We start from the raw sequence: 288,358 nt of genomic DNA, 5'->3' as shown, positions 1-288,358 counted from the left end.
TCTTAGAAATTATATATCAGATTTTCTTAAAATGAGTCCATCAGTGTCATTTGATAGTTGTATGTCTGTTATTTTTATATGGAACTTGGTGTCTGAAATAAAGAATAAATAAATTTCAGGAATATACTGATTGGGCAAACGGAAACAGCTGCCGTACTTTTATACTTTTGGGGACTATTTTCAGCGCCGGATGAATCCACATTTTGCTCGTGTGGCAGCAGGACGATGGTGCGTTCAGGCTCTTTTAAGTTGAAATGAGCATTGGGCTGAGGTTAATTAAAACTTCTTCATGATTTATTCAAATATGAAATTTTGTTTTTGGCCAGAAACTTGAATAAATACAGTTGTTTTCACAGGAGGGAATTATGTTTTTTGTAAAGTAAAATGTTAATTTGAGAGCTAGTAGCCGTGGCTCGGGATAATTATAGTTCAGTAAAAAGTGCAATATCTCCCTCTAAGATGTGAAGTACAAAGACGCTTTAAATGGATTTACTCAAGTAAGGTACAGGTACCTCAATAGTGTGAATGTACTTAAGAGTTAACACAACTATCTGAGGGTATTAAAGGTAAAGAAGTATTGGATGGAGTCAGTATATACATCAGCCCAGTGTGTGTGTGTGTGACTCACAATACGTTATTAGATACATTCATTGTTGTTTTTTATCTTATTTATGTGATGTATTGACAAAAAAAAGGTAAGATTATCATGACTTACTATTACTGTTAATGCAATTGTTGTAAGTTTGCAATATTATTTGTATTATATATTATTTACATCTTATTGCTCCACAACTCATGGGGCAAAACACAATAACTGTTTTATATGATATGAGGTGCAGCTACGATGCAGCAGCATTACATATAAACATTGAAATTATGCAGAAATAATTTAATTTTTACAGCCCGGATGATGCAGAAAAGATTGATGACGTCTTCACACCTCTGTGGAAGATGCATTCATGGGCTGTACGGTGCTCCCTGTTGTTTCAATTGTGAACTGAGAGATGTGTTTGTCTGCTCGTGGTGCTAAACTGTTGTCTGGTTGCAGAAAAACACAGTCAACGAGTTATGTAACTGCATGTGGTTCGACCCAAATGAGCACATTTACATTTAGAGTGCCCGCCGTGAGCAGGGAGGGCTTTTCATCTCCCGTACGAGGTCGTTGCCAGCTGATGCAACGTCTCTTTGAGGGGCAAACAACCCTTTTCCATTTAGCACAACACCTCTCTGCTCACTTTAACAGTAAATGTTGGCAACGAGGGCAAAAAACCCCAGGAGCGCCGAGCACCAGGAGCTCCAGCTACCTCCAACGGCCCATGTTCACGGGGCGGCGGAGCACTCCCCTCTGCATGGATAGCCGCACACTTATCTTTCTTCATTTTATTTTTTTTAATGGCCAGAAATAATGGAAATGGACTCAGGTCTTGTGGACAATATTAATGAATGTATAATTGTTATAGTTGATTCATTATGGAGGATGATTTATGTCTGTGTGTTTTCTGTCCTCATCTGATTGTTCGTATAGTCGATCGTTATGCTGTTATGTATTATTTATTATTATTATAAAATAATAATTGTATTATTTATTACTATTATAAAAACATATTTTATTATTATTATTATAATTATGTATTACATTTTTTTGAGGGGGGGGGGGGGTTCTTGTCCAGTTTGATGTAATGTGTAACTTCTATAAACGTATATTAAAATGATGGAAGGAATTAATGAAAATGATGCAGCGTCAATATGACGATGATATCAATTGATTTTCCCCAAAACAAATAAAAAAGTAAAAAAAGAAAGGCACATGCTCTATTTACAGAGTCGCAGGTGTGACAGCCGTCATTACCCCCCCCCCCCCCCCCCCCCCCACACACACACACACACACACACAAAGCATCCACACCTGTCTCTTTGGGATTAACGGGTCCTGAATAAACTGCCGCCTGCAGCCTTCAGGAGCAGCTGCTCGCTAAAGGACGACACGCAGGAGCGGGAAGACAAAGTCGAGCTGCGTTCACGTCAATTTATTTACCGGGAAAACTAGAATTACCAAATTAGGCAGTTTACTCCCACGGCTGTCCTGACATGTCCTCGCGTCACCATTTCAGCCGGCTGGACATTTGTGTGAAATGGTCACAACCAGCGTGTGAATTCCTGATTTATGGCCCCTAAAAAAAACAATAAAGATGTGTGACGTCACGGTGACCTCGGTGACCTTTAGGGTACAAAGAGGAAACATAATGCCTCGGGGGTTCAGAGGCGTACAAAATAAATCAATCATGAATATATTAAAAGAAAAATATTTGCTAATCCCGTTTCAGAACCTAAAAAATCGGCTTTTTTATCGCACATTAACGTAACTAAAATGATTTGTCAAGTTCAGCAACAAAACTACTTATGGTTAGAATAAACATCACGGTTTAAAATAGCAACTATACCGAAAATAAATAACACCACATTTGTGTTTCACATGAACAGCAGCCTCCTGGGTGAAAGTCCTGTGTGTGTTTCACACCTTTGAGAATTCTTTTGCCTTCACCGTGTGCGTGGTTTGCAGAAAACATCTTTTTGTAAGTGTCTTCCTCGGCAGCCATAAAAGAAACGAGTGCTAAAGAAAGTTAAAAGTCCTCCTGAAACCGCTTTACACTGCACACCTCATCATTGAGGTCATATAACAATAATAAGAACATCCAGGAAGTATTTGTCCTGTGATGCTCCTCTGTTCAGCACTTCATCTCCCCTTGCTCTGTGCTTCATTATCTCCCTTTACTCGCCTCGTATATCCTCCTCCCTCTGCGTCTCTTACATCTTTAACTCCTCTAACGCTCCTCCTTTGCGCCCCACCTCCCCTCCACATGTCTCCGTTGGCTCCTCCTTCTCCGAGGTGGATTTCTGCCTCAAAAAAGAAGTCTGGCCACGCTGAGATGTAAGATGATGTTATCTAAATATCTAAAATAACATCCAGAGTACGATGAAGACTTGTGCAGCTCATCTTCTCTGATGAGCTCTGAACTAAAGGACCATTTTTCATAAACACGTAGCTCATTCCCTGCTGAATCTATTGCATTTTTCTTCTTTATTAATATAAAAAACAATATTGGACTGTGTGAGAAAAATAACAGTTTTTGTGTCACAGTTTTTCATCATTTTACCGACTAAATTAATGGATTCATAAAGAGAAGAAACGATCGCGGTGTGATCGATAATTGAAATAGTTGCAGCCGTAATATCGACGTACCCAGAAAGATCAATACACAACCGCTTCTTACCTCATTACTTCTTATGATGTGACTTTGTGTACGAGTACTTACCTTTTTACGACCATGGTTAAATCTGTGTGTGTGTTTGTATAGATACGTAACTCCACAATAAGCCTACATTTATCCACCATCTATCCCTTTATATTATTATGATTAAGCCTAAGATGTGCTTCTCAGTTATTGTTGTGCACGTATCAATAACTTGATCGTGGTGGAGCCCATTGAGCCTGTTTTTGAATCTGGAGGTGTAATTACAACGCGGGTGAAATCAGTTGTAATCCCAAAGCGCGTGACCTTTCCTCCCCGTCTGGATGTCCGTGTAGAGTTTGGATGTTATGAGAAGGCGTGAGTGGGGTCCATTGTTACTTTAAAGGTCTGCAGTGAGCAGAAACCCATTTGATCTCCCCTCCGTTTGCTCCCTCGCTCCCTCGGCTCCTCACGGTTGTTGCTCTATATCATGTTGTGACTTCATTACTTTATTCCTCCGGTTTATCCCCCCGCCGGTCCAGGATCAAAGCCCACCGAAGCATCCTTTTATCTTTGTGTACACTCTCCCTGCCTCCGTTAGGCTAAGCGTGGACGGCTCACTCCTCTATTTTGGAAGAGTGATAAATACATAAGCAATATCGTATTGTATTATATCTGATGCCGAGGTTGCAATGAAAAGCTGCTGTTGTCACCTTGATCTCGTAGATCTTGAGCTTCCTCTTGATGCTGGTGTTCTCGCGCTCCAGCAGGGCCAGTCTCCCCTTGATCTCCTGGTAGGCGCTGATGAGGGCGAAGTGGGAGGCCGAGTAGACGTCGTCGGGGGGCAGCGGTGAGGAGTGCCACGACGTCACGCCGCCGCAGCCGTCCTCCTTCAGGTCGCCGCCGCCGCCGCCTCCCAGCAGCCCCAGCTCCCCTCCGCCGAACAGAGACTGCATCGCTCAGGGCCTCCACCCGAGGGACGGGCGCTCGATGGAATCACCAGATCGCTTCCATTCGGTTTAATTTAATGCACCTGCCAAGAAATAAAAAGAGTATTTTCGTAATCCTGGCAGGGGTCAAGTAGCGGCGCCACGGCAGCGGCGCTGAAAGACATCAGGCGGGCCACTTTTAAAGAAACTAAACAAACAAAGCAGCATCTCCGGCTCACACAGTGTAACATTTTTTAAATCAGAAGATGACTCAGTGAATAATTGTACGTTCACCAGACAAGGCCCTGAGTCACTCAGCCACACAGAGGTTTGTTTACGTTACTCACAGAGATGCATCCAGCTCAGTTACATGGGTGAGTGAGGGAGGGAGGGAGGGAGTGAGTGAGGGAGTGAGTGGGGGAGGGAGGGAGGGAGTGAGTGAGTGAGTGAGGGAGTGAGTGAGTGGGGGAGGGAGGGAGAGAGAGTAAGGGAGAGAGTGAGTGTGTGAGTGAGTGTGTGAGTGAGAGTGTGTGAGTGAGAGAGTGTGTGAGTGAGAGAGTGTGTATGTGAGTGAGTGTGTGAGTGAGTGTGTGAGTGAGAGAGAGAGTGTGAGAGAGAGTGTGAGTGAGAGAGTGTGTGAGTGAGTGTGTGAGTGAGTGTGTGTGAGTGTGTGAGTGAGAGAGAGAGTGTGTGAGTGAGAGAGAGAGTGTGTGAGTGAGAGAGTGTGTGAGTGAGTGAGTGAGTGTGTGAGTGAGTGTGTGAGTGAGTGTGTGAGTGAGAGAGTGTGTGAGTGAGAGAGAGAGTAGGTGAGTGAGAGAGTGTGTGAGTGAGTGAGTGAGTGAGTGTGTGAGTGAGTGAGTGTGTGAGTGAGTGTGAGTGAGAGAGTGTGTGAGTGTGTGAGTGAGTGTGTGAGTGAGTGAGTGAGAGAGAGAGAGTGAGGGAGAGAGTGAGTGAGTGAGTGTGTGAGTGAGTGTGTGAGTGAGAGAGTGTGTGAGTGAGTGAGTGTGTGAGTGAGTGAGTGAGAGAGAGTAAGGGAGAGAGTGAGTGTGTGAGTGAAAGAGAGAGTGAGTGAGTGAGAGAGAGTGAGGGAGGAAGTGAGTGAGGGAGTAAATGAGTGAGGGAGTGAATGAGAGAGTGAGAGTGTGTGAGTGAGAGAGAGGGAGGAACAAGGAGCCACAACAAGTTAAACTGAACAAAAGAAGTGAAGTTGCAGGCGGACAGCGGAACATGAGCCGAGGACTCAGGTGATAATTATCCACAGGTGAGATTATGATGTATCACAACGATGGAGTTATAGCACACTGGGACCCTTGAAGACACAAAAGTCAGGGGGTGACAGGATTTATTAAGTAATGTGATGCTTCATGATCTAATAAGTCACTATAAAGTGCTTTAGAATGTGTTATCATTGTCTTTAAAGCATTCTGAATATTAACGTGGTCTCTTGTAGAAACCTGTCAATCACCTTGTAGCCCCGCCCCTAAAGCATCCCCTGCTTTATGGTCTGTTTGACTCTAAATGTCCATAATGTACTAAATCAGTGGTCACCAACCTTTCCCTGACCTCCGCCTTCGTGACAGGCAAGATCTACCTAGTGAGGCGTTGAGAGAAAACGACTGTCCAGACTGGACTTACAACTTGAGGCTTTTTATTTGGCCTAATTCTAATTGAATGAAATCAAAACACTTTGGTCCAGCTTTCAAATTGATGAGACCAGGAACACAGAATTTAAGTGCAATATAAAAAGTTAATTATTTGTTAACCACACACAATATAAACAAGAACAAACACATTTGCAACTAGAATGGGCACTCGGTAGAGCGCATACCTTCGCATATCACAAGATTGGGCATTGAATTATGAACATTTTGGCATTAGTTGCATGCCAATTGGACAAAAATGTATCGTGCTATGGTAAAAAAAGAGTTTGACCTTTCCATGACCTTGACCTTGACCTTTGACCCGATTGATCCCAAAATCTAATCAAATGGTCCCCGGATAATAACCAATCATCCCACCAAATTTCATGCGATTCAAGAACATTTTGACCTGTTCATGACCTTTGACCTTGACCTTTAACCCGATCGATCCCAAAATCTAGTCAACTGGTCCCCGGATAATAAACAATGATCCCACCAAATTTCATGCGATTCGGTTCAATACTTTTTGAGTTCTGCGAAAGATTTTGACCTGTTCATGACCTTTGACCTTGACCTTTGACCCGATCGATCCCAAAATCTAATCAACTGGTCCCCGGATAATAAACAATCATCCCACCAAATTTCATGCGATTCGGTTCAATGCTTTTTGAGATTTGCGAATAACACGCATACAAATAAATAAATAAATAAATAAATACACGGCGATCAAAACATAACCTTCCGGCATTTTCAATGCGAAGGTAATGAGCAGCTGGATGAACTATCAAAATAAATGTTGTTTATCAACTGACATTAATTACAACACAACACTGACAACATGATCAGTCAGTGCAACTCATGTAAGTTCAGCTCTGTGTGATCACAATGCCATCAAGTCATGTGACTCCAGTCAGTGTGATGCATATGACTGAACTCTGTCTGTGAGCTTGTAGTTAGTTCATAAGCACAGACAGACAGTCTGAGGCCGTCTGTGAGCTGTCTGTCAGTAATCCAGCTCCTGGTCTTTGCTTTGGTGATGTTTACAACTCCAATGAGGGGCAAATCTGGTATTCATGAAAGTTTTGTCATCTGGGATTCGCTCTGAACTCAGGCCGTTGGTGATTACATTCACATCAACTCTACAGACATCCTCAGATTTAAATAATTATCATAATAATAGTACATATGATATCATCATTTGTGACTCCTGCATCTGTGCTTTTTCAAATAATAGAATAAATACAATTGCATCACTTCCAAGTAAACCAGATTGCTCCACCAGACAAGAAAACAGCTCAATGTTGAGCTTTTGTTTTGAAGGACAACAGCAGAAAAGCCGAACTCACGGAGGTAAGACCTGGCAAGTCGCCAAGAATCTCGGCTGTCGCGCATGCGCAGGCGTAACTTGTTAATGCCGTAACGTAAACATTTACACAAAGGTGCAGACATTTCAACATTTAGATATTCATGATGTAGTTTTGTGTACTTTTACCTTGTGTACATGTGAAGGTATCAATTAAGGTCTTTCTGCATTTCCCCTGCGCCCCACCTGTAGTCCTACGTTCCTTTCTTTCGGGCGCACAGCTGAGAACACGGCTGTCAGAGAAACCGTTTTCAGGCGTTCATTAAAATCAGTCGGAGATCTTTTCTGACGTCGATCTTCCAGTCAGGAAGAAAACATTTCAGAAGACACTTCAGAAAATTTTCGAGAATGAGGAACAATGTGTTTCTGATTTTATTTTCATTTTATTTTGGAGAGCGACAGGGAACATCTCCGAGATCGACTGGTTGGCGACCGCTGTACTAAATGATGACAGCATGCTGTATAGAAGACTTGAAACTAGAGACTGAGACATAAACTCATGTTTACAATGTTTACTGAGGGAATACATCAAGAGAGAAGTAGAGTCATTATATAGACTTCTATACAACCAGAGGAGTCACCCCCTGGTGGTAAGTAGAGAGATTGCAGCTTTAACACATGAAGCTGTCACAACACTATTAGAGTGGACCCAATAGCACGACTCAGACAGGAGTAACAAAGATGACTGTCTTTGGTTGGAAACAGGCTGGGTCAAAACCGGGAGATCAGTCGAAGAAGCAAACAAGTCCAAAAAGGGGCGGGGCAGAGAATCAGAGGTCAGGGCAGGCAGGCAGGGTCAGAACAGGCAGGTCAGGAATATACTCTAATAACACTGGAGAACTTGGCATGAAAACACAAGACAATCTGGCAGAGGACAAGTGGAAGTGAGGGAGCTAAATAGTGAGGGACTAATGAGGGGATGGGCTGCAGGTGAGAAGGGCGTGAGAACCAGGTGAAGGGAATGAGGGACTAACGAGGTGATCAGAGGCAGGTGAGGGGAGTTGGATTGACGAGATGGTGTGACAGGATGAAAACAACTATTACAAAAAGGAAGGCGTGGAGCTAAACTGTTACAGAAGCATCAACTAAAAGGAGGTCGCCGCCTGATCATAACCAAGATACTTGTGTCGATGTGAACGTATTGATTTCCTCAAGCCGGGCCAATACCATTATCCTTCTTCTTCATCAGTCATTGATGGCCATTGTTTTTGCTGCCTACAGCTGCATGAGTAACCGGGAGCTGCTCTGGAAGAGTCTGGTGCACTTATTCCATTTCACAGTAAGAAACACGAGCTGTAAAAAGCCTACACTCTGTGATAAACCACCGGTGTCGTTAGTGAGCTGACCATGCTACAGCCCCCCCCCCCTCCTAAAGACTGCTGTAAAAAGTGATGAATGGCGCCTGTGATGCCAGCGCTCACTCTCTCTCTTTTTTTGTTTGCAGCTACGAGAGGGTCCATTTGCACAAACGTCATATGAGGCGATGCGGTTTGGATTTACGGTGCTGATGGAGTTACGCAACAGTGATACGCACTGTAGCCAGGCTGACAGAGAGTCACAGCTCTGTGGAGCCGAGCATTCCTATAAACCTTAGTGGTAATGACTTTATGAACTTCTTTAATGAAAAGATTTTAACTATTAGGGACAAGATTAATAATCTCTTGCCCATAACCAGTGCCAATCTGTCCTCAAGTGGAATGGCCTTGGAAACCGCTGTATGCCCTGGTGTATATTTGGAGGGATTTTCTCCTATCAACCGTGACCAATTATTTTCAACGGTTTCTACTTCGAACACGTCTACCTGTCTCTTGGACCCCATCCCGACGAGGCTGCTTAAAGACGTTTTGCCTTTAATTGGCGGCTCTCTATTAGATATTATCAATGTGTCTCTGCTAACAGGCCACGTACCACACTCCTTCAAGGTGGCTGTTATTAAACCTCTCCTGAAGAAGCCCACTCTGGATCCAGAGGTATTGGCTAACTACAGACCGATCTCTAACCTCCCTTCCTCTCCAAGATCCTTGAGAAAGTGGTCGCAAATCAGTTGTGCGACTTTCTACATCATAATAGTTTATTTGAGAAATTTCAATCAGGATTTAGAAAACACCACAGCACCGAGACGGCACTGGTGAAAATTACAAATGACCTCTTAATGGCAGCAGATAAAGGACTCTCTCTGTCCTGGTCTTGTTAGACCTTAGTGCTGCATTCGACACCATTGACCATGACATCCTGTTACAGAGACTGGAGCAGTCGATTGGCATTTCAGGCACGGCACTAATTTGGTTTAAATCCTATTTATCAGATCGATCTCAGTTTGTATTTGTAAACGATGACGCCGATAACCACCAACGTTAATCACGGAGTTCCACAAGGTTCTGTGCTTGGACCAATTTTATTTACCTTATACATGCTTCCTTTGGGCAATATTATCAGGAAACACTCCATAAACTTTCATTGTTATGCAGATGACACTCAACTATATTTATCGATAAAACCAGAGGAGAGCAACCAACTCTGTAAAATTCAAGCATGTCTTAAAGACATAAAAACATGGATGACCTGCAACTTCTTGATGTTAAACTCAGACAAAACCAAGTAATTTTAATCGGCCCTGAGCACCTCAGAGATCAATTATCTGGTGATGTGGATTCTGTAGACGGCATTGCCCTGGCATCCAACACCATTGTAAAGAATCTTGGCGTTATCTTTGATCGGGACTTGTCCTTTAACTCCCACGTAAAGCAAATCTCAAGGACTGCATTCTTTCATCTACGTAATATTTCAAAAATCAGGCACATCTTGTCTCAAAGAGATGCAGAAAAATTGGTTCACGCGTCGTTACTTCGAGACTGGATTACTGCAACTCCTTATTATCAGGCTGCTCTAATAAATCTCTTAGGTCCCTCCAGTTGATCCAGAATGCTGCAGCTCGTGTTCTCACTAAAACTAAGAAAAGAGATCACATCACTCCTGCACTAGCTGCTCTGCACTGGCTCCCAGTAAAATCAAGAATCACTTTTAAAATTCTTCTCTTAACCTACAAAGCCTTGATTGGTGATGCTCCATCATATCTTAAGGAGCTTGTCGTACCATATTGCCCCACTAGAGAGCTACGCTCATTAAATGCGGGACTACTTGTAGTTCCTAGAGTCTTAAAAAGTAGAATGGGAGCCAGAGCCTTTAGTTATCAAGCTCCTCTTTATGGAACCAGCTTCCAATTTCAGTCCGGGAGGCAGACACAGTCACCTCGTTTAAGAGTAGACTTAAGACCTTCCTCTTGACAGAGTTTATAGTTAGGGCTGAATCAGGTTTGCCCTGGTCCAGCCCTTGATATGCTGCTATAGGCTTATAGCTGCCGGGGACGTTTTAGGATGCACTGAGTACCTATCTCCTCTTTTTCTCTCCTTAAGGATGAATTTTCATCTCTCAATCACACGTTACTAACTCTGCTTTCTCCCGAAGTCCTTTTGACTTTACGTCTCATGGGGTCATCGGACCCTATGAGACGGCATAGATCCTATATGGCTGATGGATAGTCTGGGTCGTGGAATTCCTGCTCATGACTACGCCACTGTCCTGTTGAGACTCCCCCCACTCCTCCTCCCCACCGCCATCTGCCTGATGGATCGTGGAGGTCTCCATCGTGGAATATGCCTACTATGAACTATTCATACACTCTGTCATATTCATTGAATGTATTTTAACTCTAAATCTGTCCTTCTGTACACATTACATCTATTGCATCTGTCCATCCTAGGAGAGGGATCCTCCTCTGTTGCTCTCCTCCAGGTTTCTTCCCTTTTTTCCCCCCTGAAGGGTTATTTGGGAGTTTTTCCTGGTCCGATGTGAGGTTTTGGGGCAGGGATGTCTATGTGTACAGATTGTAAAGCACTCCGAGACAAATTTGTAATTTGTGAAATTGGGCTATACAAATAAACTGAATTGAATTGAATTGAATTGATTTGATGCATACTGGAATGGAGCCTTCCTGACTCCTAGCACCGCGTTGTGAGTCAGCGATTGCCTACTGAGCTATTTTCATCTGCTCCCTTCCTCCATGTTGCTATTTTCCTTGTGTTTTTAAGAGAGAGGGGGATAAAGCCTCAGCCAATCTACGGCTGGTCCAACAGGATGATCCAAAAGCTCGCCCACATACACACACACACAAACACACACAGGCGCAGTCACCTGCAGCTGCACAGAGACAGGTGTTTTATAAAAAACTGAACCGGTGCTGCTGACTGTCCGAGAAATAAAACCTGGGGACAGAACATGCTCATCGACAGGTGAAAAATCCTACGTCCGCCATCCGCCTACGTTCAGACTCGACGGCATAATTTTCCATATAGAGCAACACTCTGATTAAAATCGCCAAGTGGATGTTATGATTCGATTGCGTGTGGAGCAGCTTTTCACCGGATGCACATCACAACAGACTCGTTTACACAGAGCAGCATTTAAAAAATAGATATTTTCTGGGGAAACGGTTTAAAAAAAAGAAGATTGGATTTGCGGTCAGATATCGACTAAAATAGCAGAATCAATATAAAGATCTGGTATCTAATACGTTATGTAAGAAAGAACAAAGAAATACAAAAAAATGTCGGATCAATTCACAGTTCACAACATTATTACCTTCGCATTGAAAATGCGGAAGGTTATGTTTTGATCGCCGTGTATTTATTTATTTATTTATTTGTATGCGTGTTATTCGAATAACACAAAAAGTATTAAACCGAATCGCATGAAATTCGGTGGGATGATTGGTTATTATCCGGGGACCATTTGATTAGATTTTGGGATCAATCGGGTCAAAGGTCAAGGTCATGAAAGGTCAAAATCTTCTTTTTACCATAGCACGGTCAATTTTTATCCAATTGGCATGCAACTAATGCCAACATGTTCATAATTCAATGCCCAATCTAGTGATATGCGAAGGTATGCGCTCTACCGAGTGCCCATTCTAGTTATTTATGAGTCCAGAAGAGAAGCACACCATATTGTAAACATGATACATACTTAACTAGAATGGGCACTCGGTAGAGCGCATACCTTCACATATCACAAGATTGGGCATTGAATTATGAACATGTTGGCATTATTTGCATGCCAATTGGATAAACATTGACCGTGCTATGGTAAAAAGAAGATTTTGACCTTTCCATGACCTTGACCTTGACCTTTAACCCGATTTATCCCAAAATCTAATCAAATGGTCCCCGGATAATAACCAATCATCCCACCAAATTTCATGCGATTCGGTTTAAAACTTTGTTACGCAAATAACACGCATACAAATAAATAAACTAGAATGGGCACTCGGTAGAGCGCATACCTTCGCATATCACAAGATTGGGCATTGAATTATGAACATTTTGGCATTAGTTGCATGCCAATTGGACAAAAATGTATCGTGCTATGGTAAAAAAAGAGATTGACCTTTCCATGACCTTGACCTTGACCTTTGACCCGATTGATCCCAAAATCTAATCAAATGGTCCCCGGATAATAACCAATCATCCCACCAAATTTCAGGCGATTCAAGAACATTTTGACCTGTTCATGACCTTTGACCTTGACCTTTGACCCGATCTATCCCAAAATCTAGTCAACTGGTCCCCGGATAATAAACAATCATCCCACCAAATTTCATGCGATTCGGTTCAATACTTTTTGAGTTGTGCGAAAGATTTTGACCTGTTCATGACCTTTGACCTTTGACCCGATCGATCCCAAAATCTAATCAACTGGTCCCCGGATAATAAACAATGATCCCACCAAATTTCATGCGATTCGGTTCAATACATTTTGAGTTCTGCGAAAGATTTTGACCTGTTCATGAACTTTGACCTTTGACCCGATCGATCCCAAAATCTAATCAACTGGTCCCCGGATAATAAACAATCATCCCACCAAATTTCATGCGATTCGGTTCAATACTTTTTGAGATTTGCGAATAACACGCATACAAATAAATAAATAAATAAATAAATGAACTAGAATGGGCACTCGGTAGAGCGCATACCTTCGCATATCACAAGATTGGGCATTGAATTATGAACATTTTGGCATTAGTTGCATGCCAATTGGACAAAAATGTATCGTGCTATGGTAAAAAAAGAGTTTGACCTTTCCATGACCTTGACCTTTGACCCGATTGATCCCAAAATCTAATCAAATGGTCCCCGGATAATAACCAATCATCCCACCAAATTTCATGCGATTCAAGAACATTTTGACCTGTTCATGACCTTTGACCTTGACCTTTCACCCGATCAATCCCAAAATCTAATCAACTGGTCCCCGGATAATAAACAATCATCCCACCAAATTTCATGCGATTCGGTTCAATACTTTTTGAGTTCTGCGAAAGATTTTGACCTGTTCATGACCTTTGACCTTTGACCCGATCGATCCCAAAATCTAATCAACTGGTCCCCGGATAATAAACAATCATCCCACCAAATTTCATGCGATTCGGTTCAATACTTTTTGAGTTCTGCGAAAGATTTTGACCTGTTCATGACCTTTGACCTTTGACCCGATCGATCCCAAAATCTAGTCAACTGGTCCCCGGATAATAAACAATCATCCCACCAAATTTCATGTGATTCGGTTAAATACTTTTTGAGTTCTGCGAAAGATTTTGACCTGTTCATGACCTTTGACCTTTGACCCGATCGATCCCAAAATCTAATCAACTGGTCCCCGGATAATAAACAATCATCCCACCAAATTTCATGCGATTCGGTTCAATACTTTTTGAGATTTGCGAATAACACGCATACAAATAGATAAATAAATAAATAAATACACGGCGATCAAAACATAACCTTCCGGCATTTTCAATGCGAAGGTAATAAATACACGGCGATCAAAACATAACCTTCCGCATTTTCAATGCGAAGGTAACAAATGAGACCGAATGGCTGCATGTGGTTCAACAAATAGATTCCACTCTTTCATATCAGGTTCAACGTTATGAGTCGGCAATTATCATCAGAACGATGCCGACATTCATACGAGATCAAGAGGCCTCAGATATAAACGTTCAATTAAAGTATTATTTCTGAAATAAAACGTCTCTGACTGGAGGAAATAAAGGAAACACAGGGACATCCATTTTGTCTCAGTGGCAGCACAAAAATGAGGCATTTATCACACACACACACACACACACATGCACACAGAGACACACACATACACATGCGCACACACACAGACACACACACCCCAAGACACACACACACCCCCAGATACACACACACACAGACACACAGTCACACACAGACACACACCCCGAGACACACATACACACACAGCCACACACACACACACACAGACACAGATACACACGCACACACATGCGCACAGACACAGACACACACACACACACACACAGCCACACACACACACAGACACACACACACACAAAGCTACGATTAAGCTCCCCTTCCTCGATCCCTCTCTTGCTCCCTGCTCCCTCATCCGGCTCCTCCTTCCTTCCCCATCGAGCTCTATCCGCTCCATCTCCCGGACCTGCGGGCTCATTTGCCGCGGCCCCCGGTGGCCCCCGCACCACGTCTGCCCCAACCAGCTCCCTGCTTCATCACAGCGATTACCACAGGAAGTCATTCATTACCCGAGGCCCACGTGGCAGACACGTCGTTCCACCGAGATGACCGTCCTCTTCCTCTTCCACCCCCCTTTCTTTTCTGTCCTCTCCGGAGATTAAACTCCCCCCCCCCCTCCTCCTCCTCCCTCTCTCCCCTCTCCCCCCTCCATGCCATCAGCGGTGGACCTGGTGAGGCTGCAGCCGGGAATCGAGCAGGTGACTCCGATTGTGTTCGATTGTGTTCGGAACATTTACATTTTATTTTATATGTTTTATTTCCAGTCTTAATTGAATATCGTCACATTAATGTCGAGGCTGTGGACTTTTTTATTTATTTATAGCATCTTATGTAGGTTACACAAAGTCACACGTGTGAAATGACCTTTAATGCATTTTAACATCTAAAAACTGACCTAAAAATATGAAATAGTTTCCAGTGATTATTCCTCAAATTATTTAAATTACACCTTAAACATAAATGCAAAATGCAGATTTTCTTCCTCACACTTATATTTATTTATTTCTGTAAAACAAGGGTTTTTTGTTTTTATTTATTTTTAAATGTACAGCACTTTGAGCTACATATTATATATATGAGCTATACAAATATATTATTATTAAGGCTCCAGCAACACAAGGTGAAATGTGCTTGTCTTTCTACCCTCGTATTATTATGTTTCACATTCGTGTACGTACTTGTTTACCTCTCGTTTCAGTTTCAAAACATTTTGCAATATATTATTAATATTCGGAGACGGTATTCCACTTTATACTGAACTTCAAAAGAGAAAGCGTAACATTGATGCGTTCCTCGATTAAACGTGGCGTGCGGCAGCTGGAGTATCCAGCAGGGTATTCAACGATGACTGTAAAAAAAGATTCATAACCCAATCAAGTACCAGAGCCGGTGCTCTCTGTAAATAATGCAAGTCATATTTCTCAGATCCTTTGAGGATGCAGCAACATGATTGTTCTCTCTGTCCGTGAGCCAATTAGCTAATAGTGGCCAGCTGTCGGGCAGAAATCTCTTCTTCGTTAATATTGATGCTTTATAGCACAGCCCTTTCTTTAGCGTGTGATCTCTAAGTGATGTATTCACTCTCCATAGAGGTTGTGTGTATTCAAGGCTTTGTGAATAGAGAGCTGCAGGGATACAACATCACACTGTAGACCAACTGCCTGTTGGTCTACAGTGTAGACCAACAGGCAGTTGGCATCGCACTGGTTCCCTCAACACAGAGACTGGGTTTTTTCATTGGACTTTGGATTATTGCAGAAAATAATGCTAATAAAGTTTTCTTCGTCAACTTCTCCAACCATAGAAAAACACTTTTATGAGTTTTTGAAGCGTGAATACAATCAGCAGAATTAAAAAGTTATAACGTAAGCGGCCATAAAGGAGCTCCACCACGGTCACATGACTTCACGTCTCCCTTCCACTGAGCTGAAGGAGGACTAGTGTCCTCTCATTTAGACTCTTTTTAAGACGAGTAAAAGCTTCTAACTTCACCAGCTTACCTGTTTCATATCAGAAGATTAAAAACATTAAAATCTCTAAATCGAAGTCCTTTTTTCAGGCCTCCAACACATTAAAAATACACATTTATTTTAAGACAAGGGAACAATCATGCGTACTAATTTGGGGTTTTAGGACTTGTTCTTGTGGCACAATGCAATGTTCACAAAGCAAAAGGCTGAGAAGATGCTCTTCAAATCAAAGTAAGTTGAGTTTGCAACGACTTATTTTGCTTCCCTCCCCCACGATGAGAAACTGTAGAAAAGAAAGCTGTGATCCAGTTCTTGGAGATATTTAACGACTTCTCCACGTCAACGAGCGGCGAATACAAAACGCCTCGCGTGGCCGTTTTGTATCTTTGTGGCGTGCAGTGTGAACGCAGCACATTTATTCCTGTATCTCTGATGCATCTCAGAGCGTAAATATATAAATACAGAAGAGCAGCAGAACGTCATGCCAGCTGGGTCAGCCGGGTTTTGCTGTGATGACAGAACCGGGACCAAAGAGGAAACTGGGGGGGGGGGGGGGGGGGGGGGTCTTATCTAAGGGAGATGCAACCACTTCCCTCTCTACCTCGAGTTCAAAGTGTTCGTCTCTCTTTCATGATCAAACATCTCACCGCCTTTTTCCTCCCTCCTCTCTGTCCCTTTCCTCTATCCCTCCTTTATTTCCTCCCTCTTCTCTTTCCCTTTCCTCTATCCCTCCTTTATTTCCTCCCTCCTCTCTGTCCCTTTCCTCTATCCCTCCTTTATTTCCTCCCTCCTCTCTGTCCCTTTCCTCTATCCCTCCTTTATTTCCTCCCTCCTCTCTGTCCCTTTCCTCTATCCCTCCTTTATTTCCTCCCTCCTCTCTGTCCCTTTCCTCTATCCCTCCTTTATTTCCTCCCTCCTCTCTGTCCCCTTCCTCTGTCCCATCCTTTATTTCCTCCCTCCTCTCTGTCCCCTTCCTCTGTCCCATCCTTTATTTCCTCCCTCCTCTCTGTCCCTTTCCTCTGTCCCTCCTTGATTTCCTGCCTCCTCTCTGACTGCCAGCTCTCCTTAACGCCGCCCTGTTCTCCCCACCGGCTGAAACGTTTGGCACCTCTGACTCTGACAGTATGTCTGGGAATGGAGAGTCGAGGGCATAGAGGGCAGCATGCCCCCCCCCCCCCTCCAAAGCTCCCATAATGCCTTGCTTCGCTCTGCTGCACCTGTTTACTCTACAAAAGCCTCGTTCTCATGGAGCTGGACGGTCCAACACACACACACACACACCGAGAACCTATTAATATGCCGGCAGGTAGCGGTTGATTGTATGCGTGTGACTGTGTGTGTGTGTGTGTGTGTGTGTGTGTGTATTGATGCGGACATGTACCTGCACTTCAGTGTGTGTTGGAAATGAGCCAGTGCAAAGAGAGATAGTGTGCGCGTGTGTGTGTGTGTGTGTGTGTGTGTGTTAGTACAAGGACATAGGGGCAGCAATGCAAGCAGAAACTGTGTTTGTGTGTGTGTGTGTGTGTGTGTGTGAGAGAGTGAGAGACAGGGAGGTATTGATGCACTAATCCAATGTACTGGATCTGTATCGACCATGTGCACTAACCTTATTAAAGAGATCAGTTATTAAGCACACATGTCAGAACCGCATCAAACACTGTTTCTTAACTCCGGGGTGACTGTGGGTCCGTGGTCAGCAGGTCCGTCTTCCCATCAGGAGGTTGGTGGTTCTATCCCTGGCCTAGTCGATGTGTCCTTGAGCAAGACACTCAACCCTGAATTGCTCCCTTTAGCTGTGTGTATGAATGTAACATGTGTGAGTACCTTAAAAAGCGCTATATAAATTAAATTTATTATTATTATTAACCACACTTGTTAAAAAAACAACTAATAACAAATAAGTATATATATAGACACATATAATGTATGCTTCATGTCTTAAAGCTGCCTTAAAGCTACATTCTCACTACTGTCCACCAGGGGGCAACTCCTCCGGTTGTATAGAAGTCTATATAAATGACTCTACAATGTTCATTTAGTCAATGCTCCATTCAGTCAAATGGACTATAGAGTAGAGGATGCTTTAGGGCGGGACTACAAGGTGATTGACAGGTGGCTACCATGGTGTTGTCCGTTGTGGGAATTGTCCGTGTCTTCATTTTACAACCAAATCATGAGACGAGTACGTCAAGACTCACACCTCGGAGAAGCAGCGTCCCAGCAGAAACCTGCCACACGGGGTCGCGTGTCACCACAGGTGATGATGGACGGCCGAGTGTTGTTGGTAAACACCTCTGATAGCTGTCAGGCCTGGGTCACATGGTGATAACCACAGTGGTTTCAGTCTACTCAAGGCACATACTGTAACGCCCTGTTTCTCCTGTTTCTTCTCTGTGTCTCCTCTGTCTTGATTGGTTAATTCCCTTCACCTGCCCTCAACCACTCCTGTCTCCTTAATTGGTTAATTCCCTTCACCTGCCCTCAGCCACTCCCGTCTCCCTGATTGTCTCATGCCGTACACCTGTGTTTCCCCCTATATATTGTGCCAGTCTTTTACTTGTCTCCTGTCAGTTTGTTGTCTTTCTTTCAGTCTCGTATTGTCTCCGTTTCGATGTCTCGCTCTCATTCTTTGTTCGCATGGTTATTCCTAGTGGTTTTTTGTGGTTGCTTTCTAGTAGTGATGGTGAGTTGAAGCCTCATGAGGCATCGAACCACTTCAGCCAATTGGTTCGAGAAAGGGTTAATTTCTCGAAGCTTCATGTGCTCATGAAACCACCTACTGGCCAAGTGCATAATGACAGGCAGCTGTATCTGAACCACATAATGTGATGCATTGAATTTGTGTGTCTGTTATGGCTGTTGGGAATGACTGAATTACAAAAATATGACCAAATCATTTCTGTACATAAATTATCACATATGTGCATAATACAATATTTTTTGAATGTATTCTGTGTGTAAATGTTCCCAAAATGGTAGTATCATATGATATGGCAGGTTGTGTTATAATGTTATGTCACTTTAGGAAAATGGCATGGGCTTAAGCAGGCAGAGGACAGTGAACGTGTGTGTGTGTAACTAGGAAGAGGGGACTGAATATGCTTGTGTAACTTGGACAGTGATGTACAGGACAGGGGACATTTTATTCATTTTTATTCAGAAATAACAGTTTCTCAACAGTTCCATCTTATCACCTATCCTTCTCTCCTCACTCTCCTAACTCTCCAAACTATCTCTCTCTAAACTCTCCAAACTCTCAACCAACAACCCACATGTTGAATGGAGCCTGAGGGGTTTATATTGCTGTCAAACCTCCCGGCAATATCTGAACCACTTCCCGAAGCAGTCACGTGGTACAGCCGGGCAGCAAGGCTTCGGACGTCATCATTTTTGGCTCCTCCCCTAAATGAAGCAAGCCTCGATACGCGCTTCGAGGAAACGCCCCCTCCATGACTCGACACACGCTTCGAAGCGTCGGCACATCTCGTAACAACACTAGTTTCTAGCCCGAGTTTTTATGTTTTACCTTTTTCCGAAGTAGTTTTTTTTTGGGGTTCACTCAAACCTCGAGTCCAGCCTGTCTCTGCACCTGAGCCTCACCCTGTGACAAACCCGTGACACATACAGTGGATTTAAACTGTATTTAATAGCATTTCTGATCGTGTTACAAGGTCTTATTTTTATTCTTTGATGTGTGAACGTTTGCCTTAACAGTTGAATAAAGCATTTGTTTTTAAGTCTGTGTGATGAAAAGAGTTCAGACCATAACCCCATGTTTACTGAGGGAATATATCAAGATAGAAGTTTTCTATAGACTTCTATACAACCAGAGGAGTCGCCCCCCCTGGTGGTCCGAAGAGAGAACGCAGCTTCAACACATGAAGCATAGACTTCTACAACCAGAGGAGTCGCCCCCTTCTGATTTTAGGAGATCTCAGCATAGGCTTTACTTGGCAGAACCGGAGGTTGCAGCTCATTATAAATGTGTTTAAAACTAGTCATAGACATGGGCGTAGGAAGTGCTACCAAAACACGTTATAAATATCCTATTTTAATCATATTGGTTTCTTCTCTAATGACGTCGAAGCGGAGGAGAAGTTCAATGTTCTGTTTATTGAAGCTGTCGATGCCGTAAGTGTGTGCATTCAGACTCTTAAAAACACATACTGTACTATACACACAGCTCAGCTCAGCACCCACTGCTGTCCATGACCACAACACACACACACGCGCACACACACACACACACACACACACAAACACACTTCATACAAAGCACTTATACAAAGCCTGTCAGTGAAGGAGAAAAACACCACCTCTAACAAATGCCTCGCTATAGCGCCATGATTCATCACTCTGGGAATCAGCCGTGTAGGCAGTGTGTGTGTGTGTGTGTGTGTGTGTGTGTGTGTGTGTGTGTGTGTGTGTGTGTGTGTGTGTGTGTGTGTGTGTGTGTGTGTGTGTGCGTGACAGTAAGGCAGCTGCCGTTCAGGAGATTGATGGCAGGGGCAGAATGGAGACAATGAGCTCTGTTGCTGTATTTTTTTGGTCGCCCCTCTCCGTTTTTCTGTCTCTATTCTCTCTCTCTTCCTCCCTCATCTTTCTTTCCACCATGTGTGCTGCATCGAGCCGTCATTCCCTTTCCTTCCTCTTCCTCCCTGGGGCTAAATATCAATCTGGACTTTGAATGAAAACTTTCCCCGCAAAAGACATTCATCTTGTCATCATTGCCTCAACCAATCGAACACTTGCATTCCCTCCCTCCGACATCTGGGTCAAAGTCGAGCTAAGCTGCAGCCCAGAAAGCAAAGAGGAGAGAGAAAAGGACGGAGAGGACCAGATAAGAAGCCCACTCTCCTCCTATCTCACTTAGCCTCCCTAATTAAGCGCGGCCACATAAGCAACCCAACACATATGCAATACACACATGCAATACACACATGCAGTGCACATGCAATACACACATGCAGTGCACATGCAATACACACATGCATGCGGACAGGGCGAGCACTATACTGTGTTTCCCAGAGATTAATCAGTGTAATTTGGTCTCAATTGTTCAAAAGTGCATGAGGAAAGAGAGAGAGGCTCTTTCTCACAATGCACAGTTGGTACACTAGCAGGAGTGAACGATAAAGTTACGATAAAGAGTCCAGCAGCACGTGTTATTCTCTGCTCATTACAAACGTGAAGTCCTTTCAAAATAAACCTCCGTCTTCACAGGAGTTGGGTTTAGGCAACAAAACTAGGAAAAGATCGTCGTTTGGGTTCAAATAACCACAGAAGTGACATTGGTTACCTGAAAAATCACTGTTCCTAATGGATAGTGACCACAGACTGTATCTGAGACGTGGATGTAATCACGGTGACATCGGTTTGTAGACCATTTTGAAGCATTTTTAGCCGTCGACATCTTGTTTTTTTGTGCACGTGCATATGAGTGGCGAGGAAACAGGAAACAGACTCTCAGCTCGCCGTTTCCCACGAAGAGCGCCAGAATTCCTCGTCTGGCTGTTTAAGGGTTATTTATCAATTGTTGGTGAATATCATTCTCTGTGCGTTGTGGTTTAGTGACGCGGCATAACCTGCAGCGGGGGAGGATCAGGTGGTGAGGAAGAGCTATGACTTCACAGCCGGAGTGTGGAAAGCGGCATCCCATCACACACATACACACACACACACACACACACACACACACACACACACACGCACGCACACGCGCCTCATGGTAAATTCATACATTAATGCCAGCTGGAGAGCTCGACAGCTGGAGCGACTCAAATCCATCCAGCACCAGCGGCCCGACTCGTCCTCGACTCTCTTGTCTTGTTCCCCCGGCATCTAAAAGCTTGTGTGCTTCACAGGACTTCACATCCTCCTCCGATGTGTCTGTTCCACTGTCAAGCACCGAGTAAAGGACTGAGAGTCAGACACGCACACACACACACACACACACACACACACATGGGTAGTAATGACCCAAATCATGGTCCAGAGGATGCATGAATTGAGAATTCATAAATATAGAGCGTTTAGGAACACAGTTGTTCCTGTCAAAGAATTTAAATTGCTTTCAAGAGGAAATTTATCAAAGATTCCAGATGCATGAACAACGCAACGGACATACACAACAGACATACGCACACAGACATACGCAACAGACATACGCAACAGACATACGCAACAGACAGACGCACAGAGACATACACAACAGACATACGCAACAGACATACGCAACAGACAGACGCACAGAGACATACGCAACAGACATACACAACAGAGACATACGCAACAGACATACGCAACAGACAGACGTACAGAGACATATGCAACAGACATACACAACAGACATACGCAACATACATACACAACAGACATACACAACAGACATACGCAACATACATACACAACAGACATACGCAACAGACATACGCAGCAGACAGACACACAGAGACATACACAACAGACATACACAACAGACATACGCAACAGACATACGCACAGAGACATACGTAACAGACATACACAACAGACATACACAACAGACATACGCAACAGACATACGCAACAGACAGACACACAGAGACATACGCAACAGACATACACAACAGACATACGCAACAGACAGACGTACAGAGACATACACAACAGACATACGCAACAGACATACACAACAGACAGACACACAGAGACATACGCAACAGACATACACAACAGACATACGCAACAGACAGACGCACAGAGACATACGCAACATACATACACAACAGACATATGCAACAGACATACACAACAGACATACGCAACAGACATATGCAACAGACAGATGTACAGAGACATACGCAACAGACATACACAACAGACATATGCAACAGACAGACACACAGAGACATACGCAACAGACATACGCAACAGACAGACGCACAGAGACATACGCAACAGACATACGCAACAGACAGACGCAGATACATACACAACAGACATACGCAACATACATATGCAACAGACACACGCACACATACATACGCAACAGACATACACACACAGACATACGCACACATACACACACAGACATACACACACATACATACGCACACATACATACGCAACAGACATACGCACACAGACATACGCAACAGACATACGCACACAGACATACGCACACAGACATACGCACACATACATACGCAACAGACATACGCACACAGACATACGCAACAGACATACGCATAGAGACATACGCAACAGACATACACAACAGACATACGCACAGAGACATACGCAACAGACATACACAACAGACATACGCACAGAGACATACGCTGTCAGGGGTAGTCCGGGTTGTCGCAGCGAGAGAGGACCCAAATGCCGACATTACTGCACAACTATATTTATTTTCCACAAATCACAGACCAGAACAGGAGGACAAACACGCGGACCAAACAGTACCAAGCCACACTGGGAATGAGACGAACAGGGTTTACATACACAGGCAAGGTGAGAGGATTGGACAACAAGACACAGGTGGACACAATGAGGGCGGGACCAGCAATCACACAGAAGGAAACAATCAGGACCAGGGCAGACAATCACAGGGAGACAGACGACACAAGGAATTCAAAACAAGACACAAAACTAAACACAAACTCCAGATCCTAACAGTACCCCCCCCTCAAGGGACGGATTCCAGACGTCCCAAGCGTTCCACACGGGTGGGTGGAGGGGAGCCGGAGGAGGGTCCAAGGCTGTAGAAGCAGTCCGGGGGGCGGGCCGCAGGGCGATCACCAGGCCAAGGGAAGGGCGGCCGGAGGACATGAGTGGGAGCTAGGGGACCGGCTCAGGAGAGGAAGTCACAGGGTTCGGGTCTTGGGATGGGGCTCTGTGGGACCAGGACCGGCAACGAGACATGGGGAACTGTGACTGGATGGGACAGGTCACGGGAACCGGGATGGACGGACGGTACACGGGAACTGTGACTGACCGACGGCGGCGGATGGGGAGAACCGGGCCGGGCGGAACGGAGGCGGAATACCGGGACTGGAACATCGGGCTGGCGCCAGCAGCGGAACACCGGGACTGGAACATCGGGACAGGAGCCGGTGACGGAACACCGGGACTGGAACCGAACATCGGGGCTGGAACCGCGACGGAACACCGGGACTAGAACCAGAACATCGGGGCTGGAGGCGGCGACGAACACCGGGACAGGAACATCGTGGACTGGAACCGTGACGGAACTCCGGGACTGGAACCGAACATCGTGGACTGGAACCGTGACGGAACACCGGGACAGGAACATGAACATCGTGGACTGGAACCGTGACGGAACACCGGGACTGGAACATCGTGGACTAGAACCGCGACGGAACACCGGGACTAGAACCAGAACATCGGGGCTGGAGGCGGAACACCGGGACAGGAACATGAACATCGTGGACTGGAACCGTGACGGAACACCGGGACTGGAACCGAACATCGTGGACTAGAACCGCGACGGAACACCGGGACTGGAACCGCACATCGGGGACTGGAGCCGTGACGGAACACCGGGACTGGAGCCGCACAAGGCCAAGGCCCGGAGGGACTCCACATGTTGTGGAGATGCACATCATGGGAGGCTGGCCAGACCAGAACCGCGACGGAACACCGGGACTGGAACATCGTGGACTGGAACCTCGGGTCTGGAGCCTGTGACGGAACACTGGGACTGGAACCGTGACGGAACACCGGGACTGGAGCCGGCACAGGACCAAGGGCCCGGAGGGACTCCCACATCTCCTCCAGAAGTACCTGAGACTTAGTTGGCCAGGCAGGAACCGTGCAGGGGAAACTGAAGGCTGGGTCCATTCTTGGTGGCTTCGTTCTGTCAGGGGTAGTCCGGGTTGTCGCAGCGAGAGAGGACCCAAATGCCGACATTACTGCACAACTATATTTATTTTCCACAAATCACAGACCAGAACAGGAGGACAAACACGCGGACCAAACAGTACGAAGCCACACTGGGAATGAGACGAACAGGGTTTACATACACAGGCAAGGTGAGAGGATTGGACAACAAGACACAGGTGGACACAATGAGGGCGGGACCAGCAATCACACAGAAGGAAACAATCAGGACCAGGGCAGACAATCACAGGGAGACAGACGACACAAGGAATTCAAAACAAGACACAAAACTAAACACAAACTCCAGATCCTAACATACGCAACAGACATACAGAGACATATGCAACAGACATACACACAGAGACATACGCAACAGACATACGCAACAGACATACGCAACAGACATATGCACAGAGACATACGCAACAGACATATGCACAGAGACATACGCAACAGACATACGCAACAGACATACGCAACAGACATACGCACAGAGACATACATACACAGACACACGCACACACATACGCAACAGACATACGCACAGAGACATACGCACACAGACATACGCAACAGACATACGCAACAGACATACGCAACAGACATACGCACAGAGACATACACACACAGACACACGCACACACATACGCAACAGACATACGCAACAGACGTACACAACAGACATACACACACAGACATACGCAACAGACATACGCAACAGACACACGCACACACACATACGCAACAGACATACGCACAGAGACATACGCACACAGACATACGCAACAGACATACGCAACAGACGTACACAACAGACATACACACACAGACATACGCAACAGACATACGCAACAGACACACGCACACACACATACGCAACAGACATACGCACACAGACATACGCACAGACATACACACACAGACACATGCACACAGACATACGCAACAGACATACGCAACAGACATACGCAACAGACATACGCAACAGACATACGCACACAGACATACGCAACAGACATACGCACAGAGACATACGCAACAGACATACGCACAGAGACATACGCAACAGACATACACACAGAGACATACGCAACAGACATATGCAACAGACATACGCACAGAGACATATGCAACAGACATACGCACAGAGACATACGCAACAGACATACGCAACAGACATACGCACAGAGACATACACAACCGACATACACAACAGACATATGCAACAGACATACACAACAGACATACGCAACAGCCATACGCAACAGACATACGCAACAGACATACGCACAGAGACATACCCAACAGGCATACGCAACAGACATACGCAACAGACATATGCAACAGACATACGCAACAGACATACGCAACAGACATACGCAACAGACATACGCAACAGACACACATACACAGACATACGCAACAGACATACGCACACAGACATACGCACAGAGACATACGCAACAGACACACACATACAGACATACCCAACAGACATACGCAACAGACATACACAACAGACATATGCAACAGACACACACAGACATACGCAACAGACATACGCAACAGACATACGCAACAGACACACACACACAGACATACGCAACAGACATACGCACACAGACATATGCAACAGACATACGCAACAGACACACGCACACACACATACACAACAGACACACACATACACAACACACTGATGGCGCCGCGAAAGGTCGCCTCGGTGTGTTGGTGCGCGATGTTTTTTATTGTTTTCGTTTTAAATACTGTTTTCTGCTGGGATTCCCAGAGCTCTTTCACCAGAGAAGAGCTCTTGAACATCAGGGGAACAACTCCAGCGGATTTACTTCCAACGTTTTTAACTTCTGTGGAGTTACTGGACATTTTTGTAAAAGGTGTGCTCACCTTCGCCCACGTGGTGAAACGCCGGCGGAGAGGGAAACGTTCGGGAGCGCTTGTACGGCTACGGAAACGGGGATCTCGTACAGCGCTGCCGGGCATATTTCTCTCCAACGTCCTGTGGCACCCGGCGGGTGCCCCGTGACTGAGAAATAATAATTAAACTGTCCACACCCAATTTACCATCAAATGCAAAGTCTTTTATTTCCCAATACCAGAGGTTTTAGTTCAATCGGGCGTATCGTCGTCTCCCCCACTTCCCTCTTGTGGGCTTCTGTCCTGTCTTTTTTCTGCCACGTACCGGGTGGTGATTGGTTGCCGCCCGTGCCTCAATCACCCCCAGGTGTTTTCACTTTTGTCGTCTGGCTGTCGGTGTTCCGTTGGCTCCCTCTCTGGGCCGCAGTGGGGAAGTACAGGGAACAGTCGGTATTTCCCATCCCTTACTTCCCCTCGTGGTCTCGTCCGTGGCTGGCTGCCACACACCCCCCTCCTCAGCTCCAACCGGGAGGGCGGGGCGGCCCATCCCCCCAAGGCGTCTCTCCGGGACATGGCATCCGCGTTCCCATGCGCGGCCCCGGACCTGTGGACGACGGAGAAGGCAAAGGATTGAAGGGACAGGAACCAGCGAGTGACCCTGGCATTAGTTTCTTTGTTCCTTGACATCCAGACGAGAGGGGCGTGGTCCGTGACAAGGGTGAAGTGCCGTCCCAACAAATAATATTTTAACTCTTCCAACGCCCATTTAATGGCTAAACATTCTTTCTCGATCGTCGAGTAGTTTTGTTCTCGGGGTAGCAGTTTTCTGCTGATATACGTAATGGGGTGTTCCTCCCCTTCTTGCAGCTGTGATAGAACGGCACCCACCCCTGTTTCCGATGCGTCTGTCTGGACGATGAGGGGTTTGGAGAAATCGGGGGTCACCAACACTGGTCCTGAGCAGAGCGCCTCTTTGAGCTCTTGGAATGCCTTCTCCGTCTCTTCTGTCCACAGGATCCGGTCGGCCAGCCGGCTCCTGGTGAGGTCCGTGAGGGGTGCTGCGAGGGAGGAGAAATGGGGGACAAACCGGCGGTAATAGCTGGTGAGCCCCACGAAGGTTCGCACCTGCTTTTTGGTTTGGGGCCGGGGCCAGTTTCGTATCGCCTCGACCTTGCCTGCCTGGGGTTTGACGCATCCACGCCCTATTGTAAACCCCAGGTAATCTGCGTCCCGAAGGCCGAGGCGACACTTCTTGGGGTTGGCGGTCAGCCCGGCCCCTCTCAGGGCTCTCAGCACGGCGGTGACCTGCTGGAGATGGGTCCCCCACTCCTCCCCATGGATGACAATATCATCTATGTAGGCTGCTGCATATTTCTGGTGGGGCCGGAGGACGCGTCCATCAGCCTCTGGAAGGTGGCCGGGCTCCATGTAGGCCAAACGGGAGCATTAGGTAGTGGAACAACCCGTCGGGGTGATGAAGGCGGTCTTCTCCCGGGCCGCTGGCGCCAGGGGTACCTGCCAGTACCCCTTGGTCAGGTCTAGGGTGGTGATATATCGGCTGGTCCCCAGCCGCTCGATCAACTCGTCCACCCTAGGCATGGGGTATCGTCGAACTTGGATATCAGGTTTAGTTGCGGAAATCATTACAGAACCTGAGGGTTCCGTCTGTTTTGGGGACCAGCACAATGGGGCTACTCCACTCACTATGGGACTCTTCGATGATCCCGTTCTGTAACATCGTTTTAACCTCTTGCCGCACGGCTTCTCTCCGGGCCTCCGGGATTCGGTAGGGCCTCAGCTTTACCTTCTTCCCGGGCTCGGTAATGATGTGATGTTCCAGAAGGTTGGTATGGCCGGCTTCCGTAGAGAACACATCTCTATGGCGGTCGATCAGCTCTCGGAGGTCCTGGCGTTGTCTCTCGGATAGCTGCTCGCCCATAGGTATCACTACGGCCTCCGTTTTTGACGGGCCTGGTGGGAGAGATACAGCACACACAGCCTCCCGGGCGACCCATTTTTTTAACAAATTGATGTGATATACCTTCTCTGGTGGTCTTCGCCCGGGCTGCCTAATGCGGTAGTTGACCTCTCCCACCTTTTCGATCACCTCGTAGGGGCCGTGCCATTTGGCCAGGAACTTGCACTCCGAGGTGGGCACCAGCACCAACACTCTGTCTCCGGCGCCGAACACCCGGGGCTGTGCGCTCCTGTTGTAGACACGGGCTTGGGCGGCCTGGGCGGCCTCCATGTGTTCTCTTACCACGGGCCATATAGTGGCCATTCTCTCCTGTACCTCCTCCACGTGTTCCACCAGGGTCCGATGGGGTGAGGTTGTTGCTCCCAGGCTTCTTTGGCCAGGTCTAGGAGTCCTCTGGGTTGTCTCCCGTATAGCAGCTCGAAGGGAGAAAATCCTGTGGAAGCCTGGGGCACCTCACGAATGGCAAACATTAGGTGTGGTAAGAGCTGATCCCAATTCCTTCCGTCCGCGTCGATAACTTTCCTCAACATCTGTTTCAGGGTCTGGTTGAAGCGCTCTACCAGCCCGTCAGTCTGAGGGTGGTATACTGACGTTCTCAACTGGGTAATGTTCATGACTCGGCATAGGTCTTTCATGATTCGGGACATGAAGGGGGTGCCTTGGTCTGTTAATATTTCTCGGGATGCCTACCCGTGAAAACATTAGCATTAGCTCATGAGCTATTCCTTGGAGGCCATGGTGCGAGGGGAATTGCTTGGGTACCTGGTGGCGTAGTCTAGGACTACTAGGATGTATTGGTGTCCTCGGCACTTTTGGCAGTGGCCCGACCAGGTCCATCCCTATTCGACTAAACGGTACGGCAATTATAGGCAAGGGGACTAGGGGGTCGCGGTGATGGGGTCTGGGTGCCACCTGTTGGCACTCGGGACAGCTCCGGCAGTACTCTTCTACGGCTTTCTTTATGCCTGGCCAGTAAAACCTGGCTTTAATCCTCTCTAGGGTTTTCTCTACTCCTAGGTGGGCTCCGAGCTGGTGAGTGTGAGCTAAGCGCAGCACCGTGGGGATAAATGGCCGTGGTACTAACAACAAGTCACTAGTTCCGGAGGCTTTCCGGACAACCTGGTATAATAATGCATTTTTAATGGCAAAGTGAGGATATACACGTTGTCTCACCCCTTCGACGAGTCGCCCGTCGATCACAGAGACTTGCTGCAGAGCGCTGGTGAGGTTGACATCCTCGAGCTGGGCAGAGCCGAATCTCCCGGCTAGAGGCTCAGCCCTTGGGCCCACGTCGGTGTCGTTGTTGAAGGGGAACATGTCCCATTGGTCGGCTTCCTCTCTGCTGGGGAAGCGTCTGCCTCTTCCTCGAGGGGTTCCTTTCCTTCCTCGTCTCCCCCGGTCCCTCTTCCTCTTCCGCCACTACCTCCCCGGTGCTGGACTCTCCTTCTGAGATGGGGTCGGTGGAGCCTTGGGGGTCGACGTCCTGCACCGCACAGAGGCGGGGTGCCGAGTGGCGCTGCCTGGGAGGCGGGGCCGAGGGGCCCCCCCCTCGGGCCTTCCGCGGCCCTCCCCAGGCCAGGCGCAGCCGCAGCTGGCTGAAGAGGAGAAAGTAGGGCCCGATGAGCACGGCTACTGGTAGGCCTGGTACGACCCCGGCGGTGCCCGAGTATGTTCCCTTTATTGTTTTTAACGTGATGTTTGTAGTGGGGTACTGACGGTGCTCGCCATGTATACACGTGACACTCAGTGTGTCTTCCAGGAGAGGGGTCTGGGCGAACTCCGGTCGCACCAGCGTCACCACGCCCGGAATCTATCAGGCGATGGCGTCTCGCCGTAGCGGTGACCGGAGTCGAGGGTGAGTCCCCCGTCTCTTCTGCCCAGCCTGTGGTTAGTAACCCATAGGGTCGTCCGGCGGGTTTCTCGCTGGTGGCCGAGACCATGTGCACATCACCCTTCTGGGGACAGTTCCAGGCGATGTGGCCTCCCTCCCCGCACTCGTAACACCTTCGGTGGTCGGGGTTGGTGGGGGGCCGTCTCCATGGTGTTTCCTGTGTAGGTCTCACGACGGGCCCCTCCTCGGGCTGTCGCTTCTTGGGGCGCGTGGGGGCTTCTGTATTCCCCAGCCGTCCACTGCGCAGTACTCCCTGGGCGGCCTGGTACCCTTCCAGCAGATCCACCAGCTGGTCCACGCTCTGGGGATTCTGTTGACACACCAATTTCTTGGCGTCGTAGGGAAGTGACCTCATGAATCGGTCCATGATGATCCGTTCGATGGGAGTGAGGGTTTTTGGCTCTGAGATCAGCCAAGCATTGGTAAGCCTCACTAGCTCATGCATCTGTGCTCGAGGGGTGACTGTGGGGTCGAATACCCACTCGTGGTAACGCTGGGCTCGGGTGATCAGTGTAAACCCATGGCGTTTCAAAATTTCCCGTTTTAGGGTGTCAAAAGTGGTAAGGGGGTCAGTGGCTACGTCCTGGTAGGTGGTCTGCGCTATGCCTGACAAAAATGGGCTAATCAGTCCTACCCATTGGTCGATAGGCCACTCTTCTCTGACCGCGGTCCTCTCAAAGGTTAGCAGGAAGACCTCAATGTCATCCGCGGGGGTCTGCTTGGTGAGGAAGCGTGCGGGGTGGACCCGGCGGTCCCTCTCATAGCCAGCCTGCTCCTCCTGGGCTTCGTAACGCTCCGTGAGTTGGGTCCGCAGAAGCTCGGTGGTTTGCTGATGCACCAGCAGGGTCTGGTCGTGGCGCGTCTGCTGCTGTTGATTGTTAACTATGAGCTGTTGATTGTTAGCCACGAGTTGTGCAATCAGCGCCGTTAAATCCTTTGATTCCATTGTAGTTGGGGGGGTTTAATCATTATCTTCAGTCAGAATGCGAAACCCGCATTCTCCACCATATGTGGCACCCGGCGGGTGCCCCGTGACTGAGAAATAATAATTAAACTGTCCACACCCAATTTACCATCAAATGCAAAGTCTTTTATTTCCCAATACCAGAGGTTTTAGTTCAATCGGGCGTATCGTCGTCTCCCCCACTTCCCTCTTGTGGGCTTCTGTCCTGTCTTTTTTCTGCCACGTACCGGGTGGTGATTGGTTGCCGGCCCGTGCCTCCAATCACCCCCAGGTGTTTTCACTTTTGTCGTCTGGCTGTCGGTGTTCCGTTGGCTCCCTCTCTGGGCCGCAGTGGGGAAGTACAGGGAACAGTCGGTATTTCCCATCCCTTACTTCCCCTCGTGGTCTCGTCCGTGGCTGGCTGCCACAGTCCGCTCACTGTGCAACAAACTGGACGAACTCCAGCTGCTGGTGGGGAGAGACAGAGACTTCTCCTCATCCTCCGTTCTGTGTTTCACGGAATCATGGCTTAGTGGCTCGATACCAGACTCTGCGCTCCAGCTCGCTGGCTTCCAGCTGTTCCGAGCGGACCGGGTCACGGAGCTCTCCGGTAAAAAAAAGGGTGGAGGAATCTGCTTTTACCTCAACAACGGCTGGTGCAACGACGTAACGGTGATTCTACAGCACTGTTCGCCGGACCTGGAATCTTTTATCATTCACTGCAAACCCTTCTACTCCCCACGTGAGTTCGCTTCATTCATCCTGGCCGGAGTTTACATGCCGTCGCAGGGAACGTGCACGAGGCACAGCGGACCCTCGCCGAACAGATACGGTGTGTGGAGCGGACCTTCCCGGACTCTTTAGTTATTGTACTCGGGGATTTTAACAAAGGAAACCTCAGCCACGAACTTAGACAGTTAATTAAATGCCCTACCAGAGAGAAGAGCATTCTGGACCACTGCTACACAACAATCAGCAGGGCCTATCACGCCGTCCCTCGAGCTGCACTGGGAAACTCTGACCACGTCATGGTTCATCTGATTCCCTCATACAGGCAGAGACTAAAGCTCTGCAAACCTGTGGTGAGGAAGTTCAAGAAGTGGACCAGTGAGGCTCTGGAGGATCTACGGGCGTGCTTTGACTGTACTGACTGGGATGTCTTCAGGACTGCTACCAACAGCCTGGATGAGTACACAGAGGCTGTAACTTCCTACATCAGCTTCTGTGAGGACAGCTGTATTCCATCCAGCTCCAGGGTGAGTTATAACAACGACAAACCCTGGTTCACAGCGGAGCTCAGGAAGCTAAGACTGCAGAAGGACCAGGCATTCAGGAGTGGGGACAAGGACCTGTACACAGAGTCCAAATACAGGTTTAGCAAGGCGGTGAGAGATGCTAAACGACTGTACTCTGAGAAACTGCAACAGCAGCTCTCAGCAAACGACTCTGCTTCTGTCTGGAGAGGGCTCAGGCAGATCACCAACTACAAGCCCAAATCACCCCACTCCATGAACAATGTGCTTCTGGCAGACAAGCTAAATGAGTTCTACTGCCGCTTTGAAAGACAATGGAGCAGTTCTGAGACAATCGACCACAGCGCCACCAACAAGCCACAGACCATCAGGCCACCCTCCCCAGCCCATCAGGGGCTCACACCTCTGGAGCACCCTCCATCAACTCAGCGACGCCCTCGTCATCCTGGAGAGCCGTCAACAGGCTGTTTAAAAGCAGAACCCCGCAAAGCAGCGGGCCCGGACTCCGTCTCCCCCTCCACCCTGAAGCACTGTGCTGACCAGCTGTCTCCGGTGTTCACCGACATCTTCAACACCTCCCTGGAGACATGCCACGTTCCAGCCTGCTTCAAGGCCTCCACCATCATCCCGTCCCAAAAACCCAAGATCACAGGACTCAATGACTACAGGCCCGTCGCCTGACCTCTGTGGTCATGAAGTCCTTGAACGCTGGTCCTGTCACACCTCAAGACCATCACCGACCCACTCCTGGACCCCTGCAGTTCGCCTACAGAGCCAACAGGTCTGCAGACGATGCAGTCAACATGGCCCTTCACTACATCCTCCAGCATCTGGACTCCCGAGGAACCTACGCCAGGATCCTGTTTGTGGACTTCAGCTCTGCCTTCAATTCCATCATCCCGTCCCTGCTGCAGGACAAGCTCTCCCAGCTGCACGTGCCCGACTCCACCTGCAGGTGGATCACAGACTTCCTGACCGACAGGAAGCAGCACGTGAGGCTAGGAAACACGTCTCAGGCTCCCGGACCACCAGCACGGGTTCCCCCCAAGGCTGTGTTCTCTCCCCTCTGCTGTTCTCCCTGTACACCAACAGCTGCACCTCCAGTCACCAGTCCGTCAAGCTCCTAAAGTTCGCGGATGACACCACCCTCATTGGACTCATCTCTGGCGGGACGAGACCGCCTACAGGTGGGAGACTGACCACCTGGTGACCTGGTGCAGCCAGAACAACCTGGAGCTCAACGCTCTGAAGACAGTGGAGATGGTTGTGGATTTCAGGAGGAATGCAGCCCCACCCGCCCTCTCATCCTGTGTGACTCCCCCGTCGACGCTGTGGAGTCCTACCGCTTCCTGGGCTCCATCATCTCCCAGGACCTCAAGTGGGAGCTGAACATCGGCTCCATCTCCAAGAAGGCCCAGCAGAGGATGTTCTTCCTGAGGCAGCTGAGGAAATTCAACCTGCCAGGGAAGATGATGGTACAGTTCTACACGGCCATCGTTGAGTCCATCATCTGCTCCTCCATCACCGTCTGGCACCCTGCAGCCACAGCCAAAGACAAGCGCAGGCTGCAGAGCATCATCCGCTCGGCCGAGAGGGTTATCGGCTGCAATCTGCCTTCCCTCCAGGTCCTGTTCACTTCCAGGTCACTGAAGCGGGCCAGAAAGATTGTCGCCGACCCCTCCCACCCTGGACACTCCCTGTTCGAGTCCCTCCCCTCGGGGAGGAGGCTGCGGTCCATCATGACCACGACCTCCCGCCACACCAATAGCTTTTTCCCGACGGCGGTCGGGCTCATCAATGGACCCCGGGACTGACTGACTGTCACCCCCAGGACTACCACCTCTTCTTCCACCTTCCTCTCTCCTCCTTCTTCCCGCTCCTTCCTCTTCCTCCTCCTCCCTCTTCCTCCCACTCCTCCTCCCTCCTTGCGTTGATTGTTGTTTGTCATGTCCAAATGTTGCACCTTCCACCAAAAAAAATTCCTCGTTTGTTTGTGAAAACATTCATTCTTTGGCAATAAACCTGTTTCTGATTCTGATTCTGATTCTGATTCTGATTCTGATTCTGACATACGCACAGAGACATACGCAACATACACACACACACAGACATACCCAACATACATACGCAACAGACATACGCAACAGACATATGCAACAGACATACGCAACAGACACACACACAGACATACGCAACAGACATACGCACACATACATATGCAACAGACATACACAACAGACACACGCACACACACATACGCAACAGACATACGCACACAGACATACGCAACATACATACGCATAGAGACATACGCAACAGACATACACAACAGACATACGCAACAGACATACACAACAGACATACGCACAGAGACATATGCAACATACATACACAACAGACATACGCAACAGACATACGCAACAGACATACGTAACAGACATACGCACAGAGACATACGCAACAGACATACGCATAGAGACATACACAACAGACATACGCAACAGACATACGCAACAGACATACGCAACAGACATACACACAGAGACATACGCAACAGACATACGCAACAGACATACGCATAGAGACATATGCAACAGACATACACAACAGACATAGGCAACATACATACACAACAGACATACACACAGAGACATACGCAACAGACATACACAACAGACATACGCAACAGACATACACACAGAGATATATGCAACAGACATACGCAACAGACATACGCAACAGACATACGCACACAGACATACACACACAGACATACGCAACAGACATACGCAACATACGTACACAACAGACATACGCATAGAGACATATGCAACAGACATACGCACAGAGACATACGCAACAGACATACACAACAGACATACGCACAGAGACATACGCAACAGACATACACAACAGACATACGCAACAGACATACGCACAGAGACATACGCAACAGACACACACAACAGACATACACAACAGACATACACAAGAGACATACGCACAGAGACATATGCAACAGACATACACAACAGACATACGCACAGAGACATACGCAACAGACATACACAACAGACATACACAACAGACATACGCAACAGACATACGCACAGAGATATACACAACAGACATACACAACAGACATACGCACAGAGACATACGCAACAGACATACACAACTGACATACACAACAGACATACGTAACAGACATACACAACAGACATACGCACAGAGACATACGCAACAGACATACGCATAGAGACATACACAACAGACATACGCAACAGACATACGCAACAGACATACACAACAGACATACGCACAGAGACATACGCAACAGACATACGCAACAGACATACACAACAGACATACGCAACAGACGTACACAACAGACATACGCACAGAGACATACGCAACAGACATAGATCAGAAAACTAAATATCTACACCAATACGCCAGTAAAATGGATCCATAAACATAATAAATGAGTACTTGTACTGTTGATGCTTGGCGTGAATGCAGGACTTTTACTTGTAGTGGAGTATTTCCCAGTGTGGTATTTGTACTTGTACATGAGAAAAGGGTCTGAATTCTTCTGGCAGTCACTACTTCAGGACGCTGGTAGAAGATTCATACGCAGAGAGGGAGAGAGACGGAGAAAGAAGCAGAAGAATGACACGGAGTGAGCGAGGCGTGGACCACTTGTGGAGGATACAACTTTAGAAGATAGAAGAGGGTGAGAGGAGGCGAGGTCGAAGGGAGGAGAAGGAGAAGGAGGGGTGAGAGGTTTCTGTTAACAGCGACATGAAGAAGGGCTGCGGACCACAGCCAATTATTGCTCACAGACGCAGCCGCAACAACAGACTTGTTAGAGTGTTGAACCCCCGATGTTCCGGTTCACCTGTCACACTTCACACGTGTACACACCTCACCAGTAAACGGGAGGAACTCCATTCAGGGCTCCCCGCTCGCTGTTTGTCAGAACACAGTAAGCCTCCGCACACACGTAACACATCTCCGTCTTTGACTGGTCCGGCGTGAAATATAAGATGCACGGGACGTGTTGAAAAGAGGTCTTTGAACATAACATCCACCACAACAAGAGAATGAAGGTGATGCGTGGATGCATTGGGGGAGTGCTACGACAATCTGATAACAGTATGGAGGTGGATCCTCTTGATCTATCGATATCCTTGTATTGATTTGCACAGGGAATCATTGTCTGTACAGTCCATCTGCTTATTGGCTTCCAGCCCCACGGACAGCAGCAGCACTACCGAGGCTTTTCTGCAGGAGACACAAAGTGCTCGTTCCCATTCCTGGACCCTAAATCGATGTGATGTTGTTTTATTGAGACAGAAAAGTCTGTTAGAGTTGACTTTTTTAAGTCAAAATGTTCCCATCTTTATAACATCAGCGTGGATGTTTTGTTTATTCATGAATGTTCCATATCTGTGTCTGTCGCTTGGCTGCCACCGATTGTCGATCAGTGGAAAGGTGTGAAACGAACCACAGCTGCACAGCACTGCAGTCAGCTGGACAAAAACTAAATGTTGGCATTGTACATTTCTGCAAACCCCGGGATGCGTTGACTTTCGACCTTTCTGAACGTTTTAATGAATTATAATAGGTTTTATATCAGCTCTGCATCACTCTTGCAGGAACGCACAAAACTAAATGTTTAACGTTGTGGAAATGGTTACGGTTGGAAAAACATCATGGTTTATGTAAAAAAAAACACAACGTCGTATCAATGTAACGTGACAATGTAACGTGACAATGTAACGAAACAATGTAACGTATCAATGAAACAATGTTATGCAACAATGCACCGTGACAATGTAACGAAACAATGTAACGAAACAATGTAACGTAACAATGTTATGAAACAATGGAACACAACGATGTAACGTAACAATGTAATGTAACAATGTTATGAAACAATGGAACACAACGATGTAACGTAACAATGTAATGTAACAATGGAACACAACAATGTAACGGAACAGATTGTTACATAGTAAAAGTAAAAGTCAACATTTACTTATGGTTTTAACGTAGGACACAAAAGTGAAAGTTGTGTATTTGTTTGGAGCCGTCCACTTAGAGGTCTTATTTACTTGATATACTCGTTATTATGACTTTCAATAATGGTCGCTCGATCTTCTACATCACTCTGCAGAAACATACAATCCCGTTATATCTTCCCGGCGACTGGGCTGGTGAAATGTGTATCATGAGTCTCAAATGTGTGTCACAAACGTGTCCTCCTGTGAGGGATAGTATACAAACTAAAGAGGAACTCACACGGGGCAGCTTGAAACACAGCTGCAGTCAAACAGAACCCTGGTACGTACACGTCCGCCTCACCGGCACTTCAAAATAACAAGCAGCGTTCCTCGTGTTTGTCTGCCAGCGACAAGCGAGTCCTCGATCCTCGAGGGAGAACACAAAGCAGCCGGTCCTCTTTCATCACACATCTGTGCGGTGTCGGGATCTGCTGCAAAAACAGCCATTATCTCACATGTGGAATCATTCTTTTTAGCCTTAGAGATAATTTGACGTCAGTTTAACATTGAAGTCCAGATGTAACAATGTGGTCAGTATGCCTCACATCTGTGTCTGTATTTTTCATTAAGACGAGAATACATACAGGACTGTCTCAGAAAATTAGAATATTGTGATAAAGTTCTTTATTTTCTGTAATGCAATTAAAAAAACAAAAATGTCATGCATTCTGGATTCATTACAAATCATCTGAAATATTGCAAGCCTTTTATTCTTTTAATATTGCTGATTATGGCTTACAGCTTAAGAAAACTCTAAAATCCTATCTCATAAAATTTTAATATTTCCTCAGACCAAGTAAAAAAAAAGATTTATAACAGCTGAGTGTTTGTCAAGGCTCAGGAAACCCTTGCAGGTGTTTCGAGTTAATTAGACAATTCAAGTGATTTGTTTAATACCCTACTAGTATACTTTTTCATGATATTCTAATATTTAGAGATAGGATATTTGAGTTTTCTTAAGCTGTAAGCCATAATCAGCAATATTAAAAGAATAAAAGGCTTGCAATATTTCAGTTGATTTGTAATGAATCCAGAATGCATGACATTTTTGTTTTTTTAATTGCATTACAGAAAATAAAGAACTTCATCACAATATTCTAATTTTCTGAGACAGTCCTGTATAGTATTTAATGCATCGGTCGATTTTAAGATGTTGGTATATTTTGCTTCCATAACATTTCTTCTCACAAAATACACATGTAGATGTTTATTTTACTATGTTTTCACTGGAGATTTCCAAATTCGCCAAAAGTTACCATGAAATAATACCTCATTTGCAATAACATTGCATTTTAGAAAACTCGTAATACAAATATTAATCGTCTTGAAGTCAGTAAGTTTCATGTGTATGAGTAATTTAATTCCTCCTATTCACCTGTAGTGTCTTCAAAATGTCACATGCTGTTTTCTCAAAATTAGTTTATTCTCAGACTGAATCTTCAGCAGCTCTTCTACCCACCAACCTTTCTAGTTTAATTCCTCTGTATATTCTGAAGGTTCTTACTTAGGGGTTTGTTCTTATCTCAATCAGAGCCTGATTTACAAAACCTTGTATTAATACAAATGGTGATGCAAAGAGATATCCAGGAAAGTAATTGTCTGTGGAAGTCTAATGCTGATATGTTGCCCTGTCACTTGTTGTCTCTTCCCCTCAGTCAAAGCAGAGGATTTATAATAAGGCCTTAAAATAGCAAACATTTTCTCACGAAAAAAAAGTCCCTGCCTGTGAGTCGATGACTATTGGTGCACCAGGGGCAGACCGGGGAGTCGAGTGACAAGTGGGTAACACAAAAAGAACGATGTGAATCCCCAACGGGCATTAAGACGAAACAGACTTTCTACTTCCTTCCGTGACCAGGATATCTCCAGTGTTTCACACACACAAGCTCCTTTGTGGAGGCTATTTCTCTCTCTTTTGACTACAACTCTCTGTCGGTGCTTTAGAGCCCTTCTGTCACACACACACACACACACACACAGACATACGGTGTCTTTTACTCCACTTTATGCCCCCGCGGTCGGCACAGAGCCTCGCGTGGGCCGACAGAGTGAGTGGTCACATTACACGGCCGTTACATCACATTCCTTCAGTCTCCTAAGCAACCAGGTGTCCTCCAAATACAAAAGCAACGACATAACTCGGGTATGTCATCCCGCCCCCTCCCTGGAGTCGTCGCACAATGTTCACACACGAAATACCACGTCATCGCCCATCCTGCTGGGCGAAGAATGGCGGCGGCGGCGGCGTTTTTGATGCAGTCGGTGGGGTAAGAAAACAAACCGGGGCCGGCCAGTGGGAGGTGTGAGTTTGTTGCTTCTGTTTGGGAAGAGGTGAGTCTTTCTCTACCCAGAGAGAGAGAGAGAATGGCAAAGTGACTCATCTGAAGCCAGAGCTCTGATAGAGAGAGGACAGCCTTGAAGCAGGCGTGCTGTCCTTGGCCTTTCTCAGAAGTGAGAGAAAAGAGAGAACCAGTTGTCACTGCCTTGGCCCACAGGTATTACAACACAGTTGTGTAAAAAAGAAGAAGAAATGTGCAGAGAAAAGAAGAAAGTGAGAGAGAGAAGAGGAACTGAGTGGAGGCGAAGCAGGGTGTTGAAGAAGGAGCATGTCAACATATTATTTTGTTGTGTGTCCAGGCAGAAATGAAAGCTTGGTGTGTGATTGCAAACAAAAGATCATGCGTTACAATGTTTGAATCAAATAATCAAAGTTGCAGTATTTCGTAGCTTTTAAAGGTATTTCGGCCAACGTTCGAAGACCGCCGTCCATCGCTAGCTCGCTTGCAGCTGACGCGTGTACAGTTGGTGCACAAGCGCTAAAAGTGTAATAAGAAAAACATTTATTTAAGTGCACATAAAGTTCTGTTTTTTTGCCTTTATTCTGAAAATGATGATATTCCCACAAAATATTCCACTGATATTCCCGTTCACACGCAGCCGCGCAAACTCCATCAACACAACGTGGCGGACGCAGCCTCCCTCTTTCATCCCCGTACAACCACTTCCTTGTAAAGGATCTCAAAACCTGTTTAGAATTGTGTATACATTACCTCTTTGTTTAACCTGCATATTTGTTATATATACTGTATATGTTCGATTTGTGTATTTTTTTGGCCACGTTGGATTTGTTCCCTTATTCCTGTGTCCTCAGCAACCACAACTTTGCACGACATGAATTAATGAGCAAAAAATAAATCCTTTTCTCGAAACACGTTATAAAAATCACGTGAACACGACCGGACAGCGGGAGCGACAAAGAGAAGAGAACGAAGCGAAAGACAAAAACATGGAGGGGATGCGAGGAGAGGAGGGAGCAGAGGAGGTGTGTGTGTGTGTGTGTGTGTGTGTGTGTGTGTGTGTGTGTGTGTGTGTGAACGTGTGTGTGTGTGTGAACGTGTAAATGTGGCCCCGCCTCCAGGGGTTTCGACCTCGTTGCCTATTGAAGGTAATGGAAAGAGATCCCAGAGGAGTCGTCGTTCTCAGAAGATGGCGCCATCTCAGAAGATGGCGCGGCTGTGTCCAGACGCCGTCGCGGCAGCTCCGCGGAGATTGTGCGCTCTTTTAGTTTTTGTGTTTATTTTTAATATTTTCTTTGCCACAAACACATCGGCACTAACAACATACGACCACAGCACACTTTTGGACATAAACTTTTGCGCAAAACAAGGGTTTTTGTCCACTTTTTCCATCGATCCAGCGTGGCCGGCAGAGATTGTACGAGCGAACCACAACAACAACAGTGGAGCCGCTACTACGGGGAGACGACGAAAACATCGAGGGAAACGGAGCGGAATTCGGAACAGACTGAGAGTTCAAGCCCACCGTCCACCTTTGCCCAGCATCCTTCTTGCTAACGTCCAGTCTCTGGAAAATAAGATGGATGATTTTAGGGCAAGGATCAGATTCCAACGGGACATGCGGGATTGTAACATCTTTTGTCTGACTGAAACATGGCTGACCCCGCTGGTGCCGGATCGAGTCATATGCCCAACCGAGTCCTTCTCTGTTTTCCGTGCAGACAGAACGGAAGAGTCTGGTAAATCTAAGGGTGGAGGGGTTTGCTTCATGACAAACAACATGTGGTGTGACCCCAAGAACATTAAGACTCTTTCTCGTTCCTGCTCGCCGAACCTGGAACATCTGACGATCTCATGCCGTCCATTCTACCTTCCCGGGAGTTCAGCTCGGTCATCACCACAGCCGTCTACATTCCACCACAAGCGGACACCGACGTAGCACTATCGGACCTACATGATGTGTTATGTCGGCATCAGAACAAGTATCCCGACGCGGCTGTGGTGGTGGCTGGGGACTTTAACAAGGCAAACCTAAAAAAAGTCATGCCGAACTTTCACCAGCACATTACGTGTGCTACCAGAGGGGAAAGAACGTTGGACCACTGCTATACGCCATTCAAGAGAGGCTACAAGGCTGTCTCTCTCCCTCCGTTAGGGAAATCAGACCATGCCGCCATTTTTCTGCTTCCGGAGTATAAACAAAGGATCGCGCGGGAAGCGGTAGTGACGAGGAACGTAATGCGGTGGTCTGACCAATCAGAGGCTGAGCTACAGGACGCTCTGAGTATCGTCGACTGGGACATGATCCAATCCAGTTCCAGTGACGTCAGCGAGTTTGCGGAAGTAGCAATGAGCCTCATAGCAACGCTAACGGACACCATCGTCCCCACGGTAAAAGTTAGGGTCTTTCCTAACCAAAAGCCGTGGGTTGATAGATCCATCCGTGAAGCTGTGAACGCCCGTACTGCTGCCTATAACTCCGGTCTTGTATCCGGCAACATGGACGAGTACAAGGCAGCGGTCTATGGACTGAGGAGGGCGGTGAAGGAAGCCAAAAGGAGGTACCGAGACAGAGTGGAATCACAGATGGAGCAGCGCGACACCAGGCGCCTATGGCAGGGGCTACGGACTATCACAAACTACCAGAGCAGACCGCGCGCAATGGTGAGTGCCGACGCATCCCTAGCGGACGACCTGAACTCATTTTATGCACGGTTTGAGGCTAGCAACAACAGCGCTAGCTCGCCGCTAACAACAACAACGTTAGCGTAGCCGAGGTGAGTTCTACCGCTGGGGATGAACACACACTCTCTGTGACCGAGCATAGTGTGAGGAGGGCTCTGTTGAGGGTGAACACCAGGAAAGCTGCAGGTCCAGATGGCATATCTGGGCGAGTACTGAAGACCTGTGCTAACCAGCTAGCTCCAGTGTTCACCACAATATTCAACCTCTCCCTGGCTGAGTCCGTGGCCCCCGCCTGCTTCAAGAGATCCACTATTGTCCCTGTGCCCAAGAATGCTTCTCCAGCATGTATGAATGACTACCGACCGGTGGCCCTCACCTCGGTGGTCATGAAATGCTTTGAGAGGCTGATAAAGGACTACATCTGCGCCTTCCTCCCTTCCTCCATGGACCCGCTGCAGTTTGCTTATCGCCCAAACAGATCCACGGATGATGCTGTCTCCCAGGTACTGCACACCACACTCTCTCATCTGAACAGCCAGAGGGGGGGGCTATTTGAGACTGCTGTTCATTGATTATAGTTCAGCTTTCAACACCATAGTCCCCTCCAGACTGGCCGGCAAGCTGATTGAGCTGGGACTGAACACCCCTGTGTGCTTGGATCCTGGACTTCCAGACCGGCTGTCCACAGGTAGACAGGGTGGGCAGACATATCTCCAAATCCTCACCCTGAACACAGGATCCCCCAGGGTTGCGTCCTCAGCCCCTACTGTACTCCCTGTACACACATGACTGTGTGGCCAGGTTCAGCTCAACACCATCATCAAGTTTGCGGATGACACAGTGGTGGTGGGCCTGATCTCCGACAACGACGAGAAGGCCTACCTGGAGGAAGTTGCTGATCTGTCACTCTGGTGCCAGGACAACAGCCTCATCATGAATGTCACCAAAACTAAGGAGCTGATTGTGGACTTTAGGAGGGTACAACAACAGAGGACGTACTCACCACTGGGGATTAACGGGACTACTGTGGAGAGGGTGAGCGGTATAAATACCTGGGAGTCCACATCACCGAGGATCTGACATGGTCAACAAACACAGACACTCTGGTGAGAAAGGCAAGGCAGCGCCTCTACCACCTCAGGCAGCTGAGGAAATTTAAAGTTTCCCAGAGGATCCTTCAGTCCTTCTACTCTGGAGCTGTAGAGAGCATCCTGACAGGAAGCATCACAGCCTGGTTTGGCAACTGCTCCGCTCAGGACAGGAAGGCTCTGCAGAGAGTAGTGCGTTCGGCTGAGCGCACTATTGGAACTACACTCCCCACCCTGCAGGACTTGTACACCAGGAGGTGCAGAACCAGAGCCGGCAGGATCATGAAGGATCCTCACCACCCCAACAACAGACTGTTTCAGCTGCTGCGGTCAGGCACGCGCCTCCGTAGTCACGCTGCAAGAACAGAGAGACTGAGACGGAGTTTCTTTCCTCAGGCCATCAGGATTGTGAACTCCGACCTCACCAGGACCCCCACATAGACCCACACAACTGCCCCTCTTAGGCACACACACACACACACACACACTTACTGTAAATATTGTGTTGTTTTTTATTTGTAAATAGTGTGTACTTGTTGCCCTTGCACATTCCTGCTGAGCATTGCCACTTTCATTTCACTGCACACCCTGTGTGTGTATGTGACAAATAAAACATCTTGAATCTTGAATCTTCTTGAATCTTGTTTACCGGATTTTTCAGAAGTCTCTTTTTGGCACAGCGTCCTCCAGGTGTCACCGGGCCGGCAGCGGTCAGCGCGGGGCGGTGGAGCAGATTACTCCATCTGGATGGAGCTGCAGCAGCTGGCTGTCGGTCACTGGCGACACTTTGGCTGCAGGTTTGCGTCTCTTATTTGAGGGGGGGGGATTTAAAAATGGGATGAGATTGACTCACTTTCATCAGCGGCTCTTCAAAAGGAGACTCTTTTATGGCGGTGAGTCTGAGGACACATTACGGTGAATTGGATTTCAGTTCTTGCTGAGCAGTAATTAACTAACACAGACCACAGTTGTGACTGGCTAGCATTGTTTTTTTATAAAAAACTGTCATTATTTCCATTTTTTCGCCCGGAATCATGATTTACATTTTTTTTTATTTCGTCGAAATCCTGCGGCATCGACTTTGGAAACAAAGCATCTGACACCTTTCAATATTTTGACAAGAGCCAAACCTAAATTGAAAATAAATTAATAATAATAATCTGATGATCAGTAAGAACCGGATCCCAGCAGGTCTTTGTTCTCTCGGTCTCTCCATCTTTTACCCCTGGCGACCCTTGAAAGCGGCCTATGAATATTCCATCAGCCCCTGCTCGCCCTCTGACATAAAGTTCCGTATTTATGCACACAAATGTAATCATAGTGCTTAGCTCACATGAAAGTCCATATCTATGTACACTTTTTGAATAAAAGTTACAAGGCTTTTGATCAAATTATCTTTCTTTGAGTCTCAACTTCTTTTAAATAAGACCCACATGGCTTCATGAACTCGGATTTGATTTTCCAGACGCAGCAGCATTATCCACGACATCGGAACAACTCTTGCCAACGTCTGTGATTCATTTGCTTCTCCCAGTTAATTCATTCAACAAAGAAAAAAATTGCTTTGTCTGTTACATCGAAGGTGCCAATGTTCTCAATCTGATTATGTCAAAACACAACCCGCCCTGAACACCACGGTGCGCACACACACACACACACACACACACTCCTTCATACACTTTGCAGGAGTTGCTCCAGAACAACACTCCTCAAGGTCAGCTGCAGCGAAGCAGCTCCACAGAACACTCTAATTAAATGAAACGCTCGGCGGCTCCGTCTCCGATTATGAATCATTCGTGATAATGTAGCCAAACTCCACCTGTTGCAGCATTGATGTCTGTATAGTGTCCTGATCAATCAACAAAAAGACACAATATAAGGTATAAAGTATGGGAATGGGAGTCCTCGTGGTAATCTAATACTTATTTAAAAACTGACTCGCACCCGAAAGCCAATTTCCTCCTGAGAATCAAATCCCTGGCATGCTCACGTCCTCACTTCACACCACACCATGTTTCAGAAGAAAAAGAAGAAGAAAACTCTGCCTCAGCAGCACTCATCAGCAGATAACAAAGCACATTAAAGCACAGCCGCCTCGAGCATGGAGGAGCTCGCTGGGATCCAATTTAAAAGTGCAGGAGGAAGAAATAAAAAAAGAAACATGATTAACGAGGGCAAAAAAGCAGAAAAGCAACCCATGAGACTGGAGAGCATCGGCTGTGTGGTTGCTGATTAGCAGGTAGTCTAACGCCGCGATTCACTCCCTTAACTTCGCTCCTTTGGACACGGCAACTTAGGAGAAGGGAGGCACTGAATGCCTAAAATGAAGAGGTGGGAATCGAGAGCAGTGAGGACCGTTAGGATCTTTTCGTAGCCTCCTGACCCCTCTTAAAGGCCACCGCCGTGACCGTGACGGTCAGGCGTCGGCTTGGAGCTGATGACCATCAGGCCTGTATGAGTGTGTGATTCAGATGCCAGCAACATGAGTAAGTAGCGCTCCTGTTTCATGGCCAGAAGTTATCAGCCCTCTGCATCTCTCTCAAGAGGCCGGCGAGGACAAACCCGGCTGCATTTCAGCACCGCGTCGCTGTCCACTCTGAATCCACCTCAAAGCTTTGAGACAAAAACCGGCCTCCTCCAAGCCTCGCTTCACGCCAACATCCCCGTGTGTGATGAAAAGACTTCAGACTCGCCACAGATATAATCTGACGTAGTTCCAAGACAGAAATACGGCCCTCGCCTTATATTATTGTGGCTTTTAGCCACGATAATGATGTGGAGGAGGAATGTCGGTCCACCACCACCGCGCAGACTGAAATATCTCAACAACTATTGGATGGATCGCCATGAATTCTACACAGAAAAAACGTACCCAGGAGGCTGCTGGGAAGTATCGTCATTTGCAGTTATTTTCACCCAAATGCCTTATTCGGCACGTAGTTTCAGTGTACGCGATGACCCCCAGTTCTGAAAAGTGACGCGGACGCAAAAGTGCCTTGTCGTCATTAGGGGGCGACTCCTCTGCTTGTATAGAAGTCTATGTTTCATGTGTTAAAGCTGCATTCTCTCAACTGACCACCAGGGGGCGACTCTTTTGGTTGTATAGAAGTCTATATAATGACTCTACTTCTCTCTTGATTTATTCCCTCAGTAAACATTGTAAACATGAGATTATTGTCTCAATCTCTAGTTTCAAGTCTTCTTCTTGAGAGCATTATGGTCATTTAGAGTAAAACAGACCATAAAACAGTTTATGCGGGGCTACAAGCTGCCAGAGATATATACAACCTATACACACATCAGTCCAAATATTGTCACTTCCTGTTCACTGGTAGCATAAAAAACATGACGGCGATGGACAAAATGCCACAAACTGAAGAGTGATGTCCACTTCTTATCTACAGTCACTGATTGCAGACTGAAATATTTAAACATTTGGAAGGAATGTTATAAAATTTGGCAGAAAAATACAAAAAAACGCTTTCACCAGGGACACTGTTATGTGTGTCCCGCGTGAAACCAGAAGTCAAAGTTGACTTTTTTGCTGCGTAACTTCCTTTGAAACAACTACTGAAGTATTTCCGTATTATTTTAACCCAAAATGCAATGCTATATGTCCAAAAACGTTGCTACTTGAGTAGCGTTGCTGCCGTAGTAGTTTTAACCCAAACTACTCGTCACTTAACAAACTTATTTGACCTCAAACCATGATCTATTCCTAAATCTGACAAAGTTTATCATGAAAACATCGTATGAATGATGAGAGTTGTCATCGCTGGAGAACGTATGTAAAATGAGGAATAACTGTTTGTCTGATATAACACAACCCCCTCGTAATCCTTTTGGTATTATCACATTGATATGATATTTACAGTGTAAATTAAGCTGGAATGCCACATCATAAATAATAATGTCAAACTTTATCATGCAGATGTTTCCTATCAGCATCTCGTTCTCCTCTTGCATTCATCTAAAGACGTAAAGACAGTGTTTTTATTTACACGTATGATGTTTTAGATAAATTAAGATATATATATATATACTACTATGGTGGTGCATGGCATTCAAATGATAATCTGAGGAAGTTCGATACTCTCTAAATTCAGCTAGAAAGATGCCGTTACCTCCACCGGTCCAACATGCACAAGGAGCAGAAGATGAGCAGTGTGAGAGTCTATATTTAGACGGTTAACAGTCAGTTTGTATCTCCAAGACAAAATGTCCCATGTGAGCACCTCCTTTTCTTCTCCTCGGTTAACCTCTTGTTAACACCGGAGAAATCGGACAACAACCAAGTTTCACTGAAGAATAACTGGCTAAAGAGATACACATGAGTATATATACATATATATGTTCAGTGTGGACGAAACCTGATTTGTTTTTGGATATCTTTCGTAAAGCCTCTCCAGCTTCCTCCCTCTCTCACGTGCGTGATACTAACATGCAGTGGCGAAGAAACAAGGCCAGAGAACCACCAGCGGACAGATGTGGGCCACTCCACCACGCAGCTCCGAGCTGAAGTTGAAGGTTGCCCATCATCGCTCTGACTGTGAGCGCGTGCGCGTGCGCGTAATGCTGATGTTGCCAAAGCGGCCCCTTTAAGGAGATGTATACGCATCAGCTGTGGCCGGCGCTGCGAATACAATTGCGCGTGCGATAAATAAACACAGAGAACGATACGGTTCTCTCTGGTTCCTCCCGCGTGTGTCTGCTGGGTGGATGAGATGAACACACTGGCTGTGTGCATCCAGTTAGCTCTGGTGTCTTAAAGCTCGCATTAAATGTCACATATAAGAAAGACACACGTGCACGAGGGTCGTGTATAAAGCGGGATAACTCACGCGCTCCCGTTGATCGATCCGTAAATGCCATCGCTCGGGAGTGTGGGAGGCTGAGGGAAGAGCAACAACCCCGATCTCCTCCTCCAACAAAAAACACACAAGAAAAAGAAGAAGAAGAAAACAAGCGCTCTTCTCCCCTGCGTGTCCGGTTGCTCGGTAAAAAATAAAATAGAAAGCCCCGCTGGTCCGGTGTACCTGCGCTCCTGTGGCGGGGAACAAGCACGCCTCCCGTAGCTGCTACCGTGCAGAACTGAGCACCACAGCGCGCGCCGTGGAGCCCTCACACTCGTGTGGGATGGTGATGTCGCGGGAATAAGAGCGTCAGCCTCTGCTTTTTTTTAACGAGAACATCTCTACGTCCTCCTGCGTGAAGAGGCAGAGCCAATGGCAGCGGGAAAGACTCCTGCATGTGATGTATTCAGATGTAGATATGTGCACACACACACACACACACACACATGCACACACACTTTCCCCTGGTGGTAATTCAAATTACAAGAGCCAAGCCCCAGAGAGTCCCGCTACTAGCAGGGGGAACAAAGACGCATGGCTCAGTCCACCAGTGCACATTTAAAACCACATGGCTCTACCAACGTCCTCCTCACATGAGCACTTCATGCCTTCTGTTTTACAGACTGTGAGGGGAAACAAAGTGTCTGCAGTGTCTGAGTTGGCAAACGACATGAAGTAAGAGGGACACGCCGTTTTAAAATAGTCCGCGTTGGACTCCTCTGTCTCCTACGGCCTTGACCCTAATTTGGGTTAATGCCCCAATTCTGAGGTAACCAGCTCCAAGGATGAGACATTGTGTCACTGATATGTCTTTTATTAGATATTTAATTAACTCGTTCGTCGATGTGGTTGTTGGTGCTCACACATCATCGTCTCTCACCTTTACTTTGTAACTTTGCGAGGGAAATAGTTGTTATTATTTTATTATTGACATTTTAAGACATAGATCATCATGTTTCCCATGCCTGATGATTTCTTTGTTTTTATTATATTCAAATCATTTCATTTCCACTCCAGTCACATCTTCTGCACATATTTTCTGCGACGCGTTACCACATTTAAATATTCAATGTTCCCTGATGCCCACGTCACATAATGTATTTATGACCGTGATTATAATGTGTGAACATGACCGTGTAGCACTCAAAATATGCATTATGCCAAATAACAAGAGATCTAACACATGAAAAGCATCTTATAATGCCTTTTAAGGTCAATCATAACACTTGTATTAAAATTCATTGGAATACATTATACTCTTTTTATAATGCATTCTAGCTTTACTTTAAGTGGTTTGCTAAAGCTAAAAGTAATTTGATAGTCTTTTGAGATGTTGTATTTTAATTATCTGTTATTGTTATACTGTGTGACCCCACGGAGCCATTGAGCTGAACACACCGTGTATACAGTCCTCAGCAGGACATATAACGTCAGATTGCCCTGACCCCTGACTTCCCCACATGACCTTTAGTCCCACTGCTTAGATATTTAAACCAAGATGAACGAAACCAGAGCCTGAAGAACCAGGGGATATTCTGAGCCTGTTATATATAAAACATCACCAGCACGGCGCTGCTCAGCTCCTGTAATCTCACTGTCGACCGCTCTGGAGTTCACACGCTGCTCTTCAGGAATGTGCAGCTCCATAAAGCTGCCTGGGAAAGTCTTTACTGGAATATATTACAAAAAGTTTCATATATATATATAAAGAGAGAGAGAGAGAGAGAGAGAGAGAGAGAGAAATGAAGTAATATCAGTACTATTTTATTTTACAGTGCTATAATACAAGTATACATTTTATACTATAAAACATTATTATTATTGTTACATTATTTGCTAAATCTTCTACTTCATAGTATTATACTTGTATTATTTATGTGTATTATTAATGTATACCACAGTATCTAACGTACTAACTTTGACCTTTTATGTGTCTTTTTACCTTCCAGGAACAACAATCAATCAATAAAGATGTATCTCAATGCAACAGAGCAATAGAGAGACAGATAGATGGATATATATATATACAGGACTGTCTCAGAAAATTAGAATATTGTGATGAAGTTCTTTATTTTCTGTAATGCAATTCAAAAAACAAAAATGTCATGCATTCTGGATTCATTACAAATCAACTGAAATATTGCAAGCCTTTTATTCTGATTTATTGCTGATTATGGCTTACAGCTTAAGAAAACTCAAATATCCTATCTCTAAATATTAGAATATCATGAAAAAGTATACTAGTAGGGTATTAAACAAATCACTTGAATTGTCTAATTAACTCGAAACACCTGCAAGGGTTTCCTGAGCCTTGACAAACACTCAGCTGTTATAAATCTTTTTTTTACTTGTTCTGAGGAAATATTAAAATTTTATGAGATAGGATTTTAGAGTTTTCTTAAGCTGTAAGCCATAATCAGCAATATTTAAAAAAATAAAAGGCTTGCAATATTTCAGTTGATTTGTAATGAATCCAGAATGCATGACATTTTTGTTTTTTTAATTGCATTACAGAAAATAAAGAACTTTATCACAATATTCTAATTTTCTGAGACAGTCCTGTATATACACTACCGTTCAAAAGTTTGGGGTCATCCAGACAATTTTGTGTCTTCCATGAAAACTCACTTTTATTTATCAAATGAATTGAAAATTGAATAGAAAATATAGTCAAGACATTGACGAGGTTAGAAATAATGATTAATATTTGAAGTATTAATTTTGTTCTTCAAACTTCAAGCTCAAAGGAAGGCCAGTTGTATAGCTTATATCACCAGCATAACTGTTTTCAGCTGTGCTAACATAATTGCACAAGGGTTTTCTAATCAGATATTAGTCTTCTAAGGCGATTAGCAAACACAATGTACCATTAGAACACTGGAGTGATAGTTGATCGAAATGGGCCTCTATACACCTATGGAGATATTTCATTAGAAACCAGACGTTTCCACCTAGAATAGTAATTTACCACATTAACAATGTATAGAGTGTATTTTTGATTAATGTTATCTTTATTGAAAAAACAGTGCTTTTCTTTGAAAAATAAAGACATTTCTAAGTGACCCCAAACTTTTGAACGGTAGTGTATATATATAGATAGATAGATAGATATGGATGGATGGATAGAGAGAGAGAGAGAGATGGATGGATGGATGGATAGATAGAGAGAGATGGGAGGGTGGATGGATGGAAAGATAGATAGATGGATAGATTTTTTATTTAAGAGACTCATGTACATGTGGCACTGTAGAATGCAAATGATCATGTTTTAACAAGTCAGTGACATGAATTAATAGTTTATTTATCAAGGTGTAGCCTCTCATAACCCTTGACCCAGGACACATTGAAATGTTGAAATCTAAATAGAATTTCTTCGTTCTGGTATTCGTTTTGTCCTAAAGAAGACTTGTAGGATGATTATTATTCCGATATGGGCTGGTTCTTTGCTACATTTATTTTAAAGTAGAAATAATTAGTTTTCCATATCGGATATTAGCATGTTATTTATGAAACACCTACAAGCAGGGGCGGTTTTTCCTACAGGCGGTATAGGCGGCCGCCTAGGGCGCCATTCAGAGGGGGGCAGTTTTTTTTTGCGCCCCCATCTATATCTCCAACCAATATTTTGACGGCAATACCAGCCATTAATAGAACAGAAAACAAAAAAAACATTAAAGCTGCAAGCAGCGTCGAACGGGTTCTCGCTCATCTGCGACGGTCGGGGGCGCCGGCGCCCCCGGACCGAGGACGCAGGCACGCCGGTCGGACTTGACTCAGGCCGTGACTTGTAACGAGCACGAGAAGTTTGGGGCAGATTCGACAAAGTCCAGTTGAGCCAGTAGGTGGCGCTTTGAGTCTGTGAACATATTCATGCATCATGTGTCCCTACGTGAAGTGTAGACCACGTCATGTAAATTCAATGTAAAAAAAAAAAGTGATGGAAAAAAGCTGTTTTGTCCTGGAATCGATCACACATCTCCGGGTGTCTAGTCAAACACTCATCATGCTGAGCTATAGATCTAGCTGGATTACAGGCAGCCGTAGGCGGTCACATTATTTTGGGCACGACGAGGGAGTGAATGTGCACCGTTGATGAGGGGGGCGTAGCCGGAGCGGAGTTCAGCACAGACGTGACATTTTCTCAGGGATTTTGTTCTTTATTTAATGTGTGTTCATTGTTGCGATCGTTGTTCTGTTTATTTGAAAGAAATTCAGTCTTGCAGGGCAAAATAGCGTTTGAAAGTTGAAATTCCGTTTTCGTGCAAAATCGTTTTTATTTTATTTTTTTTGGGGGGGGGGCGCCACGAGTGAAGCTCGCCTAGGGCGCCAAATGTGCTAGGGCCGCCCCTGCCTACAAGCATGTACTTTATTTAATGGCGTATGGCCCTTAAGATAAAAATGATCAATATAATATCTCTAATATTGATCTGGAAGCTTGTTTCTTGCATTCTTCTTCTCTGTTTATTGCCGTGAGATTATTCCATTATTTAAAGGGCATTACCCTCATAAATTCAAATCCACGTCTTGATGCTTTGCCAGGAAGTATTTCCCAAAAGTATCCGGTTTTTGAGAATAATTTAAGTTGTGCACACTAACATACAGTATGTACTCCGAGAGAGCTGTAATGGTGACAGGCCGCCTGGTTCTTTCTCTTTCTGTATCAATAAATGTGTCATAAAAAGTCTTTGGTGTAAATTAGTTGTGCTCTTTTTTTAAGGAGAAATGTCTCTTTACAACTCTGGCAAGTATTGACGGGTCATTTCCTGATATGATTGGCGTGGTTAGGAACCGATGGATCAAGACATTGCATGGCGAGCTACAATTGGATTGAGAGAACCAAGTCCTGCCACCTTGCAACAAGTGGTGTGGCAAGGAGGCAGGACTTATTTTTCCTGAACATTCAATTTCAATTCAATTTAATTCAGTTTATTTTGTAATGCCCATTATCACAAATAACTAATTTGCCTTTAAAGGGTTTTACAATCAGTACACATACGACATCCCTGACCTTTGACCTCACATCGAATCAGGAAAAACTCCCAAGAAATAGAAAAAAAAACTTTCACGGGGAAAAAGTGAAGCAACCCTAACCCCAGCAACAGAGGAGGATCCCTCTCCAGGATGGACAGAAGAATAGAGGTCATGAGACCAGAAGGAATCATTAGAGTTACAACACATTCAATGAGTATGACAGAGTGTATGAATAGTTGGTAGTCGGCATGGACCACGATCCAGACCTCCGTGATCCATCAGGCAGATGGAGGTAGAGAGGAGGAGTGGGCGGGGCATCAGCAGGGCCATGGCATCAGACCCAGACAGGTCCAATGGACCCTATCAGACGTGAACTAAACCACATGAACTGAACACATGTTATGAAATGTTTGATGAAATGTTGTTGAATTGTATTAAATGTTGCATTTTGTGAATGTTGCGTAATGTGTCTATCAACCGAAAGGACTAAGCATTTGTAGACATATAGTTCTTCTCCGAGACCTTTGAAAGATTTTGAATTCAGGCTTTCTCTTGAGTTGTCTTGAGTTCACTTTTAGCATGTCCTTTCAGAATGATTACAACGACCCTCTAAAAGCTTGAATCATGTGCTTGATTAGTGAATCGTCTTCTCTAATACGCATTCATGCAGCGCCGCTGTCATCAGTCGTTTTGTAAATGGGAACTAAACCCGTTGTGAATGTTGTCGTGATTACGCCGACCAGACAAATTAAGGCTCGGATGGTGATTTAACCCTCAATCAGGGGGAATCTCTTGTTGTGGAGAAGTGGCACCCTGTGCAGGGACTCGTGATTGTCAAATGAAGTTTCTCACTCAACCTAACTAACCTTCAACTAAAACAGCTTCTTCCAGCCTGCAGCAAGAGGAAATTTCCACATGAGTTGTTGTTGTCCGACCGCACACTCGTCCACTGACGCGGCACCAACCGACACGGCCCGAAACGCTCTCGCCCGATATGCCCGGCTGTTTTTTGACAGACGGGAATACGAGCTGACTGCTGGCAGGGAATGTAGGCAGATGGAGAGCGGAAAAGTACCCGGTGCAGCCAACAACCCCCCCGACCAGTCCAGCACTGTCCTCCTGATGTGTCTCCGGGGCGCGTTTCAGCTTCACCTGAATCAAATCAAACGTATAGACTGGAATGAGTTCAAAGATGTTGTAGGGTTCATAAAAAAGAAGAAGGTATATGCTGATACTCGAAGCGATAATTAAAGCCGTAATGACGAGAAAAAGAAAAGAACTGTGCTTACAAAAGTGCTTATTACACAAACCCGAAACTGACCCTTGGGACTTTGATCTAGGAACGTATCAATCCGCCATTTTCTTTCCCAGAACCAACACTCAGGCCTTCTGATCCTGAGTTTTTAACTCTCTTTTACCCATGTTTAAAATCTGTGTACCTCGATGCTGAAAGACGCCCAATGAGGACACAGATGAGCGGGAGGCAAAAAACCTAAATCAGTGGCAGCCGAGCGTTATTTAATGAAGGAACTATTTAATGAAGAAACTATTTAATGTGGCTCAGTTACCTGAACTGATAGTATTGTTCTAAGTCTGTTATAGTTGTTAGTGATGCATTCGTACTTTAATGTCGTTGTTCGTCGAGGTGGAACCTTCAGTTGAATCTATAATGACGAGTCACGGTTTAAGGGCTCATCATATGTGTTACGGTTGTAATCTGCAAAGCAATTTATATCTAATGTTTCCAATATTTATTAAACTTCGTGGACTCAAGGTGTCAAGTAGCATAAAATGCAAATACCCCGATGCATCTTCGCACTCGTATTACAAATATAAAATCAAAGAAAATTCACAGTTTATCGCTTCTACAGCTTAAAAACATCCTTTCAGATGAATTAAATCAGAACATCGGGGGAGAGAAACACAAATCATACCTCCAAGAATCTTCTTTAGTTAGCGCTGTTAGCTCAGCCGTCGCCATGTTGAGAGCCATTGGCAATAGAAATGCTCCCAACCTTATTGGATTCAGCCCCTTGAATAAGGATTAACGAGGGTGTTAAGGAACATAACTGTGTGACATGCATCACAACTCCTTCAATGAGTGTGGATGAGGATGGCTCGCTTTGTACTCGTCTAAATAACAACCGTTGTAGCCGATACAGCAGAACAACTATATAAGCCAAACGACTGATATTTGTAGAGAATGTGACGAATGCTTGTTGTGGATATTGTCTCGCAGGGTTCAGCACATTGTCTGCTGTGAGCTGGATAAATGATCCGTGATATGAACCTTCAGGTTGTTATTGCCTCCATGTTTGAGAGGCGGGACGGACTGGCTTATTACGAGCGGCAATACCGACCGTACAGACGTGGTATGTAATGTAATTTATGTAATGGGAGATTGGGCCGGGACGCTGTGTTCCCTGAGAAATGAGGTACTTGAAAACTTGGTTGAAAGCGTGTCGGCTCCAGAGTATATACTTTTATACACTTTCTCTGATCTGTTTTTTTTATGGTTCGGACACCTTTCCTTGTATCCAATTCAAATAAATCATAATGATGCACCTTTTAGACAACTATAATGATTTTGACTTTGCTCTGTGGGGATAAAAAAGTAAAGTATAAAAATATATTTCTATACATATAAAGTGTCGGATAGTTCAGTCAGTTTAAATGAGTCAATAATCCTAAAACACCAATATATCCACTGCTGCCATTATATAACTTTGTATGCCCACATTTAATATTTATATATGTCCACATCCAGTCTGTATATTTCCTTTAGGTATACATTTATTTGCATTATTGTATTGTTTACAACTTACAAACCACTTGACGTGACTTTCTGGTATGGTGCTTTTTAAAATTTGTAATTTATATTATCTTGATATAAGCACTTATTGTATTGATAACAGTCCTTTTCTTTATATTCATCCATCTTATGTGTCCTTGTTCCTAGCTGTTGTTTCTATTTCCAAAAAACGCAGTAAGATTCCTTGTATGTGCACATATATTTGTCCTTTTAAGTTGATTCTGAAATGCAACAGTAAGAGTATTCATACTCTACGGATAAAATGCCGATGGGAAATCCCCAACAGTGTCAAGAGTGTGTGTCTCGTTCCTGTTTCAACATGACTGCTAGAGATGGCGCGGCTGTGTCCAGACGCCGTCGAGGTAGCTCCGCGGAGATTGTGCGCTCTTTTAGTTTTTGTGTTTATTTTTAATGTTTTCTTTGCCACAAACACATCGGCACTAACAGCATACGACCACAGCACACTTTTGGACATAAACTTTTGCGCAAAACAAGGGTTTTTGTCCACTTTTTCCATCGATCCAGCGTGGCCGGCCGAGATCGTACGAGCGAACCACATCAACAACAGTGGAGCCGCTACTACGGAAACATCGAGGGAAACGGAGCGGAATTCGGAACAGACTGAGAGTTCAAGCCCACCGCCCACCTCTGCCCAGCATCCTTCTTGCTAACGTCCAGTCTCTGGAAAATAAGATGGATGATGTTAGGGCAAGGATCAGATTCCAACGGGACATGAGGGACTGTAATATCTTTTGTCTGACGGAAACATGGCTGACCCGCTGGTGCGGATCGAGTCATATGCCCAACCGAGTCCTTCTCTGTTTTCCGTGCAGACAGAACGGAAGAGTCTGGTAAATCTAAGGGTGGAGGGGTTTGCTTCATAACTAACAACATGTGGTGCGACCCCATGAAGATTACGTCTCTTTCTCGTTCCTGCTCGGCGAACCTGGAACATCTGGCGCTCTCATGCCGTCCATTCTACCTTCCCGGGAGTTCAGCTCGGTCATCACCACAGCCGTCTACATACCACCACAAGCGGACACCGACGTAGCACTATCGGACCTACATGATGTGTTATGTCGGCATCAGAACAAGTATCCCGACGCGGCTGTGGTGGTGGCTGGGGACTTTAATAGGGCTAACCTAAAAAAAGTCATGCCGAACTTTCACCAGCACATTACGTGTGCTACCAGAGGGGAAAGAACGTTGGACCACTGCTATACGCCATTCAAGAGAGGCTACAAGGCTGTCTCTCTCCCTCCGTTCGGAAAATCAGACCATGCCGCCATTTTTCTGCTTCCGGGATACCGGCAAAAGATCGCGCGGGAAGCGGTAGTGACGAGGAACGTGAAGCGGTGGTCTGACCAATCAGAGGCTGAGCTACAGGACGCTCTGCGTGTCGTCGACTGGGACATGATCCAATCCAGTTCCAGTGGCGTCAGCGAGTTCTTGAAGTAGCAATGAGCCTCATAGCAACGCTTAACGGACACCATCGTCCCCACGGTAAAAGTTAGGGTCTTTCCTAACCAAAAGCCGTGGGTTGATAGATCCATCCGTGAAGCTGTGAACGCCCGTACTGCTGCCTATAACTCCGGTCTTGTATCCGGCAACATGGACGAGTACAAGGCAGCGGTCTATGGACTGAGGAGGGCGGTGAAGGAAGCCAAGAGGAAGTACCGAGACAGAGTGGAATCACAGATGGAGCAGCGCGACACCAGGCGCCTATGGCAGGGGCTACGGACTATCACAGACTACCAGAGCAGACACGCGCTATGGTGAGTGCCGACGCATCCCTAGCGGACGACCTGAACTCATTTTATGCACGGTTTGAGGCTAGCAACAACAGCGCTAGCTCGCCGGCTAACAACAACACCGTTAAGCGTAGCCGAGGTGAGTTCTACCGCTGGGGATGAACACACACTCTCTGTGACCGAGCACAGTGTGAGGAGGGCTCTGTTGAGGGTGAACACCAGGAAAGCTGCAGGTCCAGATGGCATATCTGGGCGAGTACTGAAGACCTGTGCTAACCAGCTAGCTCCAGTGTTCACCACAATATTCAACCTCTCCTGGCTGAGTCCGTGGTCCCCGCCTGCTTCAAGAGATCCACTATTGTCCCTGTGCCCAAGAATGCTTCTCCAGCATGTATGAATGACTACCGACCGGTGGCCCTCACCTCGGTGGTCATGAAATGCTGAGAGGCTGATAAAGGACTACATCTGCGCCTTCCTCCCTTCCTCCATGGACCCGCTGCAGTTTGCTTATCGCCCAAACAGATCCACAGATGATGCTGTCTCCCAGGTACTGCACACCACACTCTCTCATCTGGACAGCCAGAAGGGGGCTATGTGAGACTGCTGTTCATTGATTATAGTTCAGCTTTCAACACCATAGTCCCCTCCAGACTGGCGGCAAGCTGATTGAGCTGGGACTGAACACCCCCTGTGTGCTTGGATCCTGGACTTCCTGACCGCCAGGCCACAGGTGGTCAGGGTGGGCAGACACACCTCAAATCCCTCACCCTGAACACAGGATCCCCAGGGTTGCGTCCTCAGCCCCTACTGTACTCCCTGTACACACATGACTGTGTGGCCAGGTTCAGCTGCAAGACCATCATCAAGTTTGCGGATGACACAGTGGTGGTGGGCCTGATCTCCGACAACGGCGAGAAGGCCTACCTGGAGGAAGTTGCTGATCTGTCACTCTGGTGCCAGGACAACAGCCTCATCATGAATGTCACCAAAACTAAGGAGCTGATTGTGGACTTTAGGAGGGTACAACAACAGAGGACGTACTCACCACTGGGGATTAACGGGACTACTGTGGAGAGGGTGAGCGGGTATAAATACCTGGGAGTCCACATCACCGAGGATCTGACATGGTCAACGAACACAGACACTCTGGTGAGAAAGGCAAGGCAGCGCCTCTACCACCTCAGGCAGCTGAGGAAATTTAAAGTTTCCCAGAGGATCCTTCAGTCCTTCTACTCTGGAGCTGTAGAGAGCGTCCTGACAGGAAGCATCACAGCCTGGTTTGGCAACTGCTCCGCTCAGGACAGGAAGGCTCTGCAGAGAGTAGTGCGTTCGGCTGAACGCACTATTGGAACTACACTCCCCACCCTGCAGGACTTGTACACCAGGAGGTGCAGAACCAGAGCCGGCAGGATCATGAAGGATCCTCACCACCCCAACAACAGACTGTTTCAGCTGCTGCGGTCAGGCAGGCGCCTCCGTAGTCACGCTGCAAGAACAGAGAGACTGAGACGGAGTTTCTTTCCTCAGGCCATCAGGATTGTGAACTCCGACCTCACCAGGACCCCCACATAGACCCACACAACTGCCCCTCTTAGGCACACACACACACACACACACACACACACACACACACACACACACTTACTGTAAATATTGTGTTGTTTTTTATTGTAAATAGTGTGTACTTGTTGCCCTTGCACATTCCTGCTGAGCATTGCCACTTTCATTTCACTGCACACCCTGTGTGTGTATGTGACAAATAAAACATCTTGAATCTTGAATCTTGAATGACAACAGCCCATGGGCACTAAACCAGTTCCATACAGAAATGACCTATTCAATATTCTTGCCAAATTCTATAATCACAAGTGTAAGTTTACAAGTTAGTTTATTGTTTGAACTTTATATACAAACTATGAAGTCCTGTACCAACAACAAGGCCATACAAACATAAGTACACAATCACACTTTTTTATATTATTAATTAACGTTTTTATTTATTTAGAATTCATTCCTGTGTATCTTTCGTATCCTCTGCGGTTGCCCCTCTGGCATGTTAGTTTTGATGTGTGTATTTTGCTGTCTCTTGACTATGATGCAAAAGGTAAATAAAATATAAATAAACAAATAGTTCCCCCAATTTGGTGTGGAAATACTTCCCTGTCCTCCAGTGAACCGGCTGTGAGCCACATTTAGTTCATTCAGGAGGTTGTTTGCTCCACCACGGCCTAGTCAATCACCTCTTTATGTAATCGAGGGAGAAGCTGCCGCTCGGAGGAGATTACAGACCCAGAGCATCGAAACTTCACTAGCCCCGCCCCTCTTCGCCCTCAGCACTTCCCATTGGCCAGCCTGGAAGATAAATAGGAAGAACCCGGCCTTCCTATTGGCTGGGGCTCGCTACTCTTCGGCGGTCGCCCCTCCTGTCTGCCCGGCCGTCAGACGGGGACACTCATAACTTAGCATCGGACCTTACTGCATCCTCGACACCTCCGCAGCAGCAAAAACATCAACAACAATAACAACAATAATAATAGTAATAATAATGAAGTTCGTGAGGTTCATCATGAAGAACGCCGCGTTGGCCAGCGTTCCTAAACACATCGAGCATTTCTCTAAATTCTCTCCCTCGCCGCTCTCCATGAAGCAATTCCTCGATTTCGGTGAGTATCGATCCGCGATCTGACGGGTTGATTGTGGACAGAAGTAAGTCAGAAACTCAGATCGTGCACGTCTTCGGGGTGGCCGGCTGCTCTGCGGAGGGTTTGCTTGAAGCAGCTCGCAGTGCGGAGCGTTATTGCGTCATATGGTACTGCACGAAGTGGGCCCGGAGGAAAAGACACCTCGAGTTCCTCCTTCTGATAAATAACTTTCATATAGATTGTTTAATAAAGTCTTTCAGCAGGTTGCAAATGAACTGTCGTGCAGAGTGAGCAGAGGAATTCAGTGTTAGTTGCTGAGCAAAATGTATATTCAGTATTTATTAATGATAATCATTATTATTATTTTGGTTATCTTCATTATCTATTAGTTGTTTAATTATATTACTCAAATAGTCGTGTGGTCGAAAAGTCAGATACTATTACAAACAGATAATATTGTTTGTTTTGTCCAAACAGTCCATCCAAAATCAATATTCCACATTTTAATATCAATAATATAGGAATCCTCTAATGATCACATTCACTATTGGTTAATTTCCTATGTTTCCTCTTACTTTTTTAGAGTGTCCAACCAACTGTCGGTTGCAAACTCAAAAATGTTTTTCATGTTTAATTTTTCATGTTTAATTTTTTCTTCTCCTTAAATGATGAATCTATTGATTTCCTCCCAATCTGCTCGTCCACCTGTGGCCTCCGCTCGGCTCGCTCCTCTCCCGCGGCCGACTCAGGTTCCATCAACGCCTGTGAGAAGACGTCCTTTGTGTTCCTGAGACAGGAGCTCCCAGTGAGGCTTTCCAACATCATGAAGGAGATCAACCTGCTGCCCAACAAGCTGCTCACGACCGCGTCGGTGCAGACGGTGCAGAGCTGGTGAGTCCAGCCGGGACGGTGTGTCTCCGTGTTGTTGTGATGGGAAGTTACGCAACGCCTCTCGACCGAGGCACATTATGACAAAACAAAAGAGGAAAACTGAGTTTCTCTCAGGAACTCATGGACCCCCCCCCCCCCCCCCCGACCCCCCGACTGGTGGGCGTTTCCAGTCTCAGCTGTTGACTCTGTTTATGGCCATGAAGGAGGACGGTTGTCCCACTTGAATTCGTTCCAAAAGGCTCTCAGCAGCTGAACTCTGCCCTAGTTTCTCCTCTCGCGTCACGTGATCTTGATCTCTGAAGCTGTTTTTCTTTCCTCTCGTGAGGACTGACCTCAGGGCAAAACAATGCAGATATTTGAAAAACAAGATTTTTTTTAAACCATGAACTTTCCTGCAAGGCTCACTGCACTGTTTGTTCACGCATTCTTCCTTAATTTTGCACTGTTTGTATGTGTGTGAACTATTTAATGTTTTTTTTGTCAGGTACATCCAGAGTTTAATGGAGATCCTTGAATTCCTAGACAAGAATCCTGATGACTTCAAAGTCTTGGGAGAGTAAGTTCCTCGTTTTCCTCTACAACCTCAATATTTGTTTATTCACGATATTCTGGACGGCTGGTCACAAACAACACTCCCTTCACCCCTTTTTTATATTTGAATTCACTGTGAGGAACTTTTAACTAGTTATGAAACAGTCTCGAATTAATATTGATGTCTCTTATCCTGGGAGAGCCAGAACCAGTGCGGGGACTGTAAAATTAGAGGTTTTCTAAACCAGTGGTTCTCAAATGGTGGTACGTGAAGGCACTCCAAGGGCTATGTGGGATTTGTAAAAAATATAACTTCAAATAGTTATTTAAGAAATACACAGAATATATATAAAATATATTCTATATTACATCAGAGACGGATGGCACGGCGATGTTGTATTTAATCTTTATTTTTAACCCCAAAATGCTTTGGCTGGTTAGGGGGAAAACACATTTCTCAGGCGGTACATCACTAAAAAAAGGTTGATAACCATGGCACGAAAGGGACTCTGGAGTTCGGGAACACTACCTCGTTTGTCCACAGGGGACGCTAAAATCAATATAAATGAAAGTTCCTCCATGTAGCTTTAAATTAAGCCTGAATGTGTTGACGCTGCGTATTGTGTTTTTTTTTATCCCGCTCTTGGGAAGAGGATGTTCGAACTGAAGATGTTTGTTTCTTTGCTGATTGTTCTCCGGTGCTCCCCCAGGTTTGTTGACGCCTTGGTGACCATCAGAAACCGGCACAACGATGTGGTGCCGACTATGGCCCAGGGCATCATCGAATACAAAGAGGCCTTCCCTCAGGACCTGGTGACCAACCAGAACATCCAGTACTTCCTGGACCGCTTCTACATGAGCCGCATCTCTATTCGCATGCTCATCAACCAGCACAGTGAGGAGCTTCACGTCGTTTACATTTACTTTCAACACAGCTGGAGAGATCTAGTATTTTTTGTTTTTATATAATTTTTGCATTGTGTCTGTAATGAATATTTTTGTGACGTTTTTATTTAACTTCGCTGTCACTTTCGCGGCACCCAGAGATAATTGTTAAAAAACATGTCGCCTTTTTAAAAAAAAAGTATAATTATCATCACATCCAAGATAGATTTTCACATGGGATGTTTTTGTTTGCCTGCGGAAGCGTTTGAGTCGACTCAGGCTTCACAAATCATAAAGTTAGAGATAAACATGCAACATGCGGTGCAAAGTTATCAGGGCGTGTAAACGGAAGCAAACAGGAAATTAATTACTGTAAAATGTTGGCAGTAGCACCAACACTTTTACTGATGTTGTTGTTGTTGTTGTTTACCGTTTGCGGTCCGATCATTACAGATGACACAGTTTGGTTCTTTTGTTCCCTGCAGCTCTTATTTTCGATGGAACCCTCAACCCGCTCCACCCAAACATCATCGGGAGCATTGAACCCCAGTGTGAAGTCGGAGATGTAGTCCAGGGTAAATATGAACTACGTTTTTTCATAAAAGTCAAGTATTAGTTTTGATGTGCAACAATGATGTGTCCTTTCTAAGCTCTGAAGTTCCGGGGAACCTCTCTATTGATTACTACTTAAAACACCTGTTTTATTTGAATTGTCATCATACTTTCTGACCTTTTCTATTGTGTTTTTTTAAATGTTACTTTGGTCAGATGCTTTCCACAGTGCCAAGATGCTGTGTGACCAGTACTACCTCCGCTCCCCTGATCTGATCCTCCAGGAGATGTGCAGTAAGCTGACATTCATCTATTCTTAATGCGAAAGGGCAGAAGGCCTCGCTGCTCATTCAAGAGATTCAAATGGAGCGTCCTCTGTGTGCATGTACGGTACGAGTGTTTACATGTGAATTAGCGTTCAGCCAGCTGGACCAGAGAGGCCTCTAATTATAGCACTGCAGCTCAAGTAAAAGGCTCAACGGGCTGAACGCATCAGACAATATTGACTCGCGAGACCCTCTCGGCCCCGTAAAACCAGAGCGTGGCAACAATTAAATGAACGAATTAAGAAGCCATTTGTCTTTTTGTGCAGGCAAGAAGAAGAAGAACCTCCCTATGAGCATCGTGTACGTGCCCTCTCACCTCTACCACATGCTGTTTGAGCTCTTCAAGGTGCGACACATCCTGTAGTTCTTAACTACCGACTAATGAGTGTTAAAATACAGTGAAATTCATTCTTAATGTCTTTTCTCATTCCATATTTTCCTTTCCTTTGCAGAACGCCATGAGGGCCACAATTGAGACTCATGACAACAGCAACACCCTCCCACCCATTCACGTCAGGTTGTCCCTCGGAGACGAGGACATGTCCATCAAGGTGGGTTGCAAGTTCAAAGCACAGCTTCTGGACATAGACAAATACAACATTTGGATATTTCTGTAAAAGTGTGAAGAGCAACCAGCGACTTCTTTCTCCCAGGAGTCCCCCCCCCGCCTCCCCATAATGTTCACATACTTATTAATAGCAGGTGGATCGAGTTTTTAAACTGGTCTGTGGGCGTGTTTTTAATGTTTCTGAGCTCTGCACGTTGTTAACGGGTTTAATGAAGCCTGTAAAGATGAAACGCTTTCACTAAATTAATCTTTTCCACCGTTCAAATCAGTTAAGTGTTACATTAATTCATTAAACAGCAACATTGAACACAATGCCTCTGCTTTCAAAGCGTGGCAACTCTTTCTGTCGTTGACGCCCAAATCCTCAGGTAGAGCCGTTATGTAACGACTTTGCCCCGTCAATTAATCTGACGTGGGCCGTAAAACAAAGCTACTAAACTCTGATGAGATTAATGAGGTGGTGCGTTCATAACTCGTCTTAATGCCCATCATAATGCTGCTTGTTGGGACTCATTCATAAAGTCACAGATGAACCGCAACAATTAGAAATACATCAAAAAACTGAAAGCTTCTCGACACCATTCCAGCTGTTTCCACTGAAAAAGCTCCAAAAAAGGCCGCTGTGCACTTCCTGTGCAGCTCCAAGCGACAGATGGACGCCGGTAGAGCCCAGCGGGGAGTCCAGTGGACCTTTAGCAGCCAGAGAGACATTTAAACAGACGTTATTCATGTCCTCTACAAAGCCACCAGCCTCCACTGACTAACGACCTCACAGAAGAGTCGCTGCCTCTGGTTTGATCTGATAGTCTGTGAAGGACATAAGATGATAATATAAGTATCAATGCCCTCCTGCAGAAATCCTTCCTCAAGTCATGTGGGGAAAAAAAAAATTTCCCGAAGGCTTTGAGGGTGAAAAGCATTTTTAACGGTTGGATTTTATTTACATGAGGAAAACCCCAGTGGGAATTTTTTTTTTTTTTTAATATACTTTATTAGAGAATGTGCACAATATAGCGACAGGGATCAGCGAACAAGTATTTTTTTTTTGTGTGTGTTGTTCTGTTTGCAGTTATACTGCATAAAGTGACAGGAAGGTAGAGCAAACAAGACAACAAGTGGGAATTAATATATGTGGCAGCTGTGTCTGATTTGGCCTCGGCTGCTGGTGATTGGCAATCACTCAGCAGCCGAGGCCACCCTTATAAAAGCTGCCACTCGAGAGTGGAGAGGGGGGTGAGCAGAGGCACGTGTTGTGCGGTCTGCTCGGTGTCGTGTGAGTGACGAATAAATATGTCGTTGAACCAAACCTCTTGCGGTCTGGCGGATCCTTGGTGCTGGGGGGGGAAACCCACGGGTGGCGGCCTCGGGCGTGCTACAATATAATGATATCAAAACTTATTGATTCAGTTCGCAATCTCTTTTCAATGCATTTTTTCCCCTCCTCTCCCAGTTTACCTTCACGATATGTGCAGTAAAGGCCGGAGTGTGAGTTGAGGCCACGTGTTCAGGACAGGCTTCTATTGTTTACGGCTCAGCGCTGTTCAAGAAGGACCTTGCGTCGTTCTCTGTCCTCTCGCCGTCTCACCTCTCTGTGTCTCACCCCCCTCCACACGCACACGCACACGTCTGCAGGTGAGCGACAAGGGTAGAGGTGTCCCCTTTCGGAGGATCGAGAACTTCTTCAGCTACATGTTCTCCACCGCTCCGACTCCACAGATGGGAGAGCACACACGGCCTCCGCTGGTACGTAGAGATGCATATACATTATATATATATCATGAATTTTTTGTTGCACAACACATTATAGCCTTTTTGTGACATTTCTATCCGGTCTACGAGCATCAAAATGCTCATTTAGGCTCTCTTACTGTTTAACCCTCCTGTTACCTTAGGGTCAATTTGACCCCATTCAATGTTTCACCCTCCTGTTACCTTTATATTTACTGACATATTTTACCCCTGGGTTCAATTTGACCCCAGCAATTAAAACCTCCAGAAAATTATTCGAATTAATATTGTTTTCCAAGTTTAAGTGTGAGGTACTTTATGTTTGTTTGTTGACTACCTAAATAGCCCTTTAAATATATAAAAAAGTTGATATTTACCTTCGCATTGAAAATGCGGAAGGTTATGTTTTGATCGCCGTGTATTTATTTATTTATTTATTTGTATGCGTGTTATTCGCAAAACTCAAAAAGTATTGAACCGAATCGCATGAAATTTGGTGGGATGATTGGTTATTATCCGGGGACCATTTGATTAGATTTTGGGATCAATCGGGTCAAAGGTCAAGGTCATGGAAAGGTCAACATCTTTTTTTACCATAGCACGATACATTTTTGTCCAATTGGCATGCAACTAATGCCAAAATGTTCATAATTCAATGCCCAATCTTGTGATATGCGAAGGTATGCGCTCTACCGAGTGCCCATTCTAGTTCTTATATGTTTGACACAGTGAAAAACAGCCTGGGGTCAAATTGACCCGAAAGAACACCGACATTAAACATTGAATGGGGTCAAATTGACCCTAAGGCTTTATTCTTTAAGCCTCATCGCTGAGGATCCACAATAGGCACAGCAAACAATTCCCTAACTCCTTCACCCCCCCCCCCCCCTCTGAATAGGCTGGCTTCGGCTACGGTCTGCCCATCTCCCGCCTCTACGCCCAGTACTTCCAGGGGGACCTGAAGCTCTACTCCATGGAGGGCCACGGCACGGACGCCGTCATCTACTTGAAGGTGAGCCAGACGCGAGTGTGAGAGCCGAGGGATGAAATGCCTCACAGAACACAAAAAAACCTCTGCGGACCTGTGAAGTCAGGGATAACAGGATATTTGTAATAACAGGTCGTTCCCCCCCCCCCCCCCCCCCCAGGCGCTGTCCACAGACTCCATCGAGAGGTTGCCGGTGTACAACAGAACCGCTCTGAAGAACTACAAAGTGAGCCAAGAAGTGGACGACTGGTGCATACCCAGTAAAGAGCCTCTGGATCTGAGCGTCTATAAGGTTCCCAAGTGAAAATGGCCGACGTACCACGAAGCCTTCACAGTTTTCTTCATATTCCGATGTGTGCGGCGGAACTTTTTTCCCTAATGAGAGAGTCGTCTCCAGACTTAACTAATCGTTTTAAAGTTAGTTTTTTTTTAGCAAACTTCATTGTTGTTTTTAGCCCCGCCCCCCCTGTTGTCCTTTTGGACGGGACTTCGGGAGATGCGGCTCCGGTGTTGCACCGTGTGCAGCGGAGAGGAAGGGCGTGGTCCGGGGGAGCTGTAGGAGAGGACCGATGCAGAGGAGGGTTTAAAATGTTCCCGTTTTAAGACGCCCCACACGCTGCAGATGTTTGAGCAGCGGCATACGGAGGCTTAGGATCCTGCCGGAAGAGTCACCCCGAAGGCTCATTTCATCGAAATACTTTAAGTATCTGAACTAATACTCGTGCTGCACCGAGAACTGTAATACTGTGTGGATCCGTAGATCTGTTCAAATGTCCGACTTTTAAAATGGAGTCGTTGTTGTGCTCTCTGCATGGATTCTTTTCATGATTCTCAGTGTTTCGCGTCGACTGATAAGGGACGGCGTTATCTTAGCCTCGGTCTTTCTGGCTGAGTGCAGTCCATTCTTCTTCTGTGCATTCGTTTGCATTCATTACGGAGACAGAGAGAGGATTGACAGAGCAGTGCTCTGTGATGGAGCATGCTTTTAGAGCCGGCCACAGGGGGTCGGCCCCACTTTAGTTAGTGAGGTTCAACCCTTCCAGCTGAGGCCGGTGTTATTAAAACCACGGCAGGGACCTGGGAGGCCAGTCTCAGCTTGTTTATTGCACTGTGCCATATGAGACATATTTCCAGGGTCCTTAATGTGTTTGTTGAAAATACACAGATTTCTTTTGTATTAAATGTATCTTGAGAGTTGAAAGGTTTTTTTTTTTATAGCTATACGCGACTAGAAAGATTGTACATTGTGTGAATACAGTCTAAATAATATAGAAAAACTGTAAAGTACACAATGCTTTTGTCTGTGTGTCACGGTCTTGTGGTTGTTTGGGAATGTGAGACTCATGCAGCCTGAAGGCTGAGAGCCTAAAGGGAGTTCTAATAACAAAGAATAAGCTTATTTTTCTCTGAAAAGAGGTGGAGGTGAGTGTTAGTAATGCAGTAGTGAAAGATAACCGCACATTTACTTGTTGCTGTACTTGATTTCGAGGTACTCGTTTTCCTACACACTGCATAATACACACTACAAGTTCTGTGTGTACTTTGGCAGCCTTTATTGTGTGTGTCTACCAGTTGTGTATTATCATTTGTGTGCTTTGCATGACATTGTGTTAGGGGACAGTACCTTTTTATGTTTTTAAGAGCATTGTTTTTAGTAAATATATATATATTTTTTTATTTATTTAAAGAAAAAAGACATTTTGTATATTATAAATAAAAGGGTAATAAGTTTAATAAAAGGAACAAAAATAAACTGGGGACAACAAATAAATCTCCCTCGTGTTAGCATTTTTTTTTAAAGAAGAAAATCAAAAAACGGACCACTGACTTTAAGATTTCATTTTTAATATGTATGTATCCTGCAGGTGTGAATGAGGCTCAGTTTACAGCAGCGGCTGACGTGTCCAGAGAGCCACGGAGGAGTGAAAGAATCCAGCAGTGCCCTTCTACTTATCTTATGCAAACACAGGGCTGATACTAGACTCGCCATAGCAACAGGGCCAGCTACATTACAGCCACAGGAACATCTAGTGTGTGTGTGTGTAAAACATAAGGGGAGCAATGCCAATGACTCATGTTTGATTATGTTTTAAAGAGCGATTCACTCTGCACTTTTCATTTTGATGATAGATCCAAGGCCTTCACGTGAATCTGCTTTAACCGTTTTTCACACTTCAACACTCCGTGGATCATGTCCAGAATGTGCACTGACAGAAAGCACAAGGTTTACAGTTTTACGGCTCCGTGGCGTCAAAATTAATAATAAAGTACTAATTGCACGTCTACGTATGCAACCAGTCAGTGAAAATAACACCTGTACTAAGATGCTGATGAGGTCGTTTTCAGACATTGGTTGAGTTTCTCCTCATGCTGGTGTGAAGAGAGTGACTTTGAACATTTAAGTTAAGTGTGAAATAAACACTTATATTGGTATATATGGTAATATGTTTGAAAAAGAACATGCAGACATATTTAATATGTTCATCATGTGATTTATTTATTTTAATTTTAGCACTAACATGGCCTCCGTCCTGTGAACTGCTCTACAGTATGTATGTAGACCCTGGTCACGGTTTCACACATTGTCTGCTTCCTTTATATATTTTTTTAACCTGTCAACAAATTAAAAAAATGTCTACATTTAAACCAAAATTGTTGATCCCAGTGTCATTCAGGTATCCAATAATGCATTCAGTTAAATCAGCCTTTCAATATAGAGCCCTGGCTTCAATTGTGTAGTTTTCTCACAAATTTATGAACATGCAATTTCCCTGGTGTCCACTAGGGGCATCGCTGCTGTATTATGGATCAATGCACTGTTTGACATAATGCATTAAAGTGTGTCATATACAACAGAGGCTTGATGTAAGCAAACTGACATTTATATGATATTATATATGATGAATATTATATATGATGAATATTTGGTAGTTATGGGTTTAAACTGGTTAAAAGACTTAATTCAGTAAACAGTGTGAATAAATAATATTTATAAACAACTAGGTGGGTGTTTTTTTTGACGCCGTCATTTTGAGCCCCTTAGCATGAGCAACTTTTTATCGGTGAGATTGTAACAGTTATCTTTGCTCTTGTTTAACATAATTTAATATATGATATGTATTTAACTTTTCCTGTGCAATTAATTAACCCACACTAACGTGAATTAGTCCACATCGATCATGTCATTGTCATATACCTTAAATCTAAAGCATCAGCAAACATAATTGAGATAACTATTAATATTAATTCAATAAAAATGCATTCCTTTAATATCTAGCACAACCTTATTTTAAAGTCTATTTTTAAATGTCATATAGTAATATAGTATTAATATTTGTGATATTATCCTATATAATGTTGTTCTTATTAATAAATCTACCATCTAAAAGTAATTCATGCTGAGTAACAAAAAAAACCTGTATATTTCCCCCAGAATGCTGATATTAATACATTAATTTAATGTGTTCACACAATAAGTGAGCGAGGAACCTTTTTTACGTAAGTGCTGAGCACCTGTTGTCCCCAGATGGCGGTCGAGCTGAGGCTCCAGCGTCATCTTGTACGGCTCGCCAAGCTCAAAGCTTAAGATTCATAAATTATGCAACAACATTAATTTTATTCCCTTCTCCCAGATGTTGTTGTGCACAAACAGAACTGTGCTGAGCTCGTGTCACTGAATGCATGAAGAGATCAGAACATTACTCTCTATTCTTTCTGTGCTCCAGCTTCTGAAATGTGTCCAGAAACCTCACATGTTTTGCTTTGGGCCTGTTCGATCCAGTTGAACACATCGATTTAAACTTTCCATTGCACTAAAATCCATGTTTGATCTTTTATTTTATAGACCAACGATTTATAAATCGATGGGGATAATAATCGTCAGATTATTCGATAGCAGAAATAATCGTTAACTTGTAACCGTACGAGCTAAATTCAGTCACGGAAGGTTTGAAAAGTGTGATTTAAAAGTTAAAAGTCTTGCTAGTACAATTACATATTTGACAAGCAACCAAGTATTCTTATTTTCCATTAATTGATTTTCCTTTCAACCTTTTAAAACTATTTTCTGTCGGATCCATTTCCCTTTTTTTTTTAAACAGTTCAATGTTATAATATTTATTCTCGTCCTTCTGCCTTTCTAGAAGCATATAAGTCCTGCCTGTCTGTGTGTGGACTCGGCATAAGCTTCAATATAATTATGTTAATCCTTCAATATTATACACTACCGTTCAAAAGTTTGGGGTCACTTAGAAATGTCTTTATTTTTCAAAGAAAAGCACTGTTTTTTCAATAAAGATAACATTAATCAAAAATACACACTATACATTGTTAATGTGGTAAATGACTATTCTAGGTGGAAACGTCTGGTTTCTAATGAAATATCTCCAGAGGTGTATAGAGGCCCATTTCCATCAACTATCACTCCAGTGTTCTAATGGTACATTGTGTTTGCTAATCGCCTTAGAAGACTAGTATCTGATTAGAAAACCCTTGTGCAATTATGTTAGCACAGCTGAAAACAGTTATGCTGGTGATATAAGCTATACAACTGGCCTTCCTTTGAGCTTGAAGTTTGAAGAACAAAATTAATACTTCAAATATTAATCATTATTTCTAACCTTGTCAATGTCTTGACTATATGTTCTATTCAATTTTCAATTCATTTGATAAATAAAAGTGAGTTTTCATGGAAGACACGAAATTGTCTGGATGACCCCAAACTTTTGAACGATAGTGTACATCTGCAAGAATCTGCAGCATTTTGAAACTAAGCTGTAAAAGAAATAAATAAAAGTTATCACGCTGCTGCTCTGCAGAAGACGGAGAGCCTCAGTGGGAACAAAGGAACGACTCACCTGCAGGTGAAGCCTCCGCCCGTCTCCAGGAGCACATCTGTATTCAACCGCCGACGCAGTGAAGCCGGCAGAAGAAAACAGACTCCTTACATAAGAGAATGATTCTTCATCTTCTGTGTGAATGAATCCTGCAGCTGGGAGGAAGAGCTAAATATGAGCTTGAAATGATGACCAGATTGTTATTTATGTATTAACTTTACTGTGATGAGGACAAGTGTGAGTCTTTCTTTTTGGAAGGAGGGCTTCGTCACCCGCAGGCCGGAGGAACTGAAGAAGACTCTGGAGGAGGAACCGCTGTGCCCTCTAATCCTCATCATCCAGGTCAAAAGGTCAATGAGGCCGAGATTATATTAATATTGATCTTGTCTAGTTTAAGGGGACCATATTTCATAATATATTGATAAGTCAAACATTTTTCTTACAATTAAAACAATCTATCTATCTTTCTATCCATCTATATACTGTATATCCATATATATCCATCCATCTATCTATCTCTCCATATATATTATATATATCCATCTATCTATCCATCCATCTATCTATATATCCATATATCCATCTATATATATATACATATATATATGTATATATATGTAAATATATATATATACATATATATACATATCTACATCTATCTATCTATCCATATATATATATATATATATTAGTGCTGTGAAAAATAACGCGTTAACTCAGTTAATCCAATTACAGGTTTAACTAGTTTTTTTTTTTTAACGCATTTAACGCATGCGCAGAATGAGCTTCCAATCCGTCTGTTGTTGGTCGTTGGGACGAAAAAAAAGTCACTTGCAAAATGAGCTTCCAATACACCACTTCAATCTGAACTCTGTCCGCTCTCATGCAGACGGTCTGTTCATCGGTAATGATCCTTCCGCAGGTTCACCTCCGGAAACCTTGTTACGACTTTTACTTCCTGTAGATCAGGGTCTCAACACGTCGATCGCGGCGTAGTGTCGGTAGATCGCATGACATTAAAGAGATTGGCCCGCCCCCTGACATGTTCTCTATAGCACGTCTTTGTTCTTTTATTAAACTAAACGTCTGTTGTTGATCGTATCTCCACAGCAGCATGTCATTTCTGTCTCTTCGCGTTGCGTTAACACTTATCGATCTCCGTCTGGCGCGACACAGAGCTCCGTGCGCGCGCATCGGGACCGAGCAAAAAAAAGTCACTTGTCAATCTGTCCACCTTTAGATTGTATCATGGTGGAGTTAATGGTTGACAAACAAGAGAAAAATGCTCTGTTTAACCCTAACCCTGTTACCTTTACATTTACTAACATATTTTACCCTCGGGGTCAATTTGACCCCAGCAATTAAAACCTCCAGAAAATTATTAGAATTAATATTGTTTCCCAAGTTTAAGTGTGAGGTACTTTATGTTTGTTTGTTGACTACCTAAATAGCCCTTTAAATAAATAAAAAAGTTGATATTTCTGATATGTTTGACACAGTGAAAAACAGCCTGGGGTCAAATTGACCCCAAAGAACACCGACATTAAACATTGAATGGGGTCAAATTGACCCGAAAGGTAACAGGAGGGTTAAACATTCTGTTTAGGATGAAGATGTATTAATGTTCCATATGGAAGAAAACTGCTAAATAACTGCTGAGTTGCAGCACCATTGTATAGAAGAATGTATAAATGTATATATCCGTCTTTTGTCATAAATCTCTATGTTCTCACAAAATATACCGAGAATATCGGTAATATGTGATTAATCATGATTAATCCACAAAAACCTGTGATTAACCCGATTAAAAATTTTAATCGTTTCACAGCCCTAATATATATATATCCATCTATCTATCTATCTATTTATCTATCTCAGGTACTTTCCAGTATTGACCACTAGGTGGCGAACTAACACTAGTGTAATAAGGCTGGTGGTAAACTGGTGGCGGTGTGTGTGTTGGTGTTCAGGAGGCCTCGCGCGGCGTCCCCACAGATCAAAGGGAGCCGACCCGATAGGTGATCGATAACAGGTCAAAGTCAGTCCACACGAAGCTCGTTCTCGTCACATTGAGAATGATTTATGATGAGCTGTCACTTTTCCTTTTAAGGTAGCAGAGAAGCCCCGAGCAGGTCATGACGTCACTCTGCCACTGTTCTACAACTTAGACTTAGTCATCGCTGAGATATGTATCAGGAGCTGTGGTCTGCGGAAATATTGGACCAGTCCAACCAGCACCTCTCGCCACCGCAGGGCGCGTGTGCGTGTGCGTGTGAGGTGAGGGCGGGGTTAAGAAGAGGCGGCTTCAATCCGATTGGTGGATGTGTCGGTCGGAGGGGACGACGACATGAGAGAAACTCCAGGAAAACGGACGGAGCTCGCGCACCATGTAACGGGAAGCTTCTTCTTCTTCTTTTTTTGCGCACAGAGGAAACTTTGACATGAGGATATTTTGGGATATTTCACTACTTCAAAGAGGAAAGGCGGAGTTGTCCGGGGAAACGAATTGTTTCACTATTTAAAGCCACAGTGTATTTATATATATTATATATAAATGTAAAAAGAGACGTTTTTTCGAGTGTTATCAAACATGAGTTAATTACACGTTGAAGAAGAATTTAAAGAAAACGTGCAGAGACCACGCGTCCGTCCACTGAGGAGAGGAGGCGTTCAGGGGAGCCCGCCAATGCGCAGCTTTTGTCGGCACTTTGAAGCAACTTGTTGAAACTTTTTTTCCACGAGCTGAAAAACAACCAAAAAACATCAACAACAACAACAACAACAACAAAAGGTATCGGCATGGCAGAGCATGAGAGCCTGGAGTATGGGAAAGCGGATTTCGTGCTTCTGGACAACGTGTCTACGGAGGAGTTCATGACGAACCTAAAACTCAGGTAAGCGGGCATTCACCTTTTTTTGGAAAGTTCCACGCATGCTCCGGAGAGAAAACACACACGCGCGCGCACACACATGCGCACAAACACACACACGCACACACACATTCGGGTCTGAGTTGAAACTGTATGTCTTTCTCGCATGACTTTGTCCGGAGACGTGTCCTCTTGTCCTCTGTCGCGTCGACAACAGGTGCTGCGCGAGGGTTTCCACTCGCGTGGTTCCGACATCGGTCGACGCACAATGAGCTCAACCTGACGAGCGACTCGGCGTGACGTGTTTTGTTGTTGTTATTGTTGTTATTGTTGTTGTCGTTGCTCCTATTGGCATACACCTGCAACCACCGCCCTGTAGAACAGCTGCTGGAGCGATGCCACTGCATTCATCCGCTGCTTTCGATCCAACCGGTAATCGTGTTTGGAAACAGGCTGACACACACACACACGCACGCACGCACGCACGCACGCACGCACACTCACACACACACACACACGCACGCACGGGCAGACGGTTTCTATCATCTGTGTTGTCAGTGGCTTGGTGTGTTTGTTTTCTGTGAATGAACAGAGCATGGGGGTCTATCCTCACCTCTGGCTTCTGTAATAAATAAACACAACAGGTGTGTGTGTGTGTGTGTGTGTGTGTGTGTGTGTGTGTGTGTGTGTGTGTGTGTGTGTGTGTGTGTGTGTGTGTGTGTGTGTGTGTGTGTGTGTGTGTGTGTGTGTGTGTGTGTGTGTGTGTGTGTGTGTGTGTGTGTGTGTGTGTGGACCTTGTGGTGCAGTGAAGGACAAGTTTCACACACATCCAAAATCTTGAAGCTGCTCCAGCTCAGGTTAACTTATGTTACAGCTCTTTTCCTCGGAGATCCCGTTAATGAAGGAGTGATATTAGTTAGATTAATGTTTCATAGGGAGAGAGTTCACGTCATGATGACTTCCTGTATGAGTACTGTACAATACTCATGTACTATTCAATAGTACTGTACAATACTCATGTACTATTCAATAGTACTGTACAATACTCATGTTCTGTACAATTTTTGACGATTAGTTGACTAATCTGTCGATTTTGTTGTTGATTATTCTTATTTTTTTATTATTTTTCATGCAGAATGAATTAGATCCAATAAATAAAAGAGGTGCCCTTGCAGAGACTCTCAGATCTGTGCATACACACTGTATTCACGTGGAGGCCTGATCACCTGACCGGGCACGCCGTCCTGTTTTGTTGGATCGCTGTCGTTTCTCTGCGTTGGCGGTGTCCTGCAGCCGCACTGTGGCACCGTTGATAAAAGGTTCTTCTCTTCTCACTCGGTTGAAGTGCAGAGCTCTTGACAGTCTTCCAGACGCGGCGCTGACCTGTGGGGTAAATATTTGGAGGGTTTGAAGCACGCCTGATTTCACCTTCTATGGCCAAGCAGAGAGAGCTGCAGGACTCGCTTTACATTAACAGGGAGCGTCCTCCACACCCACATGTTTGTGTTTCGGGTGTTTTCTTCTTCTTCTTTTGACATGAAAACAAACAGTTTGAGGTTTTAATTCATGCTCGGGGATGTGGAACATTTGGCTAAGAGGCAGCCTGTGTGGACATTCAGTTTAAAATGGTAAATCTGTCCTGAGGTGTGTCAGAGGAGATGTTCCTTTAATACAGGAAACTATATTCAACGAATAGAAGCTGTTTGAATTCTAACTATTTGGTCTTCTTCTGTATTTCACGATCAATAAGAGTCTAAAGATGCAAAACGTGTGATTTTTTTTCATCTTTCTAAATGGGAAAAAATGCTGCTTGACCCTTTGATTACAATACAGAAGCTTTAATATCACCGTGTTTTAGAGATTAAATAGTTTAAAGCAATTCCTCGAATTTTTATGATGTTTTTTCGACCAAACGATGAATCGAATAATTGAAGACAATCATCAGCAGATGAATCAATAATGAAAAGAATCAATGCTCTCCAGAAGCTGAACATAAGTCTCCAGAGAAGACGGTCAAGTGCTCATGTGTCCGAGAGGTTACGTCCATCTCTGCTGTGCAGCCGGACCTCTCGGTGGCCAGAAGCTCCGGCATGGAGGCCTGAGAGCAGCCAGACGGCAGCCGCCCTCCTTCTCCCTGTTTGTTTTCCCTCCACCCAGACGGTCCCGGAGGTGGCGTGTGCAGAGTGTTGTTTGTGGAGGGTGTGACCGACCGGGTCTGCTCCCTTTCCCCCTCCAGTCCAAGGGCGTGTGCTTTGCCGTGGGAGTGGACCACTTTGAGGAGGGAGCCAGAGGCATCTAATGGTCTCCATTGGTCCTGGAACAGTCATCTCAAACCACGCAGGGCCGGAGCTCGTCTGCACATCTCTCTCATTTCCCACCATGCATGGTGGGAAATGAGCCTGGTGGGAAGGAAAAGAAGAAGAAGAAAAAAGTCAGTCTGCACACTGAAAGCTCGGCTCTAAAAATACTTCTTCAACGCTGTTGAGTTTTATTCACAAGTTCTGGAAGAGCAAACGGAGCACAAGGCCTCGTCACTGCAGGCCTCGTGAAGGAAAGACTTGTGCCACGTTGAGTTGTGGTCTCTCTCTCTTTTTCTCTCTCTCTCTCTCTGACATTTACTTTTGCTTTTGAGGTTTGAACTGCGGGGCCGACCTCCGAGAGCCTCCCAGCCCCGAAATAGAGCCCAGCAGAAGTCCCAGTCTCTTTCTTCTCGAGACGTCTGGAAGGATCACATTTCAAGCCAAATTCCTGCAGCAAATTTTGGTAATTTTAGCTGAATCCAGTCAGTCAGCAGATATGATATGACGACATGGTGATATGTCACACACTGAAGGGAACGATGGTATCGAAAACACACGCTTCACGTGCGAGTGCTCCGATGCTTTAGGTCGATTTTTAATGAATGACCACTGAGATGCTACAAGCCAGACGAAGCTGCTCCATGGCAGTCAGACGATATGAACATTTCTTTGGCCCAAATAAACGCAATTCACCATCAAAATGTTTTTTTTAAACTCTGAAACATGCTGGCAATCCCTTTCCCTCATATTCTGAAACAAATATTTGTATATACTAAATATCCTAAGTCATAACGATTCGGGGAGTCTGGTCTTTCATATTTATTTCCTGTACATAAAAACATACATCAGGGTCTATTCTTTTCACTTCTCTACCAAAATAGTGAGCCGAGAAGATTTCCTTTTGAAAGTTACTACTGTGAGTGTTTTTATTGCAATCCACGATAAATCTAAATATGTATCGTAGCATCAACAGCTGCAAATCACAAGCTCTCCAGCAGGACGGCTGAGCTTCAGTCTCCACCTCCGTCTGACTGAAGATGACTACGGATGAAAGAACGTCTCCGGCTCTGCGTGGACCGCCGGTCTGATGCCCCAGTGAGCGTCTCAGCGGCTTTATAAGGCAGCGCCTCGTCCGTCCCTTGGAATCCAGGAGAAAAAGCAGCATTCCTGCCATGCTTTTCCCCAAATAATTACAGAATGAGTTCTTCATTTCTTCTTTCAAATGGATGTCTGATATTCCAGATAAAAAAACCACAACAAGAACAACAACGACAAAGCATTTCTCTTTTTCTGTGCAGATGAAGGAAGTGGACCAGCGCCTGAGCTTCACAGGACGGGATGTTTGTTTGTTTTAGTCATGTGGGAGTGCATGACGGGTGGGTTTTAAATCCCGTTGCAAAACACAATTGGGAGCACAACTATTTGTGCCCCAGACTACGCTGCGTCGCCCAGATGTGGTATGCAGACTGTGCCCCCCCCCCCCCCCCCGGCTGCTGCAAACGTGTTAAACTGGAGGACAAGAATTTGAGCTCGGGCTGAACCCTCCTCCGGTGTTTCCATCGGGCGAAAAAACATGATAATGTTTGACGTAATACCCCTGAATAAATGTAAATATGAAAGCGCCGGTTTGTTGGACTGTATGAACCGCTCCGAGTGGTTTGACCTTTGAACCCATCCATGGGGGGGGGAGTTAAAGAGGACCTTGAACAGGATGTCTCCAATATAATACGGAGCAGGCCCGGCGAGGAAGCAAAGCTGGCATTTCCCCTTCGCCCTTGCTCCTCACATTTCATTGCTTCCTGCTCCTCCTCTTCATTGCCCAGTTGGGAATCCCATGTGCACGAGTAGACGCGCTCGTGTATTTGAGAGACCCGAGTGTCGGGATACGATGCCAAGGGAGCACATCGGTGCATGCTCTGCAGGAAGCTCCCAATCGAATCGCTCGGAAGTGAAAGTTGTCGCTCTTTTCTTGGCATTTCCTGGATTTGATCGGGAAATTACAGGCAAAGTATTCTCGGCGGCCCCTTCAGGGAACAATGGTGCTCCTGTTTTAACCGCTTGAGCAGAGCAGAGGAGGTGCGCTGCAGAAAGGGCCAACCCGACTCTTTCTCCCAAAGAACAATGGCAGGGGTCAAAGTACCCACGTGGCTCAGGTAGAGCAGGGATTGCACGGGAGAGAAACTCTGGGTCAAAGGTCAGACTTTGTACTTCCTCCTGTGAGATACGGCTCTGTGAATAAGTCAGTGAAGGCACAGGTGATACTGAAATGTTTGTTTCCTCGTGTAGGGATGGGCATCGTTAGGATTGTATCGATACTAGCACTCTTATTGATGCTGCTTATTGGATTTATAGTGCGAAAAAAAGGAAACCACACAATTAATTAAGAAAATAATTGTGAAAAACGGTCATTTCTGACTACGCCTCCCTGCTTCAACAAACGAGAGCGAGCCGACCGCCATATAACTTTAGGTTAAACAAGGACATGTTTGCTCTCTTTCATTTCTTTGTTCATTCCATCCTCGGCAATAAAAACCAAAGTCCACGTGCAGAACACACAGTTCCATGGCGGACGTCCTCACCCTGTAGCGGAGTTGGAAATGTGTGATACTCTGCAGCAAATGCCTAGAAGGATATTTAATCCCAACCTGCTTATTAGCGGTGGCCAGTGACTGGAAGGGAAATATTTACAGATGAATGCTCAGATGGACGGAGGTCACCCATTGGCTCCCTGCTCTCTTGACCAGTAGGCAGTCAATTACAGGCATTTAAAACCCTCTGAATTTTGTTTATATATATATTTGTATACTTACAGTCCCTCCTGTCCTCTCCTCAATGCACCTCCCAGTTGCGCCAAATAGCGTAGAATTAGATGTATTTTTCAGGATCCGGTTGAGCGAACAGTTTATTTTGAGGTGACATTTGAATTGAGACTCAAAGAATAAAGGGTCTTTAAAACATTTATTTGGTCGTTTTTTACAGCTTCTAGCTGTGTTCAGGTAGGTTTCGCCGATCGTCCAATGAAAAACATGCTTTTTCGATCCCGCCGGCGGGTTTTGAGCTTCACAGGGGAGGACCGGGATCTGAGGGAGATGACAAGGTTGTTAAACTAATACGTCTTAGCAGTGTTGCTTCAGTTCCTCAGACTCTCCCGGGAGATTTTGTGCTAATCATGAAGCTCCAAAAAAAAGAGTTTCCCTGAAAGAGAGAGAGAGAGAGAGAGACTCGTAGCGCCAATCCGCCAGTGAAAAGTCCAGTCTCACCACAAGAATTTCCACACAAGCGTCTGTAATGTGAAACACATTACCGTCCTTACATAAACAGGCTCGTGGAGCTTTATTCCCCCTAAAACAAGTCGAGCAGCTCACAGAGAGACGTCTCGTTTGTGGACTCCATGCCCGAGTGGGCCGGCGGGCCGGGAGCCCGAGTTCTGTTTCTCCTGCCTCCGCGTCATCGTTTCTTTCCGTTGTCTTGTCTTTATTCCTCTTAAATATGTTTTATTACAGATATTTTCTGCTCCACTGAGAATGTAATGTGTGGCTTTATGAGACGAGTTATCAAACCTCAATATTTCTGGCCCAAATGTGCCCGTATAAGAGCATGTTTACTCTTCATCATCGATCAAAAATATCACTGGGTAAATATTTTTAGAAAAATATAAGTTCTGGTCTTTCGTTGCAATCTGTAATTATGATTTTTAACCTAATACCCGTTCCCCCTAATATTCTATTCATATTCTGGTATTCTCTGATATTTCCTAGATACCGTGGTATTTAAAATGAAGACTAATCTTCTGGGTTGTTGTTGTTGTTGTTGTTGTCTTACTGGAGGATTTATTGCTGTAGGGCATCACATTAATGCTGCCTGGCTCATGAGACAACAAGCAACCGCATCATCAGTCTGCAACAAAACCCCTAGATACAACTTCCCAGAAACACACACATCACACACACACACACACACAAGACATGATGCATTCATGCGACTCTTATCTGAGCCTCATTCACTGAAGCAGAGCGCTCCAAGTTTTTCAGGAATCAGGTCGCATGTCACCAATCCCTAACGATGCATGTAACAATGGCGTGTGTGTGTGTGTGTGTGTGTGTGTGTGAGAGAGCGTGAGTGTACGGGTGTTTGTCTTTGTGTATGTTTGTGTGTCCTAGGCAGCTGTGATGTCATCCTCCTGCTTCCTTCATTGTTGCTTTGTTCTCTTATCCACCTGTTGGAGCTGAGCCCCGAGGTGGGGGTGGAACAGCGTACTCACTTTCACAGCCAGCGCCTCGCTTCACTAAATACACACACACACACACACACACACACACACACACTGAGCTGATACTGACTCCATCCAATACTTCTTTACCTTTAATACTCTCAGACAGTTGAGTTCACTCTTAAGTACATTCACACTATTGAGGTACCTGTACCTTACTTGAGTAAATCCATTTAAAGCGTCTTTGTACTTCACATCTTAGAGGGAGATATTGCACTTTTTACTGCACTATAATTATCCCGAGCCACGGCTACTAGCTCTCAAATTAACATTTTACTTTACAAAAAACATAATTCCCTCCTGTGAAAACAACTGTATTTATTCAAGTTTCTGGCCAACTACTACATTTCACATTTCATGTTGAAGTTTTAAGTAACCTCAGCCCAATGCTCGTTTTAACTGAAGAGAGCTTGAACGCACCATCGTGTAACTCAACGTAACCTCCGTTACTGTTAACCGGGACCGGCTGCCAACGGCTGAAGTTACCTAGCGCTCCTCCTGCCAGAGATTCTTTTACAATGTACCATCATAGCGTGCACGGGAGTGTGTAACCACAGGTGTGTAACCACAGGTGTGTAGCACTGGTCTGCACATGTGCAGCAGCGAGCGGGCAGGATGTTGGGATCGGGGAGCGAGAATAAAATACAGCCTTTTAGGCCGGAGGCGTCAACGAAACTGGTATCCGCTCATCTTGAAGTACTTAATTGTCATAAGTTAATACACATAATAATAATAATAGTCATACACGTGAATGAGAGGTCGATCCTCACAAAACATTTAAAGTGTGTCGTGTTTCCACTCATCGTCTCCCTGACCCCTCAGGGAGACCCTTTTAGAGGGGCCCGACCCCTAGCTTGAGAACCGCTGGACTAAACTCTATCAAGTGGGTAAAACAAGCTCCGCCTCCAAGTCTCCAATGTAATATATGATCATTTATGTCAGGGGCCGAAAACCTTTAATACTTTACGTATATTTTGAGTAGACATTTAAACGCAGGACGTGTCCTTGTCATGGAGTGATACTTTCACCACTGTCTTTAAAAGTATTTTCTCTGTAGTGTAAATAAACACTTTATAGCTCTGTGCTGTTGTTCTTGGTCCATCTGTATGTTTGTGTGTCCTTCTTTTACCCCAATAGAAGTCTCCTAACCCTGGAATAGCGTGTTGAGCAATGTCTGCTTCTTGTGGATAGGTTTACGTTCTATTTTCCTCTCTCTCTTCCCCTCAAAATCAATCCAGTCATCCCTTTTCATTGCCGAGGTCACTGACAGTCACATCAGTTGTGTGTTACACCGTAAACAGGTTCACCCTCCCCCCCCCCCTTATTTTACCAGAAAGCTCTTTTATTCCACTTTGGGAATTTAATCAGATTTTGTGTGTGTGTGTGTGTGTGTGTGTGTGTGTGTGTGTGTGTGTGTGTGTGTGTGTGTGTGTGTGTGTGTGTGTGTGTGTGTGTGTGTGTGTGTGTGTGTGTGTGTGTGTGTGTGTGTGTGTGTGTGTGTGTGTGTGTGTGTGTGTGTGTGTGTGTGTGTGTGTGTGTGTCACCTGATCTGTTTACACATGGCTCCCATTTCCCATAAGTATCCGGACCTGCCGGCCTCATGAGACATCCTGTAGCGCCCCGACGTGAACGGGAGGAACCCGTGCCGGCGCTGGCCGACATTCAGGAAACGAGCATGTGGCGTTGCCCAGAATCACAACAGAAGGTTCCCGGAAGTTTTAAAGAGATGTTTGCATCGGTGCACATAGATTTACTCCAGGGATTTAAACAAGACCACCAGAGAGAACAGGGTCGGGTTCTAGAGAGTTATTCTTAATGCTCCTCATTCTGCTGCTGCTAGAGGAGGAGGGGGAGAAGGAGGAAGAGGAGAAGCAGAGCTCTACTCCTCCCTCCGGAGCGCCGACTGCAGGTGAAGCCGGATCTGGATCTGTCCACAGTGGACTGGTCTCTGCTGGATCTCCAGCAGTATCTCCTCCTCCTTCTCTTCCTCCTCCTCCTCTGGGAGCCGACACCATGCTGCTGGAGACCCAGGAGGTATTGCTGGAGGGAAGAGGGGCACGGGAGAACCAGAACCAGGACTGAAAGGGATAGACTGTCAGACGCTGCTGCAGTGAAATGAGAGGTTTTCTAAAGAGAGCTCTCCGGTACACTACCACTTTAGTCCACAGGGGCGCCACATGGAAGTTCCCAGTAGCAGCTTTAAATATCTGCCTGATGGATCATGGAGGTCTGGATCGTGGTCGATGCCGACTACCAACTATTCATACACTCTGTCCTACTCATTGAATGTGTCCTTCTGTACACATGGCATCTATTCTTCTGTCCATCCTGGAGAGGGATCCTCCTCTGTTGCTCTCCTGAAGGGTTCTTCCCTTTTTTCCCTGTAAAAGGTTTTTTTCTATTTCTTGGGAGTTTTTCCGGATCCGATGTGAGGTCAAAGGTCAGGGATGTCGTATGTCTACAGATTGTAAAGCCCTCGGAGACAAATTTGTAAATTGTGAGAATGGGCTATACAAAATAAACTGAATTGAAATAATAAATCATGTGAGGTTTCACTTCCAAGTTGCTTTGAATGAATAATTTGAATAAAAACATAACGTAAAACAATATGATCGATTTCATCTCGACACAGTTTCATTAAAAGCTGGTAAATTGCACTTGAATCTGCACAACGTCTGGTCATCCACGAGACAATCATTGTCTTTCGTTGCATAAGATACAGGCGAATAATAATATAATAGTGGAGAAACCTATTGCAGATTAAAGGTAAAGATGGATGAAGACTGCACTGGAAATAGTGTTGCTGCTCTGGCTTGTTGCAGTGATGTTGCGTTCGGGTCACATGATGCACATCCTCATGTGCTGGCTCATTGTCGTGACGACAGATGGGACGCCTGCCTCTCTCTCTCACTCTCTCTCTGTTCTAATGCGATAACATTATATTGCTCAGTCAGATATTGCATCATCAGAGGGCCGGAACATGGAACACACGTGTTGTCTTCAAACCAGAGGGAGCCATTAAGTGTATTGATGATAGGAAATGCAATCAAGACCGTGCATCCATATTTGTGTTGGATCAGGAAACATCTCTGGAGTGAAACTCTTCATCCGGGTGGATGGGTCCTCGGTGCAGGCCGGCTGTGTGCCTCTGTTGTTCCTCCTGATCCCGGGAGGAGATAGATGTGTGGCCGAGGGAGGCTGACGGGTTGACGGGCTGCGTCTCCTGCAGACGGGAGCTGCTGCACTAAGCCGGCTTTACAAAAGCAGCGGAAAATCCGCCCTAATGCAGAGAGCCCAGATGTTTACGAGCCACTAAGGGGCAATGAATGGATGTCACATGACAAGCAGAGTTTACCCGTCAATCGGCGAGACCTCGTCTTGGTTTCCTTCCTCCTGTCGGGCTGTAGTCGGGATCAGAGTGACCTTGACATTCCGAGCTGTTCTTTACCCAGTGAGGTTAAGCCGAGCGTCAAGCTGCTATCAGACCAAGCAAGAGCAGTGATGTTAAATCAACTCTGAGATAAAAGTGGAACAAACACAGATTATCTTCCTACCCTTCATAAATCCAACAATCACCCCGAAGGACGCACACACACACACACACACACACGTGTCACGATGACGACGTGAACGCAGCATAACAACGTTTCCTCCATCAGACAAACTGCCTTGAAGTCTGGCAGAAACTTTCTCTTGAACTTTCCCGAGCAGAAGCTCACAGGCTGATAACGGTTTTTTACGACGGCTCATTTTACTTTTTGGAATCGCTCGGCACATCTGCCCCTTTTTAACTCGAGCGGCAAATTTGTGTGTTTCAGAGGCAGATAATTAAATAAAATGGCATAATTACACCAGTGTGTCTCGAGGGGGGGGGGGGGGGGGCTGGCAGGCATTCTCCCATTTACCTCTTGATTCTTCTCAGGAGCTTTTATTTTTGGGGTTGCTTGGGGGAGATTGTTTAGTGAGAACATGTCATAAATCGCTCCTCACAAAGTTCACCATAAAAAAAGACCCACCCAAACACGACTGGAGACAGTGGTTGTGCTTGGCTCTGCTCTGTAATTCACATCTGAAGGGAGTACGTGTGTGTGTGTGTGTGTGCGTGTGTGTGTGTGTGTGTGTCTGTGAGACATTAGGGTTCCTCTGGTATTTTTAAAGCAGACACAGCTCCTCGGTGGAGTAAAAAACATTGGTCACACACGTAAGACAAATCCTTGAAGTCTCTTTATCAACATCGCGTGTGCGTGTGTGTGTGTCTTTATACGACATTCAGAGCATTAATATAGTGTGAGAGCCGCGTGAAGGCCATCGTTGGAGCTCCTTTTACTTTGTTTATTCTTTTATTCATAAGCATGTTTTATCTGTTGTTGTAAGCTCATGTGGTCCCCGTCCTCTGACCTCTGACCCCCACCGCACTGAACCTCCTGTTTCCAGGATAATTAAAATGTCGTCTTTTACCAGATGTCTCACTCCTATACCTCCGTACTTATATAATTAGCCTACTTACTTATATCATTAGTGTTTAATATGTATTTACTCCTTCAGGCAAGCCGAGCCCCATGGGACGTTTTACTTGCCCTCTGCTCGAGGTCATCTTTCATCAATCGGAGCTCTCTTTTTTAAATGTTTTACTTTAATGTTGAACTTTTTAACGAAACAGAGCAGACCAACAAGGCATATGATACAAAATAATAATAGCAATAATAATTTGACAAATAATGCACAAAATATTATTTTTAAATTATTAAAGGGAGAAAAGAAACATATATACTGTATATACAGTATATACGTGCATACATACATATAAATGTGTTTATTGTACACATATACACAAAAAAGAGTGTTAATTAGAGGAAGAAAATAAAAACACATAACGAAATCTATCTGTTGTACATATTGTACACAAAAAAATGTTAGAAAATACAAAATTAATATAATATAAATGGAATAATTACAAGAAAAGAAACTTACTAAGAGACTTTTACTATAAGGTGGCACGTTTGATATTTCCTCCTTCCTCTCTCATTTCCTGGCAGCTCTTGGGAGGCGTCCTTTTGGAAAGGGCTCACAGGGCTGCAGCTCCGACCAGCTCTGTTGTTGCACCTCGGCGTCAAATGACCCAGTTCAGTGTGACGATGAATAAACGGACCGATGGCGTGTGTTCATTTCTGATCCCATGTAACTACACGTATTAGTTTTAGGAGACTGTCATGGCCACTTTTCTAATCTCTGTCCTGTGTCCATTTAAATCCTCCCAAATGAGAGCGGAACAGATGGATCAGAAGATTTGTTGACGCTATTATGATATGTTTTGTTATCGGTGGGAAAGAGAAAACCACAATGACCGACTGATGACCGTATTCATACAAATATCCCCTCCACGTTGGCTTGAATGAGGTCATCATTTTGTCCGAGTCGTCATTCAAACAGAATCAAGCAATATGAATCTCCCAGTCACTGAGTCTCTGTGGTTGAGTTGGGAAAGTCCATCTCACTCTTTTGGGAGACGTCACGTTGTTTGTGTGAGATCATGTTCGAAGTTCACCTCAATGGAGTTTGACGCTTTAGTTGAATTGACGCTTCGCTAAGTCCCGCCCCTCAAACACAGACGGGCCAATCACGCTACGATTCTTCTAGCTACCGAAGGTATACTGGTTCACTTTAGCTTCTATCTTTTATATACTATTTTAGACCCTTCTGCCTGCTTCTCTTTGAAATAACCTTTTTTTTACTTTAAAAAAAAACTACTTTTTCAGTGAGTGCAGTAAGTGACAGTGTGGGCGCCATGGTAACACAGCTCTGACAGTTCTTGTGTTAATGAACTGAGGGTTTTTATTTGAGGCAAGTCAGGTATACTTTTTTATTTTATTTCAAACAAGAGATGGATTAAATCTATTTTCATATTTCATTGGAACTATTACTACAGGTTGGTGACTGACGAGTTTTCAGGTGATTTATCACGTTGTTGCAAACTGTTCTGTCGGTTTATTGTTAAATCACCGCTGCGTGCTCCTGGCAGATACTCACTATTACCGGTGTGGCCTAATGCCTCAGATCACTCCAGTTTTACCAGTATGACCAGTATTAGTGAAATAATTAAATTCCGTTGTGACAAATGTTATCAGGAGTGTGTGACCCATGTTTTGTTCCTGTTGGTGACTCTTTGTATTTATGTAAAACACCTGCACGGACAGGTCTCCTCCTCACACCCAGCTGGGACTTCAGATAAGACCCTCCCATCATGTAAGCCATTGTTCACGAGCCCCTAGAAGCTTCTCTACATGTGTGTGTGTGTGTATGTGTGTGTGTGTGTGTGTGTGTGTCTATGGGTCTGTAGGTGTCTGTGTGTGTGTGTTTGTGTCTGTGTGTGTCTGTATGGGTCTGTATGTGTCTGTACGTGTGTGTGTTTGTGTGTCTGTGTGTGTGTCTGTATGTGTCTTTGTGTGTGTGTATGTGTGTGTCTTTGTGTGTGTTTGTGTCTGTATGTGTCTTTATGTGTCTGTGTGTGTGTGTGTGTGTGTGTCTGTGTGTTTGTTTGTGTGTGTGTGTGTGTTAGAGATGTCTCAGACAAAGACCTCCAATTGACATCAGAACAATGGAGCAGGCACACAGCAGCCTCCTGACTGATGGGTGGGGGGGCACAACGGAGGTCTTTTTCTGTAGTGGGGAGGAAGAGCTAGCATGTTAGCTTAGATGCTCATTAAAGTGGCCCTGCTCATCCCATGCTGCTTGTATTATAATTTGAAGTATGAACACTGACATATGTTGCATCTTTATTTCTGTATTTGAATGTGGTTTTCCTTTAAAAAAAAATATTTAACCTCATCGTAAAAGTAATTCATGCACTTCATACATTCTTTGACACTATTTGCGCCTGCAGACCTGTGACAGTTTTCAAGTTTTAGCTCCCAAATAATGAAGACTTTTCATTATTCCTGAGAATTTGCTGCAGAGATCGTTGTATGTTTGATTGGTTTCCATGTATTCCTTCTAACTCGTGACTGACTTGAGCGGTGCAATCGCTCTCAGTGAACATCCGGTTTCTCTCTTAAAACAACAGTCAGCTGCCAACATAGAACGTTGAAACGGGTTTTGCTTGCTGTTCTTATTCCTCCTGTTCGTACTGGCCAATAAGGCATCACTTCCTGTTCGTACTGGCCAATAACGCATCACTTCCTGTTCGTACTGGCCAATAAGGCATCACAATGTAACAACTACTAATGCAGACTTCAAGGTCGTAGAGTTCACTTGACCTTCAGACAAACATGGACGCCCAGGGAGACGAAGATTAACTGTGATGCAAAGTTCACTCGGGGTTTGAGTCAGTGCGGTTACATGATGGTATAATTCGAATCTTGCTTTAGTCGGACTATGCTATCTTTTGGGGGATCTGCTATTATCCCAATATACATGGCAGTGAGTAATTCGAATCATTGGCCGAAAGCATGTCATATCCGATACGATAGGCGGCGCTGTTTTCATTACAACTCGTGGTGATACAGCCATTTCCGCTTGACCTCTTCACCACCACCAACAACAACGACAACATCAACATTTCGAGAAAGATGGCGAACAGAGATCAAGGTTAAGCATAAATTCTGTCTGCTCTTCGGTCCAGAAATGTGTGGTGGCTCTTGTGTTCTCCAAAGCGTTGTTTGTTTGTTTTCTGCCGGCCAGGCTCCCGGCAGTGACAACTTATCGTCTCTTTCGACTTCCGGGTCACGACATGGGAGGGAGGGAGGAGGGCGGCGGGATCTCGAGCATGCGCAAAGACGCAAAGTCCAGTTCCTAATCCAATTCACCGTTACATGCCGCGATAGTCGAATTATCAACCGGATAGGATCGAGTTATCCAGGGGTGTTAATCGGATCGTAGTCGGACCGCACACAGTCGAACAAAGGTGTTTACATGAAACGGATAATTCGATTTCAGTCCGACTAAGCCAGTTATTCGAATGCATGTAAACACGGTCACTGAAGACATCCGGCGGTGACGATGACATCATGCTGCACCGTCATGAACATCGCATGTCACCGTCATCCAGTGTGTTCACGAGATGAGCTCACCGGCCGCATCGTTGTCTCTACGAGGACAATGACATGTCATGTGACGTCAACGCGACGCGGTAGTTTGCTTCATTTAGTCTGTTCTCAACGTACACATTAAGTTAATATAATGTAAGACTAGTTTGTATGTCCAGATGAATGTGATTGTTTTAACGGTTGTGCAGTGTTTTCGAGTTCCACTCTGCCCTCAGTTCGGCCTCACGGTTCAGCTTCCTGTGGCCGTGTTGCCTCACATCACTCGCGGCGTCTTCTCCCTATTTCACAGGGGGATGTCGCGGCACAGTTATTTTTTTTAATAGGTTCAAATGTCAAGAATATTTCTCTGTATCTTCATTGTATTCAGTGTGCAGTCAGATGTTCAAACACGTTTTAAAGGATCAGATAAGATGAGAGAGAGTAACGCTGCAGGTTGATCACTCTTCTTCTGCGCTTTATTTGTGGTTCTAACGGCGTCTCTGAGCAACACTAGTGAGGGATGGATTTATTTCTTCTGGTTGATGCTTCAAACCCACGATCACCTCACGCCATCGTTGGATAATACGCTGCGGCCATGTTGGAGAGGCAGCGCACGAAGAAAGAGGCCATTCTTCTGTGGGGAGACGCCGGAGTCCTGGTCCTCTTTGGAGAGGAAGTCAGGCTGGAGGGGGGGGAAGAGAGAGGGAAAGAGAGGTGAGTGGAGAGAGAGAGAGAGAGGGAGAGATGAGTGGAGCGGGAGAGAGGGAGGGGATAGGCAGAGAGAAGGAAAGAGAGGGAGAGATGAGCGGAGAGAGGCAGAAAGAAAGAGGGAGAGAGAGGAACAGATGAGTGGAGAGGCAGAAAGAAAGAGGGAGAGAGAGGAACAGATGAGTGGAGAGAGGGAGAGATGAACCGAGAGAGGCAGAAAGAGAGAGGGACAGATGAGTGGAGAGATGAGTGGAGAGAGAGGGAGAGATGAACAAAGAGAGACAGAAAGAGAGAGAGATGGGCGGAGAGAAGGAAAGGGAGGTAGGAGAGCTGGGTAAACCGTTGCTTTAATGGCATTAACATAAAGGCTTGTGGCGGGGAGAGGATCGAGATCAGAGTCACACAGAGTGACCTCCTTATCGCCAATGATGGAGGGCCTGAGTGATCACTGTTACATCACGGTGAGATCACTGTTACATCACTGTTACATCACTGTGACGTGATGTCCTTGGGTTTCGTGTGCTGGCTTGTTTACATTTCAGCAATGTGAATATCTGATAAACTCTTTTATGATGGCCGATGTTTCGTGTCATTAAGGCAACATCAAGATCTGAATATAAAAATGTAATACATAATAAAGGTAATTTAATTGAGTTTCTTTTGCACAATTAAAATAAAGACACACAAATAAAAAATACATAATATCACACTGCAGAATGAGGCAGAAAACCCACGGGGCTTATTTAAAGCCTCCAAATAAAAATATACAAATGTCACAATGTTATAGAGAACACACACAAATACACACAAGATATGACTTTAATATGGATGTTTATCAGTATTTAATCATCACTTTGACCATGAAGGGTGCCGGGAACCTCACAATACATATTTGTATAATTCTTACATGAATTGCAAATTTATTTTAATAATTTTTTTTTAAATGTATTTTTTTTAAAATTAGTTATTGAAGAATTAAATACAAAATGCATGCTCAAACTACTATGCATTCTCAAATGATCGGTCCCTGTGGTGATAAATGATTAAGAAGAAATACAAATACAAGTACACCTGATATTTGATGTGTGTCTGTGTGTGTGTGTGTGTGTGTGTTTGTGTGTGTTTGCGCGCTGCAGGTTCGAGAAGGGCAGGATCTACTCGTACATCGGAGAGGTGATCGTGTCCGTCAACCCGTACCGCGCCATGAACATCTACGGGCGCGACGTGGTGGAGCAATATAAGGGCCGCGAGCTGTACGAGAGGCCGCCCCACCTGTTCGCCATCGCCGACGCCGCCTACAAGGCGATGAAGAGGAGGAACAAAGACACGTGCATCGTCATCTCGGGTAACAAGGGGAAGCCCCCCCGCACGGCCGCACACAGACGTCTTACTCCCCCGTGCTACGCACAAGAACAATATACCTTGGGATCCGAGTTTTTACTATTAAAGTATAAAGTATTGCTTTAATACTGCTTTATTTACTTTTAAACTCAGGTGGTTTCTGCCTCGAAAGGTGTTACGGAAGAGAGACTTCTTAACAGATATTCATTTAACTTTTCCCAAGTTGATAAACCATAAACGCAATCTACAGCAATCTTATTTTTTCATGAAACTAAATATTCCATGTGATCTCAAGCTGTGTGGCAGCGTGGAGGAAACCAGGCAGAGGACACAGCACCATCTGGTGGTGAGAGGGGGAACTGATCTGACCCCAAATCCAATGGAGATATCAGTTACAGTACATGTTTACTGTATTCTGTGCCTGTCAAAAATCATATAAAAATAGAGGACCCCCATTGAGGGTCTCAACCCTCTGAACCCCAAGCAGTCTAATAAATATTCTCTATGGAAACGGTATAAAGTGTAAAGAGAAATCAAACATGTCAGAATAACATAAATCATTAAAAAAATGTTTTATTTATTTGACAAAAAATGCTAAATAAGGTCGACATTTTTCAATCCCATGATTTTTGTATTTTTTCAATTTCTAAAATAAAACATGCCCGTCAAATCCTCAGATGTGAATTGAGGTTGACATATACTGAAATGTGTGTGTATAATTTACTCATTTCCTTTTAACTACAAGTGAATGTTTGGTTATTTAAATCTATTGATCTTTAAATTTAATTAATTTGAATTAAAAATGTATGAATGGATTTTGTACTATTTTTTACTCTTTAAACTGTGTTTCTTTTTCTTTTTTTTCTTTTTTTTGCAGGGGAAAGTGGAGCAGGAAAGACCGAAGCCAGCAAGTACATCATGCAATACATCGCTGCTATCACCAATCCCAATCAGAGGGCCGAGGTAGAAAGGTGGGCAACTTTTCCACCTGAATACAATGTAACAGTATCAGAGGGGGAGGAGCTCTTCTGTGGGTCCCTGCAGGTTAAAGTCACACCTTTAGAAATGTGCAGCTCATTCTTGATTATTTTCTAGGTCAGCGTTATTATCTGATCTTATCTGAGACGGTGTAGGGAGAAGTAACTCATTGTCATATTTCAGATGAATACTCAACTAAGCCTTAGAACATATCTCTGGTAACTGGGTGGGAGGGGACTGGGAGTGTCCCACCACACCGCAGGAGAAGTATAACAGGACGGTCGTGTTTAAGGGTGTTGAAATCGATGTAAAGAGTGAAGCACGAGATGAGCTTTGCTTTAAAATAAACTAAATGTAGGTCAGAGGTGAAGATGAGTCGAGCAGTGAAAAGGTTTTTGGGTCATCTTTAAATACATTTTGTACACGGTAGATTCTCTATGTTCAGAATGTATCTGCAGCACTCAATAAATACGCATTTAGAGGACGCATGAGTGCAGAATGTACATTTCCTCCAGTGGAGGTTGCCATGTGGGGTCAAAGGTCAGTCTCTATGTGACATGAATAAGTAGAGCACATCGTGGTTTTTAACTCTTTCTTTGGATTGCTTTGATATGAAGAGGAGGGAGAACTCTTTTTAAGAGTTATCCATCACAAAGTCCATTTTCTGGCTTTTTAGTTGTTATCTTTTTGATCATTTAGACTGTTTTGAGTAGTTTTTTTTATTTTGGAAGTTGAAGATCAACTTCTATAACACTGTGTAGCCAAAAAATAGAGACTCAGACCCTTCAGGGCAAAAATGTCCCCATTAAACCCATTAAAAATACACTTTTAGAGCCATTACAGTTTATGGGGCAAACAACATGCTGTTATCAAGGCGCTGTGCTATATTATGCAGCACTACAGGGTTTGGTGCAATGCGTCCAAATTAATGTTGTTTCTAATAATTTTAATATCCCAGATAGTGAAAAAAAAATCCCCTATTTCATATGCAAAAAAACCTGCCACACAATAATAATGTATATTTACGTCTTATTCTTTGTTCAAAATTTGTGTGAGATTAGATAATATTGCTTGAATCATTAGCCTTTTAATCCTGAAAATTGGTGAATTACAGGCCACGTAAATGACGCCTTGTTGCGCAACGTTTATTTACAAAGAATGAGATTTTAAAAAGAAGTTTAAAATGATGCGTTGATGCATCAGGGGGTCACAGAGTGTTCAGTGAGTCATATTCAGGCTTTTTATAAATAATTCTCTCCATGTTACTTGCTATTTAACCTTCATTCATTCTTCTTAATGGCCACATGGCGGCAGCACAACAAGCTATATACACGCCATTTGCATATCCCTGTGTTATAAAGTAAATATGGTGACGATGCAAATATGGTTTCACATAGAAGTTATTGACCGCGCCCCTTTTTAACCCCTTCACCTGTCATGTCGCCCCCGCCTTCCCGCAGGGTGAAAAACATGCTGCTCAAATCCAACTGCGTCCTGGAGGCCTTCGGGAACGCCAAGACCAACCGCAACGACAACTCCAGCCGCTTCGGCAAGTACATGGACATCAACTTTGACTTCAAGGGAGACCCCATCGGAGGCCACATCAACAACTACCTGCTGGAGAAGGTAAAGGAGGCGGAGCACAGGGAGGCGGAGCCTAGGGTGGTCGCACCTGCCGACGGCGAAGTCGGGGGATTTAGTGCAATAAAGTTTGTGGTAGGCGTGCGGTTACTATTTTACCGACGGCCGTTTGTGTCTTAAAGGGTAACTTCTTCATTTTGCAACCTGGACTCTTATTTTTCAATGTTTTTGTCAAGTTTTGTCGTAGAGCGCTGCAGACAGCTGCCGCATGCACGGCCAATTCAAAGTGTTTTCTTTTTTTTACCACTGACAGATTGAGACAAACACCTTGAAAAAAAATCATAGAAACATAGAAGCACACTTTGTTGTTGGTCTGAGGAGATTCTTATGTTTATTTATTTAATTTTTAAAATTATTTAATTATTTAATTGTGTATTTATTCATTTATTTTGCACAATTCAAACAATAAAACAAAATAAAAATCACAACAGAGATTAATAAATATCTCAGTGCAGGAAAAGCCAACTAGGCTTATTCGAAGCCTCTACCTATATAATTCTTAACATTTTACAAAATAATAAACATAAAATGAAAAATGCATAGATAGACAACAAAAGGAAAAAGAAAGAAAAAAAGGCTAATTATATGGAGTCATGTTACACCATCTTTCCCTTTCTCTCCAACAGTCCAGAGTTATTTTCCAGCAGGAAGGAGAGCGGAGCTTTCACTCATACTACCAGGTATTTGTGTGTGTGTGTGTGTGTGTGTGTGTTTTAGTTCGGGCATGTGAAAGACTCGTCTGCAGGAAATCAGATCCGTGCAGATTTTCTGAGTCATGAAGGGGCCTTTTGTTCAGCGAGCAGCAGATTTTATTGGAAGAAAAGATGCAATGAGTTCAACCTCGGGGAACAGACGCTGAGTGCGTTCTGTAGTCACGGCAGGAACTACACAACAGATGCCTCGGTGCTGTCGGTACTCGTGTCTGTCTGTGATTGGTCCCCAGCTGCTCAGAGGCGCTCCGGACGCCCTGCTCCGCTCTCTTCACATCCAGAAGGACCCGACGGCTTACAACTACCTCAAAGGCGGAGGCCAGATCAAGGTGCGTCTTCCCATTCAACATCACACAACAACAACAACAACAACAACACACACTCGACAGCAACGAAGGGCCTGATGTCGTGGAACACTACAAACAGCTGAGGCGGCAGTTTGTAGTTTAATTAACCAGTTAACCAATTAACTGGAACGAGGTCGTGACCTCGGCTCTAAACACTGGAGCGAAATTTAGTTTTTCAAAATTTAAATTATACCTCCGCTGCAAAATAAACAACAACATCATTCTCTCCCCCTCTCTTCTTCCTCTCTCTCTTCTGTCTCTCCTTCTCTCTCCCTCTCTCCCTCCTCTCTCCTTCTCTCTCTCCCTCCTGTCTCTCCCCCCCTCTCTCTCTCCGTCTCTCTCCTTCTCTCTCTCTCTCCCTCCCTCCTTCTCTCTCCTTCTCTCTCCAGTCTTCCATCAATGACGGCGCCGATTTCAAAGTCGTGGCCGACGCCATGAAGGTGATCGGCTTCACCGGCGAGGAGATTCAGACCGTGTACAAGATCCTGGCCACCATCCTCCACCTGGTAACGGCTGCCTCCTAGTTCCTTCACCCGCTGCCTCCTCGTTCCTTCACCCGCTGCCTCCTCGTTCCTTCACCCGCTGCCTCCTCGTTCCTTCACCCGCTGCCTCCTCGTTCCTTCACCCGCTGCCTCCTCGTTCCTTCACCCGCTGCCTCCTCGTTCCTTCACCCGCTGCCTCCTCGTTCCTTCAACCCGCTGCCTCCTCGTTCCTTCACCCGCTGCCTCCTCGTTCCTTCACCCGCTGCCTCCTCATTCCTTCAACCCGCTGCCTCCTCGTTCCTTCACCCGCTGCCTCCTCATTCCTTCACCCGCTGCCTCCTCGTTCCTTCAACCCGCTGCCTCCTCGTTCCTTCACCCGCTGCCTCCTCATTCCTTCACCCGCTGCCTCCTCGTTCCTTCAACCCGCTGCCTCCTCGTTCCTTCACCCGCTGCCTCCTCGTTCCTTCAACCCGCTGCCTCCTCGTTCCTTCAACCCGCTGCCTCCTCGTTCCTTCACCCGCTGCCTCCTCGTTCCTTCACCCGCTGCCTCCTCGTTCCTTCACCCGCTGCCTCCTCGTTCCTTCACCCGCTGCCTCCTCGTTCCTTCACCAGCTCCGGTCTTTTGGGTTTTACACAAATGAGCCGTTTCATTGCCAAGATAGTGATAGTCCACAAGTTCACAGAGCCACAAATCAGTGTTCTAATTCTGATGTGTTCACCGTAATGATGACTGCTGGAACAAATCTGTTCCTATATGGAGTACTAGCAGGCTATTAGCTTAGCATAGGGACGGGAGGATTGTCTGGCTAGTAGCCCCACAGCTGTGGAACGCTCTGCCTGCACCAAAGGTTTTCAGATCCAATAGTATCATTTAAACTCCATCTCTAAACACACCTGTTTACTCTGGCATTTGGTTAAACTAAATAAAATATGGCCTTCTTTTAATCTTCTCTGTTTATTTATTTTACTGCACCATCTTTTACTGTGTATTGCACTTTGCTCTTTAAACGGTTTAAATGTTTTAACTACCATTAATCTACATGCAATATAAATTTCTCGTACTATTTTTCACATTATTTATTGAACATACTCTTATTGTTATTGTGTTATATTTTGCATTGGCGTTCGTATTATTTTACACTTAATTTTAGTTTTCCTATTGTTTAGACATGTTTTCTGTTTTTATTCGCGTGTTTTTAGCTATTCTTCTTGCTATTCTTCTCACCGGGCTCACTGAAGTTCTGTCTTCTCTCACTTCATCTCCGTTCCATCTTCTCTCCGTCTCTTCAGGGCAACCTGACGTTCGGCGTGGACGGCGATACGACGCTGATCGAGAGCACCAAGCTGCTGTCGGTGATCCGGGAGCTGCTGTCGGCCACAGAGGAGAACGTGGAGAAGGCGCTGCTCTACCGCACCGTGTCCACGGGACGCGACGTCATCGAGAAGGAGCACACGGCGCAGGAGGCCGGATACGGGCGGGACGCGCTCGCCAAGGTGGGTGGTGGTGGTGGGAGGGTATAAATGTGTGGAGGAAGAGGAATAGATGTGTGGAGCAAGAGATGTGTGGAGGAAGTGTGGAGGAAGTGATGTGTGGAGGAAGTGTGGAGGAAGTGATGTGTGAAGGAAGTGTGGAGGAAGAGGAACTATTCTCTATCTTTTCCAACCTCCTTGATCCCCCCTGTCCCCCTCCTCCTTCCACCCTTTTGCCGAGCCACTTTGTCGACTACTTTACAAACAAGATAGACGACATACGCTCCTCCTTTACAAATCCATCTTCTATCACCTCACCAACACTAACTTCTTCATCCCCCTCTCTTTCCTCTTTCACCCCCTTGTCTCCCAATCAAGTTCTTAGCTTGGTGACCGCCGCCCGACCGACCACCTGCGCCCTTGACCCCGTCCGTCTCCCATTCTCCAGGCTATTGCTCCTGACCTTCTGACCTTCCTCACCCATCTTATTAACAGCTCCTCTCAACTGGCTGTTTCCCTAACTCTCTGAAGGAGGCGAGAGTCAACCCTCTCCTGAAGAAACCCACGCTCGACCCGTCTGAAGTCAGCAACTACAGACCGGTCTCTCTTCTTCCTTTTCTCTCCAAAACTCTGGAGCGAGCTATCTTGAGCCAAGTGTCCTCCTATCTCCACAGTAACAACCTTCTTGACCCTCACCAGTCTGGATTCAAGGCCGGCCACTCGACAGAGACGGCCCTCCTTGCTGTCTCTGAGCAGCTTCACACTGCTAGAGCAGCCTCTCTCTCCTCTGTCCTTATCCTTCTCGACCTTTCTGCAGCATTTGACACCGTGAACCACCAGATCCTGATCTCTTCTCTTCAGGACCTGGGGATCTCAGGCACTGCACTCGCTCTTTTCTCTTCCTACCTTAAAGACCGCACCTACCGGGTAACTTGGAGAGGATCTGTGTCTGATCCTTGTCCTCTCACTACTGGGGTTCCTCAAGGCTCCGTCCTGGGTCCCCTCCTCTTCTCTCTGTACACAAATTCTCTCGGCTCTGTCATTCGCTCGCATGGCTTCTCCTACCATAGCTATGCTGATGACACCCAACTGATCTTCTCGTTTCCACCGTCCGAAACACGGGTGGCGGCACGAATCTCTGCCTGTCTGACTGACATCTCTCAGTGGATGTCTGCTCACCACCTGAAGATCAACCCTGACAAGACTGAGCTACTATTCCTTCCAGGGAAAGGCTCCCCCACCCACGACCTGACTATCACCTTCAACAGCTCTGTGTTGGCCCCTATCCGGACTGCCAGGAACCTCGGGTGACACTCGACAGTCAACTCTCCTGACGGCCAACATCGCTGCGACGACGCGTTCCTGTAGGTACATGCTGCACAACATCAGGAGAATACGTCCTCTTCTTACTCAGAAGGCGGCGCAGGTTCTGATCCAGGCTCTGGTCATTTCACGCCTCGACTACTGCAACTCCTCCTGGCTGGTCTACCTGCTAAGGCCATCCGACCCCTGCAGCTCATCCAGAATGCAGCAGCTCGACTGGTCTTCAGCCTCCCGAAATTCACCCACACCACTCCGCTCCTCCGCTCTCTCCACTGGTTACGGTGGCTGCTCGCATCCGCTTCAAAACACTGGTCCTGGCGTGCGTGCTCTAGACGGATCGGGCCCGTCTACATCCGGGATATGGTCACACCGTACACCCGCACGTTCGCTCCGCCGGCAACAGCCAATCGACTTGTGCCTCCTGCACCTCGAGCTAATCACTCGAAATCCAGACTGTTTGCTGTCCTGGCTCCTCAGTGGTGGAACGAGCTCCCCACTGACATCAGGACAGCAGAAAGTCTCTACATCTTCCGTCGGAGACTGAAAACACACCTTTTCCGACTATATCTGGATTAAAACACAGATTAGCACTTCAGTGGCACTTAGATAGCACTTACTTATGGTACTTTTGTAGTTCGACTATGTTGAGGAAATGTTACTTCCTGTATTCTTGTTGTTCTTAGTTTGTACTCTAGGTTGAAATGCACTTATTGTAAGTCGCTTTGGATAAAAGCGTCTGCTAAATGACATGTAATGTAATGTAATGTAATGTGTGGAGGAAGTGTGGAGGAAGTGATGTGTGAAGGAAGTGTGGAGGAAGAGATGTGTGGAGGAAGTGTGGAGGAAGGAAGTGTGGAGGAAGAGATGTGTGGAGGAAGTGATGTGTGGAGGAAGTTTTGAGTAAGAGACGTGTGGAGGAAGAGATGTGTGGAGGAAGTGTGGAGTAAGAGACATGTAAAGGAAGTGTGGAGGAAGTGATGTGTGGAGGAAGAGATGTGTGGAAGAAGTGTGGAGCAAGAGATGTGTGGAGGAAGGTTGGAGGAAGTGATATGTGGAGGAAGTGATGTGTGGAGGAAGTGATGTGTGAAGGAAGTGTGGAGGAAGTGATGTGTGGAGGAAGAGATGTGTGGAGGAAGTGTGGAGGAAGTGATGTGTGGAGGAAGTGATGTGTGGAGGAAGTTTTGAGTAAGAGACGTGTGGAGGAAGAGATGTGTGGAGGAAGTGTGGAGTAAGAGACGTGTAAAGGAAGTGTGGAGGAAGTGATGTGTGGAGGAAGTGTGGAGTAAGAGACATGTAAAGGAAGTGTGGAGGAAGTGATGTGTGGAGGAAGAGATGTGTGAAAGAAGTGTGGAGCAAGAGATGTGTGGAGGAAGGTTGGAGGAAGTGATGTGTGGAGGAAGTCACTACACACACCACACACTCGCCACACACTCACCACACACTTACTACACTCACCACACACTCAACACACACACTCTCCCCACACACTCACCCGCTGACGTCCACAGGCCATGTACGAGCGGATGTTCTGCTGGATCGTGGGACGAATCAACGACATCATTGAGGTGAAGAACTACGACGCCAGAGTCCACGGGAAGAGCACCGTCATCGGCGTGCTGGACATTTATGGTTTTGAGATTTTCCAGAACAACAGGTAAGAAATGTCTTTAAACTTTTAAATTCATTGAACCAGGTAAGACGTGTTGAGGTCAAAGGTTAAACTAGAGACAAAATATTCCCTCAATATAAAATATCTAGATTTTTTTGTCTATTTTGGGGTGTATGATATTTGGAAAAATTAACAAATATATTTTTTTAATGTACACAATGTCACATTAATATATGCAAAACTTTTCCTTTTGCATTTTTCCGTGACTTCAAGTTATTCAAGTTCAAGTTATACAAAAGAAAAGAAAGAAATGCTTCCGGTTAGTGTTCATAAAATAAAATTGGAAGTAAGAAGTGGTGTTTTTGTTGTTTCTCAGAATCTTGGACACAAAGTGAAACCGCTATTTTGCGTAGATTATTATTTATTTTCAACAAATCATCCGATGCTTGACACAACTTTGACTTTGTGTGTAGGAATAAATGAACATTGTTACTCGCGCGTCTCTCATCTGTTCACTGACTGTGCAAAAGCAAATAAAAGACAGCAGATAGAAGAAAAATAATCTACTTTCCGAAATGTTACATGTTTGTCAACATGTGTGGAACACGCGGCTCCTCCATGACTTCGGCTCCCGTCTGTTTCCGCAGCTTCGAACAGTTCTGCATCAACTACTGCAACGAGAAGCTGCAGCAGCTCTTCATCCAGCTGGTGCTGAAGCAGGAGCAGGAGGAGTACCAACGAGAGGGGATTCCCTGGAAGCATGTAAGTGTGTGTGTGTGTGGGAGGGGGGGAGAGCAGCTTCCCTTGTTTCCAACGCCCCCTTTGAGGGAAGTCGTTTAAAGGGACACTCGCTGGCTGTCAAGATCTTTGACTTCCTAGATACACAAATATAAAAATTATTGTTGTGTTCCTTGTATTCACTTATAGCCTTAAATCAATATTATTATCTTTCATAACTTTTTAAATATATTTATATGTTATTGTTGTCTAGTTTATAACTTTAAATCAATATTGTTATCTTTCATAACTGTTTTAAATATATTTATATGTTATTGTTGTCTAGTTTATAGCCTAAATCAATATTAATATTATCTTTCAGAACTTTTAAAATATATTTATATGTTATTGTTGTCTAGTTTATAGCCTTAAATCAATATTATTGTCTTTCATAACTTTTTTAATATGTTATTGTTCTATTTTGCTCCGGTGCCTGCGTCCCTTCTTATGCACATTATATGTATGACACTATTTTTTACATGTGTTTTATATTTTTTTCATCACATTTCTGATTCCTGAAGTTACCGTGACATCATTTATTCCCGTCTTCCTCCGTCAGATCGATTATTTCAACAACCAGATCATCGTGGAGCTGGTGGAGCAGCAGCACAAGGGCATCTTCTCCGTGCTGGATGAAGCCTGCATGAACGTGGGCAAAGTCACCGACGAGGTCTTCCTCCAGGGACTCAACGTGAAGCTGGCAAAACACGCGCACTACACCAGCCGCAAGGTAGGAGGCGCCGATCGGGATTATTGATTATTGACCCAACGGAGAGAGGACGTCACAGACTCTTATGCTGCTGGTCTGGGATCTGTGTCGTTCACTGGGTACACTCAATAGATCTAATTATAACTGAGATGCTGTCATATTTATCTTTAACGAGGCATTCAATTAAATTTTTTTTGTATAGCCCAAAACCACAAATTAGCCTCAGAGGGCTTTACAATCTGTACACATGCGACTTCTTCTGACCTTTGACCCTCACAGCGGTTCAGGAAAAACTAATAATCTGATGAAACTCGTTCAGGAAAGTTATTGTCCATCACTATTTGCTTTATAGATAATAATCTACAATAAAACAATAATAATGCGTTGCAGCTTTAGTCTCGATGATGAACACATCATAAAACCTGTTGATCTCTTTCACAGCCGAGGTGGGATTTTATTATTATTCCGGCCGATTTTATCAAACGCTTTCCTGGCCGTGATTTTGCAAACGCAACGGAAAATGCGAAACAATAAAATGAGCAATAAACCTTCGTACAAACGACAAGCTTTATCTGAGATTGTGTGGGCGAGGCTGTGGAAACCCGAGAACAGCAGAGGGCAGACGAGGCCACGAGTCACCGTTAGCGCCTGAACGCAACCCTGTCGGGTTTAATATTCAGGAAGGAGGCAGTCTGATTCCCTCTCACGGTCACGCTCCACGCCTTCTGTTCGGGGTCACATGACAACATAAGTGTTTCTGTCCCTCTGCAGATGTTGATCATGTAAACAAACGTGTGTTCAGAACATCTGACAAACAAAAACACAGCTTTTGTTGTTGTTGTTGTTTTTATGACTGCAAGTCTCTGCTGCTCGGACACAAGGGGGCGTCAGATGTCAGAGAGAGAGAGAGAGATATGAGAGAATGATGAGAGAGAGAGAGCAAGAGTGCGAGAGAGAAAACGAGAATGGAGAGAGAGAGAGAGAGACCAGGAGTCTGACTCAACACTATGTGCACAAGTGATGTCACTGCCAGCCAATGGAGAGGGAGGGAGAGAGAGGGAAAGGGAGGAAGAGGGAGGGAGAGAGAGAGACTTTACTGGTTGGTGGAGCCATGGCCTTGCTTGTGTTTGGTCAAACTTAGATGGAATTATTAAATCAATATAATTCATCAAATCAATCAGACTATTCAACCAAGTAACAAAAAAAACAGAGCGAGATAATACTCTCTGTGAATGTTAGTGTGACCCCAAAATAGACCGTCGTGCGCTGCTGAAGAGTTCAAGGCAGCGAGGGTTCAAAGTGCACTCCAGCTCTGCAGGATCACACCACATCTACAGGTCGGTCTGCCGGGATGAAAGAAGAAAACATGTGCAAGAGATTGAGAGAAAGTGAGGAAGGGAGGTGCACAGGGAGAGGCTGTGAATTAAATGTGAGAGGAAGTGAGGTGTGTACATCAAGGGTGAGGGCTGAGGAGAGATAGATAGATAGATAGATATATACTTTATTAATCCCCAAGGGGAAATTTGTCGTAACAGTAGCAGCACCAATAAACTAAACACACAAGAATAAAAAATAAAATATAAAACAAAATATAAAAAACAGGGATGAAAGATATAGATATCTACAAGAAGTATACAAAGTAAAATATAAAATATATATGTATATATACAACATATATGCATACACAATACTAATGACAAATTAAATTAAATATAAAAATATTAAATATAGACAGTGTGCAAAATGCAAAGTGTGTGTATGTGTGTAGTGTAAATGAAAATGAAGTGTGTGTATAGTGTAAATAAATGAAATGTGTGAAGTTCAGATCAACATAGTGTAGATATTACGATCTGGCAAGAGGTGATCTGTTATAGAGCCTCATAGCCGCCGGCAGGAATGTTCTCCTGTATCTGTCCTTGTGGCAGCGGAGCGTGAGGAGACGTTTGGAGAAAGTACTCCTCTGTCCCTGTAGTAGGTGGAGATGCAGCAGCGCTAGATACCTCCATGTATCCTCAGGCTCGACTCGTCGATGTGTTTCTATTTATACCAACAACCAATCAGATGAGCGCGTCTCACGTGAAACGGGTCGGGTCGTTTTAGGCTCACCGTTTGTTTTTTCCTCATCCATCTCATTACCAGTCACAGTGGGGAGAAAACAAGCTCCAATAAAAACCTGTAAACTATCCGGTTGAACCAAAACAAACAAGTGAAATGAGCGTTACGTCCACCAGGGGGCCGGAGACGGGACATGAACGACGTGAAGGTTGACCAAAACATTCAAGCGTTTGTTTTATGCGTTATAAACCCAATTGATTAAAATGTAACAGTTTGTAATGCACCTTTTGTAATTGTACTTATCATCTGTAATGTCAATATACATCCTACACGCTGCATTTAGAGCAGAGAGACATATTTACATAATGTGCATAACCATCCAGTCCATGTACATCCATAAATCTGTATTGTTTACAACTTACAGAACAATGCACCTGGCAGTTTATTTTATTATTGGTCATTGGTGCTTTAGATGTGTGTATGTATATATATATATTATATATTAAAATAAATAAATATATATATATATGAATTAAGTATATACTGTATATATGTTTATATATATTCATATATATATACAGTATATCTAAATATATATATTTATAATTATATATGTATATATATATATATATAATATGTATATATATAATATGTATTTGTCCAGCTTTGTTGTCCTCGCTGTTATTTCTGTATAAGAAGAACAACGCCCATCTCTCACCACAAAAATGTGCACCTATTGAATTACATGCAGAACACCGTGAAGCAGAAACCGGAGGAGGAGGAGGAGGAGGAGGAGGAGAGTCTGGTCTATTCTCGGAGATGTTCCTGTAACAAAATCTGTGCTGCGGTTCAGACTCCTCGCCTTCACTCGGCTCGTCCTGGTGAAACCCTCCTCGCTCCTCCACCGCTCCACAGTCCCACTCGTCTGAGCTCCAGTCACATGTCGCTCTGCGGGGCCTCGTTTTCCACCCAGAAAACCCTCCACACACTCTGTACAGTGAAGAGCTGACATGTGTTAGTGACACATGTTGCCACTGTCCTTTCTAGAGGAGCTGCTAGTGGGCTTAAGGCAGGGGAGGAAGTGAGTTCAGGTTTAACAGATGCACTCAGTATGTCATGTTGCTTTGCAGTCTGGTGATGACATTTTTTTATTTATTTTTACCAGCCTTCAGGCTTCTCAGCCTCGTTATGAATTAATCAGGCTCTTTAAGCTCGGGATCCACCGGCTCGTTGCTATGGTTGTTCTCTCCTCTCCAGATGTTTTCCATCAGGTTGTTTGTTTCTTCTTCTCCCCTTTCATCACACTGAAATTCAACTAGTTAAAAAAGTGTTTTACTTTTGTGCGTCCTTGTTTACTTGAGTCATACAGTGTTTTATTCTACTTTTAGGTCATTGCACCACAACCAAATCGGATCGACTTATTTCCCGTGAAACACCCTCACCGTGTGTGGAGGTGCACAGCTACACTAAACACAGATGGTTGAAGACATGCAGCCATTTGCAGGTTTTTACTCGCAGTGATGAAACAAAAACAATTAAAGGATATTGACTACAAACCAGGGATAAAAAAAAGTTCTATAAACAAGAGTTTCATCAAAGGTGATGAATAAGTGCGAAATTAATTAGTAAAATGTATTAGTAAAAAGAAAGCACATTAGTTTCGTTGTCCCTGAAGCACCTAAGAAGATTTTACCTGTAAAGAGAAGCAGTCGCCGACCTACAGGAAGTACATCCCAGTCTTTCATTTAATTATTTAGAGTGCAAAAGTCATTTTTAGCAGTTTTTGTTAAGTTTTTACAGTTTTCATTCTCGTTTCTGCTGCCCTCTAGTGGTCAAACCATAACATGGCAGAGACGGGATAGAAAAGCCAGAACCTTTTGAGAGAAAAAACATCAATGTATGGGATTTATATGTTGTATACAGTATGACGTCAGCCTCCTTTACCTCATCCAAACTCAGCTGACGCATCAACATGTGACCTCGCTGTAGAATCTTTAATTTCTGCTCCAGACCTCCAGCGGATGGTTGCTCTCTCCTCTTTGCTCGTCTTAGTTTTTTTAATTCTTTTTTTTATCACTGTGCGCTGCTTTGATTTATAATCACATGCTGACACGGTAGTTTTTATTTTTGGAGCAGCCAGCCTGCAAGCTTAATGTCCTGCCTCTGCCTCCTTTCTCCTTCACAAGCCCCTCCCTCCATACCTCTCCATGCTGCCTTCACTTCCTTTTATCACCTTGATTTACTTCTCGAGTGTCTCACAGCACTCGGCGTGTACAGGTGCAGCATACTAATGGTGTGTGTGTGGCCTGCTCATGTATTTAATGCATGTTTGTAGGAGGTCTAAGTGCTAAAGCGTTCAAGGGGCCGTGTGTTTGATGCTAATCACAGAAACACTGCGTCCACTAGCTCGAGGGCACGAGGTCGGCAGCAACAGGAGGACGAAGGGAGGAGTGGACGTAGCAGCAGTTCACAGACCGTAAGGCAGGGGGCGGGGCCACAAGGTGATGGACTTGCTGTCTCTACGTCACCCCTCCTCACTCCTACACACAGAAACACTAGGGTGCCATCTTGTCATGATAAGTCACGGATGTCGCAGAGAGAGAGGACCCAAATGCCGACATTACTGCAACAAAAACTATATTTAATCTCAAACAACTTAACAGGACGACAAACACGCGGACCAAACGAGAATCTCTCTCATTCCCTTCCCCCTATCCACAGACACCTGTGGTTGTTTTCTCCCCAGGACCCTTCAAGGCTATCTCCATGGCAACGACCATCTTGCGGACTGAGAACTTTGTCTGTTGTGGCCTGGGGGAGGACGACATAACAGGCCACGCTCACACGAACTTAACATACACTGAAATGCATTCACTACCCCCCTCCCCCATCCCACGCCTTCGTCTGCTTCGTCCCCCCAGTGTGACAGGACGGGGCCTGTGATCGGCGCTGTAATGGCTGAAGGACCGGCTGGCTGCTTGTCGGTGCTGGTCACCTCCTGCCCCCAATGGCTGGGCTTAGATCACCCAGTCTTTGGCTTACCTCCCCTCCCCCCTTCCTACTCGTTGCAATTTATGTTTAAGATGTATGTGCTTATGTGCTAAGGTGTTTTTTTCCTGCTCCCACACTGTACCCCTAGGGGCATAGTCGGGGGGTTGTTTTTTTCTCGCCTCTCTTCCCTCATGTTATGCTGTAATCTTCCATCCCCTTTCTTTTCAATTTCGTTGCTTCTGTACCTGTACTCTATGCAATGACAATAAAACCCATATCATATATCATATCATATCGTACGAAGCCACACTGGGAATGAGACGAACAGGGTTTACATACACAGGCAGGCGGAGGTGATTGGACAACGGGGAACGAGACACAGGTGAACACAATGAGGGCGGGGCCAGCAATCACACAGAAGGAAACAATCAGGGCCAGGGCAGACGACCACAGGGAGACAGACGACACAAGGACTTCAAAACAAGACACAAAACGAGACACAAACTCCAGATCATGACACATCTGGGACCGAAAAATGGTTCCTCAGAGTCATGCCATAGAAGAACCATTTCTGGTTCCACAAAGAACCTTTCAAATGAGGGTTCTTTAAAGAAACATTTCCTTTAAGAGTTCTTCAATTAACCTATAAAGGTATCTCAAAGAACCTTTAAAACATGGTTCTTTAAAGCACCATTTCTGGTTCCACAAAGAACCTTTCAAACGAGGGTTCTTTAAAGAACCCATTTTCTTCAAGAGTTCTTCAAAGAACCTATAAAGGTTTCTCAAAGAACCTTCAAAACATGGTTCTTTTGGCACCAATTCTGATTCCACAAAGAACCTTTCAAACGAGGGTTCTTTAAAGAACCATTTCCTGAAGAAGTTCCTCAAAGAACCCATAATGGGGCCTCAAACGAAAAAATGGTTCTTCAGTAGTTGATGGTTCTTCGTAGAACCACAAAGCCTTTTAAGGAACCACTTTAGAACCGTGACTTGTCAGTGTGTGTGGTAACGTCCTCCAGTCGTTGGTAGGCGGTGGGCTCAGTGTTTACACCCAGACAGATGCCTCTCTTTGCTTTGGGTGCGATCCATCGCCTCGCCTGCCGCCTGGACCGGCTCCAGTGGGACCGGCTGAGAGTCCCCGACCGGCCCGGAGACACTCAGACGCCCATCGGGGGGGCTGGCCAGCCGACTGTAGGCGGCGGCTCGGTCCCGGGGGTCAGAGAGCAGGAGGGGCACAGGTGGCCAACGGGACTTCAGAGCAGTGGTACAGAACATATGACCCGCCTGAACAGAGTCGTAAAGCTTCCAGAAGTATGAACCAGCCTTAGTGATGGAAACTTCATCTTATTTCTTGAGTTATTGAGTTTATTTACAATTATTAAAAATGGAACAAATCAGTAATAACGAATCAATAATAACAAATCAATAATCACAAATCAAAAATAACAAATCGATAACTCACATTTAAGAAACTGATCAATATCGGAACACGTTTATTCACGCTGTCTTGTGTCTCTTACACTCCTACATCCTTATATTCCTCCTTTCCTCATTTACTCTGAACTTGTTCTGTTTCTATTTGTGTGCTCTCACTCACGCTCACACACAAACACACACACGCACACACTTACTTCTTGGCAGCTTTATTATTAGCACCTCCTCTGTGTTTGGAACTCAGCCGAGTGTTAAGACCGTGTGTGTGTTTGTGTGTGTGTGTGTGTGTGTGTGTGTTGGAGTGTAACTGATGGAGAGGGCTGAGGAGCCGTGTGGCTTCCAGCAGATGCATGCTGTCGGTCTGAGAGTGCATCTGTTTCTCTCCCAGTTCTGCGTGTGTGTTTGTTTGTGTTTGTTTGTTTGTTTGTTTGTGTGCGTCCGGTTGTTTGTGTCTTTTGTTTCATGCCATTTATCTCATGAAAAATGAGCGTTCTTCCTAATCGATCGTCTCCTCATCCTGAGACGGTTCAAACTCCTAACAGGCTCGACATTAAGGCCTGAAAGTGCTAACTGGGTCCAATAAATCACCGTTTCATAACATAACACTTTACTGTTTGAAATTTATTGTATTTTTTTTGTTTTGTGGCTCAAGGTGGGCGAGGCCTGTGGCCCTCTATTGGTCAGCTGCATTGGTGACGCCACTCTTTTAAATCATGAGTGATAATGTTTGGATTGGATCACATAAATGGATCTTTTTCTGGTCAAAGTGTTCCTGAATGATGCTGCTTTGCTCTTTTTAATGTTCTCTCCGTCTCTCTGCAGCTCTCACCGACGGACAAGACTTTGGAGTTCGACAGAGACTTTCGCATCAGACACTACGCGGGAGACGTGGTGTGAGTGTCTCCAGCTGTTATCCACTCAGGAGAAGCTCTTCACTCACATTTGTATTTTTGGAAATTTAGGTTTCCTAAATTAACCTTGATGGTTGTTTGGAGATGTGTGATTCACACTTTCTGACCCAATACTATTTGCATTGCTCCTTTTCCTTTATCTATTCAACCTCTGCTATTCCAATATATTGCATAGTTGCATAACTTTAAATGAATGCCTTGAATCAGTTGATGTAAAATATATAACAAACATGTTTTGGGGAATTTCCATTTCTGTGCAGCTATAAAACAGTAACGTAAGACCCAAAATATGTAATTGCATCGTCTCCGTCTCACACATCAAATAACCCAAAATGATTGGAAAGGAATCTTTTACATTTTATTTAGCTTGCGATTTTATCCAAAGCTACAGGGAGCAACTCAGGGTTAAGTGTCTTGCTCAAGGACACACCGACTAGGGCGGGGATTGAACCGCCAACCCCCTGATTGAAAGACAGACCTGCTAACCACTGACCCACATTCTTGATCAAAGACCTCCATCAAGTTCCCACGTGGCGATAACTCCACTCGGCCCGCTAATGAGTCCACGTTGTAGTCTGCAGCAATAAAACAGAACTGAGGCGCATCCCGAGGTGATCGGGCGCCATTAAAATGAATAAATTTCTCGCGCTAAGCCCCCAGAAAGTGCTCTCAGGGAAACGTGTTGAGCACTTTTGTGCGGGCTAAGTGTCTAAGTGTCCGCCACCCAGGGGAGGAGAGGGGGGGCGGAGGGCTGGATGAATCCCTGGACCACTTAGACCAGGCAGGAGGCAGCAGGCTCCTCCCCCCCTCACAGCTTGTCATCACCCAACGGCACACTTTAACACATTAAGTCTAGTTAACACACGTACAGTATGATCTTAGATTAGCATTACACTACAACAAACTAACTGTGCCGATATTTACGTTTACTCGCCTCCCTGTCTCCTCTCCTCAGGTACTCAGTGGTGGGTTTCATTGATAAGAACAAAGACACTCTGTTCCAGGATTTCAAGAGGCTGCTGTACAACAGGTGACACACACACACACACACACACACACACGCAGGGTAATACACACCGCTTCAATCACCTCCACACTAGTACAACTAATCTCCTCCTCTGAATATGAATGTGAGGTCCGGTCCCTCCTGACCCGTCTGACGCTCATCTGATAAAGCTCTCGGGTCAAAAGCACAATGTTTGAAAAGCAGCCAAAAATGTCTCAGCGTGGGTTTTAATGGAAACACTTAACCCTTGTGTTGCCTTCGGGTCATTTTGACCCGATTCAATATTTAACCCTCCTGTCGCCTTCGGGTCAATCTGACCCGATTCAATGTTTAATGTCGGTGTTCTTTCGGGAGTCAACAAACAAACATAAAGTACCTCACACTTAAACTTGGAAAACAATATTAATTCTAATAATTTTCTGGAGATTTTAATAGCTGGGGTCATATTGACCTCAAGGGTAAAATATGTTAGTAAATATAAAGGTAACAGGAGGGTTAAACATTGAATCGGGTCATATTGACCCGAAGGCGACAGGAGGGTGAAACATTGAATCGGGTCAAATTGACCCGAAGGCAACACAAGGGTTAAAAAGGTCAAATCTTAAATCCACATTAAAAAACAAATTGTCGAAGGAAGTGGTCAATCAAATAAGGGAAACACTTTTTAAATGGCAGGAGGCGAAATAAGATGAAATATTGTCAAAGTCAAATTTTATATTTAGTATTTGTACTGCAGAGACTTGCTGGTCTACACACCATTACAGACTGAAGAAAAACATATTTTCTTTGCTGTTGATCCCCTGAAGAATCACAACATGATAATAGTTATTGTTTTTCCATGACAATGAGACAAATTATACAAATTATAGTTTCAAATGTTTTTAATTGTGAAGCGTTACTTAACTAGGTAACTAAACGTGGTATTGCAGTGCTTTTTACCCCATTTTAAGAAACACACATAATGTTAGAAGATAAAGGTTGAACACGCTTCAAAATACTATAAATATCTGCATTATAAAAAAGAGTAAATAACTTCTACAATTAAGATATGTGTGTGTATAAATACAAATAACTGTATTATTATAATGATAAAAAAGAGTAAATAACTTATACAATTAAGATATGTGTGTGTATAAATACAAATAATTAAAAAAATAAATGAAACAATACAAACAGTTAAAATAATCTTGAAAACAATGATATTTAAAATAAATAAAAATGTATGTCACGCTTCAAAATGTTCTTGAAGAAAAAGAGAAAACTTCTACCTGTAACCTGTAAAGATGATTAATCCCTTTAATATCGGAAATGGTAATGTCAATCATAATAATCTCATTTAGATATTTTTACAATATATTTCAGCCCTAATAACAACATATCTGATCTGTCCTCTTGCTTATTACAATGTGGGACTTTAAGATGAGCCCAAAAACAATGAATTATTCTGCCATTCAAAGAGTTGTAATTTCTCCGTGTCCCGTCTTTGCAGCTCCAACCCGGTCCTGAAGGGGATGTGGCCCGAGGGCAAGCTGAGCATCACCGAGGTCACCAAGCGGCCCTTGACGGCCGCGACGCTCTTCAAGAACTCCATGATCTCGCTAGTGGAGAACTTGGCCTGCAAGGTCAGCAGTCGGGGCGGGGAAACCGACGGGTCACGATTAACGCGGGTAGCTAACACGGTGGTCTCCCCTCCGCAGGAGCCCTACTACGTCCGCTGCATCAAGCCCAACGACGTCAAGTCCCCCCTGCTGTTCGAGCAGGAGCGCTGCCGCCACCAGGTGGGCTACCTCGGGCTGCTGGAGAACGTCAGGGTGCGACGCGCCGGCTTCGCCTACAGGCAGACCTACCCTCGCTTCCTGCAGAGGTACCTCCAGTAAACACTCAGACGTCATCGCCGAGCCCACTGTGACCTCGGAGACGTCCCAGTCGCGTTGTATTCAACAATGATCTAATGATGAAAGTCCGCATGACCTCACTAATTATACTTTTGGCCATTAACTCAAGAATGCAAATGATAATTGTAAAAATCACACAAACGTGTTGATTGAGGACTCAACATATGACATGAAATATATGTCATATTTGACATATGTCATGGATGTAATATATGTCACATGTGTAATATATGACATCTATGACATATTTCATACGTCATATATGACATATATTACATCGATGACATATGTCATCTATGACATAGATTTCATATGTCATGTGACATCTATGACATATACACTACCGTTCAAAAGTTTGGGGTCATCCAGACAATTTTGTGTCTTCCATGAAAACTCACTTTTATTTATCAAATGAATTGAAAATTGAATCGAAAATATAGTCAAGACATTGACAAGGTTAGAAATAATGATTAATATTTGAAGTATTAATTTTGTTCTTCAAACTTCAAGCTCAAAGGAAGGCCAGTTGTATAGCTTATATCACCAGCATAACTGTTTTCAGCTGTGCTAACATAATTGCACAAGGATTTTCTAATCAGATATTAGTCTTCTAAGGCAATTAGCAAACACAATGTACCATTAGAACACAGGAGTGATCGTTGATGGAAATGGGCCTCTATACACCTATGGAGATATTTCATTAGAAACCAGACGTTTCCACCTAGAATAGTCATTTACCACATTAACAATGTATAGAGTGTATTTTTGATTAATGTTATCTTTATTGAAAAAACAGTGCTTTTCTTTGAAAAATAAAGACATTTCTAAGTGACCCCAAACTTTTGAACGGTAGTGTATATTTCAAAAACACAGTGACCGTCATGAACCAGCTGCACAGCGCAGCAGTGATGATTAGAGATAGTTATTGATCGGTCCTCCAGTTGGTGAGTGGATGAAGGCGTACGACATATTTCATAACTGGATGTTTCCTCGTCATCGTGAGTTATGAGTGGAAGTTTAATTATTGTGCGAACGGGACGAGCTTTAAACTCCAACACGCTGAACCTCTGACGCTGTTCGCTGAACAGGAATCGTACGACCCCAGTGAGCTCACGTCTCGTGTTTGAGTCCTCTGACCTTCGGTAAAAGCCGGCGGGATCATCGCGACTACTACAAAGAGGCGTTGTTGTTGTTGTTGTAAAACATCTGAATGTGCTGCAGGTATGACCCTTTATAAATGTGGTGCAGAAGCAAACAACTGGCAGTCGACGACGTGCATGATTAATAACTCATGTTTTATTCATAAAAGAGCTCAGCACCTGATATTAAGTCTTTTTTAGGGCTGTCAATCGATTAAAAAAAATTAACTAATTAATCGCACATTTTGAAATTCATTAATCGCGATTAAAAGTTTTTTCTTTTCTTTTTAAAGACACAACTTCATACAGAGCTGTGTTTTCAAAGAGGCTCCTACCTATAAAGTGCCAGCGAGGTATTTAATATTGTGGATGATAAATAGTTTCTTCAGTGAAACATCCAGATTAGTAAAAAAAAAGAAGTATATTTGAGACCCCATTGGTCCTGTCATCTTTAACACTGGACAGCAGCAGAACCAGTGGCCTTGGTAACTGACTGACATTCACATATGTCACATTAACCCTCTGGAGGCTGGGCTCATGTCTCCATTTTAGTAAAAAATTTAAATTCACCTTTTAAAGGCGTTTGCATATGACACATACCCCCACGTGTTATACATCAAACATTCCAGAACAATCTCAGCTCTATTCAATGAGGCACATTTGTCCTCGCGCCGTGTTCTCTGGTTCTCAAACTGACAAGGTGGCTAATGAGCCTTACCTGTGAGGTGGGAGGTCCTTTGTGATTTACTGAGTGTTCATTGGTTGTTTTTTTCGCAAAATGTTGACAGACAAACGGATTGACAAATCACGTTGAAGGTTTCGTGTGACGAGTTATTTCTGCGCCGCGTCACCCGACACGTCGCCCCTCCGTTCCTCAGAGGGGGAGACGGGAGGAAGGAGGAGCAGGAGGAAACCCGACTGATTAATCCACGAGTTTAAACTGATTTCTGCTCCTTATTTTCGCGGAGAAATAATTGTTTTAAAAACGGAAACAGTGTTAAACCGTACTGCCGCGGTTTGACACTCAGAGGAGTGAAAAAACTTCAATGAACACCGGAAGTAAACAAAGTTGCGTTAAAATATTTTAGTGCGTTAACGCGGCCAAATTAATCGCATAGATTAACGCGTTAACGCTGACAGCCCTAGTCTTTTTACATAACAGCACTAATTAACATGAAATCAAGGCTCAAGGTTTTTTATTTGCCATTTGTGCCTCGACCAACAGTTCAGACACATTGGAATAGTTTTGCAGGGCTCTCCGAGTCAACAGAGGTACAAACACACTATAATAAGAACAAAAATAAAAACACACTGTACATAACGTGGTAGAATATACAGTATTAAAAAAAACAGGTTATCAACATAAAAAAGGATATGGAAGAGGTTAATAAATAAATAGGCTAGTGCTGAGGGCTGCTTCTAGCTAGTGAAAAGAAAGTAGGGAAAGGGGGCAGTTATTATTCTATCAGTTTATTTTCATCTCAAAAAACAACAACAGTTTCTAACTTTTCTGAATAGTTTTTGGCCACAGTGAACTTTTCAAAAAAAGATTTTAAAGACTAAACGCCGACAAACATCCGATATATATTCTAAGATAAAAAGAGAGACGGTGGACTATCGCATGCAAAGTTATTATTCATAACAATTCAAACGTCAACGATATAAATGAAGCTTCGAACTCAGGATGCGGCCAAACGGAGCAACTTTAAATTCAGACGGACCCGCATATTATTAAATTTATTTTGAAGTTGCATCAAATGTAGGCTTTCATATGTTGTTTCACTCTGGATTATTAGCGTCAGATAAGAGCCAGACAGCTTCACACACACACACATTACATACAAGTGTGCAGAATGCGTCTGTGTCTGTATCATGGACGTGTAGTCGGAAGATATCTGTCAAACTATTTATTTGGTATTTTTTCTTTCACTCTCTCCGCTGCTGCGTTCCCTGACTCGAGCCTTTTGTCACTCCTCCAGATACAAGATGATCTCCGAGTTCACGTGGCCGAACCACGACCTGCCGTCGGACGCGGAGGCGGTGAAGCGGCTCCTGCAGGGCTGCGGGTTCGACCACGATGTGGCCTACGGCAAGACCAAGGTCTTCATCCGTACGCCGCGCACGCTCTTCAGCCTGGAGGAGCAGCGGGTGGAAATGGTCCAGAGGATCGTCCTCTTCCTCCAGAAGGTGAGAGTCTGACCTCGTGGGAAATCCTGCATTTGGAGGACGAGCCTTGAATCTAAAGCAGTGAGACACATTTTGAATTAAAAAATTCATAGAAATTCATCCACATGAATAACCTCGCGGACTCAAATGTTTATACGCCTGGAAGCACCACTTCCTCTACATGAACATCATATCATTATATAAGAATCATGTTTTCAGGTTCCTCCACACGCGTTATGCTTCCATGTTATGCTATCTCCCACCTCTCTTGAAAAGTTTTTTTTCCCCCAGCCAATTAACCCCGTTAGCCGATCGATTGGTCGACCTTTTCCTATTGACCCGTGTGACCTTCCGTTGGCTCGTCCCTCGCGCTGTTCCTTCCAGCTCTCTTTACCGGAGAACCCTATCTTGTATCTCCCAGAATAAACCGGCCTCGATAGCAAAGGGGAACCCCTCAGGGGGAGAAAACAAACAAACATCACAGAGGCGTCGTAACTAGGGTCGGGTACCGAAAACCTACACGACCGGTGCCAACTGGATGGAAACGCAACGCACATGCCGGTGCTTCCTTTCGGTGCCTGAGCCGATTGAAATTGAAAAAAACTATTGTTTTGAACTTCTCTGCTGACTCCGCCCTGTCAGCAGGTTACGATAGCCTCTCATCGAACTTTGAAAGCGGAGGCGTGCTCCGTGTTTGACTGCGTGAGCCCCGCGGAGCACATCGGCGTCAGGCTGGGCGCGATGGGGAGACCGGTCCCCCTGAACATGGAGACCGGTGATGTCAAGAGCAGCCTGAACTCAGATTAGTACCGTAACGTTGATTACAAGTCTTGCATTCATAAATGTCGGCCAACAAATAATAAATTAGCCATTATAACCATGTTTAAGCTAGCTCGTAGCTCACACTAGCTACGAGCGCGACAGTCTGATATCCGTTTGTTGTCAGTGCTCCATCAGAACGGCTTTTACAAGGAATATAACCGAAGAGGTTTTTGATGTCGTCATTGTCAATCGTGGTTTTGTGCTCTTTCTTTTTTTTAAGTGTCGGTTCAGGCACCGTTTAGGCACCGGTATCGTTTAAAAAGTACCGGTTTAGCACCGGTGTCAGAAAAAGAAAAAAAACGACACTCATCCCTCGTCGTAACAGGCGTGTTTAATCCTCTGGGGTCCTCCCACGTGAATTGTTTTTTAAATCGAACTTCAATTTTCAGCTTTCGGGCCATATTATCTCGTTACACTCGTGTCTTAGGACAACCGTGCCTCATTGCATCGAGAGCTGAGATTGTTCTGCAATGTTTGATGTCAAACACACGGCTATGTGTCATATGCAAAGAGCCTTTAAAAGGTGAAAATAAGAAATTGTGTGAAATCGAGAAAATGACCCCAGAGGGTTACAGACGTGCACGCTCCCTCGTGTTGCGTGCACTCACTGACACTGAAGACCAAATGGCGTGACTCGTGTGTCTTATCGCGGCGTCACTCCAACAAACATCCCGGCCCGATTCCGGTCTGCGGAGCAATCCCTCCTTATCAGCACCCGGCACGCCACGCAGCCCGGTGACCGAGGCTCAGACGCGCGTCCGTTGCGCCTCACGGATTCATAATCACAACACTTAGTGTAGCTTAGTAACACAATGTGTGAAGCTGCACACCCCCATTGGCCTGACACTGGGAGAAGGACGTGTTCTCCAAGTGCAGCCGAGCTCAAAGCATTATGAGCACTTGAAATGTCTCCTGGAGGCAGAACAAGAAAAAGAGGCGACATATACAGGACTGTCTCAGAAAATTAGAATATTGTGATGAAGTTCTTTATTTTCTGTAATGCAATTAAAAAAACAAAAATGTCATGCATTCTGGATTCATTACAAATCAACTGAAATATTGCAAGCCTTTTATTCTGATTTATTGCTGATTATGGTTTACAGCTTAAGAAAACTCAAATATCCTATCTCTAAATATTAGAATATCATGAAAAAGTATACTAGTAGGGTATTAAACAAATCACTTGAATTGTCTAATTAACTCGAAACACCTGCAAGGGTTTCCTGAGCCTTGACAAACACTCAGCTGTTATAAATCTTTTTTTTTACTTGGTCTGAGGAAATATTAAAATGTTATGAGATAGGATTTTAGAGTTTTCTTAAGCTGTAAGCCATAATCAGCAATATTAAAAGAATAAAAGGCTTGCAATATTTCAGTTGATTTGTAATGAATCCAGAATGCATGACATTTTTTTTTTTAAATTGCATTACAGAAAATAAAGAACTTTATCACAATATTCTAATTTTCTGAGACAGTCCTGTATACAGACGTCATGAATTAAACATGGCCGCCCCCACCTTCCCTTGCTTCCCTGTAAAGATGAATATTTCATAAATTCGAGCTCAGACATCCACATCACAATAACTGTCGTCGCTTGTCAGAGCAGCGACGGAGAGAACAGACACACACACACACACACACACACACCACTGTGTAGTCTGAGCAGCCACTTTAATTGCCTTGCAAAAGTCTTTACTCCAGGAGCTCAAAGAAATGTTCTTTCGTAATGTTGTTTCCTGGTGGATAACTCAATGCTGTAATAACTGGGGGGGGGGGGGGGCTCGCTGTGTGCAGCCCCCTCACTGCAAAGCCAGCACCGCCTCGCTCGCTGCTTAACGGTCCAGAACTGATCCGGCTCCTGCTAGACCTCAGCAGGAACATGATCTCTAATCCTCTGATCCCCCTCTGAACCTGCAACGTGTTTAAGTTATCATCCGGATCTATCACTATAAAACAACACACACACACACACACACACTCCACCGCGTGAGAACACTGCAAATCAAAGGAGGGTGTTGGATTTTGAGAAGAGGAAATAGGGGCTACCTCTGTAAAGCCGGGATGCGGAGACTAAAAATCCGGAAAAAATATCCTGCAGCACGCAGCACCTAAAAGACCGTGGGTCTTTCTCCATGGCAACGGAAGTGCGGCTCACATTCGGGGTTCCCGGCCCAGAGGGCATAAAGGTCAAAAGTTTCACACGGCATTGATTAAAGGAACCACAATGTTTAGGGGTGTTGTTGTTTGTATTGATCCATGATAGCGACTGCTGGCCTGAGCCTCGGCCCCCCGGTGTCTCCCCTCCCCGTCGGAGCCAAAATTGCGTTGCCCGCTCTCGAGTTCCCTCCCCCCCCCCCCCCCTCCCATCTAGGTGAGAACAATGTGAATGGTTGTTTTATTTGTAGCAGACCCGTTTTTGCCGCTACGGGGTCCTTCCCTCTCTGTGTTCTGCTCCACATCCCAAACCTCAGCGCTCTCACCGGTTGTCCTGGCTCAAGGATAATATGTGTGTGTGCATCCCCCGCCCCCCCTCTCCTCCTCCTCTCAAGTAAAACCCTGTCAATCTGTCCCGCTTTGTTGCAAAGAAAGATACCCAATCTGGCTTTGATGAGCTCGTAAACCCCGGGTGAGGGGCGGGCTCCGTGGATGGCACGAGTCACTAAAGAGGATCATCAGATGGCTTTATTGGCCAGGAGCAGACCGTCTGGGGAGGGGGGCTGTTATTGGCTTGATTTATCTGCAAACCCCTCTCCCCCCCGCCAGCGTTGTCCGGCGTCGCCGGGTTGTTGAGAAGCAGAAACTGTGTGTCCATGGCGTATTTGTGCGCCGTGCGGTCGGCGTCGTAATTCTAACCGCTCGCCACTTTCCACCTGTCACGCTGCTTAACGAGGCTCCGAAGACACTTCACGTCTGCTGGTATCTGATTTATTGGTGCTTCATGGTGTCTTTGCCTCTCAACCTCCAGCTGCATGCGCAAACAATGTAATTAGTGATGTGTTGCTCAGATAAACACAGGCGTGGACCTGGCAAAGCCCCGTGCACCATGTGGGTGTTTATCCCGGCACAATCTTAACTGAGCTCTTGCTGGAAATCAGATTTGGACCCTTTCTTTGCTTTGTGTCTTATGTGAGCACATATGGGGTACTATATACAGGACTGTCTCAGAAAATTAGAATATTGTGATAAAGTTCTTTATTTTCTGTAATGCAATTAAAAAAACAAAAATGTCATGCATTCTGGATTCATTACAAATCAACTGAAATATTGCAAGCCTTTTATTCTTTTAATATTGCTGATTATGGCTTACAGCTTAAGAAAACTCAAATATCCTATCTCTAAATATTAGAATATCATGAAAAAGTATACTAGTAGGGTATTAAACAAATCACTTGAATCGTCTAATTAACTCGAAACACCTGGAAACATATTTTCAAATGTTTGATTTTGTTTTGCTGTTATAAATCTTTTTTTTTACTTGGTCTGAGGAAATATTCAAATTTTATGAGATAGGATTTTAGAGTTTCGTAAGCTGTAAGCCATAATCAGCAATATTAAAAGAATAAAAGGCTTGCAATATTTCAGTTGATTTGTAATGAATCCAGAATGCATGACATTTTTGTTTTTTTAATTGCATTACAGAAAATAAAGAACTTTATCACAATATTCTAATTTTCTGAGACAGTCCTGTATATATATAGAGATGTATTTATATTTATATATTTATTTATATGTATGTACTTATATATATGTTTATATATATTTATTTATTTATATATATTTATTATTCATTTATATATATATTTGTATACATATATATATATACATGTATACTTACACTGGATAGAAAAGAACAAAGGTGCATTTTAGAGGTGACCACTGGATCAGAATTAGATTAATGTTGTAAGTTTATATAAAGTTACAACATGTTGGTCCTGGACCTTCATCAACATGATTGTAATGGAGCCGCTGGCTGCAACAACCAATCTAAAAAAGGCAGCCAAGTCTTTAACACTTGATACAAACCCCTTGAACGAACACTGGCCAATCAAAGCGCAGCACGGGCCAACTCCTAAAAGAGTCCGACGACGACCCGGCTCTGCTCCAAAAGACTCCTTTCAGACGGGCTTCGTCTCCAGGATGGTTTTAGTGGATTTGGAGCTCGTTATGATTAAACGTTGTCGACAATTCTTGTCTGAAGTCGGCTTTCGTCTTCCCAAAAATGTGATGGTACTTCTTCGGCGAGTGCAGTTAGTGACGGTGTGGGCCCCACAGAGTAGCAGAAAGGGGCGGGGCTTAGTGAAGAGTCATTTAACAAAATCGATCCTTGACTAAAGCGTTTTTTTGTACACATAAAGCTCTGTAGCACCTATATCTGCACATTTTCTCTCTATAAATATCTTTGAAGCACTTCATCCTCATCCAACCATGGCCCATAAAGGTAAATATCAAAGTGACAATCAAGACTTATTTCTGGTAACAACCTTTCTACACAAATAAATAACGTATCAGTGAAGGAACGCTACATGGTTGTTTTGTTTATACATAAAGACACTGTGTATGCCACAAAAATACATATTGTTGTACAACTATTTGAGTGAAATCCTAAAAGAAATTTTAGAAGAAATCTGCCCGTGATAGAAAACACATAAAATGAGACAGACATGTTCCCGGAGCTCAAACATGGAAAAAGTGTAAACCGTGTTTCCACTTAGAATATATATTGGTGTTTAAATCAAGATGGTTGGATATCTCCTCATCACGTCTATTCACAAACTTTAAAAGTTTAAAATACCAATTTAAATGCGCTCGCCGCCACCTCCTCGGCCTCATTTACCCCGACGCTCTGAAAGTATCTGATTAAATTAAAGGAGCTCTTAACTTCGGCCCCAGAGACGAATCGGTGAAACCCCTTCACCCCTCCCCGCCCCCCCCCCGCTGTGGGGGGGGAGATCTCCGGGGTCGATTAGCGTCGAGGAGCTGCTCCTCTTTTCTCCTTCTCGTCTATAATGCATGAGAGGAAACCGAGGACGAGGTCGTCAGCTGCCATTTCGCCAGAGAAACAACATTTGAGCCTTAAAATAACACCTGATTACAGGAGCTATTTCTGTGCCTGAATAAATGTCGATTGCTTTAAATAAACATGAAGAAATGTTTATTAAATACAGCCTGTTCCCTCCGTCTTTATAGAGGAACATAAAGGCGGTTTAATGTTGCGTGAGGTCGGGAAAAAAGCTTTTTTTAGCTGTAAAACAGTGAAATTAAATGTGGGTTTCAATAGTTTTCTTTAATTAAAGGTTCATTAAAAGCCTAAATTAGGCTAATTAACATCATTATATGTGAAGACATCATAAACGATTATTAGAGTTTACAGATTCCTCAGAACAATAATGAGTTTCTTATAATTGTTTTTAATAGCATTAAAAACACATTTACAGAGTTTAACTTGTTGGATTTATTCTCCTTAATAAGGCTTTGTCCTCTCTTCATCCTGCAGAGAGCATAGTTAACTTTTAATAAAATGCATGATAACTATGTTTTAATCTTAATAAAGGAACAGAAATGGTTCGTAGAGGTTTAACAATAATTTAATAAGTAAGTTTGTTAAACTTCATGAGGTTTTTATTAAGGTCCTTTAGCAGTCTTTAAACTGTTAACAATGTATTTTAAGTGCTTATAAATGCCTTATAATCAAACTAAATGTTATTATTGGGACCACGTGAACACATAACGTTAATAAGCATCTTTATAAGGATTTTTAGAGCCTTTTTATCTATTGACTAACGTTGATGACGAGGACCTTCATACAAAGCATCACCGAGATAAATAAAATAATGAATTAATTTTCAACACACAGAAGTGAGTGAGGCGTGATTTCTATAATAAAGACTGCAAGACGAGCACGAAGGACACGAAGGACTGACTAGTTGTCATCTCTGTCTTTGGTTGTTATTCATAAGTATTAGTATTATAGATGCAAAACAAAACAAAAACACTGCAGAACAATCTGAGGTTTCAGGGAACTAGGCCGCTGAGCTTTCAGACGACAGATATCTCAACTTTCGAGCCTGAACGCTCTGATCTCAGATTACCGGACGCATAACCCACGGTTACATAAGCGTCGGGGCTTTAAAGCTTTTGTTTCCTTTCTGAGAGAGACGAAGACGGAGAGATGGAGAGATGGAGAGAGGGAGAGATCTCTGCAGCTTCTTCTCAGAAAGCTGTCCTGTTTCCAGCTTAAAATTTAGGCCATGGATGAATCTGTGTTTTGAAGTTTGATAGTTCATCAACGGCTCTCCAGCGGAGGTGGATTTTCTTTCCATTTTTTAAAAGTGACATTTCATATTATAACGTTAAAAGACAAATTCGCCCTTCCGATGTGGACGGGATGTTATGATCTCAAAATGAGGTGAACTCATCCGCTGGTGCATGAACTCACTGCCAGTCTCATCCTCCTCCACAGTTAATAATATGCAAATGGGAAGAAAAAAATAAGTATCCTTTTATGTGCACGCACACACACGCACACACACACACAGACAATATTAAATATTCCTGCTCCCCATGCATCATCACTTTGCACTTCCAAGATATCTAGGAGCGACCCTCCAGTGCAGTTATTAAATGCCTTTGGTTTGTGACACTAAATTCACTGTTATTGTTGATTATTTGGGATTATTTTGGGACATTGTAGCCAAATACATGTTTAAATAAGCTAAACGGGAGATGAAGGGACTACAGGGTGAAAAGGGGAGAGCATATGGTGGTGATTTCAGTGAGTTACGGTTCCCTGGGGTCCCACTTGCATCTATTATTCATTCTTTCAGAGGGTCGTATAGCCACTCAACCTATGTTTGGTTACAGGCACAGTCTGGGTCCTTATTATTCAAATATTACAAAGCACTCATGTATCAATAAACAACGTATAATTAATTATAATGATGAGTAATGAGAAAAATATTTCTCACACATTGAATTACACATGGATTTTTTTTTTCCTTTTTTTGTTTCAGCCGTGGTTAAAGCTTGATTTCGTACTTTTGCAGAAGTCTTCGCTTTTTTTAAAGTCAGCTTTTTACCACCGGTGCATAAGAGCTTAAAATAGTCGGGTTAGCGGTGGATGTTCTACCCAATAAATAATTAAAATCAAGATACAGCAGTTAAAAATGTCCTCCAGTGCTAAAAGTGGAACTCAACAAAGGTCACTGTAGGTCACTGTATGCGGAGGTCTTCATGGGAACAGTTATGAGTTATTAATATAGGCTTAAAGGGAGAAGACGCTAACGCATCGAGTCTTCTTCCTGACTTGTGGAAGGAAAACATCCAAAATACACATTCAGGGGTTTTATTTTACGAATTAGATTTGTTTCCGTCTGTAGATTTCTCAAAGATAATGCCTCATTAGCATATTTAAACATAACATTTCAGAACACTATGAGCTATTTAGTTTGACCCCTTTCACCTTCAGCATCTCTTTAAAGGACGTTTTCTCTATATTAGTTTGTTCGCTCACATTCACCAAACGTTACACTTTTATTCCTAAATACATTCGGAAGCATGCCATAGACTGATTCATACAACATTGTATCTATACATGTTATCCATTATCTATATAAGTTGGACTAATTTATGGAGAGATTCAAAGAGATATCCATAATTATTATCTAATATGTCACAAAATTACACATTTTGGAACCTGCCTTAATCCAATGTGCAGATTTCTGCACATGTTTGATAGGATAACGCCTCATTTGCATAATTAAACATAACATAACAAAATAACGTGCAATACAAATAATGACTGCCTTAATGTAAGTAATGAACCTGGGAAGTTTCCTTGTGATATTATTATTTTTCTTCGATTTTATTACCCAAATGTCTCCATTTACAGGGAATAAAAGTCATATTCTTTCTCTCGTGGTTCCCGTGTGCAGGTGTGGCGGGGCACCATCGCCAGGATGCGATACCGGCGGATGAGAGCGGCCCTCGTCATCCTGCGGGCCTACCGGCACTACAAGGTCCGGTCCTACGTCCGCGAGGTCAACCGCCGCTTCAAAAACATCCGGTCCATGAAGGACCACGGCCGGCACGTGGAGTGGCCGACGCCCCCGAAGGTCCTGCGCAAGTTTGAAGAGGACCTCCGGAGCATCTACAACCGGTAACGGTGACCGTGTCTTTTTAAAGATCGCGTGACCTGCTCTTTGCTTTTGAGACGCAAAGAATGAGCCGCGTTCACACAGTTGATTTGTGGGGAATCCTCTTTAATTTAAAACTGTTAAACTACTTTTTAAATGCAAAAAAACAATACAAAATAGGCGTTTTAAACTGCTGTCTGTTAAAGAAACACCCTTCCCTGTGTCGGCTGAACTCAAAGTGGCTCTGACCCCGACAGCGCCGGGCCGCGAGTGTTATTTCACATCCAGATGAGTCCTGAACTCGTGTTTCCTTCGGCCTCGGGCTCACACCGGGATCATTGATTTTTCTTGCTCACATCAAAGACCCATCGACTGCCTTTCATCCCGACGTCCGTATTGTTTGCTTGTGAAGGAAAACTAGCGTTTCCCGGAGTAACACATGTGCGTTAAGGGCCGATAAGTACAGGACAGCGTGGGCCCCCCCTCGGTGCTGTCGGCCCACGCCGACCCACCTGTGCTGCTCTCAGCTCCTCTCTTTGTGTGTGTTTACCTGCAGGTGGTGGGCATGGACGCTGATCAAAGGCCTCTCTCCAGAGGAGACCCTGCAGGTGAGGGCCAAGGTAGCCAGCCTGGAGGCCCTGAAGGGCCAGAGGGTTGACTTGGGGCTGCAGAGAGCCTGGGAGGGAAACTACCTGGTGAGTTGGTGGGGGCGGGGAGGGGAGTAATATCGACGTGGGGCGATACTTTCATCAGAGCCAAAACAATTGTGATTCACCATATTAATCTGATCATATAGTATCAAGACATTAATAAGGAAATACATGTTTTAGTGCATCGGAGTGCATCTTTTACATTTCACATGTACAGATTGAACCAAAGTGGAGAGCCGTGCTAGCTGTTTCCCCCTGTTTGCAGTCTTTGTGCTAAGCTAAGCTAACCAGGTTGATATCCGCTGTACAGACGGGAGAGTTTCAAGCATCAAAAACGCATATTCTCCCCAATAATTTTGAACTTGTCCTCAAAAGAAAAGTGTGTGTATAAGACGGGGAGATCTTTCTCCCCCCGATACAGTCTGAATTCCTCTAGATTAGCGAGTGTCTCAACAGCTTTTCTGTGTGTTTTGCGGCCGTCAGAAGCGCGACAGCCCCGACGCGGCCTCCTCGTTCACGCTGGTCTCCAGCGAGCTGCAGCGGAAAGACAAGTTCATGAGGATTTTGTTCTCGGGCAACGTCCGCAAGGTAAGGAGGAGGCTTTTAAAAGCTCTCGTCTCACTCCGCACGGACAAACAAAACCCCGCGGGGCGGCTTATAGGCGTCTCTGCTCCTGCCGGGTGAGTGATGAGGACCGTTGTGATTTGCTCCTCCCAGATCAACCGCTTCCACAAGGCGGAGGACCGGGCCGTGCTCATCACCGACCGCCACCTGTACAAGATGGACCCGCTGAAGCAGTACAAGCCCATGAGGAGCATCCCCCTCTACAACGTATGAAGCACTCCTTAACTGTCCATTTCCAGAGAGGTTTCATATCTTGGCTTATTGGGAAGGAGAGATCTCTTCCAGAGGAAAATCCCCAAATTCGATGTGTTAGAATGCACGATTTGAATGACATGTTGCACACTTCAAAATTAAACCGTGAATCTTAGACGCTGGAAGTGAAGCTGCGGGAAAAAGAGTCTCGTTTTGATTCATCTCAAATTAATCCAGGCAAGATTATGAACACAGAGGTCCCCCGAGACACCGGTGTTGTGGATAACCATGATATTTAAATATTACACACATGGCGATGTTGTGTGAATACTGCAGCGCCTCATGATTCATTTTACACATAAAGTTATGGGAACAGACGTTCAAACCACAAAGTAAAAGATGAATTTGACTGATTTTTATTATTATTATTATGCAAATGAGCAAATATTAAACATATTTGGAGAGTATTTGCTCCCATTTCCTCGCTCACGTTGTCTTTCCAACGCAAGTGAATATTTTCTGACGTTTTATAGACCAAATGATTTATGTCTTGCAACCCAGCATGAGCCTTTCAGACATGAATGTTAATTTCATGCAACAGTGAGACGTAAACGACGCTCCTCGGTGAGGTTTACTTTACCTCTGTGCATCCTGCTGGATGCGGCTCCGTTATCTCTGGTTTCTGCGTTATCCTGTGGCAACGTGTCTATGCAAAGATCTCTTTTTAATTCATATTCACGCTGTGATCGGCCCATTAAGGCTGCGACATGAGGCTGTTTCCATGGCGTCTGTGTGTGTGTGTGTGTGCGTGTGCTACTTGTTTTTGTCATTATCACAGACAGAATCTGTTGCATACGAGGTAGATTTGTTTTTTCTTTTCTCTTGTTTTTAATTAAATGTTCTCACACAAAAGTAATTCATTTCTAAATAAGACGCTGCAGTTGTTATTTAATTTTTAGGGAAATATGCTGGTTTGCTTTCATGCCAGGTAACAGTGACTTGGTAACTGAGTGGTACAGGTGGCAGATTGTGTTCCCAGGCTAGCTGTTTCCACCTGTTTGCAGTCTTTATGCTAAGCTAAGCTAACCATATTATATTTAACTGATAAATGTGAGTTTTGATCTTCTCATCTCAAGGACGTTACACTTTTTTCACGACTGTTTTCGACATATCATACCATGACTTTTTTTCTATAAATTGGTGATGACTTTACTTACTTTTTCAAAATACTATACGATGACTTTTCTTTTCTACTTCTGGGGATTTTTTATCGTACAAATGTAGTTCCATTCCTTTATTCGCAGTGCAGGAAAAAAAACAGTTATTTGCATTACATTTGGAAAAAATTAATTTACGTCCATTTTAATTAGAATGAAAGAAGAAGAAAAAACATTCGTGGAAAAAGCCTTTTTCGTCTCTGCAGGCGCACTAAACACATTCTCAAGAGAAAGATGGTATTTAAATAGCGGCCAAGTCTTATGCAGCCCTTGAAAAAGCGCCACTGTGTTCTCTCTCTCTTGAAGTCCTCCAAATCAAAACGATTCTTTACAAACGTCTTCGTGCTTGTTGTCGGTAAACGAATCGCCACATCTTTACAGGAAACCGAAGAGAGAAAGCAGCTTTTCAATGAGGGCGTAAACAAACGACGGATGACATTTCTGATTCCCTTAGTATACCTCCTCAGTTTTACTTGCACCAACTGACCTTGGAGCTGAGGTGGGAATGAGACAGGAAGTGGAGGAGCGATGCGTTAATCTCCTTCACCCCCCCCCCCTTCCCCACCCCAGCCGGCGTGTGCTGGTGACAACTGACGAGACGTCCCGGTGTTCAATCTGACAGAGCGACAGGAGGGAATTGGAGGCTCGGAGACGGACACCCAAAGCCTGTAGCGCTGCATCTGGGAGTGAGATGCGGAGATGGAGATGAGACAGATGGTAGAGAGAGAGAGAGGGAGGGAGGGGGAGAGAGAGAGCACCATGATTTTGTGTTATTGTTCATTCAGGGAGACACACACACTCTAAGCCTGGCTCCCAGACACCGGGCATATGGAGGGCCATCAGTGTTGGTTTGTAGCTTTCACACATAGACAGTGACACAACATAAGCAGTCCACACACGCGATAACCAGGCAGCAACCTCCGGCTCTCAAGAGTGAAGCCGATGTTGAAGCATTTTGAAGCTTCATTCTCTCTCCTGACCACCAGGGGGCGACTCCTCTGGATCTCTCTCGATTTAATCCCTAGTAAACATTGTAAACATGAGTTCTCAATCTCTAGTGTCAAGTCTTCTTCAATACAGTCAAACAGACCATAAAGCAGGGGATGCTTTAGGGGCGGGGCTACTTTGTGAGTGACAGGTCGCTGCCAGAGACGTTCGGTTGTAGCTCCACCCTCTCGTCTCACTTCTGTTGACATTGAAACAAGATGCGAACTTCGAGGCGTCCAACTGTAATCCCCAACCTACTGGTTGGCGTCCCGATGAGGGTGTCCACTTCCTGTTAACGCTCTGACTGACATCCAATTTCTTGCATTCTTAACCTTTTTAGCACCAAGATTTTTTTAGGCCTCTGCTCCGAAAATTGCATGCTCAAACTAAAAAGGCTGTATCTCTGAAACCACTAGGGCTATTTTAATCATTTTTACGTGTTTACCTTTTTTCTTTTGTTCAGATGTGTACATATCAGTCTATATGTTACTGGGTAAGAGTAAATGAAGATGGCACGCAGAGAAAATATTAAAATGTCTACATTGTCAACAAATCCCCCGAGGACAAGAGATTGATCTGACGATAACAAGTCTGTCTACCCGAAGCCTGACATCTCTTCTTCCTCTGAGCCAGAGCTCCATTGAACACACACACTGTAGCCATTCGGACTCAATCTCTCTCACACACACACACACACACACACACTGTCCTGCTGCCACAAATACTCACTAGAGCATCAAATGTGTATTCATCCACCACTGAAAATAGTCCCCAACAAAGACCCTAAGTCCTCTGTTTGAGTCCCTTTGGTTCCCTTTGAAGATGTAACGTTATCTTTTTTTATTGTTTCTTTCGGCCTTTTCATGGTCCATAAAATGAACATCATTTTGTTAAATTGAACAGCATGTGGAGTCATTTATCCTCTTTAGTCGCCATCACACTGATTATAACCGCCGGGGCCTTTCTTATGTCGAGCTGAGCCAGCGGGTCAAGGTGAAAAAGGGTGAGAGGGAAGAGGGGAGACGGAGGAGGAGACGGAGTTGCTGTAGGCAGCGCCGGATCGATGGTGGGAGGTCACACAGAGGGGAGAGCAGTTAGCTCATTGTTGATGAGCACTGATGGGCTGACGGTGCTGCCGCTCCCGCAGGGCGGCGAGGAGGCCGGCAGATGGCTCGCTCCGCGGCAGAGAGCCGACCGCCGTCCGCCGAAGGGATGGAGCCCATCCCATCGGTTCTGCATCAGTTGCCCGTCTCCCTGTTTTTATCCACCCACCCCCACATCGCCCCTCTCGCTCTCGCGCTGCCGCTTCTCTCCTCCTGCCGTTGCCATGCCAACTTCCCGGGAGACAGCGTTGTCATGGATACCGGGCGGCGGGGTAGATCAGCTGATGTCTGGTGTCGTTCAGACATGTGGACAAAACGCTCTCCTGTATGTCTGTTATTTGTGATCCCCGTTTCATATTTATTTTATAGATTTTATTCACTAGTTGATCATGTTTTTTCCCCCCCAACACCTCCACCCCCAGCTGCATTGGTTTCTTTAGATGGACGGTGTGTACATGTGCAGCCTATTCTTAACCAGCGGGTAGAAGGGGGAACGAAAACATTTTTAAATCTAAATTTATGCAAAACACCGAGCGCGGGATCAGTCGAAGGTGATGAAGCGTAATTGTGTTGATAAATTCAAACACCTCAGAGGCAACTTGCAGGCGGAGGACTGTTTTTGTTTCCCCAACATCTCCGGCACTGATGCCCTAAAGCAGCGCAGCTCATGATATCAGATTCACTTAATCACCCTCTGTTCCTACCCCCCCCCCCCCCCCCCCATCTATCTGTACAGGCCTGTGGGGGATGCGTTATTCAACCGATGATTTGTTCCCGTTAGAATACACCGGGACAACCGGCTGCTCGTGTCCGGTCCTCATGGCGACCGCAGAGCACTTGGTAGAAGCCGTCCAGTCTGCTCATTGACCGCGCTGTACAGTCTCAATCTCGCCAGTGCTTTCACCAAAATACACCCACCTGTCTGTATACGGCATTTTTTAAATGGAACGTTTTGGTGCGGTCCTCTTCAAACAAAAATGTTAAATTAGTAATGGCCCGATTAAAAAAAAAAAAAAAAAAAGTAGTGTAATGAAAAGAGAAAAGAATCGCCTCGTACGTTTTATTTATGCAACCTCATCTCACAAAGTGTCCTCAAGAGGCTTTATGACCTGTCCAGCACACGACACCCTCCGTCCTGAGACCCTCAACTCAGAGGAAAGGAAAGATTCACACTCAAAGAACTGGGGCAAAAGTGGAAGAAGCCAGGCGGCAAACTGGTCCGGTCCAATTAAAGTCAAACAGGCCATAGAGCAGGGTCGTCTTTAGGGCGGGACTAGCTTGTGATTGACAGGTCTTCAGCGTCTCTCCTCCGCAGTCCAAATATGGTCACTTCATGTTCACTGGTTTGCGAAAAACAAGATGGCGACGGCCAAATTGCTGAACTCGAGTCTTCACAACAGCTGTTCGCGACGACTACGTCCACTTCTTATCCGCAGGCGGTGGAAGAAGTCGCCACGTTGAGAGCCGCGTGGAGGCAACCCCACACAATCATCGTCTAACATTCAAACTTCGCATTTGTTTCCCATTTGCACCACAACTAAGATTTTAACGAAGCTGCTGATTATTTTCCCCATTCGTCATCTTGTCCATGTAATGTAAGAAAATAGTGAAAAAGTCCATCACAAGGTCTTGAAGACGGGTAATGTAGACGACAAGGAAAGGAATCGGAACGTGTCATTACCCGACTCATTCGGACTCCGACTGTCGTTCCAATCAATTAGGCCTTTAATATAAATGTAAATGTAATCGGCTCCATGTAATTAACTGCGCGTGGGTTGCTCGACGGAGAGGCATGTCTGCAGGCTTTAATTCATGGTGATTTGCTGAAGTGTTTGTTTTTGGAAGTGGCGGGCGTCGCGTCACGAGCTGCATAAGCGAGCGGTTGTTGTTTAGCCGGCGGATGCAACCCGTCCTCAGCCAGACGGGGGGACTCGTCTCGGCGTGGACTCTTGTGGATGTTAATGCACCTGGCCGGCTGCCCTGGGGCCGTGCGCTTTAGAAAGACACATTAAGAGAGGAATAAGTGGCTGGAAGGCCGGGTATGACGAGGGAGACGGAGGAAAGCGAAAGAGGAAGCGAGATAATGGTGTAAGAAAACCAAACAAAGGAATCGGGGTTTAATGAGCTCCTTCTCCTCAGATGTGTTTACCTGTGAGGATATTGGTTTCTTCCTGTTGATTTCGACTTTGAAGACCTGTTGAGCTGAACAATCCAACCGCGAAATTGGGATCCCGCTTTCAGCCCGGCGGCTCTCCGTCGGTGTGCCGCTTGGGGGCTCCGAGTGGGGAATATATTCGATCGGACCTTTTGGATGCGGCTCGATAAATCTTTACTGCAAGTGCTGATTCCGGCTTTAGGTGGAAGGAACCGCAGACACCAGATATGGAGAACACCAGAACAGTGTTTATATTTGTTTGTACAAGCGTTGAACACAAAATAGTTTATTCACACTTCATGTAGCACACGAAATAAGATCAACTACATCCTAAAGTAGGAAACACAAACATGTGTATCATTGGATTTGAAGGAAACCTGTTTTAGTCATCAGAATATATTGAACTTGTTCTATTTTTTAGCAATATTGCATGTTGATGTATTGTCAAAGGTTTGTCATCGTCTCGTCTCAGTTGCAGAAGAACTCAACTCAAACAAAAGATCTATTTGAAATTCAAAATCACGCGGCAACCTCAAAACCTCTGAAACTTGCATTCTCTCTCCTAACCAACATGGGGCGACTCCTCTGGTTGTATAGAAGTGTATTCTCCATTTGTTAAAGCTGCATTCTCTCGACTGACCACCAGGGGGCGACTCCTCTGGTTGTATAGAAGTATATTCTCCATTTGTTAAAGCTGCATTCTCTCTACTGACCACCAGGGGGCGACTCCTCTGGTTGTATAGAAGTCTATTCTCTATGTGTTGAGCTGCGTTCTCTCTACTGACCACCAGGGGGCGACTCCTCTGGTTGTATAGAAGTCTATTCTCTATGTGTTGAAGCTGCGTTCTCTCTACTGACCACCAGGGGGCGACTCCTCTGTCTATATCTTGATTTATTCCCTCAGTAAACATTGTAAACATGAGTTTATGTCTCAATCTCTCGTTTCAAGTCATCAGTACAGCATTTATTAAATGATGGTCCATTTAGAGACCATAAAGCAATGTGTGCTTTTGGGGCGGGGCTACAAGGTGATTGACAGGTCTCTCGCAGAGACGTATACGGTGTCTCTACGTCCAAATATGGTCACTTCCTGTTTACTTTTACAGTGGAAGTTAAATGTGATGAATTCACGTGCTGATATGTGCGCGTGCCTCTGTGTCTGTGTCTGTGTGTGTTTGTGTTGATCTCCAGCTGGTCATGTGACTCTGTGTACATGTTTAACTCTCTCTCTCTCTCTCCAGGTGACGGGGGTGAGCGTGTCCCCTGGGAAGGACCAGCTGGTTGTGTTCCACACCAAGGACAGCAGGGACCTCGTGGTGTGCCTGCAGGGCCTGGTGCCCCCCAACGAGAGCCGCATCGGGGAGCTGGTCGGCACCCTGCTTAGCCACTTCAAGAGGTCAGCGGTCGGGGGGGCAACGGGCAAAGAGAGGCGGTAGAAACCCAGTTAATAATGAATCAGCTGTTGAATATCTCTAAATGCTAAATTGATTAATGTTAACCGCGTCGTGCCCACTTAAACGCGGCGCTCTTCCTTTAGTTTGACTTCTAGCAGCAGAACAAGATGTGGTTTAAAATGACAAATAAACCCCTCCTCACGAGCAGCATGGGCCCAGATGTTGAGCTGATGTGACCCGTCGCAGGAGGATTATGGGGCAGATGGAGTGCTCCGTCAGCTCCCTTGAACCCTCATTCCTTTTAATCTGAGCGGTTTCTCCGGGCCAGGATGCGGTGAAGGCCGCCAATCATTGTGTTGCTTGTTAATTGTGTCGCATCACAATGTTTAGCCAACAACGAGTCAATTAATATTTCAGCTCACAAGCCTCCAAAAAGAAAAGAAACGTGTGTGCGTGTGTGCGTGTGTGCGTGTGTGCGTGTGTGTGTGAATGAGGTGAAAAATACTAAATGCTTGAGGAGGTCGTGGATGTCGGACGGGTTCAGGTTTCTCTCTCTTCTATTTAAAAGTCCGTCCTGTGGGCCGAACATTATTTAATTTCGACCTGAAAGCCGGTGATTCTCTCTCATGGTTGAATCCTGAAGCAGAAGTGTCTTCAGCTGCAGCTCCTTTGTTGGCGATGCGAGATGCTCCGACTACAATATGTTGAAGGGGCCGAGTACAATCTCTTTTTCCCCCTTGTTTTTGTCTAAATTTAAGACTGTGCTGCTGTTGAAGACTATATTTTGAAGAGATAGAGCCCCCCCCCCCGTGTGTGTGTGTGTGTGTGTGTGTGTGTGTGTGTGTGTGTGTGTGTGTGTGTGTGTGTGTGTGTGTGTGTGTGTGTGTGTGTGTGTGTGTGTGTGTGTGTGTGTGTGTGTGTGTGTGTGTGTGTGTGTGATGGTATCTTGTTCCATTGCGGAGCCCATCTTCTCAGTAGGTGTGGGGCTGAAAGGGGCCTGGGCCTCCTGTAACGACCCCCCTCCCATGTGCGTCGCACACCGACTCATCCATCACCGAAACAACGGCGACAGAACAAAGAGCACGCCGGCATGTGCAGAAATGTGTGTGTGTGTGTGTGCGTGCACGAGGGAGGGGGGCGGGGGGGTCCCGGGAGGCAGACTGCATGTGTCCGCGCCGCGTGATCTTCCCGCATGCAGCAGCGTCTCCACCGCTGCAGCTCCCTGCAGATGTGGCTTCAACCTTTATCTCTCCTTCAGCACGCTGCACAGGGCACAGTGTGCACGCTGTGAGCGGGGGGGGGGGGCTTACAGCAGCAACAGAAGCAACACTTTATCCTCCTCGAAGTGACAGCGAGGCCCGAGCGGAGCGGATAAACCCTCTGACTCGCCGAGGCTGCGACTGGATGCTTTGATTCCTTTTTCTTCTTTTTTTTTTACAGTTTCCAAATCTGTTCGCCGTTGATCTGTTTTGAATCTTGAGGTTTTGAGAGGTTTTTTTGAGTGTTTTTTAAGTTGTTAGTGTCATGGCTGCTTCTATTTTTTTTAAAGCAGAAACTTATAAGAAGATAGCCCTCTTATCAGCCATGACGCACCGAATGTATCCATGAATTCAGAAACACTTCCTCTTGAATTTGCATAAAAGGGAGGCGGGGATTAGATTCCTCCTTCCTCCCTCCATCCTTCATTCTCACCTAATTCATGCCTTTTCTCTGCTTCCTATTTTTGACTGTTTCCCCTTTTTGTACTGATCCCCCCCCCACACACCCCCATCCAACACCTCCTCATCCTTCCCCTCGCTCTCTCTTAATCTTCCCCCCTTTTTTCCATCATTCTTCATTTCTGGAGAGGAGTCGATTAAATATTTAAGACTGTGCTGCTGTTGAAGCCTTATATTTAGAAGAGACAGAGCACCCGCCCCCCCTTCTCACTGTGTGTGTGTGTTGATGTACAGCAGCGACTGCAGCACCCCCGCTGTCCTCTGCCAGAATAGCAGAGCCAACAATATTCATTGTGTGTCCCCCCCCCCGCCACACACACACACACACAGACAAACAAACAATGCTCTCTTGATTACCACACATTCTCATATTGTGGGATAACTGTTGCCGATGAAGCGTCCCCTGAACAAGTGTTATCTTAACATGTCGTATTTAAACTGAGCTCACATGAGGACAATCTGCTCGTCTTCCCCACTCAGCATCCGGGACACACTGTCCTCGCGTCACCCTTTTGTTTGGGTACGTTTTCAAAGCGTTCAAATGATCCTCCAGTTCCAGTTCAGTAAGACTTGTGCGGTTAATTGTGTCATATCCCGATATTTACCGTTTCCCTTCCCTTTTCACGTGGTTCATAGCTGCACGACTCCTTGAAGTAAGTAAGTAAGTAATTTATTTTCCATAGGTACCTACATAACGTTTACATACTGACAGACATTAACAACAAAAATGTACGAGGATTCAATTGAATTAATCGTGTCTGTGTGTGTGTGCGTGAGCGTGTGTGTATGTGTGGTCCATGGTTTTAGTGCAGAAATGGTTGATCGACTAATGGATAGGTGGAACTATTAAAAACACCTGACTTTCAGTCAAAAAAAATGTATATCATACTTTGAGAAATATTGACAAGATTTTCTTGTATTATTTATTTTTTAATAAGCAATTGAACTAAAATTATTGCTAAATTCGAAGTTTGAACGCGATTTAGAGTTAAAACAAAGTAATCGGAGCGGATGTGACGTTTTGAACCACTTTGTAGTTGTTACCAAAAACCTTATAAATGTGGTGGAGAGTTATGAATCGTTCTCGACTCGGGAAACATGCCGAATATGTCCTGTGCTCATCAGCTTTTTCCGGCTTAGTTTCTTTGTTTTAAATTTCATTTCAAATGTATTATCCTTGTGTTTTTAGATGGTTCTTTAGACAAAACAACCACTTAAATTGCACTTCAACAGCGACGAGCATCGCAGTAAAAGTCTTGAAAGGAATCAGACTTTTCTGGAGTTTTCTTCTAGTTTAAGGACGAATTCAACAGATTAACTGTGAGCAGGAGCAATCAAAGAGAGTCTGAATACTTTGTGAAGCCCCGACGTAGTACAACTATAAAGTCTTTGACAGGAAACGAGCCGTCAGGTGCATTGCTTGGTAAAAATATGTTCAAGCCCCAAGTGATGCTTTTTAATTTTTTTTAATTTTAATTTGGAAATATTGACAGGTACATAACACAGTAAACATGTACTTTAACTGATGTTTCCATTGTTTTTCATCTTTCTGTTGACATATACAAACAAATACCCCCCCACACCCCTACAGTTGAAACATCCTTGAGGACGTCCTCCCCCACTCTGAACCGCCCACATCCTGTGACAGATGCTTGTGGATTTACCTTCGTTCCACCACTCGCTCTCTTTCTTTCTCTCCTTCACCCCCCCCCCCCCCCCACCTCCTCCATTACAGTATGAGTCAGCTCTAGCGTGAAGTACACAGGCCTTCATTGATCTGTCAGAGTGATGTGGTCATGTTCTGTTTCTGCCCTTGCCTCCTTTCCCTGAAGACTTGAACATTTAGCACCCCCCCCCCTCCCCACACACACACACACACACACATGTTCCCTCCTGACACTGCAGAAGGGATTTGGAAGAGTGCTAAGCCGGATTTACTGCTGCTTTAAGATTGAGGAGAAAGGGATTGAGAACAGAAGCAGCCGAGAGAGTGAGAGTGATGTCGAGGGGGAAAACTATGCACAAATTATTTGGAGAAGATAAAATATAATAAAACACAGTTGGCAAAAGGGTCCCAGTGATGTGTAGAGAGAGAGCGAGAGAGTGAAAAAACGAGAGAGAGAGAGAGAGAGAGAGAGAGAGAGAGAGATTCCTCACCAAGGTCACCTTTTCTGCTGAATCAAATATTTCCGAGTGATAGAAGTGGCTCCTCTCTCCTCCCCTCCTTCTCCATTAATCACCCCCCCCCCCCACACACACACACTGCTTATCCCTCCCCCTCTTGTTTTTCACTCCACATTCCCCTCATCATCCTCCCCTCCCTCTCTCTCCCTCTCCCTCCCTCCCTCCTTTTCTGGAGCGCTGCGGATGCAGTTCCCATGGCAACCGTTGGATCCGTGTTTCGTCCGATACGCAATCCATTAATAACCCCGCCGGCTGAAGGTAGTGGCGAGGGAAAGACGATGGGCGAGAGAGGAAATCAGCAGTTAGCTTCACTCTGTGTTTAAAAGCATTGAATACCGGAAACTGTGGAGACCCCAGAAACATGTTTAGACGTCATTGAAGAACTCTGCTTTATTTTTAAATTATTTTTAAAAGAGTTTTGTGTATAGAATTCAAAGTAAAGCATTACAAATTTGATGTAAAAAAGGATTGTTTGGGATCAACAAATCACAAATGACAACATAAATCTTCCTTCGTGCAGACTGGTGTGTCGTCACCAGAGCGTCTTTCAGGATAATCTATCCGTATAATAATGGGTCGTTGTGTAACTCACGCACGTTTAAAAGCGACATAACTCATCGTTACGTGGGCCGGCGAGTCCTGCCCGTCTCATGGAGTACACGCTCGTAAGTACACACTCGTAAGTACACACTCGAGATATACAGTGGGTACGGAAAGTATTCAGACCCCTACTTATGACCATGTGATATTTCTGATTTTCTTTTTGAATAAATTTGCACAAATTTCTACATTTCTGTTTTTTTCTGTCAAGATGGGGTGATGAGTGAAGATTAATGAGAAATACAATTAACTTGTTTGATTTTTAGCAAATAGCTGCAATGAAACAACGAGTGAAACATGTAAAGGAGTCTGAATACTGTGTGAGGCTGTGTCAGGTCCTGAACGAGTGTGAGTTGGGTCTGACCTCGTTGACCCTCTCGCCGTTTCTTTCTCTCGTGCGTTCGATCCCGCTGATCGCACCGTGTCGTGTTGTCATCGTTACAGACAAATAAAATAATAAAGGCTTTTAGGGAAGGGAAAGGATGACTTCATTACTCCGTTTGTCCATTTTAACGAATGGATATAAATATGAAACTCCGCCCAGTTGATTGCCTCCATTAAGACTTTTATCTTCTGTATTACAAGTGTTCTGTATCGTGAGTATTAAGTATCTTATAGAGGGAATTATGGAAACATGTTTGTTTCACTCGGCTACAAAACAAATCCATTCCCTCCATGTTTTTAGGAATAAAATGTTGTATAATTCAGCGTGTGAATATGATTTGAACAATTCCCTCTGTAAAACCCTCCAGAGCAGATTGAGTACAACTGGAAGCGTTGGTGGATGTCAGAGCTGCTGAAGCGGAGCGTTCTGGGTATGAAAATAATTTAGAGAAAACGGCCTTTAAAGAGATGAAGAAGAAGAAAAGGGTGAAGAGGGTAAACACTGATTTGCAATACAAATAATATTAGTATTTTTTTTATTCATTTTTATTAACAACAATTTATTTTTACAGAATATTTGTAGTGAAATAGCATTTACAGTTTGTTATGCTGAAAATATTATTTTACAAAAAGAAAATATACAAATGTATAACCTTGTAGAAATCACCACACAAGGATGATGTTTTGTTTTTTTAACATAAGATGAAAACAAGGAGAAAAACAAAAACAACAACAAAAACAAGACAAAACAAAAACATTACACAAACTTTTCCCCATCCCACCCCTCCCCTTGTACGGCTCTGTTTCCTTTCATTTATACACTACCGTTCAAAAGTTTGGGGTCACTTAGAAATGTCTTTATTTTTCAAAGAAAAGCACTGTTTTTTCAATAAAGATAACATTAATCAAAAATACACACTATACATTGTTAATGTGGTAAATGACTATTCTAGGTGGAAACGTCTGGTTTCTAATGAAATATCTCCATAGGTGTATAGAGGCCCATTTCCATCAACTATCACTCCAGTGTTCTAATGGTACATTGTGTTTGCTAATCGCCTTAGAAGACTAATATCTGATTAGAAAACCCTTGTGCAATTATGTTAGCACAGCTGAAAACAGTTATGCTGGTGATATAAGCTATACAACTGGCCTTCCTTTGAGCTTGAAGTTTGAAGAACAAAATTAATACTTCAAATATTAATCATTATTTCTAACCTTGTCAATGTCTTGACTATATTTTCTATTCAATTTTCAATTCATTTGAGAAATAAAAGTGAGTTTTCATGGAAGACACAAAATTGTCTGGATGACCCCAAACTTTTGAACGGTAGTGTACATCTACACAGTCTCTACATAGTTTACCTACACCCATCCGAACACATTTATATCTACACAAACCAATACTGCACTCACAACAAAATAAAACCAAAATAAAAAATAAATAACCTGCAGCGGGCTTAATTTGACGCCGGTCTCACACCACCACGATCAGCCAAGTCCAGAGATGGCAGAATATCTATGAAGGGGCCCCAGATTTTTCCAAAGGCTGCCTGCTTACCTCTCACATTATATAATATCTTTTCAGGTGTGCAGTAGGACACAAGCTCATTAATCCAGTGTCTTATTGATGGTGATTTTTCGGATTTCCAGTTAATCATAATAAAAAATTTCACTGCAGTGCTCGCAAGTAAGAAAGTATTTATTATGGTAGTTTGCATTGATTGAGCTTGTGTCCCCCAGAATACATATCTTTGGGTCCTGTTCAATTTGAATTCCTATTATCCTTGAGGTTAATTCAGTGGCGCGTTTCCAAAGTTCTTCTATCAATGGGCAACTCCAGAGCATGTGTAGAAGATCACCGTTTGCCACTTTACATCTCTGACATCTGGGGGAGATGTTGCTGTCCATTTTATGTAACCTGTAAGGGGCGTAGTATGTCCTATGGAATATATTAAATTGAATTTGTCTGTGTTTTGTGGAGATTAATACCGTCTGTGCCTGTTCCAATAGGTGATACCAGTCTGCCTCCTCGTAGACACATCCTAGGTCTGTTTCCCATTTCCCTTTCGTAGATGTTTTATCATAAACAGGTGACTTTCCGTTGATTATACCGTATATTGAAGATATTATTCCTTTTGTTGATCTGCATAATTTGTTACATAGGTGGGTTTCAAGGGGAGTTTCTTTTGGGATATCTGGGAACATTTCTTTAGATTTCTCCTTAACCCAGTCTCTAATTTGTAAGAATTTGAAGAAACTATATTTGGGAAGGTTGAATTTATCATTTAGTTGTTGGAGGCTAGCAAATGTATCATTAATGTATAAGTCAGCAGCTGTTTTAATTCCTCTATCCCTCCATCCCCGCAACACTGAATCCTCTATGTGGTGTGAGAGGTTGGGATTACCCCACAGCGGTGCCCTTCGAAGAAAAGAAATATTTATATCCAGGAGTGAGTGAGATTCCTGCCAAGCAGCAAATGTGTTCAGTATTATTGAATTATTTGTGAGTGTGGCAAAAACAATTTTTTTACCTATGAATGGTACGTCCTTTAAAGGCATAGATTTCATCTCATGTTGTTCTATTGAGACCCATCTAACTTCACTGTTCTCTGCATGCAGCCAAGTTTCAAGTTTCAAGTTTCAAGTTTTTATTGTCACATCCCCTTTTATACAAGTATAATCGGTTTGTGAAATTCTTATGTGCAAAACACCCGACAGCAGTAGCAGACTAAAAAAAGAATAAGAATGAGAATAAACTATACAATATCCACAAAAAAAAGAAAGTATTAACAATATATGTATATAAAACAATGTAATAGAATATACATCATGACAATATATATATATAAAACAATGTAATAAAATATACACTTTTTTGAGACAATATATATATATATGTATATACATACAATATATATATACAATATATATATATATAAAACAATGTAATAAAATATACACCATGGCCATAGATATTCACAGAATATGTTCTGGTGTATAGTGTTAATGGGTCTCAGTCCTTGTTCAGCAGCCTGATGGCCTGACTGAAGAAGCTGTCCCTCAGTCTGTTTGTGCGGCACTTGATACTGCGGTATCGCCTGCCTGACGGTAGAAGGGTGAACAGTTTGTGGCCGGGGTGGTTATTGTCTTTCATCATCCGTTTGGCCCTGGCCACGCACCGCTTGGTGTATATGTCCAGGATGGAGGGAAGCTCACCTCCAACGATGTACTGTGCCGACCGCACCACCCTCTGTAGTGCCCTACGCTCCAGGGCGGTGCAGTTCCCGTACCAGACGGTGATGCAACCTGTCAGAACACTCTCGATGGTACTGGTGTAGAATGATCTGAGGATGCGGGGGGCCATGTTGAATTTCCTCAGTCGCCTAAGGAAATACAGGCGTTGTTGGGCCCTTTTCACCACGTGAGTGGTGTGCGTGGTCCATGTGAGGTCCTCGGAGATGTGCACGCCGAGGAACTTGAAGCTGCTGACCTCTCTACTGCAACTCCGTCTATGGAGATGGGGGTGTGCTCTCCTCTCCGCTTCCTGTAGTCCACGATCAGCTCCTTGGTCTTCTTGACGTTGAGGACGAGGCTGTTCTCCTGGCACCACTGTACCAGTGATCCAACCTCCTCCCTGTAGGCTGTCTCGTGTCGCCGGTGATCAGCCCCAACACTGTTGTGTCGTCAGCAAACTTGATGATGACGTTGGAGCTGTGCATGGCCGTGCAGTCGTGGGTGTACAGGAGTAGAGGAGAGGGCTCAACACGCATCCCTGAGGGGCTCCCGTGTTGAGGGTCAGCGGCTCTGAGGTGGTACTGCCCATCCTCACCACCTGGCGCGGCCCGACAGGAAGTCCAGTATCCAGCTGCACATGGTAGAGTGCAGGCCTAGACCTCTGAGCTTGGTGTCGAGCTTGGCGGGAACAATAGTGTTGAACGCTGAGCTGTAGTCCACAACCAGCATTCGCACACAACAGTTCCTTCCTCCAGGTGGGAAAGGGCGGTGTGAAGTGCCATGGCAATTGCGTCGTCGGTGGATCTGTTTTGACGATATGCAAATTGCCATGGGTCCAGCGTGGCAGGCAACATGGAACAAATGAAGTCCTTGACCAACCTCTCAAGCATTTACTGACAATCGAGGTGAGGGCTACGGGTCTCCAGTCATTCAGGCAGGTTACCTTGGGGTGTTTGGGGACAGGCACAATGGTGGACATCTTGAAGCTCTCAGGAACAACAGCCTGGGACAGGAGAGGTTGAAGATGTCTGCGAAGACTCCTGCCAACTGGTCTGCACATGCTCTGAGGGCGCTGCCGGGATGTGGTCGGGACCTGCCGCCTTCCGGATGTCCACCCGCTTGAAGGCTCTGCGCACGCCAGCCTCTGAGATGATCAGCAGGCTGGTCTCCTCGGCAGCGCTGCCTTCGCGGGCTGCCGTTCACGTCGAACCGAGCAAAGAATGTATTTAGCTCGCCTGGGAGGGAGGTAGAGGAGTTCTCTTCACCGCTGGTTCTCCTCTGAAGTCCGTGATTGTCTGTAGCCCCTTCCACACACCTCTCACGTCATGGCTCTTGAGCTTTTCCTCCACCTTGTTCCTGAACTCCCGCTTGGCAGAGCCGATGATCTTACGGAGGTCGTAGCGGCTCTTTGTATTCCGCCATATTCCCGAGTCAAAGGCGGTGTTACGCGTGCGGAGTGCAGCGCGAACATCGCCATTTATCCACGGTTTCTGGTTGGGATAAATCCGAACCGACTTGGTAGGAACAACGTCATCTATGCATTTCTTGATGAACCCGGTGACTGAGGACGCGTACTCACTGACGTTGTTGTCCGACGCGACCCTGAACACATCCCAGTCAGCACGTTCAAAACAGTCCTGTAGCATAGACTCCGATTGGTCCGACCAGCGTTGCACTTCCTTCACAGCGATTGGTTGCTGCTTCAGCCTCTGCCTGTAGGCGGGGAGTAGTTGGATGGAGCGGTGGTCCGATTTGCCGAACGGTGGGCGGAGGAGGGCTTTGTATCCATCCCGGAAGGGAGTGTAGCAGTGGTCGAGAATCCGCTCCCCCCGCGTGTTGCTTGTTATGTGTTGGTAGAACTTTCTTCAGGTTCGCTTTGTTGAAGTCCCCCGCCACAATGAAAGCAGCCTCGGGGTGTGCCGACTCCTGCTCGCTGATCGCCCCGTAGAGTTCCTTCAGCGCTATGTCCGTGTTAGCTTGAGGCGGAATGTACACAGCAGTTACGGTGACTGCTGTAAACTCCCGCGGTAGCCAGAATGGTCGACACATGAGCATTAGGTACTCCAGGTCCGGGGAACAGAACGACTTGAGAGTATGTACATGACTTTGGTTGCACCAAGATCTGTTTATCATGAGACATACCCCCCCTCCACGATCTTTACCAGAGAGAGTCTTTGTTCTGTCCGCGGTGGACGGAAAATCCTGCCGCTCGATGGCTGAGTCGGTAACCTCCTCCGACATCCATGTCTCCGTAAGGCAGATGATGCAGTTGTCCTTAGTTTCCCGGTGGAATTGAATACGAGCCTGTAGCTCGCATAGCTTATTGTCCAAAGACTGTACATTTGCCAGTAAAATGGTGGGTAGTGGGGGTCGATTGGCTCAACGTCTCAGCCTGACCAGCACGCCAGCTCGCTTCCCCCTCCGTCGGCGACGCTTGCGTGAGATCGCGCCTAAAATGGACGGAGATAGTTCCGCTACTGTTCCTGGCTGGACGTCCGAGTAAGAGTTGAAAAACTCTGGTAAGCGGCGAGCAACTGCCGATCCAATCTCCAGAAGTGTGCATCTGTCGTACGTTAACTGGCTGCTAACGTTTTGTGCAAAAATAGTCGCAATAAGAAGAATAAATAACAAAAAACTACTACAAAATCCGGGAGCTCGCAACACAGCAGCCATCACGTATGGCGCCATATCTGGTGCCAGATCCAGATTGGTCGGTACTGAGAGGCAAGATAATAATTTCTGAAGTTTGGTCGGTGAAGCCCTCCCCTTGAATATGGAGCCTGCAGAGAGATGAGTTTAACCCTGGGTTTTTTCATTTGCCATGTAAAAGGGGTTATAATTTTGTTAAGCTCTTTGAAGCATCTCTTTGGTACATTTACAGAGAGACATTGAAATAGGTAAATAAACTTAGGTAAAACGTTCATTTTAATTGTATTAATTCTGCCTATGAGAGACAGAGGGAGATCCATCCATCTTTGAAGATTAAGTTTGGTTTGTTCCAATAATTTTATATAGTTATATTGAAATATATGTTCATACGATTTGCCAATTTGTATACCCAAATATTTGAAACCAGTGTTGCACCATCTCAATGGGTCAGTGAGAGCTCTAATATTGTTGTCCTGTATATTTAGTGGTAGAATCTCACTTTTAGTGTAATTTAATGTATACCCCGAAACTGCACTATATTCTTTGAGGCAATTCAATAGAGGGGGGACTGATGTGTGTGGCTCGGTTATATATAATAGGAGATCATCTGCATAAAGAGAAAGTTTATGTTCACTTGTACCAAATTAAATTCCGGCTATGGAGGCGTTGGAGCGGATGGCGATGGCTAATGGCTCAATTGCAAGTGCAAAGAGCAGGGGGAAGCTTGGACAGCCTTGCCTGCAGCCTCTGGTTAGTGAGAAAGTCTTAGACAAGACGTCATTTGTTAAAATATTAGCTTTAGGGGCATTGAAAAGTGTTTTAACATACTTAGTGAATTTCTCTCCAAAACCCATAGCCTCTAGAGTCCGAAAAATAAAGCTTGGCTCAATCCTATCAAATGCTTTGTTTGCATCCATAGATATTATTAGCGTAGGATTTTGATTTTTTTGAGCGGTGTTCAGAATGTGGAGCAGTCGCCGCACATTATCAGCTCCTTACCTGTTTTTGACAAAGCCTGTTTGGTCAGCGTCTATTATCTTTGGTATAACATCTTCCAGTCTGAGGGCAATTAATTTGGATAGTATCTTATAATATGCATTTATGAGTCGCATTTCTGTTTGTCCTTACCCGGTTTCGGAAGTAATGTGAGTGTTGCAATTTCCAATGAGTCTGGTAATTTTTTGTTTTCTAGAGCTTCTTTAATCATGTTTACGAGGGGTGTCAGTAGTTTTTTTGAAAAGGTCTTATAATACTCGATAGGGAAGCCATCTGGCCCAGGTGTCTTGTTATTTTGTAAGGAATTAATGGCTTGGAGTACCTCCGTTTCTGATATATCTGCATCTAGCAGATCTCTATCCTCATCTTGTAATTTGGGAAGGGTCATTCCGTCCATAAATCTTTTTGCTCCAATATTATCAGCATCCTGCCCAGTTTTATATAAATCTTCATAAAATTGTTTGAATTCTGCATTTATGGATGGTGAGTTGTCAAGGAGTCTGCCGTCCTCTGTTAATATTGAATGTATAAACTTATCAGATGCTTCCTTTTTAATTTGCCAAGCCAAGAGTTTACTTGTTTTGTTCCCAAATTCATAATAGTGATATCTAGTTCTGGCCATAGCTGCTTCCTCTTTGTTGGTACATAGATTATTATATTGCATTCTTGTTTTAGTTAGTGTATTAAAATGTTCTTCCTTTTTGGTGGCAATCTAAACCTGTTCCTGCTTTTTAATCTCTTTCCAATTTAGTAAGTTTCTCTCTAATTTGTTTTGCCTTGTGGGCACTGTATGAACAAATTTGACCTCTCATATAGGCTTTAAGGGCATCCCAAATGTTGGCATGCGAGGAGGAATTCGAATTGGCCTCAAGAAATATTTCAATATTGGTTGTCATATAAGAAATAAATTCGAGGTCTTTCAACATGTAATTTTTAAATCTCCACCTGCGGGCTGTGGGCTGTTGAGTATCACTCATCCACGAGAGTTTGATAGGGTTATGATCTGAGAAAGTGGCTGCTAAATAGGAGCATTCTATCACTCTGGCCATCATATCTAGTGGCACTCAGAACATGTCAATTCTAGAGTGTATTATGCACTGGTGAAAAGAAAGAGAAATCTTTCTGGTTTGGATAAAGATTTCGCCACACGTCAACTATGCCTATATCTTTCATACCTTGGTTTAGTGCTGCTGCCGCCTTTGATAGTGAAGATGTTTTTGGTGCCGATCGATCCAAAAGAGGGTTTAGGACCAAATTAAAGTCTCCACCCACAACACATTGGCCCCCAATTGTAGCCAGTTTCATAATCAAATTGTTAAAGAACAATGGGTCATTGTAATTAGGCCCGTATATATTCACCAAGGATATCTTGTTCCTATTTATTTCACAGTCTACAAGCAAAAATCTGCCGTTTTTATCCTTTTCAATTGAGTTTAATTTAAAGTTCAAGTGTTTATTAATGAGCAGGGCACTATAAAACTTCCCCAGTAGATGACTGACATCAAGACTAATATTATTTGTATTCCAAATTTTCTTAAATGTCAATCTTCTGTTTAAATATGCAAACGAGGCTTTATCTACATGTAACTTCTGGTGAAATTTAAGAGAGAAGAGTAATAAAGTAGTCAAATAAAACACCTCAATGTGTATTTTTAATTTGTTTTCATTCCACCAGTCCAAAAGAAGACTCTCGTGTCCGGCCTGAAATTGAATATTTTTACATTTTACTGATTAAACATTACCATAATACTAACGATAGATCTGTTGCATCATCTTCCTCCTCGGACGCTTAACTGCAGATCATCACGTCCTCCAGCGTGGAAATAATAATGCATGAAAGCATGTGAACAAAAAAATGTCCCTCTTGTAATTAGGTCTGTCCGTTTGAGTCGTCGGGGAGAGATTAATAAACCTCATTTCAGACGGGAGGAGGTGAAAGAGTCGCCGCTCTCTTCACGAGGACCCGCTTTGCACGGAGGGTCCTCCGCCTCTGAAGTTTGATTGCTCGGTTTGTTGTCATCAATATTTGTAACGCCATTAATGAGTGGTTTTTCTATTTCAGGATCCATTACTGAGCTTCTTGATCGCACATCAAATACCCAAATGTGAAAAACCGACTTACGAGTGCAAATTAAATGAAAAGCTCTGGGCAGATTTCCCCCGTGTGTCACGTCAACGATTGGGCCTCGTCGTTTCCGTACAATCATTTTATTGGTTTATTTTTGGAATATTTGGCGTTAATAGTGAGAAATGATTGTGTATTTCAACACAAATTAATACATATGGAGCATTTCTTGAAGCTGTTATGGTTATAGTGTCTTCAGTCGGTCAAAACGTTTACAGACAATCAAATAAATAGAAATTAGTCAATTAATTAATTAGTCAATCGAGAGAAAATTAATCATAATCAAGAGATTTTTTAAAAATAGACCGGAAGCCTTAATGAAATATATATAAATATATAGTATAGACTGTAGGTATACTGTACTGATGTACGTCCTCACACTGAGTGTGTGTGTGCATAACGTATACGTCCTCACACTGTGCGTGCGTGCGTGCGTGCGTGTGTGTGTGTGTGTGTGTGTGTGTGTGTGCATAACCTATACGTCCTCACACTGAGTGTGTGTGTGTGTGTGTGCATAACGTACAGGGTCAGGTGGTGATTCAGTGGGTTGCCTTGATATCCTTTGGACCTCTCCCTTTACCCCCATGATCCGACCCCCGAAACGCCTCATGTTTCACCCGGCAACAGCGCCAGACCAATTAAGACCGGCCTCGGCCCGCCCCCTCCTCCCCTCCCCCTCCCTCTTCCTCGGCCTCCTTCACCTCCTCTCTTCGCTCCCTCCCTTGATCCGGTCTTCGGTCAGCTTATTTCTGCTGCGTTCATACTCGTCCTCCTATTTACTCCCATGAATTATTCTCCTTCATTGCGCCTCCCCCTCTTCCTCCTCGCCTCACCTTGCTTCCTCCCCCATATCCTTCCTATTATTGTTTTGCCTTTTTTGATCCGACCTTGTGTGACGTCCAGTTCTGAGCGTACATCGACTCCACTGCCAGAGATTCTGTGACTGGCTCTGATCCAACCGACAGTCCGACGCTGAGGTCAGCTGCAGCTCAGAGGAGTCCAGGAACCATCCTGGGTGGACTCGACAGTTTGTGGGTTTTGATGATGGACATGCGCCCCCCCGCCCGGAGACTCCAGACCCTCCCACCGCTCATCAGAAAACAGCAGCCTGTCGGTGGGAGAGAATAGACGAGCCTTTGAGTGACGTCATTTGATTGCCTTTAATAAACCGAATTGGAGGCGCAGCCACTTGAGGAGTGAGCGCTCTCCCTCCAGTCACGAGCGACTAATTGAGGCCGCACGTCTTTCCCTCTCTGTTGTCTCTCGGTGAGCTCCGGCGTATCGATTCCCCCCTAATGTGGTTAAATCTATTCAGCCTGGGAGATGGCGGTGAGGCTGAAACACACGGACGATCAGAGGGTAGGGTTGAGCTCACTGGTCAGACACACACACACACACACACACACTTGCTTGTTTAACACTCCAGCTGTGGGGCTATTGTGGCTCTGCAGAGTGAGATTTAGCCTCCACCATCTGTGGGAGCAGAACCCCCCCCCCCCCCCCTCCAGAGGCCTTTGCTGTGTTCATGTTTGCGTTTCATCTCCCGCTGATCCTGAAACAAAGATGCGTAAAGTGAGAAGTGTGTCCTCTTGTCCTCCTCGCAGTTATTGACGGTCGTCATTCACCCATTGTTTTTCACATTTATTAGTTCTCTCTTATTAAAATGTACAAAAATGAGGACGTCTGGCCAAAGGAGGTTCGGTACTTTACAGTTCCCCGCGGCAGTTTTCCTTCTGGTCTCACCGGGTCGAGCCTGAGGATCCTCGCCACGCCGACAATCGCAGAAAAGACGCAATGTATCATCGTTTGGGTTTTCTCCCATATTTTAATTGCAGGGCGTGGTCATAGATTAATGCAGTCCTTTTTAAGATGTTGTTTAGAGGTACAGAAGATGACAATATGATGCCTTTATCCCCCCCCCCCTCAAGCAAAAGGAGAATAAAAGAATATGTAAATCTTAAGTGCAACCGCTGCTCAGATCAGACTATTCATTCTTTCACATGGGTAGTCTTCTGTTGAGAATCTTTGAGTTGGGAGGAGAGCCGATGAAACTCAAGACACACTGATGCATCTTTTTGTTTTTAGCTAGAGAATGTTTGTTTTCAGATTTGAGGGATTTCAACCCAAAGAAACAACAACTGGGGAATAAATGTCTGAAATATTAATGCTTTCACACTGGAGGATCACAAACAGCGTTTTATTCAGGACGTCTCGGGGGGGCCCTCGGTGGAGGGGCCCTCGGGGCTCGGTCCTCGGCTACTGCAGCGCCGCAGATCTCGCCGTTCTGTGCATAAAGAAGCAGAAGTCCCGGCTGAGCGTGTGGACAGTGCAGAGCTGCTGTTTACTCACTCCAACGGAGCCTCGTGGGACTTTCGGATGCAACGTTTTTCATAGCCGCTGGGCTTCCTCCTCTTTGTCTCGTGCAGAAGGGCCCGAAGCAGCAGCAGCTTCCAGCCTCCGAACCCTCCACTCGCCCATGCCCACGATAGATTGACCTCGCTCTTTTTATTGTGTTCCCTCGCTCTCTTTCCCCTGCCGTACACGTTTGAATCAATCCCATTTTTGTTCTTGCTGCCGTGTGTGCAATGACCGATTTAGTAATCCCTCCCGTTGTGAGGACGGCTCTTCTTCTCCGGGGATAGAAAGATAACCACTGGGTTCCCCGCTAAGTCGATACTGCATGCAACGGCCTCGTGGTGTATATTATATATATATATTTGACCTAACCCGAGACGGTTGCTCCAGAAGGTTCTGGGTGCTGCTTGTGATCCGGCCTTCGGGGAGTTTTCACCGTGCCTCTCAACATTTTACTGTCTGCAGCCTGCGGCCGTCGAACTCTACGACACCAAAAACCTTTCGGCAACTTAGATTGTGAGTATTTATAAGTAAGGTAAAAAAGAGAGGGAGGGAGGGGGGAAATGTCAAAGAATAACTTGTACCTTAAGAGGAGACTTCATGCAGAAATGATGTCTCCTCTAGAGCCATCACTCTTGAGCCATCCCTCCAGTCTGCTTTTTAAGCCAAGGCACAATAACAAGACGCCCACCACGCCGTCAGAGCAGCTCAAGCTCCGCCTCTCGAGCTCCGCCTGTCGACTTCTCGTGCACCACATCTGCAGTTTGGGTGCAAGCAAAACTTTTGGGAACATCTCATGAAAGAAGTGCAGAAAGCCTCCAGGGCAGCTTCCACACTTCAGACTGGCGGCATGAGGCCGGTTCGGTTTCACCCGTCCTCGTGTCTCGTTGTCTCCTTGCAGGCCATCGTCCAGGTCTAATAACGTTTTTATAACATATATATATGTGTAGTTTGAAAAGCCTGTTTGGCGTTTAGCTCCACCGTGATGCAGGTTTGTGCGTGTGACACGTGTGATGCAGCCATGTGAGAGGAAGAGGGGTGACGGGGATGAAAAGAGGGAAGTGTGGAAGAAGAGCAGCGGCTTACGGGAACGTGGACTTCAGCGGCTCGATCTCTAATCTTAGGAAATAGTTTGGCCCACATCGACTGGATTGATTGGCTCACATTTCTTTCTTCACGGTTCCCAGACTTTGACCGTCCTCTTTTACATTTTCGTTGAAGATTCAAACGTCTCTATTTGATCACTTGCCACGAAATTCCGTTCACGGATTCGTGTTTGAAACGTTGTCGTTTTTTTACCATCACACCCGCGTTATACCAATCCACGTCCCATCGGCCTCAGCGGCACATGGCGCTTGGTGATCGTTAGCACGCCGCCGTGACCTCGGTTACAGCCTCGCCGAGCTTTCTACCCGTTATACTGGCGCGTGGCACCGCAGCGTGAGCCTCCGCGGACGGCGTGCGAGCCTCGAGCACAAAGGCTTTGACGCTCGACGCGCTGTCAGTTGCTTTGTTCTCAGAATGCGAGAAGATAACGGCGGGTAGCCGGTGAAATGCCTGAAAACAACCTGCGCCGTTTTCTCCACCGTCGACTGTGAAAAGCAAAACATGGAATCATTTTTTTTTTCAAACGGTGAGAAAGCCACCACGCCTTGCCTCACAAACTTAACCAGAGGCTTCGAATACCGAACACCGGAAGTGTTTCTGCAAAAAAGGAAAGACGATTTCAGTCTCACGATTTTAGCACACCCGTCTTTTTAAATAAACCACCTCCAGACTGTCGGGGATCCGCGTTAAAAAAAGATTGCGTCTGCTCCCGCTGTGGCAGAAGAAATGTGGAGATGATGCTTTATTGTGCACGAGGAGTTTGGAGAAAAGCTGTCGATCCATCAATCATACAGGCAGCGTGCTCCCTCAGCCCCGCCTCATGGTGCCTGGCCTCGTCACACACACACACACACACACCTTGTGTTGCCTTTCTTCATCTCAGTGTGGTCTCTCCAACTGTGGCTGTGCTCACTGAGTCTCTGACGGGTTCCTCCGCTGCTCCCATCAGCATCGACCTGCCGCAGCACAGGTGTGTGCACGTGTGCCGGCGTGCACGTCTGCTTCACGTGCACATGCTGGATGTCTTTCGGATTGGACGGCGTGTATTCGCTGCGTGTTGGAGCGGTCTCTTGTTTATTTTTTTACAATCCGCCTTTGCCTCCTTCCCTCGTGTCCTTGATCGTCGATTAAATAGGACAACGCGCAGAATATAAACGACATCGCTAACTGATCAGCGGAGTGTTGAGGGGCTGCTGAAGCAGGAAAAGGAGGATGAAGTCACGACGATGTCCCCTGATGCTCTCTGACTCGTGTGTTACGGCCTATAGAATACGCCCAGGTATAGCCACGCCCCTGAAGGGCTGGACGTACAGGAATAGAACGGTGAATCATATATATTGACAAAAAGATGAAGCTGAAGACATCAGGGTCTCACAAGATAATTGTGTTTTTATACTCAATGTGGGCTTCATCCATATAATATAATATATAATAGTGCAAACAGCTGCCGATGACGGTCAATCAGAGCGTCCTCTCGTCTCAGCACCAACTAACTGTGTCGCACGCTGTCGTGTAGAAAGACGGGACTGTGTTTGTGTGTATGAATATGAATCACCATATTCAATACATGTCCCTCTTTTCATGTAAAATACTTGTAGTGCTTCACACTATAACATATGTAAATGTGTGTGTGTGTGTGTGTGTGTGTGAGTGCAGGAGTGAGGAAAGATCCCCTTTGATCACCTCCTGAAAGTCCTGAGTCTTTAAGCCAAATACCCCCCCGCCCTCCTCCTCCTCCTCCTCCTCCACCTTTAGCGCACATCTATAATTCAGCATCAGAGAGCTTGTGGGGTGCCAGGTACACTATTAGTGGGATGACTCAGAAAGGGGACTGGATGGCTTCACAGACTGGAGGTAATCCTAAAAATGTTCTGGCTTGTCTCCTCCTCGCTGCCTTCATCTCGCAGCTCTTTCCTTCACCCTTGAAATGTTTTAACTCGCTATTCTCTCTCCTATACGTTCTTTTTTTCTCCTGCAAGCCCTCTTTATTCACCTTTTTTTTCAACACCCTTTAACTCTTCCTCGAGTCTCTATAATTGTTACACATCAACTTTTATTGTCACTGCTATTTCTCACCTATTTTCCACTTCCCCTCTCATCCGCCATCCCTCCAAGTGAAGAGCGGATACTTTCGGGAGCCTGGACTCGCATGGCATGAAGGGCGAAGACACACAAAGGGACTCCGTAGGGGGGAGGAGGGAATTGATTTTCCAGCCGGAGAAGCCATCCAATGCAGGACTAAGTCTGCCCTCGGGGGTCTGACCAGCTCCTGATGGAAAAGGCCACCCGATGACCTTCAGACTCAACTCATCGGGTTGTTTGTGGTGTTTTATTTATTTGTTGTGTTGAGATGTGTTCTATTGTGTTTTAAACCAATAGAACGACGTATCTGGGAGGTGTCCAGAGATCTGTTTGTCGTGAGCTTGGTGAGGGGGCGTGCGTGGTGGGGGTGTACCTCTGTGAATGTGAGCCCGACCCCAGTGGCCCCATCGCAGGCAGCGCAGCATCTCCTCTGGCGGTTGTTTCTCGTGAGATGGAGACACTCGGAGAAAGAGACGTATCACAACAACAAACACACACGCGGCACCATTGGCTGGCCGGCAGCCATGACAGATGGGGGGGGGGGGAGGGGGGTGTTGCCATGGAAACCAGCATCAGCGATACCCTTGCGCCTCTCCACTCTGCGTAAGCCCGAGATACGGAGAGGCGTCTGCAAAAGGAGGTGCGGCGTGGGCAGCGGGAAACGCTTGTTTGTGACTTGAGTTGTTGTTGTTGTTGTTGACGGGGGACAAAATCGCCGGCGCTCTCGCGTAAATCCGTTGATGGATTTGTTAGCGGGGGGACGAAGGCGGGCCGAAGGCGGGCCGCCATCAGTCACCGTGTCAGGGTGAGAAAGTGTGTCACGACGAGCACTCGGCTGAACAGGAAGAGGGATGCATGTGGACGTCCGCCCCTCCTCTGCCTCTCCACCAGAGAACAATTATCACATCCATCCCCACGCAACATGCCCTCTCTCTCTCTCTCTCTCTCTCTCTCTCTCTCTCTCTGAACAGCATTTTCTGCATTTTTTCTTTCCTCGCTATTTGGTTCCCGTCATCGATCTTGTTTTAAGAGCAACGAGGCAGAGCACCCGCCGGCCTAGAAAAGCGTCCAACTAGATGTGACGGGCACTAAAAGCCGATCCAGCCGGGCAACGCCACACAGATCATTACTTTGTGTGTGTGTGTGTGTGTGTGTGTGTGTTAAAATTCAGACGGAAGCTGCATTCTCTCTCCTGACCACCAGGGGTGACTCCTCTGGTTGTATAGAAGTCTATATAAATTGTGACTTCCGTTCATCGTTTACAAGAAAGCCAAGATGGCAACGGCGAAACCAACCAATGGGTGACTTGCATCATACATACAAAAATCTAATCAAATAAACTGACTTGTGATTAGTACGATGGGTCTTTGAACCCATCGCGGCTTTATTCAACTGATCCTTTTAGTTTAGCGGGCTCTAACTGCCTTCAGCTGGTCTGATGAACGAAGGTTTTTCTTTCCTCTCGTGTGTTTCCTGGTGAGACGTGGCTGGGTGTGATTGACAGCCGTCTCACTCCCCTGCTGCTGCTGCTGCTGCTGCTGCACCTGTTGGACCTGCAGCTTTTACTCTATGTTGTTGTCTGTGTTTTCAAATCCGACCAGCAACACAAAACACCACATGCAGTTTACAGCTTATACTGGCAGCTCTGTGTGTGCGTGTTTTTGCGTGTGTTTGTGCGTGTGCGTGTGTGTGTGTGTGTGTGTGCGTGCGATTGAGTTGATTCGAAAGTACAGTTGTGTTGTTGTGTGCTCAAGCGTGATTTATGGGCCCAAACAATTGTGTGTGCCTGTGTGAGAGGGTGAGGCTGTGCATATAAAAGTATTTCCAGGAGTAACACACACAGGTCACCAATGTATCTGCATGTTTTGTTGCTGTGCAATAAACTATGACTGAATGTATTGTGAAGCCACTGAGGCAGGCTGCTTTCATGTACACTGTTTATTAGTATTATTATTAATATTAGCATTATTATACGCGTTAATGTTCCTGTCCTGTCCCGCCCGTGACCTCCCTCCCTCTCTCTCTCTCTCTCCTGTGTGCAGTGAGAAGAGGAGGCTGCAGGTGAACATCGCGAGTCCCATCCAGTGCTGCATGAGCGGGAGGAAGTGCACGGTCATCGTCGAGCCCAAGATGAACCAAGCGCAGCCCGACTTCACCAAGAGCCGGTCCGGCTACATCCTGGCGGTTCCTGGCAACTAAACCGGGGCGAAGAAAAGAGGAGAAAAATAATCAAAGACATCGGTGACGTGTGATTTAAGAGCCAGGCCGGGGAGAACGATGACGATTCACTTGTTATTTGCAGATCTGCTGACGGATAGTTAGAGTTGGATAGCAGCTCTGGAGCAGGATGGTGGTAATGAAATCCTCAACAAATGCAAAGCCATGCCAAAAAAGTTGTTTTGTATATTTCTATGCAACGCCACGATAAACAGGAAGCGCGCAACACGCCTTTGTGCAAAGCGGTGTTCGTGAAACGGCGTTGAGAGCTTCTTTTTTTTGTGCTTTTTATTTTTATTTTTATCCAAATTTCAAATGATTTGCTCTGTGCAATATTTACTTCGTGGTAGAAGCAATACATGCGGCAGTCAAGGTGGCAGATTGAGCAGCAACTGTTCTCTGAAGTGCTGATGTTGCATCATGGGAAACTAATCCAAAGGCTCTGCAGGAACCTGTCGCCCGTGCAGCTCGCCGACACGTGAAGTAAGATGATATTTATATATGTACTGATGCTCTATTGATGATCTGCTTTTTGCGATATGTATTCTAAGGAATAATAATAATGTTATTGACTTTAATCGAAGACGTACCTTCCTATGTGTTCAATGAAAGGAAACTTTTGAATTTGTTCAATGTTTACAATCACACACCAGAACATCGACGACGTGATTCAGTGTCCAAATCCCTTCAGCAGGATGTGTTGAGCATATCCTGAACATGCACAGATCTATTAATTTAAATCCTGCTTTGTATACTCTCCGACTGCAAAGTGTCTGCTTTTTCTAATCCTCCAATACTGCTCTTATATTAATGGTTGGAACATACTTATACTGCGTTTACGATAAAAAGAGAACTAAAACTGAATAACGGCAAATATGAAGACGATAACCAATGCTTTCCTTTTTTACAAGAGGTATATGGAGCTCATCTTCTCCCTATAAGTTTATCAGCAATGGGTTGCTGGCCAGGACTGTATGATCCCACGTGGACTCCGGCCCCTTGAACATCGTCTCGGAGACGGTTTGTATTTTCTTCTCTTCTCAAACTAAATCACAGCGATCACACCATTAGCAGCCGGAGATGCTCTGTACTGCTCCCACAGGCTGTCGGAGGTAGTGAAGGCTTCCACCCTCGGTTTTCATCCTTTGGTTAAGTGTTGACACACAACAAACAATGTGTTGTTTTTCCAGCAATTTGGCACACACAAGCTCACGAGATGGGAGATTTTCTGGCTTCATACTGTGTCTTTAATATTAATATCCATCCACAGATTGAGAATATAAGGCGTAAATATATATAGTTTTGAACAACCCAGTAATACGAAGGTTAAAAGTTCATTCTTGACGTCGGAGCAGTTGCTATAGGGCGGGGCTACCTTGTGATCTACCAGAGCAGAGCGACGGCGTCACACCGGTTGCAAAAAACCAAGATGGCGACGTCCAAAATTCAAGATGGCGAAAGCTAAAATGACAAACTCAATGCTTAAAAACTTCTTATATACAGCCTATTAAATAATAACTTTATTGACTGATAAATACCATGTGACGTGGCCGAAAGCTCAATTATTGCATCTTTAATTTGTAAGGAATGGATGTAGAGAGCGATGTTTGTGTTTGTTTGACGCGGAAACAAACTCTGCTGCTCCAACTTGAATTCGCTCAAAAAGGAAACGAGTTCTTAGCATGAGGAGACGAGGGCTGCTTCATATCTCCTTTCCTTGGCTCTGTGCTCTGACTGAAGGGCACTCGACTGTGTGCTGAGGAACGACGGAGCAGGGTCGCAAATCGGAGCTCCCTCGGTGCTTGTTAGCAATCACTTTAGCCACCGTGTGTGTGTGTGTGTGTGTGTGTGTGTGTGTGTGTGTGTGTGTGTGTGTGTGTGTGTGTGTGTGTGTGTGTGTGTGTGTGTGTGTGTGTGTGTGTGTGTGTGTGTGTGTGTGTGTGTGTGTGTGTGTGTGTGTGTGTGTGTGTGTGTGTGTGTGTTTGTGGGCTTCTCTCTGCTATTCACCGCTCATCATTAGGATGGACTCCGTGTCACTTCAGCGCTTCTCTCTTTCCTTTTCTTGAGGCAATAAAAAGGGGGGAGGAGGGGTACCTTGCTTGGCGTCCTCCTCTTCTCCTCTCCCATGCTTTATCTCCCTCCCTCCCCTCCTTTTCCACTTCCCATCCTCCTGTCAGACCCTGCGGGGCAATGAAGGCTGTGTTTTTTTTTCTCTCCATTTTTGTTGTTGTTATTTTCCTGTTTCCGTCCTGTGCCCAGGAGGTGTCGAAATTAAACGGTAAACTGCACCAGGACAACAAGTCGAACAGGAGGAGTTACACGTAGCAACAGAAAACAAAACAAGATGAGTATATGAACCTCAGATCTACATACTGTGGCTCTAGATCCTAATTATTGTCAACACATTCCTGTGAAAAGACCAAAACCAACAGTCAGATACTTACGTTAGCACAGTTCTATATAGTACGATGTGTACACTAAATACTTACGTTAGCACAGTTCTATATAGTACGATGTGTACACTAAATACTTACGTTAGCACAGTTCTATATAGTACGATGTGTACACTAAATACTTACGTTAGCACAGTTCTATATAGTACGATGTGTACCCTAAGTACTTACGTTAGCTCAGTTCTATATAGTACGATGTGTACACTAAATACTTACGTTGCTGTGACCCGCCCTTCTGCTACGAATCCAAGATGGCCACCGTTTAGGGTGACATAAGGAACGTCATTACTTTGATCTTTTATTTATTTTATTTTGGTGTTCAAACCCAATCGCGAAGATTCCTTTTCCATTATATTGATTATCAGATTTACGGCAAGTGTAAAAATCACAAGCTTTTCCCCAATTACTCCTTTTGTAAATGGGCGTAAAATATAACATAATAGGAATGTTAAGACGAGGACACTTGTGCCATTGTGTTCTTCTCTTTTCCTCTAATTTTCACAACAACACTCTTATCAAGCCCATCCATGTTAGCCAAAGGGTCACACGTTTTCTTCTGCATAATTTATTCCATACTCTGTGCGCAAAATCTGTATACGTATAAACCATTAATTCAGTATGTGCCTAATTTTGTATTTTTGCATATTTGTGATTGCATACAGTAAATATCCTGTAATATCCAGACCAAGTTTAAAGGGAAACTCTTGTAACACCTTTTTTTTCTTCTTTTGCAAATGTATTCTGTATGAATGCAAATTGTGCATTCCATGATGTTCCACGATGAAACATATTTCATTAATCATGTTATTAATAAATGTATTTGCATCAATAGCTGCTGCTTTTTGTTGTTTTTTTTAGCAAGTGGTGCGCGTGTATGTGTGAATGTGTGTATGTGTGTGTGAGATCACACAAAACTATGACGTCATTAATCTGGTTATATTGTGCCAGGACTGAAGTGCTGTGTGGACTCCAATGTTTCCCGAGGTCGGCCGTCCTCTGTAACGTATGACGTGGCTCGTCGTTAATCCACCCGCCAACATCTGTTTCACCGGGTGACGCCGAAACGGCTAAAACCTCTGCGGTCGGCATGACAACGCAGTTTCCCATAGCCAACGACCTCAGCGAGGGATTTATAATCCACTGGTTGATGGATGAAGAGTGGGATGACTGGGAGTTTCTTTGTTGTGTTCCCCCCACAGGGCAGTGGCTACGTCAGTCAGCACCAGGGGCGGACTGGGGAAAAAGTGGCCCGGGAGTTACTGTCAGACCGGCCCACTCGATACACGGCGCGCTGCCCACTCAATGCATCGCATGTATCGACCAGTCAGTGGCTTACTTGGAAATATACCCATGCACTTAACATTATTTTATTATCAATTTGGATTTCAAGGTCGTTGCTGAAGGACACTTTGACCTCGGGTCATGAGGAGGTAGGGATCGAACCACCAACCCTATACATTAAATTGGATTGAGATGCCCTTGAGCAAGGCCTTTCACCCCCAAGTCAACCAGGTGTGCGTGTGTATAACTAATAATGTATACATATTTCACAGTTAAATGCCATAAACTATGCAGTCCACGTCTCGAGGCACAAGAAGACACGTGGTGAACGATCAGTGCATTTTTATTTTTCCATCACAGTACAAAAATAAATTAAAATAAGCAGAAACTAACTGAAAAAAAAGTTTCAATTACAGTAACAGCTTTTTTGTCTTTTTTTTATTGAACCGCATTGATCCCCCCCCCCCCCCCCCCCCTAGTCCGGTACCAGCGTGGTTGGCGTACGCTCCGTGTCCATAAGAAAAAATGTCACACATTCTTCTGTACAAATAAATGCTGTCATTCACACACTCTCTCTCTCTCGCTCTCACACACACACACACACATGCAGCCATCGAACTCTTGCTTCCCTTTTTTAAATTTCTCAGCCACGGTTTCGTTTTTTTTTTATCTACAAAGTACGCAACGAGATACAGAAAAGAATTTGACAGAAATCTTCAACTATCATTTGAGTCTTTTTTTTCATAAGCATTTGAAAGTGTTTTCTCAAACAACTACTCAATGATGCAACGTGAGGGGGATGGGGGGGACAAATGGCACGTTTCAAGTGAATCGAGAGGGGAGGAGAGAAAGAAGATTCGGAGTCTCTTCTTGATGTCAGAGCAGAAGACCAATCCAAAGTGCGTGCCCCCCCCCCCCCCCTATTGTGCCAGCACAAACACTTCAAATGAACTTCCTCTCACTGATCTAACTCCACACGGGTCGTGGCCATCAGGGCTGCACGTTTTCTCTGATTCACACTAGAATCACACCGGTCCATCACGGCCTTGCAGACAGATTCTCAGAACACTCTTAAAGAAAGATAGTGTGCATTATTCATCTACAGGGTGCTGCAGGGATAGCGTGTTATTATTAAGTTAGCATCGCACTGGTAGCCATTGCAAAAACCCGTTGGGATTTTTCTAATGTTTTAAACATTGCTCTGTAGCAACGTTTCAAATAATGAATGTATGTTCAGCAACATAATCTCCACAAATGAACACCACTTTTCTGGTTTTTTAAGCGTTAACGTGGTCGTATGTCTTCACCACTGAGCTAAACGCTGACCAGTGTTCTCGTCTCCTTTACACGCTTGTTAGCCTTAAACCTGCATTCTCTCTCTTGACCACCAGAGGGCGACTCCTCTGGTTGTATAGAAGTCTATGTAATGACTCTACTTCTCTCTTGATTCATTCCCTCAGTAAACATTGTAAACATGAGTTTATGTCTCAATCTCTAGTTTCAAGTCTTCTTCAATACAGCATGACGTCATCATTTAGTAAATCCTAATCCATTTAGTGTCAAATAGACCCAAAAAAAGAAATGCTTTAGGGGAGGGGCTACTTTGTGATTGACAGGTCACTACCAGAGATGTATATCTCGTCCCTCCACAGTCTAAATATGGTCACTTCTGGTCACTGGTTGAAAAAAAAACAAGATGGCCACTCGATGACTATACATCCATTTCCCATAGCAGTCTATGGTGAGCAACCACCGATATTAGGACGCGTAAAAACTTCCCATTTCAAGGGAGTGATATTTACCGACGCATTTTTATGTTTGAGAGCGAAACGTTAGAATCTCTTCATCTTATTTCAGATATCTAACCAAAAACACATTGACGTCCCGTAAAGTGCCGACTCATTTCAGGGGTTTGGGGGAATGATTCCTGCAGCACTCTGTCTTGGAATGAGATACCAACACCGGTAAAAACATTTCTCTCACATTTCTGGATGGAAATACTGTAGATAGAAACTCAAAACTGCACTTGTTCCGCCGCTGCTCACGGCAGCAGGTCAGGTGGTTTTCTTACGATCCACCGTGTGATCGTTCCCGTGGAGGTCGCCTCGTCTCTCACGTCGCCCCGAGATGAGCGTGAAGTCGCCTCACATCTGCGGCGATGCTGAATATTGAAGCAACTCCTCTGTCGGATATGTGGGGCGGCGGGGCGGCTCCTCTGTCATGTGTTTTCTGAAGTGTAAGCTCGATGATGTATTCGGTCAAGGTGTCCTCGATGACGTGACTTTGGTGATGGTCAGATTTAACATAGTTTGTCTTTTTAATTAGGTATTCATCGATAAATGCCTGCAACATTCATTTGCATAAACCAGATCAATCTTCATTCCCACCAAAGATGAGCACACCTGCACCTGCAGAAGCCCCCCCCCCATTTCAAAGTCTCCTTTCATTTACATTAAATGTGCCTAAATAAATACATAAATGGCAATAAATTAGGTGTCAGTAAGTTAGTTAGTAGAAGATGAAAATCCATCCCATCATTCAACAGCTGGACAAACAGTACAGAGTGTACTCAGACCTGTGGGATGTTTCATCAACGATATGGCACTGTTTTAAACATTATCTACGCTGAATCATAAGCACAAAATCAAACGTCATTCCAAAAATCGACCAAAAAGTACAAAAAGGAATTTCCCTGGGAAACAAATAGCCTATTTTAGCAAGCAGAGCTAAATAAACTAGTGTCCCTTTGTTCACAGCATTCTCTATTGCAGATGCAGTTGGTTTACAAATCAAGTAAAAAGAAGAGAAGTAACGGTTGTTCCTTTCCTTCCCCGGAAACGCTGTAAAATTGCATGGCACACGTGCAAAACATTACATTTCTAAGTTTTAAAAAAAAAGGAAGAAAAAGAGGAGAGAAATCAAAGAACTTGATCCAGAAAAAAGCAATAAATAAGCCGCCTGCATCGGTGTGCGCCTCTGGTGGAGTCAAACATCCATGAACTCGTTGTTTTATTTCTTTCTTCTTCGTCTATAGATGAAAATAAGTCGGTCTTTCTGAACACACACACGGTATGACCACTCGTCATCCGTGTGCTCGCCTCTTGTCCGTCCTGTTGCAGAGCCACACGCAGAAAACCCACGAAAATATGGATCCAGCATCGATGGCCCCCTGCTGTTCTTTCAGATATGCATTGCAGCAAAAACAATAAATAAAAAAGAAACGTCCAGCGGTACATCCCCCGTTACCGGAGGGGACGCGGCGTTCCAGAGAGCCAGGGGGTGGTGGGTGGGGGGAGGGGCCTGTTCATCTGTGATGCATGAAGGAAGCCAGTCAGGCGACGGCCCTCATCCTCCTGCGGTACACAGGCAGCGCTCAGCACGTCCTCAGAAGGTCACCGCTCGGCTGCCGCAGCCTCTCTCCACATTCGTTGCTGCTAATGTCTGACTTTGTGTCTGAATTGGGGTCTTTTTTTTAATACCATTTTCAGTTTTTTCATATAGATAAATATCTGTACAAAGGATTAATCCAAGTCTGGCATTTTTGTTGTTGTTTATATATATATATATCGTTGTCCTAAAAAAAAAAGAAGAACACTCTCATCCCCCGATTTGCAGGAAAATCCATCCTTCGCTCGTTTGAAAATAGAATTTGGCTTCGATAATATCACACGTCTTCAAGAAGGCTCTTTCTTTTTAAACCCTACGGCCCCCGTATTTAGTTGATGATTTCCCCCCCCCCACACACACTCTGGATTCAGTCTCCCTCCACTCAAAGTTGGTATATGAATGTCAAACACGTCTTAATTGGCCTTGTCCCACTTCAGTTTGGACGACAATGAATAAATAGCATCGCAGATCATCTTTCAAACTTGACAATGCCAGACTGCAGTATGCCCCCCCCCCCCCCCAACTCCCCCCGAGCATCCCCTCACCGGTCCAGGCCGATGAGCAGGCGGCTCCTCTCCTCCTCCTTCTGGCTCTCGTTCTTCAGGTCGGAGAACACCTGAGTGAAGTAGTGCGGGTCGGAGTTGATCTGGAGCATCTTCGCGCTCATCAGGTTGATGATGGACAGGCAGCGGTCCCAGAAGGTCTCCTTGGAGCTCTCCACCAGGAAGGGCTTGAGAGGGTAGGAGATCTCGTTGCCCATGTAGGAGTAAGACAGGTAGAGGCAGGTGAGCAGCACGGCCTGCAGCTCGTGCTCCGTGGCCACCTCGGAGGAGACCACGTCCCGGCACAGCATGTAGACGAAGACCACGTTGGCGGGCGTGATGAAGCCCTGGTCCTGCCAGCCCTGGAGCAGCAGGGAGCGGTCCACGCTGCGCAGCCACAGCACCGGGTCGGTGGGGGACAGGTGTTTCAGCCGGTAGCAGCGCCGGCACAGGAACTCCCCGAGGCAGCGCAGCAGCTCGCTGGTGGAGGCCTGGACGATCACTCTCTTGGGGGTCCCGGGGGCCATGTTGGAGTTGGTCAGGGGGGCCTTCTTCACGGACGACACCTTGTTGTTGGAGGCCTTGGTGAGAGCCGGGGTGCTCTGCTCCTGCGCGAACGTGGCCAGGTTGGCGCACGACTGCGACTTCTTCAGGTTTTCATTGTTCAGTTGGTTGATATTGTTCTGGTAGCTGTTGGGCTGCAACTTCTTGGAGCTCTTCTTCTTGGCCGACACCGCGACGATCCGCTTCCACGGGAGCACGTTGATGAGCGAGTGGCGCTTCATGTTCTTGTCTTTGGCGTTCTTGCTGTTCTGGACGGCCATGTAGTGGCCCACGGTGGCCGGTCCATCCTCGAAGAGGGCCGCCTTTCGGTAGCTGGGTGACAAAGACAGCACGGTTCCCATGGTGACTGTGGGGGGGAGGGGAGGCGTCCAGGGGCTTCAGCCGCACTGGGTCAGAAGAGGGTCTGCCAGGGGAGATCCGGAGGGGCTCGAAGCCTTTATACGCCTCTGTGAGCTGGGGGTCCGGCCTTCAGGCTGCCGCTGCAGGGGCCTGGGGAGAAAACAATCCTGTGAACGGCTCTCTGAGGCGATAACGATCACCTCCACTCAAACCGTCTCTGCTGGTTTTCAGCTCTCTGTCTGCATCGCCTGATGGCCTCTGCTGGAAGAAGAAAAGATCAATAATCAGAAAATGAAAATAACTGAAGCATCTCACACTATCCATGGAGGTATGCAAAACAACATACATCATGATATCACGGTTATCAGCGCTGTAATGTTCTCCTAAATGTGGTTTATCTATAGCTTGGGCTCATTAGCACTATTGATCTGACTCAGTTAGTGGAATGGATCAGCCTATAGACCGATAACTACAAACAGTATTGATCCCTCCGTGCTGCTGGTGATCAATGTAATAAGCATCCTAAAATATATTAAATATGCATGCAGCAGAGAGAATACAGAAAGAAAAAAACAGTAACAATGAATTTAATGTGGTGAATTCAGGGATGTTTCGGAACGAGAGAGACATATTTCATGGGCAATGGCCGACGAATCACAGTGAGCCGTGCACGCCGCCACCCTTCTCGCTAAAATGGAAGACATAAACACCTTAATAACAGGTGAAGGTCGCGTGTGATGCACGTTTGGAAGCACGAATCCAAGGTCAAACAATTCCCCGACAATAAAACCCTCTCAGTCCCAGAGACGTGTGTTTCTTTCATGTTTATCACCCGCGCTGCGGCACAAGCGCGACCGTCGATGTATCGACGTTGCTCGCTCGACCGGCGTCCGCGCGCCTCCATCCCTCATTCCATCACCCCGGTATCAACCGGATTCATCGAGGGAGGAGCAATTCCACAACACGGGGCTTTTAGTGGGACTTCACCGGGCCTAGAAATCAAAGGATGCACCGGGGCGTCAGGCCGCGTGACACCGAGAGCTCTCCGTGGTGCTGAAACGGAGCGTCTGCGTCGAAATGAGAGAGAGCCGCTGCATGGCCATGAGGCCGTGGCTTAGAAACGAAGAATATCCTCATCTATCCCTCCTCGATCCGTTGATATCTCACAATATATCGGTGCATTTAGCCGTATATAACGTTACGTCCCCATTATATTTTCCTCATTGCGCAACATTGTTTTTTCCCCCTCAAATATAAAGGATTATCAAATCTGCACTTTCCAGCATCAATATGTTCCATACATGTAAAGAGACTCACCAGATCCCCCGGCTGAAGTGCGCTATGACGATGATGCTCCGCGCGTCCCCGTGCGTGTTTTTGTCCCTGCAGGACGCGATTAAAAACACCAAACCATCTCCGAGGACAAATAAATGCAACAAAGAAAAAAATAATCCGAGCCGAGGCACCCTTAAGTAAAAAATATATATAAAGAATAAGGAGCAACGCGTTGGATGAACAGGCGCCCGGTGTCGGCGGTGCGCAGACGATGGGACGCAGTTGTGGAATGGATGCTCGGATGAAGATGTGCTCCGGGTCCTCCTGGCTGCGTGAGAGATGCGGATGCTGCGCGGGCTGATGTTGTGTTGTGTGACCTGACTGTGTGACTGAGGGTTTGACGCAAAGGCGGTGGTGGGGCGCCGCTCTGCGCTCGGTGCGCGCGGTGAAACTACTCCGCCTATAGCACACAGTGCACATGCAAACATGAACCCATGAACCCCGAGGATGTTTTCTCTCTCTCTCTCCATGCTCCGTTATAGCACAATGCAAGAACACCATTATTATATAGGCGCTCTGGTGTAAAGGGAGTCGTTTGGCAAGCTATCTCATCAACACACAATTATTTTTACAATTTGTTTTTCATTAATTTTCCAGTTCTACCATCTCATATATGCTGCAGATTAATCATATTAGCCTATGGGTGGAGAGTTTTTTTTATAGATGCTTCCCTACCAAGGATATATAATAAATGGAACGTTGTGTCATTATCATAAAAACAATTGAATATTGCCATTGGATTTGAGTGGCCTGCTCAACGGAATGCACGATTACTGTTTTTAGTGCTTTGTCCAATACATACTTCTGCTTTCGTGACGAAGGTTTAAAGACAAAATAATTGTTTACAATCATCCAAGTAATTTAATTGCATGCAGAATATTGATTTGTTAATACATATCCTATTAAAGGCACACTATATTATCTAGATTCAGTAACGTTAATGAATGAATCAACATTAATGTAGTTTGTCCTCTTACCCCATATCAATAACATAACTCACATGAACACACTGCGTAAGTAAAGAAGCGTCTGAAAGGTGTTTCCCGCAATAGGACTACATTTCCCATCCACCCTTTAAAATCCCGGCATGCACGCGACGCGCTGACGTCACGCCACGCTAGGTAACGCACGTATTTTTTCATTCAAGCAGCATTTGAATAAGGAAAGATGGCGGCCGCAGCAGTGGTTGAGTTTCAGAGAGCCCAGTCTCTCATCAGCACGGACAGCAACGCATCGATCGACATTCTCCACTCGATAGGTAGGTGATCGGCCGACAGGGTTCCCCGGTTCCACGCCATTCAACCAAACGGCGTAGTTATCGATACATCGGCCGGCGTTGAGCGGGCGGTTGTTAGCTTCGCCGCCGGTGCTGACTCACTGGGTAAAGGCAGCTGCTAGTGGATGTTAGCTACAGTGCTAACTTTAGGCCGCGCGGCGTGAAATACGTCGGTGGTCATCCGTGTTGGGTCTTTTTCATCATCATCATCATCATCATATCGTGTGATTGGCCAATGTTGAGCCGACATAAGGTGACTGTAAACATGGCTTGTGTTTAGGGATGAGAATTGATAAGATTTTAACGATTCCGATGCCTTATCGATTCGATTCTTATTGGGCAAGGGGTGAAAAAAAGAGCACAAACGGGTTTATTTACATTAATTTTCTTTTATATAATTTTCTATAATGCTGCACACACCATATACAGTATGTATACATACACATTTACATTTTTTTAAATAACCAAAAACATTTATACATATTCCTCTTGAACTTAAAATAAAACTTACATAACTTAAATAAAATGTATAATGTTTAATTTAAACATGTTCCTAGAAATTATAGTGCTCCTTCCTTTTTTTTAAAGGGTATATGAACTGAGCTGCCAAAAATGAAACTAGCAGTGGCAAATACCAAGTGTGCAATCATCAACAATTCTTGTGCAGAAAAATAAGCATGTCTGCTTTCTCCGGGAGGATACGCGATCTCTCAGGACTTATTGTGTCTCCAGCCGTGGAGAACACTCTCTCAGATGGGCTGGAGGATGAACACAAAGATATGAGGAGGTGTACAAGACGTGCTGTAGCCTGTGACCCAGACAGACTACCAGCCTCTGAACCGGTCTGACTGAACGTCATCAGCTAAATGGGATGGCAATGGAGATTATTTATATAGTGAAAGCTGGTTTACACAATGAAACAAATGGCACTAACAAAATCGCTGAATTTGCTGAGCTGACATAAAGCCACATTAAGAGGGGAGGCAAACACCACCTCTGCCTCAATGTAGGGGGCTGACAATGGAAGATTCTGTAGCTAAGATAGCGTTGCTATATGCTAAGTTTAATCATGGATTAAAAATCGATATGCTCAGTTTAATAATGGGTTAACATGATAATGCGAACGTTTGCTGATAACACACGCACTCCAATAATTAATACCGTTACGATCAAACATTTCTCAGAACTGGACTTTCAATCCAAACGTCAAGTGATCAATAATGGGACCAATGCCGGAGCTCAAATGTATGCTTCAAACGAAGGACAGAAGATAACTTGATCGACTCCACACAATAAAGGCAAATGGCTTCACACAGTGAGTGGTTGTGATCACTTGAGGAGTTTACCTTGGACAGAAAGAGATGAAGCGCCGACGTTAGCTGAGCTGCTGCATCGAACACATGACATTCCTGTCATTTAATTCCACGCTGTGTTCAAATGCTTCTTCATATTTGTTGTATTTCCTCCCTTCGACGAAATAGACTTTTTACACACGTTACAAGTGGCGTAGTTGTCTTTTTGTCGTGTGAAATAGAGCCAAACTTTAGAACGCTTCTGCCTAGTTGCCATGTTTGCTGCAGTCTGAAGAAGAAACTAAAAAAATGTGCGCATGCGCAACGCCGCAGAGGACCGTTAGCAGAACCGTTAAAGACTTTGGCTGACGATCCCAAACAATCGGTTCACTGGGAACCGGTTCTTAAACGGAACCGGTTCTCGAATCCCATCCCTACTCGTGTTTGCACAGGCAACACACTGCCTTGTCACCTCTCTGGCTGTCCGGCTTCACACTTTATTTACTCTCGGCTATTTTTAGATTAGATTCAATATGTCAAAACATGGATTTTTGCCCTTAGTAATGTATCATCAATTTGACAGTAAAGTATTAAGTTTTGATAATCTTGTAACTGAGCAAAAAGACCAGTTGCTGTTTATATATAGTTGTAACTGTAATACATTTGGGGTTTTGACTATTGGTTGGACATTGAAAGATTTTCTAAGAAGATTATAGTTTTTATTTATTTATTTATCGTAGATTCAATTATCTTTACATAATATTGGTGCGTGGACCAGGTATTGAGAAATCCCAAGATGATGTAAATAAAACGGATGGGACATCTAAAAAATGTAAACCAGGAATGACATAGTGGATTCCAAAGCTTAAATAGTTTAATGTGCGTGTGTCATGTTGCCATCCAGGCCTTTTCACTTTTACACATGTCATCCAGCGAGGATACGATTGTAAATTGGTTCCTGACGTTGACTTTTTGCCTTTCTCTTTTGACAGTGAGGAGAGATGTCCAAGAGAACGATGAGGAAGCCGTCCGGGTTAAAGAGCAGAGCATCCTGGAGCTGGGGTCACTCCTGGCCAAGACGGGACAGGCTGCAGGTAGCCATCAAACTTATTTTTGTTTTTTAAATCCTACAAATGACGTAATGCAACAAAGTATGTCATATTTGTACTTTCTAAAACATTTGTCGTCTTTTTTATTCCTTCTTATTTTTTGTGTCCGTCTCCAGAACTAGGGGGACTGCTGAAATTTGTGAGGCCTTTTCTGATTTCTATCAGCAAGGCCAAGGCGGCCCGGCTGGTCCGTTCTCTGCTGGACCTGTTTCTTGACATGGAGGCAGCAACGGGCCAGGAGGTTGAGCTGTGTCTCGAATGCATCGAGTGGGCCAAGGCCGAGAAGAGAACCTTCCTACGACAGGCGCTGGAGGTACGGTGGTCTACCAGTAGCTTAATTCGTGGTGGTATTTGTTCCATCACTTTTTTTCTATTTAAATAAAGAACAATGCCATACCAATCGGGAACAGTTTGGCCATCTTCACGCTTTCAAATAAGAATATCTCATAGATCTGTAGAGGAAACGTGCAGCACGCAACTGAATATCACTGAGCTGCAAACGAGCAGTTTGATCATATTGTGTAGGCGAAGGAAAGCTATTCAAGGTTTTTGCGAACAGAACAGCAATTGTGCCGTCGGAGGTTTATTTTTTGTACTGTTTGACACCTTGATTGCAGATTAGGCAGAACTATTTGTTTTATTCCCCCGCTCACCCAACCCTCGTTGGCGTTGACACACAACACGCTTTACGATGGAAACAAAAAGGGATGTTTCCAAACATAAATAGCGGCTTTGGGAGGGATCAAATTCACCGTGTCCTGTCTCATGGAGTGTAGACAGCATTAGGTTGTTGGTAGATATGAAACTCACCCCCGTGGCTTTACTTCAGCTCAAATGAAGACGGGGAAACTTGATACATGTGATGAAGCAAAGTGGTAAACTTGCCAGAGGAAAGTAATGAGGAGAGATGATCATGTAGCGACTACACACCGATGATGATGTCATCCTGCTGGTAGAAGCCAAAATGACTGCCGGCCAGGAACACCTTGAGCTTTAGGCTGAATGCCAAAATCCAGGAACTACAAGATTCTATGTATAAAGTATAGAAGGAGACTATAAAACAGGGCATGGACAAATGATTGGAAGCTGAGAGGAGGGACGCGCCTCAGACAGGCCATGCGTTGCTTTATTGGAGAGGTAGAGGGGTAGAGATGGAGAGGGAGAGAGAGAGATCCACTTTAAAACACTGTTCTGAGAACAGCTGTTAGGAATGTATTTGTTTACACATCTATCTGTAGACAGCATGATGTCATGTTGAGATGAGTTATGATGTTTTAATCTTTCAGAGGGTGACTCATAAACCCGATCTTCATGCTTTGGAAAAATTCCCAAAATGTTTCTTCTCCGACTATTTTTGCACCTTTTTAACAAACATGTTTTTCTTTCACGCGCAGCCTCGGCTGGCAACAAGGCCACGCAGCTTCAGGTCGCTGCATTTCAAGTCAACGGATTATTACTTGTATGTGTCGGTGTTCTTTAAAACATATGCAGCACAGGTCTGTAATTTATCTCGACACGTCTCCCCATCAGCGTTGCTTCGTAGCGGTTGACATTTTGACGAGGCTAGCTCAGGTGTATCTGTTCCATCGTGTGGGGGGGAAATGTCAGTGACATTTAAATTTTATTTTTCCGCCTGTTTTAAAGCGTGATAAAACCAAACATCGGGTCCAAAGAGGTTTTTTTTGCTTCCCTTGGCCTGAAGAGGAAAGTTAATAGCTATAACTGGAACAAAACATCTTTCTTTCGTATGAGATTCCTCTTTTCAATACAAAATACACGATGCAATTACATTTCATAATTTGTTTTCAGATGAAAAATATAGAAGTGTGGGTGTAAAATAAAAAGGTTAAATGGGAAAACAATAGAAATGTTCGAATGTGTTGCTCATTGTCTTCACTCTCTAGGCCTGGACTAGTCTGCAAAGACCAATAATATAAATGATGTAATATCCCATGCGTCCTAAAGCTCGATGTCAAAGTTACACTTCCTGTCTTTTTAGTTTTTGTCCACGATAGCTTTTTGTCGTTCAGTGCCATAAAACCTGGTGCATTGCTTTTTCAATAATAAATAGAGATGTGCCCAGCTGCTCTGTGCTTTTCTGAATCTCATTCGCTCTTCTTTCAGGGGCGGCTGATCGCGCTCTATTTCGACACCAAAAGATACCAGGAGGCCTTGGCGCTTGGTGAGTGTTTAGAGACAAAACACTCGTACCTTCTGGTAAACGGCAGCATCTGTCTTCTGCTTCAGAGCCTCGACGAAAAGGAAAGCCGAGTGGCTTGTAAATAATGGCTTTGCAATGCAGTGAGACGTGTTTTACTTGTGACCAGAGAAGAAAAGAATAAGAAAGAGCACATATCCGGACTATAACTGCACATTTCCCCTCCTAGCTGTTTAGTGTTGCACAGAGTTAATGTGCATGACCTCAACTCTCATTCATTATCCTTCCCTCAGGCACCCAGTTGCTCATGGAGCTGAAAAAGATGGATGACAAAGCTCTTCTGGTCGAGGTGCAGCTGCTTGAAAGTAAGACGTACCACGGTCTCAGTAACCTGCCCAAGGCCCGCGCAGCCCTCACCTCGGCCAGGACCACCGCCAACGCCATTTACTGTCCTCCGAAGCTCCAGGCAGCCCTGGACATGCAGTCAGGTCAGATGTGTTCACGATTGTTACTTCCAAAGCGCACCGAGGCGCACATTTATTGTTGTTTGACTGTTACATCTGGTAAACTAGAACGGGCACTCGGTAGAGCGCATACCTTCACATATCACAAGATTGGGCATTGAATTATGAACAGTTTGGCATTAGTTGCATGCCAATTGGATATAAATTGACCGCGCTATGGTAAAATTGATTTGGACCCTTTCTTGACCTTTGACCCGATCGATCCAACATCTCATCAAATGGTCCCCGGATAATAACCAATCATCCCACCAAATTGCATGTGATTCAAGAAGATTTTGACCTTGTCATGACCTTGACCTTTGATCTGATCGATCGCAAAATCTAATCAAATGGTCCCCGGATAATAACCAATCGTCCTACCAAATTTCATAAGATTCGGTTTAATACTTTTTTACTTATGCGAATAACACGCACGCATACAAATACACGGCGATCAAAACATTACCTTCCGCATTTTCAATGCGAAGGTAACAAACCACCGGGGGGCGCCAGGCAAGACTGAAATGTGTGTGTATAGAGTTCAAATATTACAGTGTATTATTATGTAATGGTGTCAAACTAGTTGATACCTTCAATCTGCCCTTTCACCCATATTTCATTATTTCTTTGGTTGCAAACACCTTCTAAATCAATTTCAGTTTTTTTGTAATTAAAGTGGCAATAGACAAGTTATGTCCCGTTAACGATGAATGTTGATTGCGCAATGTCACGGCGATAGATTAGAATAATGACGCCACGTTGTTTGGATCGGTTCCCCTCGCTTTCACTTTGTTTTAAAGGCTTGTGTTTTGTGTTCGGCTGTGACTCGGCTAACGTTCTCGTCACGCAGTTTCTGTTTGTCAGTGTGAATGCAGGAGAGCTGTGGTGGTGTCGATGATGTCATCGTGGTTATTCACGGCTTCCAGCTAATTCTTCTGACAACATTTTGGTTGGGTGGTCCTCGTAAAGACGACACCCAGTAAATGAACCGTTGCGCTGCCTCCCCTCTCTGTTGCAGGGATCATCCACGCAGCAGACGAGAAGGACTGGAAGACCGCCTACTCCTACTTCTTTGAGGCCTTCGAGGGCTACGACTCCATTGACCACCCCAAGGCCGTCACGTCGCTCAAATACATGCTGCTGTGTAAGATCGTCCTCAACCTGTGAGTAGTGCTCTCAACTTTACTATTTGAACCTTCATCACTTTCACATCATTGGAGTCTATAAATATATATATATATTTTTTTGTGTGTGTATGCTTTATATATATTTATATTTGTATATATATGTATGTATTATATATATTACAATTTTTATATTTATGTATTGTATATATTTTTATATTTATGTGTGTGTGTATATATATATATATATATACAGGACTGTCTCAGAAAATTAGAATATTGTGATGAAGTTCTTTATTTTCTGTAATGCAATTCAAAAAACAAAAATGTCATGCATTCTGGATTCATTACAAATCAACTGAAATATTGCAAGCCTTTTATTCTGATTTATTGCTGATTATGGCTTACAGCTTAAGAAAACTCAAATATCCTATCTCTAAATATTAGAATATCATGAAAAAGTATACTAGTAGGGTATATTGGTTGTGGGTTCGATCCCCGCTCTCCCCATTAGTTGCAAGTCGAAGTGTCCTTGAGCAAGGCACTGAACCCCCAGTTGCTTCACCGCAGCCCACTGCTCCTTAATAACTAAGGATGGGTTAAATGCAGAGAACTAATTTCCCCTTGGGGATTAATAAAAGTGTATATTCTATTCTAAACAAATCACTTGAATTGTCTAATTAACTCGAAACACCTGCAAGGGTTTCCTGAGCCTTGACAAACACTCAGCTGTTATAATCTTTTTTTTAACTTGGTCTGAGGAAATATTAAAATTTTATGAGATAGGATTTTAGAGTTTTCTTAAGTTGTAAGCCATAATCAGCAATATTAAAAGAATAAAAGGCTTGCAATATTTCAGTTGATTTGTAATGAATCCAGAATGCATGACATTTTTGTTTTTTTAATTGCATTACAGAAAATAAAGAACTTTATCACAATATTCTAATTTTCTGAGACAGTCCTGTATATATAGGGCTGTCAATCGATTAAAAAAATTAACTAATTAATCGCACATTTTGAAATTCATTAATCGCGCTTAAAAGTTTTTTTTCCTTTTTAAAGAAAACTTCACACAGAGCTGTGTTTTCATAGAGGCTCCTACATATAAAGTGCCAGCGAGGTATTTAATATCGTGGATGATAAATTGTTTCTTCAGTGAAACATCCAGATTAGTAAAAAAAAAGAAGTATATTGAGACCCCATTGGTCCTGTCATCCTTAACACTGAACAACAGCAGAACCAGTGGCCTTGGTGACTGACTGACATTCACATATGTCCCGTTCACCCTCTGGAGGCTGGGGGCATGTTCTCCATTTTACAAAAAAATGTAAATTCACCTTTTAAAGGCGTTTGCATGTGACACATACCCCCGTGTTATACATCAAACATTCCAGAACAATCTCAGCTCTCTATATATTGAGGCACATTGTCCTGGCGCCGTGTTCTCTGTCTTCTCTGACTGACAGGCTGCTAATGAGCCTCACCCGTGAGGTGGGAGGTCCTTTGTGATTTACTGAGTGTTCATTGGTTGTTTTTTTCGCAAAATGTTGACAGACAAACGGATTGACCAATCACGTTGAAGGTTTCGTGTGACGAGTTCTTTCCGCGCCGCGTCACCCGACACGTCGCCCCTTCGTTCCTCTGTGGATCAGAGGGGGAGACGGGAGGAAGGAGGCGCAGGGGGAAACCCGACTGATTAATCCACGAGTTTAAACTGATTTCTGCTCCTTATTTTCGCGGAGAAATAATTGTTTTAAAAATGGAAACAGTGTTAAACCGTACTGCTGCGGTTTGACACTCAGATGAGTGTAAAAACTTCAAGGCACACCGGAAGTAAACAAAGTTGCGTTAATTGCGTTAAAATATTTTAGTGCATTAACGTGGCCAAATTAATCGCATAGATTAACGCGTTAACGCTGACAGCCCATATATATATATTTTTAAAAATATTTATTAATTGATTTTTTGTTAATTTTTCCGCCTGCCTGTTCCAGACCGGAAGAGGTCCAGGGCCTGATCAGTGGGAAAATGGGTCTGCGACATGCCGGCCGAGAGGCGAGTACCTATCACGTTCCTGTCGAAGCCGAATGGGCAGAGCAGTGATGTCATCTGGTTACACCTGTGGCTGACACGGGTTGCATTTCCTGAATATCGCGGCTGAATTCAGGATGAATTGTGTATATTGATGCATGCTAGTTGAGCTAAATTAAGCGGAATAAAACCTAACATTGCATTACATGTCATTTAGCAGACGCTTTTATCCAAAGCAACTTACAATAAGAGCATTCAACCTAGAGAACGAACTAAGAACAACAAGAATACAGAAAGTAACATTTCCTCAGCATAGTCGAACTACAAAAGTACCATAATAAGAGCTATTTAAGTGCCACTGAAGTGATAATCTGTGTTTTAATATAGATAACATCTAACATCTGACCCATGTCAACATAGACAACATTAGATTTGTGTATAGTACTTAGTTTTACTTATTTGTCTGTCCTGTGTTTGTAGTTTGTGCTCGTGTGGAATGACATTCATCATTTATATAATTTTGTTGTTGTCCATCCAGACGGATGCAATGAAAAGTGTCGCCCAAGCCTGTAAGAACAGATCATTAGCCGACTTTGAAACGGTAAGAATCACTTGTGTTTTTACAGGATGACGCAACGCCTCCAATTGGCCTTTTTGCTTTACTGCTTCCATTGCATGCTGGGGGAAAACTACAGCACGCACACGTGGTTACTTTTACGCTTCAACTTTTAATTTAAGAATAATACGGCAAAAAACCTTCCTTCCCAGTGTTGCTCCACATTTATATAATTTACATTAATGATTATTTCTACATGCGCTTCCTCTCAACGTGCCTGACTGTCGGAGTTGTGCGTCTCTCAGGCCCTCACGGAGTACAAAGCGGAGCTGAGGGACGACCCCATCATCAGCACTCACCTGGTCAAGCTGTACGACAACCTGCTGGAACAGAACCTCATCCGGGACATCGAGCCGTTCTCCAGAGTACAGGTACGGAGTTCTTCTCGGGCGGCTTTTGTTTGTGTGAAAACGATCTGATTGTTGGTCTTATACCTGTGAAACATTACAGTATGCAAACGCTTGACACACTGCCATGGATATCTCCCAATAATGAATCTATCAATAATAATCAGTAATCATGAATACGGCTTCATTGTGACTTGAGTATAAATGTCACTAAGTGGCGTGATGTTGTTTTTTTAATTGGTAAACGGTTAAAGATGTGTAGCTGTATGAGTCGTAACACGGTCTAGGTTATTAAATGACTTCCTCATGCATTCTTTTATTAAAGTGATGAATGAATATTTACTCCTCCCCTCCTGCTGTTTTCAGATGGAACACATATCGGGTCTAATCAAACTGTCAAAGGTCTGTGTATTTACTTATTTGGTATTTATTTTTTATCTCCTTTTAAAATGTGTTTTTAGTATTCATTTTATTTTCTTCTTTTACAGGCGGATGTTGAGAGGAAATTATCACAGATGATTTTGGACGAAAAGTTTCACGGTAACTAGAGTTTTTCCTCCGAACAGAAGTACCGTGTGTGTGTTGGTGTGTTAGTGTGACTCCAGGTGACGTATATATCTCTGACACTTTTGTCGCGCAGGAATCCTCGACCAGGGCGAAGGCGTCTTGATCATATTCGACGAGCCGCCGGTGGACAAAACGTACGGAGCAGCCTTGGAAACCATTCAGAACATGAGCAAAGTCGTGGACTCGCTTTACAACAAAGCCAAGAAGCTCACATAGGTACCCTCAAATACACGTTTACACAGCGAGTTCGTGAAGAGGAAAGGACGTTTCTCCTTCCTGCTCGTCCTCCTCCGGCGCCATTAAACCATCTCAATGTCTTCTGTCCTCAGAGCCGACCGATAGCCGTGCGATGGAGGATCCGTGTGTGTTTGACCGGCGCGTCACATTTTAAGAAGGGGATGAGGGAGAGCAATGAAAAAAGTCTCACAAACTGCAACGGACAGGATTTTCCCCATCCCCCTCCCCCTCTCCCTCATGGACAATTTCATCACTTCTCTTGTTTTTTTTATTTTATTTTTCTCCTTTTTTTGATTTTGCCATCTCTTCAGGATTCTGTAAAACACTCAGCGGCCAAACAAGGGCCATCAGGGAATATTGTACAACCACAATGAAATAAAAAAAATAAAGATTAAAAGGTTTAAGAAAACATCTATGTTTATATCGGGCTTGCCAAGCCTCGAGCCGACTCCGCTGCCGCAGCCGTTCCTCCTGCTGGTCCACATCCTGGTTTTTGGAAGGTCGGGACACTTCTTGGGAAACTGAGTTCATATTCTGAAGAGCTCCCTCCACATAACTCTTTTTTCTTTTTCTTCACACCATATCAATGCCAACAGTTACATCCCCACTGTATTTCAGATGTATTAAACTCACTTTATTTGTTTTTGGTTTTTGTGTTTTAATTTTTGTTTAAAGAAAGCTCAGAGAAGCAGATGGATGCCACGCTGTCTGCCGGCCCTCGGTTATGTTCGTCTAAAGAAAAACAAAACAGACCGGATGCCATTTCACCACTAGTGCCACTTGTTCTGGGCACTCGTTTCCCTCTGGGGGGGGGGGGGGGGCAGGATGAGAAGCGTGAGGGCCGAGGTGGAGATGTGTTCACTGCCTCCGTGCGTCTGAGCGTCACCCCCGACTGAGCGGCTCTCCATTGTTAGTTCCTCGCACTAGTGTGGTACGCTGGTGACTAAACACTTTGTATTGTTTTGAGTTTTTTTATTATTATTTTATTTTACTCTTATAAAAGACAGTCAAAATAAATATTTTGTATCTTAAGGATTTTGTCTTGTCTCTTGCAAAAAGGAAGAAAAGAAACTGTTTTGCTGTGAGGGTGAGAGGACTGCAGAGTTGAAATGTAGTTAATGTTACCCGGAGAAAGTGTCACATGAGGACAAGTCAAAGAAGCAGCAGATGTTTTTGTTCGTTTCCACTGAAATACAGAATTCCCCCGAGAGTCTCTTCCTGCTGCTGCTATATATTTTTCACTAATTTGAAGGGCAACGGGCATTAAATCAGTTCAACAGACTGCTTGGGATCGTCTTTTATTTTGATTTGTACAGAAACGACATGATCCTAAAATCCATGTCAAACTTGTTTACAGATGCTTGATGGCCACAAGACCTGGACTAAAGTTAGACCCGGAGTCTTCCGTTAAATTGAGCTGTGGTATTGAGTCGAATGCAGAAGGAATTGCTTCTTTAATTTTAACTACAGCACTGTCAGTTACACATCTGGTGTAGAAACCTTGACTATCTAATTCCCTTTAGTTTAATTGAATTAATAGTGTGTTTTATTAAAGACTTAATATAATCTTTAAATCCAGTTAACTCTTGTTAGTTTGTATTGTTAGTATGTCATCAATAACTTAATGAATGTAAGATTTTTTTATATTATCAATCGGAGCGTGTAGCACTACTTTATGTTTAATAAAACTAAAATCCTTTAATTTTCAGAGTTGTTGACCTGTCAAATGAATTCATACAAAATATTTAGTAAACTATTATTTCCTGCAGACAAACATTTCATTGGCACGACATCAGCTCTGCCGCTTAAGTAATGTCATCATGGCATCACTAAAAGCTCCTTTTTTTTAAATTACACCACGTGTGTAGTGAAACGGAGACATCTTCACTCCATTTGTACGCACACTAAACAAACGTGAGAGAATGTTTGGTTGTGCATACATCCTATGACATTGCCTGTTAATATCATCACCATCATCATCATCGGTCATCTGTCCTGTCGTAAAATGTCCCCGATATTTGATCTTATCACAGAAACCGAGGTTGTTAAGTCAGGGAATTTTAGACTTTTATCCTCTTTGGTAACAACGGGTGTAGGATCAGTTGTTGCTGCCCCATTAATGCCCACACTTCTCAATGTGTACCAGCTGTACGTACATACATAATACAACGGTCCAGCCATGAGGTAGAGTACAGGCCTCACACATGTATGTATAGATATTAGAAAGCAAAGAACACTTTGTTTGACAATATAAAAATCAACCTCATTGCAATCCCTGAGATACTTTAACGACAATTTGAGTTGGTCCACCTTTAATCTAAAATGGAACTATGGACCATTTCCTTTCAAATCTAATCGGAAATGTTAGGTAAATCGGCTCATGAACTGTGACTAAAAGTTAGCTCATTAATGAGATTTTTAAAGGGCTTTCATTTTGATATACAACATCAGAATATCTTCATTGTCTCTGAGTGACCCATTCAAGTGGTCTGCTATTAATCTGAAGTGAAAGTGCTTCTTAACTAATGACCATTTCCTTTCAAATCTAATCCGAAATGCATTGTGATTTTCTAGAGCTCTTAATTTGAAATTCAACATCAGATCGTCCTGTAATCACCTTCACCGGAAATGTGCTCTTATTTTGACGTCAGTTCTTTCACGCTCGTACCGTAATGCCGAGTGCAAACGTTCGCTGCGCTTCCCTGCCAAGTCATTGCACGCGCTACGTCTCGTTGTGTGCGTGATGACGTCCGGTCACGTGACCTCTTTACGCGTCACTTTCTGGTGTTTTTTTGCTGTTGGTTCTGTCAGCGGAGCGGCGCTTGAACCGGGAGTAACACGAAAACAAAAAGGCACCAAGATGACCGACCAGGTGAGTTTGTTTAAACTTAAATACATTACCCCCAAACATGCTGAAGCCTAACGTTTACTTTAAGGAATACAAGATTATTTGTGTACACGTAAAGTGAGCTTGTGTGGCAGAATCAGAACTTGGTAAACAACCCGGAAGTGAAATAAAAGTATCTTATGACCACGTTGTTGTTCTGGATTTAAACTAATATGTGTAATAGCCAGCGAGCAGCTAGAGTCACTCAATTATATACTTGTCAATAACGTTATAGACTTGAGTATGTATTTGTGTTATAAAGTGTTGCTAGGGTTGTGTCGTTAGAAATAAGTTTAGCTCCGATTTAAAAGGCTAACTAAATGAATGATGGCAATGGAGGAAGTGCAGATAAATTAAAGTAGAAGAAGAGCAGTAAGATAAACGAAACTACTGTTAAACTATGTTAACTCCTTAACATGAGTTAACGTTAGCTGAAGGAGCTGGAGTTCAAATAAAGGGTTGTTTTCATGATTACAATGCAGCTGTTTACGCCGACACACAGTTGTCAGCAGTTCTTTATTTAGTCCTACCTTCATGGGAGATATGATGGCTCTACTGCATTATGTTTTTTTAATTCATGTTGTTAATTATCTCTTAATTATTTCTGTCAGAAAATATAGAGAAATGTCGATCACAATTTCCCACGGTAGCGTTTTTAAAAAACGGTTCTCAAATCCACTAATAATGAATATCACAGAAGGCTAATAATCAACGCAGTACATGTTCGTGTAAAAGAAGCTGGAGACAAATTATTGTCATTGTTTGCTTAAAAAAAAGAGAGAGACGCTAAACCAATATTAAAATAAGTGCAACTGCCATATTTGTTTTTGTAAATGTACTAATCTGTGAATCTGTGTTTAAACTAGTTTGAGAGAGTTTGACACAAATATAATCCTAACTAAATGTCCACTAGACAAACCACATCTCATCTTCATAAGGTAATGTCGTCGAGGATTGATGGCAGTACGTTTACATTTATCATCAACACTGATTAAAAGGTTGCACATTTTTGCTTTAACTCAATACAGAAAACTTCCAAAATGACCAACGATAATAACTCAGCATTGTGACCTTCATGGAGGCCCAATTTGGCACGTTTCATCCTTTGTGTGTATTCAAAGTAACAGTTTTCTTTCCAGCATACTATATAAGGAAAGAGATGCACTTGTCTTTTATACCCTTGTGACTTATTCACATTTTACATTTGAGCTGATTACGTGGAAACAATGCAAGGAATGTCCTTCAGACAAGCGCCGGTGCACAGGAAAGACTGAAAGGCATTATTTGGGTGTCACGTTAATAATAGGGAGCGAAAACATTTGCTGAATATTCGCTGCCATCCAGATTTCTATATGTTGCCGTCAGGTTGTGTGTCTGCTTTTAAGCACGACAGAGAAACTACATGTAGTACAACCTGCCGACTGCCCTGCATCGAGGCCTTCTGTTATTGTCACCACTTAATTACAGATTCATCTAGGAAACACACTCTAAGCCTCTTCAGCTTTACAAGATTACAACCTTCTATCGTTATTTGTGTTATTTTTAACAAAAGAGCAGGTTGACACTGAACCGCTCTGTGTGATTTTTTAAAAATAATACTGGTTGAAGTTGTCTATCTCACAGACGGGGACAGACCTTCTGGTGGACTTATAGTCTTCTGGTCTTGCCAGTTCCGGAGACGACAAATGCTGTGTCTACTTTACTAAAGCGACTTGTATTTGGTCTATAACTGTTGGGGCCAAGTAAAGCCTGAATTGAACCTTTTTGGACCATCGTTGGCGGCACCTAAGGCGAAAAAACAAGAACCGTAAAAGGCTTATTTAAGATTGACTAAATCTGGAGTAGCAGCTTTAAATAATCCATCATCATTCAATTCAATTCAGTTTATTTTGTATAGCCCATTATCACAAATTACAAATTTGCCTCAGAGGGCTTTACAATCTGTACACATAGACATCCCTGACCTTTGACCTCACATCGGATCTGGAAAAACACCCAAAAAATAGAAAAAAAAACCTTTCATGGGGGGAAAAAGGGAAGAACCCTTCAGGAGAGCAACAGAGGAGGATCTCTCTCCAGGATGGACAGAAGAATAGATGTCATGAGACCAGAAGGAATAATTACACAGTAACAACACATTCAATGAGTCTGACAGAGTGTATGAATAGTTGTCTATCTATAATACTTCCTCGGTGGAGTCACCGTGTACATTTCTCTCCGCTCCCCTTCTTTCAGCTCATGAAAGCGGCTCGATGCCCAACAGACGAACTCTCGTTGACCAACTGTGCCGTCATCAATGAGAAGGAGCCGCAGTTCGAACAGTAAGTGGGAGGTACGGGGACAATCTGGGGGTCCTTAGTTCCGTACCATGCTTCACATTTCTCTCTGTTTCGCCCCCGCGCAGACATGTGACTGTGCGCAATCTAGCCCACATGTACGTGTTCACCTTGAGGAAGCATCCCAGCGTTAACTCCGAGACCATCGCCTTCAGCCTGCTGCAGGTAAGAGCAACAACGCCGACGGCCACGTGTTCTCGATGATCCCTGCGTCGCCCGCTGAACAGTTTCCTGCATGGGTCATCCAGCGGGGTTTGATTTAGTTATAAATAGTTTACAGAATACAATGCCACTGTCAAACTATGTTTCTTAAATATTGAATCGGGTCAAAATGACCCGAAGGCAACACAAGGGTTAAACAAAGGCCCGGTGAACACTTGCATCTGTTTTTCTTTTCTGGAAGCGTTGTATTGTTTAAAAAAGAAGATGGCGGCATGCGAGTCAAGATGTTCTCCAAGTGTTTTCCGGGAGGCTCTTAGCACCGACCTCTGACCTCTTTGTCTGTCTCAATCTGTCTGTTACTGCTTTTCCCTTCTTCTTTTCCGCCCGCTCCTCCTCCGTCTTTACGGCAGCCGCCACGGCACACAGGTACTACCGTAACGTGGTCTTATTTCACCACGTGTTTTAAGTGTGGATTTGATTTCTGTATTTTCGTGTTGTGACGTACGACCGCGTTGCAGAGGAACGATACACCGAAGTCCCTGAAGCGCGTAGTGAATAGCTGTTGGATCTTAGTTCTTCTGGATGATGTGTCGTCCTTATCGACTCCTCAATGTGTCCTCATACAAAAGAAATTAGGAAGATCAGGAAGTAAATCAATCCCTGTTCTTATATTTCTTTGCAGAGAAAATGGGCTGGCCTATCGCTTGGACAAGAGGTTAAAGGTACAAACCCACTTGTCATGCAAAAACCTGCTAATCAACAATGATCTGATGTGACTGATGTGATGTCTGTGTCTCTGATGTGTCTTGAGCCACATTGACTGTTTCCTCCAATATTCCCTCACGTGAAACTCACATGAGTCTCCATGTGGAATAAGTTGCACTGGCTGACGTTTTTCCTCCGTCAACACTCACTGTAGTTTATTTCGACTCACTCCCTGAAACACCGTGCGGCTGCCACAAACACACAAAGAGCAGAAGCACCTTTTCTCCTGCTCGAGTAACTACGTCTGCTGAAATGGACTATAGAGGAAAAAAACTGGATATTTGTGACCTCATCGGAGGGTGGTAACATTTTGAGAAAAACTGAGCCATGAAGCTTTAGAATTAAAGGATTTTTCTTCTGTGGAAAAACCTCCCAATGGTCGACAAAAACAAAAGTCATGATTTGTTTCCCCAGCAGCAGGTAAAATAAAAAGGGAATAGACTCGTACCTCACGTGTGTCTTCAAGCTGCGCAGACACTGTCTGCTCATCAGGAGCGAGGAGGAGAAACAAAAATCTAATCCATCATAATTCATTGTGACGCCTTCATCTTTCTTGAGATGGACTTGAAAAAAGAAAACGCCAAAGTTCCTTTTTAAATAATAAAAAAAAAAGATCTCTTTCTCCTTTTTATAGCAACAGAATATATGTGAAATTAATATTGCAGCCATGTATATTTTGCCCGGTATAATTATTCTAATTGCACGGCAGCGGTGCAAATATCCCCCCAATTGTGAGGAGAGCAATTAAACAGTTTGATCTCAATTCCATAATGAGGCGTTAGCAGCAATTTGAAAGCATGTTTCAAAGTGCTGCTTGAATGGAGCCCCCGAAATAAATATGACGGCGGATTCAAGAGCAAGAACAAGTCGCCGTTTGAACAAAAGACGTTAATGGACTTGGTCTCACTGAAAGCAACAACGAGCTGCCGAAGCAGTTGTTGGATCTCCTGCTGATAAAGTCTGCCGTCAATGAAGATATAAAACAATTAGCCAATTAAATAGTGAAAAAGAAAATGGTGGAATCACCACAACAGCAAGAGGTCCTTAAACAGTCATAAATGTGCACCCCAAAATAGAATGATGTGAGATTGGCAGCATGTAAACCTGCCAGAGATACTCATCCAGACCCTGTTGTCTAATCTATAATCCTCACCGCCTTTTAATTTTTTTTAACCTCCTTACAGTAACGAACTACAAGTTTGACAAGTCCAAACAGTGCATCAGCAGCATGATAGTGGAGATTGACTTCCTGCAGAAGAAGAGCGTGGACAGCAACCCCTACGACTCCGACAACATGGCCAAAGAGTTCCTCCAGCACTTCAACAACCAGGCCTTCAGCGTCGGCCAGCAGGTGCAGCGAGGGGTTAACGAGGGGTTAACGGGGGGCCGATCTTCCCGCTCGAGATTAACCTCTAATCTTTAAATCATGTGGTTCACAGGAACATGATCAAAAGAAGATTTTTCTTCAGTTGTTCGTGAATTTATTGCAATGATCTTCTACTCGTGTAGAACTTTGTTCCTTTTATTTTGTTGTAATTTAATGTTTTTTCTTGTGTAGTTTGGGTTTAGTTTCTGTGATAAACTGTTCGACTTGGTGATACAAGACATCGAGGCCATGGACCCGAGCATCCTGAAGGGAGAAGAAGCCTCTGGCGAGAAACTCAAGGTATCCGCCCGGAAAATTATTATTATTTATTTTTTTATTTTTATTATTATTATTTATTTGTAACTTAATTTTAATTTTTATACATGGCATGAAAGTCATTGGTTTATTTTACATTGTTATATATACAAGTCTGATTTTTATTTATTTTTAAAACATGGTAGATACAAAATTAAGAATGATAACTATAAATAATAAATTAATATACATATTGAACGTAATACAATTTTATGCGCATACATTTTCAAACTCATCTAAATTAAACAAAGTGGAAAAATATAAAAGAACCTTTCAAAATCTGTATCAAATAATCTAGTAATCTTCATTAATTGGTGATATATACTCAATCCGGGTTTCCCAAATACTTCGACATTTTTCAAATTATAACCTAAAAGAAAGTCAACATTTCCATCAGAAATACATGTGTATATATTGTGTTTTACATCAACCCAGTACGTAGGCAAACAAACAATGTACATTTGTAACTGATTGATGTTCAACACAACGGATTGAAACATCTTGTTTGTTAACCGCTGCAGTCGGACGTCACCTTGATGGTTTCTTCCCTCAGATTGAAATCGGTTTGTTGCTGGGAAACAGCCAGGTGATCTTTGAGAAGTCCGAGACCTCGTCCATGACTCTAATTGGTGAGTGTCAAAAACAACAAAAACAACAACTTTCACCAGTTGTATGGAGAAGACTTCTGATCTTGTGTGGTCTAATTTCAAACGTTAAATAAACGATGACGCCTGGAGAGCTTCTCAAAGTGCTTTCCAAGTGATTCGCCAGAACGTCCACAAGGTGGCGCACTTCCCTCATAATGCTCGTCCTTCCACAGTTTGTTGTCTCACAACATCAGAGGCCACCTGACGGGCAGTTTGACCTCTATATGTTCCACTTCTATGATTATTGTGATCATTTATTGAACACGTCGGTCCAAAACAAAGAGACACTCTTGAAATGTCCACGTGCAAAAGACCAGACAGTTGTTCAGACACTAGTTGTTCAATACAAACAAAGATTCAGGGACTCCCAACAGCTCCAGCAGCTGTGACTTGATAAGCATCGCTGTTGATTAGTCGATGATTAGTCGTCTTTCATCGAATCGTACATTGCGATATGACGACGATGCTAACAAGCTCATACTAACAATTTGCACTTATGTTCTTCATAACATTTGAGTTTTTAATTCAAACAGGAGACTACAAAAAAGTATTTTTTTACTGTGGTTATTTAGTGTAGACTATTTATTCATTGAACAACCCAAAAAACATGCTACGTTGTTTTATCAACATCTGAAATGACACATGGAGATGGAAGGTTCTGATCGTATCGCCCAGCCCGACTGTCCCCGCACGAGCAGATGGAAGTGCTGCTCCTGGAAATAAAGTCTGTTTTTGTGTCACTCCTGCAGGGAAGGCTAAGACCAAAGAGTCTCGCCAGTCCATCATCAGCCCAGACTGGAACTTCGAGAGGATGGGCATCGGAGGCCTCGACAAGGAGTTTTCTGACATATTCCGCAGAGCCTTTGCCTCGCGGGTCTTCCCTCCAGACATGGTGGAACAGATGGGTGAGCCACCGCTTTTATTTGCCTTCTCCCACTGTCATACTGTCGGTTATAAACGCAAAAAATGATCACGGTAATCAAGATGAATTCCCATAGTTTTAATGCATTCTAATCGTTTTATAATTCATTGTATTGATGCGTTATAATGTGATTCTAAGTTACTCTAAAGTAAAAATGTTGAGAGTAATTGTCTCATAGACTGCATTATAAGTCTGTTTATATTGCGTTATATACATGGGTGTCATAGAAAGTGCTCCCATTGCGTTTTGAGAAACAATGTCGTGTATTTTTCAGCGTTCATCGAGTGGAACGCATTAATAATACAAATAATCACAGTTCAGTGATTATATTCAACCCTTAAATCAACATTTTGACAGTAATTTCTCTGAAGGATGAATCGGCGTCTCAATCAGAAAAAAGCAACGATCAACGACGGCGACGACTATTTTCGCAAAGGCCGTCGGGTCTTTGTGACACACACACACACGCACCCTAATCCCTGCTCCCAGATCTCGTAGTCTTGTGAAAAACAAAAACAAAACCTCTGAACTTGTCACACGTCACCTACATCCCCCCCCACCCACGCCCCAGAGGTCCCGTGGCAGCGTCCAGCGGCGTGCGGGCTGACCTTCTAATGTTTAACGGGGGGGGGGGCGCTCGTGGTGCGGGAGAGCTGGCCCATCGGCTGCGGCCAGCTGGCTGCCGTAATGAGATGGCGTGCCCCGATAGAGCGTCCAGCTAAAGGTGACGCTGTAATTGGCAGGCGTGGGGATCGGCAGGAGCAGGCGCTGACAGTCGGGGAGCAAGAGTCTGATTCACCTCGTCTCCCCTCTGCTCCCCGAGAGGTGAAGCGGGACAGACGGACTCTTCACTGCTTTCTCTCCCCAACACAACCACATGATGATGTTGGGTTTTTCTCCTTCTGCCGCCTCGCTGGAGAAGCCCCCCCCCCTTATCTCCCCCTCCCTTATCTCCCATCCAACCCCCACCTGTCATCCGTCAGCAGCCCCAAATGGCAGCTCAGATGGTTATCACGGGCCTCTCAATTAGTCTGGGCTAAATGTCATTAAGCAGGTGCAAAAGGCCACGAGGAGACCTGCAGTGTAAACCGGAGAGCTCTCCACACTTGATCTTTACGGAGAAGGAATACAACAAACCGGCGGGAGCATTGGTCCATGTTACGCTGCTTTGCATCTAGTTTATGAGAAATAATACATTTTTTATTAAGTAAGAGGTTTTTTTTTTACCAAGAAGCTTTACAACGTTGATGAAATAAAGATAAATATTTAAATAGACGGTCTGAGTAGTTTTATTTTAGTTTGAGAAAATGTAAACGCAGCAGTAAAAAATACAAGCGTTTAAGATATTGTGAGCAATGTTTCCAACGTGGTCCCAGATGTTCACCAGTCCATCCTCGCCACGACAACGGATATATATGACCGTAAAAATACATTAAATACGTAAAATAATATGTTAGTTTTACATAAAATAATATGTTATTATTATTTAACATCTTTATTTCATTTGTGTTTTTTATGTGTAAAAATTGATAAATCGATTGAATTGTTAAAAACATCATTTTTATATTTTTCAATCAATCAATTCGATAAATAATTAATGAAACTGAAGATGATGTTATAAAGAACAGAATTTCATTTTCGAGTCGCAGTAAAAGCTTGAATAAAACATAATACATCTGTATAATTAAAGGTAAACTAAAGGAATGCAAATACAGAATTCTTTTTTTAATGCCGATAATATTTCTATATTGAACTCTGCTATTTTAACAATAATTCCTACAGTTCAAACGTTCTGTTTTAATTTGTATAATTGTTTGTTGTTTCCAGTTGTGTAATAATACAAATGACTCCAGACAATAGTGAACCAATGAGGGAAAGAGGAAACATGTGGCCTTGAGACTCGTGTTAACCGTCTCCTGGTTGATATTCACCTCACGAATAAATGACCTTCATAACTAGCAGAACTTGAGTTTCCGTGCCGGGCTTCACTTCCACTCCTCCGTCTGCAGGCTGCAAGCACGTGAAGGGCATCCTGCTGTTCGGGCCCCCGGGCTGCGGTAAAACGCTGATGGCGCGGCAGATCGGCAAGATGCTGAATGCCCGGGAGCCCAAGATCGTCAACGGCCCCGAGATCCTCAACAAGTACGTCGGCGAGTCCGAGGCCAACATCAGGAAGCTGTTTGCCGATGCAGAGGACGAGCAGAAGAGGGTGAGGCGCCATGTACTCTCATACAGACCATTAAAAACGACACTTCTTTTTGACTGTGTGAACTTCCTCGGGGACCAGGAACCTTTTTGAGGGACTCGTTCTGTTTCCAACCCCGAGATCCAGAGTCTCATTTAAAGGTCTTGAAAATAAGTTTCCGGGAACTTCGTCGTCTTAAGTGGAGCGCTCGAGAGGTGCAGAATGTTAAAGCTGAGCAAAGAAACAACGAGCCCCGTGCTGGTGTTGATGAACGGGTCTGTTTCTATCACGACTTCCCGACGCGTCACTACACCTGCATCGTGTCGGCTTTGCCGAGCGTGCCGATCAGATTAAAGTCTCATTCAACAAAGAGACGCTGCCCAGCCGTCCGGACAGAAAGGACACAAAAAGTAATTTATCCAGGAGTGGAGAGATCTGCCCTTTAGCCAGGCGTAGCTGCAATAACGTGTGTGTGTGTGTGTGTGTGTGTGTGTGTGTGTGTGTGTGTGTGTGTGTGTGTGTGTGTGTGTGTGTGTGTGTGTGTGTGTGTGTGTGTGTGTGTGTGTGTGTGTGTGTGTGTGTGTGTGTGTGTGTGTGTGTGTGTGTTGCGGATGGTGAGACACTCGCGTCGAGCCTCACTCTTCACCACCTAATGAGGGGATGGGCTGTCTTTGACCTCCTATTAGACCTCCCTCACACACACACCCCATCCAGTGCGTAATAAGGACGGCTCCACACCTGCTTTAAATGCTACGGCTGGGACTGACGGTGTGCCGATGGAGGGATAACCCCCCACCCTGCTCTAGCTCACTTCTTTCTTTTTTTCCCCCCCGTCTCTCAGTGGAGGGTCAGCGTTGGCTTTCGGGTCAGGATGAAAGTCTTTGTCGACTTTATGTCTCAGAGTAAATGAAATGCATTGGAGGAAAATATTGACATGATTTTTATTTATTTATGAGAGGAAACGACAGATCAGTTCATCGATTCTTCTGTTTCTGTCTCGAATGTGATCGATAATGAAACCTGTAAAATACTATTTCATTTTTGTGTTCAAAAGCCTGAAATAGGTTGAATTTCAATGCATTTTATGCTGAAAGGGGTGATATTCACATTAATAAAGATCTGTGGGTTCTAGCTGCCAATTTATCTCGTTTAATACATTTATTTGCACTTTTAAAAAGCTGAGTTTAAGAATACCTACATGTATAGTATATCTGTTTCCTAAGGATAGATAACTAATGCTTTTTTAATTTATGTATATGTTTTCTAGTGTAAAATGTTCTATTTTAACTCTTGACTTATTGTGATGCAACAAAACACCAACACAAAATTCTTTTTATGTACAAAACTACAACTTTCTGTTTCTGAACATGTAATATTGAATATATATATATGTAAAATACAATATAGAAAAGTCCTTTTTTTAATTTGAGGAAACACTGAAAGAACACAAGAAAAATGTAAATATTGTGTTCTGAGTAAATAACATCACCTGGTACACTGGTATCGAAGCGCATCAATAGCAGACGGCTCATATTTCCAGTTGCCCCAGTAACCTTTGACCCCCCCCCCCCTCTCTCCTCCTCCCCTCTCCCTCCCACAGCTTGGCGCAAACAGCGGCCTTCACATCATCATATTTGACGAGATCGACGCAATCTGCAAGCAGCGCGGCAGCATGGCCGGCAGCACGGGGGTCCACGACACCGTGGTCAACCAGCTGCTGTCCAAGATCGACGGCGTGGACCAGCTCAACAACATCCTGGTCATAGGTGCTCGGACGGCGGCCAACGCACACCAGCTCCCCCCCGAAGCCCGGCGCTCTCGGCTCATCCCGTCTTCCCTTCCTCTCGCCCTCTCTCAGGTATGACCAACAGGCCGGACCTGATCGACGAGGCCTTGCTGAGGCCCGGAAGACTGGAGGTGAAGATGGAGATCGGTGAGGCGGCCAGAACCACCGACGGGGCTTCGCTCTGCCGGCGAACGTTTTAAAAGTAACTCGGCTGGCGGTGAGTCCGAGGTAACGCTTCGAGTCTCCCCTCTCCCGCTTCCCAGGGTTACCGGATGAAAGAGGCCGCGTCCAGATCCTCCACATCCACACGGCGAAGATGCGCCAGCACGAGCTGCTGACCGCCGACGTGAACATCAAGGAGCTGGCGGCGGAGACGAAGAACTACAGCGGCGCCGAGCTGGAGGGCCTGGTCAGGGCCGCACAGTCCACCGCCATGAACCGGCACATCAAGGTGCTTATTGAGCCACCGCCGCTCTCCGGCGGGACCGGAGGAGTTCACCGTGGACTTGGGTCATAACATATCAGCAAATGAGTCGTGAGCAGCGCCGGGTTCTCCCCTTCCGGTCTCCCTCCAGCTGAACTAACCAGAGACAAAGAAATGCAAATATATTTTAATTCTACATATTTAGTCAGACCAAGTCCAAAACACAAAGATATTGAAACAACCATACAATATATACATATATCTGTATATATACTTTACATTTTTATTTATATATATATATTGTACATATATATATATATATATAATTTGATTATATATATATAAATATATATTGTTTAATTTTGTATTTTATATACATATATGTGTGTGTGTGTATTTATCAGGTGCATATGTCACAAAGATGAGGTGAAGTTCTAATCTGTTAAGTGTACATACACACACACAGCAACACACACACACACACCACGGCAGATATTGGAGGGTGATGATAAACGACAGACAAGGGCCGTACACATGTCTGATGGCTGTGACGTTTCTCTTCACTCCTCTAAACACTCCTCCTCCTCCTCTTCCTCTCGGTCTGACCTTCCTGCTCTGAGGGAGTACATTGTCTGCTGACACATTGTGCAATCTAAATGTGCAATACTTCATGTAATGGGTTTCATTAGTGGGGGTCATGGAGTTCATCTTGGAGCAAAAGCTTCTCGTCGTTTACCGGTTTGTGTTTGTTTGTTTGTGTTTGTTTATTTGTGTTTGTTTGTTTGTGTTGCAGGCCAGCAACAAGGTGGAGGTGAACATGGAGACGGCAGAGAAGCTGCAGGTCAGCCGACTGGACTTCATGGGCTCCCTGAATAACGACATCAAACCTGTAAGCTGCTCCACGCCTCACTCTCCTTGTCACTCTCCGGCGTCTCCTTCTGGTTGCATGTCAAACATAAAGTGGAATATTGAACACACGACATTAAAGCTAGGGATTTTAATGGATTTTTAACAATATATTTTGTTATATTTGTTTATAAATTCTCTTTACATCCCGACAGCAATAAATAAATCTAAATCCTTTACTCGTGGCTGCTGTGTGATTTAAATATTTTTATAAATTTGGCCGAAGTGACCTGCGAGATTTAGAGAATTTTAGAGCCGTCATTGGGAAAACGTTTCCAACACTGTTCTGGGTTTTTCATACGATAAGAATCCCCCCCAGAAACCTAGTTTCTCGAGATCATCCACCTCGTCTTTGACCCCCCCCCCCCCAGGCGTTTGGCACCAACCAGGAGGACTACGCCAGCTACATCATGAACGGGATAATCCGGTGGGGCGACCCGGTGTCGGCAGTGCTGGAGGACGGGGAGCTGCTGGTGCAGCAGACGAAGAACAGCGAGCGCACGCCGCTGGTGTCCGTGCTGCTGGAGGGTGGGTGCGAGCGGTCGGCGCGGCAACGGTTAAACACACGTTTAGTTTTTTGTTGTTGTTTTTTTGCGGCTCGTCGGTGATCCATTTTCTCCCTCAGGTCCACCGAACAGCGGGAAAACGGCGCTGGCCGCTAAGATCTCGGAAGACTCCCACTTCCCCTTTATCAAGATCTGCTCCCCCGACAAGATGATCGGACACTCGGAGATCGCCAAATGTCAAGCCATCAAAAAGGTTACGCCCAAAGTCTTGAAACTTGAATTAAAGTTGAGATTCAGGTGATCTGTTTAAATCTAACACTCGTGCTAGTTTTCGTTCGTGTGTAATCGTTACGACGCGCCACCTGCAAAGGGTTCAGGTTTTCTACAGCAGCTCAGAAGGGACAAACCAAACACTCCGACTCTGGAGAGCGAGAGTTGCCTTTCACGTTGTCACGTCACACGAAAGCCACAGAAGTCAGCGGGAAGGTATTCAGTCGGTTGCAATCTGCAACCTCACCACTAGAGGTCCCTAGATCCTTCACACTGCTCCCTACACACTGGAGTCTCACGGCAGATACAAGAGCTTCTGTCACCTCACTCGATACTTAGTGACGTCACAGAACATTAGATCATCACTTTGAATTACTCAAGAAATAGGGAAGATATTTGTTCATTGAAAACCAGAATAAAATAATTATTACCGTCGCATTCTGCGGAAGGTTATGTTTTGATCGCTGTGTATTTATTTGTGTGTGTGTGTGTTATTCGCATAACTCAAAAAGTATTCAACCGAATTGCATGCAATTTGGTGGGATGATTGGTTATTATCCGGGGACCATTTGATTAGATTTTGGGATCGATCGGGTCAAAGGTCAAGGTCATGAAAAGGTCAAAATAGCGCAGTAAATTTTTATCCAAATGGCATGCAACTAATGCCAAAATGTTCATCATTCAATGCCCAATCTTGTGATATACGAAATGTCAAAATGACCACAATATCCGGTATCAAGTTACATCAATTTACAGTTCCCCACACGCATGCCAAGTACCAAAAAAGTGGCTGCGGCGAAGGTATGCGCTCTACCGAGTGCCCGTTCTAGTTGTTGGTGTTTTCAGGCCGTGCTTGAAGCCGTGTGCCGGCTGCTGCTGCTCTGACCCTGCGTTGTTCTTCTGTTCCCCGCGATAGATATTTGAAGACGCCTACAAGTCCCAGCTGAGCTGCGTGGTCGTGGACGACATCGAGCGTTTGCTAGGTGAGCGTGACTGCCGCTGTGATAACGCAGCTGATGAGTTTCAAGACGTATGACTAATAGAGAACGATCCCCTCTCCTCAGACTACGTCCCCATTGGCCCTCGGTTCTCCAACCTGGTGTTGCAAGCTCTGCTGGTGCTGCTGAAGAAACCTCCTCCCAAGGTAACGAGCGCTTCTCGCGGCGTTCGTTTGTGCGGTTGCTCGTCCCGAGGTGGCCGACAGAGGGCAGCAGATCTTACGGATGCCAGCGCACAAGTCTTTGAGGAATTGTTGGAGGACTCTGGCTGCGGCCGGCATGTGTGTGTGAGCGACTCTGTGTGTGTGTGTGTGTGTGTGTGAGTGTATGGTTATTAACGAGTGTTTTGGTCCTGGACCCGTTGTGCTCCCAGTGAATGGTGGTGGTCGGGACCCATTTCTCATAGTTCCTTTGGTTGTAGTGTGTGTCTGTTGTTGACGGGTGTGTGAATGAGAGCATAGACCGCTATATGGCTGCATGTGCATGAGAAGTGGCGCGGGGCCTGGCGCTGAATGCCTGGCTGCACTGCTCCTCCGGGGTTGTAAAGCGCCGGGCCCAGCGGGGCGCCCGGCCCGGGGGAGGCCCGGGGGACGGGGAGGAGAATGGGCTCTGTGAGAGAGCCAGGACCTGGCAGCGCCGCCGCCTGTGTGGCACCTCATCTGCATGCAGCATCGCAACCCCCCACGCCATGGGGGGGCAGCCGGCAGCCATAATCCCCCTGTCTGCTCGCCACTCCTCTTTCCTGTCCTCCTTCGTCTTCTCCTCCTGGTCCTCCTCCAGCTTGTCGGCTTAGCGCAGCGACATTTCTTTTCGCTTCTCGTCCTTCTCCTCCGCTGTTGTCTTCCCGCTCGCTCCCGTTGGTCCCGTTAGTTTCTCCCCCCCCCCCCCCCCGCTCCAGTCGTGACTTGAAGCCCCCCGCGCAACGTCGAAACTCGAGTCGCACCATCACTGCGGACGTTTTCCTCGACCTCGACCTGGCGATGTGACTCAGACGAGATCTTCTGTCGCGCTATCGGTCATTTCATGTCTCAAAAACAATGGACACGCCGTGTTCTCTGCTCATAAATAGTCTGTACATGGCTTTGTGTCCTCGGGTCAATCAAGTACTTTTTCCTCATTTAATTAATAAACGTAGGACCAACTTCTCTCCACGTTACAGCTGCTACCAACCAACTTATCGGAATGGAAGCTGAAAGAATGCGGAAAATATAGGCAATGTGCCTCAGTGGGCTTTACAATCTGTGCACATAGACATCCCTGACCTTTGACCTCACATCGGATCAGGAAAATAGAAGAAAAAAAACTTTCCCAAGGAAAATAAAGTGAAGAACCCTTCAGGAGAGCAACAGAGGAGGATCCCTCACCAGGATGGACAGAATAATAGATGTGATGCGACCAGAAGGAATCATTACACAGTTACAACACATTCAATGAGTATGACAGAGTGTATGAATAGTTCAAGAGGCCGGACCAATGAGGTCAGCCTTTGAGGCAGGAGGCACAGAGAAGGAGGCAGGGCCGTTGGGAAGGAGGCCAGGTCTAGGCCAGAGGCTGGATGCAGGAAGCAGGGGCAAGGACTCAGGAGGACCGGCTTGAGACGTGAAGTCACAAGGACTCCGGAGAGGAGGCAGAGTTCATAATGTGTGATGGGGAGATGAAAATTCATCCTTAATAGAGAGAGAAGAGGAGAGAGGTGCTCAGTGTATCCTAAACGTCCCCCAGCAGCCTATCAGCCTATAGCAGCATCTCTAGGTCTGGACCAGGTGAACCTGATTCAGCCCCAACGATAAGACCATCAAGAGGAACGTCTTCAGTCTCCATGAGGCGACTGTGTCTGCCTCCAGGACTGAAGGTGGAAGCTGGTTCCAGAAGAGAGGAGCGTGATACCTGAAGGCTCATATCACACATGTAGTAACTTATTCAACACTGTGACCCTGAAGCACGGCGCAGGTCCTGCAGGTTCACAGAAGAGGCCACAATCCACATGTTGCTGAGAGGGGAGCGGCTAAAGAACGAGAACAAATGTAGGGCGTGATAATATGAAACGGTAAAGTCTGCGTCTCCTTCAGGGCCGTAAGCTGCTGATCATCGGCACCACGAGTCGTAAAGACGTCCTGCAGGAAATGGAGATGTTGGATGCTTTCAGCACCACCATCCATATTCCCAACATCTCAAGGGGAGAGCAGCTGGTCGAGGCTCTGGAGGTAACACACACACACACACACACACTTGACTTTTATTCTTTTAAAACCTGCTTTGATGTAATACTCCGATGTGGACACACTCGGGCGAGGCGCCGCTGTCGGCCCATATTTCCCACTCTGGATAATAAACTCGTCTTTCTGTCGCTCCGCCTGCAGCTGCTCGGTAGTTTTCAAGATGTGGAGCGGGCCGACATCGCCAAAGCCGTGAAGGGCCAGAATCTGTGGATCGGCATCAAGAAGTTGCTCATGCTGATCGAAATGGCCGTGCAGGTGAGGACCGAGGGTCAGACTCAGGAGACGCTCGGACAGATGTTTAGGGTCTCCAGAAGGTTGATGCTGATGCATTTGGTGACGTGTGCACATCCTCACTGTCACGCTCTGTCGGCAGCCGCGTCGTTTTACTTTTTCTTTTAAAATTCTAAAAAACACATTATTTTTGGAATTGTGCGCTCTGAGCTCGAGCTCCCCGTCCCTCCTCTTCCTCGACACATCTGGCCAACAACTGCCTACACACACACATATACACACACACACACACACATATACACACGCATATACACACACACATATACACATACATACACACACACACATATATACACACATACATGCACACACACATATACACACACACATACACACAGATACACACATACACACACACGCATATACACACACACACATATACACATACATACACATACACACATATACACATACATACACCCACACACATATAGACACTCACATATATACACACATACAGGCACACACACACATACACACACATATACACACACACATACACACAGATACACACACACATACGCATATACACACACACACATATACACATACATACACACACATATACACACGCATATACACATACACACACATATACACACGCATATACACATAGACACACACACACATATACACACATATATACACATACACACATATACACACGCATATACACACACAAACACATATACACATACATACACGCATACACACACATATACACACGCATATACACACACATACACACACATATACACACATACACACACGCACACATACGCACACACGCACATCCACGCATGCATACATACACACACGCATACACACACACACACACACACTGTCCTCCATTAGAGTGGATTGAGACCCAGCGTTGGTTCGCTGATGATCTGTTGAGGCTTTCCAGAGTTCCACGTGTTCTGAATCAGGGAAGCGACTCATAACAACAGTCACACACACCTCCAGGTTTTTGGTTGCACCTATTTAGAGCAAAATCAATAAAGATCAGTCGTCCAACACATTCGCGAGGTAAAAAAAAAAAAAAAACTCCACATCAAACCCGTCCAACTGTGGGAAAAGAATCCACTAACCGTGGACCACCAAGTGGCTGCAGAGTCTCGGCTTCCTTCCAGCTCGGCAGTCGTCTGAATGGAGATGAGTCCAGAAGGTAAAAAGTCCACTCACCTTCTTTTAAAGTAGTCTTTCGGGGGTTTTGTGGTTTTGGCCGAGTAGAAGTAACATTTCTTTTAAAGGAAAGTTCCCCGGTGACGTTGGTAGAGTTTGCAGTGTAATAAAAATGATTTACTTGCAAACTCTTGTCGGGGCCCCGACCTTCTCAAAGCCCCCGGGTCCTAATCAATGCCATTAGTTATAATAACATTACATGTAAAAGATGTTTAAATCCTAGACTGAGTTCCTAAACTGAAATAGTTTCAACTTTTTGCAACAAAGCCCTGCTTTAATTTTAGTTTCTGATTAATTAATGCTCATTGGTGCAGCCTCAGTGATTTGAATTGGAGTCAACAATAAATGAATTGTATATATTTATATATATAGTTATATATATATCTATTGTTATATATAGTTTTATATATCTAACTATATATAGTTTTATTTATATATATATATATATTAGGGCTGTCAATTGATGCAAAAAAATTAACTAATTAATCGCACATTTTGAAATTCATTAATTGCGATTAAAAGTTTTTTTTTCTTCTTTTTAAAGACAAAACTTCACACAGAGCTGTGTTTTCAAAGAGGCTCCTACCTATAAATTGCCAGCGAGGTATTTAATATTGTGGATGATAAATTGCGTCTTCAGTGAAACATCCAGATTAGTAAAAAAAAAGAAGTATATTGAGACCCCATTGGTCCTGTCATCTTTAACACTGAACACAGCAGAACCGGTGGCCTTGGTAAACTGACTGACATTCACATATGTCACGTTAACCCTCTGGAGGCGGGGCTCATGTTCTCCATTTTACAAAAAAATGTAAATTCACCTTTTAAAGGCGTTTGCATATGACACATACCCACGTGTTCTCCATCAAACATTCCAGAACAATCTCAGCTCTCTATATATTGAGGCTCAGTTGTCCTCGCGCCGTGTTCATTGGTTGTTTTTTTCGCAAAATGTTGACAGACAAACGGATTGACCAATCACATTGAAGGTTTCGTGTGACGAGTTCTTTCCGCGCCGCGTCACCCGACACGTCGCCCCCCTCCGTTCCTCTGAGTATCAGAGGGGGAGACGGGAGGAAGGAGGCACAGGAGGAAACCCGACTGATTCATCCACAAGTTTAAACTGATTTATGCTCCTTATTTTCGCGGAGAAATAAAAAAAATTATAACGGAAACAGTGTTAAACCGTACTGCCACGGTTTGACACTCAGAGGAGTGTAAAAACTTCAAGGCACACCGGAAGTAATCAAAGTTGCGTTAATTGTGTTAAAATATTTTAGTGCGTTAACGCGGCCAAATTAATCGCATAGATTAACGCGTTAATGCTGACAGCCCTAATATATATATATATATATAAATATATACAATTAATTCATTGTTGACGAATCACTGAGGCTGCACCAATGAGGATGAGATTAGATACTTTATTCGTCCCCGGGGGTAAATCTTCTCTCGGGGACCAGACATCACGCCGTCTCTGCTGCTGCATCGGGTCCCTGTTCTGTCCTCAAACGTTACTGAAGTGTATATTTCGGGATATCTCTTCAAACTTGTCGTATTTTTAGGTTTTTAAAGTCGCATTCCTTTCAGTTCCAACTTATTCTCCAACGAGATCCGACTTTGCAGTCCACTAAAGCGGCTCGCCAACGCGCCGCTCGACCCAAAGCAGGTGCAGAGACTGACCCGAGTCTGGCGGTGGGCTGTCGTTACCGTGACCGCGTGTCTGTGGTATGTTGATGATGTGTCGCGCCTGTCTGTGGAGGCTGGATGCTGTGTAATTGCTGAGGTATGCACAAATGCAGCCCCCCCCCCTCACACACACACACACACACCCTCCACCCACTCTGAGCCTGAAGAAGTATGAATCTGTGTTTGCCGAGGCATGCTGCAGACACACACACACACACAGGTCTTTGTCTCTTGATCTTTTCCTCTCATTCCAAATGTTTCTGACTGCTCTCATGTCTTCACTCTAGTAGCTACAGGCCATTCCAGACACACTGTAAGTTATTGCATCGGTTGCCATTAATTGTACACCCGCCCCCCTTTCTCTGTTGTGTGTGTGTGTGTGAACTCCAGGACCCTCCGCTGCTCCAAACCGCTTTGATGTTTCAACACCTTGCTTCTGAGTCTCGGGCGGCTCCAGCAGACGACCTGTCGGTCATTAAAACACATTTACTAACTAGAATGGGCACTCTGTAGAGCGCATACCTTCGCATATCACAAGATTGGGCATTGAATTATGAACATTTTGGCATTAGTTGCATGCCAATTGGACAAAAATGTATCGTGCTATGGTAAAAAAAGAGTTTGACCTTTCCATGACCTTGACCTTTGACCCGATTGATCCCAAAATCTAATCAAATGGTCCCCGGATAATAACCAATCATCCCAACAAATTTCATGCGATTCAAGAACATTTTGACCTGTTCATGACCTTTGACCTTTGACCCGATCGATCCCAAAATCTAATCAACTGGTCCCCGGATAATAAACAATCATCCCACCAAATTTCATGCGATTCAAGAACATTTTTGACCTGTTCATGACCTTTGACCTTGACCTTTGACCCGATCGATCCCAAAATCTAATCAACTGGTCCCCGGATAATAAACAATCATCCCACCAAATTTCATGCGATTCGGTTCAATACTTTTTTAGTTCTGCGAAAGATTTTGACCTGTTCATGACCTTTGACCTTTGACCCGATCGATCCCAAAATCTCATCAAATGGTCCCCGGATAATAAACACTCATCCCACCAAATTTCATGCGATTCGGTTCAATACTTTTTGAGTTTTGCGAATAACACGCATATAAATAAATAAATAAATACACGGCGATCAAAACATAACCTTCCGGCATTTTCAATGCGAAGGTAACTAGAACGGGCACTCGGTAGAGCGCATACCTTCGCATATCACAAGATTGGGCATTGAATTATGAACATTTTGGCATTAGTTCCATGCCAATTGGATATAAATTGACCGTGCTATGGTAAAAAAAAAGATGTTGACCTTTCCATGACCTTGACCTTGACCTTTGACCCGATTGATCCCAAAATCTAATCAAATGGTACCCGGATAATAACCAATCATCCCACCAAATTCCATGTGATTCAAGAAGATTTGACCTGTTCATGACCTTTGACCTTGACCTTTGACCCGATCAATCCCAAAATCTAATCAACTGGTCCCCGGATAATAAACAATCATCCCACCAAATTTCATGCGATTCGGTTCAATACTTTTTGAGTTCTGCGAAAGATTTTGACCTGTTCATGACCTTGACCTTTGACCCGATCGATCCCAAAATCTAATCAACTGGTCCCCGGATAATAAACAATCATCCCACCAAATTTCATGCGATTCGGTTCAATACTTTTTGAGTTTTGCGAATAACACGCATACAAATAAATAAATAAATACACGGCGATCAAAACATAACCTTCCGGCATTTTCAATGCGAAGGTAATAAATACACGGCGAACAAAACATAACCTTCCGGCATTTTCAATGCGAAGGTAACAAGTGTTCCGTCTGTGTGTTTGTTTCCTTCTAGATGGATCCGGGCTACAGAGTGAGCAAGTTCCTGAGCCTGCTGAAGGACGAAGGAGCGTGAGTGTGACACCGCGCCCCGTGATGTTTGTATGAAGTGTGATTCATAATAACGGTTTGTGTCTTCTCCTCTGCAGACTGGGCTCCGATAAGTTCCTCTAGACTCGGTGGAGCCACGCGGTGAAACAGACGGTGAGACCACTTCCTGTCCGGGTCGAGGGGCGCTCGCATAGAAATGTAAACTGTGTAGTATCGTTATTCGTATTTTTGTGATCATACACAAGTCGTACGAAGCCTCATTTAAATGTAGAGCGATCGTCTATCGAGCAAATGTACTCCTTTGTGGGTGATTGTGCATTTAAACCCAAACATGTAGCATCAATGTCTCATTTTGTGATGCACATTCCAATATTTGATGTTGTTGTTTTGCATTTTCTGCTTTTCTGTTTGTTTTTTTCTCACCATATTTCCAATTTCCATCGCCACAATTTAGTTTGAGAGGAACAGTTTGAAGTTTTGGGAGACGCACTTATTCGCTTCCACGAGTGTTGGAGCGTCGCCACGAGTTTAGCTTAGTTTAGATTAGCTTCGCACACCAACGGCTTTAATGCTTTTTAATGCTGTTTTTGATAAGACTAAAAATAGGTCGACAACACAGGTGCTCTCTCTCTCTCTCTCTCTCTCTCACTTTTGTTTGTCTCTGATCACTCCTCAGCTGCGGAGGAACGGAAGCTGGAGAGAAGCTGGCAGGGGAAGGAGATGAGTTTCCAGCCCCCCTCCCTCCCACTGCACCTCCATGAGCATTTACCAACCAGGCGAACCTCCTCCTCCTCATCAGCACTGTGTGAACACACACACACACACACACACACGAGCAGTGTCTGTGTATATTGAAGAAGACTAGTGCTGTAATCTCCATGTGATGCCCTGAGCATGTCTTTTGGATTTTATATATACATATATATATATATATATAGATATCTTTCTTTGTATTCTGTAATCTGATCATTGCTTTATCTCTTAATGATCTCACTTTGTTCTTAACACACATCATGTTCGTGCTCATGTCTGACCTTTTTTCTTTTTATGAATAAATTAATTATATTACGAGTACAAAGGAGAACATCTGCATTGTGTGACGTGGTTATGAATGACGGTTCCTCGCACCACGGGCGGCTTTAAGGAGGCGCGTCTCTACAGGAGATGATGAACACGGTGATGTACCAGCGTCTCCATGGAAACCGTCGTGCCGATCGACCACCGGGGGCTCCTGGCGTGTTGAACTCTTCAGGACGCGTCTTCGATTATGATCTCGTCGAATCATCTCATAACTCGACTTCTCGCGGTTAACCTGTGCGGCGTGTTGCGCAATAATAAGACGCCGGGAGCGCCTGCGGAACGAGGGCGGCGGAGGGACTACTTTATCTGCCGTGTTCTACATGTCTTGTATGTTTTTGATTGAGATGTGATGGTGTCGCTTCATCCGGATCATCCCGTCATGCACATGGAGCTTGTGTGGCCTCAAGTAGCGGCCGTACAGGGCTCATTAAAAGCTGGAAAAGTCATGGAATTTTAAAATGTTATTTCCAGACCTGAAAAAGTCTGAGAAAATTGCTGAAATCTCAAAAGTTTTGGAAAATTGTTATATTCATATGTTCATTTGACGGTTTGATTAAAAGAATAAACGTTTATATAAATATATATTTGTATTCTTTTAATAACTCTCATTTTGTCATTTTAGGTTATACTCATGTATACACCGAGATTTCACAAAATGTTTGGTCATGGAAATCTATTGGTCACCATGTGTATGAACCCTGATTTAATAATTATTCATATTTATGGCATTATTTTCTTAACAATGTTTGTTACAAACAAACTCAAAGTACATTTCCTTAAACAGCTGCTCTTCGTAGTTTTTAACAAACGTTACTGAGGAACTATTTTCTGCGGCGGATTAATCCACATCGTGTTTCCCGCCGCAGGACCGTGTATGTGTGAAAATAAACGGTGTGTTTCATGGTAATAAAATTGTTATTTTTAATAGTTTTGACAACAATGGAGCTCTAAGGAAGAAAAATGTTAGTTCTTTTGATTAGATTTGTTTACAACAATAAATGTCTTTTTAAATGCCTAATTTTAAAATGAATGTATTTATTACGACTGCAGCACTTTGTACTCGGCGTGACCCTCTGGCTACGAAGCAACAACAAAAAAAGCACGAGACAGTTGTGTTCTTCAAATATATAATCTTAGTTCAGTCGTACAGATATATACATCGTATAATAAATAATATTTATAAAAACATAACATTTACGATTATAAAATAAAAAGGGAATTATTCACTTTAAAACATTTGTACAAAACTTTGGATATAGCGGGAGGAGAAGGAGGGGGAATCCCAGGCAGAGGATGACACAAATGCTAAACTACGTCACAGAGAGAGAGAGAGAGAGGCTACACACGACTGGGTGTTTTGTTGTTGAATGTAATTAATAGGAAGCAGGTGGGGCTGTCACAACATGTGGAAACTCAGTGTGCTCCATCAGTATGAACAGACATCCATCAGGGTTTCCAGTCACACACACACACACACAATGAAGTTTCCCAACGTTCTTCTTCTTCTGCTTAATGTTCTCAGACTCTACATGAACTGGAAGTCTTTTCTTTCCACCCCCCAAAAAAATAGAAATCACATCCATTTATCTCAATGATGGGAAAATAATTTCATTTTCTTTCTCATAAAACTGGGCAGACGTCAGATTACAGTGTTGCTCTTCCAATGTCTGTAAAACCTTGAGGCAGGAGTGTGTGGTGTTTTTGGGTGTACTGACAAAAAGTACAAGTTCATAAATCAGACTTCTCAAAAACCTCAACTGTCCGACTGAGAAAATACAGAGAGAAGGAAGTAAGGAAAGGAGGAAAGGAGGAAAGGAAAGGAAGTGAAAGCCAATCAGAAGCTCCTCTCGGCTCCACACGTTGTCACACGTCCTTCTTTCTTTCTTTTCTTTTTTTCTGTACAGTGATAAAAGACAAAGAGCCTCGCTGATGGACCCGCTGAGTGCATGAAGTGTTGGATTTAAAGAAAAGATCTCCCTATAATCTCTTTGCTCGTGAGACCGGGATCAAGAACCTGATGCATAGAAATCCATCAACGACAAACAGCCACGAAGGAACAAAGTCTTCGTCATCTTCGTCGTCGAAGACTCTTCCCGCATAAAGCAATGTTTAAATGTTCAACATCTGGAGTGGCGGACACACACACACACACACACACGCGCGAGTGAGTGCGGTTGTTGGTGGAATGAGCATGCTTGTTCACACACATGCCGCCGCATACCTCCAGTCCCAGCCCGATGGGGATATTTCAGAAATGCAGGGCTATAAAACTCATTCGTCTTCTCAGTAGTTCAAGAAGAAGAAGAAGAAGAAGAAGTCCACTTCAGTAGTTACACAGTGATGATGACCTGGAGGCCAACGGCGTGACGGTTGTTTTTCAGATTAAAAACAACAACAACAAAAGGTCAACCAGCCAAGACGACCGGAGGAGTGAGGTGCTATTTTTTTTTCTTTCGCTCTTTCTTTTTTTCTTGTTTATATTGAAAAGCAAAGAGGCCGAAAGTTTTTTTTTTTTTTACTGCATTAATATCTCAACGGGTATACAAGTGTTACTGTCCATGCAACACATTGTGCTGGCATGGGGGGGGGGGGGTGAATAAATAAAGACGAGGTGGAAGAGGGGTCCAATGCTGCAGGGGGGGGGGGGGGTAGTGGCACAACTGTAGCTTCTCGGACTAGAGGTCAGTTATTATGGACATGAAGCGGTTTGGAAGGGGGGGGGGGCAGCGCTTGTAGTCTAGCAGTCAGCTCTTTCTCTCTCTCTCTCTCCCTTTCCCTCGCTCACTTGCAGGTGTGCACGTCGTAGACGCGCACGCACTCCTGGCAGCTGACGTAGCAGCACCAGTGGAAGATGCAGTGGCACTTCTCCTTGCGCTTCTCAGTCCGCGTGTTGTGGCCGCGGCCGCAGCACAGCAGGTCGCAGCCCTCGATGCCGTGCGACGACACGTTGCAGACGCGGTCGCGCGTCCCGAACGAGCCGGTCTCCGGGTTGGGCTCGCAGAAGTTGGGCGAGCCCTCGTAGTAGACCAGGTCGCGCTCGGTGGGGTGCTTGAAGAAGTTGTACTTGACGCGCAGCGTCTCCACCCAGCCGCGGGACTCGCGGTGCTTCTCCACCACCATCTCCGAGGCGCTGTCGTACTTGTCCTTCAGGTAGTCGCCCAGCAGGCGGAAGTCCGGCTGCGCCCACCAGCAGGTCTTCACCTCGCAGCTCCCCGACAGGCCGTGGCACTTGCAGCGCAGGTGCATGTGGTCCAGGATGGTCTGTGGGGGGGGGGAGGGGATTAACAGTTTAGGGACGCCATAAATCCAATTAACAGTTTAGGGATGTTTTAAAGTCAATTAATAGTTTAAGGATGTCTTAAAGTCAATTAACAGTTATGGGATGTTTTAAAGCCAATTAACAGTTTAAGGATGTCTTAAAGTCAATTAACAGTTTAAGGATGTCTTAAAGTCAATTAACAGTTATGGGATGTTTTAAAGCCAATTAACAGTTTAAGGATGTCTTAAAGTCAATTAACAGTTTAAGGATGTCTTAAAGCCAATTAACAGTTTAAGGATGTCTTAAAGTCAATTAACAATTTAAGGATGTCTTGATATGATATGATATGATATGATATGGGTTTTATTGTCATTGCATAGAGTACAGGTACAGAAGCAACGAAATTGAAAAGAAAGGGGATGGAAGATTACAGCATAACATGAGGGAAGAGAGGCGAGAAAAAAACAACCCCCCGACTATGCCCCTAGGGGTACAGTGTGGGAGCAGGAAAAAAACACCTTAGCACATAAGCACATACATCTTAAACATAAATTGCAACGAGTAGGAAGGGGGGAGGGGAGGTAAGCCAAAGACTGGGTGATCTAAGCCCAGCCATTGGGGGCAGGAGTTGACCAGCACCGACAAGCAGCCAGCCCGGTCCTTCAGCCATTACAGCGCCGATCACAGGCCCCGTCCTGTCACACTGGGGACGAAGCAGGCGAAGGCGTTGGATGGGGAGGGGGTAGTGAATGCATTTCAGTGTATGTTAAGTTCGTGTGGCGTGGCCTGTTATGTCGTCCTCCCCCAGGCCACAACAGACAAAGTTCTCAGTCCGCAAGGTGGTCGTGGCCATGGAGATAGCCTTGAAGGGTCCTGGGAGAAAACAACCACAGGTGTCTGTGGATAGGGGAAGGAATGAGAGAGATTCTCGTTTCAGTGATCTTCGGGAGTTGTTGTTCCAGTAACGGCCTTGGCCAAGGCCCGTCCTGCTAAGGACTCCGAAAGCAGATAAGATTGGGATTGTTTGGTCTTCCAGTAGCTGCATTTCAATTTTGCGCAACCACTATTCCTCCATCTTCCTCCCGTTTGCCAATAGGATTTCAAATCGATCCACTTTCATTTGCAGAGCCGTCAGCTTCTCCACGATGTTATCATTCTGGCGGTTTAATGCCACAGTCTGAGTGCCAACAACTCTACCCAACGCAATCATGTCGGGCAGCCTTAGGGGGCTTTTTACAGCTGTCACCGTTTCCTTAATTTTCCGATAAGCCAGGGCAGCGCCAAATCCAAACAGCAGAAATCCTGTAATCATAGTTCCGAATAGGTAGATGTCTTCTACGTCCTCCACGGAGAGTGGTGCTAGGCACAAGACCCGCCACTGCCCGCGTCCATCGTGTATCCAGCAACATTCGTCCCAGCAGGACAGGCAGGTTCCCCCGAACCCGAGCTTCTCGTCGAGAAGATGGTGTCAATTGCGTTTAAGGACCAGTTGATTACGTCCATGGTTTTTAGTTCGAAGAGCGATGCGTAGAGAGTCTCTCCAGTATAGAGACAGACAAGACATGACGAGAGAAGCCAAGCAGGGAAGGGAAGGTCATGGGAAGGGGGGGGGAGAGAAAAAATGCGACCGCCTTCGGAGAGAGCCAGAGAGTATGTCTTAAAGTCAATTAACAGTTGGGATGTTTTAAAGCCAATTAACAGTTGGGATGTTTTAAAGCCAATTAACAGTTTAAGGATGTCTTGAAGTCAATTAACAGTTTAAGGATGTCTTAAAGTCAATTAACAGTTTAAGGATGTCTTAAAGTCAATTAACAGTTGGGATGTTTTAAAGCCAATTAACAGTTTAAGGATGTCTTAAAGTCAATTAACAGTTTAAGGATGTCTTAAAGTCAATTAACAGTTTGCCAATTAACAGTTATGGAATGTATTAAAGTCAATTAACAGTTTTAGGATGTATTAAAGCCAATTAACAGTTTAAGGATGTTAAGTCAATTAACAGTTTGCCAATTAACAGTTATGGGATGTTTTAAAGCCAATTAACAGTTTAAGGATGTCTTAAAGTCAATTAACAGTTTAAGGATGTCTTAAAGTCAATTAACAGTTATGGGATGTTTTAAAGCCAATTAACAGTTTAAGGATGTCTTAAAGTCAATTAACAGTTTAAGGATGTCTTAAAGTCAATTAACAGTTTAAGGATGTCTTAAAGTCAATTAACAGTTTAAGGATGTCAAAAGTCAATTAACAGTTTAGGGATGTCTTAAAGTCAATTAACAGTTTAAGGATGTTTTAAAGTCAATTAATAGTTTAGGGATGTCTTTAAGTCAATTAACAGTTTGCCAATTAACAGTTATGGAATGTATGAAAGTCAATTAACAGTTTTAGGATGTATTAAAGCCAATTAACAGTTTAAGGATGTTAAGTCAATTAACAATTTGCCAATTAACAGTTATGGGATGTTTTAAAGCCAATTAACAGTTTAAGGATGTCTTAAAGTCAATTAACAGTTATGGGATGTTTTAAAGCCAATTAACAGTTATGGGATGTTTTAAAGCCAATTAACAGTTTAAGGATGTCTTAAAGTCAATTAACAGTTTGCTAATTGGAGTCCAATAAGTTGTTGAGCTATGTAAAAAGGATGTAAATAAAGGATTCAAGATTAGGAGGCAAAACAAGGATGCACAAAGAAATGCAAGGTTCAACCACAAACAACCACGAGATATATATATATATATATATATATATGAGTATAAATAGTCCCTTTAAAATTGCTCCATCAGCTTAGATTCACAGAAACTTCTTCAATGCACAGACCTGACCTGACATGTTCATCGCGCCCCAAACTCGTTCCCCGGAGGCATGAAACCCTAAATGTGCTCCTCTTGAAGCTGGTGGAGCTCCAGGGCGGTGAGAAGTTTCTACGGACGTCTCGACATTAGTTTGCTGCGTCGCTGCGTCGCCCCGGAGTCCACTCGGAGGCGGTGAATTCAAGCTGCGCCCGCCTGACGTTCAAGGCCTTCAGGCGGTGGCAATTTGATACTTTAAAAAAAAAGAGGCAGATTTTGGGTGGAGTAAGGGTAATTAAGTCAAAAGTGCTGGCTCCTAATCTGACGACTGACTCGGTCACCGCAGAGTCAGATATGTCGGAATTTTAATGGTCAGAAATTTACAGGAAATTAAATCAATGCAGACTTTACGAAAACCGCTGCAGTCTCTCAGAACGGGCCGAATACAACCAAACGCCCCCGGCTGCATCTTAGCGTCGCGCAGCTGTGAAGTTCAGAGGCTCGGCGCCGCTGCCGGTTCCCTGTGAAGTCGCCGTGGGGCTTATTGCGCCTATTGTGTTCTGATTATTGTTGCACTTTTAATTCTGCGGCTAAATATAGCAGAATTCCCCCCAGCTGGGGGCGGAGGGCAGGTGGCTGAGGAAGGGGATATAGTGAGGTGTGTGTGGGGGGGGGGGGCTAGTGACATCACTTTGTGAGCTTGTCATGCCAACATCAAGTCCCAGAGGGCCCCGGGGGGCTCAATAAAGGAGCGTGAGAGGGCCAGGTGTAGAGGAGCCGGTGCTGCTCACTTAGCTCCTGTGCGCTCGCTTCAAAGGGCCCCTTGTTCCTCCGGTTGCCGTGTGGTCCCTCCGTTTGCCCCTCGGCGAGCAGCCGGAGCCCATTCCTCTCCGCGAGCGGTGACAGCAGCCAGTGATGTTTTAAGTCGGAGACGATTCCCTTCTCCACCCCCTCGACTCACGGATGATTTTTTTTCCCGCCCAAGACGAGCGATTAACCCGTCGGGTGCCGAACGCGTCCCTCCGTCACACGAACACTCGGTGACCCCCGCTTCCGGGATGAAGCGTCTCCTTTTGCCGCGAGACAGCGTGAGCAGAGGTCTGGAGGAGGCCTCGCGGTGCCGTGGACCGCTGACACCACCGAACCCCCTGCTGACCAGTTCAGGCTTGTGCTAATCAATAAGTGCAGAACAGTGTGTGAGGCCCCTCAGCTGGCTCAGTGGAGATGCAGTAATGTCCACCGGAGCAGAGGATGAAGTCACTCTCCCCCCTGTGTGTGTGTGTGTGTGTGTGTGTGTGTGTGTGTGTGTATGTGTGTGTGTGTGTGTGTGTGTGGCCCCACTGGCTCCCTAGTTAGATGGCTACACCACCGCTTGTTGGAAGCGACCTCCCTGATGACGGAGTTGACCCTCACGCACCGGTCCCTCCATCAATCGATGGATACAGGCTGATGAATTCTGAATTCCTACAACGATATTTTAAACAAGTGTGTACCCTTCACCGGCCCGCACTGCGCGCTGACCGCTTGGGTTCAACCGCAAGATCGTCAATTAGTTTGAGTTATTTATGCTTTTCTTTTGTCACGCTGAACGACTTATTTCCAAGTAGCCTCCATCTCGTAAACTCATGATTTATGTATTTATCTCTCCAGAAGATCGGAGGCTGTTGCAGAGACGGACATTTCTTTTCTGCGTTGCAGACGTCGCCATATGGTACGTATTATATATATATATATTATATCACATGTCTGTGCACGTTCTCCTCACACGCCTCTACGCGCGTTTACCGAGCGTCCCGCCTCGTTGTTGTGCCGGTTCATCGCCGAGCGGGCGTCCGGGCGGTTCTCCCTGGCGTCGGCGAACTCCCGGGACACCAGCACTCCGAACTCAGCGTCCTCGCTGCAGCCGCCCCACTTCCAGCCCTCGCCCGGCGGCCCCTTGTGGTGGGAGTCGCAGCCGCACATGGTGGACGTGCCCTCGGCGCAGGAGCGCGTCACGGCGAACGCCACGCCGGCCGACGCTATGGCGTGGACAAACGCCGACTCCCTGGTGGCTGAGGGCGAGAGAGAGAGAGAGAGAGAGAGTCAATTTCTTTAGCTGCAGACATCCAGACAGAAGTATTGAAGAGGAAACTTTGACCACAACAGTTCGTCTTGGAGATGGAACATCTCTTGGAACCCTCTGTTATTATTTTTCACAATCTATAAACACGGCTGACGGTGTTTACCACCGTGAGGAAGGAGCCGAGACGCAGAGTCCCTCCAGCGACGTCGGCCCTTTGTGGCCGTCGTCAGGAGGGCCGAGCGCCCAGTGGGATCTCAGTGACCTCCTGTCATCCCGGAGGTGTGCTGCTTTGCATCTGGATAGTGTTTCAGGAATGTTGTCTCTCTCTCTCCCCCCCACACACACACACCTCCCACCCGTACCGTGTTCATAGCCCAGGGCCTTCTGGTGAAAGCTAGCAGTGTGTCGGCCCGTTTAACACCGAAGGATGGAGTTACTCCTCCTTTTGAAGGCAACAGCTTATTATGTAACCAGACACCATTGTTTCACAAGCACAGCACACTTAACGTGGCTCACCCATTACACACACAGATGTAGCAGACATACAAAACACACACACACACACACACACACACACACACACACACACACACACACACACACACACACACACACACACCCACACACACACACAGGGGGGGACACAGGACCAGAACCCGTCTTTTACAGACCACGGGCCACGAAAGCCAGAACTTCCTCTCGCCTCTCCGCTGCCAGGAAGGCTTTCAAGACTCGATCAGAATCAAGTTCACAAACCACAAACACAGTTCACTGATGTCCGGCTGGAGGCCGTCACGTATCCACACCCTGAAAGTTACAAAACAAAAAGTATATCTTTTTATTAGCCTGTAGGGCTACTATGACGCCAAAGGGATCAATAGTTGCGCCGTATGCATGCTAATAATACAATTAATAATATACAAGGTACAATTTCAGATGGTGTTTTGTTGTTGTTGTTGTTGTGAAAGTGTAATTCAGATGCTGAAATACTGTAAATCACAATTATCTTCTATAATATATTTAAAAAATAACATGACAAACTGAGCCCATTTTGTTCCCAATATATTTGATGTATTTGTTTGGCCTGTTTGTTTTCACCGTGCGGTCCCAGTAAAAAGTCGCAGTGTTGCTTTAAATTCCCAGCGCATGATTGGATGACACACCGTCCTCAGGTCGGGCGCCCCTGCTCGCCCTGGCAGGCCTCGCTGGGCCCTCCACAACGGGGGCCTGGAGCTCTGGCTGTTAGCCATGGCTAGCGCTGCTGCTGCTACCTGCTGGGCCCATCAATCCGCCTTTGTGTCCCTTGTGTCACACTGTGTTACACACACAAAGGGCCCGGCGCCTCGCGGCCCCACAGCTCCGCTCTGCCCGGAGCTGGCATTCCCTAAACTCCCTAACCCCCCCCCCCCCCTCTCTCTCTCTCCAGCCACCCCTCCGCCACCACAGGACCTCAACCCCCCACTTCCTCCCGGCATCCACCAACACCTTAAGGTGCCCGGCTGGTGGCGCTCCCTTCCCTTCTCCCAGCTTTTACATTCATCCTACCCAAAGGTGAGATGTCCGTCCGTCCGTCCGTCCTTTTCTATAAATCTTACCCAAAAGTGAGATGCCCTCCCTTCCTTCCTTCCTTCCTTCCTTCCTTCCTTTCGTTTCTATTCATCCTTCCCAAAGTGAGATGCCCGCCCGCCCTTCTTTCCATCCTTCCTTCTTTCCTTCCTTCCTTTTCCATTCATCCTACCCAAAGGTGAGATGCCCGTCCGTCCGTCCTTCCTTTCTTCCTTCCTTCCATCCTTCTTTCCTTCCTTCCTTTTCCATTCATCCTACCCAAAAGTGAGATGCCCGCCCTTCCTTCCTTCCATCCTTCCTTCCTTCCTTTCTTTTCCATTCATCCTACCCAAAAGTGAGATGCACTTCCTTCCTTCCTTCCTTCCTTTCGTTTCTATTCATCCTTCCCAAAGTGAGATGCCCGCCCGCCCTTCTTTCCATCCTTCCTTCTTTCCTTCCTTCCTTTTCCATTCATCCTACCCAAAGGTGAGATGTCCGTCCGTCCGTCCTTCCTTTCTTCCTTCCTTCCTTCTTTCCTTCCTTCCTTTTCCATTCATCCTACCCAAAAGTGAGATGCCCGCCCGCCCTTCTTTCCATCCTTCCTTCTTTCCTTCCTTCCTTTTACATTCATCCTACCCAAAGGTGAGATGTCCGTCCGTCCGTCCTTCCTTTCTTCCTTCCTTCCTTCCTTTTCCATTCATCCTACCCAAAAGTGAGATGCCCGCCCTTCCTTCCTTCCTTCCTTCCATCCTTCCTTCCTTCCTTTCTTTTCCATTCATCCTACCCAAAAGTGAGATGCACTTCCTTCCTTCTCCATTCATCCTACCCAAAAGTGAGATGCACTTCCTTCCTTCCTTCCTTCCTTTCGTTTCTATTCATCCTCCCCAAAGTGAGATGCCCGCCCGCCCTTCTTTCCTTCCATCCTTCTTTCCTTCCTTCCTTTTCCATTCATCCAACCCAAAAGTGAGATGCCCGCCCTTCCTTCCTTCCTTCCTTCCATCCTTCCTTCCTTTCTTTTCCATTCATCCTACCCAAAAGTGAGATGCACTTCCTTCCTTCCTTCCCGGGCTAGGGGTTGGGTAAGATCCCCTTTCAGCCTGTTTTCATGAGTCAAAAGGGCGTGTGAACAGGGCGTCCGTGGGAGCTGGACTGTGAGGCGCGCTGGTCTTCATGCACAGTAGGGGTTGAGCGGAGCCCCCCGGCCCTTTTCTATTGCCTGTAATCTCATTTGGCCTCCCCTCTCCCTTTTATTTGACTGAGGAGCTTGGACTGCTCACACTGCCCAGCTCGGCCCGGATCCCTTCCCCTCCGACACACAGGGTCATTCATTTCCAATCAGCAGCCTCGCTCACACAAACATCTACCTTTTAGAATTAGGGACTGCGAGGCCTTAAGTGGGAGACCTGTGCCTATTGTGCCCCCCCCCCCCCCCTTTCCCAATCTCCGTCGGGTTTAGTGTGATTCACTAAAAGGACACATACATCGTACATTGGTATTCTGCTGGTGAAGCGCCTGACGGACGTCTCCAGTCTATCAGCCGTGCTCGTCAGGTTGTGTTGATGGACTTTCACCGTGTTGACCCTCTTTCATGTACCAGAGTGTAAACACGGTCTGGATGAGTGTGTGTGTGTGTGTGTGGGGGTGGGGGGTTGCGATACTGGCGGCAAAAGATGGGTGGAAGTTGAATAATGTGTCAGTGCTTGTACCCGCGCCCATTTCTCACTGCAGAGCGGGAAAGTTGTAGCAGGGGGGGGGGGGGGTTGTAGCAGCTTGCCTCGGATACGTGTGTACATTGTGTACATTGTGTACCTTGTTATCACATCCAGCAGCAAAGAGGCGAGCAGACACCGTTTACCTTTATCCAGCACGGGGCCGAAGATGGCCAGGTTGTCCTTGATGGTGGTGCAGTTCCACCGTCGGCCCCTGAACTGGTGTTGGCACTCCTGGATCCCCAGCTTGACCCCCTCGGCGACGCTGGGCATGATCTCGATGTAGTTGCGGCAGAAGCGCAGCTGCTTGGGCACCAGGCCGGGGATGGAGCCGCACAGGATGGGCTGGGAGCCCAGAGACGAGTACTGCTGCCCGAGGGCCAGGGACCTGCAGGGGGAGAGGCTGGTCAGAGGCCGCCGGACTCGAACGCGTCTCTGCATCCGTGTTCAGCACCGCAGCCGACCGGGGGTCCAAAAGAGGCTCATCACCACGACCGGAACTCAAATGAGCTTCTCTTCTTTTTCTTATTCTTTTCTTTTTATACCGATTGCCGTTCAGTCGTTTTTTGTTACCAGCACAGACAATGGTCCTGGAGTGAAAGCTGTCGATTTGGATAGATTAGGATCTATTTATCCCGAGGGATGTACATTCTTTTTCCAGATAGTTTCTAAATCATAACATTTCGGCAATTTTGACTGAGTTTATTTTGTCAAACATGGTTTAACGTTGTGAATACAAACAAAAGACACTTGAAAAGGTTTAGAAAAAAACGATACGGCTGGGCTTGAAATAAGTACGTAGACTTTGTAACCAAAGTAGAGAAACACGTCTGAAAACATCCCAAACGGACCAGAACAATAAGTCATCCACAGTATTGTGAGAACGGGCTGTGTATTCATATCAAGTCTTAAAACTCAGGACATTTGGCTTCTTTTGTGAAAGGAAACACACAAAAAGACTTCACAGAGAATCAAATTGTCTGCAAATCTCTCAACGCAAGTTATCGAAAAACGTGTTTTGCGTCACTAGCAGGCGGCGAGCGGCGTGAGAAAGCGTCGATGGCGAGGCCTCCCTGAAAGCCAAGCGGCTTTTCCAGAGGAGATGTCTTCTCTCTTCGTTAAGCTCAGGTTTAATTGTGAGCCTATAGCTCAGCGACAGTGATTTATACCGCAGTGTTTTGATTGACTTATCTGTTTAATGTAGTTTATACGAGAGAGCTGCTGTTTATTTTGGTCTCTTTTTCTTTCTTTTTTCCCACCAGGAGGGGAGGGGCTACAGGCCCACTTCAGGGCTGGGATACAAGCTATTAGTTCTGGCTCTTCAAGTGTTTCCACTTAAGTTAATAATATATACAGATCTAACAGATAACACACAAGAACCTGTCTGCCCCCCCCCCCCCCCCCCTCTCTCTCTCTTCCTCTCTCTCTCCTTCTATAAAACACCTGCCTCTGCGGCGTTCACAAGAAGAAGCGCTGCCTGTGGAGCGGCGCGCCTCACCAGGAGGCTCGTGCATGTTTGCCCACGCAAGGGATTAATCACCCCGACGAGACAGCCCAGATCAGCTCGAGATGCCAGAAACCATTATAGTTTCATTTGGGTAATTAATTTTAATTGCTTTGTATTTCTCTTGACATAAAAGTCTGCGAGAAAGGAAAGAAAACACGTTTGCCGTGTCCGTGTTTTAACACGCTTTTTGTGGCGACAAGCTCAAACGAAACTGTGCGGGGTTTTCTTCCACAAGGTCGCGCGACTACTGGAGGACGTTGGCCTCCAATGTCTTGTTTATTTGGATCTGTGGCGCGTCGCCTGACGCCACGTCTCCGTGGACCGAGGGGGGGGGGGGGGGGGGGGGCGGTGTTCTCCAGGGGTTGATGTTGGTGTTGGGCTGCGTCCGTGCGGCGGGCAACGCGGCGCTGGGCGTCCCGCGACGGGATCACGGGGAACAATTGATGCTGATCGCATCGGAGCGCCACTCGGGATGACCTCGGGACCCCCGCAGGGCGCAACCCAATCGCGGCAGCCCGCCGACTCTGACGGATGAGCGCTGCGCTCCACCCCAACACAAAAGTCAAGCCATTGAAGTCACAGGAGAAGGGGACAAAAATAAATCAATACCCCCCCCCCCCCTCCTCCTTCTTCATAGGTTCTCAGCTCAGGGGCGCTTTTGCTTTCTGCATATGGTTACGATCCCCCCCCCAAAACTTGCCCCCACCGTCCCTCCCAAACATGTTTTGGGGAATTGGTCACATGCATTACACACTGAAACATGCCCGTTGTTTTGGCTTTCTACAGCTGGCGTAATGGAATGTATAATGATGTCATAATTGGTTAAAAGTCACTTGTGCTGTTGGCTTCCTCGTAAAAAACGCAACAAAACGTTCTCACGTTTCGGTGTACGTGGAGCCCGAGCGCAGCTCCTCGATTGAGTAGCACAGTTACGTGAACTATCCGAACTCAAACGTTGCCACGCGTGAGGTCTCTCCTTTCAAATTCAACTCAATAACGATCGAACTTTTGAAAAAATGCTTGTTTTGCCCCAATTTGACGTTCCCGTGCAGTAATCCGATCGCGCTCATCAATCTCGCTCATGTTCTTGTCTCAAGTTTAACGAAGCGGAGGCGGCCGCATGAGCTCATCCCGCCGGGGTCCCGGTCCCGCCGACAATCACCGAGTTCAAGCGTTGCAGGCTTCACTCCGTCTGGTGACTCAGGGCCCGTAATTACACCGTCTGCTCGCGTGGTTTCTGCCCATTAATCTCCGAGCCGCGGAGAGGACCCGAGTGGGCGAGCTCGAGTCTGAACCCCTGATGTCACATTGGTCGGTTAAGTCAAAAAGGAAAATCTCTCCCGCCCAAGCTGAACCGCTTCCCCATCGCACCGACATACATTGGAATCAATTAGCCAACCGCATGGGACATGGTGGTGGACATCGCGTGTTTGGACCACAGGCTCGGAATCTAACAGCCTATTCGTCTTTGTTTGCATCGGATGTGCCTCGCTTGATCCATGCGGACAGATGAGATGAAAGGGGATATCTTTTTTTGGCTCGGTGCTAATGAGAGTCTTAACCCTGAGGGGTTATGAGGCGTATCGTGCAAACAGACGCACACAAACACACACACGCGCACTCCACAGACGCATACACGCAGGCCACATGTGATCCTGCCCGCTTTGCCTCACTTCTGGGAAGCCACGAGCAACGTGTCTCAACCGAGCGAGGGAGCAGCAGACGCAGAGACCTCCGCAGAGGCAGAACGCCGGGGGAATCTGCTGTCGGGGACGAGCCGAGCCGCAGAGCGGCAGCAAGCGGCAGGGCTTGGCAGGTGCATGCCCGGGCAGGTCCGCATGGGGCCTCCAATGGCCCGAGGGGTGGGTGGAGGGGGGGTGGAGGCTTGGTTTTCGACAATCTGCAGCGGCGGTCTGTTTTTTAAATTTGTGTCGGTGAGCAAGGAATCTTGTCCTGTCAGAAATGTGTTGCAACTGTTGTTGCGGGAGGTCTGCATTGCAGGGTCAGTGTGGAGCACATGTCTGTGCACAGATGGGCTTTTTCTTTGTGTGACAGCCTCCTATGTACGCAGGCACAAAGAGTACCGGGTGACCCCCCTGAACCTGGAGAGCAGAACATGACACCTGAACTGACTCCCTCCGGCCCGCAGAAACAGTTTGAAGTTCACGACCAGGGTCCCGCGTATACATATCTAGGAGGATGCTGCGTGCCTTATTTATCAAAGTCATTGCGATCAGGTGCTCAGATTCTACCGTCATGTAATCCACAAGATACCTAGTCAGAGTTGCTGCCCATCTTTTAAGTGAGGAGAACAAAAGTTCATTCTTTCTATTAACCCTATTTATTATACCATTGCAATGTTTTGAGTCACAACCCTTACTTTGGTGTCATACCTTTTTTGAGTAGTCTACATTGCACATACTGTACATGGCGAAAGCCGTGAGAACTGGTCATAACAGGTTGTCACTTTGGAGTAAATTCATGCATTTTTTAAATCATATTATATCGAGTCACAATGCTAAGCATATGTACTCTCCTCAAATGATTAAAAACAATTATCGAGAATGTTAATGTTATTTATTATGATTGTATATTTTCATATGTGAACTACAATAAAGACATTTTGCTTCAGTGGCACAAAAAACGAGTCATACGTCACTTCCGGCTGCCATCTTTGGACATTTTGTGGTTAACAGGTTTTCTTATCATCATCTTTTGTAATTGATGAGGTCAGAAGAGTCTTTGAGGAACCTGCACACGTCTTTAAAACACTGGTAAGTGTTTCTGAAACGTTTTTTGAGTAACATATGACTTGTTTTTAGCCTCAAGAAAGTCAGAAAATGAACTAACGTTAGCTAGCGTTACACGTTTAGCAAACTCGTGTTTCTTTCAATATCACGTTTTATCTTAAATTCAAAAGATAATTAATGTGACACCACAGTTGGTTTTAATAATTTCTAACATACCTTTTTAATCATTCCGCATTCTTCATGTCGTAAAGTGCTTTTTATCCCAAGTAAAAACAGTGTTTCATTGAGTCGTCCTCTTCAATGCGCTCGCGCACCCACGTCACTAACGTAAGTTCGCCGTAAATGAACGTATATTACGTAAGTTACGTACGTTACGTAAAATATGATTTTGCTCTTCTGAGTCTCAGATCTTTTGTCTGTCAGCAAAAAAAATAATATTGAATTAAAAGTCCTGCATTTAAGATGTATTTAATCAGAAGTACTTAGGCACAATAAGTAAATGTTCTTACTAATTACTCACAGGCAGAATTGGTGATAGTTATTCAAAATAGATGCATTTTACTGTTGAAGCTGGTTGCGTTGCAGCTATTAACATACTGTTGGATAATTTAATGAACATAAAATGCACATTGTATGCTTTGTGTGTTAAGTCTTGATTTGCAAAAAAATTATAGTTGTTAAATAACTGGAGTGGAGTGAATAGTACAACAAAATATTGCAAATACTCAAGTAAAGTATGAATATCTCCACACTGGTCTGTTTCCAGCACTGGTTTCAGCTGGTTAAGAACATTTGAAACACGTTTTTAGGTTCATGTTGTTTTGACTGAAGCTTTTAGGGGCTCAAATTGGAGCGCTGAAGTGGCGACTAAAGTATGAGGAAGAGCGAGGGATCAGAGGGCCTGTCACAATTCCTCCCTCCATGCATTATTCCTCAGGCGCTGTTCGAAGATTCATGGAAACATGCATGCGTGTGTGAAGGCAGAGTGAACCACGCGGCTGTGTTGCTACTTGTAAGTTCGTACATCCAACAAGGTCATCACTGCTGGATACTGGCAAGAGATGCCTTTGTTTGTGTTGCTCATTTCTGGGCAAACATTGTTAAAAATAGTTAATTGCGTACCGGGCTCGCACCCTCGTTGCAGGACATGCTGAAAACTGCTGACGCGTAATGATATAATTCAAAGTTGGAACACTCTCCGGGCTCTTGATGATGTTTTACAGTAACTATGACATTGTGTGCAAAAAATCCGAGGATTTGTTCAATGAATAAATCATCATTTGACAGCTCTAAACAGTCGATAAGGAATTTGTATTAATTCGGTCTTATGTTGAAGAAACTTATAAAACGCTATTGCATTCCAATGTATTTTTGCCGCTATTGACGATGTGTGCCAGTCGTTCTCGGCGCTGTCTGAACAAGTTAACTTATTTCATTACAGAGAAATTAATAAAGTGCCTGAAGCGCTGCGTCCTGAGTGCATTCTGTCACCTCGTCAGCCGAACAGACTGCGAGAATATTGTTTGCATTGAACTCCAATTTACCTCTAATGTACCTTCCTATATGTTGACGCCGCAGCTCAGCTCGTCAGATTTGCCCGGAGGCCGCGGCGCTAAGCGAGGCCCCGGCAGAGAACACTGCCATCACAATCTCATTTATGAATCCCACAGCGGGGAGACAAAGAGACACTCTAAAGAGATTAAGTGGGCCAAGGAAAGTTGCCGGCTTCGCCCGAGGATGGGACTTTTCCTGGTGGAGGCTGGAATGCGAAAGCTCCTGTCTTTGTTCTGTCGTCTTCACTTTTTTTTTCTTCTCTTTGGCACACTTTTGATTTGTAGTCCGACAGCTCCTGGCTGATCAGATAGAAAGATGACAGGACCCCCGGAAAAAAAAGTTCCACCCCCCCCCCCCCCTGCAGACTGTGAGTGTGGAGTTGGGACAAGGAGCCCCTGCAGTCACAACCATGCCGACGGAGAGAAGAGGGAAAACTTGTGAACTTGCGCGAAAAAAACCAACTGAGAGCGGCAGAGGCTGACGAATGCTCGGCGTCCCGGTGCGTCCGCAGGTGGACACACGACCATCTCGAAGGGGCCGAGCCTGTTTGAATGAAAGTCTTTTGGCCTGTGTGTGTGTGTCTGTGTGTGTGTGTGAATCAGAACCCAAACAGTGCATTGTTCCCTGCCTCCGCTCGTCGGCCCCGCTGTCGTAACGCATCCTCTCCAAATCGTAGCTCGTAGTGGATTCTCTGGAATCTCCCATCGCACGTCTGGAATGTCTTGGTGGCAATTTAAAAAACACGGCAGTTAAATCCCCTCGTTGACGTTCGCGTGCTTGCGTAATTTGGAGAGGGAAAAAGAAGAAGGGGGAACAAAAAGGCTGTGCGATTGTCGGGCGTCGAAGTCGGCGGCCTGCAGATCTGTTTCCCTCGTGTCCCCTTAAACAAAGTGCTGTGCGTGTTCCTGCGTCGCCTCTGCCTGTGTTTTCTTTTTTTGGGTGCACGCTAAAAAGTACCAAAAAAGGTGGCATCGAACATCTGCGCAGATTCACATATTCTTTGACCTGATCATTTATCATTTTTGACAAAATATATATATATTATTTAGGGAACTTTCTTGTTCGGCTGCTTGTGTTCAGAAAATATTGAGTTTAAATTTAGATCTTTTGCTAAATGAAAAAAAAGGTTATACATTTAGAGTTTATCAATTTGGTATCAGAGCCTCTCTAGTATTGAAAATACAAAATAAAGATACTTACTCCTATTGGGCTGCACAATCAACTGAACGTGTTTATAAACTTAAACTGTGATATTTAAACTGTATAGAAACACGCCGACAGAACTTAGCAACATAAATATTTTGCCCTCCAAAATCAATCGAAAAATCGTGATAAATAATTACAATCGCGCAATCGATGTTTACGTATGGAGATGAATTGTTGTCACATTATCCAAAATGTTGTTTTTAAATCCTCCTCTCACTTGAGAGCCATTGACTGGTCATCCTCGCCGCCTCCTGATGAGCTGCCTGGGCGACCCCGTCGGTGACCCCGGGGCCTTCGGCTGAAATACAGGTCGTACAGGTGCGAGCAACACGTCTCTGTGAGCGACCCCCGTGTGTCAGAGGAACGGCTTTCTGCTCATAATTCACCACACAGGTGAGATCCAGCCAGGTAATGAAGACTTTAAATATGGTGTGTGTGTGTGTGTGTGTGTGCGCCTTCACACGTGTCCCCTAACGATCTCTTCGCCCCGGGGCCGTTGGCGTTTTCCCTTTGAGGAACTGCCCCGGCTTGTGTTTAGTGCGGCTAATAGCCGTGCACCGGGGGACTTTGTCATTTCCTACAAGGGCTCACTGTCCTTTGATAGCGTTTGAAGATTAGAAACTCGCCTTCGCCTCTTTGAAACACCACTCTCCTTTGAACCCCTCCGCCTGTAGCTGCAGTCTGACTGGATGACGTCGTTGCCTCGCGCGCTCGGTCGGTGACGACTGCGCTGAGTCAGCGCATGAGCTCACCGACGCACGGCCATTGTGATCAGCAATGCTTCTTTTTTTATTTTTTTTTGAAGATCAGCATATTGAAATGCATCCGAGTCACAAGACGGTTCATGAAGAATCGACCCCCTCCGGGTCCCCGAGACGTTTCTCTCTGGCTTCGAGCCCCCAAAGTTGCCCCTGACTCCGGCCCTCGGCCCTTCACAATGGGTCCCTGAAGTTTCACGTGAATGACATTCTTCCGGACTTTCCTGCTCTTTTATCCGGCGCTGAGAATAATAGCCGAACATCCTTGATCTTTTCACACAAGGCGGCGGACGGAGGCTTTTCCCCGCAGTAAGAATCATTTAAGTGATCCCTTTTGCCAATGGTTTTTGGGGTTGGAGATTGGATTGGAGATTGGAGGAGGGGGGGGGGGGGCGTCACAGTCAGATAATGACATTCCTGAGACCCAGAGATGGACTCTAGAGCCCCATTTAAGCCGCTCAGGTTGAACTGGTCCGCATGTAGACTGGGCAATTTGGGGAAACCTAGATGGCTTCGAGAGGCGCGCCACTGATTTTTATTGGTTCCCAAACACCCCCCCCCCCCACAAGTAGTCCTTCAAAACGACAAAACACAATCATGGTCAGGAAGCCGTGTTTAGGGATTTTGCACGCTCCACATTTTAATTAAAAAGATGTGGAACGTGAATGAGTGAACGCTTCACGAGGCTGAATAGTGGAGTGTGTTTGTAATACCTGTACGATACCTGTACCGTTGTTGCTCCGCACTGTTAAATCGTGTTTCTGTTCAGATGCAGTTACTGACCACACGGCTCTGCTTCTGCTTTTGTCTCACCTGAGTGGAAGTGAACTAATTCAACGAAAAATCGGTCGATTTTGACTGCATTGATGGCACGCAGCAGCTCTCGGTTCCCTCTCTCCGTCCCCATAATTATCTGCCTGATTTCATAACCCTCACAGTTTTAAATAATCTCAGCATTAAAAACATTAAAAAGTCCACATGAGAATTTCCCTCCTTGAAATAAAAAAAAGAGAGAGTACAGCGTCTCTGCTTTCTTGTACAGACGTAATGTCAACAGAGGAGCAGGAGACACTTATTGGATTCGAGACGTCTCGTGGCCGTGCGGCGTGATGTGACAGCGTTAAACCGATAATCGGCGGTGACGCTCGGCGGCTCGCGTTCGGGTGAATTCATCCGAGCTAATTCCTCCGCTGAAAGTGACTGTCATCATTCACTCACAGCCGCCGCCGCTGTTTACGCAAGGAACACAAATACGGGCCGGCTTAAGCTGTTCCGAGAGCAGCTGAGGAGTTAAGCCGCGACGCAATACCGCAACCTCTGTGGCCTGATAAGAATATGATGTCATCGGTTCTTGGCTATTCTTTGATTATTAAAGCGCAGGTTAAATCGCGAAAAAAACAAAGGCACGGCAATAACTCCAGCAACAGATATTTACTCATGTACGGCGTTGGCAGATAATTGGACGGAGACCCCGTGGGTCCAGTGGCGTCACGGCGAGGCCTTTTTAAGCCGTCACGAATTCTTTCAAACTTTGTTTCTGCCCATGTTGTGCAAAATTTCTGTTCCCCCCCCCGACATTCTTGCATCCCCCCCCCCCCAAAACAAAACAAAACAAAAGGACGATTCAGCACTCCTCCATCTCGCCGCTCTCTCTCCAAACCCACCTCATTAGTTTGCTATGTCTCTCCACTGCACCTCATCTTCCTCCGCGCTTATGTGCATATCGCCGGAGTTATTTATGCCCCGTTTTGTTTCTCAACACCCCGTCTTGTAAAAGCCGGGCTGCCAGGCATGAAGCAATCAACAAAAAAACGTCTCTTCCCCCGCAGCCCGTCCCACCTCGGCTGGAGGATTTATGGGCGAAGTCGTCGCCCTTGAGACAGAAGCCGAGAGGATCCCCCCCCCCCCCCACCCGGGGGCCCTCGCTGAAACTCGGCACCCTCCTTGTTTTGACGCACCACCTCATTTTGTCTGCCTTTTTTTTCTCCTTTTTTTTTTTTGGAGGTCGGGGGGACGTGTTCGACACCCCGGGGTGATGCCACTGACAGCGCGGTTTTGACACCCATTCCTCAGCACCTGCCCGAGTCACCTGGAGCCACGGCTCTTCAGAAAAATGTGTTACCCAAATCAAAGGTTGGTGCGCATTGTTGGGGTTCAAACATTATACCGGCAAGCTCCTTGAACAGAACAGCTGCAGGTAATACACACACACACACACACACACAAAGAGAGAGAATCCCAGGCTCTTTTGTGGCCCTTGTCTGATGGGTCTAGCTGAAGCCAGGAGTGGGTGTAAAGTCCTCTCTGCCATTAACACTTCAGCCCCGTGGCCTGTGAGCTTGGCAGCTGCCGGCTCTGTAAATGAAACCAGGAGATGCTCGCGGTTTGGACAGCGCCTCGGTGGGACCACATGCTAGTCGGGCTACTAAAAGTGCAGTAGCCCTGACAAGTATTGTGTCGCGAGCCAAAAGAGCTTTGTCATACGCCTACGCGAAAAAAGAAGAATATCTCCAAAATAGAAGCTTTATGTTTCAAAAGGAGACCAGGAGCTATGAGGTCAGCTGTGCCTGCATGTAGCTGAATTTGTAATGAGATAAACCTCTACGTTTCAGTTGCCCGTGCCAAAAGCGATCTGGGATAATTTAACAAAGAATTAAAGAAAAACCCTGCAGGGTTTAACATATTGTCTCCTGACAAATCCGTGGAGGAGGGGGTCGTGTGGGGGTGGATTGTGGTACGATTGAAAAGCAAAATGATATGCTTAACTCTTTAAGAAGAAGGGGGAACAAACTGATTAATTTAATAGCAGCTGATACCCTGTGGCACACCGCAAATTTGTAATACAAAATAATAAAATTGTGAACAAGATTTTGTGTTCAACGCATGTTATCATACAAAAAATATATAAGAAAGAAAGAAAAAGCCCCAAAATAATTCAGATTTCGATTCACGTCGTGTTTTTTGATCTCTCGCCTCACAATAGCAAACGAAACGACGCTGATCTTTCTAAGTCACGCTGGCCGTACTCCCTGAGGCAATCCTAAAATTACATGGTTGCACTTCAAGTGAGGAACTGACTGGTGTCGAAACAGGACGATTCTTTCGAGGCTTTGTTGAGTTCTGCAGCTGCATCGGCATCGTCATCGTCCTGTCACGAGATCCCCGACTCACGCCACAATGACTGATCTCTCGGACCGACGCCGTTGTGACGGGGTCCTCACGCCGCTGTTTGACAAGTCGTCTCAACATGGCAACCATTCGCTTCTTTTCAGCGGTTCCCACATTATTATTTTTTATTCGTCCTCCTCGCATCACAACATGTGATAGATGGACCAGAGTGTGTGTGTGGGGGGGGGAAGAATGGCGAGTCTTTTCCGTTACGCTAGTATTTGAGGTTAAGATTCTTTGGACTGGGCCGGAGAACATTTTTCCACGCAGTCAACTGTAAGTGCACACTCTGCCCTTAAGAAATGATCATTTGACCCCCAACCCCCCAAAAACACAAAACAACAACAACCCCTCTCTCGCCCTCTCTTCACAGGGTCTGATGCTGAAACTGTGGATTTGTACTCACCACCAGATGGGATAGCCTCCAAGCACCCGCGAGCTGGACAGCCACACACACATCCAATATCCAATCAGATATAAATCCATGAGGTAAGCCTTGTTGTGTGTGTGTGTGTGTGTGAGAGAAGGTGAAGAAGGAAGAAAAAAAAAAAACACGGATCAATACATGTAACTTCCAGCAGGCAGTGAAGAAGAGTTTCCAGGAGGAGACGCTTTAGGGCAGCTTGATTGTTGAATGACGGGGGAGGATTAAAACGATATTAAGAAAGAGAGAAAAAATCTAATGTTCTTCCTCCTGTTTTCCCCCCTTCTTTGAGTCGGGCCAGGAAAAGTGTGTCTGTCTCCTCGTAGTTAAGAGAATAAGTGTCTCTCGCACACATGCACACACGCTCCTACCCGTCCTCTCCTTCCCTCCCTCTCTCTGAGGTTCTTCCCTAAGGTAGATATCTTTTCTCTCTCTCTCTCTCTCTCTCTACTTTTTTCTCCCTCAGGATGCCTCATCCACAGGCCCAATATTAAAGGTGGGGTAGGGGGGGGGGAGGTTTTTGGAGATGTCAGCTGGCAAGCCAATCACAGAAGATGGCCTTAGGTTACGAAAAAAAAAAAAATGTATTATTCGTTCCCATCTGTCAATCACACGCCACCCCCTGGTAATGTGGAAAAGAAAGGAAAGAGTGAAAAGAGGGGAGGGAGGGAAATGAGAGAGCGAGGTATGGGGAGGGACACGCAAAGAAAAGGTAGAGTTGTTACTCAACTTGTTTCATGTGTGATTGAAGAAGAAAAAAAGGAAAAGTCCCGGGTTTAGGGAAGAAGGGATGAAAGCTGGCTTCAGAAGGCTGGAGGGGCGTTTGGCTGACGTACATGTTGACACATTGATTTTTTAGGGGTTGTGCCCTGACTAATTGATCCGGATATACGTGAATACTACACACACACACACACACACGTCAACACACGCATACTCACGGGGACACGCACACATGTATAGATACAGTGAATTTTCTAAATTGTTGCTCCCGCCCACCCCACCAGGGGAAGGAGGACATAAAGGGGACACAATAAAGCCATAAAGAGCGGCGGCGGCGGCGGCCCGGCATGCAGGCGTTGTGTGCTGCGGCGGCCCAAAGGCGACACATTTTTACATCGCCACTATTGTCATTGTGATGGGGGGCTGTGGGGCGAGGGGGAGGATGGAGACGGGGAGAGAGAGAGGGGGGGGGGAGGAGGGAGGGAGGGAGGGAGGAGGAGGAGGAGGGTGGGACACTTGTGATGGACTTAGCCTGCAGTAAGCAGTGCGTTTGATTCTCACACACACCAGGAAACTGATCGGGGCGGAGACAAACGAGATACCCGGCCGGAGATCAAACGGAGCCTCTGGTCGAGATAACAATCTGGCTTCTAGGTTTATGATCGGGCGCTCGAGGAAGGAGAGCGGCCGGCCACCGGCAGACACCACTGACACCAGCAGGGAAGGGCTTCACGGGTGTAAAGTTCGAACTTTTTCAAGAAATGTGTGGCTCTAAAGTTGTTTTTGGAGACGAGTTGTTTCTGTCAGTGGACTTCGTGACAGTTCACTCGTCCGTGACGTGAAATGAAAACACACAGAAACATTGTTCTGCAAACGAGACTTCCATTCGACTCATCGCTGAGCACATTGGAAACATATTTAGATGATGGATGACCTGATGTTCAGCGTGCGCTGCCATGTGGAAGACGGCCGTCAGGAGATCGGTTTCCAAGAGAGGAAGCTCAGAATGCGTTTTATTGATTTCATCCTGATTTGATATCGTCACAACAAAAAGAAACTCCCCCCCAAAAAAGTCTGGAAATAATTTCCGTGGCCCTGAACACAACTACAGACGATGAATACCTGGTTTGTTGAAGTCGTAGTTTCTCATGGACACGTATAATACTTATTTTGTATATATTGTGATATGGAATAAGTGATTTTAAAAAGCAGAATTACCGTAAAATTATGTGATTTTCTGAACTATTATTTCCCCATTTAGTTATTACATTCACATTACTGATGTTTATTTATCATAAAACAAAAACAATCGACTATAATAAACGATATTAAGGTGTTAAAATTCATATACAATATTATTATTTTTTTTTCAGCCCAACTGCCACCCTGAATTGATTTTAAATGTGTCGCTTCCTTAAAACAGTGAATGTTGTTCCTGACACCAAACTGTTTAACATTTTTGTACAGCTTCAGGATTAAATTTGCGAAAGATAAAACGTGTGTTTGTTACTTTGAGGGGGGGGGGGGTCTCAGCCGAGGACCTCCAGAGAGCGAGGGGGCAGGAAGGTCGCTCAGCAGGGGCTGGGAGCGTGCACTCTGCAGAGAGGAGACCCCGTTGCCCACCGCAGGGCCACAGCGCAGTGACCACAGTCTGGAGGTCAGCGGTGGAGTGCCCCCCCCTCCTTCGCCCGCTCCTTCTGTGTTTTATTCCTCCTTAACAAAGAAGATAGGGAAACAGGCAGTGACTGAGGGGCACTCGACCCACCGGCCTGTTTGAGAGGAGGGAGAAAAGAGAGGCGAGGTGGGGGGGTGGGGGGGTTCCTCCGAGCCCCTAAATGTGACAGTAATTGATAGATATCTTTGTGAAGGTTGTATGAATCGTGCTCTCCCGCCGGTCGTGGTGGGGAGTCTTCTACATTACACACCAAACAAAAACAAAGATGGGCTGGAGTCGAGTGTCGGAGCGGCGCTGACGGCGGCGCGGTCCGTTTCCGATCGCGCACATCGTCGTTCGTTTTAACGACGTCGCCAGAAATGCGCCGACCTCAGCTCCAAAGACATTGGTCTAATTCACAGAGTGCAGGCGAAGGGAATCGGTCTGCATCGGAACATCAGTGAAACCACGTCTTCCCAGGTTGAGGCCGCAAAGTGCAACACAAACTGTCTGGGAAGGCAACGCCGATTACTTTTTTACTTCATTTTCTTTTTTTAAGGTCAAGAACTTTGGAGGCCGATTTGGAAATGAGTCGTCGGCGTTTGTCGTGGCGTGAGTCGTGCAAAACCTCTGCAGAGGAAGGCCTCGGCCTGCGTGTGCATCGGTAGGTGCACAAGGGGAGGGAAGGAGTGAGTGAGTGTGTGTGTGTGGGTGACAAACACACACACACACACACAGACATGGCGGTCCCCTACCGAGCCGGTTTCTACGGTGACCTGAGAAAGAGCCGGACCTGGTTACGGCCTTTCTCAGGCCTAATCAGCGCATTACCACAAAGGAAGGACATGTGTTCCCCCCCCCCCCCCTCCACTTCTCAATCCGACCAGCATGGCTGGACACAGGCAGCCAATAAAACTAGGATTAGGAGGGTATCTACACACACTGGGCTGTAGCGAAACAGTTTCTGAACACGCCCCAATCCCGCCCTGCTCCCCTTCACAGGCTTCTTTTCATCCCTCTCATGTCTCTCATTCCTTCCACCTTTCACTTTATTTCACTTGCTCCCGTGTTTGTATCCTTCCCTTCGCCTCCTCCTTTTCAGAGCCCTCGCACCGTAAGCTCTTCACACAAAGGGGCATCCAGGAATTACTCATTTTGCCGAGGCAGTTCAGGCAAATTCCCAGAGCCTCTGTGGCCACCTCCCCCCCCCCCTTTTATGCTTGGGATCCTGTCATTTCTTTTATTTTTAATATTTTATTTAGCTGTTCTGATCACGTTAAATAAATGTCCTCCATCACAGTGACGGAGCTGTGCATGCGTCTGGCTGTGCACGTGCGCGCGGGTGAATTCATGTGAGTTTTGTTTCCCATCTGCGACGTCATTGATAACCAGATTAATAAATTATTTAAAAACATTGTGCTCCGCCTGCGCAGGAAACGTTCCCCGCGTTTGGAAGTCATGAGAGGCCTCGCCTCACCTCGGAGTCCTCGCTAATGCGTCCTGGAAATGGGAGAGTGTCGGGGATAATATCACCGCCTTTGTCAGGACTTTTTAAGACGGGGGACAAAGACAACAAGGGCCCCCCCCCCCTCCGCCACCCACCGCCTCCCCCAAATAAACCTTTTTTATTTTTCATTAGAGCGGCAAACACTTCATCCCTGGGCTGTGTGAGGGAAGCTCTGTGAGCCGCTCGGAGGGAAAGAGCCTAAAACCCTCAGCGGCCTTCAGCCGGACACTGGGGCGGCCTAATTAAAGGGCACTTAAGCCCCACAATGTGCGGCGGCGCAGGTTGGAGGCGGTGGGGGTCCCCGCCGAGAGGGGACAGAATTCATGGCACTCGTAAATAAGGGAAGTCCAGGACAGAGGGACAGAAGAGGGCTCTGTGCCAGAGACTTTGTTCACACAAGATGAAGAGTCAACAGCCTCCCCGTCCCTCAGCCCTCCTTAGCCATCCCCCCTAATAACCAGCTTCTTCAGAGGAGCTGCGAACACAATGCCGTCCCACTCCCCTCCTCTTGCTCTCAATCACTGTTGGGACAATGAGGGGGGAGCCCCCCCCGCCCCCTCTCCCCAAAACCACCACCACCACCATCCTTCTGCCCCTCCCCGTCCCCAAAACAGACACTTCTTTTATTGAAATTCTTTGGAGTTCTAATCCTCAGCTTCCTCCGGGGGCAATAATGGACTCCCTGCGTCAGCCTTTTCCAGCGGGGCTATGATCCAAGTCTGCCTGGGTCACAAGTCCACCTCTCCTCCCAGCTCACACGCCGCTCCTCCACCGGCCCCACAGGCCCCGACGCCGCTGGCCACAAAGAACCAGCGCATTAAGAAGCATTTCTGTATTAGTAGGTCATATTCTCTCACGCGATGTTTGCAGAAACTTATTTCCCGGGGACCCTCTTTTTAAAAATGTGTATCCAAAAAGATGTTTGGAGAGAGATGTGTGTTGCACATGCTCTAGACGCCTCAGTAAATCAGATGCCTTTCCCCTTTTTTTAGATTTACAGACTATTTTTTATTTTCAATAATATTTATAAGCTTTGTTGAATTTGAACAAATCCTCTCTTTGGCTTCACTGCGTGGGAATTCATCTATTGCACTGGAATTCACAGTAAATTACAGTTTACAGTAAAAATAAAGCAGTTAATAAGAGTGAAAAGTACAATAAATGCTTCATATGATCCTGTATATTGTGAGTGTTATATGCCTAATCCTTTCTACGGGCTTATTGACCTGAATGGGATGGACAGAATAATAGAAATACCTCTCAGATGGTGTGTTTTTACGCTCATGAAGTTCTGCACATTTAAGAAGAGATACATATTAAATATGTTGTAACTGAGCCAGTTGTACACACATCAGGATGCAAACATTCATGTGTCATGCAAACACATTGAGCAACAGTGCGTTGGTAAATAATCATTATAAAGACACTTTATAAACATTGACTTCACAGTAAGCAGCAATGTGGATACTTGCATTTATTTAGAAGTAAAGCAACAATGCCAGTAGAAACACAGAGAGCAGGAATGTTTTATCTTTTTAATCCGTACCGTGCTGGTGTAACGGTGTTAAAGGTGTTAAAGGTGCTCCACTGCAGCCGCGCTCCAGTTAAAAGTGGGTAGACGGCGACACCTGCTGGTCGGACTCAGTCGGAGGCTGGAGACCAGGTCCATGTGTGAGATGCCTGGAGAGCAATGTGGCGTGACCCCTGGATGGTTGTTGACGTGTTCGCGGTCGACTTCTCGGATCAGTCGGCGAGACGTCGTCACTTGAGACAAACGGCCGTCGTAATTTACCAGAATCCCCCCAAAAAAGTGTAACGTAAACTGTCGGCACGCGCAGATCAACGCAGAGTGAACTTCGTATGAGCGTTGAAGGACTTCGTCAGGGTGTTGAGGATTCAGGAGCAGAATGTGAAGCTTCTCCAGTGAGTGATTATTGTTCAAGAGTTGTTAAATAAAAAGCTATTGTTTGGGGTTAACTTTCCACACTTAAATAATTAACAGCTGGCGAATGTTCCTCAAGACTTTTGTCACTGACCAATCCAAGCTGCATGTGCCCAAAAAGAAAACTATAGGCTACGATTTATTTTCGAGGGCAAAATAATATAAAGACGATGCAAGTTTTAAAATCTGGATTAAACCGTGAGCTACAACCAGGGATCGGGATGGACGGGGGGCCAGGGGCCCCAGGCCCAGGGGCCCGGGCCCAGGGCCAGGGGCCCCCAGCCATTGGCGTGTATTCGCTGTAACATGATGATAATAATATGATGATGTATGAATGATGCGATGATGCCGCGTATGCTATATATCATTCATGTCAGTCATCACATAGTCCCAATACAGGATGGATATGGATGATGGATTACGAGCCCAGGGCCTGGGAGCCCGGCACCAGGGGGCCCCTAAACCAAAACCTGAGCTTGCGTGTGAAGTCGCTGTTATTATATTTATATTGATATGATGATATGACACGATAGCGTATGTATATGCTCATTCAGTCATTCATGTCATGGTCATATAATCATATTGTTGTTGTGCTCTTGCTCGCTATCGTTGTTCGTTGTTCTACTTTTTGTTTTGTTGTGTTTAAAAAAAAAAATTTTTTTTTTTTTTTTCTTTTTTGGGGGGGGGGGGGGGATTGACACGTCCAGGCCCAGGGGCCTGTGGTTTCTTAATCCGTCCATGGCTACAACCAAAGATATATAATGTTGGTCAGGAAGGAGCAATCAGGAAGTAGAAGTAATGTCCACACCAGACACATGCAAGTTCATAAAACTCCAAATATAGAGTAATATTCTGTACAGCGTTACAGTTGTAGTTTAATAATAATATATAGATACTGGTTTATGAATGATCAGATATGCCTCTGGGTAAATTCTTTATACGTTATCAGCAAATAATGTTTTTTCTTCTTCTTTTTCACACCACCGATGCCGGAAAACAAAGTTCAAGGTGAAATGCATCCGTCACTAAAAGCTTTCTTCATTGGCATGAGTCCCGTTATCCGAATCACGTTACGTGTGATCGGCTCGGCCCGGTGACCCGCGGGCGTGAGACGGAGAGAAGAAGTCCACAGAGGAGCGCAACTTAACATCTATTAAATATGTGCTCGGGACGAAATGGATACCACTGCGAGACTTTTGGAAGATTTTTATTTTATTATCGTTCACAGGAAGATAAAAAAAAAGTTTCCTCCCGTGGACGAGCAGATCCTCACTGCTGCTCGGCTGAGCAAACTGCTCCATATTTGGGCTGCGACCTGTTGACGCTTGTATGAGGAGTTTGAATGAAGTGTGTTTTTGGACTCTTTACAGCCCACTGGACGAGTCGGCCAATTGTGAGTCGCGTTCAATCCATCGTTGCAGACACACCTGGTATCTTCTTTTTTTAGATACTCGTGAAGAACTTAAGTTTTAAACCTACATTGTGTCCCTCCAATGTCAAAAAAATATCGCGATGACATCCCGTTGATGTGACATCTGGAGGCGTCACCATTTGTCCCGAGGTCTGTTATCCGCGTCTCGGCCATTGTTCCGAGGCCAGCGATGATCTCACTGCTCTGTCGTCCACAGTTGGCGTATGAACAGAGCTCTAGGAGAGAGAGAGAGTCCACTGTCAGCCGGCCAAACCTGCTTCATGACACTCATCCTTAGAAACAGTGGGTGTCGTGTAACATCACATGCCAGTAGAACACAGTTGACCCCTTTGGCCTCGGGCTGCCATGGGCCTGAATTAGTATTTGGGGCTTATCTTTGGATCGAGAACACGACACTGTTGATCTTTGATTTTTGGAGCCAGACTATCAGCGCTGCAAGGTCTCCTCTCTACTCGGGGACGCTATGGACTTCGGGGCCTTGGGTTGTACTTTGGTATCAAACAAGAGAGTCATAGGAGTCAACAAACACGAGTTACGAACAGAATCTAAATTGAATGACCATGATCCATGGCCACGTCTGTCTGCAGTTGCTGGGTCGATCGAGTCATAACTTTGACCAAGACTTTAATATTTCAACAATTATTGGATTTTTTGCCATAAAATGTACTTAAACATGGTCGAGGCAATGACTACTGACTTTGATCCCCCGACTTTGGCTTCAGCGCCACCACAAGGTTGACATTTGTAATCTTAAATATCTCAAAAACGATTGGAGGGATGGTCCTACAATATATCCAATACTTGTGTTTATGACCAAATACCTACACACCTATTGGCATTCCTTACGTTTCTGAAGCTTTAAGCTTCAGCTTGATGACCGTGTGTTCACGTAAACATTTGGATATTAGCATTTAAAGTACACAGAGCCTCTAGCATGGCAGTGTACTCTTAGTCTTGCACTATTCATACTATAATGCAAGAGTTACATTATTTGCACTGCATACTTTTGTACATGTTTGCTGTAAAAGAAAAATTGGATCATAATCATAGACCTTTTTTTCTGAATTCTTTTGTAAATATGATTTTATATATACATTATTATATATATACATATATATATATATATATCATTTTTGTATATAAATATAATTTTATATGAATATGATTTTATATATACATTATTATTATATATGTATGTATATATGTGTATTTATATATGTATATATATATGTATATATATATGTATATGTATATATATATACATGTATATAAATTAAATTGTTTATAATGATTGTTCCTTGTCTTTTAAAAAGATATTTAATGTCTCAAACTATTTATCATTTAAATTTGGCGTTAACTGTCAATGGTGCCCGTTTCCTCAGACCCCGCCTCCGCTGTGACGTCACATGGCGGGGGAGGAGGGTGGGGGGCGCTCTCCATGTTCTCTAAAAACGCATTAAATTCCGATAGGCCAGCCGCGGCCACGTGACACCCGGCAACCAATCACAGCCGGATGCAAAGGGTCCACTCGCTCGAAATGCTGGGGCTGTGAAAGCGAGCAGCGGTGACGCGACACCTCGAGCTGTGCTGTGTTGTCACCAGCTGTTGTCTGGAAGACGAGGGGGAAAAAGTGGATGTGTCGACACGAGCGCGCACATATACATATACCCGCAGCGCTACTCGCAATAGACCGAAGGACGGTACCGGAAGACTGATGGAAACACCGGAGCCTCGCCATTCTCTCGGTTCTCCCGGTGCTCGTAGTGACACGGCTGAAGGCATCGGTGAGACTCAAACTGTGATAACGGACTAGAGCCAACACGGTCCGAGTGAAGCCATTTTTTCCCCTCTGCTTGTGAGTATAAAGATGTATCCCTTCACTTAGAAATAACAATCATACGTGTATATATGTGTAAGTGTGTGTGTAAATATGTATCTATATTTATCTATTATAGTATCTCCAGTAGTGCTAGGTAGTCCACGTGTAGCTCTTTGTTGCCACGTTTCGGATAGTTACATTTTAGGCAACTTAAAAGACAGCGCGCTGGAATGACTGCTACATTGTTTACTCTGGTCAATCTGTTGTTGTTGTTGTTGTTGTTGTTGAGCAGGCAGATACTGACTTGTGTGCAGTTCTTTATTGTTGTAGCTGTGGACTCGGATCTTAATTTAGCCTTAGTTATACCGTGGTCACAGAGAATACTGCTCTCTGATTGGCTCACACATTCCCGTTAAATTCCTCATCGATTTGTATGAATTACTTTTCAGCTGCTTCGGGTTTGAATTAAAAGCACATATGACCAACGTTATTACAAGTAATGATGATCAATACGTTGTATTGATAACTCAATTGAAGTTAGGTCTTGTGAAATCGAATATACTGTTATCTATGTGTTAAGTAAGTAAGTCAAGTTTATTTATATTGCACAAAGTGCAGTACAATAGTCAATTAAAATAATTTGGCAATAACGGGGGCCAAAACATTTAACATAAAAATCTGATATTATATACGACATTCTTAATTAAAGGTCTTTTTTACTGAAATATAATCATTTGTATGTATACTTATGTATATAATAGAAGCTATTGTTACACGATGCACACTATTTTAACTGAAAGTAATGAATATAATTAAAGACACACTCCAGGTAGTTTCCATCTCTGAATAATTCCATTCATCTCACAGTCACAGTTCAAACTCTTTAAACTCTGGGACCGGTCAGCAGCGCCGCCACCGCCGCCGCCGCCATGAACGTGGGCACGGCGCACAGCGAGGTGAACCCCAACACCCGGGTGATGAACAGCAGGGGCATGTGGCTGTCCTACATCCTGGGCATCGGCCTCCTGCATGTCATCCTGCTCAGCGTGCCCTTCGCCAGCGTCCCCGCGGTCTGGACCCTCACCAACCTCATTCACAATCTGGTCAGTGTGTGTGTGTGTGTGTGTGTGTGCGGGGTGGGGAGAGGAAGTGTTGCTTCAACGGGGGTCAGCAGACGGGCGTTGTTTAGTAACGAGTCCGAGGGAAACAAATCTCTGTGCTGAGGTTTAAGAAGAAAGGCAACAGGAACTTGCTGCCTCACCGCTCCTAGTCATGTATTTATTTATACTCAGACTCTCTGTGTGGTCCTGGAGAGACAATTCAAAGGGTCACTTTGGTGTTGACGCTAAACGGGCTGCTATGTAATTCCCGTCTATGCACCTCCTCTAAAAGCCGCTGACGAGGCTCAGATTGTTGCTATAAGCGTCTGATGATATTGCAGGAAGGGACGCTCCCGAATCCCGAGAATACGCCCCCTCTACTGCTGTTTTCGGGGTATGACGTCACATGTTCCAACGGCGCTCTTCTCTCCTGTCTCTGGGTTGCAGTGCATGTACCTGCTGCTGCACGCGGTCAAGGGGACGCCCTTCGAGACCCCGGACCAGGGCAAGGCTCGCCTCATGACCTACTGGGAGCAGATGGACTACGGCGTGCAGTTCACCGCGTCGCGCAAGTTCCTCACCATCACGCCCATCGTCCTGTAAGTGGCCGCTCCGAGAACCCGGATGCTCGGCGGGTGGAGGGGACGGATATATATATATATAAATATGTGAATACACGCGGAGAACAAGCAGAGCAGGACGTGACCCCCCCCCCCCCACTGTCTCTTCTACTTTGAGGGAAATCAATCAAAAAATGTGCTTTTAATTCCAAACAGCCCTCTTGTATCTCTATTGATCGACACATGCGTGTTGGTTGATTAGCGTCTCCTTCGTTCCCTTATATTAAGGGTCACGTCGAGGCGGAGCGCCGATGTCTCCGGACCCACAACCGATAGTTAATGGAGAATAATTCTATTTTGACCACGTTTTCAAGCCTTGAGGGCACTCGGCCATCTTTGAACTGTCCAACGATGATGTCACCAGAAAATAGAGCAGATACAGCCTGTGATGAGAACAATATGGATATCGAGGGTTTTTTTTACACCTGAATTAAAGAACTATAAAGCTGCGGGACATGGACAGTTCAGTTGAATAAATTGTTCTAAATATATGTACTTTATTTTTTCAAAAGGCTTTCTGTTATTTTTAGATGTGTGTATTATTTCTAATTCATTCGGTTCAATTTAAAAGCTGGCGATAAAATATTGCTGATATATTATTCAATTGAAGTTTCTTGAATTGATTTGACGGTCGGTTGTTGGCGACGTGCAGACGCCGATCCAACGTTTCCATACATGTGGGAATGAGTCTGAGCGAAGATGAGACGTTACTGTGACGTTCTCGACTTTTTAGCGTGAAGAAGTTTTCTCTAGCCAAGCCTTCCTATTGTTAAAGGTGCCGTGTGCAAAGCCTCGCCACCTGAAGTATTAAGAGGAGCATTTGAACTGACCGTGAGTGACTGAGCTCTCCAGGTGGACGCGCTCGTTTCACATCTCTGCAACACAATGCAAAGTTCATCTTTTGACTATTTTAAGCACACAAAAAACCGCGACATCTCACACACTGCACTTTTTCTTCTTCTTTCTTTTCAAGCACGACCCCCTTTTTTCTGCTTTCGTCTCCTTTTCTGTCCATTTTAGTTCAGTTTCCGGGAAGCGCTCCGGCTCCCTGGGGTGGATTTGCCAGCTCAGCATGAACCCTGTAGAGATAGCAGCTTTCTGCAGGTGCACACATGTTTTCCCCAAATAAGGCCTCACGGTCATTTTTAGTTTTACAATCCGTAAACGGCAGCAGCAGCAGCAGGAGGAGGAGTAGGAGGAGGAGGAGTAGGAGGAGGAGGAGGAGGAGGTCCGGAGCTCTCTGAAGTCCCTCGTTAGTGCTTTGTCATCAAATAAAAGAAGACAGAAGAGCTGTTTATCAGATTGTTGTAGTTTCTTATTGACTCACCAGGAAGCGTCAGGGACCACTTGCTCGCGGCTCTCCCCGGTCCGGTATCCGGCTTGTTCTTCGTGAAAGAAAGAATCATGAGTGCATGTTTCTTTTTGCTTGTGTCGCAATCCCCTGTTCAGCATGTTGAAACGGCTGAATGAGGAAACCTGTGATTCTCAGAGAATAACGAGTGAAAGGTCACTTGCCTGTTCCTCTCTGGCTTGTTTCTTCTTGTGGTGGTTCTGGTTCACGCCAAACGAGGAAATCCATGACCGGCTTTGGGCCGCTTGTGCACACCCCGATCCTAAACTGTTCCCGTCTGTCCTCCTCGTGGTCTCGTATCCATGGAGTTAACTGTGACTAATGTTCTTTTACTAGCCAGCGACGTACCGCCGCAACATACGCTGGAATTATACACTACCGTTCAAAAGTTTGGGGTCATCCAGACAATTTCGTGTCTTCCATGAAAACTCACTTTTATTTATCAAATGAATTGAAAATTGAATAGAAAATCTAGTCAAGACATTGACAAGGTTAGAAATAATGATTAATATTTGAAGTATTAATTTTGTTCTTCAAACTTCAAGCTCAAAGGAAGGCCAGTTGTATAGCTTATATCACCAGTATAACTGTTTTCAGCTGTGCTAACATAATTGCACAAGGGTTTTCTAATCAGACATTAGTCTTCTAAGGCGATTAGCAAACACAATGTACCATTAGAACACTGGAGTGATAGTTGATGGAAATGGGCCTCTATACACCTATGGAGATATTTCATTAGAAACCAGACGTTTCCACCTAGAATAGTCATTCACCACATTAACAATGTAGAGAGTGTATTTTTGATTAATGTTATCTTTATTGAAAAAACAGTGCTTTTCTTTGAAAAATAAAGACATTTCAAAGTGACCCCAAACTTTTGAACGGTAGTGTATATTTAGTTTTTAAATTCTAAGCCCCTGGACGTGGAGATACTCGTATTCCCGTGAGGACGTTCTCTGATCATGTTGTTCGATGGAGGCAGACAACGGAAAAAATAGCGACGCCGTGTTTATTTGTATTTAAAATGTTTTTGACACTCTACTGGTTCATATTCATATTCATCTGCTGTGGGACGCGGACTCGAGACTTACTTAAGTCGCACACGATAAACATGTAATTAGTTGGAGAGCCAAAGATGCACTACGTTTGTATGCTAACTGGGTGAATAATAGGATGACATTATCAGTGCTGATCTAATAATATAAACTTATTCCATTTTGAGTAAGATTAGTCTATTTACTTTTTTTTTTATCGCATTGTAATATCCTGTTCAAAGTGATCACAGAGCAGCTATACTGTGTGCTGATTGGTTCAGTGATAAAGAGGTACGTACTTTTATGAAAAAGCTTTATTTAGAATCTGTTAATTTGATATTTTCTTTGCTAAAGACGTCGTATTGTTCCTCTGGCTTGAGGGGATGTGAATGCAGGTAATCTTGTTTCTCCTTTATTCCCTTTATAATCATCACTTCTTCTTCTCTTGTTTATTTGTGCTTCAGCTACATACTCACCAGCTTCTACACCAAATACGACCAAGCCCACTTCGTGGTCAACACGGCGTCCCTGCTCACGGTCCTCATCCCCAAGCTGCCCCAGCTGCACGGCGTGAGGATCTTTGGGATTAACAAGTACTGACAAGCCGGAAGAGAGAACCCCACCCCCACCCCCCATCCTCCACGCCCACCCCCCGATGCGACAGGTGTCGGAGGGGGAGGACAATGTGGCCGCAACACATCACGTGCCATTTTCACCGAGGCTGTAATCCCAAAGTCGTGTTGTGTGTGTGTGTGTGTGTAATGACACACTCGCTGTAGTTATTCAGCTGCTTCCTCTTTCTTGAGTTTTTTTTTGCTCAGAGGAGAGGAACACAACTTTAAAGACACGGAGAAGGCAGATCTGCAAACTGCTGCAGAGCCCGAGACACGCAGAAGCCACAAGGCTCTATATTTAGCCGCTCTGCTCGAGGGGGGGGGGGGAGGCCGAGATCGCAAAGTACAGCAGCTCTTTATTTATGTCTGACCATTTCCATGTTTGGACTCCCGTTGTTCTGGTGAGTATCACAGGAAGCCGGCGGCCGTCTGGCCCGTGGGCACAAAGAATGAGGAAAGAGCCCTCGGCGGATTTCAACTAAAGTCCTGCGACACGAAGTTCACAGAAGTGTTTCTCAACCCTGTTGCGGCTGCATCTCGGCTTTGAATCTGGAGGCAAATGACACACGAGTTACAAGCTTCTTAGGTACGTCTGGTGTCATCTAACCCGACGTTGGATCCTTGCAGTGAATCCTGAAACGTTAAAAAAAAGGTATTTTGTAATGTTTTTGTTTTTTTTGACCTCGTTTACTTAAGCAAATGTTTCCGATTATTGGAAACGCCTCAAATGGAACTGCCAGGTTTTTCAAGAACATCAAGTTCTTCCTCTTCACCCGGTCAAGATTGGGGTTTTTTCTGAGCCAAGGAAGCTCCAGTTATACTGAAGCTCTTGCTAAAGGGATCATGAGTCACAAAGATGTGTATTATTAGAGTGTCTAAATATGTCACTGTTCGTATAAAAAAGAAAAGAAAAAGGGAATATTTTTCATTTGACTTCAAGTCTAATGCGTATTGGCTGAAGGGTCCATGACCCACTTCACCATGACAGTCCTCTTGACTCAATATGTCAATAATGATATTAATCGGGACGTATGATGCTCATTTTCAGATTCATACTTGTGTTTGGGATTTCTACTAGAACATGTTTACAAGCTTTAATGTTCAGAAAACTCTTTTATTTTTCTCACCACGTCCCTCTGAATACCCCCCCCCCCCCCCATCCTCTGGCTGAACGCGCCTGTCTCTTTAAGAGAAGAAGCCCACTCTGCCCTGAAGGGCCCGATGTCCCCTTGAGACTGTAGGAAAACCTAAATTACATTTATCAATCATGAGAAAAAGCTATAATTTGTGAATACATGTATAAAAAAGACATAATACATACAAGCGGAATACATTTAAAATAATAATATTTTTCATAAGGGGCAAAAGACTGTCTTTTTCTGATATCAAACACGGTTCAGTGTTGTCGAAGTGGAAGAGGTTTTTGGGTACGGACAGTGTCACACACACATTACACAGCGGTAGTATTGGTTGCCATAGTAACATATATATATATTCATATTATCGACTGGTAGTAATAGTAAAAGTGATCTCAGTTTCATCTTTTAGGTCAATTAAATGATTGTGATTCATGCTGTTTCATATTATCATATTTTAATTACTGCTGACCCCCCCCCCCCCAAAAGTTGTTTATTATAGTTTTTCTTTGCAGATTGTTGTTTAATTTGCATAATTTGACCAAAAGACAACAACAAAACATGTACCAAAGAATTCTGGATTTGTAAATACGAGTTGATCTTCACCACCAAGAGACGGCGTCTCCACGAAGACCTCATGGAATATTTCACAGCACAAAGTGATCATGTGTGTGTGTGTTTTCTTTTTTACTGCACCGTCTACTTTTATGAAAGAAGGTTGAATTGAATGTTGGTAAAAATCAAACAGTGAAACAGTGACTTCTGTTGGCCGGAGTGCTGATAGAGGGACGTGTGATCTCCTGTAAGAGTGATTCACCCAAAATACAATATTTTTCAAGAACCGTTGTCGTGTCTGAGCTTGACGAGGTATGTTTGATTCATTAAGACACACAAACTGTTTTATATTTGTTTTCATGGCTGGAAGCCGACAGATGAAAAGAAAATGTTGCTGCGATAATCAAAACATCTCCATGGTAAATCATAATTAAGAGATTTAAAAAGTCATAGGCCTACATCTTTTATTTATTTCTTTTACTGGCAGAAATGACCTTCCATATTTTAGGTCCTCCGGACATTTTTCTTGTGTGGCTTTCTAATAGTCAATAAGTCGGAAAATATAGATTTAAAGACCACGCATGGATGTTGTTATTCTAAACTTGCTTTAATTGGACGTGGAAGTGTCACAAGAGTCCAGTTCAAGGGGAAACGTCTTTTTTAAGGCCGGGAGACCCGACTGATAAAGAAACACTGGACTGTCCTGGAGCCGCTCTGCACGCTCCTCGGCTCCAAGCGTAAAACTTAAGCCGGGTCTTTATCTCCACGTTGCAAGCCGATACAGGCTCGCTGCGTCACACAACACCGGAGGCTTGTTAAACATTGATTAAGTGAAAGTAATGACGAGGTATTAGAGGGAATATCACGTGGGATTAACTGCTGGGGAAACGCAGAAGATCTCTCACATTAGAGAACAATGGCTGCTGTGTGTTTATGTAATGATTGGTTTTTTTCCATTTATAATCCCACAAACTTTGAAAAGGTCGTTGTAGTTGATTCTTTTTTTTTTTTTTTTTTCCTGTTAAAGAAGGCTGGAGTGATGAATAATTGTAGTGTATGTGAGTCGGTGCTTTTTAAAGATCTTATTGATACTTTGATGTCGACCACGTTCATCCAGAAATTATGAATTCTTCAGTATTACAAGTGCAATAATCATTACGGTCATGGAAAACCTGGACAAGTCATGGAATTTTCATATGATTATTTCCAGGCCTGGAAGAGTCCTTGAAAAAAATTTAATTACAAAAGTTTTGGAAGTCATGGAAATGTGTTGTATTCACATGTTCATTTACGCTGAGTTTGAAAAGATTAATATGTTTTTAAAAGAAAGAAGCCTAAATTCTAAGCAGGCAATTATTATTATTTTTTGCGTTGAGAGTGAAAAGTTCATTGGCCATAGCAACAGTAGCTCAGGGATAATCCACTGTCATGTTTACAACCGAGATTTCACAACATTTTTGGTAATGGAAATTTTGTTTAAATTCATGGACAAGTCATGGAAATCCATTGGTCAAAATGTGTATGAACCCTGAATAATACAACGAGGCATTGCCACTCTACATGACAAGAAGCGTGCACCTTTTAATCCCCACGCTGAGGTAACTTGCATCATGCTGTTGGAGACAAAAACACATGTATGTAGTTTTCTCTTCTGTGTGGTGGCTTTGGAGCATTCATTTAACAAATCAGATCCCAGTGCAGTAAACATGTCACAGGAGATGAAATGTACTTAAAAATATCCAACACAAAAACATGAAATCTGACATTTAATTGAGTGTTGCTTTACCCCTGAAGAACATGCACATGTCCATTTATACACTGAGGACAGAGGCATGTTTCAGTTCATTATCTCTATTGAATTACAAAGATTATAAGCCTGATTACTCTTCCCCTCCAGATGCATGTGCACAGATTTTCCTATTACATATATATGTATAAATCTAAATATACTGTATATATATGTTAATAAAGATATATATAAATATAAATATATATGTATTTATATATACACATATGTCTGTGCACATGCCTTCCATATGTGAGCTTTGAGACCGATAGCTTCGGGCCAATGTGGATTTGTGAAAGTGAGTTCATGGTCCAGTTAACTGAATTATATTTTGGCCACGTGTAATCGGCTGAATCCTGACTAGTAACTCGTATTATTCCTGATAAAAAAGTTAAACATTAAGAAATAGGAGCTGATTCACAGAATACTTTAGAAACAAAGCACCCTAGTCCACTAGAGGGCAGCAGATGGCTGCCTCCGACCTTAATTTGCAGCGACATTGAGCCCCTATAAATAGGAACGCCTCGAGGGAGAGATTAGTTGTCTTTCATCTCTCTTATCTTTTCGTGCACATCACTGGAATAATTCTCACTTTAATAAAAAAACACACACACACACGATAAGACAATATACACTAATAGTGTGTGTTCTGTTGACTTGTAACAGTTACTGGTAATACTGCTCCCAACACATCCACAGTGTGTGTTATGCAGGCTGAGGGCTGTATCTTTAATTTAAAAACCCATCTCTTTCACGACTCATCACATTAAATATTTATATATTATTGACTGCATAGACTGTCGTGTACTCTGGATACAGTACACCCCCCTCCCCATTCACACTCTTTGCTCTGCCCCCGACGTCTACATTAGCAAAATGCATCATTCATAATAATCTTATAAATAATAGTAATTGCATCAGATAACTATTCCATTTCGCTCATAATATACATTTTGTTCATAGCTAGTATTATGGACTTCTACTTGCAATGTAGGATTTTTACAGAGTAGTACTTTTATACAAGAAAATAAACGAAAGGCTTCCTCCACTACTGAGTAACAGGGGTCGTGTACTTTTACTGTTAATACTGCACTTCTTACTATCATACCTGCAAACTTGTCACCTTTCGGTGAAATTCGCCGTTTTAAAATCAAAATAGGTCATCCACGTGAATCGTGTATATCCGAAGATTTTTTTTTGGAGCGTGTGTGTGTGTGGGGGGGGGGGGGCCGGGGGGCGTGCCATCAAAACATCTTCGATGGGACGTGTGAGTCTCGGCCAATCAGCGTTAAGATGTCGACAGCGTTTGGGGGTTTAGGTTAGCTTGGATGTTAGCCCGCTATATCTACTGCTGTCACGCTTTTAGTATCAATACTTCATGAAGAGAGCGCGGTCAGAGCGCACGCGCTGCTCCGTGTCATGCTGTCTGCACACACTGCGCTGCGCAGCTCTCACAGCGAGTGGCGTCACGTGGCGGAGCTTTTGAGACTTAAAGTTTTCAGCTTAAAAAAAAAAGAAAGACGACTACTACTAGTTGCTTAAGAGAAAAAAATAAAAATGGTTAGGGTTAGCACATGAGGGTAATGAGGAACAGGTGGAAACAATCAGGGATCAGGGGAGACAATCAGACCTGTGACACATGAGGAAGAGCAAGTGACCTGAAACGAGAGGGGGAGTTTAGGCTTCAAAATAAAACAGGAAGTTACGCGACAAAAACCCAAGACAAGCCAAACCTCACATTTACTTAGGAAATAACTTTGTGGAGTTTCTAAAAAGTTTGAGAAGCGGTGAGGACACGGCGGTGCTATATCGTATATATAGTTACCCTATAGTGTGTGTACTTATTAGGATGCTTTTCATAGTCAAACTAAACAGTTAGTGACCAAATACTGTGGACATTTCTCTGAGTGTGTATTTTAAGTGGGCATGGTCATGTCGGTTTGGGGACTGACGTCATGAAGCCTCGAGTTCAGACAATGTCACCATTTTATTTTTTTTGCAGCCAATTAAGAGAAGTTACCATGTTTTGAATGAAGTGACCTCGAGATGCTGTATACGTCTCTGGTACACCTGTATATGACCTGTCAATCACCTTGTAGCCCCGCCCCTAAAGCATCCCCTGCTTTATGGTCTGTTTGACTCTAAATTACCATAATGAACTAAATGATGACATCATAGAAGAAGACTTGAAACTAGAGACTGAGACATAAACTCATGTTTACAATGTTTACTGAGGGAATAAATCAAGAGAGAAGCAGAGTCATTATATAGACTTCTATACAACCAGTGGAGTCGCCCCCTGGTGGTCAGAAGAGCGAATGCAGCTTCAACACATAAAGCATAGACTTCTATACAACCAGAGGAGTCGCCCCCTGGTGGTCAGGAGAAAGAATGCAGCTTTAACACATGAAGCATATACTTCTATACAACCAGAGGAGTCGCCCCCTGATGGCCAGTAGAGGGATTGCAGGTTTTCGATTTTGCACGGAATTATCGATGGCCGAAGAGCAAAACCTCCGATTTGAAAAATACCAAATACAAAGTACAAAATAAAAAAATAAAAAAACGCAAAAATACAAAAAGAAAAATCCACAACGCGCAGATAGGAGGTTTCCCGCACTTTTCCTGGATCATTTTGCAGATGGGAGGTATGGCACTTTCCCAAAGAAGCCCCGCCCACATGAGAAATAAATACAACAAAAGTGTCTCACATGTAACAAATCACGAGACCACTGAGTCTGGCGGTCTAGTGGCCCCCAAATCCCGTGTGTCACTCCCCACTAAAGGGGGTTACTTGTGTCACCCTGTGGCAGCTGTCACCAAATTGGCCTCGGCCTCTGACTGATTGGTCAGCAGCCGATGCTGCTCATATAAAAGGGCAGCAGAGCTGGAGGTAGGGAGGAAAATGAGCAGAGGCGCAGTCTTGCGGTCTGCTCGGTGTTGTGTGGAACACAATGAAATATGTTTTCGAACGGAACCTCGGTCTTGTCGGCTGATCCTTGGTGCTTCTGGGGGAAACCCACGGGTGACGGCCTGAAAGCTGTTTCACACCCCCTTTAATAAACCAGAAACAAACTATTGAAAGTGTGAAACTGTGTCACGTGAGTGCTTGCCCAGAGTGAGCTGTCTACAGGGGGCGGAGCCAGAAGCCAACTCCCAGCGCCTCACTGGGATCCATCACGTCGGGCTCCATGAATATTCATACCCTGCTCTTGTTTTACATTATTAACACATTCCCCCCCGGACGAGGAGATTCATGATCGCTCGGTGACGTCTGGCGGTAGTGGGATTTCGCCGGGCATAAATTGAGAGGAACGCTGCCGTCATAAATCAAACCCATCACGGCTAAAGAGGCGGGGGCTAATGAGCTCCACTGTATTAAACCATGACTCCATCTGAACACATTAACAACTTACTGAGCATTTAGTGCTGCCGCGTAATCTTTTTATGTTGGTTGTATTCCCCCGCCCCTCTTCAAGGACAGTCAGCTCTATTGTTTTCCAACACTGAGTGTGTGTGTGTGTGTGTGTGTGTGTGTGGGGGGGGTCACATGTTGGGGATGTTTTTTATTGTAGAGTTTCCTGGTTCGTGTCCGTTTGCAGTTAAATAAATTGTTTTTTATTGTGTTTGTGTTCTCTGGAAAAAACACTTTGTTACGTCAACGAGTCTTTCCAGACAGACATACAGATATACAGACAGACAGATATGGAGACAGATATACAGACAGACAGACAGATATAGACATAGAGACAGACAGACAGATATACAGACAGACAGACAGATATAGACATAGAGACAGACAGACAGATATACAGACAGACAGACATATATAGACATAGAGACAGACAGACAGACAGACAGACAGACAGATATAGACATAGAGACAGACAGACAGATATACAGACAGACAGACAGATATGGAGACAGATATACAGACAGACAGATATAGACGTAGAGACAGAGATATATATAGACGTAGAGACAGACAGACAGACAGACAGACATATAGACATGAATATGTACTTTTATTACTTTTTTCTCCGATAACAGTGATATTGATCCAGTAACAGCTGACAGACAGACATATAGACAGACAGACATATACAGACAGACAGATAGACAGACGGTGTTATAGTTATAGGTGTTAAAGACTGAATGTAATTACAAATTGTTGTGTCTTTGATGTCTATCACACATTAGTGTGAGGAGTCAGGCCTGACGTATGATGGATGAATGACATTGTGTCACCTGTTCCTCCACCAATACAATGACTCTCCACAGAGCACCCTGATGGAGGCTCACCCCAATGGAGGCTCCTCCCAATGGAGGCTCACCCCGATGGAGGCTCCTCCCAATGGAGGCTCACCCCGATGGAGGCTCACCCCAATGGAGGCTCCTCCCAATGGAGGCTCACCCCAATGGAGGCTCCTCCCAATGGAGGCTCACCCCGATGGAGGCTCACCCCAATGGAGGCTCACCCCAATGGAGGCTCCTCCCAATGGAGGCTCCTCCAAATGGAGGCTCACCCCAATGGAGGCTCCTCCCAATGGAGGCTCCTCCAAATGGAGGCTCACCCCGATGGAGGCTCACCCCAATGGAGGCTCCTCCCAATGGAGGCTCACCCCAATGGAGGCTCACCCCAATGGAGGCTCCTCCCAATGGAGGCTCCTCCCAATGGAGGCTCACCCCAATGGAGGCTCCTCCAAATGGAGGCTCCTCCCAATGGAGGCTCACCCCAATGGAGGCTCACCCCAATGGAGGCTCCTCCCAATGGAGGCTCACCCCGTGCACACCTCTGGGAGGCGTCAGGGAGACTTGTGTCTGCTTCGACCTTTTAGTGTGTTTTAAATCTCCTGAAGTGTTCCGGGTGGAGAACAGCACATCTATCACAAGTCTTCATTTTACTGGTACTTCTCTCTCCCCCTCCCCCACCATCCCTCTCTCCCTCTCTCTCTCTCTCACCCCTGTCTCTCCATCTCCCCCTCCATTTCCCTCTCTCAATCCCACCCCCCTCTCTCATTCTCCATCTCTCCCACCTCCCTCTCCATCTCCCCTCCAACCCTTCCCCCTCTCGCTCTTCCCACTTACTTCTCCCACCCCCTCTCTCTCCTTCTCCATTTCTCCCCCCTCCCCCCCTCTCTCTTCAACAGTCTCCAGTGTATAAGAACATGGCTTCTCGTCGGCCCTTTAATTAAACTCACAGAAAGACGACTTTGTGCTTCATTCAACGCAGAATTTAATTTGGTGTCTTCTTTAATCTTCACGCTGACCTCAGAGTCTCAGGACGTGTGATGTGTCCTCGGAGAACAGACGAGGCTGCGGCCCTGAGCGTAAAACATTGAGCTCAAATCACTCTGTGACGTTGGGCCATTTGGACAAAGTTAATCTCCGCTTTGCGCTGAGTGACAAAAGGAAATCCTCTCAATGGGGTGATTACATTGGATATTAATAATGTAATTCATACTGTACTGTCCCTTCTTCAATCAAGTGTTCTCCCCCTTTAACATCACTTTTATATTACACACATATATATATGTATATATACATACATAGGTAGTATACATATATATGTATATGTATATATATAACATATATATACATATAAATATATACATATATATAACATGTATATATGTTACATGTATGTAACATATATGTGTATATATATACAATATATGTATATATATACATATATATGTATACACATATATATATACATATATATATATAATATGATAATGAGAACAAGTGATTTCTTTTCTTCTCAGTAAAATAATATATTTCTGACTGCAGTCTTCTGGGAAACCCACACAATCAGGTGTATTCCAGACCCTGTGCCATTAAAGGCTTTTTAAATACGAAGAACCCGATGCCTGTCACGTCTGTCATGCAGCTTTTTAATGCACGATGCGATGAGGAGTTGGATAACTGTCACTGGTTTTAATTATGCATAATTGGAGGCGTGTGGTTTTTGAACAGATGTTTCACGTCTCCACCTGGTTCTCAGCAGGACCTCCTGGAAAACTAGAGTAATTTGGGAATTGTACTTTTTCTTTTATCAATTAATGGAAAATAATATATCAAATAAAAAGCATTTTCATTTGCCAAATTGACCATTGATGCTGTGTTGCTTGTAATTAAACTCCATGTTAAGTACAGACCCCAAAATAGTTGCAACATCAATCTGGTATTCAGCTTCTGGAAAGCAGCCAGATGCTTGTGGGTTTAAAATTTTTTTTTTTTAATGATTAACATTCATTAACAGCAATGCATGTGAATGTTGTATACAGCAGACGGCAAACAGGAAGGTACATTTCAAAGCACGGCAACAAGAACAGAATATATTACATTACATGTCATCACATGTCATTTAGCAGACGCTTTTATCCAAAGCGACTGACACTAAGTGCATCCGCCATGAGTACAACAAGAATCAAGAAAGTAACATTTCCTCAAGAAAGACAAAATACAAAAGTACGGATGGATAGAAACTCAGCCACAGCTCTTTGGTTGCTACGAGTCAAAATAACCACTAATAAATAAATAAGGTCTAACTTTATCAGTTGTACTTGGTAATATGGCGGTGATTTAAATGCTTATTTAATCATGTATTTACAGTTGTGGACGGATGAATACAAACTGCTTTGGACCAGCGGTCTGGATCGAAGCATTACGGTTTCAGTCCAATGATGGTTAAATTATATTATATATATTCATCTTTTTTTCTAATTAATAAGGCACTCGTTTAATTCGTTACTGTGATGGTTTTATTTATTTTTGGAGGGAAGGGTGGGGGTTGACATAAAATAACTTTATTATAGCATCAATTTAAAGATGATGGGAGTTACATTTTTTTTTCTATCTGTCAAAACAATAAACGGCTTTCTCAAAAACCTCACGCACACAAAACTGAAAACCTCACACACAAAATGCTAATTCTGACACTTCCTTTGTCATCTCTTGACTGTTCACAACATGGAAATTGTGTTTTCATTTGGTACAGACAGCCATATTTTCAAATGACACACACACACACACACACCGTTCACTGAGTACACACTACTAAGCATTTACATACACTGAAGTGCAACATTTGAAAGCAAAAATCACAGAAATGGAGCACGCCGTATGAATGACAATGACTCTGGAGAATAAGCCGTTTCTCCTTCTGTAAGATGTCTCAGTGTAGGTCTACTTCCTTTTATAGTCAAACATAAAGCAGCACGCAAATATGCAGCGAATAAAGAGTTATTTCGGTACAGACATCACTCAGAGCAGTGGGACCCGTGGGTTCATATTCATATACCTTCCACCCCCAAGCTGAAAAGAACTCCTCAATGGGATTCAGGAAAGGAGAATAAGGTGGAAGGTATAGGCCGGAGGAATAAAGGTGGTCCGGGGACCGTCACGCACTGAGCCGCCCGGCGGAAACTCACATCGCCTCTATGCCGGTTAATCACAGCTGTGTGCCGCGTGCCCAACAGACCTGAGTGTTTAGGGATTTTAATATTAGTGACTTGTAGGTTGATGCTTTGAGATTTTACTTGAGGAGTGTGTGCAACAACGGAACATCGTTCGTCGCGTTTTGACCACAAGGTGACGTGTTATTGACATCAGAGTGTAAAGAGAGAGCGAGAAAAGAAAAAAAAGGAAAGGAGACAGGGAAGGAGAGAGAGATCCATTGTTGCCTCTTGATCCTTCGGCCACGGGGCTCGTTGTCACATTAGGAGTCATCACCTGATTAAAAAGCAGTTAGTAAACGTGTGCTCAGATCTCAATATCTCATCCTTCTTTACTCCTCATCAAGCCTCGGCCCGTGTGTGTGCATGTGTGTGTGTGTGTGTGTGTGTGATCTAACATCAGGCTCACTCAGGAGTTCACAACACTTCGTGCAGCCGTGTTCTCGTTCACCTCTCGTAGGCTACTAATAATGCGTGTTCGTATCGTAGTATAAAAAGAGGCAACGTCCACGTATATATACACACTATATTTAGTGTATATAGTGTGTATATATACTATATCTAGTATATATACATAGTAGGGAGGAAGAGGGATGGGTCAAACAAGCGGCAATTATTTACGAAAGAAAACATACTTTTGTTTTGTCAGTTCAATTAATTTCATTTTTATTTTATTATTATTTTGTGTATTTAACATATTTCTTATTGTTCTGTTATATCTTTTTGGTATATATATATATTTTTTTAATTATCATATTGCTCAGGCACGTGCACAGATAGAGCCCTAGTGGTGCTCACGAGCCCCCCCCCCCCTCCACCCGCCGCGCTCCTCCCTCCTCCTCCTCCTCCTCCTCCTCCTCCTCCACTTCCTCCTCCGCGCAGGTCTCCTCGCGCCACCAAACGGGTGCACCTCCTTCTCCTCTGACCCGCAGCATCAGACACACAGGTCATGACGGTGTTTGTCCCCTAACGTTGTTTTGTGAAAAATCAACCACAACATTAGCGCTGCTGAAAACATGACGTCACAACTGATCCGACGTTTCCTAAACAAAATAAACAAACAAAAACTCACGAAATCCGTGATTTCAAAGCCTCGTCCAGCTGTTTACTGACGTTAGTTATGTTTAGAGAATAGAGAGAGGGAGAGAGAGAAGAGAGAGAGAAGAGAGAGAAAAGAGAGAGAGAGGGAGAGAGAGGAGAGAGAGAGAGGAAAGAGAGAGTTCTTATTCTGTTCTATTTAACTAGGATTTGCGTGGTCAGACTGAAAAAAAAATCATAAGGCCTCTCTGGTATTGTTCAGAGGGCCGGGCCAATTGTGGAGGCGGGACGTATCCGGCCCGCGGGCCTTAGTTTGAGGACCACTGCTCTTGGCTGTTGATGTCTATCAATATCGCTCATTTTGAAAATGACGTAATAGGGCAATACGGATCCGTATCAGACCAGCGAGGAGGGAAATACGTGGCTGGCATGACGACCCATTAGCCAATCAGAATGCTTGTACTGTTATTGCTATATAATAATTCATCTTTATTCATAAAGAAAATGTAAGCTAGCGATCTGATGATGCCCAGAGGAAACGCAGGTCGAGGACAGCATCATCAGTGTATTGATGCTAATGCTTCAACTCTGTCAGAATTTTTTTTTGGCATTGGGTGCCGTTTTTTTTGGTTTGAGTACCTGCCCCCCAAAATGTCTGTGCACGTGCCTGATATTGCTTACCTGTAATGTATTGCTGCTGTATTCAAGTTCTGCCGATAGATCTCATTAAATGCTACACTGGCCCTTTATCTAACGCAGATCACATGCTAAACGTATTTTCACCCAGAACAAGATTTCTTTTCAAAAAACCCAAACCGAGTAACTTGTGATCGACCTATAATTCAACGTTTCCTTTCAGGGAGCTCGTCCTGTTGCTTTATGGATTATCAGACAAATGATCTTCATAACTCATCGGCGATGGCGTGTGAATGATGATCTCTGTACGTCACCCTGGTGATGAATAATGTGGACTAGACGCCCCTCCTTATCCTTATTTTACTCTGACTTTATGCATCATCACGCTCCTCTTCCTCTCTGTCTCCAGTTCTTATTTGCTCCGTCTCGCTATCATCCATTTCAACTTTTCCCTATACGTCTCAGTCCTCCTCTTCTTCTAGCTTCTTCTTCCTCCTTCCAAACGCTGACTCTAAGTGTCTCGTAATAAGTGATTGAAAACTACTTAGCAATAAAGCATCAAATATTTAAATAAGAACACAATGATTTATTTCCGGAGCATTTTAATGATTACAGTAACTTCAGGAACGTTTACATTATTTTTTGTGACGCTGGAGCCGTCACTCTGTTCACACCCAACAATGTGTCAGAAATCGATCAGAGGAATCCATAAACCATCGGATCAATAAGAGGAATCCATAAACCATCGGATCAATAAGAGGAATCGATAAACGATTGGATCAATAAGAGGAATCGATGATGGAATTTGCTTAGAAACATCAATTCCCATTCCTTGTGTGCAGTGTTATTGTTGGGTATCATTTTAAAACACTTTTTTCTCGATACCATATTTAATGAAATATAAACTCATGTCACTCTGTCCTAAATTTAAGTTACTAATTTTTTTATCAAATACTGAGTACCTGACAGTTTTAAAACAACATTGAGCTGCAACACCTGGGTTTAATATGAATGATTCATAACGGTCATTTTCCAGTTAGTTAAAGCCCATATTATTATAGATTTACTTTAATAACTCGACTTGAATATTGTTGATTTGTTCCAAAGATTAGCCGATGTTGCGTACTAAGGTAAAAATACATATATTACTCCTCACTCCATGATTGATTGGGCTGATCTTATCTGCCACCTTTTCAATATATTGAGGGAAGATATCATCAGTAGACTGAGCAGACTTTGGTTTATTTTAATATATTACTTCTGCAGAACTATTAAAGTTATACACTCTACGGTTCTATCCAAATGCAGATGATCTGTCTGGTGGGATGATTGTGCCTCAAAGGGGCCATCATAGACACGATGCATTATGAATGCATGGTCATCACCATAGCTGCAGCACTCGCCCCGCCCCCGATGGGAAGGTCGGAGGAGACGAGAGACGGCTCAGAGGCCTGAGGGGGCTACCGGAGACACGAGGCACGCCGATGAGCTGACAACGAGTGGCCCGTCCATCTGCCACGGCAGACAGGGTGGGGGGTGGGGTCCCCACTACAGGGAATCGGGCCTCCGACACACGTCTGAGATCCGGTGCTGAGCAGATCAATGAGACGAGCCCTCCCTCAGTACTATTCTTGGGGTGGGCGAGGAGGAGGGCGAGAGCGCTGGTGATGAGTCACTTCCACAAGTGGTTTATGGACCGGGTGAGGGGGGGGGTTATACATCTCGGTGCTCGTTAAGTGCTCCGTCTCCCCGCCGCTTCTTGCATGGAAATTATGATTTTTTTGTTGGCAGTGAGCAGTGCAAGGAGTGACAACAACACTTCTCTGGTTGGAACACTTTTGTATATTACACGAAAGACGATTCTTAAATTCTGGATTTCCAAAGATACCCTTTATATGGATTAAATTCAATTACATTCAGTTTATTTGATATAGCCCAATATCACAAATTAGCCTCAGAGGGATTTAAAAAATCTGTACACATACGACATCCCTGACCTTTGACCTCACATCGGATCAGGAAAGACTAGAATAAAACCCTTTCACGGGGAAAAAAGGTGAAGAACCCTTCAGGAGAGCAACAGAGGAGGATCCCTCTCCAGCATGGACAGAATAATAGATGTCATGTGACCAGAAGGAATCATGACAGAGTTACATAAACATTCAATGAATATGAATGTATGAGTAATGAGTAGTCGACATGGACCACGACCCAGACCTCCACAATCCATGAGACAGAAGGAGGGGGGGGGGCTGTTTATTCTCCCTTTCCCTCTGTATTCTATCAGTAAAGGCCTGTCTTGTTAATTTGTAAAAAGAAAGATTTTGTGTATGTGTGTGTGTGTGCCGCTCGCCTCTATATTAACATTCCACACCAGCAGCCAGGCGCTGCACCGATATCGCAATCATGCTCAGTCTCACTTTGTGCCATTTGCACATGATGTGGAACTTTACTCGAAGCACGGATCGAAAAGACGTCTCACATTTTTGTGCAAACATCGTCAGTAACTTTAGCCTCAATAAAAAAAATGCTCTTTCAAGCGAGTCTCTCCGTTCCTGAGCGGACAGAGTTGAGGTCGTGGTGCGGCGGGAAGGCCGTGGGGGGTGCTCAGTCATCTGCAGCCTGCAGGGTATAGAGCCCTCGACAACCCGCTCTGCCACTCGTGTCCCTGCAGGTGGGCGTGGCCAAGGGTCATCAGGAGAGTGGAAACACCTGAGGTAATCAGCAGCACTGGCAACACCTGGGCCCTGTGTGCTAGTGCTGCATGTAATAGGCCCTCTGGTCTCTCTCTCTCTCTCTCTCTCTCTCTCTCTCTCTCTCTCTCTCTCTCTCTCTCTCTCTCTCTCTCTCTCTCTCTCTCTCTCTCTCTCTCTCTCTCTCTCTCTCTCTCTCTCTCTCTCTCTCTCTCTCTCTCTCTCTCTCTCTCTCTCCACACACACGATACAACATATTACACACACTTCCCATTCACTCACCTCCACTACTGAAACTACTGACTCCACATGCCACTGATTATTCTACCTAAATTATGTTATGCTCCCAGTTGAATAAAACCCTTTCCAAACATGAGTCCAATAATGAGATACATGCAGCACTAAGCCAAGCATTATCAACGTCCACATGAATATAAAAATATTCTACAATAATCACCTTGGCTGTAGTGTTTTCCAGGTTGGATGAAAGACAAAGAACAAGGCTTTCAAATGAGTTGTAGTTTAATTTAGGTTTAGGATTTATTAATAGGCTCGAGTCAAAGATGGCTGCTACTCCACCTCCTCGGCCGGTGCGTCGAGGAATGTGATTATAATTATGACTTGGAGTAGTCGATTAATTTAGGCCGACATATTCTTCATGAGTCAGGCTTCAGTGAGACAACATTTCAATCAGGGAGAGACCAGTGAGACGAGGAAAGGGTCATGTTTATTGTTAACAGATGATATGCAATGATGAAGTCTTAGACTCTACGGGGAGATTTGTAGTTGAGGTCTGACTGCCCTGATCAGCAACGAGATAGATCCCCCCTGTGGAGTGCAGACCTGGTGGTGGAGTCTAGACCTGGTGGTGCTGACGAGCTGAAGGAATGATGAGTTGAAGCTGATGGATCCGTGAAGGCTGGGTGGAGATGGGGTGGTGGAGGTGTGCGTAACAGTACCCTGAATGAACTGAAGGTAGAGAGACGGTCATATATGAATGAGAAAGAACCGACGTGATTGTCTGATATTAAATCATTTACTAATATATAATTAGGGAGTCCACATTTGATCAAAGATGCCATGATACAGCAGCTTGATGATAACAATTTGATTTTTTTTGTTGGTTATTTTTTAGTTCAAATTAATTTGCACATCGTTTGTTAGTTAAAAAAGCTCCATGAACCCGTCAACCCGAATTGGTTGCCAACCAAAAAGAAGCCTGGTCCCTCTTTCCCTCTTTCCGTTCTTCCACGTTTTTGTCACCGGAGCCTGGTGGCTTTAGGGAACGTGATAAAACAGCAGAAAGGGCTGTCTGACGGCAAAGAACAGCGGTGGAAATACTCTCAATAAGAGGACACTTAGTGTCTCTGATGTCCATTCCATTCCTTCCATGCGTCAGCTCCGTAAACTACATGACGGCATCGGCTAAGTGGGCTTTGCCACTTGAAAAAACACCCTGACCTTTTGTGAAAAGTGCCACGATGTCTACGCTTCCCTGTGAGCGGCCGCGCTCGGAGGCTTTAAACACTCTCGGGTCTGATTCTGAGCCAGTTTCTCAGTCAATGTGCACCTGAAGAGAAATGGAGTGTTAAGAACTGCTGGCAGAAAGGTGCTGCTAAGTGTTGTTATCTGTAGCGCGGTATCAAGTGCGTTATTGGCCGTGGAGGTGGAGACGGGACGGTCTGAAATCCTCTGCTGGAGAAGACTTTGAGATGCGCCGTTATGTTATTTTTTCCAGTGGAGACTGATTTAAACCCACGGTGCATCGATAACGTCAGTGAAGCCGTCCCTGGTACAGCGCTCTGTGATTCTTACAGTTTAATTAAGCACAAATACAAGTTCTGAGCTAGAGCTGTGGATGATTTAAATGAATTTCAACACAAAAGCTGCAGCGCAAGAAGAGTAAACAGACATAGATAAAAAATAATGAGACAAACACACTGTGGAGAGATAAAGGGGGAGAAGAGTGTGTCAGTGTGTGTGAGAGACAGAGAGAGAAGATGAATCTCGATTGCATGTGATCTGTTTATTCATCGTGGAGACAAAGGCAGCGACTGTTGTTGTTTACGTTATCCTCCTAAAAAGAAACGAGGAGTCCATTTGGTGATGAGTTAATCGACAGAAACTTATTAAAATCTTAAAACACAAAAATGATAAATATTTCCACGTTTTTAGCTTCCTTGAAGTCTTTTGATATCCCTGCAAATGAAATATCTCTCAGTTTTGGACCGTTGGTCAGACGGAACAAGAGATTTGAAGACGTTGTCATTTAAAATCTGTGTCTCTGACATGATGTTTTTATTCTGTCCATTTTAATTGTTTAAATGTCCCTTATTTTATTTGCTTTGTCCGTTTTGAATGTGAGTCTTCTTGTTGCATGTTTGGTTCGTACTTGACAACGTCTAAGAGTATATTCACTATTCTCACAATTAATTGTTTGTGCACCCTTTGGAAAGCGTTAAAAGTGTACAAACATTGAACGTGTAATCTTATGTTTTTAGGTTTGTTTTATGACATCTGTCTCTCGGGACTACACATGAAAAATAGCCTCTTGTCACACTTACAGAAATGTTTTTATTAATGTGTACTGTCCCTTATCAAATACACCAAAGAAAATAAAAGAAGAAAAAAAAATTATATATATATATTTTGTGTGTTTATTAAATTGCAACTGAGCCATTCTGCATGTTATGTCATGTAAGATCTTTACAGATAATGTGAAGACACTCGTGTGACATCATCATGTATCCGGAGGACGTCGGCCAATCAGAGACAACCAGTTTTATGAAGTGGAAGGAGACGGTGTTTCTTAAACTTAACTTTTACTCGATTCTCTGCTGCTTCCATTTTGACCATTTATTGCCGACTCTCTCGCTGGCCTCCGACTGTTTCTAAGTGCAGCGCTGAGTCTCTCGAACCGTTTTAATCAAAAGATAATAATCAAGAAGCCAATTGAAAAATAATGAAAACAATCATTAGTTGCGGCCCGACGAGAGAAGCGGTTGGTTTCTGGAGCTCCGTTTTCTTCTTGCCCTCCTATCAGCACTTCTCTCTTCCCCCGTCCTTCCCTTGTGTTATTTATTTTCCATGCCGCGGTCGTCTCCATCTTTCATGTTCAGGGGCTTTAACCCAGAGCGCTGACACTAGCCTGGTAGCCCGCGTGGGAACCTTTGAGCGTGCTCCCGGCTCCGCCCGCCTCCACGCGAGCGTCAGGAGCATCCGACCTCGTGTTCATGAAAGAGTCATTCAGGGGGAATGTTTGTGTAAGTCCATGTCCAGCAGGCAGTGTGTCTGGTTGAGATAAATGTCTGGTCGAAGGGGCGGTGTATTGGACTGTGTGTGTGTGAGAGAGTTATCAGTAAATGCTTGAAGCTGAAGCGTACATACATTTTCATGCAGACTGCCTTCACATGAACATCAGGCTAAATACATACATAGATTAAATAGTCACCACGAAAGCGAGGCAAAGCCCCTCCCCCTTTTCGTAGACCCCCATCAGACCGTATTTCCAGAAAACCAAGTGTGTCTGTAGAGCTGCAAGGGATCCTAAAACTGAAAATAATTATAGCCTTTCGCCATTGACGAACCTACATATATTATAAAAATAAAAAATAGATCCCGTGGAGGAAACTGAAGAGGAGGGACTTCCCCTCTCTATTAGCCGATAATTATTTTTCTTTATTTCTTTTGCAGATTACCATCTAATTGAAATCTGTGTATTTAGTACATGAATACAAATGAATGACGGCAACCTGCATTCTCTCTAATGGCCATCAGGGGGCGACTCCTCTGGTTGCAAAAAAGAAGTCTGGTCGTTGAGAAGTACGTTCTGTGCCTCATCTGATCTCCGACTCATTTTGCGATATAATTGATGATGATTACAGAAACATTAATAAAAACCTGGTTGTGCTCAATTTTGCTCACTGTGAAAAGTTGCTGAGGCGCGAAATGTATCCGGTCCCCTGCGCCTCCTTCTCCGAGGTCTACGAGTGTATTTGTGTCATGTGACGCTGCTGTTGATGTGAGCTGTCGACTTCCTCCTCTCTGGCTCCTCCACTAATTAATAAACATCCACCTGTGGTAATTTGTGCCTCTCACTTCAGATTTTCTACATCTTTTGAGACCTCCGGCTTTGTTCACTTGCTGAGTGACTACCTGCGTAACTATCGGCATGGTAACATCTTCGGCTTTACAGGGAGCGTTCTGTTCTGGAGTGTGAAATCAGAACGCTTGCTGTAAAGCCGAAGACGTTACCATGCCCATAGTTAAGCTACCATTTGGCAGCGCAGGTAACCACTCAGCAGGTAACGGAACAAAGCCAATCAAACCCCCCCCCCCCCGGTTTCATTGCCATGCAAATTAATGGGTAGCGAAAGTTTCCAGGAGTGCACATTAATATAGTATAGAAATATCTGGAGCTACGCTGACTACAAGCTGCCATACTTTCCTCAAACTTGTCATTATTCTGTTATTCTGGTTATTATTAGAGAGATGAGCATAAAAATCAGATTGACCTTTTTTATTTTAATGAAAACTGTGAAACAATCACATCAAATAAATTACAGCGCGTGCATATGTCGACTTCTAAACGATAATAAGGCCTAAGTAGGGGGGGGGGGGGGGGCAGGGAGCTCTAGGTTTAATATTGTTATTAGGAACTTGAAATACGTGGGGGGGAAATCAATTCATAATTGAGTTTCTTTTAAATGTAGCTTATGATCAACAAAACAAATGAGAAATGAAGAACATGTTTAGTCTCCTAGTAGTTTTTTTTCAACCGATCAGTTGTTTGTATTAATTAGTTATTTGATTAACAGCTGCCGCATGTATTCATAATATTTTTTATTGCTAAAGAGAATTTATGAGCCTCAATTGAATGATTTCACACTCAAATTCACACTGCTTCATTTATTATCATTCAAGCAGCTGCAGAGTCCATTCTGAATAATATTATAGATGAAAGCTCTATCTCGTGAGAAGTATTTATCACTTATGTATTTATATGTCTTAAATAATAGCAGTGGCGGGCCGTGGGCCTGGGGCCTGGGCCTTCAGTGAGGTCCTACACAGTCCCACCCGAATTAATCCACCTCTTATTACTATCATTATGATGCCATGGCTCTAGACCAGGGCTGCTCAATACGTCGATCGCGACCTATTGGTCGATCGCATGACATTAAAAAAAATTGGCCCGCCCCCGTCATTTTCTCTATAGCACGTCTTTGTTCATTTATTAAACTAAACAGCCGTCTGATGTTGATCGTATCTACACAACAGCATGTCATTTCTCTCGGCTCTCCGTCTCGCGCGCTGCAGAATGCATCGGGACGGAGAAAAAGAAGAAAAAAAGTCACTTGCACTAGTTTGTTCACTAAACAGGGCATTGTCGCACCCAAAGCAGTTTCACCGTGATGATAAAGACACATAACTATTCACTGGCGAACGAACACCTTCCCCGCCTGTGACAAAAGTAGCGTCGGCGTCGGGCGACCACTCCTTACGATGTCTAACTTTTTTTGAAAAGTTTGTCTTGAGAAAGGCGTTAAAAGTATATGCTCGACCAAATCGACATCTTCTCCTCCTTCCGCCATTGTGGGTTGAAAAAACAGCTTTGTAGTCCGCGAATTAATTCCTTTATCAAATTCAGTTTCCTAGTTCTGAGGTTCTGCATCTACCTGCCCATAGACCGCCTCTCAATATTGGTAATCCAATCAAAAGACGTGCAGCACTACGCCTGCTCGCTGCTCCTGTGCCGGTTCCGGGGCCTTCTAGCAGGCCTACAGGAGCCAACTCTAAAGCTGATTGGTTGACACAAAATTGTCATTCCTATTCACTTGAAGCTACCAGCGCCTTCAATGTTGATTCTGAAGGCCTAAGGGCAGATTTTAGCCCCCTGGCAACACACGATGGCTGAATATGATTGGATAAAAGATCTAACATAAAGACCAGCCCTCCAAATCTCAACCTGGGGCTGGCAGCAGTGCAACCAAGAGGAAAGCTATGAAATGAAGAGTGTAACTCTTACTCTGGGGAATCATTGAATACATATTTGTGGGAACATTTATTTAGAAAAAAAATTATATTCTGATGATGTTTAGGCCAGCAGAGAAGGCCTTGCTGGCCCTGACGGCCCGCCACTGAATAATAGATATAGAAAAAGTGAAGCTGAGCGTAAACTGTCTTCTCTGGTATGACGTGAACCGTGTTGGTTTATGGGAGATTATCTTCCACAGGACATTCATTCTGCAGGAGTAAACTGTCCAGGAGGATGACCATATGATCACTCTCCGACCACACAGTGCTTAACACACAAGCGGAGTTTTAGGGAATTGCATCACCGTAACGCTGGTGTTGGGGATAGTGCCGAGGGCACGGGGGGATATCCATCTTACCGGTCAGTTGAATCAGACGTTAGGAATCGTTTTTTTTATGACTAATTTGTTGTTCTTTAGGCAATGCATCATCTCTGTAGCTGTTTAGGTGTGACAGATGTTTAAAAAATAATGAAAAAGACTTCTTAAAAGTTTCCAAAATATGTATATGATTGAATATCAGGATTGTTTTTGATTCCCTATCTTAATGGTTTTAAAATATTGTAAATAATCAGTGTTGATACGAAGAGCGGTTGCATTATGTGTTATGGATGAAGCACTATTCAGGAAACACATTTACATTTTGACTTCTTAACACTTCCCAGTAGCATTGTGTGAAATCATTTTATTCTCAAACAAACATGTTAATTTTTTTCCTTTTAACTGTAGAATTTATGGAATAATACCAGAAGAGGCTAAACTGACCTGTTGGCCATTTTTAGGACATAATGAATTTCTGCTGTTGTAGCGTTGAATACATCTTAATGCTGGGGTTTAAGGCATCAATGAATAAAAATGTAATATGCAAGGAAACAGGAGTTGGCATCTGATTTGTTTATGTTAAAATAAATGATTAACAACTGTTGAACGAGTACACATTTTATACACGCGTCGCAGATGAGCCTATATCCCAGAATGCATTTCACACCAGCAACAGGGAACAATGGCGGAGGAGAAAATACACAACTGAAAGTTGACTTTTTGTAAATACTACTGTTTTTGAGTCACGGAATGCAATTTTAGGATGTTTCAAGCCAAGAAGTTAGTTGTTTAAGCATAACATCCGTGGTCGGTTAAAATAACTTTCGGTTTCAGGTCCTGCTCTCGGCAGGACTTTTGAAATGCTCCGCTGGTTCTGATGTCTCCGTAGCGGTTAAACATGAGATATAATTCGGTTTGGAGGATCTAACGAGCACAAAGAGTTTATTATTTATTCACAGGTAACGTTAAATCTGTTTGACCGGGGGTTAAGATGTATAACTTAATATTTTAACGTTGAACTTAAGGTGACCAGACGTCTGGATTTTCAATTCCCTGTCCGGCGTCCGGACGCGTATTTGTCTTGACTCTTTAGCCCCTCTGTCACGACTCGCTGAGGCTTTGGCAAAAAAAGAGTATGTATTTATGTTTTGCCAAGTGGACAATCATTTATAGGGAACACCTCTCATCTTTGAGTTTGAGCTATTACTGGGTCACTGAAAATAACAAATGTAATATTCAAATGCATCGGGTCCAGGAGTGGTGCAAGTTCATGTTCACAAGAGCACAATAAGTGGAAGTGATACGAGTGTAACACCCTGTTCTGTTTCTCCTGTTCCGTGTCTCCTATGTCTCCTCTGTGTCTTCTCTGTCTTAATTGTTTAATTCCCTGCACCTGCCCTCAGCCACTCTTGTCTCGTTACTGTCTGATGTCGTACACCTGTTTCCCCCCCGATATATTGTGTCAGTCTTTCACTTGTCTCCTGTTGGATTGTCGTCTATAGTTCTGTGTCCATTTCCCGTCGTCCTGTTCGTGTTCCTGCTTCTGCCTGTTTGACCCTGCCTGCCCCTTTTGGACCTTGTTTTTTTGTAAACTGTTTTGCCTCATAAAAGAGTGCTTTTTTGTTGTTATTCATATTGCGTCCAGCCTGTCTCTCTGCGCCTGAGCCTCACCCCGTCACAAGAACCTGACAACTAGAGGGTTTTTTAACGCAAAGAGATGTTAAGCGGGAGGTCTTAGTCAAATGAGTGGAATTAGGCGCAATGTTTGATCATAAGGTTCCTGTAGAAACTAAAATTGATATGAATGGAGCATTTCTGGGTATATGCCCTCTGCAGGAACAAGACATACTTAGTGTATTTTCTTAAAAAATAAGGCAATACAGCTTAGGACTTTATGTCTAATGTTGTTAAAGTCTTGTATAACACTATACATTGATTCAGAGTGAATGTTAATGCATTTCTAGAAATATTCAAGCTATAAATAGTGAATATGAGTGATTTTTGTCAGATCATGACCTTATAACAGTTGTTTTATTGCATGTGTTTAATGTTTTAGGAAGTGTCTGCTGCTGCTTTTTATGGCAAGAGGAGGCAGCCTGCAGTGGAGGGGCTCCAGGACAGCAACAGATGGGCACCATGAATTCCAAGAGGTGGGACATGGACCGTTTGCCTACTCCTGGGGTCAAAGGCCGTGTCTGAAGGACTTCAGAATCAAGGTCTTTATGGCAGCCAGCAGCCAGATCCAGCTCCAGTATTGCAAATAGAGAATTAACTATTTCAATTTGGTGTTTTCAAATGTTTTATTTTTCCAACAGACATACACTATGATAATGTTGAGTCAGGGCCAGGGCATCCACTCCATATGATACAATTTGTTTGCTGTGAATTTAATTGAGAAAATATACTAATTTCCGGGAGGAAGCTCTTAAGCCAAATTTCTAATGCAGCATTTTGATTGTATGAATGTGCTACATCTAATATGAATATTCATTGGGTTTAAAACCATACAGATTTTTAAATGCTGATAACAGTATTGTCGATACGTGTCCCTGCAGGAGATGAACAGGCCCAGTGTGCTTGAATACAGGTGGACTGCTGCACACGGATAGGCATTGCCCACAAGTCCCCAATACACTGAACCACTTTAGAAATTCTTTCATTTTTGAGCCATTAAATGGAAACCAAATTAGTTTAGTTTTCTTTATGCTTTTAAAACATTAATTTAATGAATAACACAAATGCTATGCCTTGTGGCTCTCAGCATTTTCATCTCAATGGTCAGTTTTTGAACACCACAATGTATTGAATATATACAAAGACTATTCTGTTACACATACATCAGCCACTACAACATGAACCTGTCTTGAAGATTCCTTGAATTCACCTGCCTGCCTGCCACCTTTGTCTGATGCCCTGAGCATTCTGAAATGAAAGGCTGTGGACATTCTAAAAGCAAGGGGGCAGGGGCAGGGGGGGCAGGGTGGAGGGGTGAGGCGCAGCATAAAGGATGGCAGGTGGATGGAGGAGCAGCAGCACTGGGGGGTTGGGGCTGGGTGCGGTTCCACCAGATGTGGGTGATAGCGGAGAAAATTATCCTCTTAGCTATATGAGAAAAGTAATAAGTATTGATATGAGATGATCTATGGTGAAGTAGTATCGACACCAGATGTACCTAGATAATAAAGAACCACAACACCACCTTGACCCCTAAAGCCATATCCGCTGTCATAAGACTGTAAAAAGGGAATTGAAGATATACTTATATTTTTTTTCAGGAATTATTGAAGTCATTTTGAGTCAGTGAAGTGAGGTAGACTTTTGAGTTTAGAAGCTTCATCTGTTACCTCTTCTCATCACCTGAAGAGATTTCTTCTATGATTGTGATTAGTATTAGTGTGATTAGTATATAGCATCGTTAAATGTAATATGGCATATTAAAAATTACTCAATTTATTTATTTGTTAGGCATGAGGACGAGGAGGCAGAGGGGATTCATACTCAGGGACACCAGAGTCAGTCTCAACCAGCTCAACATCAGGTGCATCCACTGGTGGGTGGCTGAGATGAGGCTAGAGAGAGAACCACAGTGTTAGTAAGCAGCCTGGGGCCTCACAGTCTTAAGGCTGTCCTAACAGCTAAAATAAACTGTGAGCCTCCAACTGTGATGCTGTAACTTTACCAGCTGGCAACCAACTAGGCAGCCTGGCTGACAACTTTACCTATCAATGAAAAGGAAAATCCAAGCTCCAAACTATTGGTGTTCATTCCCAAAATCAAAGCAGTCTGTCAGTCAGTCAGTGTCACTTGTCAGATTTGATTCATAACCACTAACCATATCACTCAACCAAAAACATTTGACAATCACACAGTTATTAATCTTACAGTATGTAATTCTACTTTTTTACTCTTTTTTAACTAGAATTAAGCAAACTACACCTACACAGCTAGATTATCATCTATCAGCTATCATCTCAGAGTAACATTACTAGTTCCACAATAACAATATAGCAACACACAACGTTAAACGCTTGAAATTATTGAACCCCATAAACCAAAATCCCCAAGGTGGCCCAAGCCCCAATGGCGGTTTGGGGGTGCAATATTGGCCGCAAAGTGGTTGGATTTGAATATCCGCTCCAAGTGGGGGGTAGCGCATTTTGATTGGATCAGATTTTGGGGGAGGGACCACCCATCTTTTCCAGGCAGCAGCGGCTGGAAGAAGGCGCGAGAACTCAAAAACACCATCGAGCCATACATCATATAGAATCACACAAAGTAGTATTTATGAGAGCATGATTTCGGATAAGCGGGTGAAGGATACTGTGAAGAGTGTATTGAAAGATAAATTGAGTGAGATGGGTGTTTTGACAGGCGAACAAAGCCAATCGGATACGGGGGGTTTGTCTCCGGCTCTGCACTATATGGCAACCGGTGGCCTGACGTTTGAGCAGCAGAGGGAGATGCTGGTGTTACAGCTGGACCACGATAAACTGAAACAACGAGCGGAGATCGAGAAGCAGTTGGCAGTGGAAAGGTTGCGGGTCCAGACGGAAGAGGCAAAACTGGCTCTGCAGCAGTGTAGACTGGACTTGATTAGAAGTGGGAAGGTTTCCCTCCGACCCGGCAGTGATCGGAGTCATTTGATGTTTTGGGTAACCTACGGTTGTTACCAAAGTTTAATGAAAGAGACCCGGAGACGTTTTTCTCTCTGAGCGCGTAGGAGGTGACCTGAGTCGGCTCTCACGTTGATGCTGCAGTGTGCGCTGACGGGTGGAGCGCAAGAGGCCTATGGAGCGTTGTCGTCGTCGGATTGTACGGACGATGAGGTGGTAAAAGCGGCGGCGTTAAGGTCGCATGAGTTGGTCCCGGAGGCGTACCGCCAACGTTTTCGGTCGTGGGGGGAAGACAGATAGGAAGACGAACCTAGAATTCGGCCGTGATTTGACAACTCATTTTGGCCGCTGGTGTACGGCATTAAGAGTGGAGACGTTTGAGGAGTTGTGCGAGTTGATGATGCTGGAACAATCAAAACATTCTGTACCTGAGGATATTGCCACACACATCACTGGGCAAAAGGTGAACACTGTTTCGGAAGCGGCTGCCTCGGCCGTTGACTGAGATAATACAAGTTACAGCGCAATTACACAAGATGATCAAAAACACACGTCAGGGAGAAATGTGTTTTAGGAAAGGGAAAGAGCCTCTCCTAAGAATGGCGAGAGCTTTTCAGAATAAGAACCCAGAGGGTTTCCATTAGGTCCAGAGAAGAAAGTAGTCGAGCCAGCTGCCTCTTGGTATGGATTCAGAGCGGAGCTCTTTGATGGGGTTTGCATTTTTTAAGATGCTCTCAATCAGAAGGACTTCTGAATTCATCCCAAGCCTTTGCCTTTTTGCTGCTGTATAAAATATTAGCCCAGGAGAGCCAGAACATTTCCTATAAAGTTAAAGAGGCAGAGGGCGGGCACTAAGAGCTGTGTATGAATATATACATGGACACACACACACACACACACACACACACACACACACACTTCTCATTCCCTTTCTGCAGCTGTCCTCGTGTGTCTCCTCCAGCTGTTGCTTTGATATGAGCTTCATGAAATCTCTGTGAATGCCTCGGACGCAAGTAATCTGCCGCCGCCACCGAAAGGGCTCCGCTCAGAGAGTCGCTCTCATTCTCTTCTCATCTTCTCGCATCCCTCCATCTTTAATCCTCCCACCCTCTAAAGAATACAAGAACTCTCAGTCATCGCTCCCTTTTTTCATTTAGTTTCTGAGTGCAAGTTGGGTGAAAATGATGTAATCTTTCTTCATCATTGACTGTGGAGTGTTTTTCTTCTTGTTTCCGCTTGCAGGTGTCCTGATAGGCCGGTTCAATGTGTTGTCCTCTGTTGGCTCCTTTAGGACCGAGCCAGCGTGGATCCTAAACTGACCTTGTCCAGCATCAAATAAAAAAAGTCATATTAACTTTTATATTATTAACTTTTATTTGAAAGCAAATCAGCCTGAGGGCCTTCATTCCCAATTTAGATTGAATGCCCTCTGGTTGCTATTAAATCTCCTGTATGTAACATTTTCAATCAATTAAATATGCTCGGAAAATTGGTGTCTCGTCACAGTTAGACCGGAGTTTGTGAATACTCAATAAATGTGCCCGTATTCGTTCTAAGAGGTGCCGTCAACCGTCCGATTTATCTCCTTTTCTTCCTCTTTGATCGGATATTTCTGGATTTATTTTGATTTTTTCCTGTATTATTGGACTGTATTTAAATTAAGCAATTGGGCAAATATCATGTGTTGTAGACACGTGTCTTCGCTGTTACAGCATTTGCATCAACGCGAGTGCAGAATAAAAAGTCAAACAATGCACCGGCGGAGGGAGGGTGACTCAGAGTGTGGCGGGTCATCCATCGCCATGGCAGGAAAAATAAATATTGGACCGCTATGCTGCATGCTGATTGGGCACGTACTTCTGGTTTGAATTTTCAGACAAATGAGCCTTCAGAATAAATGCCATTGTATTTTTAGTTTCTTTAGATAAAGGGCTAGTTGTTGGACAAAAGGGTTTTTGGTTCAGTTGGACATTTTCATCCTATTAGGGTTTCGGAATAATGGTCCGTCAGACAAATGGTGCCCAGTACACACAAAGCACAAATAACAGTGATATTATACAGCTTTTATGCATTCCCTTTTTATAGTCCTGTGAGTGAAATCAGTTTAACATTTGCCAAAATTGAACACTTAATAAGATATTGATCCCCGGAGTCACGCCGCCAACGTGGCTACAAACATGGAAAGCTGTTTGTAAAATTGAGTCAAAGGGGTTCCCAAACATATTGTGATACTTCTGATTTACTAGTATTCTCACCAGACTAGGAAAGCCTTTAAATACTGGATGCATGATTGGTTATACTTTAGTTAATCATATTATGTATGCAGATGATCTTGTTATTCTTAGCCCATGTACAGCAGCTCCTTACCGTATGTACTGTCTGTGGCGTGGAACAAAACATCAAATACAACACCAGTAACAGTGATATCCACATCTGTGGAACCAAAGAGGACAAAAGTGTAAAATTCACCGACTTCAAATTGTCTGATAATTACCTCGGTGTCTGCGATAAAGTTTATATCCTAATCGGTGTCGCTCCGATGTTCGGCTGAGCACATGGGTGCGTTGGAGCAGGCGGTATCGATGGAACACCGAGATGTTTCATTTGTTGAGCGTTAAACGTGATAATGGGCGGGAGGCTTTGGAGCCCGTTGTGCTATTGCCGAGCAGCCGGGAGTCCGTTCTGCCCGGCTGAAGGAGAGAAGATGAAGCTCCCGCTGTCTCCGCTCGATAAGATGAGGCAAATAGAGCACGTTGACTCGGCTCGGTATAGGGACTACAGATCATTGTTATTGATTGGGTCTTGGTCCGCTAATTGATTTCGTTTTACTTTGAGAATGATTCATGCCGTCGCTGAAACGGCAACACACTCATTTCTTTGGGTGATTTAGATGAACCCGGCTGGACGTCAAAGTATCTCCAGGTTCTGCTTTTGGGAATTTCAATCCACCAATGAGACCCGAGATGAAAGCGAAAGTGATTTAAAACCCCGAGGGGCACCGTGACTCGGCATTTCATTTGAGGCGCCGCGGAGACCTCGGCAAGAGTCCTGTGCAACGCATCGGAGTCGCTTTCAGAGGCGATGCAACTAAAATGTCATTAATCCAAAGAGATGAGACATATTTGTTCCTTACGAATGCGTTGAGTGAGTCCATGTGAAGAATGATTATCCGGCTGTCGAGGATGATTACCGGGTACCGTAATTAATTTGAGTCTTTATCATCTGCATGGGAATTTATATTTAATGTTTAAGAAGATCTGTTACTGACAACAACTATAGTTCACCATGTTCTTTATTTGAAGGCATTTATTTCTCCAGCTGTCGAGAAGACGCACAAGAGCCCTGACTCAGACTAATGGAGTCTACATCAGTGGATTAGCGTCTTCCTGTTTAAAATCCCGTCGTTTGTCTCTTGCAGGATCATTTCTGCAGACTTTGCTTCATTTATTTGAAGTCACTGTGAGGAACTCAATTCAACGCCGATGCCTTTATATGAGCTTTTTTTTAATGACAAGATTGCCTATTTCTACAGACTCTCACACCGTGACTCGCTCAAAGGACTTGAGGCCCAACTGGATAGATAAAGGACTGATGGTGGTACAGGATAGGTTTTTTAATTCCTTTAGATAGTACGCTCATTACAACCACAAGAGACTTAAGATAGGACCCGGACTAGTGAAGAAGGCCTTGAGAAATTTCTCGCTACAGCAAAGTTGTATAATGGTTATTTTAATGTAATTTGATGGTTCTTCAGGATTTGCTGGACAGATTTCTTAGAAAAGGCTCAATCGTTCCCATACGTTATAATATAATGGACACACAACTCCTACAGATGTTTTACATAAGGTTTACAATCTAGTAATATGGATACGTCTATAACTGTCAGCGGTCTTTTGGGGGTTTATTATGTAGCTCAGCGAAAGTTCAGACAGGAAGACATTCGTTACAGCTGGTTCATTCACAAGCAGTCTCAGTCTTGCAGCGATTACTCCATTATCTGATCGGGGGCGGGCACGATGAATGAACCAACCATTTAGAGGCAGCCCAGTTTCGTAAGCCTATCACAGCGTCGTTGGTAAAACTTTAAAATGTGTTCTCCTCTGCTGCTGTCCGTTGCCGTTTCAGCTCTGGTCATTGCGACCCTCCTCCACCCCAGGCTTCTCCAATCGGCATTACGGCAACGCTTCTTCTACACCACCACCAGTGTCTGGACTCCATGGGGGGATTCTGCCTGAGCAGATATCAGCAGCTCTACCCCTGGTTTATTCTACTTCAGGATGGAGTCCAATCGCCAAAAACACTTTGCACTATTGCAATATGCTATTGTAATAAATGATTGTTAAACTCTAAATACCCGTCTCTCCTGATTGAAATGGTCTCGAGAGGAAAACGAGGTGTTTCACTGGCACTCTTGAGTATTAAAAAATAAAATTGGGTGCAAACAAAGTCATGGGATGACATTGCAGTTATGATGAAGCGCTCACTATGAACACCTGAACAGTTGCAGACTAAAGGGTTGAAAGACCCTGCAAGTATGTTAAGAAGAAGTAAAAAGTCTTCCAAGCAGGACTTGTTTCATTGCACTCAGCATCCCATTTCAAATCCTTGTGATGTTTGCATAATTAGCGCTATTTCGATAATGTAATGTGTTAAGGGAAGTAAAAATAACAGCACAAAAGCCTCTTGAAAATAATGTTCCTGCTTGCACAAAGAGCAACAAGATGGCCTCTTAGCGTCCTCGACTTCTCCTCTCAGCGAGAATGCTGACGAGCGTCATGACGACGACCTTTTTTAAAGACCATCTCAGGGTCGATGGGCTCCTCGCTGAGGGCCCGGTGCCTCCCGTCTTTCCTGAGCCGCTGGTAATGGGAAGAATAACACGAGGCACAGAAGTCCACATGCCTGGTATTCCTGTTTGAAGCAGCGTGAGCTTTTCCTCCGGCTGCTTTCGTTTCTTCGCGCCCACGTGCTCCTCGCTGAGCCCCTCCACGCCGTATGTTCTCCCGTGAGCTGACAGACGACATTTGATGTGCCAGGTTTTCTGTGATGTATGAAGACTCGTGGCAGAGTGGCTCGGATTTAAAGAGTGTGTTTGGAGGCGGTTGTACGGAGGGAGGTGGGCATGTTAGCCCTGAAGACCACACTGTTTTGTTGACGTGGATCAGTCGGAAAGGCATATTTTTTATTTTTAACTGACTGTAAACCCATATCTGGAAAGGTCTTCCAGGAAAACAGAAGTCGAAGCGGTAAATACCCGCATGGCATGAAGCTAGCGGTTTTCATGCGTGTCCACGTCGTGTGATATGTTGGCTGGATTAATCCACCGACGTTAGTTTATGGCAAATATTTATATCGTATCTAGGAGAAACTGCAGTAGAGAAAAGACAAAGTTATGTTTGAGTTAGATCAGAAACAGTGACACCATCACATAATCAGTGACACGTTTATAGACTGAAAATGTAATGTTTGAGTCATGGTTAGAGCAGTATTAAACTGACGTAAATCAGTATTAAACTGACATAAACCAGTATTAAACTGACATAAACCAGTATTAAACTGACTTAAACCAGTTTTAAACTGACCATAACCAGAATTAAACGATCTTAAATCTAAAGGGCAAGATGGCATCCTCAAATGTCATTTTTGTGATCCAAAATGTAAAGATATTCAGTTAAACCTTTTTTGACTATATCCAAGTCAGTTGGCGATTTTAATATTTTATTTGAACATCCTGTTAAAGTGTTTTTGGTTTGGTTCACCCGTCGTATCTTCTTACTTTCCTGGTCGTATTAAGCCATGCACATAGTTTTCTATTCTTGCGGAGGTTTGGATACACGTGTCTGCCCCCAGCGAGGCCTTTGGACCATCACAGTGACGGAGATGCAGCTGTGAGACCACCAGCACAATTCCCTTTGTTTCTATTGTCAGAGGACGAGTATCTTTAAAGTCCTGTACACAAATACAACCAAAAGCACATTGATAGCTCGATGTAATTAGAGTTAGTGAAGACTGTTTGATGCATGCGTTCTAAATTACGGTGGAATTACGCACAAAAGATGTTCCCTTCCTGGCCTGCGGTGCTCCGGCACCATCAACACTTCTGTTTTCGTCTTTGCTCCCCAGCTTTTCAATCGGATGCCGAACGCCAGCTGAGTCCACGTGATTAGACGATAGTACAAGAAACCAGCAGCGGCCACGGGGTCAATAACCAGACACTTGACCCTCCGCGAGCAGCTCATCAGTCAGCGAGACGAAGGCCGGCGTGGACGATTCACAGGTTAAATGAGTGCAGGCAAACCTTGTTGTGGTAATGAACCTCTTGACTGACACCTGCCACACCTGAAGGGCGCACGCATATGCTGCGGTGGCCTCGTGGGTCCGGTGGTGCAGAGCCCAGCTTCTCTCGCCGCCGCCACACTGAAGGACACAGGAGGGACCTGTGTATCCTCATCCTGTATTCATGCTGCCTTTTACCCTTCGAGGTTCAGTTGTTGTGCTGGAGGAAGTCACATGACAAATTGTTCTGACACTTCAATCAGCTCACTTACTGGCCTGTTAATTATTTTTGATTAATAATGGTTGGTAGACATGATTGAAGATATTTTTACACACTTATTTAATTGTATTTAAATGATCAAATGTGTTAGATGCCCTTGGAATAGGTGTCGGCATTGTCGGCAAAGTATGTTTTGTGAATATGTTGAAAGTGCTCAACGACACGAGGTTAACGTCGGGAAACGATCGTCAGGTTTAGGCAGCAAAAATACCATGTTCAGGTAAAAAAACTAAAACATTGTGATTTGTGTCATAAAATAATAATGTAACAACGGGTGAATCTTTCTTGTTAGGGTTAAGGTCCACAGTCATGGACTGCGGTCTCCGAGGTGAAAGTCCTGTGTTTGTTTACGTACAAATTTCAATGTGCTTGCAATTGTATTTGATTTATTTTTGTTATTTTACTACTTTTGCTGTTATCATAGTTTTTAAATCTGCTTTCTCTACATTTGAGTATTTTTGCATTGTCTTGCATGCATTGGTCTCCAGGTGTTGAATTGTTTTCACAGTCGACAGCTCCGTTTTATTTTTTGCCTGTCAGTTATCTTTGACCTGCACTAACCTGTATATAAAAGGTGCTTTTCAAAAAGGGTTTGCTTTATTAAAACAAGTCTTTTCGTGGCTTGTTTTGATATGGTTCTCCTGGAATATGGAGTTCCAGACAGAAATGATCTTCACAAGCTTGGAGAAGATATAAATCTCACGTGTGCAGCAGTCGATCCTTTGAGGATATGTTTTCAATGATTAGCGGCGGCGATGAAAATTCAGTTTAAAGATTCATGCGGGTTATACTGGTTCAAATGGAAAGAAGTGGATGAATAATCTCCAGACTGATCCTGAACACACCATCGTGACCCTGAACCACGTAAAGCTTTGGTGGTCTGCCTTTATTGAAGAACTACTGGAGCTGGGGTCGTCTGTCAGATCTCCACCGTCTTCTTTATTCAGCCGAATACGACTCTTCAACCTCTATCATGGTGTCACTAAAATAACCAGGAGTAAAACCGGGGATTTATTTTGCATTTCTTCATTCCCAAAGTCTAAACTGGAATGAGAAATATGTTTTTATTTTCTTCACCTACTGCGTAGAACAATATATATATATACACTGATTTATCTTTTTTATTAGTGCACATAAAACACAAACAACAGACTTGGAAAAAACAAAACATGCAAAAAGTAAAAATCTATGTAAAAACATTCACAATAACAATAATTCACATTTAAGTGACAACAAACCAGCAAATTTCATCAACTAAAGAACAGTTGTTTACTGCTCAAATAAATGGGTTCATAATCCAGTTTATGAAATATTGCATGTTTATAAAGTACTCCCACCGAGATGAGATTGCACCCCGAATGTACTACTGAGCAGAAGGTCGTTTATGTTAAATGACCTTCATGAAGACAAAGGTGCCCGTCTTTGAATCTGTATCTGTATAAAGTTGTGGCAGCTGTCTCCAATCTGGCCTCGGCTGCTGGCTGATTGCCAATTAGTCAGCAGCCGATGCTGCTGATATGGGGCAGCAGAGCTGGAGGTTGAGAGATATGGAGGACTCAAAATGACTTAAGTATAAATAAATAAATAAATAAATGCATGAATAAATACAAGAATAAATGAATAAATGCTTAAATAAATGTATAAATAAATAAATAAATACAAGAATAAATGTATAAATACAGAAATAAATACAGCAATTAATATATATAAGTTATAACTCAACAGGACATCATTAAATAAATGTATTTCTACATTTCTGTATTTCTTCATTTATTTATATCTCTATTTATGTGTCCACACGTATTTCTTCATTTATTTATGTGTGACATTTACGTGTCCGTATATTCAAATGAGCTGGGCGGTCCGAACCTCATTGTTGAACAGGATTGGTCAAGTCAGGGAGCTAGACAGAAGCAATCGATCCCTAGCACTTGGATCTGTAGACGAACAGCGAACAGCGTTTATTATGCATTCTTGACTGTACATTCTAAATACTACTGTAGAGTCACGGAATGTAATTTAAGGATGTTTTCAGCCGAGAAGTTAGTTGTTTAAGCATCAAATCTGTGGTCGGTTTATCGAGATTCAGTCTAATAAGGATATGCGACGGAGATTTGAGGTCCTGCTCGGGACCAGTGAGTCGGGCTCTCAGCGCGCGTGTGTGTGCCGAGAGAAGCCTGATCTCGGCAGGACTTTTGAAATGCTCCGCTGGCTCTGACGTCTCCGTGGCGGCTAAACATGAGATATAATTAGGTTTTGAGGATCTAAAGAGCACAACGAGTTTATTATTTACTAAAAGATAACGTTACGTCAATTTGACTGAGGGTTAAGATTCATAACTTCATATTGTAGCGACCCTGGGTCAGGAAAGCTACGAGACGTTGTATATTTATTATCGTTTCGTAGCCTACGCCAAACAAACAGTGACACCGCAACATTAGCCCCCGCCAAAACAACAGTGAACACCGCAACACATTCTACTCCACTGTAAATTATTTTACAGTGAATAATTTGAGTAAATTCATGCGCAAGAACAGTTGATGTGGTGACGTCACAAGACCAGAAAGACCCGTCCTGCGTCCGAGAGTCTGGACTCCCAAAACCAGACTCCAAAAGAACACGAGTCTGTACTCAGTGTTCTTGGAATTGATAAACGGCTGAAGTCAAAAGCTGTCTAGGCTAACTTCTGCTAACGGTGAGCTGAGCGTCATGTGCCAGGCAGAAATAGTAGAGCACAACACACCAGGTGCATCACACTCCTGTGACCAATCATGCTTTAGACAGAGGTTCGGACCGCCCAGCTCATTTGAATATACGGACACGTAAATGTCACACATAAATAATTGAAGAAATACGTGTGGACACATAAATAAATGAAGAAATACAGAAATGCAGAAATATATTTATTTAATGATGTCTTGTTGATTTATAACTTATATTTATTCATTCCTGTATTTATTTATTTATTTATACATTTATTTAAGCATTTATTTATTTATTTATACATTTATTTATTTATTTATACATTTATTTAAGCATTTATTTATTCATTTATACATTTATTTAAGCATTTATTTATTTATTCTTGTATTTATTCATGCATTCATTTATTTATTTATTTATACTTAAGTCATTTTAAGTCCTCCATAGAGAGAAGAGTGAGCAGACGCGTCGTCGTGCGGTCTGCTGTGCGTGGTGTGCGTGTAAAATAAACCATGTTACCCAACGGAACCTCGCTGTTGTCTGGTAATCCTTGGAGCTTTTGGGGGAAACCCACGGGTAGCGGCGCGAGACCTGCTACAAAAGTAAACAATCAAATGCTCTAATATAAACTCCAGTGATGTGTTTAGATACCTGAATTAAACTGAATGTCCCCTTCTTTTTTTAAAGCAGATGAACTCTCATATAAAATAGCAACATCAGTAATTTAATTATTTCCTTGCAGCAAAGAATAAAAAAACTACTTATGTTATTATATATTAAAACACTTGAAATGAAAAGATGAATAAGCTTCAAATCATTCCTTAAAGGAATTTCCTTTCATAAAAAAACTGAATAGTTAATAAAAGTGATTTGATTTAATGTAACATATTTCTACACAATAAACCTTTCAGCGACGAAGATGCTACTAAACGTATACTCAGTCTCTCTCGGCACCTTGTAAAAACCTGCTTCCTCTGTGGGGTTCACGGTGAAAGTGGTTTGTATGTCGGGCTTGTCGACTTTGCTTTTCTCCCTCACTGCGTCTCTGATTAATGAATTCAAACAGAAGGGTTTGATGTGGTCCAGAAGTGATTTCTCTCCTCTTTTCCCTCTTCCTCCTCTTTATACCAGAGGCTCGTCCCCGTGTGTCATTTCCCCTCAAACGGTGAGTGAAATCAGCCGCATCGGAAATCGCTGGAAAATGATCAGCCGCCGATAAGAAAGTCCTCTTCACATGAAGATAGGACGCCTCGGACCCTCAGACGTAAAGACACCGGGAGGTTTTCTTCAAGTTCACATTAATTCAAAGGGAAGCCAACCGAGTCTTCAACGGCAGAGCTCCATCTCCAGGAGACGGCTATCCGTCATCAAATAAGTCATTAAATACCAAGTCCTGCTTGTGGAGGCTTTAAGAGCCGATAGGAATCAAGTGTTCATCCACAGGCTGTGGATGGTCTTCTATTTCTTCTTTTTCAGATGCTGTCAATCTCTTTTCAATCTTCCCTGAATGTTAGGTGACAAACAGATGGGGAGGAAGTGATAGGGAGGAAGTGATAGAAAGTGATAGGGAGGGAGTGATATGGAGTGATATGGAGGAAGTGATAGAAAGTGATAAGGAGGAAGTAATAGGGAGTGATAAGGAGGAAGTGATAAGGAGGAAGTGATAGTAGTACATGTGAATATAAATATGGTCGAGCCCGTAAAGCATCCTGATGTCTTGCTTTTGGTCCTCTGAGTAACAAACTCCTGTTTACACCTTTCATAACGAGTATATGCTGAGTAATCAGATTACAATGAGAGCCGCACCGTCTCTAATACTTCGGTGTAAAACCTTTCAGACGTTACTCCACTGTAGGTTTGCACAGCAAACAGTCGTTTTGCTGCTATATTAATAAACGGATTCTGGTATATTGCATAAATAAATAAATAAGAGGAGTTATATTAATGACTAAACTAAAATAAGAAAGGAATAAAAAGAAAAGAGCACATGAGACCAAAATGCAAGGTGCAAAATGAGCCTCATTGACCAAACATCTCATGTCAGACTTCCACACTTGCCGTACTCGTTCAGGATGTTGCTGCTGACTCGTGAGTACAATGTTCCTGTTTCTGATAGAAGATGATGACAACACCCGAGTTGTAAAACACTGGAATTATCATTTGAGTTTAAGGCATTAAGACCCAGTCAGACAACTTCAAATATAAAAGAAAAACGTTTGTATTGTCAACACAATTTACTTTGTTTCAACCCAGTTTAAACTGGTCCACAGAAGAGGAATGTTTTTCACCCAGAGACAGGACCAGGGGGCGACTCCTCTGGTTGTATAGAAGTCTATGCTTCATGTGTTAAAGCTGCATTCTCTCTACTGACCACCAGGGGGCGACTCCTCTGGTTGTATAGAAGTCTATGCTTCATGTGTTAAAGCTGCATTCTCTCTACTGACCACCAGGGGGAGACTCCTCTGGTTGTATAGAAGTATATGCTTCATGTGTTAAAGCTGCATTCTCTCTACTGATCACCAGGGGGCGACTCCTCTGGTTGTATAGAAGTCTATATAATGACTCTACTTCTCTATTGATGTATTCCTTCAGTAAACATTGTAAACATGAGTTCATGTCTCAGTCTCTAGTTTCAAGTCTTCAGCATGATGTCATCATTTAGTTCATTTTGGTTAATTTAGAGTCAAACAGACCAAAGAGCAGGGTGTGCTTTAGGGCGGGGCTACGAAGTGATTGACAGGTCTCTACCAGAGACGTATGCGGCGACTCTACGTCACTCCTAATATGGTCACTTCCTGTTTATTGTTTGCAAAAAACAAGATGGCGACTCAAGGCCTCAAAACAACAGTGAACACACCGATGGTTCACTTCAAATAAATCAGAAAATGTATATAAAATAAAGAAAAATAATGAATAAAATAAAAAATTATATATATATTTATGTATATATATACACATATATATATACATATACATCTTCCATATACATATGTTTCAATCAAACTTATAAGCCATACAAATTGGTTTATAAATAATCCTTTTGAAAACCAAAAATGAGTTGACCATTCTTACATACATTTTAACGTTGTTCCATAATTGGACTCCTACAATAGAAATACATCGTCTTTTAATCGCTTTTTTAGCCTTTTGTACAGTAAACTTTCAAACATCTCTCAAACATATTTACACTCACGTATTGAAAACAAACTTTGTACACAGTCTGGCAGTGACTTTGCTTTAGCTCTGTACATTGTCTGCATTATTTTATTATAAACCAAATCATTACATTTCATAACACGTGATCTGTAAAACAATGGATGTGAGTGCTCATAGTAGCCAACATTATTCATGCTGCCTTTGATCCCATGAGGCAGCGGGTCACATTGCTGATCTGGAGATGATTATTGTCACACATTTACGATATAAAACCCTGATGTGAACATCTGTAAATGTTACTGAATAAACGGGTGGACTTACGATGTGCTAAAACAATTAGAGCTTTGAATTAAATGTCACCCAAATCCCCCTCTGTCTCTGAGAGGCTTCACACCGGAGCACCGGCGGAGCACGACGGGGACTTGACTCCACGGCTTTTGGAGTCGCCATTGTTGCAAAATATGAGCTGAACCGAAGCTTCTTTATTTCCACCGTTCGTTTGATATAGATATCCAGAAGCTTGGGTCAGTAGATGGCACGAAAAGTATTATTACTTTCATTCACAAAGTGGAAGTAAAGAGTGAATAATATCTGGTAATGTCCGTTTAGTTTAAAAAAACGAGCATTTTTTAGCACGAAGCAAAAGCTTTTATTCTGCAAAGTAAAAGGTTGGACATTAAGGATTTGTATCTGGGTTTTATATCAGCTTTTGATGAACTGTGCAAAACACAAGCTGCTAGATTGATAAATTGTTGGCTCATGGATTAAATGTGAATAAAATTGTTATGAAATGTTGCGGAAAGAAGATAATAAACGAGGATGAATTCAAAGTTTTCCAAATACGATCCTTTTCTTCTGATATGTCAAGGTTACCAGTTTATAGCATTATAGACAGTGGAAGTATTGATCTGCTTCTGTTTATGACTTTTTAAAGATAAATCAGTTTATTTTACCTCCACATTGGAAGTAATGTCTCATTTATATCTAATAAGTTGGAGTTCAGAAGCAACTCATTTAAAAACAACTTTTCTTTACCGCTTAAATCAAATTAAAGGACATTATTTTCCTCTTTTAATCTGCAGCCTTTCAAAAGGAAAAGTCGTGGGAGAAGCGATCTGGACCATTTACATTTATGCCTATTGAACTATTTAATTAAAGTTTCAGAAAGCAGTAACATCTGGAGTCAAACGTATTACTTTTGAGGTTTGAAGAGAGCAAAAAATCAGAACCAGGACCCCATAAAGAAACATGTTTCCTTTTGAAAATATTTAACCAAAGTCTTCATCGTTCCCAAACTTTATCAACTAAACCTGTATTTAATCTAATACTAAGGGTCCAGGGAAAAATAAAGTACTTAGTGTGGAGATCATTATTCTCTCCAGGGACATTCTGCAGCCAGCCCCCCCCCCCCCCCGCCCACACAAAAAATACCTATTTATTCGACTTTTGGGACCCATTTATGATGAATATTCATAGTTTTTTCTTATTTAACCTTTGTCTCTATCTGGCCTTTTGACAGTGAAACCTCATTATTTTTACCATGAAAATACCATAAAAATAATCAAGATCTGTAGTAGAAATTGCACTTAACTGTAAATCTAGACTTTAACTGCATTAGATGGACCTCTTTTATTATATTATGGTTTTATACCAACCACCTCACAACCTCCAGTGGTATAAAGAGCTGAATCTTTGACTCTTACATAGCCCGCCTGTGATCTCCCTGTACACCGTATATTATTAATCGGGAGCAGAGCGGCAGCAGCAGAGACGTGACCCGGTATACCTTCTCCTCCCCCTCCTCATTACTGCGTGACGAGAGCCATCCCCTCAGGGCTCCGGCACTGTGCACTAATAGCTGCTGTCTGGTGACGGAGAGGTCTGGTGCGCAGCGTGCTCACCCGGGGCCCACCGGGCTCTGACCACTCAGTCATTCAGCCGGAACAAATTGACCCCACCAGCACCTCCTGACGGCACAAGTGGTTGTGGTGCAGGAAAAGAAAGAAATGTATAAATAATCATTTAAGTATAAAAAGACATGCATGTTGTAGCGGATAGCTCGCTTGTTGGCTTCCTATACCCCCCTTGAGGAATTAAAGGCATGTTCAGAAGTCATACCACAGTTTGAGTGTGTGTGTGTGTGTGTTCTCTATTTGTACGCCATGTAAAGGCCGTGCAGATCCCCACTGGTGTGTTTTGAGTTATTCCGGCTAATTGGCTCATGTTACAGAAAGTGGAGAATTTTATTTATTAAACTTCACACGCTCAGTCGGGGAGCTGTCCGTCACGCCTGTGCATGCGCGCTAGCATTGAGATGTTTTATTGCAATGTAGATATAAATAAATTGATAGAACCTCTGGTTCTGAGAAGTCAATATTGAAGCGTCTTAAAGCTGCGTTCTCTCTACTGACCAGCAGGGGGCGACTCCTCTGGTTCTTTAGAAGTGAATGAGAAAATGACTCCCCTTCTCTATTGATTTATTCCCTCAGTAAATATTGTAAACATGAATTTATATCTCAATCTCTAGTTTCAAGTCTCCAACACAGCTTGATTATGCATTTTTCATTTTATGTTTGAAATTTTGTAAAATGTTAAATATTATCCAGGTGGAGGCTTCAAATAAGGCTGATTGGCTTTTTGTCTCTTCCTGCACTGATATATTCATTTATCTCTCTTCTGATTTTTATTTAGTTTTATTGTTTTAATTGTGCAAAAAATAAAAAAGTTATGTCATCATTTAGTTCATTGAAGCAGGGTGTGCTTTAGGGCGGGGCTACCCGGTGATTGACGCAGGTCGCTTCCCCACTAGAGTCGTATGCAGCGTCTCTACGTCACTACTATGCGGTCACTTTATTGATTGCAAATAAAAAGCCAGTGTTTACCATCTAAAGTGCCTTTGAGTGTCTTTTAAAGTGCTATACAATTAAAATGTATTGTTCTTATTTTTCTCATCACAGTGAAAAAGAGGAGCCAATCTGAACACTGACATAAAGTTGTGCAATCAGAGCTCACTTCCTAATGATAAGTTAAAGTGAAAACCGAAACAATGCATATGCTTCTACAGCCGTCATACTTATGTCGCGGAGTAAAATATCGTATTTATTTTTGTATTTTAGTAGAAATACAAATATCTCAACCTTGTGTATAAGTACAGTGCAGAGAGGAGTAACCAGGGTGTGATTTACAGCTGTCTAATAAACCGGTGCCGCAGAGCATCGTTAACGGGGCCTCTGACGGCCGCAGAGCCGTAACCACGAAGCAGCAGCTACGGTGTAAATACACGAGGAGCTGCATGAGTTATGATTTAATTCTGAGAGAGCAACAGAGTGTGGGCGGGATTACGGATTAATGCAGATGAGGCTGCTTAGAGATGCTTGTTGAGACATCGGTGATGTGTGATATTAGTTGATCGATCAACGCTAATATAACATGCTTATAGCAAAGCGGGGAACGGTAGCCAAGTTCCCACAATGCAATGTGTGTAACACCCTGTTCTGTTTCTCCTGTTCCGTGTCTCCTATGTCTCCTCTGTGTCTTCTCTGTCTTAATTGTTTAATTCCCTGCACCTGCCCTCAGCCACTCTTGTCTCGTTACTGTCTGATGTCGTACACCTGTGTCCCCCCCTATATATTGTGTCAGTCTTTCCCGTGTCTCCTGTCGGATTGTTGTCTATAGTTCTGTGTCCTTTTCCCGTCGTCCTGTCCGTGTTCCTGGTTCTTCCTGTTTGACCCTTCCTGCCCTGAACCTGGATTTTCTGCCTGCCCCTTTTGGACGTTGTTTTTTGTAAACTGTTTTGCCTCATTAAAGAGTCCTTTTGTTGTTATTCATATTGCGTCCAGCCTGTCTCTCTGCGCCTGAGCCTCACCCCGTCACAAGAACCTGACATTGTGTCCTCTGCATGTGTTGACACGGCGAATAAATGCTGCTTATTTCCATGTAATTATTGTTGTTGTGTATTTTATTCAGTCAATCATTGCAATACAATATTATTCATTTTAATATGCAAAACAGAAAGACTGAAAAGGTATAGGTAGAAACAAAAATGCTTATATATTCCTATCCTAAATTATTATAATCAAATAAATCAGAAAATGAATATAAAATAAAGGAAAATAACAGTAATCGCTTCCTGGTATTTACTTTGCCTCGAGCAGAAGTAGTTATGTTGTTTTAATAAAAAACATTTCTTTTTAAGAACCGTAACCAAGTAGTTGTAAGGCCCAAAAGCAACCGCGTTGTATCGTGCTTTAAAAAAGAAGAAGCGTTATTAGATATAAATTACACAATCTGTAATATGCCAGCAGTAATTCAAAGCCCATTTATTTCATGCATTTCTTTTATTTTCCATCTCGCGGTGACTATTTTTCACCCCAGAATCAGATGTTTTAGTGAGTTTATTTACAAGTGAGTGACGACCAACTGGAAAGCAAACACCCGGTACATAGGATGACGTGGTCACGTGATATTTCCATTAAACGTTTTCCCCTCGCTGCGGTGGATTATGGGATGCTGAGGGGCTGTAAAAAGGACGCACCAGCTCAAAGTTTCCTTCAGATGAATCGAGAGAAGCTTTTTTGAAACGAGAGCGTGAGCTCATCGGTCCGGTTTGATGTATTCAGCGTCGTCACGAACTGAGAGGATATTTCACGAGGCCCCCAAGCGAGCTGACGAGACTTCTCTGTGTAAACAACACAAAAACAATTAAAGAATCATCTGCACGGTCAGCTGCTGCGAATGATAATTACAATGATCAGTGCAGTGCTGTATGTTGTGTTCATGGTCTCCTCACAAATACGGCCACGCTCAAGCCTCCCGGTGCACGGCCCGATTTACTAGAGGGATAAATAAATAAACACACACACACACATACACACACAGCAGAGCTCATTTAGAGAGCTGCTGAGAAGGAGAGCAGCCGTCGCTGCACAGCCTGGTTTCAACATCCAGCAGCACGATGCATCTTCACAGAGAAGCAAAAAGAAAATCTCCTTTAAATTAGACTGTGACAATCAAAAGGCTATTTGAGATTTTATAACAAATATATTTGGGTGTCATTTTCGTATTATTTTTCCATATTTCCAATCAGTAATAATGAGATTATTAACTGCTCAAAAACAGTCAAACAATGTGTGTTTAAAAAAACCTAGATTATTTTAAATGCATTTTGGTTTTATTTGATAGTGTCAGAAGAGATACAGACAGGAAACGGATGCAGCTGGATTATATGCGTCTCAACCACAAGGCCGCCTGCAACCAGACAGGGTTCAAAGGTCAAGGGTAACATTACCCATCTCTCCGTTACACGGGGCGGCCATGACGGTTCACAGACAAACAGGACATGCTGTCCTCGATGGAAACAAGTGATGAGGAGAAATCTATTTTATTTTATTAGATTAGATTAGATATTCCTTTATTAGTCCCACAGTGGGGAAATTACAGGATCATAGCAGCGGGTGCACATTAAAGCAGTATTAAAAAGATAAAAATAAAATACAAAATACAATAACGATATTAAATATACAGAGGAATATAAAATATATATACAAGATAGTGATTAAAGTGAATTGTCAGCAGGTTAAATTATGACCAAAGGTATAAAAGATAAGACCCGAGCTGTGATGAACTATATTTTACTACACTATTGTATTTCACAATATAGCTACAGTTCATTTTATACCTCACAGTTTGTAATACTTGTACTACAATAAAATACGGTAGTGGAAGATAATTAAATCCATGAGTCATGACCCTTCTCTGCATGTGGCGGCAAAATTCACTTTTACAAAAGTACATTTTTGGGAACAAATTCCAATATAGATTTTAATCATAATGTTAAGATCTCTATTTCGAAAACGGCCTTTTCTTCCTTCCGGCTGGACTTTTTTTTCTTTCGGCGAGCCCAGCGGTATTCACCACAGGTTGATTTTTTTTATGTGGTTGCCTAGTGACCATCCTTACACCTTACATTTATGTGAATGACAGCCTTGTACAGCGGAACCAACTAGCAACACGTTTTGTCGTGTTTTTTTATTAGAAAATATAGTGACTTCGAAATAAATAAAACCGTGACTCAGTGAGTGGGGCTTTAAATTAGATTGCATCCTTTTTTATAGTTAATTATGATATAACTGGGAATGCAGCTTTCACAAATGAAGCATCGACTTCTATACAACCAGAGGAGTCACCCCCTGGTTGTCAGAAGAGAGAATGCAGCTTCAACACATGAAGCATATACAACCAGAGTGGTGGTCAGTAAGAGAATGCAGCTTTAACACATGAAGCATATACTTCTATACAACCAGAGGAGCCGCCCCCTGTTGGTCAGTAAGAGAATGCAGCTTTAACACATGAAGCATATACTTCTATACAACCAGAGGAGTCGCCCCCTGGTGGTCAGGAGAGAGAATGCAGCTTTAACACATGAAGCATATACTTCTATACAACCAGAGGAGTCGCCCCTGGTGGTCAGGAGAGAGAATGCAGCTTTAACACATGAAGCATATACTTCTATACAACCAGAGGAGTTGCCCCCTGGTGGTCAATAGAGAGAATGCAGCTTTAAGACTCTTCATAACTGGAGGTTGCCTCCTTCGTACACACTGTGTAGTCACTGTAGTGTATCGAGAGAGGACCCCTGTTACGCTGCCGAATGGATCTCAGTAATGTTGTTTTTATAATCGCAAGTAGCCAAAGTGATAATTATAAATACATTCAAGCGACCGCTGCACTCGCACCACCGCATTAGGCACACTTACGAAGCACGATATGCAGAGAGAAGTTTCACCGTCCCTCCGCCAAGAACTTCACTTTCTTTCATTTCCCTCTTTTGTTGTTTTTTGTGCTGTTTGGCATTGACTCCATATCCGCCGTCAGGAATCTGAGCCATTATCTGTGTGACCTTTAAACGCTGACTTTCCGACTGAGTAGGCGGACATAAATGATGCACTACATAAGTATACATCAGCCGCCTAATCGATGCCCACTTAGAATGCTGAACGCCGTGTTCGGTCGGAGGCTCTGGTTGTGAAACTGTTGAGGGATTTCTCTCACTTCATTGTGACATTAGATATTCATGAGGAACAGATGCATCCAATGCCACATTCAAATGATGTCCACACACTGGAGACTATAAGGAACAGACACTATAGCGGGTCCTGGGATTTCCCAAATGGATGTGATCAGCGCTTGATGGTAAGTCAACACACCTGAAAGGCAGACATCACCTTAATTGTGCTCCAATAGGTAAAAGATAAATTTTTCCTCTCGGCTTGACAATAATATGGATGGATGATTAATATTTAATATGCATGAGAGGGGGGAGGGGGGGGGGTAATGTAGCCGCTGGACCCCGGAGCCAAACCTCTTTCCTCTTTCCTCTTTCCTGTGCTGCTGCTGACTCGGCAGGATGTCCTCGGCCACTTAGCCACTCAATTACCGCTGAACAGCTGCCGAGGCCCGTTTCTTTCTCGGGATGCACACAAACACAGCAGTCAAGTTCACGTATGTACAAACTACACATCGGAAACGCGGCCGACGAAATGATGGGAAGACGTCGGTGGAATTTCTAACTGAAATACACCCGTTCACGTTTCCCAGCTCCTCTTCCCGTATGTCTTTAAAGAGACGCCTTTGTGATCAACAATCAGGTTTCCATTAAGTTTTCAGGCAACTTTTAAGCGACCTCTTTGAACGTGGTATAAAGGATTCTGATACTCGACACTTCGCTGATGATGGAAAACAGGATCGGATCAATATTTAATGCCAAGAAGTTTAACAAACAATCAAAGCTCGCGATCGTGGGTTCGTAGTGAAGCTCCACGGGTACAAGCTAACGCAAGAAGCAGAACAAAAAGATACTCCTTTGTTATTCAGTTCTGCAACACCTTCTCGTTGGCTAAAAGTCAGCTATCAAAATGGAGAGGTCAAACGTCACGACTTCGGGTCACAACGTTACTTCTGGTCAGCTGACTAAAAAGTTCCTTCACAATAAAAGTCTAGTATGTTACTTCCCGGATTAAAGTCACGTCACGGGCTTCAACCGGCTTCGACATTTCTGAAATACTAACATTCATCGCCATGCAGCATACATATAAACATACATATAAACATACATATAAACATGACCTCTAGCCATTTACATTTTATCATCACCTGCAGTCAATACAGAAAAGTGTTTTTCCCGAATGCTTCACAATACATTCATAATACATTCATAATAACATTCTGCCTAATATTTCCAATTATATTATCTTCCTATATGTATTAATTTAAATGTGCAGAATCAAAATAAACTATTACAACCTAACAGTGGCAAAAAACTAAAATAATTGGGTGCTTTTGGACGGCTGCAATCAGCAGAGGAAAGGAAGGAGGGAAGCAAAACAAGTGCCCTTGTTAAGGAATTTATTTGTTTAATTTGTGCATGTTTTAATAGTTTTAAGGTAGTTTCTTTTGCGCAATTAAGAACGTTTTATAGAATTTAGTTACTTCCATGCAGCGTTTTATTATGCAAAATGTGCAAATATATATATACATGAACGGAAAACACGGCTTCGCTTGTGATATTCTTCCACAACCTCTCCTTGGCACCAGAGAAGTAATTTCAGGCATCGAGGGCTGAAAGTCCCATTTCATTTCCTGCATGGATGACGTCGGGTCACTGGCAATCGGGTGGGCAATAAACTCTCCTCGTTGAATCGGGAGTGCAGAAGGTGAATAACCGCCTCAGGTGCAACACACACCGGCCGCGTTGCATCCTGGTACACTTTATGACTCCCGCAGTCATTACACACTGCACCCGTCACACGGACGGTCGCCTCTCCGCAGAGGCCATGTGCCTTGATGAAAGGAAAGCAGGACAATGGCGTCACCGCTCCACCCCTCCGGCTGTATTCTTCACCATCATAAACCATGGCGGATGTCATTTACACACCAACCAGGACGATTTCTCTGATTTCAGGTTGAACGACTTTATTCCGGCTTCCCTCTGAGATCCCGCCTCACAGCTTTTTGCATGCACAGGCGACCCCGACGTCTGACGAGGGTCACCGTGCGACACCGGGGAATACAAAAATCTTCTCTCAATCAGTGAGGCTTTTATTTTCTCACGTTGCCCTTCCTGGAATCACCCGCGGAGCCCGCAGTGCCAACGAAAAACAATAAAAGTCAGCTGGAAATATCAGTGTGGGTTTTGGAGAGCGGAGATATTGAAGACGGAGGGCGGAGAGGAGAACACCGCTTTTAATGAATTGTCAGATTTATTCCACTGTTGAAGCTTTGGAGCAGAATGTCTTTCCCCGTCGCCGAGTCCGGTTTGGGCTTTGCAGGCGTTTGGTGTGTGAGGGGCTTTATTTCGGGGCGGGAGCCGTGAGCGTGCATATGAATGTGCATTTTCTTGACGACACACGCATGAAGCAGCAAACTATTTGGGGAACATTCATTGTGGATTTGTGCCCCTTTTTTCGAGGCTCTATGCCAGGGGTCTCAAACTCGCGGCCCCTGGGAAGATATTTTTGGCCCCCTACCCCGGCGTTTTTGTCACACACACGATTTTCATCGGATTGAAGTCTGCGAAACTGCTCAACGCGGAAATACCACATCTGAATGTCGAGCGGGGCCGTCCTACGGAGGGTTTCGCGGACGCGGATGAAAGTGTCCGAAAATTAACCGCTGCACTTACGCAATGAACGGCGCATTATGGGCGGCTGGATGTCCCGCACCTCGGCTAAAGTAGTTGACGGTGACGCTTCCGCTAGCTGAAGTGCGTGACATCCCCAGAATTCGTCGGGCACGCTGTAAGTGCAGCGTTGCGGGAGAATGGCCGCTCAACTGCATCCGTACTTTCGTTTGATTTTCTGACACTTTGATCGGATTGAAGTGTGAAGAACCCGTTCAACCGTTCATGTTCTGAAGAACCGTTCATGTTCTGAATGGTTATTAATAAAGATCAGATTGGATCAGTTGTAAAAAAAATAATACTTGATCCGGCCCAGCCTCACCCAGACTCTCCCTCCAGCGGCCCCCAAGCAGGTTGAGTTTGAGACCCCTGCTCTAAACGGTTAAATAATGTTTTTCTGTGTTTGCTGAGGGCCCACACGGAAGGATTGCTGCAGTAAAAGTATCGTCATATAATGCATTTTAAAATGTTCTGTTGAGAAGAAAACTAAAAACAGGTGGTAATCGACATCTGAATCAAGTTGAATGTCGATCTACATCCAATAGTTGTGGACACATTTGACTCCACCTCATCGCCCCTTGTGGTGGAGCATGGGGAGGAACACTTTTTTGGCAATGTATTTCATATTTGTTCATGTGTGAGGGGGGAACGGGCATGAGTTCAGATGACCGCAGATGGATTTATTACAGTTAAAGAGCAATTCAATAGCGTACGCTATGACATCACTGCTGGGCGGGGCTCTTAAAACACGTGGCCACGCCCACGTGTTTTAAGAAGCTTCTGCGGGGCTATAGACTTTAGACTTTAGACTATAGTCTAAATAAAAAGAGCAACATCTTGCGTCTGTGATCTAATCTGCAGTAAACATACCTTTCCTTATTCCCTCGCCGTGCACCCTCATCGGCTCCTTTCTGTTTGACCTTATCTCTCCTCCCTTTATTTTTCTCTCTTTCTCGCTCTCCTTAAATTGGTTACTCGGACATTCGTCAGCCACGGGGACGCTCCCTCCTCTAGTCGCCCGCTGGACCTGCTCCATCAACGACCCGCATGCTGCCAGCCTTTTTTATAAAAAGATCTGCATTCCTGGAGAAAGGATAGGATAGTACAGTCTTCTGTGAGCGGGAAAAGTATTCTTTTTATTTTTTCTCCCCCTTTTTGGCAGACCGACATTTAATTGGTGTGATTGGAGACAGATGCAGCAGCACGGGTTGGGGGCGATGCCAAGACATGGAGCTTCAGACGGAGAGATGGAGGCTCACACTGGGCCAAGAGTCTGCAACAGCATATGCAGCTTACTGTATTATATATATATATATACATACATACACACACACAGAATTTGTGAGGCGTAAGAGTTTTCCAGTCTTCGCAATCCCTTTTAATTAATACCTCCAGTTATTGTGGTCAGTGGCACAAATGAATGGGCTGGACGGCTTTATTGGATTTACGTGATTTTCTTTAATTAATGAGAAGCAGTGACTCTTGAGTCTTCACAGGAATTCACAGGGTTAGAAGAAATAAATGACACTCAAATGTGGTTATTTAATCGATAAATAAAGTCACTTATATACAGACATGAAAATCCCTGACCTTTCGGCGAGATTCGCCGTTTTAAAATCAATACTTCATTAATCAGAGCGCACACGCTGCTCCGTGTCAAGCTGTCTGCACGCACTGCGCAGCGCTCACAGCGAGTGAAGTGGCGGAGCTTTTGAGTCTTCGGCTTTAAAAATAAGTACTTTGTCTCCAATGCAGACAGTCTGTAAAGTTATGTAACTCTACAGCTGCTCATCCTGATGAACTCTGGATCATACAGACTAACGGCCTCATAGTCATAGTGTATCATCAATGCTATGATGGCTCCATGTAGTTTCATTCATATCTTGCTGTGGGCTAATACTAATATTACTGCCATTTGTTAAGTGTTGAAAAAGTTGGTAAAAAGTGAACCATACAGATATTCTATTTATTACTATAATAGATAAATATACCAGTATCGTATTTATGGTATCATATTGTTTTTATGGTATTGTATCAGTATCATGATATGTATGGCAGGTATGGTATAGAACAGGGCTATTCAACTTCAGTAGCAAGTGGGCCGAATAAGAAAATCACGGGGGGTGTGAGGGCCGCACAGAATATTGATCAACAGTGAAACAGTGATCAACAGTGAAACTCGATGGCTCTGGGTTAGATGTCTCAATGTATAAAAGAGGCGTGTCCGTCAGTTTTATTTTTTCTTACCAAGCTATAGTGATTTGCAGGCAGTCTTGCGGGCCAGAGTTAAACTCAAACGGGCCGCATCCGGCCCGCGGACCGCTAGTTGAATAGGCCTGGTATAGAAGATCGTGACAACCAGGTAGAGGCAGAACAGACTCATGGAACAGACTCAAGGAACAGATTCAAGGAACAGACTCAAGGAACAGATTCAAGGAACAGACTCCAGGAACAGACTCAAGGAACAGACTCAAGGAAAAGACTCATGGAACAGACTCATGGAACAGACTCAAGGAAAAGACTCATGGAACAGACTCAAGGAACAGACTCATGGAACAGACTCATGGAACAGACTCATGGAACAGACTCCAGGAACAGACTCAAGGAACAGACTCATGGAACAGACTCATGGAACAGACTCAAGGAATAGACTCAAGGAACAGACTCAAGGAACAGACTCATGGAACAGACTCAAGGAACAGACTCATGGAACAGACTCAAGGAACAGACTCATGGAACAGACTCATGGAACAGACTCATGGAACAGACTCCAGGAACAGACTCCAGGAACAGACTCATGGAACAGACTCAAGGAACAGAC

The 288,358-nt window shown here is 44.4% G+C and overlaps 8 protein-coding genes across 11 annotated transcripts in view; 5 read left to right on the top strand and 3 right to left on the bottom strand.

Moving 5' to 3' along the window:
• Window positions 1–4,186, bottom strand: part of tbkbp1 (TBK1 binding protein 1) — a 26,290-nt gene extending 22,104 nt beyond the window's left edge. The window contains exon 1 of the mRNA XM_056430096.1: window positions 3,944–4,186. Coding sequence (XP_056286071.1) covers window positions 3,944–4,186 — 243 coding nt within the window. The remainder of the gene's footprint in view (window positions 1–3,943) is intronic.
• A 56,893-nt stretch (window positions 4,187–61,079) lies between these two features.
• On the top strand, window positions 61,080–70,589 carry pdk2a (pyruvate dehydrogenase kinase 2a). Its single transcript, XM_056430648.1, has 11 exons — window positions 61,080–61,283; window positions 62,012–62,153; window positions 62,638–62,709; window positions 63,395–63,579; window positions 64,055–64,144; window positions 64,338–64,415; window positions 64,714–64,793; window positions 64,900–64,998; window positions 66,648–66,758; window positions 67,642–67,755; window positions 67,892–70,589. Exons 1-11 carry the CDS (start codon window positions 61,166–61,168, stop codon window positions 68,033–68,035), a joined length of 1,233 nt encoding a protein of 410 aa, XP_056286623.1. The 5' UTR covers window positions 61,080–61,165; the 3' UTR covers window positions 68,036–70,589.
• Window positions 70,590–74,933: 4,344 nt separating this feature from the next.
• Window positions 74,934–157,933, top strand: myo1d (myosin 1D). Its single transcript, XM_056430647.1, has 22 exons — window positions 74,934–75,460; window positions 91,872–92,080; window positions 92,954–93,047; window positions 94,515–94,680; window positions 95,322–95,375; window positions 95,639–95,734; window positions 96,142–96,258; window positions 97,525–97,728; window positions 100,536–100,681; window positions 101,284–101,398; window positions 101,973–102,143; window positions 109,425–109,495; window positions 110,469–110,543; window positions 112,009–112,141; window positions 112,217–112,383; window positions 115,533–115,740; window positions 124,473–124,696; window positions 125,230–125,368; window positions 125,807–125,911; window positions 126,041–126,154; window positions 132,843–132,997; window positions 154,475–157,933. Exons 1-22 carry the CDS (start codon window positions 75,366–75,368, stop codon window positions 154,629–154,631), a joined length of 3,015 nt encoding a protein of 1,004 aa, XP_056286622.1. The 5' UTR covers window positions 74,934–75,365; the 3' UTR covers window positions 154,632–157,933.
• Window positions 157,934–162,311: 4,378 nt separating this feature from the next.
• cdk5r1b (cyclin dependent kinase 5, regulatory subunit 1b (p35)) lies at window positions 162,312–164,803 on the bottom strand. Of its 2 annotated transcripts, none has more exons than XM_056430193.1 (2): window positions 164,533–164,803; window positions 162,312–163,476 (listed from the first exon to the last, which is right to left on the bottom strand). In XM_056430193.1, the coding sequence occupies exon 2, from the start codon at window positions 163,215–163,217 to the stop codon at window positions 162,312–162,314; it is 906 nt and encodes a 301-aa protein (XP_056286168.1). In that variant the 5' UTR covers window positions 163,218–163,476; window positions 164,533–164,803. The 2 variants fall into 2 exon arrangements, with proteins under 2 accessions (XP_056286168.1, XP_056286169.1); XM_056430194.1 differs by having other exon boundaries at window positions 162,312–163,473.
• A 914-nt stretch (window positions 164,804–165,717) lies between these two features.
• psmd11b (proteasome 26S subunit, non-ATPase 11b) lies at window positions 165,718–176,453 on the top strand. The gene is made up of 13 exons (XM_056430018.1): window positions 165,718–165,808; window positions 168,111–168,212; window positions 168,344–168,540; window positions 170,352–170,409; window positions 170,679–170,873; window positions 171,907–172,051; window positions 174,007–174,067; window positions 174,582–174,644; window positions 174,905–175,030; window positions 175,373–175,408; window positions 175,495–175,546; window positions 175,647–175,789; window positions 175,903–176,453. The coding sequence occupies exons 1-12, from the start codon at window positions 165,718–165,720 to the stop codon at window positions 175,787–175,789; spliced, it is 1,269 nt and encodes a 422-aa protein (XP_056285993.1). The 3' UTR covers window positions 175,903–176,453.
• Window positions 176,454–178,602: 2,149 nt separating this feature from the next.
• LOC130203608 (vesicle-fusing ATPase-like) lies at window positions 178,603–201,237 on the top strand. The gene is made up of 22 exons (XM_056429932.1): window positions 178,603–178,682; window positions 180,933–181,018; window positions 181,102–181,198; window positions 181,878–181,917; window positions 183,145–183,311; window positions 183,519–183,626; window positions 184,195–184,270; window positions 185,038–185,193; window positions 187,220–187,419; window positions 188,996–189,161; window positions 189,254–189,328; window positions 189,445–189,632; window positions 190,399–190,494; window positions 190,883–191,039; window positions 191,137–191,270; window positions 192,204–192,270; window positions 192,352–192,431; window positions 194,355–194,489; window positions 194,646–194,759; window positions 199,541–199,596; window positions 199,674–199,728; window positions 200,252–201,237. Exons 1-21 carry the CDS (start codon window positions 178,671–178,673, stop codon window positions 199,696–199,698), a joined length of 2,235 nt encoding a protein of 744 aa, XP_056285907.1. The 5' UTR covers window positions 178,603–178,670; the 3' UTR covers window positions 199,699–199,728; window positions 200,252–201,237.
• A 2,199-nt stretch (window positions 201,238–203,436) lies between these two features.
• wnt3 (wingless-type MMTV integration site family, member 3) lies at window positions 203,437–223,442 on the bottom strand. Its single transcript, XM_056429859.1, has 4 exons — window positions 223,363–223,442; window positions 212,160–212,401; window positions 208,483–208,748; window positions 203,437–203,916 (listed from the first exon to the last, which is right to left on the bottom strand). Exons 1-4 carry the CDS (start codon window positions 223,440–223,442, stop codon window positions 203,437–203,439), a joined length of 1,068 nt encoding a protein of 355 aa, XP_056285834.1.
• An 8,542-nt stretch (window positions 223,443–231,984) lies between these two features.
• Window positions 231,985–239,153, top strand: ormdl3 (ORMDL sphingolipid biosynthesis regulator 3). Of its 3 annotated transcripts, none has more exons than XM_056429999.1 (4): window positions 231,985–232,493; window positions 233,365–233,560; window positions 234,005–234,156; window positions 237,027–239,153. In XM_056429999.1, exons 2-4 carry the CDS (start codon window positions 233,387–233,389, stop codon window positions 237,160–237,162), a joined length of 462 nt encoding a protein of 153 aa, XP_056285974.1. In that variant the 5' UTR covers window positions 231,985–232,493; window positions 233,365–233,386; the 3' UTR covers window positions 237,163–239,153. The 3 variants fall into 3 exon arrangements, with proteins under 3 accessions (XP_056285974.1, XP_056285973.1, XP_056285971.1); XM_056429998.1 differs by having other exon boundaries at window positions 233,362–233,560; XM_056429996.1 differs by having other exon boundaries at window positions 231,987–232,493; window positions 233,325–233,560.
• Window positions 239,154–288,358: the final 49,205 nt, after the last annotated feature.

Source organism: Pseudoliparis swirei, chromosome 13, assembly GCF_029220125.1.
Source record: "Pseudoliparis swirei isolate HS2019 ecotype Mariana Trench chromosome 13, NWPU_hadal_v1, whole genome shotgun sequence".
Classification (NCBI taxonomy): domain Eukaryota; kingdom Metazoa; phylum Chordata; class Actinopteri; order Perciformes; family Liparidae; genus Pseudoliparis; species Pseudoliparis swirei.
This window is presented reverse-complemented; position numbering and strand designations above follow the sequence as displayed.

What these genes read in the sequence shown, in the direction of transcription:
- myo1d (XM_056430647.1), top strand. Translation starts at nt 75,366, where the DNA reads ATGGCAGAGCATGAGAGCCTGGAGTATGGGAAAGCGGATTTCGTGCTT. An exon ending in AGGGGATTCCCTGGAAGCAT is followed by an intron (nt 101,399 to 101,972) that starts GTAAGTGTGTGT and finishes TTCCTCCGTCAG; the next exon opens with ATCGATTATTTCAACAACCA. An exon ending in CTCCGGAGCATCTACAACCG is followed by an intron (nt 124,697 to 125,229) that starts GTAACGGTGACC and finishes GTTTACCTGCAG; the next exon opens with GTGGTGGGCATGGACGCTGA.
- LOC130203608 (XM_056429932.1), top strand. An exon ending in CAGAGGACGAGCAGAAGAGG is followed by an intron (nt 187,420 to 188,995) that starts GTGAGGCGCCAT and finishes TCCCTCCCACAG; the next exon opens with CTTGGCGCAAACAGCGGCCT. An exon ending in GGTGTCCGTGCTGCTGGAGG is followed by an intron (nt 191,040 to 191,136) that starts GTGGGTGCGAGC and finishes TTTCTCCCTCAG; the next exon opens with GTCCACCGAACAGCGGGAAA.
- cdk5r1b (XM_056430193.1), bottom strand. Translation starts at nt 163,217, where the DNA reads ATGGGAACCGTGCTGTCTTTGTCACCCAGCTACCGAAAGGCGGCCCTC.
- wnt3 (XM_056429859.1), bottom strand. Translation starts at nt 223,442, where the DNA reads ATGGATTTATATCTGATTGGATATTGGATGTGTGTGTGGCTGTCCAGC. An exon ending in GGAGGCTATCCCATCTGGTG is followed by an intron (nt 212,402 to 223,362) that starts GTGAGTACAAAT and finishes CTCCCCCTGCAG; the next exon opens with GTCCCTGGCCCTCGGGCAGC. An exon ending in CGGCCCCGTGCTGGATAAAG is followed by an intron (nt 208,749 to 212,159) that starts GTAAACGGTGTC and finishes TCTCGCCCTCAG; the next exon opens with CCACCAGGGAGTCGGCGTTT.
- ormdl3 (XM_056429999.1), top strand. Translation starts at nt 233,387, where the DNA reads ATGAACGTGGGCACGGCGCACAGCGAGGTGAACCCCAACACCCGGGTG. An exon ending in CCAACCTCATTCACAATCTG is followed by an intron (nt 233,561 to 234,004) that starts GTCAGTGTGTGT and finishes TCTGGGTTGCAG; the next exon opens with TGCATGTACCTGCTGCTGCA. An exon ending in ACCATCACGCCCATCGTCCT is followed by an intron (nt 234,157 to 237,026) that starts GTAAGTGGCCGC and finishes TTTGTGCTTCAG; the next exon opens with CTACATACTCACCAGCTTCT.
- pdk2a (XM_056430648.1), top strand. Translation starts at nt 61,166, where the DNA reads ATGAAGTTCGTGAGGTTCATCATGAAGAACGCCGCGTTGGCCAGCGTT. An exon ending in AGTCGGAGATGTAGTCCAGG is followed by an intron (nt 64,145 to 64,337) that starts GTAAATATGAAC and finishes TACTTTGGTCAG; the next exon opens with ATGCTTTCCACAGTGCCAAG. An exon ending in GATCCTCCAGGAGATGTGCA is followed by an intron (nt 64,416 to 64,713) that starts GTAAGCTGACAT and finishes CTTTTTGTGCAG; the next exon opens with GCAAGAAGAAGAAGAACCTC.
- psmd11b (XM_056430018.1), top strand. Translation starts at nt 165,718, where the DNA reads ATGGCGGCCGCAGCAGTGGTTGAGTTTCAGAGAGCCCAGTCTCTCATC. An exon ending in CATTAGCCGACTTTGAAACG is followed by an intron (nt 174,645 to 174,904) that starts GTAAGAATCACT and finishes TGCGTCTCTCAG; the next exon opens with GCCCTCACGGAGTACAAAGC. An exon ending in GTCTAATCAAACTGTCAAAG is followed by an intron (nt 175,409 to 175,494) that starts GTCTGTGTATTT and finishes CTTCTTTTACAG; the next exon opens with GCGGATGTTGAGAGGAAATT.